The sequence below is a fragment of the Schistocerca gregaria genome, chromosome 8 (assembly GCF_023897955.1).
Source record: "Schistocerca gregaria isolate iqSchGreg1 chromosome 8, iqSchGreg1.2, whole genome shotgun sequence".
In the NCBI taxonomy this organism is placed as follows: Eukaryota; Metazoa; Arthropoda; class Insecta; order Orthoptera; family Acrididae; genus Schistocerca; species Schistocerca gregaria.
Genome location: NC_064927.1, coordinates 248799034 through 249055624, shown reverse-complemented (window position 1 = coordinate 249055624; position 256591 = coordinate 248799034). Strand labels below are relative to the sequence as shown.

The 256591-nt window shown below is 38.9% G+C and overlaps 2 protein-coding genes and 1 long non-coding RNA gene across 4 annotated transcripts; 2 read left to right on the top strand and 1 right to left on the bottom strand.

Moving 5' to 3' along the window:
* Nucleotides 1-25804: 25804 nt before the first annotated feature.
* On the bottom strand, nt 25805-62651 carry LOC126284125 (novel acetylcholine receptor chaperone). Its single transcript, XM_049982832.1, has 4 exons — nt 62390-62651; nt 61743-61881; nt 61487-61593; nt 25805-29730 (listed from the first exon to the last, which is right to left on the bottom strand). Exons 1-4 carry the CDS (start codon nt 62498-62500, stop codon nt 29626-29628), a joined length of 462 nt encoding a protein of 153 aa, XP_049838789.1. The 5' UTR covers nt 62501-62651; the 3' UTR covers nt 25805-29625.
* A 179-nt stretch (nt 62652-62830) lies between these two features.
* On the top strand, nt 62831-155326 carry LOC126284124 (lanC-like protein 3). 2 transcript variants are annotated; one of them, XM_049982830.1, is made up of 5 exons: nt 62831-63384; nt 115915-116196; nt 125599-125817; nt 126508-126624; nt 154879-155326. In XM_049982830.1, the coding sequence occupies exons 1-5, from the start codon at nt 63006-63008 to the stop codon at nt 155133-155135; spliced, it is 1254 nt and encodes a 417-aa protein (XP_049838787.1). In that variant the 5' UTR covers nt 62831-63005; the 3' UTR covers nt 155136-155326. The 2 variants fall into 2 exon arrangements, with proteins under 2 accessions (XP_049838787.1, XP_049838788.1); XM_049982831.1 differs by lacking the exon at nt 62831-63384 and adding an exon at nt 79872-80030.
* Nucleotides 63525-66868, top strand: LOC126284126 (uncharacterized). The gene is made up of 2 exons (XR_007551440.1): nt 63525-65408; nt 65621-66868. It is a non-coding gene; the product is annotated as an uncharacterized LOC126284126 (long non-coding RNA).
* Nucleotides 155327-256591: the final 101265 nt, after the last annotated feature.

Genomic DNA, 256591 nt, shown 5'->3' with positions numbered 1-256591 from the left:
TTATTTAATTATGTATGAAACAACAAAATTTCACAAAAATAATTCTTTCTTTTTTTCAGACACGTTATGCATATTATTATTATTATTATTATTATTATTATTATTTATTATTTATTATTTATTACTGACAACAGCTGAAGTTGTCTAAATATTTTGGTAAGTGTAACTGTTATACAACCGATGCTGTTAATTTCACACTCTCATATTTGTCTGACTATAAAAACTTGTGTACACCCAGAACTAGCCGCCACTGCGAGAAGGTTATAATCAAAATAAAAGAACAGTTGAGCAAGCGCTACCAGCAGAACTGACGCAAATGTGAAAACAGATTGAAATCTGATCTCTTACGTATACTGAATTTTTAAGGAATTGGTGGTATAGCCAACCGATGGATAATACCATGTCTAACCAAAACAGCACAAAAAGCTGCACTTAGAATTACTGACTGGGGAGAAGGATTAAACTTAGAGTCCACAGCTTGTGGTCTAGTGGCCAGTGGTGCTACGTCTAGATCACAGGGTCCTGGGTTCGATTTCCGGCAAGCTTGGGATTTTCTCTGCCTGGGGACTAGGTGTTTGTGTTGTCCCCATCATTTCATCATCATTCGTGAATGCGGTGAGATTGGACTGTGTAAAGATTGGGACTTCATACTATAAAACAAGCACAATTAGTTCTTTTTGCAGATGGCCCTAATATTTTAATCATGCCAAGCATGCATGTAAAAACAGAAGAAAACACACACATAGTTCTCAAAGGTACCATTGACTGGTTTTCTGCAAATGGTCTCACCCTCAGTTTTAGAAAGACACAATACATCCAGAATGAGATTTTCACTCTGCAGCAGAGTGTGCGCTGATATGAAACTTCCTGGCAGATTAAAACTGTGTGCCGGACCGAGACTCGAACTCGGGACCTTTGCCTTTCACAGGCAAGTGCTCTACCAACTGAGCTACCCAAGCACGACTCATGCCCCGTCCTCACAACTTTGCTTCTGCCAGTACCTCGTCTCCTACCTTCCAAACTTTACAGAAGCTCTCCTGTGAACCTTGCAGAATTAGCACTCCTGAAAGAAAGGATATTGCCGAGACATGGCTTAGCCACAGCCTGGGGATGTTTCCTGAATGAGATTTTCATTGAAAAGGTAGGAGACGAGGTACTGGCAGAAGTAAAGTTGTGAGGACGGGGCGTGAGTCGTGCTTAGGTAGCTCAGTTGGTAGAGCACTTGCCCGCGAAAGGCAAAGGTCCCGAGTTAGAGTCTCGGTCCGGCACACAGTTTTAATCTGCCAGGAAGTTTCACAATACATCCAGTTCTACACATCTAGGGATACTACACCTCTGATAACACATTGTGAGGAAATAATAAACAGGATGTGAAGTTCAAAATTCTGAGGTGTCCATACTGATGAAAAATTAAATTGGAAAAATCATATTTTGAAACTCCTAAAATCACTTAGTTCAACCACATTTGCACTTAGAATCATTGCAAATCTTGGGGAAAGATTTGTGCTATAATATGGAATGTATTCCTAATGGCAATTGCTAAACCAACAAAGCTGTAGAGAGTGAAGATACCGGTGTATAGTAAATTAATGCAGCAGTATGTTAAACTCTTTGACAATTGGTTTCAGCCAAGGAATGGCTTGTCACAATGTTAGTTTGCTGGTGAAGATGATGATACCTCCAAAACCAACAACGGCCAATTGCTGATGGTTTCATAGTGGTTGTGGTTGTACTGATACGAGTGATGAGTGCTTTAAGACATCACAATCGCACCATGGTGAGCACCAGGTCATATGTCTCTACGCACCCATATATTTTGTGTGTGTGGGGGGGGGGGGGAGGGGGAGGGGGAGGGGAGGGGAGGGGAATTGAGATTGTTCTACAATGTTCCCAAGCTTTTAAGAATATTCTCAAGTGTTAACAAATGTTTTCAAATGTCCTAGAATGTAACTTGAAAAAGGGCACAAATTGCATCAATCCCCTCTCTGGCAAAGTTCTCTTGTCCAATGATCTGTACAACATACCAAAGACAGTGTGTCGAGTCTTTAAAAAAGTGGTTAACTCATAGAGAGAGACTATTAAACAAAGAATGGTTGTGTGAGCAAACAATTTTAGCGACAAAAAAATGACATTGGCCCACAAACAAATTGGCAAATGCAGAATATGATACCAGGGGAAGAAAAAAAAAATTTCAGTCCATTAATACAATCGTGAACCAAACCAGAAGTGTAAATTTGCCAACAGAATTCCTAAATTCACTCACTTTTCCCAGTATATGCTTGCAAGGAAGCTTCTAAAAATCATAAAGCAGACATATTAACTGGCAAACAAAGTAAAGTCAGTATTTGTACAACAAATGTCACTCATTTCAACTAACATACCTTTTCACTTTAAAATAGTTAATTTCTGAAATATGGGCACACAGTAGGGCTATCAATAAAGAACAAGGGCCAACATTCCAATGTTGCAGAGTGAATTTTAAATTATACTGTTTTCTGCTAAGACAACAGAACTTAGCATGTTAAAGTGTCAGACATCCACAAAACTTCTTCCTCTTTGCATCCAGAAACAGAACACCAAGTGTAATTATACAGATGACATAATTAATTGCACTTTTTTTCTATTCGGAAAACAAATAGAAAATAAGGCAAAGTGAAGCAACTCATTCTCAGTTAGATAAAAACTATTTGGTACCATCAATAGTGGATGATGATTTAGTATGAAAGCTTGACATAAAAAGGTAAGCTTTGCAGTTTCAATATATTATCAATTTATTATATTTATGTGATAATCTTAGAAAAGATAATATGCAAAGATTTGTGATGACACTAAACATAAACTATGAAAAGGTGGTTCCCCCCCCCCCCCCCCCCCCTCCCTCCACCTTTGTGTAATCACTAGGGCACATATACATGGGTCAAAAATTGTGAAGCGCAGGTGATTCTGTTATTCTTTTTGTAATTACTAATCACTCGCATTCAATAGTACAAATTATCCATGAATGCATGTTAGTTTTTAACCTCTGTGACCCTCAAACCTGATTATGATCCATTCCAGGATTAAAAATTTGCTAATTAAGTTTCTACTTATTTGCCTGTTTCTATTTAACCATGATGTAAAGATGAATACAGTACTTCGTCTTCAATACATTCCAGTTCCCAAATTCCAAGAAATTAGCCATCATGTTGATATCAAAGTGGTTTTCCAGCATAATACACATTGGTTCTTACTTATCACTAAATGATAGTTGGACTAATCTTTGGGTAGTAGAGCAGTGTTGTGCTGCTGCATGTGCACATACTGTCACACACAGACAAATATATTGTATTTTAATAACATTTGTAATGCGTGTCCACTTACTAGAATACATAGTTCAACTGCTTCAAACCAGCAAGACAGCATATTTGAACCTAAACAAATAGAAGATACAAAATGACACATTTTTCTACTGCAGAAAATTACTTGAAAGTTGCCTAAATGCAGTAGCAAAATGTGAACCAGTAAAATAAATACAACGAAAGTGAAAAATGTCACCACGTATTATAAATTTTGTTCTGTGGTTCCCACTATGAGGAAAACCATTCTTAGTGTTGAAATTTTTGCCTACATGTTTGGCAGTTGACTGTTGTCAGACAGAACATTTATGATGATTTTGAAGTGTACTTTTGAGTTGTTCAGTCATGCAGTGGAACCATGGCTAGTGAAAATAGCAGAACACAAACAGCAGCTACTGCTGAACAACATCCTACAGAAACAATGACACGACAACCGATGTTTTTTCCTCTCCCCTCTCATTTGCTTCATTTTTCATGTCTATGGATGATTGTGAGTGTATATTTGACAGATCTGGTAATATTTAGACATCTTTCAGGCTGGAGACCTGGAAAGTCATTAAGCTTGTTTTCTGTCATGGTCACATCCTCATTACTTTTGGTTATTGTGAAAATTCTCTCTCTCTGTGGATTCCATATCTGTCTTTCTAAGAAAACTGTGATGTGTTAAAATCTTGTTTCCAATAAAACTCCTCTAAATAAAACTGCTCACCACATATATTTCCTCCCCTTTCCATGAGAGCTGTTTTATGGATCTTAAAAATGAGTTACAAATTATGAAATTTTATGCAAATTTAGTTGAATACAAATTTAAGTGGCTCCCATGGAAAGTTCAGCCAACATGTACTGTAGTATGGGATCTTAGAAACATAGGTGGGATTGAATTATAGCAACCATTTAAAAGGGCCATGGTTGCCTGCAGTAGATATTCTTTTACCGAATACAAAGAATATGAATACAGTAGTACAGTATGTAGGACTTGCAGACAAGTTACAACATTGAGAATGACGTGATATGCTACTCCATGGTATGTGCGTTCTGAGGAATGTCGGGGCAGAAAACTCCAGAAGCAGTCCTCACACAGAACTTATTGAAGTTGGTCTGTAGCCATGTCCAAGCATGTTAGGGTAGGGATTGGAACTGGGGGGGATCAGTCATCACTGTCCAGTTTTAGTGTATTGATGGATGACAGCAGATTATTGTTATCTACAAAATCATGTCCCAACATCAGTAAATCTCAATCAGTTGTGGTGAAAGGTACCAAACGGTCCTATTGTGATGACCCTGATGACAAAGAGCCTTAAGCACCCAACAGGCCATAAAACATGCCAGAGGCACAGCAGGCCCTGATGAGTGACGTGTCCACTGCAGGTGTTTTTCCTGGTTGTGACAGAGGTGGTGGAGGAGGAGGAGGAGGAGGAGGAGGAGGATTGGCAGTATCACTGGGATCATGCAGCTTGTGGTAGTGCCAGGTTCTGCTATTATTCTTGGTTAATGCATACAGGGTGAACCAGAACTCCATCAACAAACTTGCAGATGTGGTAGTATGGACCAAATCAAGGGGGGAAGTGGGGGGGGAGATATAATGTCTGGTACACATGGGCTCTAACATGCATACCTTAGGAGTTACGAGCACTTAGTAGAAGATGTGTGTTTCACAGAAGCGAAGATGAACAAGTCCGGACAGCTCTGACTGTATGCACTTTAGAGCCCATGTTTACTGGATATTTTAGCGTTGTTTTGACCTATACTACCACCTCTAAAATTACAGAAAGCAAAGAGCTTTCAGCAGTAGGAGAGACATTTATCACAGTTGTGAAGATGAACACATGTTTATAGCTTTTAAGTTATGAATTTTTGAGGCCATGTTTACTAGACTTTTTTTTCTCATTTTCATCCACGATGGAGTTCTTATTCACACTATAAACGGGGCCTTTTGTATGGCATCCATCATGTGATGTGTACTCTTCTGAGTGGATAGTGATTGGAAATGCAAAGAGTAAAAACTGTAAGAACATTCATTATTGATTTTGATGTAATGTTTGGTGTGGGTGTCTTCCAGGATGTGAAAAAGACAATGTAAAGAAAAAAAATAAACATCTTTGTCTTGTTTAGGTCAGGGCAAAAAGACATGGCATCTAGCTAGGTTCTCCATCTGGGTCATACCTCAGTGTCCTTCACACAGAATTATGCCACCAGAGCCCACAATACCCAAAGAATGATGATTTGTTATTGCCTGAAATTTGATCTCAGTATGCATGATAGTTCATAGTACTATGCAATCAATTCTCATAATATCATATCTTTTGTGTTTTCGTCGGTTAATATTTCCAGACATATATCAGCACTTGCAATAATGGTGAGCTGTTAGCAGTAGCAATTGTACTGTTTTTGAAGGATTGGAGAAACCTTGCATTATCATTTGGAGGCAATGGCGTACCTTAAAACAGATGATTTCTTGCTCACTGAATTTGTGTTCTGGATCTGTAGGAAGATATAAGAGCATATGACATGATGTCGGTTTGTACTGTATTTGTAACTACAGATACTAAATAGAGACCACTCAGTACTGCAGGCACTATATAGTTCACCCAGAAGGATATTTTTGTGGCTTAAATATCAATACAAGTGGTATGATCTGTTTTTTAAATATAATCTTGTGGTGTATGAACTTAAGTCGATTAATAAATAAATGTAGCTTTCAGGTGTACTAATTTAAATCCATAAATAATACACTCCCCCCCAGCACAACCACTCAACACTGCACCTAGCAAACCTACATGTCACCATAATGTCCCTGCACGCTTCCACATCCTCCTCCCTGCCCCATGCCTCTTCCTTTCCCCCACCACCTATCCCGTTTCTGAGAAAGAGGAATTTGTTAACATCTAACTTCAGTATAATGTTAGTAAGTCTGTTTTGAAACTATTTGGTGTGAATGTAGCCTTTAGGGAAGGGAAATGTGGATAGTAAATAGCACAGACAATAGGAGAATAGAACCATTTGAAAAATGGTGATGTAGAAGAAAGCCAGAGATTAAATGGATGGATAAAGTAACTAATGTACAGGTTTGAGTGGATGCAGGTTGGAGTAAATGAGCAAAGATGAAGAGACATGCATAGGATGGACAAGTGTGACAGAGTGGTAACAAATGAGTCTTCAGGCTGAAAACCACAACACGAAGCACAATTTTTTCATGGCCAGGTTGAGAATTCAGGCTAGGCTTTATGGAAGGGAAATTCTTGGTATGAAATGGGGGGCAGCAGTAGATGATGAGTTGTTGTTGATTCTTGGCAGGTTTGATATGGACACAGGTACTTACGCAGCTACCCTTGGTTTGTTGGGTTGAGGAGGATCACATGGAGCAAGTAGGGGAGAAGTAGTTGAAGCTCTGAAGGAAAGCAGATAATGTGCTCTCCCCTCATTCCAGATCACAAAGATGTCATAAATGAATCTGAACCAGATGAGGGGTTTGGCTTTCAGGATGGTTAGGAGGGATTCCTCTAGATGGCCTGTGGCAACCACATTCATTAGCTAGAAAGGTTCCTATTCTTACTCATTTTCATTGTCCTGTGTGGGAATGGACAGACAGTTAAATTTACAAAGTGAATAAACAAAACAGAGCAGTCATCATGATCAATGCAAGCACCTCAGATGAATAACATGATAAATTAAAAAGAGCTACTACACAAGTAATTATAAAAGAAGTACACATTCATTCAAAACTGGAAATGAAATAAAAGAGTCAATGAAATTGTGCAACTACTTATGGATTAAACAAAGGAAACAGTGTAAGTTACTTCTTTGTTATGGTAATCCTGCAAGCATCCACTGTTCTTATGAAGGATTTCTCCCTCTTACACCTGACCATTTTGATATGTTTACCCCTTTTTTGTTTATTTTACAAATAAATCTCACTTTTTTAAAGTATAAGTCACTAATGTAAAGTACTTTGAAAAAATGACAATGACGATAGTATTTCCAATGCATTTAGGTAGCAGAATGATAATATAATCCTTGCTTAAAATCGAATGCACCTTTATATAAATATATTGTACCCTGCAATAATAAACCAGTGAGGCACATGACATTAAAACATTTTCTTGTAACTCAAGATATGAGGGGTGTTGAATAAGTAGTGCAGGCAATTTCAGTGGAGAAAATTTGGAATTTGTTGTGGGACATCGTGGAATATTTCCGCATCAGCCTCTATAGTTGTTTATAAAGCTCTGACGGTGGTGGTGCTATGTGTAGTCTTCAAAATGGTGTCTGTAATGGAAGAGCATTCCAAGCAGATCCCTTTCATTGAGATTCTTTTTGCGAAAAACTGAACATTGTAGATATTCATTGGCATGTGCAGGCATGGAGACAAAAGCGTGGTGAGTCATTGGGTGAGGCATCTGTCATCATTGCAACAATGTTGCACACATCTGTCCTATCTCCTGAATGTTGGCTGCCCACACACAGCTGTGACTCCTGCAGTATTGGAACGAGTGGACTTCTTATTCCTTGTAATCAATGGATCATGACCAAACACCTTGCTGCACAACTGGATGTCTCCATTGGTAGTGCTGACATGCTCATACATGAGTTACGGTAGTCAAAGTTGTGTGCCCACTGGATTCCTCACTGCGTAACAGAAGGCCATAAAGAGAAATGAAGGACCATCCATGTGGAAATGTTTGCATCATATTACAAGGTTGAGCATGAAATTTTTTTGTTGAACATCTTCACAAGGGACAAAACAAAACAGCAATCCATGGAGTGGTGCCACATCACATCACCTCTCCTCTGAAGAAAAATTCTGAAGCCACACCCTCAGCAGGTAAAGTCATGACAACAGCCTTATTGACTTTGAAAAGGTTACTCTGTCTGATGTCCTCCGTCGTGGTGCAACGATCAACTCTGAAGTGTATTATGCTACTTCTGCACCACAAAATGCAAACAAATTTCACCTTGCCCATGACAACACAAGTCTGCAAACCAAAGAGGCGCTCACAGAACTTGATTGGACGGTTCTTCCTTGACCACCCAACAGTCCAGATCTCGCACCTTCCAACTTCCACCTGTTTGGCCCAATGATGGATGCTCTCCATGAGAAGCAATATGTGGGTGGTAGGACTGTTATTGATGCAGCAAGACATTGGGTCCAACGTCCACCACCAGAGTGGTACTATGCAGGTGTATAGACTCTCCCAGTAAGGTGGCAGATGTCTGTTGCATCGAGCAGAGATGATGTTAAAATATGGTGACTAATATGATGCACCGTAATCCTAAATAAAACCAACCTGCTCTCAGAAGTTAAAAAAAAAATTAAAAAAGTATTATATTACTTATCGAATGGCCCTCATACATCACCTAACTGGTTTACGGGAGAGATTAATCTTTTGTGCCTTAACAAATAAAAACATCATCCATTGAGTCATTTGACATTGCATATACCAGGTGTATTCTTTGAGCCCTTTATAGGATTTTCAGTAGCAACTGACAACTGTGAACTGGCACTTACTGAACGAAAGTTTACGGTTCATATTGCTTACTGCCCATAGCTGCAAGGCACCGGGCAAGAACCTCATAAAATAACAACTTTATACAAGTACATCAACAACAATAAATATTATTCAGACTCTACATATGAGGGGTAGTCATAAAGTTTTAATTTATCACCTCTAAAAAAATTAAGTTATATAGTTAGTTTTTGTTTGTTTGCACTTACATGCCTGCATTCCTAAAATACACTCCTGGAAATTGTCCCAGGAAGGGGAAACTTTACTGACACATTCCTGGGGTCAGATACGTCAAATGATCACACTGACAGAACCACAGGCACATAGACACGGGCAACAGAGCATGCACAATGTCGGCACTAGTACAGTGTATATCCACCTTTCGCAGCAATGCAGGCTGCTATTCTCCCATGGAGACGATGGTAGAGATGCTGGATGTAGTCCTCTGGAACGGCTTGCCATGCCATTTCCACCTGGCGCCTCAGTTGGACCAGCGTTCGTGCAGGACGTGCAGACCGCGTGAGACGACGCTTCATCCAGTCCCTAACATGCTCAATGGGGGACAGATCCGGAGATCTTGCTGGCCAGGGTAGTTGACTTACACCTTCTAGAGCACGTTGGGTGGCACGGGATACATGCGGACGTGCATTGTCCTGTTGGAACAGGAAGTTCCCTTGCCGGTCTAGGAATGGTAGAACGATGGGTTCGATGACGGTTTGGATGTACCGTGCACTATTCAGTGTCCCCTCGACGATCACCAGAGGTGTACGGCCAGTGTAGGAGATCGCTCCCCACACCATGATGCCGGGTGTTGGCCCTGTGTGCCTCGGTCGTATGCAGTCCTGATTGTGGCGCTCACCTGCACGGCGCCAAACACGCATACGACCATCATTGGCACCAAGGCAGAAGCGACTCTCATCGCTGAAGACGACACGTCTCTATTCGTCCCTCCATTCACGCCTGTCGCGACACCACTGGAGGCGTTCTGCACGATGTTGGGGCGTGAGCGGAAGACGACCTAACGGTGTGCGGGACCGTAGCCCAGCTTCATGGAGACGGTTGCAAATGGTCCTCGCCGATACCCCAGGAGCAACAGTGTCCCTAATTTGCTGGGAAGTGGCGGTGCCATACCCTACGGCACTGCGTAGGATCCTACAGTCTTGGCGTGCATCCGTGCGTCGCTGCGGTCCGGTCCCAGGTCGACGGGCACGTGCACCTTCCGCCGACCACTGCCGACAACATCGATGTACTGTGGAGACCTCACGCCCCACGCGTTGAGCAATTCGGCGGTACGTCCACCCGGCCTCCCGCATGCCCACTATACGCCCTCGCTCAAAGTCCGTCAACTGCACATACGGTTCACGTCCACGCTGTCGCGGCATGCTACCAGTGTTAAAGACTGCGATGGAGCTCCATATGCCACGGCAAACTGGCTGACACTGACGGCGGCGGTGCACAAATGCTGCGCAGCTAGTGCCATTCGACGGCCAACACCGCGGTTCCTGGTGTGTCCGCTGTGCTGTGCGTGTGATCATTGCTTGTACAGCCCTCTCGCAGTGTCCGGAGCAAGTATGGTGGGTCTGACACACCGGTGTCAATGTGTTCTTTTTTCCATTTCCAGGAGTGTACAATGAATTCCCGATACCATAGTACTGTAACATGCCACTAGAGGGAGCAGTGCACTGGTAAAATGGAGATGAGCTGCAGCAGTTTATTTTTGCTATTCTAGTGATGTGCTGTGGTAATCTAGCGTGGGGATTTCAACATGTTTCTGGGCTGCAGACATATACCTACCAACAAAAAATTAGTTATGTAACTAACTTTTTCTTAAGTTATAATTAAAGTTTAATGACTTTATCTCCTACTCAGTTAATACCGAACAGTCAAGGATCCTTCTACTCACGATTTTAATTTATGCTCTTTGTTCTTGGCCACAAACTTTATCATTAGTTAAATCTGCATTCTCACATGCGCTGCCCTTAAAAGTGGGTAAGTCTTCTGGACATCCACTAATACATGTGACTCAACTATGACCTTACAGATCAATTACTAAGTATAAAATAAACATTTTATCACTGCCGCTTATCTATTCCTTCCATTTGTAATGTATTGGTATCCTTAGAATGCTTTAAAACACTTTCACTTAACAGAATGACATGTGCCTTTAATGTCCCAACTTAATTTGTCATTATTAAGTGCCCATTTTCACCTTCTAATCAGTTAAGTACCTTGCTGTTATAGCTTCAGTGGAATAGAACCCAATTATCTTGGTTAATTTTAAAAGCCACTACACCACTGAAGATCATTCCGAATAACACAGAAGGAAGTACAAACATCTGGTCCACTCTTATTTACAATTCCATTAATATTTTTATGAACAAAAGCTGGAACAAACTGCTGTCTTGATGTCTTCCCAGACCCAAACAAGGTTTTAAGCTTGACAGCATGCAAGAAATCTGTACTCCAGACTACATTTCCACGAGTTTCCCTCTCTTCACTTTTAAGACTGCATCACAATTTCATTGTTATATGTACAGGTGGTCTAACCAAGAGAATACACTCAGTTGTCTTCCTTGAAAAGATGTATAGTATCTGAAGGCATGGGAGTTGAGAAGCCTTTGCAGTATAAAGTCAGACTATCTCAGTGTCCTGTAAGCTGAACCACACATGATCTAGTGTAAGAAATTATTCACACAGTTGAAGATGCAGTTCAGCCGAACTAAAACCAAAGCAAAGACATGGTATTGTGCTGACTACTGGAGCAAGTCAAAATACTGGGAAATGATGTAGCTGACAAAGCAGCCAAGGAAATGTGTAGAGGAGGCACTGTAATTAGTTCACCATCCTCCTCCATACTATCATCTCATCATCCGGGTGTGGCAGTTCGAAAACAAGTGGTTGAAGGTTGTCAACAACAAACTGTGTCATCCAAATCAATAATCCAGGTGTAGCAAACCTCATGCCAGCCGCACCAATGTAAATAAGTGATGCTCACCAGGTTAAAAATAGAATACTATCCACTACACACAGTTTCTTCCTCCCTGGGTCGATCCACCAATATGTGAGACTTGTGGAATACCACTTTCAGTACAAAATATTTTAATCACGTGTTGCATATGGTGTCATAAGGTATCTTGCTGGAGACCTGTCTACCATCATAACTGAGGGTGACAACAGTGTGACACGGTTTTTTAAATTTTGTTAAGTGTCGGGTGTGCTACTTAAGGTACTGGGGAGATAAATTCAATGAGCTCTGAGTGAATAGTATTGCTCAACACCTTTCTTGCTTTCCTTCCCCCCCCCCCCCCCCCCTTCCCTTTCATTCAAATATAGCAGGCAATATCGGAGCAGACATTGTTCAAACCACAAAATGTCTATATTAATATCTATTAACACTGCTGATGACCATTCTGATTAGTGCCCTAAATCCATCATTCAAAACTTTACCAACTCCTCATTCTAGATCCCACCTCTGACAAGGTGTCAGCTATTCTCTCAGTGTTTATCTTCGTTAAGACTTATACAAACATCTTACTACACTCTCTGAACCAACATCAGTTGGAGTTCAACCATTCAGATACTTACAGTGTTCTAACAGTTTAAAGACACCACTGTCTAACGAGTCCACTGGGTACATACTTCATACACACTCTACAATTCAAATTCATCTATTACTTGTGTTCAGTATTCTTCCATCTCCTCACACATATATTCAACCCCTATGAACAGCATTGTTAAATTCTAAAATTCTAACTTTTACTTAGGCACTTAGTTTCTTAATAATATCTTCACATTGTGCACATTACATTACCCCCTTAACCTTTTCAGTATGTGTGCTAACAATATAACTATTAACAACCAAGATCAATTAAATGGGTATGTGGAAGATATGATAATCCACAAGTGTCAGTATGAATTACCAAGTGTAGACCTATGAAACTGGAATTTGGTTGCAATAATTACACATCTGTTGTTTGAAACTGTGTTTGATGGGGTGTTATCAAGGAGTTATCTGACTTTGTGTTGCCTTTTTCCATATTCCGGTCATTTTTCACATAACGCTTGATCGGAAATCGATCATTTGCTGTTGGTAGCAATCAGTGTTAATGGTTTCACCGGGTTTTAGCAGCTCATAATACATGACACACTTTTGATCCCACCGAACATACAGCACCGGCCGCGGTGGTCTCGCGGTTAAGGCGCTCAGTCCGGAACTGCGTGACTGCTACGGTCGCAGGTTCGAATCCTGCCTCGGGCATGAATTTGTGTGAAGTCCTTAGGTTAGTTACGTTTAAGTAGTTCTAAGTTCTAGGGGACTGGTGACCACAGATGTTAAGTCCCATAGTGCTCAGAGCCATTTGAACCATTTTTTTTTTTTAACATACAGCATTGTCTTCTTTTCAAAGTAATTTCGTCTTGCAGTGGATATCAATGGTTTGCTTGGATTCACCCATGATTCACAACGCTTAGGATTCTAAAAATATATCTATTTTTCATCACCTGTCATTATTTGATGGAGAAATGACTTTCTTTTATACCTGTTGAGCAGAATTTTATGAGTGATCCTTCAATTTGTTTGCTGTCTTTCATTCAAGCCATACGGAGTCCATTTTCCCACTTTCTCACCTTTGTCACAGCTTCTAATTGAAGAGAAACGGCTTTCTGTTTCACATTCAACTGTCCCTCAAGTTCATATCATCTAATAAGGCCAGCGGTTTGTTGCCTTCAAATTTTTTTGTGTGATTTCCCGTGCTCGTCATTTCTTATGTAAAAATCACTACTTTTGAATTTTTTGAACCACTCGAACACTGTGCTTTCCCAAGAGCATGTTTGCCGAAAGCTTCAACAAACATTCAGTGTGATTCTGCAGCAGTTTTCATCACATGATTACAGAAAACCAATGCTGTCTGCAAATCATAGTCTGTAGGCACAAAACTCAACATGTTCACGGGTTTGAAACAGATACCGATGCATGGAATGTGGGTTACTATGTATTGACATTTCTTGTCAGCTGTTACAGAAGTCAGATGGTGCTGCAGATGCAGTCTCACCGGCCCTACACTGATGACTAGTACCATCTATAAGGAAATTCTGGTTCCATACTTCTACACCTGGTATTTAATGGTGCATGTTGGTTAATTTCAAAAACAAGAATGTAAATACAGTACGAAAAACCTGTTTATGTAGCAGTCAGTTCTTTCTAGCAAATGTAAATGGAACTGTGAGTTACTGGCATGTGGTGCACTTGAAAATCATGAGACAAATCCTTGCTAAATTGAGTGTTAGCACTTTCTTTCTCTTGCCAACTCCTTCGCTCCAGATAATGAAAAAACTTTTTATTCACTTTTTCTATTTTAATACTCTTCTGCTTTACTAAACTCTGAGGTGAGGCTGATTGACTAGAACGGCATCTTGTCAAAAACTTTGACGCAGGCTCAGGCACCAGACCCATACAGAAAATTCATGTCCGTGATTGAGTTCATGCCACATGATGACTGCTTCAATACCAGTAAACACCCTCCACTACCACAACCACCAATTAGTGCATGCTGTTCCTTGCTATTATGAATGATGTATCATACCAGGCTCCTAATGTTTTATCTATCTCGGATAGAGTTCATTTACTTAGGCAAAAAGCTCAGGTTTGACTAGTATGGGAATATAATCTATTAAAAATTGCATAAGCCAATCTCAAAGCAGGAGGTTATTAATTCATTTTTAATTTTATTAACAAGTCTATGATTTTTAATTACATCCCATAACAAAATGAAAACTTATTTAATTGCCTAACAAGCATAAACAATGCGATTAAAATATGTTGTATATTATATCATGTTTTTTGCAGCCAACATGCTTTAATTAAATTTTTATTTAACTTTCGCTGCAGCATTTAACTGTACATTTCAGATATCACGAAATTAAAAATGGTTCCAACACAGATATGTGATTAATTGTTTAATTAAAAGAGGATCATGTCTAAAAGAATACTAGAAACATGATATCTAGATACTGTATCTACTCCAAATTACTATGTAATGTTAGCCTCTCCAAATCTGAAAACAAAATGCTCCAAGTACCACTTTGCAAAAAAAACTTGCAGTCCCTGAACAGCCACTCATTCATCACGCTTTGCACATTCATTACAAACGAGAACGTTCAGTGATGTGGAACAAATCAAGTAACACATTAACAAGCAGTACCGTTGGCTATTTCTGTGAAATATACTAACACTCAATTACAGCTAGTTCTAAACTACACATAATGATAACTATAGGAACTGCTAATGTATTTCTGCCCTGTGATTTGTGAAAAGTGCAACACTGATAAGGAATTACCCAAATAGCGCCACACTTGGTGGAAGTGGCGACGAGCGCGCAGGCAATACGTGATATGTTTTGCATCGAGATGGGGTACACATAGACCGAGCAGAGCCCTTTCGTGTCGGTCCGACAGACTTGGTGTTGCTCCTAGTGTAGTCGGTGCAGAGCTGTCACATAATGTGAGTGCCAGTATGCCTCATCGACATCAAAGGGAGCCATATCGGCATGTGAACGAGTTCGAACGGGGCAAAATGATCGGTCTCCAGGAAACGGGGTTGTCATACTGTGACATTTCGGTTCGCTCAGGGCATGCAGCTATGGCAGTGATGCGTGTATGGAAGCAGTGGATAGAGGAAGGTTGTATGCAGCAACTAGCGGGAACTGGACCATGGAACAAGATCACACCACAGGATGACCGTCATCTTGTCCAATTGGCCATTACAGACCATACAGCTTAATCCAAGTGTGAACTTATCTGCATTGGCGGTTCATTTCAGCCTGCTACAGTTTGCATGCAACATGTTGGCTTCTATTGTCCAAAAACCACTAGCTCCTCTGACTGCAATTGGCACATGAACACTGCAGTCACAGGGGTGCTGAGTGGCAACATGTAATCTTTTCGGATGAGTCCCACTTCAACGTGCCCTACAGTGATGGCCGATTTCGTGTCCGGCGGTACTGTGGTGAGCGCAACCTGGAGAGCTGCATGGTGGAGCGGCATAGTGGACAAACACCAGGTGTGACGGTTTGGGATGCCATTGGTTACAACAACAGATCCCACCTCATACGTACATAGTGGACAAACACCAGGTGTGATGGTTTGGGATGCCATTGGTTACAACAACAGATCCCACCTCATACGTATTGCGAGCAATTTGAACAGCAGCCGGTACCTAATGGAGGTTGTGGAGCCTGAGGTACTCCCCCTGCTTCAGGTATTTCCACAGGCCACATTTCAGTACGACAGTGCCCGGCCACATATTGCGAGGAATATACAGGCCTTCTTCGAAGAGTGACAGGTGCATTGCCTCCCTGGCCTGCCTGTTCACAACACACGTCACTCACTGAACGTGTATGGGATAAGGTTGGTCAGTACCTGGAGTGTCACGGTCCTCCAGTAACTGGTGTCACAGATTTGTGGGCTGCATACAAACTGTGTGAATGGAAACCCCTCAGAACCTTATTGATTCAATGCCATGGCGTATAGTAGCTCTAATTCCAGCGCATGGTGGCCACACGACATACTGAATAGTACGGCTCAAAGAATATGTACAGATTTGAAAAGGTAATCATTTTTTACTTGTCATATATCTAACCTGGATTGGATTCAAGCATTTCTTTCTTGGTGTTGCAATTTCCACAAATGGTAGTGTAGATGAGTCTTTTTTAGGTTAGTAGAAAAATATCTACTAAAGTCACTGCTTTTCCTCTTATGCTACTCAGTTGCTGTATTTTATCTATTACATACTTCAAGATTATGTAGGTTAACTGACAATGTTACAATGGAAAATACAGGATGGACTGTAAAAAAATTTAAAAGGACAGTTGCTACTCACCATATATTGGAGATGCTGAGTCACAGAAAGGCACGCCAAAAAGACTGTCACACAATTAGCTTTCAGCCAAGAAGGCCTTTGTCAAAATTAGACAACATATACAGAAGCACACGCTCATGCAAATGCAACTCACATACACATGATCAATCTCTGGCTGTAGAGAAAGAGAGAGAGAGAGAGAGTAAGTATTGTCTAAGTTTGACAAAGGCCTTGTCGGCTGAAAGCTATTTGTATGACAGTCTTTTTGTTGTGTCTTACTGCGACTCAGCATTTCCTCCACATGGTGTCTAGCAGCTATCCTTTTCATATACTGTGACAATGTTACAAACTGCCTACATGCTGGAAAAGTTAAAACCTGTTTAATATAAGCCATGGTGAGTGGAATGCAGGAGTAGGTATAATAATGAATAAAAAACAGGAGTGCGGGTAAGCTACTACAAACAGCATAGTGAAAGCATTATTGCGGCCAAGATAGATACGAGGCCCACACCTACCACAGTAGTACAAGTTTATATGCCAACTAGTTCTGCAGACGACGAAGAGATTGATGAAATGTGTGATGAGATAAAAGAAATTATTCAGACAGTGAAGGGAGACAAAAATTTAATAGTAACGGGTTACTGGAATTCGATAGTAGGAAAAGGGAGAGAAGGAAATGTAGTAGGTGATTATGAAATAGGGGTAAGAAATGAAAGAGGAAGCTGCCTGGTAGAATTTTGCACAGAGCATAACTTTATATGACCTAACACTTGGTTCAAGATTCATAAAAGAAGGTTGTATATATGGAAGAGGTCTGGAGGTACTCATAGGTTTCAGATAGATTATATAATGGTAAGACAGGGATTTAGGAACCAGGTTTGAAATTTTAAGACATTTTCAGGGGCAGATGTGGACTCTAACCACAATCTACTGGTTATTAACTGTAGATTAAAACAGAAGAAACTGCAAAAAGGTGGGAATTTCAGGAGATTGGATCTGGATAAACTGACAGAACCAGAGGTTGTAGAGAGTTTCAGGGAGAACATCAGGGAGCGATTGACAGGAATGGGGGAAAGAAATACAGTCGAAGAAGAATGGGTAGCTTTGAGTAATGAAATAGTGAGGGCAGCAGAGGATCAAGTAGGTAAAAAGACGAGGGCTACTAGAAATCTTTGGGTAACAGAAGAAATACTGAATTTAATTGATGAAAGAAGAAAATACATAGATGCAGTAAATGAATCAGGCAAAAAGAAATACCAACGTCTCAAAAATGAGATCGACAGGAAGTGCAAAATGTAGACGCATGGATAGCTAGAGGACAAATGTAAGGATGTAGAGGCTTATCTCACTAGGGGTAAGACAGATACTGCCTACAGGAAAATTAGAGAGACTTTTGGAGAAAAGAGAACAACTTGTATAAATATCAAGAGCTCAGATGGAAACCCATTTCTAAGCAGAGATGAGAAAGCAGAAAGGTGAAGGAAATGAAAGAAAAATTCGGAGGAGGTATTAAAATCCATGGAGAAGAAATAAAAACTTTGTGGTTCACAAATGACATTGTAATTCTGTCAGAGACAGCCAAGGACCTGTAAGGGCAGCTGAACGGAGTGGACAGAGTTTTGAAAGGAGGATATAAGATGAACATCAACAAAAGCAAATCATGGACAATGGAATGTAGTCCAATTAAATCGGTTGATGCTGAGGGTATTAGATTAGGAAATGAGACGCTTAAAGTAGTAAATGAGTTTTGCTATTTGGGGAGCAAAATAACTGATGATGGTCGAAGTAGAGAGGATATAAAATGTAGACTGGCAATGGCAAGGAAAGCGTTTCTGAAGATGGGAAATTTGTTAACATTGAGTATAGATTTAAGTGTCAGGACGTCATTTCTGAAAGTATTTGTATGGAGTGTAGCCATGTATGGAAGAGAAACATGGACAATAAATAGTTTTGACAGGAAGAGACTAGAAGCTTTCGAAATGTGGTGCAACAGAAGAATGCTGAAGATTAGATGGGTAGACCACATAGCTAATGAGGAGATTGACTGTTGTTGATTTTTTTTTCATCCAATTTTGATATTTATATTTGTGCATTGCTTACATGTTTTTAGGCCAGGGATGTGTGCGTGACATCACATGCCCTCAGTTTCTGCAAGAGAAGTGCATGGTTGACAAGGTGAAAATTCTTCGTGAGATCTAAAAACGAGCCTATAGTGTGCTTTCCTTCACCTAGAGAGTTACAGACGTTATGCAAAAAATCAGTAACAGCTATTGTGGTGTTTTGAGCTTTTCAAAATCCATGCTGGCTTTCTGTGAGAAGATTGTTTTTATTGAAAACAGCACTAAGCTTTGCCTGTATAATTGGTTAAAAGTCTTACTAAATGTAGGAATCAGTGATACTGGCTAGTACCGTAGTTTGATGTTTCCTCCATTGATCCTTTTTTATGTATGGTCTGATTATACCCCTTTTCAGTGCATAAGGAAACATATCTTCTTTGATACTACAATTTGCTGAGATATGTAATTGGTTTAACCACAATATTTCTTCATTTTTAATTACTAGGCTGGAAAGGCCATCCCAATCACTTGAGGTTTTTTTTTTGCTATAGAATTATTTATCTTAACTCTTGTCCTTTTACTTTCTCAAATTCAAAACTCTTTATGTCTTGAACAGCAGTGTATTGAGATGTCGAGCAGGTTGGCGTCTGGAATTACGGTTCCAGTTGGGGAGATAAAATGTTTCTTAAGAGTGTCACAAACAGTTTTTTAGTCTTGTATCAGTTGACCTTCATGTTTTACATTTATTGCTCCCCTTCTGTGTTCATATACATTTTACAGTATTTCTTAATGAAGTTCCAGGAGGCATGGCTTACATTTGCTGTCTGTGCTACTGATTCACTATAGACTTGTTTCCTAAGATTTAGGAGTTCTGATTTGAAACTCTGCTTGACACTGGTATGTTTTTCTTTCAAGATGTGCAGTCCAGGTGTTTGTACAGTACAACGAGGTCATCAATACTCTGTGTAAGCTAGCTGGTAGTTTTAATTTAACTCTTTTTTTCTCTCTCTACTGACTGAGAACTGTTTTTGTTTGAATTGGACAACAGGAGTTAAAAGGCCTCAAAAGAATTCATCCCAACTGGTAGACAACATCCCAGTTCTCTCTAGCTGGTGTGGTTTTTTTATGTTTGTAGTGGTTAGGCTTTATCATATTTGCTAGTTGTTGCATACACTATCTACTAGAGGTTAGATCTTTTATTCTGGTGTCTGAAGTTATCACAGTTACAAGAGTACATGAATTCAATAAATATTTTCTCTTATTGATACGGTTGAAGAAATGATCCAACTCCACATATGGTGTGCGGCAGATGCCTATCACTTTGTTTTATTGTGCTGTTCGTGATGCATTCATAACGTATCACAGTGCCAGTTAATTCAAGTGACCATACTCTGGAGTACTATGCAAGAATTAACAGTTGTTTTTTTCCCCTTAATATGTGGATTAACACAGAGAACTACCCGCACCATTTTTTATGCTGCCTACAGTATCTACTTGCTAAGATATGGTGATCTATCTTGTTTCATTCTGCTTCAGGTCACATTCAGTTTTTGCCAGAACATTTGGATTACATTCATCTATGAAGGCCTATAGCAAGCACAATTTGTTCTTCTTTCAGTACACATATTAGCTGCTCTGCTTTAGGCACTGGGGGCTCATTTTGTATACACGAGAGATGTTTCACCAGGCTTGGACTGTTTTTCTTTCACGTGACTCAACCATAAGAATGATTTGGCTCCATTCTATTGCATATACGATGAACTACTGCTTTTGCTATGTGTGGTGATAATGTTTTAGCTGCTGGTTCTGATGACACTGTTGTTGTTGATAATACAACTGATGTCACTGTTCCTGTATCTTGGACACTTCACTGCACTTTGTGTGAATATGGTTTGCACTTCGCGTGAAACTTCTACAGTTTGTAAAGTTGTGCTTCATTTAGTTCTGCTCTTTATGGTTTAAACCATTTTGTATGTGTGTCTGTCAGATGACTTGATTGTTTGCTTTTGTCCTTTTCAGTTTAAACCTCCTGGTAATTGGCAACCTTGTATGCAACTCGCCTAAAACATTTCGTAATATTGCTCCCCCCCCCCCCCCCCCCCAGGTAACCTATTTCCCACATTGTTCCTCAAACTATAATTATATGAGGGTCATTCCAAAAGCAGTGCCTTCTATTTTTGTTCACGGAAACTACATGAGATATGTAAATCACAACAGCACAGCTAAATAGTGCAATATTTCAGCTACAGACTGTCATTTTTCCACATAGTCACCATCAGTCGTTATGCACTTGTGCCAACGATGGGCCAGGGCCTGCATGCCGCGCTTGTAAAAATCAGAACAAGCTGAGGCTAACCATTGCCTTACAGTTTTGACAGCAGCATCCGAGACTTGAATATGTTCGCCACATAGTCCATCTTTGAGGCTCAAATGGATGGCAGTGTGAAGGCACTAAATTTTCCAATGAATTGTGTGGTCACAAAAACGGAGTGGGGCTCAACATTATCATGTTGCACGTGAAAGCTGGTCTTCTTCTTCTCTGGGCTTCCCCTAGAAATTCATCTTTCAGGTTAGTCAAGTGTCGTCTTGTAGCATGCTGAACTGACAGTTTCTTCAGGCTCCAGGACATCCAAAAGAACCACACCTGGCTATCACAGAAGACTGTGCGCATCACTTTGCCTGCAGACAGCTGTCTCTTGAACTTTTTCTTTGATGGAAAATTCACACGTCGCCATTCCATGAACCACCTTTTGGATTCTGGCACGTAGTGGTGACACCATGTCTCATCTCCAATGACAATGATATTCCGAAAACAGTCACCTTCAACTTCATATTGGTCTAGCAGGTCCCGACAAATTTCCATTAAATGAGTTTTTGTTCTCCTGTAAGCATCTGCGGGACCCATCTCGCACAGACTTTGCGATAATTCCAACATTGTTTCCTAACATTCAGCTTTGCACACAATTCTCTGGTCATTATCCGCTGATCAAGTTGATTAAGACACTCTTCATTGCAAGGGATGGCAGCTGTGCACAATCGATCAGGCCGTGGCTTGTCACGCATACCCTTTTCATCACCATGAAAATGCTGTACCCACCACCTTACATTGCTCTGCCTATTGTATCTCCATACACCTTTAGCAAGCACTGGTGGATTTCAATCAGTGCAATTTCTTCAGCCGTGAGGAATTAAATCACACTTTACTGTTTTGTAAGTGCTTCCAATCAGACTCCATTTTGGAACACTCCTCTACTGCATAACAAAAGAACCACCTGCAAATGAAAGAAGGGAAGAAGGGTTCAAGCATTAACACAACACCAACATCTGGCACAGACATCCAAAGTCACCTCAAAAAAAGGAGGCATTACTTTTGGAACGACCCTTGTATATTTTATAGGCTAGTAACTGCTTTGCTGACACATTTAATTGAACACACACACACACACACACACACACACACACACACACACACACACACACACACACAGAGAGAGAGAGAGAGAGAGAGAGAGAGAGAGAGAGAGAGAGGGAGAGTGTTAAGAGATGGACAGAAACAGGAGGGAAGAGGAGATAGTCAGGATAAGGGGAGGATGGTGAAGGCACTGAGAGATGGGAGGAGATTGCCATAGAGAGGGCAAAGAGAAAATCCGAACAATTTGCCTGTGAAATGCTTACAAGGATAAAAGGTTAGTGTGTGTGTGTGTGTGTGTTTCCAGGTTCTACTCCTAAACTCCTGGATCAATTTCATTCAAATTTGGCACACAAACAGCACACTTTGCAAGTATCAGTACTGTGTGTGTGTGTGGGGGGGGGGGGGGGGGGGGTGTTAACACTTCCTAACTCCCACAAGAAGGAGTTCAGCAAAGCCCTTGAGATGAAGGTTGCCCCATGCAACAGGAGTGTCGTTCTGGAATACCACTGGCCTGCTTTGCAGCAGCTACACATGTGGATAGGCAACATTGGGAGAAGGTAGAGATGGGGTAGACAGAGGTGGGGTGGGTGGGTAGAGAAAAGGGGGCAGGAGCTGATGAACAGAGAGAGAGGGGGAGGGGAAGGACAAAGGGAGAGAGAGGTGGATATGTGCAGAGGAGGATATGCGCAGATGGAGGAGGAAGGAAGATATGGTCAGAGAGAGTGGGAGAGAAGAGACGGAGCCAGTTAGAGAATGACATGATGAAACAGACAGAAGGGGAGGAGGGGATTGATGGATAGAGGTGGAAAGAAGACATGGACAGAAACACAGGGGGAGGAAGAATTGGACAGAGAGAGAGAGACAGGGAGGAGGAGATGTGTCTAATACATGTGTTGAACATGTAAGCAGGTATAGCCATGGGAAAAGTCTATTATATATAACCTCTAAGACACAAATAAAATGATGTACCATGAAAGCATTATCTAAATGGGATGGAACCATTACATGTGCTGTGCATGGACAGACAAACAAATGACTACAATTTCTGTAAGACTGGATGATTTAAGCAAGAGAAAGAGCTTCAGAAACTGAGCAAGTCAGTAACGTGTTGCTCCACATCTGGTCCTTATGCAGGCAGTTATTCAGCTTGGCAATGATTGATAGATTTGTGGATGTCCTGAAGAATATCATTTCAAATTATGTCCAATTGATATATTAGAGTGTCAAAATCCGACTGATTGGAGGGCCCTGCCCATAATGTCCTCATCATTCTCAATTGGAGACAGATCTGGCAACCTAGATGGACAAAGCAGGGTTTGATAAGCCAACGATAAGCCGTACAAGAAACTCTCATTGTGTGCGAGTGGGCATTATTTTGCTGAAATTTATGCACAGGATGGCTTGCCACAAAGGGCAACAAAATGTGGCATAGAATACCATCGACTTACTGCTGCACTGTAATGGTGCCACGAATGACAACCAAAGAGGTTCTGGTACAAAAAGAAATGGCATCCCAGAACATCACTCCTCATTGTCGGGCCATATGGCAGACCATCGTCAGATTTTTATCCCACCACTGTTCCGAGCATCTCTAGATACATCTTCGGCCTAGAATCTTATTGGCTAGAGTAGAATTGTGTTCAGTAATGAGACCCACTTCGAACTGAGTCCTGATGACCAGTGAAGACTTGTCTGAAGATGCCCTGTCTGTCACCCACCACCCAGCCCGAGAGCCATTTCTTTTTATACTAGGACCCCTTTCACTATCAACACCATTCTATGCCATGTCCTGTTGCCCTTCATGGCAATTCATCCTGGGCTTACATTTCAGCAAGAAAATGCCTACCCATACACGTAGTTTCAGCTACTCGTCTTTATGTTTGCTAAACCAAATAAGGGACAGAGCTGGACCAAACATTACTCACTTCTTCAGTTTGTGAAGCTCTTGCTCTTGAATAAATCATCCAATCGTTAGCTGTCTGCTCATGTACATCACATCTACCAGTTTCCGTCCAATTCAGATAATTCCTTTGTGGTGCTCTTCACAACAGGCATGCTGTGTGGGCAGTACCGGCATGCCTTGCAGGGCTATACATATGAATGGGGATAGCTGAACAGAGGTGGGGGAAGAAGTAAATAGTGAGAGGGAGGCAGCATAGGGTGGACAGAGAAAGAGGGGAAGAGGAGATAAGACAGAGATAGGGGGTGATGATATGGGCAGAGAGAGTGAAGGAGAAAACAAATACAGAGAGAAAAGAGGAGGTGTGTTGGGTGGGAATTATCAGTATGACTTGCAGGAGCTACAACTGCCGATGAGCACAGAGAGGGGGGTGAGGATGAGATGGATAGTATGACGGGAGAGTGTGAGGTGGACAGAGAAAGGAGGGGGGAGGAGATGGACAGACAAAGGTGGGATGATGGAAAGGGCAGAGACACAGTGGAAAGAAGAGCTGGACATGGAGAGGGGTGGGGTGGAGGAGGTATGTGCAGTTGATATATTGAACACGTATTGGAGCAATGCTAGGGGGAGACCTAGTTACTTATATAATTAAAACTGACCTTTTCTTCCCAGTAGTCCCAGGTGATTCCACCTGGATGAGAGCTGATAACATTTCTAATTCTGTCTATGGTGCCTAAACTTTTGCCAGTGTAAATAGCAACTCTTTTAAGGGACTGAATGATATGGTGTTCGAGCTTTTTGCACTTCCTTTCCACCTGACATCACTCCAGCACATTGTGTATAATTTTACGAGTACCACTTTGTATTACAAACCTCTCTTTCCTTTTAGGGTTTGCGGGTGTCATACTATAACCTTCTGACAGACCTAAAGTGCATGTACACTCATTTCAAAATAAGGGAAAAGAAGAAGCAACATACAACATAAAGCAAAACAAAGACGTACAGAAGGCATTTGGTTGTTGGCAGTACCGTAAAAGCAGTGGTACAAGCCTGACCTCTTCTGGTACCTCAAGCAACCATAGATCAAAACACTCCCCATCTAAAATTGATACGGCAGTGGTTGAATAATACAACAGTTTTTCGTAAAAAGTTAAGAGTTATGGCATTTCAGTTTGCTGTAACTTTTAGTATGTTGTATAGATGAACTCTTCTGAACATCTGTTACAATACTGTCTAATAGACATTAGTTTATAAAAAATTACGTTTTAATAGAGAAATTTTCAACTAATGAAAATGTGAACAACTCTAAAGACTTACCATCCCAAACAATATCTTCACTTTGATAAACCTCATGATTAATAAAACTGATATGTAGTTATCAAGAGCTTTCCATTCCTTTCAACTTAATTTTTTACCATGTCATCTGAAAAGGTTCTCACATTTGGATAGCCACAAGCAGAACACATTTTTATCTAATATGGAATGTACTGGAAAGTGAAAGATACTCATCTTTCTTCCATCATGTACTGCATCATTTACAAAATAGATGCAGTTGCAGGCTCATACTAGGGCTGGTAGACAGGAGGTGGAGAAACAAAGATTGTGCCACTGACGTGTGGTTCTTTGTAAAATAGTACATGGTGTATACGGACACAGTTCTGCTACATGGTACCCACCTTTTTTCCCAGGATTATAATTTTAGCATCAAAACTAATAGGACCAAAGCATAAGACTCACAGTAGAAATTCTCAAAAGTGATTTATTCAAAAATGTATATGTACATAAGCATCAAACATGAACAACAAATATGAAAAAAATACGGAGTACACACTCTTATAATAATCTCTCCTATACACAGAACATGGTTTTAAATGAACACTTTGTATGTGATGAATGGCAAAACAAACTAACATTCCTGAAAATTATTCTCATGCGTGCATATTTTATAATCTGTTCTTTTTTAACATGTTCACAGCCAAATAATTTGAACCTTCTCATTCACTCTAACTGTACAAAACAAGGCAGCGTTTAGTTTCCTCTAGCTGCCCATGACTAGATATTTCTTGCAGTTTTCATTATTGAGATCTAACACTTTTTATTGAGAAATTGACAGTTAAACAGGTTTATAATGTGAAAAAAATCTATGAATGTGTGTCAATATAGTACTTTCTGTTACAAAAGTTGATACCCAATTTTAATAAAATATGAATACTTCAGAGACAGGTTGTAAGCTGCATCTTGAGTCCAAGCTTTTATATTCAATATCAGAAATTATAAGATGGCTGACAACAAAATGAAACTACACAGACATCATCAGGCTTCCCAAAATTAATGTACAATGTGGCAAGGGGTGCATGTGCTACAAGACCACTTTCTTTATTATATGTGTGTGCTTCTATCAGCCTTATAATAACAAATATGTTCAATTAAGTACAAATATCATTTATGGTCTCAGCACAATTCCTCGGTGATAATTTTCATTGTGACTAGAGTTTGCATTTAAGTCTTTCTACAAATTCCTTCTCGTTCAAGTCACAAAATTATATTTACAAGCTCACACCATGGCAGACTGCTAATAATAGTAAAATGGTCTTATCATAGTTTAGTGTATTGGATTACAATTTATTAAACAGTAAGGTACAGTGGAAATTTAATAAAGACAACTTTCTGATAATGAAACTGTCCAATTCCATAGGCAATAGCAGTGTGATATGATAGAAGACTCCATTCCACTGCAGTAATACTTTTGAATACTTAATTTTTTACATTAAAATTTAGAGGAAAGAAATGTGGAAGCAAAAGTGCAGTTACAGAAAATTTCAAACAATGCTCTTCACCTACTATGAAATACCATGTTAATGGAAATACCAAATTGAACAATACACAACATCGGGGATATGCAAGCATTCACCTGTGAGTGAACTATACTCTCCACATAGGCACAGGCACACATGCAGCACCCACATCCACAGGTCCCTGGCGATGGGTTTTTACTTAAATCAGAAAAAGAACAGTAGCTCGAAAATTAATGAAATTCTCTGTGTTGCTGTATGTGTCTACCACTATGAATCAATGAGATGTCAAAGGGCGATTATTTGTCCTCATTTTTGTTTATTGCTTATATTCTGCACCTATGCGACAACTGAAGAAGTATGCATTTAACTAATGACACCAACATTTTAAGAATTTATTTCTGTGTAAGTGAGAACCAGTATTAATGTTGTCAGTTTTGTTTAGGCTCATGGACACATAATAATACCTGCATGTAAAACAGATAAATAATTTTAAGCTCTGACAAATAGGAGCTTGATCAATATTTTCAAAGCACACAATAAAAAGAAACATATGTAGCAATAACTTAAATTATGCACGTTTTTGGAATGGAGTTCCATCACATTTAGAACTGCATCTGATGCCTTGACACATCAGCTCAGGTAATTTCTATGTAAATATATCTCAAAACTGTCACCTTATTTCACTGTCATCTCACTCATCAAATAAGGTACATATATAAAGGCAGCATAAGCAGATCATCATGTTTCAAAATATTGTGAAAAATTGCTGTGAACTGTATCTATGATTTTGAATTCTTATGCTACAACTTACAGTGGTGTCATCCAGAATTTCATATACTGGCCCAGCTAACAATGAACTCTTGAAGATAGTTTTCTGGCAGTGTACAACTGCAACAACCACCTGCTATTACAACCATTAGCAGTTTGTCAACTACACTCCATTTTCTCTCCCTTTCATTCCAACTTCTTTGATGCTATGTTTACTTCCAAACTAATTCAAGAACGGGGAGTCCATATGGTCATTTTCTATGCTTTACAATATTAAATGTTACTGAAAAGTTTACTTCAGACACACTGTTAAACAGACATAAACAAGAAAAGCATGTAAACCTGTCCAAATTATAGTGCCTAATTCTGTGTAACTGCAGTGAATTTCTGTAGTGAGCTTCAAAGTGCACAAACATGTAGCCTGTGAGGCAGATGCGACAAGAATATTAATACTGAAATGACAGAGAAAGTTGCACACTTTGGCAAAATCCCACACATCTGTAGATGTGTAATATTACTGTAGACTGTGAGTTAATAAAAATTATGAAACTGATGTAAATGTCAATTATGGCTATGATAACTAAATTTCAGTAATTGGTTCTAATGGCTACAGTGCACTGATATTTGCTGTTATGCATTTATGAGAATGAAGCTCTTTATATGACAAAAATCCATCTCAAGATAAGTGCCACACACTAATTATTGCTTTGTCAGAAAAAAGTTAAAATGAACATACAAACTATCACCTATTTCTTTAGTTATCACATTAAAAAGAAAATAAATCACTTCTAATGAAACATACTATGTTTTAGGCCTTTTAAAATATACATAGGATGAAAAATTGAGATGACTAGAACTGTGACATGATTTTTATGTACAAGGGAACATATCTCTGTCACTATGAGTCTATTAAAAACACAGCATCATTGTCTTTGGTTTAAAATTCACAAGTGGGACAGGATACATTTGATAAATATTTCTTTTTACAATAATACATTAGATGAAATGATCACATGATGCAGAAACATCAATACCTTTACACATGGTGCTAAATAGTTGAGCAAAAGCTTCCAAATAAAATACACTGCCACAACAGCCTATAAAAATATATAACAAATTATTTAAACACTAAATTCACCAAAAAACACAAAAATAAGAGTAGTAGAAATTTACGGCTCAAACTCAACTGTACAGGATGAGTTGTACTTGTGCAAAAAAGGTTAAAAAATTATATGCTCTCCAGTGTTGTAATTCCTAACAGGTAAGCAGCAGTCTAGAGGCAATGCACATTTAGTAGCGGCCCAGATTCACATCCTCTCAAAGAGACAAGATAAAATATAGAGAAAATATAAATTTTCAACCACTAGGAGTCCCAAAAGCAGGACAATACAAAGTACAAATTCCTTTTCACTGCAGCAAATACAATACTTGAAAATGTAAGTTAATGTGAAGTCAATTTTGGAAGTTTCTCACTTTGAAGTGGGCCTTTCCCTCGAACATTTGTTTGGAGACATATTCGTTCCTTAACTTTTTTGTGAGTAAGAAAAACAATTATACTGGGACCTTTGCTGTAGGACAGAATATTTGCCAATAAAATAAATAAATGAAATATTGCACTAAAGCTCAGAAATGATCTTCTCTAATCCACACTGCCGACTATATTTTAGGCAAGATATTGATGACACTTAAACAAGGATAAAATTCCTTTCTCTTAGAATGTAGGATAAAATTCCTTTTGTTCTACGGTATGAGCAATATGCCAGCAATTTTTGGAAATTTACTACTTGTGGTCAGAGTCCAATAAGTTTCATTCATTGTGTCTAAATGCACCAATCTGCAGTAGTCACGCTGGCTGCATCCTGAGAAATAAAGAGAGTTGTTACCCTCAAAATGCTGTATTTGATCTCTTCTCTGTAGCCCATTCTGCACTGTGTGTGCATGTCTGTGCATTTTGCATATGAACTTGTACACACACATCAGTTTGAGATGCCAGCATTCTTTAGTTCTGCTTCTTTTCACCATTTGCCATCACAACTTCAGCTGCTTCCTTCCGCCTTAGTTGCCAATCAATTACGAGTCTCCCCGTCAACATGAAGAAGAACACCTGTAAGAATTACTTTTCTGAACTGACATATTTATTTGTACAAACTGATTCAATATCAGGGCACTGATGTGTCTGCAAATAATGCTGCAAAGTTATTTGGATGATGATCTTTGACCATGGGAATACCAAGAATTGATAGAAATGAATGACAGAAACTCATTTCAAGTGCAATGTTCCTTACATCACAAACACAAAAACTGAAACTAATAAAAGTGGTATAACTATTAAAATTACTCCAGGTCATTGTCTGGTTATAACAACTCTTTCTGCTCACAATCCTGCTAACATATTGTGGGGTAGTCTTCTGCTGTTCAACTAGTCTGAATACATCCACTGAGTTTCATGACACCCTATGAGGGACATTCAAAAAGTTCTCAGTGTAACACAAGAGGCATTCATGAGGGTATAATATCAAGATCTCTGCAATTCACAGCTCTTTAAATGGCATACTGCTTAAACTATATATGCACATAGATTATGCATGTCCCTATCTCTGTCACTGTAAAGTTTGAAACCAACATCAGCTTTCATAATGATGAGATTTAACTTTTGAACTGTAGCACTACAGAAGAAAGCAAAAGTTAGATAGTAGATAGACCAAATAAATAATGCGGTAGTATTACACCAAACTGCGGGAAAGAGAAATTTATGGCAAAACCTGCCTAAATGAAGGCATCAGTTGTCATTTTGGTAATGGAGGGAAGTATCTCTTCAATACACACACATCAAAAAAAGTTTTGCATCACTCCGGTTCCCTGAACTCCTGAAGATAGATGTTGACTGTGGACAATGTATCACAGACACAGTCCCTTTGACTGTTCAGAGATGTCACTAAACCCACCCAAAGATGTAAACAACCATGCTTGAGCATTCAACCACGAAGGAGGTATACGGCTCGTGTTGTCTGTTGTTCAACCATGCCCAGACGGTCAATACTACGGTTCGATTGCGTCCGCATAGTTACTTTGTGCCAGGAAGGGCTCTCAACAAGGGAAGTGTCCAGATGTCTCGGAGTGAACCAAAGCGATGTTGTTCAGGCATGAAGGATCGACACAAAGAAACACGAACTGACGATGACATGCCATGCCCAGGCTGCTCAAGGGCTACTACCACAGTGGATGACCGCTATCTATGAACTATGGCTCGGAGGAACCCTGACAGCAATGCCACGATGTTGAATAATGCTTTTTGTGCAGCCACAGGACATTGTGTTACGACTCAAACAGTGCACAAGAGGCTGCATGATGCACAACTCCCCTCCTGACGTCCATGGCGAGATCCATCTTTGCAACTATGACACTATACAGCCCGCTACAGATGGGTCCAACAACATGCCAAATGGACCACTCAGGAGAGGCATCACGTTCTCTTTACCGATGAGTGTCACAGATGCCTCCAATCAGACAATGTCGGCAAGGTGTTTGGAGGCAAACCGGTCAAGCTGAACGCCTTACACACACTGTCCAGCAAGTACAGCAAGGTGGAGGTTACCTGCTGTTTTGGGGTGGCATTACGTGGGGCCGACATATGCTGCAAGGTGGTCATGGAAGGCGCTGCAACGACTGTACGATACGTGAATGCCATCCTCAAACCGACAGTGCAGCCATTTCGGCAGCATATTGGCAGGGCATTAGTCTTCATGGACAACAATTTGCACCCCCATTGTGCACATCTTGTGACTGACTTCTTTCAGGATAACGACATTGCTCAATTAGGGTGGCCATCATGTTCTACAGACATGAACCCTGTCGACCATGCCACGGATAGATTGAAAACGGCTGTTTGCGTACGATGTGACCCATCAATCACTCTGAGAGATCTATGCCGAATTGCCATTGAGGAGTGGGACAATCTGAACCAACAGTGCCTCGATGAACGTGTGTATAGTATGCCACACCAAATGCAGGCATGCATTAATGCAAGTAGATGTGCTACTGGGTATTAGAGGTACCGGTGTGTACAGCAATCTGGACCACCAACTCTGAAGGTTTTGCTGTATGGTGGTACAACATGCAATGTGTGGTTTTCGAGAGCAATAAAAATGGCATAAATAATGTTTATGTCGATATCTATTCCAATTTTCTGTACAGGTTCCTGAACTCTCGGAACCAAGGGGATGCAGAATATTTTTTTGATGTGTGTGTATTTAGTGGTTATTATATTGGAAGTTTACTTTTACACAGAATTTCTAAGTTATTACAGTTGTGCATTCTTTAATATAAATGTGAAAGCTTTCTGAAATGACATTTTATCTATTAATCAGTGCATGTATAACAACAGTTACATACCCCAGATCACATAAATTACAACACAAAGAAGTAAACAAAAAAACTGTCAATATCAATTTACATGCATCAACATAAATTAACACCTACACACAGTATTAAGTCTAAACGTACAGTCTCTCCCCTTCACTTATTTCACAAGACCACAGTTTCTTACCCATTTTGTGCCTGGCTAAGTGGTTTTGCGAAAGCATCGGCTAACATTTCTTCAGAAGGCAGAAGAGCAACATCAATAACACAACACTGACTCAAAAAGCTTTCTCATAAAATGATACTTTATACCTACATGCTTGGATCTAGAGTTTGTCACTAGATTCTTGGCTAACTGATGGCTCCTTTATTACAACAATATACAGTAACTGACTTTGACACTGCTAGGATCTACCTCGGACATAAATTGTCTTAACCACCGTAATTTTTGAACAGTTGATGTTAAGGCCATAAATTCAGCTTCACAGGTAGAAAGTGCAATAATTTTTTGTTTTCTACTAGACTATAAAATTAGAGAGTTTTGCATTTTTATGCATGAACCAGTTACAGTGGGACTGTCGCTGATTTTATATCCCCTATCTGCATCACTGAAGGCCATTATTTCTCTGTTACCATCTCTAGAAAATTATAACATGTAGTTCATGATTCCCTTTAAATATCTAAACAATCTTTTTACTGACACCCAATGAATCTTTTTAAAACAATGATTAGATCTGCCAAGGAGATTTACAGCGAAACGCATATCACGTCTGGAGATCTGAGATGGATATAGAAGATTTCCTATTGCCTCTTGATAATATACATTATCACCTGATTCGACTGCTTCAAGGTCCAAACTAGTGTTGATGCCGGTTTGGTTTTATCCATTCCAAATTTCTCCAGAATTTTTTTTGCACAGAATTTCTGGGAGATCCAAATTTTTCCTTTTTCATCATCCCATGTAATTGCCATGCCTAAGCATTGGCTTACCTGTCCTAACTCAAAAAATCTATTTTAAACTGATCCAAAACACTTCGGTCATTTGAGAATAATAGCATATCATCAGCATACAAAGCTATCATGACTAATTTGGTGCCATCTCTGTGAAAATCGATACATAGATTAGTGTTTGATCTGTTTAGTTTCAGTTTTCTTAATACCTCGTCCATTTTTTGATTCCAGTTTCTGTCAGCTTATTTGAGTCCATAAACAGCTTTGTCTGACCTCCATACTTCTCCAGGACTTAAAAAATTTTCTGGTGGAATGAATAACTTTCTGCATTTACATTTCCATAGAGAGATGCAGAAGTGATGTCAACATGGTTGGTCTCCAGGTTCTCTCAAACTGCCATAGACTCCAGGTTTTCTCAAGCTGCCATAGACAAGAGATATCTAACGGGTGCATGCTTGACTACTGGTGCGTAGGTTTCCTGATAGACAACAGCCTGAACTTGAGCACATTCTTTTACCACTAGGCACGTCTTAAATGTCTCTAATGTACTGCTAGTTCCAGGCTTTACTTTTAATACCCACTTAGTCTTGAGTGGTTTGTGTCACTTGGGTAGCTCTACTTCTTCAAATGTTTTATTGCAAACTAGAGATGATAATTCTTTCTTCATTGCTTTTTCCATTCTTCATTATTTGTCCCTTCCAATGTCTTCACTTGGAAGTCATTCTTTCAAATAGTAAGAAACATGATCAGGCCATGTCTTGGGCTTTAATTCTCTATTTTACCTTCAACATGTAACCTCTTGAACTATGTTTTGATTTTCATGACCCTCATCTTGAGCTTCAGTTTCTATTGAATCACTGCCAAAGCCATAAAAAGATTCATTATCATTTTCTACTGATTTGACTTCTCTTTCAGTTTGTAAATTAATGGTGTCCAAAAGAACTGCTTCTTGTTCCAATCCTAAGGCATCTGTGGTCTTAAGTTCCACTGTCTTTGAGCTTGAAAAATTCTCATCCTTAAGGAATATTACATCCCTGCTGACAGTTATCTGGCAGGTCTCCCCATTGATGAATCGATAGCCTTCGGTTGCCTGACAGTAGTCTACAAATGTACACTTTTGTGACTTTTTATCACATCACTTTTTAGCATGTAATTTCTGATGTTTATAACAATTCAGTGCAAATCAATTGAGTGCAGTACTGTAACAAGGTAGGTACAGATGTTAAACTTTCACCCACTGTAACAATATCTTACTGTACAATACAGACATATTTTATGGTAGAAACACTATTGATATTACAGTTTTGTGGAATATTTTTTGTGTGTTAGCATTTCTTTTCTTTTTTTTCCCCCTGTTCTATTACTGTTTTAATGGTGAACGACATTTCAGACAGTATTTCCAGCTGAAAGTTAAAAGTTGCACTGTGCTGCTTTCTGATGTCATAGGCCAATAAAAGTGTTCCTCTGATAATTACACCTATTTTGCATTCTGACCTTGCTTCCCGTCCTATGGGAGACAGATTAGTGAGGTTCTGATATACATGATCATGATGCATTGCTTTCACAAGAAAACAATGTTGCAAGAGCTATACTGCTTGATGTTAACGTGCCATTCTCTTGAGCTCAACACCTCTCATCATGGGGGATGCTGACTCAGTTTTTCAGATGGATTGAGAGGACATAAGAGACTTGCATGGGGCAAAGTTGCATGTTCGCAAGCCTGGAGTCAGTCTTCCAAACAGACTGGAGTTAGTGCAAGGGGCATAACAGCATGTTTGTGGTACAGGAGTCACCAGACGCTATCCTTAGTAAGTGCAGCAATGAAGTGCAAAACCATTTTACATTATAGGTAATTATCTGGAAAAAACTGTTTGCAAACCTAAGAACACTGTATAATAGGGACCAACCAAATGAGGCAGTGCAGTTGTTACCACACTTACCTCATGTTTGAGCGAATAGAGTTTGTTCCGTATGGCTATCCTGATTTAGGTTTTCTATGGTTTTTCTAAATCATTTCAGACAAATTTCAGAATGGGTTCTTCATAAAGGCCATAACTAACATCTTTTTCTGCCTTTACAGAAGCTTATTCGCTAAAGACATTTTCTGAAAATTATTTTGAGAAGTTAGTTCATGAGCCCACGAGAATAGTAAATGGTTATGAAAACACACTTGACCTCTTAGTGACAAATAATCCTGAGTTAATAACGAGCATCAAAACGGATACAAGGATTAGTGAACACAGGACTGACGTAGTGAGACTGAATATTCTAACCCCCAAATTCTTCAAAAATTAACAAAAAATATACCTATTCCAAAAATCAATTAAAAATTCACTCGATGCCTTCCTGAGAGACAATCTCCACTCCTTCCAAATTAATGACATAAATGTAGAGCAGATATGGCTTGAATACAGAGAAATAGTATCAGCAGCAATTGAGAGATTTATACCAAATAAATTAACAAACAATGGAGCTGGTCCTCCTTGGTACACAAAACAGGTCAGAACACTGAGGCAGAAACAACGAAACAAACATACAAAATTTAAACAGATGCAAAATCCCCCAGATTGGTGATCTTTAACAGAAGACCAAAATTCAGTGCAGACTTCAATGTGAGATGCTTATAACAGTTTCCACAAAGAACTTTGTCTCGAAACCTGACAGAAAATCCAAACAGAGTCTGTGGCAATATCTGAAGCATTTAAGTGGCAAGAAACAATCGATGCCTTCTCTGCACGATAGAAATGGAGATACAATTGAAGACAGTGCTGCCAAAGCAGAGTTACTAAACACATCCTTCCGAAATGCCTTCACAAAAGAACACAAAGTAAATATTCCAGAATTTGAATCAAGAACAACTGCCGACATGAGTAACACAGAAGTAGATAACCTCGGATTAGTGAAGCACCTAAAATCACTTAATAAAAGCAAGTCTTCTGGTCCAGACTGTATACTAATTAGGTTCCTTTCAGAGTATGCTGATGCATTAGCTCCATAATTGACAATCATATACAACCGTTCGATCGACGAAAGATCCGTACCCAGAGACTGGAAAGTTGCACAGGTCACACCAATATTCAAGAAAGGTAGTAGGAGAAATCCACTTAATTACAGGCCCATATCATTAATATATTGCGTGAAGAGTTTGACAGAGCACTGAAAGACCTGAGTCGAAACAAGGCCCCAGGAGTAGACAACATTCCATTGGAACTACTGACAGCCTTGAAAGAGCCAGTCCTGACAAAACTCTACCATCTGGTGAGAAAGATGTATGACACAGGTGAAATACCTTCAGATTTCAAGAAGAATATAATAATTCCAATCCCAAAGAAAGCAGGTGTTGACAGATGTGAAAATTACCGAACTATCAGTTTAATAAGTCACAGCTGCAAAATACTAACACGAATTCTTTACAGACGAATGGAAAACCTGGTAGAAGCCAACCTCGGGGAATATCAGTTTGGATTCCGTAGAAATACTGGAACACGTGAGGCAATACGGACTCTATGACTTATCTTAGAAGAAAGGTTAAGGAAAGGCAAACCTACATTTCTAGCATTTGTAGACTTAGAACAAGCTTTTGATACTGTTGACTGGAATAATCTCTTTCAAATTCTGAAGGTGACAGGGGTAAAATACAGAGAGCGAAAGGCTATTTACTATTTGTACAGAAACCAGATGGCAGTTATAAGAGTTGAGGGGCATGAAAGGGAAGCAGTGGTTGGGAAGGGAGTGAGACAGGGTTGTAGCCATTTCCCAATGTTATTCAATCTGTATATTGAGCAAGCAGTGAAGGAAATAAAAGAAAAATTCGGAGTAGGTATTAAAATCCATGGAGAAGAAATAAAAACTTTGGAGTTCGCCAGTGACATTGTAATTCTGTCAGAGACAGCAAAGGACCTGTAAGGGCAGCTGAACGGAGTGGACAGAGCTTTGAAAGGAGGATATAAGATGAACATCAACAAAAGCAATACGAGGATAATGGAATGTAGTCAAATTAAATCGGGTGATGCTGAGGGTATTAGATTAGGAAATGAGACACTTAAAGTAGTAAAGGAGTTTTGCTATTTGGGGAGCAAAATAACTGATGATGGTCGAAGTAGAGAGGATATAAAATGTAGACTGGCAATGGCAAGGAAAGCGTTTCTGAAGAAGAGAAATTTGTTAATATCAAATATAGATTTAAGTGTCAGGAAGTCGTTTCTGAAAGTATTTGTGTGGAGTGTAGCCATGTATGGAAGTGAAACATGGACGATAAATACTTTGGACAAGAAGAGAATAGAAGCTTTCGAAATGTGGTGCAACAGAAGAAAGCTGAAGATTAGATGGGTAGATCACATAACTAATGAGGAGGTATTGAATAGAATTGGGGAGAAGAGGAGTCTGTGACACAACTTGACTAGAAGAAGGGATCGGGTGGTAGGACATGTTCTGAGGCATCAAGGGATCACCAATTTAGTATTGGAGGGCTGCGTGGAGAGTAAAAATTGTAGAGGGAGACCAAGAGATGAATACACTAAGCAGATTCAGAAGGATGTAGGTTGCAGTAGGTACTGGGAGATGAAGAAGCTTGCACAGGATAGAGTAGCATGGAGAGCTGCATCAAACCAGTCTCAGGACTGAAGACGATAACAACAACAACAACATCAGTAACATTAATATGGAGCAGGATTCTTGAACATATATTGTGTTTGAACATTATGAATTACCTCAAAGAAAATGGTCTATTGACACAAAGTCAACATGGGTTTAGAAAACACTGTTTTTGTGAAACACAACTAACTGAAGTGTTGAGTGCTACTGACAAGGGATTTCATGTCGATTCTGTACTTCTGGATTTCCAGAAAGCTTTTGACACTGTACCATCAAGTGGCTTATGGAATATTGTTGTGACTGGATAGTTGACTTCCTGTCAGAGAGGTCACAGTTCATAGTAACTGACGGAAAGTCATCGATTAAAACAGAAGTGATTTTTGGCATTTGCCTAGGTACTGCAATAGGCCCTTTGCTGTTCCTTATCTATAAAAACAATTTGGGAGACAATCTGAGCAGCTGTCTTAGGTTGCTTGCAGATGACGCTGTCATTTATCAAGTAATACAGTCATCAGAAGATCAAAACAAACTGCAGAACGATTTAGAAAAGATATCTGAATGGTGCGAAAATTGGAAGTTGACCCTAAATAACAAAAAGTGTGAGGTCATCCATATGAGTGCTAAAAGGAATCCATTAAATTTCAGTTACACAATAAATCAGTCAAATATAATGGCTGTAAACTCAACTAAATACCTAGGAATTACAATTACAAACAAATTAAATCGGAATGAGCACATAGAAAATGTCGTGGGGAAGGCTAACCAAAGACTGCGTTTTATTGGCAGGACACTTAGAAAATGTAACAGACCTACTAAGGAGACTGCCTACATACACTTGCCCATCCTCTTTTAGAATACTGCTGCACGGTGTGGGATCCTTACCAAATAGGACTGACAGAGTACATCGCAAAAGTTCAAAGAAGGGCAGCATGTTTTGTACTATCACAAAATATGGGAGAGAGTGTCACAGAAATGATACAGGATTTTGGCTGGACTTCATTAAAGTAAAGGTGCTTTCCGTTGCGATAGAATCTTCTCACGAAATTCCATCACCAACTGTCTCCTACGAATGCCAAAATATTTAGTTGACACTACCCTGCATAAGGAGAAACAATCACCATGATAAATAAGGGAAATCAGAGCTTGTATGGAAAGATATAGGTGTTTGTTCTTTCCGCACACTATATGAGATTGGAATAATGAAGAATTGTGAAGGTTGTTCGATGAACCCTCTGCCAGGCACTTAAATGTGATTTGCAGAGTATCCATGTAGATGTAGATGTATTTTTCTATTCGGTTTGTGTGTTTGCTCCTTCCATCTGTGCCAAAACTGAAAAGTTTCCTTATCCAATGCCAAAACCCAGTGCTGCGTATTGTTCTGTGTTGTTGCCTGGCTCACAGAATCCTCTCAAATGACCTTACCATGAAATTATCCATCTCCAGCTGCAACCACCCCTTCCACGACTACCCCCATCTATTCAGTCTGCCAGTCCTTAGTCCTCACCAACCTAGCCCTGCACAACCCTGCAAATCTGGCCCAAACCTCCTCTCCATCCACAAAATTCTCATGCTTTACAATCTTGTACCCCACCTCTTGCCCTCCAGGAACTAGAAGGGTATGCACAACGCCACCTCAAAAAACTCTCCACACCTGTTGACCTCCCACTCCCACCTTTGGCTTACCACTATCCACGACTGCTATAACAGGCTCCAAATCTCCCCCACACCCCCTGATAGCTGATAAACCCTGTCTCGCAGACGTATTAATCTTACCACACCATCAAAAACTCCCTCCTACCACCATACAGGATCCAGAACCTAAACAGACCCAAAACACAGCCATTAACCTTTCCTCCAAATGCCTTAGTATCATTTCTTTCCAAATGCCTTAACCCCCCCCCCCCCCCCAAATTTCAATCATGCTGGACTTGTTAAAGATCCCCTCTCCTTCCTACTGGTCCTACAGTGGAAACACATTTCTGCCACCAATACTTCAAATCTGACCCAACCCAAAACCAATGCTGAACCTTTGACTCAGTTCACTCCTCCATCCAACCGTGATGCACCTGCCCTGTCCCCAAATTACCCTCTGTTAATATTTCAGAATTTCTTAACCTCAAACCTTGCTTACCATCATTCCCCAAATTCCTCAACATGGAAGCTAACCTTACATCGACAGAAAGAACTGCAAACCATCACCTAAAATCTGATCCTGACCTTATGATCCCACCTGCTGACAATGGCTCCACCACTGTGGATTTGAACTGCTGGGATTACCCAAAGAAAGGACTGTGGCAGCTGTCAGATTCGCCCACCTATAACCTGGCCACAATGACCCCATTCCACGAATCCAATAGGATGTCCAATATCTCTTCAAGAACCTCTCCCCAGAGTCAAACCCTCTCCTCACTCCCACCACTCCCCACAGTCTAAATCCTACATGCTTCCTAAAGTCTATAAACCCACCCAAGATGCCCCATTGCAGCTGGTTATGAGACACGAAGAGTTTCCTCCACCCACTCTTCACAGTCCTTGTTCCTTTACCACACAGTGTCCTGCTCATCACTATTGATATAATCTCCCTTTACCCTAACACCCCCAATGCCGATGGCTTGGCCGCTGCTGGACACTACCTCTCCCCAATGCCCAACTGGTTTCAAATCTAAAACCTTCTTCCTGGCCACCACGATGAACTACATCCTCAACCACAATTATTTCAGCTTTGAAGGCATCGCCTGCAAACAAATCTGCGGTACAGCAATGGGCGCCAGTATGGCACCATCCTATGCCATACTACTACGGGGCATCTAGAGGAATCCTTCCCAACCACACAGAAATCCAAACCCCACCTGATTCTGATTCATTGATGAGATCTTTGTGATCTGGATCAAGGGTGAGGATACCCTATCCACATTCCTCCAGAATGTCAACACTTTCTCCCCCATTCACCTCACCAGGTCTCCTCAAGCCAACAAGCCACCTGCATTCAATGTTGATATCCACTTCAAAAATGGCTACATCAGTATCTCCATCCATATCAAACATACCGACCACCAACAATACCTCCACTTTGATAGCTGCCACCCATACCACACCAAAAAGCCCCTTCAATTCAGCCTAGCCACCTGTGGTCATCACATCTGTAGTAATGAGCAGACCCTCTCCAAATACACCAAGGATCTCACTAAGGCCTTCACAGACCGAAATTACCCTCCCTACCTCGTACGAAAACAGATCTCTCGTGCCTTATCCTTTCAGTCATCCACCAACTCCCAGAGTCCCACTATCGGCCCACAGAGCATTCCCCTCGTGACTCAGTATCACCCAGGACTGGAGCAACTCAATCACATTCTCTGTCAACTTCTCATTGTGCCCTGAAATGAGGAATATCCTACCCACTATTCTTCCCACCCATCCCATACTGGTATTCCACTTCCCACTGAACCTACACTATATCCTCGTCCATCCCTACCCCACTTCTGCTCCCAATCTCTTGCCTCATAGCTGATACCCCTGTAATAGACCTGGATGCAAGATCTGACCCAAGCATCTTCCCATCACCACCTACTGCAGCCCAGTCACAAGAATCATCATTTCATCAAAGCCAAGACTACCTACAAAAGTAGTCATCTGATCTACAAGCTAAGGCTAAGCTGCAACCACTGTTCTGCATTCAACATGGGCATGACAGCCAATAACCTGTCTATCTGTATGAAAGGCCAGGGACAAACTACAGCCAAGAGACAGCTAGACCACCCAGTTGCTGATCATCCTGTGCAACATAATGTTCTTCACCTCACTGACTGCTTCATAGCCTGTGCCATATGAATCTCTCCTACCAACATCAGCTCTTCAGAACTGCATGGGTGGGAACTCTCCCTGCAATATATCCTATGTTCTCGTAAACCCACCTACCTCAAACTTCATTAGTCCCTGTACTTCACCCACTGATCCCCATTCCTGCTCCCATTCCACCAGTACACAGTCTTCTATTAAACCAATGCACCCAGTCTCTTTTTTCACCTACTCCTCCCAGTGCCTAGAGACAGTGGTCGTGGGTGTAAGTGGTGCTTGTGTGAATGTGTATCCATGGTCTATTTTAGAAGAAGGCCTTTTGGTTTCGCTGAAAGCTTATTTGTTTACTAATCTTTTTGTTGTGCCTGTCTACAACTCAACATCTCCTCTGTATGGTAAGTTGCAAATTGTCCTTTTCATAATGTTCTCATTATGTATACTTTGAGTAATTTATAATTATTGTATTATGAAGACAAATCATATATCACTGAGAGATGATTTCTGAATGAATACATAAATAAATTTGCTGTTTTCTGCACAAGTGTGAAAGTCACTGATTTCACAAGCTGCATGAATGACAAATTATCAACTGCTTACACTGGAAGCATCTTTTGGTGATTATAATCTGGAACGTAATTGCTACTACTTCGGCATCTGTTTTACCAAAGAACTTACTTGTTAGAGCCCTCATTTAGATGCAGTCATTCTGAGGTGAGACAGCCAACATATCTTTGTACCCAAGTCATTCACTTGGAATTGATCTACCTGATTTATTTTGCCATTCTGCAAATATATTTTTCTTGTTTTCAGTGTGCTTCCTTACACAAATCCCTGTCACATCTCTACATAATACCCTCTCCTTCTATCTACATACTACAAGTGTGAGCTAAGAATGGAGGAAAGAGCAGCGAGATTCTATCCTCTCCTATCTATTTTCTACAGGTGAGTTAAGAATGAAGGAGTTGACATGGAAGAAATTGAAATTCTAGTATTGTGTTTAACTTCTGACAGAGGATGAAAAAATTAAAATTCAAACAAAGCAATGTGATAATGGAATGCTACTGCAATTATTTGAACTAATGGGGACTCAGGAACTCAGGTTATCCAATCTCCAACACAAATCTTAGGATGTAGGCAACCTACCACTTCACTTATAACAGGGTGATTTCATCTCAAATCATACAGGTCATGTCAACTCGTGGTCATGAATTTCTATGGAAAAAATATGTATTAGACCTCAAATCCTAAGTGTTAAGAAATAAAGTACTTTCAATTTGTTTTAAGTTTTGAAAGTGGTATAGCCCTTAGAAAAATGTGCATTTTGGATATAACTCTTAAAACAGTAGAAACAAAAAAAACATACCTAATAAACCCAAAGTACTGGAAACCTGGCAGATGTTTTGCATTAGAGATCCCTCTCAGTGTGTTGAAATTTAGTTGACACATGCACACTTAGGGGCTTCCTATAACTTACAAATTTATGACAAAAAAATGAAATTTAAGTTAATTTTTCCACTTAAAAACTTTTTTTCTAATTTGGATAAGTCACAGAACACTATTTTTTCTGTCATATTACCAGGTACTACTGATGTAATTATAAACAGTATCTTCTCTGCTCCAGCTATCTGTATTACGTAACTAGTTATTACTAAAAATTTAAAAAAATTGCATTTTTACAAATTACTTACTGGAAAACCCCCATCTGAAAACTTTTGAGAATTACACAAAATATTGTTTGGTTTTAATATGTTACTGGTCAGTGCAAAAACAGTGGACAATATTTTCCTGTGTAGAGAGTTAAAAAATTTTCAACATTCAGCATATTTCGCATCACTGAATTCCTACTGTTTTCAGTGCTCTTCTGTTTACAACAAATACGTGTGAACTTGCACGTAAATCATTCTGCATCGAGTATTGTGTTTGGTTTGAACTTTTTGTTAAATACAATATTGAAATACAGTAGTGAAAGAGCGAGGTGTGGGGAATACGAAAGGAGACACAAGAGAGTGGTGTTTACGAAAAGTGAAAAACACTTCACAGTTGTTGGAAATCTGTCAGTGGTATTGCAGAAATATCTTGGTCCTCAAGTAACGGTATTAACATCACATCCATTGTGCAGCAATTGCTACACTCACTACAAGAAGAAATTTAGTGACAACCCACATGAACGATCACCATCACTCCAATGTGAAACTGAAGAAAACAGTGCAGATGTTTATATTCCTGGGTTTGAATTACTGATGCATTGAATGTTAGCATTTCTGCTGTAGCCCCTACTATATCCCCCTTTTTATCCAGCAAAGATAAGAATCACAATAGTATGAAAAAGGAAAGTGGAAGAAATTGAAACAAGTTTTACACAAGCAACATATTCAAAACTGTGTGAATGAAAATGCACTTGATGCAGAACCTGAAGATAGTAATATGTGCATAAAATGTGATGTGTGGTTTCACAACCTAAATACTGCAATCTCAGCAGCCACCTATACTGAGGAGGTACAGTTACTGACACTGATACCAGGTAACTATTCTAAGCTGCAGGTACAGAAATACAGACCCACTTCCTCACATGGTTTTATTTCAAAAGCTCATAAAATATTGTTGTTGTTTTTGTTGTTGTTGTGTTGTTGTTGAAGTGGTGGTCTTCGGTACAGAGACTGGTTTGATGCAGCTCTCCATGCTACTCTATCCTGTGCAAGCTTCTTCATCTCCTAGTACCTACTGCAACCTACATCCTTCTGAATCTGCTTACCGTATTTACTCGAATCTAAGTCGCACTTTTTTTTCCAGTTTTTGTCATCCAAAAACTGCCTGCGGCTTAGAATCGAGTGCAAAGTAAACAGAAGTTCTGAAAAATGTTGGTAGGTACCGCCACAACTAACTTCTGCCGTCGAATATATGTAGCGCTACACAGGCATGCTTTGCAGGCACAAAAATAAATACGGGCGCCAAAACCTCTGTGTCACTAAATAAATTTAAAAAAAATCTTCGAATGTAGCAGCATATCAGTGCACTACGAAAATCCGACTGGCAAGACACACATATCCATCCATACATATACAGACACAAGCAGACATATTTAAATGTCTCTTCTGATTTGCTTCCTGCAGCACGAGACAACAGTGAATGCCCAGCGTTACTCCCAATCCTTGACCACCCTTCGCCAAGTGATCAAATCAAAACGTCCAGGCAATCTCACCTGTGGGGTCATTCTGCTACATGACAATGCAAAACCTCATACGGCCAACACAGTCATGGCACTCCTGCAGAAATTGAAATGGGAGGTTCTTGGCCACCCTCCATACAGTCCAGACCTCTCTCCCTGTGATTACACCATTTTTGGACCCCTTAAAAAGGCTCTGAGGGGAAATGATTTACCTCGGATGACGACATCCAGCTGTACATACGGAACTGGTTAACATTGCAGCCCTGGGAATTTTATGAGCCAGCCATTCACCACCTTGTGTCACAATGGGACAAGTGTTTCAATAACCAGGGTCAACACTTCTAACATACAGGTGCTGGTTTCTGCAATTATGCCTCCGGCTTGTTTCTTTTTGAATGCCCCTTATATTTACAAGAATGCACTCAAAAGGGATGACAAAAGTGGGGAAAGAGCGTTAAGTTTTTATACTTCATCTTCACAATAATCAATGGAAATAATAATAATTGAAAGTCTCAGAAAATAGCTGTCTTAGCCACCAGTATAAAGCAACCCTCACACATTCAGTATTATTGATGTAATAATATTGTGTCGGTATATTGCACGAAAATATGAGGCTAAGAATGGCACAATATTACTGCACAATATTTATGTCTAGGACATGTTAGAACTCTGTCTTCATGGTGAACCCATCAACGCTCAACAATGTATGTTGTTGTTTTTGTGTTTGAAGGGTATGGGCGCTCAATGGTGACGTTATCACTGCCCTTACATAATTAAAAGACACAAATGTGGATAAAATAGGAAAAAACATGGGTGAGCCAGTTACCCTATTAACACATTAAGAATATCTCCATAAAATTTTAGGAAACAAGACTGATGTATCACTGAATCTTAGAGCTCTAACCACACTCGCTCAAAAGTCACTTAAAATAGATGGCAGATCTGTTGACTTATGTGCCACTGTCCTCTGAACCAAAAATAAAACACAGTCTAATAAAATGTGGTGTACAGTGACATGTATCCCATGAGCATCACACATAGGACAGTCCTCTGCTGGGAAGATGAGTAAGAGAACTTCATCCAACCTGCTTGGCTGGAAAGAGGTACACCCAGCTGCACTGTGCACTTTATTAGATGCAACTTATTGTCTGTCACTTCCAGCCACTCTTCCTCCCTTAAATGCATTACAGTGTACCTCAACAGTGAGGCAATAGCATGACGGGGAAGTCACAATGAACTAACTGAGGATCACAACACCCCTCCTGGGCTGTTACATCCCCCCTTTGATTCCCCGCAATACCCCTGTGCCCTGGCAACCGGCAAAAGGACACCTCCATCCCAAGTCTCTGAAGTCTTAAGAGGACATCATGGATATTCTAGACTACTGTATCTGCTGGATACAAATGTTGTAGAGAGTAAAGAGCACTCAGTGAATCACAACAGATAAGGAATTTAGCACTTGTAACACATCTCATTTACTCCAGTGACTTAACGATCACATACAATTCTATGTCAAATACAGTAAACTCATGAGGCAATTGGGTCTCAAGGACACGAGCAGGAAAACAACAGAACAACCAACGAAATCTCCCTGTTTGGTCCCATCCATGATTACAGCTACATAGTTGTGGTGCTCACTTAAACTGTAGGGAAATAACATATTAAAATCACATGCAAGAGTGTAAATTTTTCCTGCGCTGCGCTTAATCTAAAATCACTCTGGGCCTCTGCAGCAACCAGTGTGGCAGTCAGTTAAAACCCCAGATTTGAGACTGTACATGCCCCACACCAAGGGCCTCCAGAATACACTTTGCTAAGATCCAAAATGACCTCATCATGGATGATTGGTAAAGAGGTGTTCCACAGTCGGATGAGCAATGGTGTGGTATACTGGAGAAGCGGGAGTAGCAATCAACTTACATGCATGATGCACCATGAGAAGTTGCTGCCACATGATTAGTGATGGTTCACAAACCTCAGCACAGAGACTGGGTATGGTGCTGGTCCTGTAGGTGTCTCTGGTCAGCCTGAGCTTCTTGTGGTGTATCCTGTTGATGATATTCATGTAAGAAGGCCTTGCAGACCCATATGCACTGTGCACCCAGAATCCAGCCACAATTGCAAGAAGGTCCTATAAAACTGGAGCAGACACGTCTCATCTGCTCCCCTGGACATGTGGATAACACAATTCAAAATGTTCACTGCCTCCTGGGCCTGGACTTCGTGTCTCTGAGGTGGGGTAACCAACGCAGTTTGGAGGCAAAAATGAGGCCTAGAAACATCACAGAGTCTTTAAAAGGGAGAATGGTGTCCCACATATGCAATTTGCGCGACTTAAAAATACAACAAGAATGATTAAAATGAACACACACACACACACACACACACACACACACACACGTGCGCGCGCGCGTGCAGTTCTCTGCAGAAAATGTGCAACCACTCTTTGAAAACGATCCGGCAACTTGTCACCAACTCAGGACCTAAAAAAGAGCTTAGACAGGAAAGACCACATAAAGACGGGAAGGAGGCCATAAAAGCCCCACTGGGAGCTGCCTGAGAATACTGTGTCTCCAAGTATGTCATACACGTTACTGATGTCAAAGAATATATCGAAACAGTGATGTTTACATAGGTAGGAAAGACTGCTGAATAGCTGCCTCTAAAACATTCGAGAAGGACTTCCCTTGACACATCCCACATGGGCAGTTGTAAGACTCAGAATTGTTGGATCTGAAGTCCGACTGACCACTCTTTACGGTCATGCACTAGCAGCCGAGTGACAGATCCTGACTGGCATTGGAAGTAGCCACTGCAAAATGCTCTGCCATGATCTTGGCAACATCTCAGGGTGCTGTTTGGAGACACCCTGGTTTCAGCACAGCTGCTATTGGTAAATGACTGTCTTAACTGGAAATACTTCTGATAGCTTTCCATACTTTTGTAGAACAAGTGGAATGATTGATGGAATTCAGCAACACTTGTCATGAATTTTTCTTGGCCTCTTTGATTTTGCATCAAAGCCTTGGCCCTTGCCAATTGAAAAGCTGCAAGATTTTCCTCTGTTGGCTTGATGGCACTTAAATGGTTATACTGACCCATATTACTGAACAGCACTCTTCATTCCCCCAAGCGGCAGGTAGTCTCCAAAGCCAAACAGAAGATTTCAAGATGGAGACATTAGTCGCAAGGTGGATCATTCGTGTAATGTGGTCCACTCACTCCCGGATGCTGTCGCAGTGTTCAAACACATCCAGCTGGCTGAACAGCATCCACTCAGCTCTGCTGATAATCTGGTGTGCCTGCGTGCTTTCAGTGAGAACTCCATCCAGTAGTTGTACCAGAGCAGGAATTGATCACAGGAATGAAGGTTGTTAGTGACTTCCCACTGAACAGAGTCTGCAAGGATTGGAGAGCAGGAAGAGGTCGATGGCTGAGGATGACCCCGTACCAGCAAAGAAATGATGGGGAGTGACTGGGCTGAAGATGCACAGTATATGAGAAGTCACCCAAAACTCAACCCAAGAGCAAGCAGAGGTTGAGCTGATGAGAACTGAAGTCTCCCATTAGGAGAAATGGTTGGGGGAGTTGTTCTACAAGATTTGTTAGAGCCTCAGTCTCCCAGCAGTACATAATGGGCACTGAAGTCTCTCAGGAGCAAAAATGATCAGGGGAATTGTTCTATAAGATCTGTTAGAGTCTTAGAGTCTATCAAATTTTGTGGCGGTAGATACAGGGATCAAACAGTGGTCCTATGGCACATATGAACTTCAACGCTTGGAGGTTAGTAACCATAGGAGAGCAGAGGAATGGTGCAAACTATTGACAAGTACAGCAGTCCCTCCCTTGGCCCTTTCCCCAGTCAGGTTATCCTGGCGAAGGAGGGTGCAGCCCCATAGTATGGAGGCATCAAATGTTTTAAAACATGTTTCCTCCAAACACAAACACAGGATGTGTTCCTGGGCTAGGAGGTCCTCTTCCTCCACATGTATCCTGAACGTATCCATGTTTCACTGTGATATGAGAGCCATTTATCATGGCTGCTGCACATTCACCCTGTCTTTCCACTGAGGATGAAAGCTCGCACTGGCACAAGATGAGTGTCGCAGGCCGATATCAATGTCCATTAGCTTGGAAGGTGAACGGTGAGAAATGCTAGATAGGATGATGTCGATACTTTCCATGAGTCAGTGACTGCTGCTTTCCCTTGTGGCTTTTTGGCCTGGGAAGGCTTCAGAGCCAAAACTTCAGCAGTGGCAGTGTTGGACTGTGGAGCAGACTGAGCCTTTGGAGAGGCAGCAGCTCTGCGGTGTTGGCAACAACCATAACGACCATCTTTTCTGATTTTCTAGGCAGATTTATATCTTTGCAATAACTGCAGCAGCACAAATGCACTGACAAATGCAGCAGGTACTAATGCTGACACTAATAACTTCCATTTGTGTAAAAGTATCGGTTTTCTGAATTGGTTGTTTAAGATATGAAGCGAAGGAGGTAGCGAACATGGGTTGCTGCATGCCCTTTTCGATCTTTTTGGCCTCACCATACAGGATACGCTTTGTTGTTTTCAGATTCTGTATCTTCCTTTCCTCAAGGTAGACGCTAAAAACCTACTCCAAAGAGGGTGATCCCCAGAGCAATTTACACACTTTGGGGGAGATGAACAACCAACTCTTTCATGGGCAGCCTTTCCACATTTACCACAAGTGGTTCCTCCCTTACGTCCTAGAGTGATCTGGCCAAAGTGCTGGCATTTAACACGGCACACTGGGTTTGGAACATAGTGCTGCACATTTAAGTGAAGAAAACTTTTCTTGACATGCTTTGTGCTGTTGAAAGTCAGTATAAAAGGAGTCTGATCTGATCAGATCGCCATCCAACCTTTTCGTTATATTTTGTACATCAACAATGCATTCTTTAGTCCACTCAGCTCTCAGTTCATGTTTGGGAATATCAACCTAATTTCTGTGTGACACAAACCTTTGCTGTAGTTCAAGGTATTGTGCAGTTCAGTTTTGATAGCATAATGCCCTGAGGGAATGAGCTTTCTTGAAGTTCTTAAATTGTTGAGGACTATATGTTTCTACAAACAGGGTTACATTTAGCAAGTGACTGACAGATCTCAAAAGTTCCATCAAGGCCCTCTTCATCTTTTTGGATGTAAAAAGGTGAAAATACCTCAAAGTTGCCCTCTTCCCACTTAACTATTAAAAAACAGATTCTGACCAGCAGCATGTGTTGTGTTACTATAAACTGAAATACTCAGTGTAATCTCACAAGTGTGGAGCACTGGCTACACAATACCTCTTGTTAGATAGGCTACTCGTATGTACCAGTGGCCCACCCATTCTGCTGAGAGGAGGAGCAAGAGGAGAAATTTTTGAGGGTCCATCTTGGTCCCACAAGCAGCAAGGCGAATATGGGTTCACTCAATCACAGCCCTACTTGCCTGAGTAAGCTTTGTGCAATTGAGATGAAGCAGTTTGCCCAGAGGTTGCTGACTAACAATTGTTGCACCTCAACAACCATGCATCTCATCGGCACACAGCATACCTTGGAATAGAGGGTTTTTTATTATAGGTATTTACCATATTCACAATCCAGGCATTCAAACCAAGCTCACAATTCCTGTGGCACACAATACGCCACAGCAACACTGTACAGTGGTCACCAAAGCACGCCCAGAGCTTATGGTGACAGGACTGACGGCACTTACCAGTCTCCAGCTCAGGAACCCAAGAATCGTCAAACCCATATCCAGCAAATAAAGACTGAGCCCCTGAGTGCCTTGACAGAGTAGATGAATATTACAACTGAGTCACTTCCCTTGCAAAACACAAGCAGAAATTATGCAGAATGGGTGAAACAAGTCCAAGAAGCTTTCTGTGAATTTGTCAAAGGACCAGGATCTCTTTCATGGCAGCATAGGTTCATAAACAACAACAACAACTAATCACAAATTAAATGAGTAAAAACTATAATTTATTGTGTGCATGTGACCTTTTCTGTTTTTCTCTACTGCAACAACTGTTGCAAAAGAAATAAAACAATCATGCTGACTGATAACTTACATGATTTTATTACTGAGCTGCGACAACTATAGCAAGAAAAATAAATGTATATGCTCAATAGACAACTGACCTGCTCTTATTTGTCAATTCTGAGAACTGCTAAAAGTAAAATAAATGTTTCTCCTTGGTCCCATAACATCACGATCTTCAGCTTCCTGTTCTACTGTTGACAATGATGTAACTGATGTTTTCTTATCAACCACGAGCTTCATTTCTCCCCTTAGTGGAATGTGTGGCATGACAACATAGGAATAACAGAAACTGGCTACTCAGTGTGAAATGTGAAATGCCAGTGCAGTATCCAAAAGCATAATTTTCTATCTATAATTTATTAATTGCAGACATACAAAAAACGCCTGGCAAAAAAAAAAAAAGAGAAGCACTCAGAATACATGGCCAGATGTACATATATACACTATTGACAGGTATATAAATAATGAGAGTTATAATTTTCTGTGACAAATGGAATGGCCACCAGAGTGCGTTAGTGGTGTTTGTGTTTAGTGTTGTCACTAGGCTTGGTAAGGTATATAAGGGGCATGAACAGCATCAGCAGTCAAGTGATCACTGTAAACACGCAGAGATGCAGCATAATCCTATAAGACAGCATCATTAGCACCTGACAGAGTTTGAAAGTGGCCTCATTGTGGGTCTCCATTTGGCCAGCTGGTTGAATTGCGCAATATCCAGGTTTGTGGCTCATTCGGACATGATAGTGGCCTGATGTAGAGCTGTATGCAAATTTGAGGGCAGGTGTATTTGTCCTCAAGGTTCTGGTTCACCACATCTGACCACCACTATGGAGGATCATCACACTGTAAACGAGCCCACTGTTATACCTTAAAATCTGTGTCTGCCATCCGAGAATAATTAACTGACTCCCTGCGACATTCTGTGTCATCCTGCACTAACGGTCCAAGAGCAGCAGCATTCACTCTAGGGAATTACCATCCCATGCACAGGCTGCTGGTAATACCACAGCTGACAGTGACTGAGGGAATTCCGACATCACAACAGTGAGTCATGGACATCCTGTGTCATATGTTACCTCTCGTGCAATGGTACTGTGGTGCCATTTTTCAAAAGGACAATTCTCATCCATATGTGGAATGTGTTTCTATGAACTGTCTGCACAATACTGAACTATTTCCGTGGCCTGTGGGATGCCAAGAACTGTCTCTAATAAAACACCTCATCCCAGTACCAGTATCCAGAATATCAAGGACCAGTTACAACAGTTGTGTGTCATCTTGCCTCAGGAGAGGATACATTGGCTGTATTTCACCCTACCCAACTGAATCACCGCAAGCGTCAAGGCCAGAGAGGGTGCAACATCATATTGCCAAATTCTTTGTGTATTTGACTCAGTTTTGTAATTACTTAAATAACATTGCGTACCACCTCAACCTGTCAAGCTTTGCTTCGTCTCCTCCTCTGCTTCTGGGCACTCCATTTTTTTTTTTTTTTTTTTTTTTTTTTTTTTTTTTTTTTTTTGCTAGGCACTGTAGATACAGTACAAGGTATCCAAAAATCAATGCAAGCAATCATGGCCAGAAAAAAACCATTAGCTCTTACTGAAAATTTCTGATCTAGGCGTAAAACTGCAACAATTCACCCACAGAAAGCCCCTCATAAAGCACAGTAGAGCTCAGACTTCAACTCATATTGAAATAATCTTCACAAAAATGACTCCTACAAATGAGCAGCTTGGGGAAACACAACAGTATGCACCGCTGCCGTATATTTTGACTTATAGGGCAATTGGTGCTACCAACGAGCAACAGAATACAATACACCAAGAAAAAGTTCTAGATCACTCAACAGACGTCCGGGCGATGTTCAAGGTAAATGCCAGAGGGCACCGGCTGTGGGAACTTGATGGCAAATGGCAGGTGAAGTGGATGCCGCTAAGAGACTCATGTACATTTTCTGAGGTTATAACCACTTTTGACAAGTTTAAAAAAAAGATATTTCCAGAACATTGTGGTAAATGCATGTACATACCATTACGTTTCTGAAATACATAAAATACAAGGTTATTACTGAATGGCTGCCGTTGAAGGCTTGATGGTGGTGTACACATATTTCTTCATTTATATTCATACAAGTAGTAACAATAACAACAACAATGACAATAATAGTAATAATCTTTGCTGCTATTCACGTAATCTATGAAGGATTTCGAATGGACCTAAAAATGGCACACACATGTTTCATAAAGGGACAGAAGAACAAATAAAGAGGTCTTTTCGGAAAAGGCTGAGATGCACCTCACAACAGAAGTTTAAGCAAAAGAGATGTATTAAAGGCAAAGAACATGTACCCCACTCTGGAAAAATGACAGATAAAAAGAATGTAGGACCTAACTGCCACTGTCCTCTTAAATGTTTTGAGAAAATAGGTGAAAGCAATTTCTGGCAAATGTTTAAACCATTCTGGGAAAGTGCCAAAGGAATCTATGTCAGTAGAAGGTGATTTCTGAAAACCCATCTTCTTTATTCATCAGCGAGACATTATGTCATTACATTTGGTGCAAAGTAAGTTTCAGGAAAAACTGAGGAAAGGGGGGTGGGGGGAAGATGAAACCCAGTTCTTACTCTTTGATTAAAATACAATGGACCCAGATGAGGCTCACTGAGAAGAAGAAAGCAGCAGACATCCTGTCCCTCTTTGATTACATCCTTCCTGTTCATCATGGATTTTTCTTGTCACCGAAACCAACACATTTGGACAATGGGAACATGTATGATGAGAGTGATGAGTGATTAAGTAATTTCAAGTAACAAGCTATACAGCTTAGCCTTCTAGTAACAAATATTCTCATATGATTATCTATCATTATGTTTTGTTCTTAGTGTATGTGATTTCGATAACATAATGGTATTTCCATGAATGTGTTTATTTCCATATATTTTAAGTGTTACCTTTCTTGTTCTTTTTGTGTCTGTATAGAAGAATGTGTTTATTTTTGTATATTTTAAATGTTACAGTCTCTTTCTTGTTCTCTTTATGTCTGTATGGAAGAATATACGTGTTAAAAGCCATCCAGAACAAAATGGGCATTAGAATAAAGTTATTCGATATGTTGGACCTGTTGAGTGTATTCTATTGCCACTATACAGTAATACCTTTGTACCCCAAGATAAGCAGTGGACTGACATCACACAAAAAATAGGATTTTAATTTGTGTTTAATACATATTAGCATCTCAAATCTGTTCAAAAAGTAATCCAGTATTTTTATGCCTGCGTAGTTTGGTCCCTTCTGCATCAATCCCTGTTTTTGGTTTACGTTATATTTAAAATAGCTGCCACTGTTTTTCCATTATGACCAACTCTTGACAAATACTATAAACAGGACTAACAACACTGTGTGACTGATGCACATCATAAATCCTTGATAAGAATGTTTTTAGTCAACTGATTACTTTTTGTGCAAATGTGAAATCACTCCAGAACATTATTATGCCACCAGCAAAACCACCAATCACACACAGAAAGTTTAATGAGATTAAATATATGGAATATCTACTTGCCCTTGTTCTATTCAATTTCTTATACATCTGTACACCCAGATATTATGAACAGGTTTTACACACTGCCAATTTTGCTAGCAAAATAAAATAATCATTTTTACATAAATGTACTACAATTTTTTATTTTCTGTTCCATGTGTTGATGCTCTGCATCAAATGGACAGTTCACAATATTCTGGACAAGATAAGTGTATTTCAATTAGTTAAAGTGGCATATGACATGAACGCTAATTATATGTAGTTTCCAAACATTACAAAATTAACACCAGAAATCTATATACCAAGACCGGTGTCACAGTAAAAATGGAAACTTTCTTCTCCCCCCCCCCTCTCCAGAGCATTAAGAAAATATTTTCCAAGGGTACTTACACGTAGAATTAATGAACCATATCTGGCAACACTGCCAAAATTATTCACAAATTGCTGCCAACAATGATTGGACATGCAGTTCAAGCCACCTGCCTACCACTTTAAGCAGATTTTTCTGTGACGAAGATGTGGAACAACGCCTTCTGGATTGGGAATTACTATATTCTAATTTCATCATCAAATAAGTCTATTTGGATAATCAATTCTCATGTAATTATGTTTGTTTCTGAAATAAGTATTCAGTGAAGTTTCATTTAGTTGAGCATGTGACGAGCCTGTTCCTACTTCAAACTACTGGCTAAGTCTAGTGGTCATGTCTCATACACCTGGGATGTAATCTGGGAAAATTGGAGGAAGAAGCTACTAGCGGGTGAAGAAAAAAAACATTGTAAAGTAAAATAGTACGTGAGAGGCTGAGAATGTCACCAAAAGAAGAAAAGTAGTGCAACACTGTCAGCAAAGGAAGAGCAACACAAAAGGGATGCTGAAAGGTTAACTTTGTCAGCGAGAGTGAGAAAAACTTAAGAAGCAGTAACAAGACATAAGTGTTCATAAATGTTCTCCTTAAGTATTGGGAAAACCAGTCCGCAGAGCTAAAAAAGCACTGCTAATGCACCTAATAAACAGGCAATAATGCTACAACAAATCTACTGCAGATTTTCACAACAAAAAATAAAAAAGATTTGTTGGCAAAACATCAAGCAAGGACAGATCGGATAACATTGCAGGAGCCTGCGTGATATCCATGATGTGATTCAGCTTTTTATGTCTGTCATATTAACAATTATCATTACTCTGAATCTAACACAGACCTGCATGCTATCTCAGTTGTTGTGCTGCATACATACAATGAGATGGAGAAGAATCATTTTGTAAAAACCAACAATGCACTCTTTGTGCGGACAGATAGCAAAGACAAATGTGTTCTGACTGACGATACTGATGTTGTGTCTGCTTTACGTGAAGCAAAACCAGGCAGGAGGGATGAACAGATTTTTGCTTTGGGGATTTCTGAGTACAATATGTGGTAAGTAGTTGGGTTAAGTATAATGTTGCCTTGTTTGATATTTAATGTCTGTTTATGAATGTAGTCTAATTACACTGTTGCTTTGTTTGACATTTAGTACCCATTTATGAATGGAGCCTTATAGGGTAGTTGTAGATCTCATTTCAACATCTTTTCAGTGCACCGAGCGAGGTTGATGTGGTCAACAATCAAATGATGAAAACCCATCAAATGCAACAACATACCCCTCAGCAACATACTCCTGAATTAATCTGAGCAATTCATTGATTATGAACCAACTTCAGAACATTCTGTCCCCAAAATAACAGCCCTCCAAACCTATTATCCCACTGCATATTCCCCCTTTTTGGTACTTTGTTCGCTGCAAAAGCAGACTCATTAATTTCCACAATGACACCCCCCCCCCCCCCCAAGATCCCCAATACTTTAAATACTAAATACTCCCTACAAACTTCTCAACAAAACGACTACAAAATTACAGTACATTCACTCACCCGGCATTCATGCACACACAACTACACAAGACACCTCATCAAGATTTCCACAAGTTTCCCCAAGTGAAATTACCTGATTTCCAGACAAGTTTTAGCATTTTTCCCTGACAAATTTTGAGATCTCAAGGGTAAATTAAGACATAAGTTGACAATTTGTCTTTTCAGCTATGGTACAAAAAACAATGGTGTAAACAAGGAAATATCTAAAAACAAACTTGCAAGCAAATGGGGTTAGCTGATGTGAGCAAAAATCTTAAGTACTAACATCAACATCTTTTGTAACAAACTGTTTTTAAATGGAGATAACAAGCCAAATGGTATATGTGTTTGATTAAGACCAATGATGTTATTTTATTTCAATAAAGTGAAACACATTTGGTGACTAGAATACGCATTTCCTTGGAGTCCCTAGACAGATTTAAAATACCTTCACTGATTTCAGAAATAACCTAAGGAAAAAAGTAGGCCTCTAGAAAGAAGAGTATAAGAGGGGAAGAACTGTGTAAACCAACACCGTAGGTGACCGCCAATAAAATGGTGGTTCTACTACGTTTGTTATTGTCAGTTATTACTACTAATTTACACATATTTTGTGATTTTTCTTTTGAGAAATATATGAATACACAGCATACAACCTGCCATGGACTGACAATTTTCTTCTTCTTATAGCCCATACTTTCTAACATATTACCTACTTTTGAAGTGCCAAAATGTACTAAAACAAATAAAATTACTATAAAACACACACTGTACAATATACTTGCAGTGAACGCAGTTCCTGAAATCCATCGCCCATGGCTCTGGCCCGCTGAGGAGCACCGCTGTTCTGAATCCATGGGTAAACCAGGAAAATCCACTGAATTACATCAGATATAAATAGACCCGGCTTGTAGGTAGATTGGTGGGCAGGGCCTGCACATTAGTGGGAACCGAATGGCTTCGGATCGGCAGACCCAATCCATTACAGAAATGGCCTGTGGTTTGGCCCATCACGGAAATTCACTCAGGTGGCAAGCTATTCGTAAGCCACAGACAACATGTTGTTCAAATAATCTGAGAATCAATAATAATGAGGACAGGTAGCAACTCACCATAAAGATAACTGCTGGGCTGCAGACAGGCACGTAGAAAAGACAATCTCACTCTCACAACTATATTTTCAGCCATAGCTTTTTTCAGAAAACATAAAATTATTTTTAACAAACAATCACTCACACGCAACTCATCCACACATCACCGCCATCTCCGGTTGCTGTGTCCACAGTCTCTGAGAATCAGATCCAAACAAACCACTTTTCATTCCTCCCAGCCTCTTGTCGGCAGCTGCAAGCTAAGGGGAGTGTTGCAAGGAGAGAAGCAGTAGTAATGAGGGAGTAGGGAAGCACTGCACATACTCAGGTGCACGCAGCCAGCGATGATGCATAATACCTCAGTAAAACAATCCATTTCATCTACCGAGACAAAAACAACATTTCTCCAGTGCCTGCACCCCCCCCCCCCCCCCCCCCAGTATTTCCCTGATTTCCAGAACCTGTGGCAACCCTGCTTTTACTCCAACAATAAGCAATCTTCATAAGGTGTCTAAAAGCTAGTTTAGACTTTCCAGACCAAATTCCTCTTCTACTGGAATGCCACAACCTGTCCTTGCTACATCTCCAAGCATATAGATATTGTTAGTGTACCCAGTGAAACACTTGCTAACACATACTTCGGTTGTACTCATTGCATAGAACAAATTTAGCAATTAATCCTGTTATTTGAAAAAAAAAAAAAAAAAAAAAAATTGAATTGTAGACAACATATCTACACCCATAGTATCAGTCAGGTCATCCTTATTCATTGGCACAGATGAATCCACACCTACAAACGAACAGCAAACATCTCAAAACAGCCCTGAATGAAGAATAACTCTACCCAAATATAATGAAATTTAAAATTTATAAACGATTACCTAACAGATTACAAACACTCACAGTCAGAGCAAATTACAATGAATAAAGTAAAATGTGAACACGAGATTTTCAAAAACAAAACCTACAATGAAATGTGTACACAATTTCTTTCTTTTAATGCTATATACATTTATTTACATTATTTATGATTTATTACCCATGGTGCAGAAATACATCAATTTTATCATCTATGACTTCTAGCATCACTAGTCAAATTCAACGAGTTGCATCCCATTCTTCAGTTAACCTCAAATTCGCTACAAAATTTCAGAAGATTCTCCCAAGTTACCCTTGTCTTTCACTTCATATGCCTAACAGATGTAAACCAAATTATTTTATATAGAAAAATAAAATTCTTTCTTGTCATTAGTGGTTATCCTAACTTTATTAGCTGCTATAATTTTTGTTAAAAGTTACATGACAAGGAAAAGCGTCCTTTTATAGTCCTACATTACATATAAAACAAGAAAAGCTTTGTGAGCAGAACGGGTTTTTAATGTACTTCTTAAAGTACAACCAATTGCATGAGTGTTTCTATTTTATGACAGTTTATGATCTTCTTGATTAACCAATAAGCTTGACTAATATTCAATTAACAGTAGATTTCTGGTACTCTTTATGATGTTTTGTGGAGTCACAGTGGTAACCCACTGGACACACATTCTGGGGCATGGCAATTCAAATACCCAACCTGGACATCCAGATTTATGTTTTCCACGGTGTTAAAGCATAACGTCCCTACTCTGGTTCCTTGTCACATATAGTCACATATACAGGAATATTTTTCTTCTGGACGCACCAAGCCACTCTTCGTTAGTATGTTTGCAAGGTAATTATTAGAAACGTTTGGTGCATTCGTGTATGTTTCATCAGCTACTTCAATAACTGAATTATCCTCTTACTGAAAAAAAAAAGTTTTTTGGTTATCCACGATGATTCATTTTTGTGTTTAGAATAGCAGAGAAAACTGTATAGGCAACAAGATTGTACACAAGACGGCCTTCGCAGTAAATTCAAACTACAGAGGCATTCTTCAATAGCAATCTGCAAGTGCCACTTAAAGAACCAGAATTGAGAAACAAGGTCCCGAAACTCAATATCTGAAGCATAGCATTGTACAGAAATGAAACATGGGTCAGTCAGAAACCTGGTAAAGAAGATGCTGAAAGCAGATGAGTGTCCCAGGAGACGAAGCAGAAAACTGAAAAGATATATAAACTGCAATTCAAAGAAGAGCTAAAAAAATATGCCTAGAAGGAAATCTCAGGAAAATACTTGATGTGGCACATTCGATGAATCCTGTAATAGTTGTAGTGACAGAGAGAACAAGAAGGGGGAGTGCGAGGTTTGTTAACATTTATTTTACTCTCTCTGCTGTCCTTCCTCCTTCACCATCCATTCCTAACATCTACAGCTTGTGGTCTAGTGGCTAGCATTGCTGTCTCTGGATCGCAGGTTCCCGAGTTCAATTCCTGGCCGGGTTGGGGATTATCTCTGTACGGCGACTGGGCGTTTGTGTTGTCCTCATCATTTCATCATCATCATTTGTGGCAGTGGTTAGACTGGACTGTGTACAAATTGGGACTCTGTAAGGACACTGATGACCATGCAGCTGAGTGCCGCACAAACCAAATATCATCAACATCCACACCCAAGAAAAAATTTAATTACTTTATCCTCAATTTCCTAATTTTTTCCCTTCTACTTTTAGGTATTTATCTTTTCATCACTAGATGCAGTTCATCATAATTATTTGTGAGTTGAAATCTTACCTTCTACATATATGAATATTAAATTCTGGTTGGTTTCTCTTCCCAACACTATTTCAATCTATTACCATAGCTCTTTCTCTTCTAATTTTACATTTTATGCCCAATAAACAAACAAATGTCTCTAAAAGCTAGAAAATCATTACCTTTTCCATTCTTTCTGCTTCAGATGCCTCAAGCTATCAAGGAAGTTTATGACTTCTCAATAAGAAATAAAGTGACATTGAACATAAAGAAAACTAATGCCATTAATTTCAGTTTGAAGAGGGAAAATGACAATATTAAATTAAATGTAGATGACACCTCTATAGACTGTGTAACAAATGCAAAATTTCTAGGAATGAATATTGATTCTCAGTTGAAGTGGTGTGGTCACTTGCCAACAGAATGTCACCAGCATGTAATGCCCTTAGAATCCTATCATCAGTGTGTAACATGCAATGTCTTTTAGTTGCATACAATTCATATGTACACTCAATTCTTTGCTATGGCATTCTTTTTTGGGGAACAAATGCACAAAATATGAACACAATTTTCAAACTACAGAAAAGAGCCACAAGAATCATAACCAAAAATGGTAGTCAAGCTCATTGCAAAAATGTGTTCAAAACACTGGGGATTTTAACTGCTCCGTGTGAATACATTCACCAGTCAGTTGCACACATTAAAAATAACGTTGGTAACTATTGCACTGAAATTTTCCATAAAAGAAATTGCAAAAATACAATTACTTAAAAAGGCAGCTAAAAAATACATGTTCCACAATACATTTTATACATGGAAGGATTACTTAGATAAAACAGAGTAGGGCTTTGGTAAAAAAACATGTTATACAAATAATAATAATAATAATAATAATAATAATAATAATAATGTTCTGTATTTTTTCCTTCTTTTTCTCCTTTTCTATATGCATTGCACAACACTAACATTTCTTCTTCTTTCTGAGTTCAACATCTCACTCATTATAGAGGGATGCTGACTCAGTTTTTCAGGATAGCATATGGGAAGCTCTGGTACAGAAAATGGCCCAGAGATCACCAGTGTGTGTGTGTGTGTGTGTGTGTGTGTGTGTGTGTGTGTGTAGTGAGTGAAGTGTTATGAAACAATGCATGCATAGTGTGTGCAGTGACTGAAGGTGAGATATGAGTGAACGGTGTGGCATTACATTATTAAATAAGTTATTTGTAAAAAAAAAAAAAAGTATTTTATACCAGGAGTAAATCTAATGACTGTCTCTAACTAGAAGTATGGAGTAGTAGTAGCAATAGTAATATAATAATTGTCACGTGATCCCCCTTATCTCAAACTACATACTATTGAGTTTACACAATTCAGTATTTAGAAGAAAGAAGAGTTGCCCCACTGTTTCAAATTTAATTATTATAAATTCAATTATTTTTAACAAAGGGCTGACTGATTTGCAACATATTACAGAGGCAATGTTAAGGTACAGTTGTCAATTTATCTGCAAAGGGAACTTTGTGTTTTTCCTTACTGCAATTGCACATAACTAGCAAATATTAATATCTCGCAAAACTTACTGTCTCTATAGTGATTCCATTAATTGTAAAATGATAAAATCATACACATGTGGGGCATGAAGTATTTTGAATATATTGTAAGGATTTACAATTCACTGATGGTCAAATTACGACAGTTGGTCTGTATTACACAGGAGTCAAATGTAAGTGAATCACTATAGAAACTGTTGTTTTTTCAAAAAGATATTGTCTCAGACAGCATTTTCATAATTATGAAAATTCAACTGTCACTCACCAATGCAGGCGCAATTCTTTCAAATTTGTCATTGACCATGTAGTGGGAGTACACAGCCATCATCATCATCAGCAAGAGGACTATATTTGCTCCTTGTTTGACAGAATCTGCAGCACGATTGATATATATTATACTACCACCAGTATAAATTATCAAATGGTATCTTACTGGCATACAAGTGTGCATTTAGAGAAAGGGACAGATAGAGAACTCAAAAAATTGTTATATTTTTAAGTAATAGAATACGTTTACTTACTGCTTGGAAAAAATGCCATCGCCAGCCCACAAATTATTTCTAGTGTACCTACTGCCCTACGATACCATTTTGATGGTACTTTAAAATCTAGCAACTCGGAAAGAGGAAATACTTTCGCGTACTTGACGTATTCCTTCCTCTGAAACAAAAATAAAAACATAATTAAGACACAGCATTTCTGACTACTGGTTCTGAGGATTAAGTATTTTATTCCAGTGACAAGGGGTGGATACTGTCAGTTCAGTTTCTACTCTGCCTCATTCATTTGTGTTTTAGAGAGCACAGAGTACATCACGCCTGCATAATTTGCGTCAGATTATAGAATCAGCTGCTCTTTAAATAACTCGAAATCCCGTCTGGCCCACATTTTCTTTCACATGACTTCGCCAAAGGCATTTTGCCAAGGTCATCTGCACAAGAGTTAAAAACGTTCTTCTCGTCGGGCCACTAAACCTTATTCCATAAAGGCAAATACTGATTCCTTAACAATGCATTAATGGTTCTTGACAACAATTATGGACCCTACAACGTAGACAACTTGCCACACATCAGTGTTTGTAGGGTGGTCGCGAAACAGGAGCTGAAGAATCATACTTTCATACATTTCATTAAAAATCTCAAAAAAATATAAAATTTAATTAATTTACCAAATCTTTGTGTAGATCCTTGCTGATGATTGAAGTCATTTTCATTATACCCACAAATATAAAAAATATTCCAAGCAGCACAGATAAACTTTTCAACACAATCGACCCCATGTTGGCCACTAGCGCTAATTTTACATATCGCACACATTAGAACTTCGCATTCTATGTTATTGCTTCCGTAACGATGAGCGGTGATTGGTGCTAATACGTGAGTCCAAACACGAGATCACCTGACAGTTATTTCCAAAAAATTCGAGTGTTTCTGAACTATAGTGCACAGATCAATGATAATCGTAGGAACACCATACCGCGAATTTAAAATTACGCGAAGGTACTGAAACCAGAGCAAATCCACAGCCTTCTATATCACAGAGTGAAGACTAGGGAGTGCGTTAATAGACGGAGTTGTCAAAAACTTTGGGACGTGGGAAGTTCTGTGACAGGATTCATAATTACGTTAAAGGCTGTATTGGTGCTATGATGATGTTGATGTATTATTGACATTACAGAATTTCATAATGTCTTGTAAACCGCATGTAGCTTAAAAATATGTATTTTTCTGAACAGGAGCAATTTTATTAAGGCAGTTGTCGCTACATTCGTCACGGGTAGTAAAATGAGCAGACCTAAACGTTATTTCGTCAATAACAATGAAGAATGGAAAAGTAGAGAATTCGCAGTTGCACCGAGTGACTGGTTGCCAAAAATCAACGAACGCGTCAGTGAATGCCTTAAACAACAACCCCCATCAGCAAGAGATGTGGACGGTGGTTTGTATGTTAGCGGTGCCGGCGTCGCTTACATGCTATATCATTTGAGCACCAACCCACATTTTGGAGAAAACAAAGAGAAATTTTGCAGCTTGGGGCTGAAATATATGAAGTATGCTCTCGAATATGCTGGACGCAAAGAGAATGATCCACAGGAAAGATCAGCTTTTCTACTGGGAAATGCTGGAACTTACGCAGTCGCCGCGGTACTCTACCGGTCTGTTGGTAAGTGATAAAGTATGCCGAAGAATTCGATACGTATAGTATCTCGAATTTAGTTGCGACACCGCGACGCACATAAGCATATTTCGTATAGATGTAAAATATTTTGTCTTTGGTAATCATAGTTCTTAACTTTAAAGCTGGGAACGGGCTTCCGTTTTTGCTTCGCATTCAATCTGTTGCGCACATATGTCTTGACATATTTAAGTTGGAGTTCCACAATTTGGAAACAAGCAGAAGCAACAAATAACTGGATCCCCGTGTTATCAAATACGGAAGCTTTCAGTTTAACAAATACATTCTGGTATTCCGAAAGCTTGTATCAACTCATTCAGTGGTGTCACACAATATACTGCAGCAGAAATGTTGGTAACGTCTTACAGAGCCTTCATATATGTAGCTGAAAGTTGGCGAAAAATAGGCTAGGCATAAAGGCACGGAGGTATGGTCTGTAGAACAATGTGCCTCATGAACTGTAAAAATCCCTGACCAGAAGGGGATGATGTAAATGACTTGGACGTAGGACTAAGTATTTTTGTGTATAAGAAGGATTAGATATATATTTAATTTATTTTCATAAATTTTGTAAATGCCGGGATTGTAAAAAATGTTTCTGTGGTAATGATAAGTTGTAAGCTCTACAATAGGCCTAAGATGACAGTTGTAGTGGGTCAACAGTACCTACTGATACTGGGTGCCTGCTTTGTCCCATGACTACTCCGTTATTCATTTTTAAATATGTTTGTGCCCTAACTCTCAGTGTTGCCAGGATTTTGAACTACAAAAAAGTGGAAAACTACAGATTTTACAAAATTAATAACTGCATTTATGAGACTTACATGCAATCACATTTATATAGTTCCATAGAAAGGCATAACAAACCCAATACATTTTAGCAGAATTATAGCTCAGTAGTACTGGTATCACGAAACAGAAATAAAATATTCTGATGGAAAACAACCAACAACACTCTGTGTGAAGTTCTTGAACAGTAGTGTATGCTGATCATTATGCTAATGTACAGTTCACATAAGCATCAGATTCACCAATGTTGTCTATAAAAATATGTAGGATATACTTCAGTGTTCCATTTCATTCACACTGAATGGAATATTAATCGAAAGAGCAGGATGGCCTTTTTTGGGTTAAACTCTTTTAATTTGTGGTGACTATGCAGTTTCAAGATGAGTAATGGTGCCCTGGTGTTCATGATTCAGAATTATTCCCATAGATAGTTTTGCAAAAAGAGAGATGTCAAATATACATACTCTGTATTATAAGGAAAAGTCTCTCCTTCTCATCCCGCAGTTCTGAGTGGCTTTTCTGATCTGTAACTCAAACCTCTCCAGTCTGTTCCCTTTATCCCTCTTCCCTCCCGTTCAACTCTTCTGGCAGAAGAATGCATCACTGGCTCCGAAAGCTTGTAAACGTTAAATACTTTAGTGTGCGTGTTTTCCTGCCGCTGCTTGTTGGGTAGATATTTTATGTATCCATTTACATTATACTATGTTGACAGATGTCTGGGTTGAATTACATGATAGGCCCGTACCCATTAAGTACAATGATTTTTACCTTCATAATCTGGTTTATGCAGTATGCCAATTAATTAAACAGATGTTGAGAATGGACACATGCCATCACACTTTTACATCACAATTACATTAGACTTGCAAAGTTCTGTTTTTCAGTACCGCTCGCTACATGCAAGCATAGTTTCCTATGATTTCCATAAGTCACGTCCTGTGAATGGCAGAATAGGTCCTTCAGCTGTGTTAAAGTCTGTTAATTCTCATTTTCTCATCCACTAGTGCTGATAAAGGATACGCTAGTGATCTTACTATTAATGTGATGTTAACCCATTAACTGCCGTGATCCTCATTTGGGGCTCTGTCCTTGTATTTCAGATAATGCTGGCAGCAGTTCTTAGTATTTTGCATTGTTGTCTTGGCATTTATCAAGCTTGTGTATTGCTTGTGAGTTGGTTGCTGTTAAATGTGTAAGCTGTACAGGATTATTTGTGTGAAGAAGTAAGTTTTTCAGAATTACAGGAGTTGAACATTTTCTAAACAGTGTAAGTTATTTATTATGTAAATAACTTGCAGTAATGGTATGTTCTGTAATCATTGTACAATATATTATTCAATTATTTCTGAGGTTCATTATGCTCTCTGAATTTCGATTCCCATTTGGGACTCGTGGCATGTTCCACCTAAAACAACATTTTCTTTTTCCCACCTAGGCCCAGAGAATTACTATAAAGCAATTTCTATAAGGTAAGTTGGAGGAATTGTAAATGACACAAATTTCATGGCTTCTTCGTGTGATAAGGATGAAGGGAATGAGACCATTGACATTGGCTAGCTCCCTTCAGATTGTAAAGACAAGCTATCTGGATGTGGTGATGAAATATATTGGAAGATACTCTTCCAGCTGATGTACCAGGTGGCTGATGTATCAGGTGGCTTATGTACCAGGTGCCTTGGAAGTTCATACTAATGAAGAAAGAGAGAATGAGGAAAATGCAGGCCATTACAAGAAGAAAATGAGAGCTAATATCACTCTATTTGGACAACAGAAGATGCAACTTGCAATAAAACCTACCCTGATCTAGCAGAAATCAGAAATTGAACGAAGATAATGTAGTTTGGTAGCAGTAGTAAAAGAAAAGTCTGCAGTTAAGTGCTTTGAAGAACTGATGAACAAGTTCTGGACTTGGTTGCCTGTGAACATGTCTGGTATGCTACATAGAAGAATAATCACTGCTTTGATTTATCCAGTAAATGCATAAAAACGTTTTTAGGGATATTACACTTCACTGAATACCGTACTTTCCCACAGGAACTGTTATATTGGAATGAAGACAAGGGTTTGACACAAAGTGCATATGACAATGTCTAAGCTGCAACAGATATCTGGAGATCAAGCACAACCTTCACTTAAATGGTAACACAAGTTCTGACTGGGATCTCAGCTGATGGAAGTGATAAACTTTTAGAAATTCATCCCATGATGTACTTTCTAAATAAGAATTTGATGGAATTTCAAGTTTTTTTCTGATAGCCTGAGCATTTATCAGCAAGTGGTTTGATATTATGGACATCATTATCAAGTACAATTCATTCCTGGGAAGCCAGTGAGACTCAGTTTCAAACTGTGGGGCATGTGCTGTTGATTGTTTGTTTGATTGGTGGGGGGAAACAAAGAGCAAGGTCCTTGGTCCCATAGGATTAGTGAAGGATGGAGAACGAAGCTGTCTGTGCCCTTTCTAAAGAACCATCCCGTCATTTACCTAAAGCGACTTAGAAATATCACAGAAAACTTAAATCAGGATGACCGGATGCTGGTCTTAAACATCATCCTCCCCACTGCAAATCCAGTGTGCTAACCACTGCACCACCTCGCTCTGTGCTATATGGTGTTCCCGAAGCAGTTACTGTTATCGTATGTCAAGTCTGTGTAGTAATATTAAAGGACTATTTTATTTTTATTTATTTATTTATTTATTTCGTATTCCATTAATCCGTATTGTGATAAATCACAAGGATGTGGAATGAGTCATGATTACATACAACAGATATAATACACATATATAAAATGACAAAAATGTACCATAAGATTATGAATAAGTTTGTAGGTTAAAATCAAATCAAAGGTATAGCTCAAGTAATATAAAACAATACCTAAAAAGGAAATATAGTACATTTTCCAAATTAAACAAATAATACACATATATAAAATGACAAAAATGTACCATAAGATTATGAATAAGTTTGTAGGTTAAAATCAAATCAAAGGTATAGCTCAAGTAATATAAAACAATACCTAAAAAGGAAATATAGTACATTTTCCAAATTAAACAGTTAATGTGATCTATAGCAAACAAATTTTTATCAGTATAAAAAATCATTGCTTTATCTGTAGATACTCATCAAGAGAATAGAAGGAATTTACCATTAGGTATTCTCTCAATTTACATTTAAAAGTAGGTAAGACATTAATGTGATCTTTAATACCTGATGGAAGGGAGTTGAAAATTTTTGTGGCTGAATAATGAACACCATTCTGAACAAGTCTTAAATGTTTCAGATCCCTGTGTAGATCATTTTTAGACCTAGTATTATGATCATGACATTCACTATTAGTTTTAAAAAGAGATAGGTTGTTAGAAACAAAAATCATCAAAGAAAATATGAATTGAGAGGTAAGTGTTAATATTTGTAACTTATGAAACAGACTTCTGCAAGAATATCTTGGATGAACACCACTCATGATTCTAACAGCTCTCTTCTGTGCAGTAAATATTTTTTTGGCTAAAGGCTTGTTGCCCCAAAATATTATGCCATACGACATGATAGAATGAAAATAACCAAAGTAGGCAGCTTTAGTAGCGTCCTCATCACCAATGGGGGTGATTACACGCAGAGCATAAGTTGCCACACTGAGCCTTCTTTGTAGGTCTAAGATATGCTCAGACCAGTTCAGCTTGCCATCAATTAGAATGCCCAAGAACTTAGATGATTCACAGTGTAGTATATTTTGGTTACCACAGTTTAAGTGGCATACTTCATTTTCTTGTTGAGATATGTGAAATTGCATATACTGAGTTTTCTGAATGTTTAGAGTTAGTCCGTCGCACTTAAACCAGTGTAGGATGTCAACGAGCACAGCATTACATTTATTTTCTAGGTCACTGTTAGTTCGACTTTCAAGCAGAATAGTGGTGTCATCGGCAAAAAGAGTACATTTACACTCGGTGTCTGTGCAAAGTGGGAGATCATTGATGAAGATAAGGAAAAGCAAAGGTCCTAGGATGGACCCCTGAGGCACACCACACTTTAATGTGCCCCAATCAGAAGAAATGGGACTATCATTGGTACCATTAATTATCACCTTCTGTTTTCTGTTTTGCAGATATGATTCTATCCATCTACCAATGCTACCTCGCAAGCCATAAAAATTAGCCTTATGTAAGAGAATGTTGTGGTCCACACAGTCAAAGGCCTTAGACAAGTCACAAAAAATTCCAATAGGTGACATTTTATTATTTATTGACTCTAAAATTTCATTTGTGAGAGAAAAAATAGCCTGCTCAGTTGATCTACCTTTTTGGAAACCAAACTGCTTTCTGTTGAGTATGTTGTGGCTGTTAAGATGTTCTACAATTCTTGTATACATTAGTTTCTCTAATACTTTTGAGAAACTACTTAGTAGTGATATTGGACGGTAGTTAGATAAATTAGTTTTGTCACCCTTCTTGAAAAGTGGTTTCACAACGGCAAGCTTTAATCTCTCTGGGACAACACCTTGCTGGATAGACTCATTAAAAATGTGACACAGGACTTGACATATGTGGTCACTACAATGCTTCAGTATTTTTGGTGAAATGTTGTCAATACCAGTGGAATTTATATTTTTTAAGGCCTTGATGGTATTTTTAACTTCAGTAATAGTAACTGGGGCAATACAAATTGGGTCATACGTGTTAGGGTTAGTCTGTGTAATAAATGCGTAGCAGCATTTAAGGAACCGTTACAACCTACTTGTTCTGCTGCAGTTATGAAGTGATTGTTGAATATGTTGGAAACTTACAGGATTATGAATAACCTCATCCTTATAGCTTATCTCTGTGGTATTAACATTCTTGTTACTCCTGCCACACTCTCTCTTTATAACATTCCAAACTGCTTCTATTTTGTTCTCAGATTTATCAATTTCAGACTTAATATACAGGCTCTTGGATTTGTTTATCACCCTTTTTAAAATTTTACAATATAACTTATAATGAGACCTTTCAAGGGGATCATTTGATACTCTTAGTGAGGCATGTAACTCCCTCTTAGTCCTGCAAGAAATTTTTATACCTCCAGTAATCCATGGTTTACTGGAAGAAACCTCATTGTTCTTTCTGACAGTTTTTTTTGGGAAAGCCATTTCAAATACAGATATAAATTCATTTAAAAAAAGGTTAAATTTATCATTAACATCTGATGTGCTGTACACTGGCTCCCAATCTATCTGTGACAAATAGTCGTTAAAGGCAGACACAGTTTCAGTGTTTATACATCTATAGGACCTATAGGTGTGGGAGATTTTATTGCACAAACTGATGTTATTTACTTTCAGAAGTTGTCCATCATGGTCAGACAGGCCATAAATTACTTTGCTCACACTAGCACTGTTGACTCTATTCTTGTCAATGAAAATATTATCTAGAAGGCTCTTGCAATTTTCTGTAACTCTAGTGGGCCAGGTAACCATCGCAGCCAAGTTGTAAGAATTCATTAAGTGGTCCAGGTCAGTTTTGAGGTTGTTATCAGTTAAGAAGTTGACATTAAAGTCACCTACAATTATTAAATTTCTAGTTTTAGAGAACAATTTGGTCAAAAGAGATTCTAACTTATTCATAAAGATGCAAAACTTCCCTGCTGGAGCTCTGTAAATTGCAAGCACAGTAAGTAACATGTCCTTTGCAGAAATTTCAGTCCCGCAAACTTCAAAATGTTGATCTACACAATACTTACTTAGATCTAAAGATTTATAAATGATTTTACTGTCTATATAAATTACAGCACCACCTTTCTCCTTACATGTTCTGCAGTAATGAGTAGCTAGATCATACCCATCAAGCTGCAGCCCATCAATTCCAACTGTTACATGATGCTCAGTAAGGCATAAAACATGAGGACGGTCAACAGTGTCCATGTCCCCTAAATTTACAGATAAAAACTCTAATTTACTTTTGAGACTTCTGATATTTTGATGAAGAATAATAAGATTCTTATAGCTACCTCTACTGTCCTTCTGCTGGTCTGCTTGTCCATTAACACCGTTTGTCCCCGTTGCACTCAAAACTGTGTTGGATACATTAAGACCTATGTCGCAGCTGGAGATTTGTTCACTAGATGTCGTTGGCGAGGTCGGGTGGGTGCTGGCCATAAAAAATCACTGTTTCTTTTTGGAATTCTTCTTTCTCTCGTAGAAAATCGGGGATTACCTTTTATCCTTGGAGATACTGCATCGGAATTATTTTCCAGTCCTTGAGGTTCTTTGGGTGGAACTTCATCATATGGTATTAATATGTCATTGGCAGTGACAGGGTGAGACACAGCTATACATCTGTTTCTTGTATTCACATTGGTTCCCTGTCTATCTTGGCATGAATTGGTTTCTACAGTACCGGTACAAAATCTGACCTTTCTTGCAGAGCTGGTTGTAAGTGTTTTTACTACATCACACTGTTTCCATGGGTTTGATACTGATGAAGCAATGTTCCTGCACAGTCTGAGCTTTCCTGTTTTGTTCAGGTGTAGTCCATGATTAGTGTAATCAGGCCTTTGCAAGAATAAATTGACATCAATTACTTTCACATTAACAAAATTAGATGACAAATTCATTATATATTCATTAAATCTGTACACTGTTTCGTTGACTTCTGGCTTGTCATAACAGTAGGGAACGGTACATAACAATAGCTTTGTATGATCAAGTGCTGCAGTCAACTTTTCTAAGTCTGGAATAAAGTTGTTTTTCTTACGAATGTCATTTATTCTTGCAAGAATAATAACTGCATCGTCCAAATTGAAATCACTAGTAAGATCTGATGCCCCTTCAACTACACCACTGAGGCATGCATTTGGTTTAACAACAGATGATGTGTAGTACTTGGGTTTCAAAAATTCATTTAGCAATGATGCACAGTTTCGCCCATGACTGTCCGATAGTAATAAAATCTTATTCGTTGGCTGACTCTCAATTGGTCTTTTTGTCGAATTTTTAGGAACATTGTCTCGTCCTACCACCTGAGTAGATTTCTCTGTTTCATCAATTTTATCACTTAAGGCACTAAAACGGTTGCTTGTATTCAGATGATATAACTGCTGAGAAACGAGATGTTTTGGTATCTTCTTGGGCTGGTGACAATTTGTGCTCTCGTCTTGGGATTCAATTTTGTTCTGTTGACTTCTGGCAGACAATGTGACATTTTCAGCTTTCAGTCTTTGCAGTTCTTCTAACAACACGGAAATTATGTCTTCCTTGCTGTCTATAGTGCCCACTTTTTCGCAATTATCACATTTCCATATCTCTTGTTTTGAGTCCACCTTTGCACAGTTATAATGATAAACAATTTTACACTTAAAGCACATAATACCTTTAACGACTTTCTTTCTGCATGAGCATAGTTTGCTGTTTGTTATTTCTTGAAGCGCAATTTCGTGGCTGTATGATGAAGTTGATGCTAAGCAAACACTGAGTTTCTCATTTTTTACTACCACCTTCATAATTAAATAACAAGAGATGCACTTCCCATCACTAAATACGTCGAACTTCTTACACTTCACACAAACTTCGGATTGTTTGCTTTTATTTGCGGAACTCATGCTGTTCTGTTTACCGATCGTCAACATGGTTTCTTTTTCACAGTTTATAGATGCATCACAGTTTTTTTCAGATACTTTTAACACAATATAACACGTAATACATAACTGGTCACAATACCAACCGACATTTCTGCAAAATGCACACTTTTCTTCATTAAATTTACATTTATTACTGGAACTAACACACTCGCGAATTTCATTCGGCGCCATAATTTAGTGAAATTTCAGTTTCCAGACAGGGCGGATCAGTTATACTGAATAGGATTCCTGTTCTGTAATCTCCTGAACTTCGCAGAATCTATTTTGACAACTTATTCACAATATTATGTTTAATTAAAGAGCTTTCAGAAATGAGGAAACTGCTCGAATGAGTAACTGTCCCATAGAAGTTAGAACAGCATGAAAAAGAAACAAAGAGGAACACACAACTGTAGATTAGATAAGAACATTGAATTCATGACAGTAATGTGGAAAAATAAAAGTGTTGTAAAACTCTTGTCACACCACAAGACATTGCATCTACTAAGGCAAGTAAAGAGATAGAGCAAAGCTGCTGAATTCTACAGCCAAGATTGTTTGCAGAACACAAATTGGACTGGAATGTCCAGAAGTACCCTGTGAGAATTCAAGGTATGAAATTTTACTTCCCATTGTTTACCAATGCAATAGACATAGCAGTGGTCATCACCCACGTCATCTGCTGCCTCACAAATAAAAACTTCCCTTTCCTCAAATTCAGAAGATGGTGGCGAGGGCATTTCTTGCTCAATGATCCACTACTTCTGCTCCAATTAGGGCAATATTTTCATCATACTCGAAGGTATTGATTTCACATGTTTCAGTTGTACTCATGACTTTGGGACTGGACATTTGATTGAAAGCACTACGTAGGTGAAACAAAGAAAATGTGAAGTTTGCAAGGAAGCAGTGCTCTGTGCGCAGTGTGGGACTCAATTGAATGCTTTGTTTTTTTGGCACAACAGATACAAGAAAATTTAAAAAGAGAGTAGTATGTGCCCTGATTTACTTCTGTGGGGGTTGACTAAACTATATCATTCTCTGTGTTTCAATCAGACAATCCAGAAATAAATGTTGGTTGAAGAACAAAAATTGGTGGTTAATTGGTTACACCAAAAAGAAATTTTTGTGGAACTCTGCCTCTGTGCCTAGTTTCTCCTTGTAGCTACTCATTGGATGAAAATGGGATTAAATAAGGTAATTTAATAATGTCCAGTATTTCAAATGAGTCACCAGATAAGCTATTGCAGACTCACTCTCAAGTGACATGAACTTCAGAGTTGAAAGATTGTGGAATACAGCAGAGACTGCTAATTTTTCTGAGTGTATTTTATTGTAAAAAGGGAGGAAATCTGCCATCCCCCCCCCCCCCCCCTCTCTGTTGCTGCCACTGCTCTCAGCTACTTCTGGGTGGCTCTTGAAATCGGTGAAAAGTCTGCAAGAGCACTTTAGCGCAGAGAAGTAGATCAAATACATTTCTTTCTCTTTCTTTGTCACATAAGCACTATATCTAACTGAAATTGAAATAGAATTGCTGAAACAGCTTCATTTTACAGAGAGAGTTGTGACATTAGGAAGTAATGTGAATATTTGAGGAACAAATAAACTGGAAAGCACTTTAAAGGGAGATGGGGCTTCAGAACTCCATCACGTACCCTTTCCAGTTTGTAGAAACTGAAAAGGCCCAGCGTATCTCAATGTGGTAATGATAATGGCCCCATCAGCAGTGCTACCAGGTGGCAGCATACGCAGATGACTCTTCTTCTTCTTCTGACATGCACTTGTTGTTGCACAAAAAAGTCAGAATCTGCTCATTTTCTTTTAGGTCCACTACAGATGAGGGTCCTTGATATATAACTGGCAACAAGTGTTGTAGCCACTCTGCCAGTAGGAGGATAAATAATGTATGTAGCCGGGTTTGTATATTATGCTGCTTCCAGTTTCCTGAACAGGGTCTGTAGATTTTCGTAATACTTACTTCAGGAGGCTTCAGCAATAAGTTTATATCTGTATTCCATTTGCCACCAGAAAACTGCAGATGCACTAGCTATGAAGGAAGCCAGGGTCAACGGAAGCATCCAATTCCACCCATCTGCTTTGACCCATGACATAAGGGTGTTGTGGTATGTGACAACATTACGGCGTGGAGTTTGAGTTGGTCATGTTTGTAGATGTCGACTTGTTGGGTTTGATGGTGTGTGTGTGTGTGTGTGTGTCAAGGGAAATGACCGATTCCTATTTTCATAGTGTTATATGTAGGTATAGGTGTTTTGGTACCATCAGCTGTGGTAAAGGGAAATGTCTGATTCCAATTTCCACAGTTTTTGCTGTAGGTGTTGGTGTTTTGGTATCGTCATCTACCGTTGACCTATATAGGTAAAGGGAAGTGCCCGATTCCTGCAGATTTTGTAATTATTTATTTATTTATTTTTTGTCATCTTGTGTGTTTTGGGATCATGGTGTGTATTTTTTACTGTTGTATTTAGCTTGTTACCCCCCTAAAACCCCCAGTTTCCCGTGGTTGCCTCGTTAGTTTGACTGTATTTTTGGAGGGAGATGTTATTGTCTTACTTATATGTATTTGCCATTATTTGTTGCTGTGTGTATGTAGTGATATCATACGCGCCATATTGGAGACACTTAGAATAGCCATTTCCGCCATATTGATGACATCATGGGTCAAAGCAGATGGGTGAAATCGGACACTTCTGTATTCCTGAAAGCCATGTGCTTACAGTGATACAGGTTATTCTGCTTATTATAAATGTTCTGAGATATTTTGGTGAATATTAACTGCAGGTAAGTGTCAGCTAAGTCTATTTTCTGCCTTCTTTGTACGAAAAATCCAATATAAATTAGTGATTGGATGTAGATTTTATAAAACTGGCTGATGATACTGATTATGGACCTGTGCCTGTTGTCTGCCGTACTCTGTTTTAACTGCATATTTTAACAAGATGTGCACTGAGTAAGTTGCAAAATTGTGTGTGTTGATGCGTTTCGATATGATTCGTGTTTCGATATGATTCATAGCACAATCTAACAGAAGCTGTCCAGAATATGAAATGGACTTTTTCATAGCATGCATCATTGTGAAACCAAATGCAACAAAGACTTCCTGGCTGAAATCATACGATTTATTACCAAAGAAACAGTGGAGCAATTATAACTGATTTATGTTGAAAATGACTATGCGATGGTGTGCAGTGACACTGGCAGAGATCCTATGTGGATGCAGATTTGGAGACGTGCAAGAGATAGTGAAGCATGCACGTAATGCGTATGTGAAATTGGATTGGCAATTGTGACATAAAGAAGCGACTTTAAAGGAGTCAGAGATTCATGATTTTACCCAAATGTCATTGGTATTTTCCATTAGTGCAATCTGTATTGATGTGGGTGACAGTATCCACATGTAAGTTCCCAATGAAAGTTTGGCTGCAGGGCTGAGTCTGGCCCATCTGACCAGTTATCCTGCCTGCTGCCTGTTTGGATAAAAATAAATAAAGCGTAAACAACATCTCCTTCACTGGGATGGCAATGATTTTATTTGTTCATAGGTCAAGTAATACAGAACATCATTTAGACGTAGTGTACACCAAGACAAACCCTTGAGAGAACGAATAAGACTCTCGTTGACTCATTCCTAAGAGTTGTGCACAATCACAGAACTCAACATAGAGTAAACATGAACATATAAATTGCTATAAACTAAGAGTAAACGGCACAGAGTTTATAGACAAAACATGGCCCTCCTGGCAGCTGGCACGGGACTAATTTTACAGTGCAAAATCAAACACGCAGCACAACATGGACATGAAACACTAATGCACAGAACTGCTGGCCGCAGTAGCAACAACAACCCCCTCGGCAGAAGCAGAGTGCTGACAAGGAAGCAGACCGGGAAGTGGACGCGTCGACCAGATCTCATAGTGCGCTTGTCCCCTGGAGTTAAAGTCGTGGCTGGTGGTGCTGCTGGTGCTGGACCAGGTGCTAGGCGAGTCATTGTCCGTTGAGTCTCGTTTTGGGTAGCTCATTGAAGATTAAAGCCAGCTTGACCTTGACTATTGTAATGGTAGTGCATTTACAGCTAGCAGAACATACAGGGTGTGATCTCCCCTCGTGATGACATGGTGCAGCCCGGTGTTTGGTGGTTGTAGGTCTGGTTTGGCACCATCAGAAAGCAACATTATGTGTGTGCATGTACCAAAGTCTCTGTGGATTACAGGCCACATTTACAAATCTGCCAGGCACTCGTAGTGACTCTCCATACACCAGATCTGCAAGGGAACCATCCAGATCAGGTTTGCATGAATTCTGTAGGCCAAGTAGAACCATTGGTAAAGCTTCTGACCTCCTGGCAGCGTGGCACATCAGAGCTGCTTTTAGTGTTCGGTGCTAACACTATCATTCCATTGTTTGCAGGGTAATAGCTGGTTGTTTTGTGATGGGTCCTGCCAAAGAATGCAGTCAGCTTGGCAAATAGTTCTGTCATAATATACAGAGGACAGCCAAAACGTGATACCCAGTTTAACAGCGAGCCATCTGCCAAAGTTTTCACAGAAATGTTGTCCACAGGTGCAGCTACTGGCCAACAGGTGAATTGGTCAGTCATTGTCAGCAGGTACCATTAACAGTTCAAAGGCAGTAGTGGTTCCACAATGCCCACATGTACTTGAGTGGTAGTGTTGGGGAAGTTGCTGATTGGCGCACATACATGCTGGCTGACCCTGCATTGCTGACATTATGTGCAACATCGTGCTAACTCTTGGCAGTCTTTCTTCATTCCTAGCCACACAAAGCGATATGCGCTGAGGCGTAATGTAGATCTTGCACTGGGGTGATAAAAGTTGTGTAAAGATTTAAAAGTATTTTTCCAAAATCTTGCTGGTAAAAACGACTGAGATTTTTCTGATAACCCATCACAATTTAACTGGATCCCAGTCCAGGGAACATTGATTAATCACAAGTCTAACAATGAAGTTGTTTCATGTAACAGCTCTTGCAATTCCTGGTCGGTACGTTGTGCTTCTGCGAGGTCTGCATAGTCAGTAGTGGAGATTCTACTGACTTGGGAGAGACAGTCTGCTACCACATTCTTTATCCCAGATATGTGTTGGATGTCTGTGCTGAACTGTGCGATAAACATGATCTGGTTATGCTGCTGTGGCGAACAGTTGAAATTGTACTGTCAAAATACAAACATGAGTGGGTTATGGTCATTGAAGATTTAAACTAATGGGCTTCATCTTAGGTAAGAAGTACTTGACGGTCTTGTGTATCACAAACAGTTGGTGGGCGTATGCACTCCATGTCTGTTGAGATGTTGACAGTTTCACAAGAAAAAGACTAGAGGTTGCCATGTGACATCCTGTTGCTGTAAAACAGTGCCAACAGCTGTCTGGCTCGCATCTACCAGCAACACTAACAGCATGCTTGGCTCAGGGTGCTGCACCAACAATGCAGTGTTCACTATCGTTTCTTTTGTGTGTTTGAATGCAGCAGTTATGTGATCTGTTGAAGTTATTGCTGTGTTCCCTTTGCGTTTCAGACCTGTGAGCACAGCCATTAATGGTTCTTGAATTTCTGGTGCCACTGGTAGATACCAATGAAAAACATTTAGCATTCCTAGAAATCATCACACCTCCTTAGCTGTGGAAGGCCAAGTGATCTTCAGAATGGCTTCCACTTTTTCATGTAGCAGTATGGAACCTGAAGGAATAATGTGGTTGCCAAGAAAATTGATTTGTCGCTGTCCAAAAATACACTTTGCTGTGTTGATAACAACACTGTATTTGTCAGCTGTTTGAAACCTTATACGCAAAGCTGGCAATGTTCTGGTGAGCCCAAGAATACAGATATGTCCTCAAGGTAAGCAAATCATAATGGCAGGTCCTGCATCTCTAAATCGACAAATCTCTGTCATATCTATGTGTCGTTCCTGAGGCCAAATGTCATGAACTTGCTTTCAGACAGGCTGAATGGTGTAATTATGGCCGTCTTCCTTGGCGACAAGTATCTGCATGTAAGCTTTGGTGCAGTCCAGCATGTTGTGCAAGCTGGCAGACTCAGTGCATGGGGTAATCACAGAGTTGTAGCACTGGATAGTGATCTGCCACTGCAGCTTTATATTTCCACAAAGTCACCATGCACCACACTTTTTTGGCACCAGATAACAGTGGTAAAGACCAAGGACTACTGGACGGTTGCATGATACTCTCTCGAATCATGCTGTTGAATTCTGCCTTTGCAATTGCTAGGCGATTTGGGGCTAACTATCATGGCCTACAAGATATCGGGCAACTTGCAGTGGTCTTTATATAGTACCTGATTTTATGTTTCACATCTTTAGTCATATCTGGTGATCTCATGAGTGCCAGAAAATCTCAAGGTAAAGTTGTGTACTCACTGTCTGCAGCTTCAATCAGCTTGGCGGATTGGGTGGTTGCAAGGTGCTGGAATCCCGCAGGTATCATTACGGTGGTTTGGATGACCAGGCTTGTATTGGTATATCAGGCATAAGGTTGTAGTATGCCAGGAAGTCTGCTTCTGTCATCAACTCTGCGACATCCTGATCATGAAGTCCCTCACAAAAGCCCAGTACAGTCGTAGAATCTGCTCAAATTGGCAGTGTTCTGTATGTTGCAGTAGAAGAATTGCAGCAGCTAGACAGAATGATGTTCTTGGCCTGCACCAGCGTATCATTGTTCGTAGGAAGATACACAGATTGGAAACATTGTTGAGCAGGTATTTCTGTCCTTTATGTTGATCACTTACACACGCACACAGTGACTCAGACCAGCAATCAGACGAAGCATCTACATCTGACTGCTGCTGGCATTTGGATACATACAAGAGTGTGTACAGCGATGTGCTTGATCACCAAATCTGCTGTGGTACCAACATACTTCTGCTGTGTTACTGTCCCAGGTGTCATCAAAGCAGTGGACATTCTGCTGCGTGAGCACTTCTGGAATCTGGATCAGCCATAAGCATCACAGCAAGATAACAACCGCCCGATCTACTGTGTCAGTACGTCCATTTTTGCCATCAGAGCATCGTCAGCGCGCAATAGCGTGGCAGATATCCATGCATATCAATGTAATGGGTGCAGTTGTTACATTGATAAGTGTGGGTTATATCGTGTCTTACACCTTGACCGCTAGCTAGGCCACTGCATCTGAAGGCATGTTCAATTGTGATACAATGACTAATTTAATGGCAGGTGGCAACTGACAACTCCAGGTGGTTCTCAGCAGGATGTGCAGTACAATACCAGTGTCAACCTTGCTTCACAAATGCCGCAAGTACTGGGATGGTTCACAATCCCTGATGTGCATCAGGACATGGTGGAGGCATTATTTTTGTGAAGAAGATACGTGAAAAATTAGCTCTGCTTTGAGATGGTCATATGAACCACTCTCTGGTGGTAAAGTCATCACATCTTGCACATCAGCAGTATACTAATAGTAAAGTTGGCTCACAATCAATGCGAACCTGGTGGCATCAGCAGTTATTCCTGAATAGAAGAAACTTAATTTGATCTGGGCAAACCAGAGTGGAGGGTTGTAAGGCCAGAAAGGCAGTAATTTACAGGAAGTGTGGACACAGCAGTGTCGGTCGTTGCAGGATTTTCCATCATTCTGCGATAGTACTTTCTCTAATTTGTGCGTCAGGCAGGCATAAATCACACCAGCGCCACCAATTTGACCTCAGGGCTAGGTCTGGCCCATCCAACCATTAGCCTGCCTGTTTATATAAAAAATAAATAACGCACAAATGATATCTCCTTCACTCGGATGACAATGAATGTATTCGTTTGTAGGTCAAATACTACAGAATGTAATTTAGACACAGTGTATGCCAAGACAAACTCGTAAGAGAACGAATAAGTCTCTTGTTGACTTGTTAATAAGGTCTATGTGCAATCTCTGAACTCAGTATAAAGTAAACATAAACATATAAATTGCTGTAAACTAAGAGTAAACGGCATGAAGTTTGTAGACAAAACACAGCACACCTGGTGGCTGGCATGGCACTAATTTGACAACGAGAAATCGAAACTCGCGGCACGACACCAGCGGGAAACACTCACATACTACAGTGTACAGAACTACTGGTCGCTGTAGCTGCAAGATCAGTAAATCCTCACACACATCCAAAAACAACCTAATGAAGATTCTAGGATGTACCAGTAGCATCTGTAAGAGAGTATGGAACATTTTGACATTGAAAACATTGCCGAAGTCAGTGGTGAGTAACATTGGTGTATACTTTTATGCAGTGCTGATATCGATAATACTAGCACTGCAGTACCCACTACACAGCAGCTGTTTCTAAAATCTACTGGAATTTCTAATATTTTGAATGTTTGTGCAATTGCTAGGACTTTCACTACCAGGGAATCTTATAGTTACAGCACAAATCGTAGTGATGTAATGAGTAAGAATACTGTACTTCAATTTGGGAAGAACAGGATTTGAAACTTTACCAGCCATCCATATTTTAGTTTTTTGTTTTCCTGAATCATTTGGGGCAAATGCTAAGTTGGTTCTCATGGTTAAAATGCAATTGATGTCTTTCCTATTCTTGCCCAATCCAAACTTGTCCTCCTTCTTTTCAGTGTGTTTTCTAACCCAAACCCAACCTCTAGTTTCAATTCTTAATTATTGGAAGACACATGTGAGAGAATCCGTGTTAACACTCAGAAACTAAGAACATAAAATTATATGTCTGTACAAGTTGGTGACCGTGTCTGGTTGTCACAGCTGCTGCTACAGCTAATAGAATTGTAGTGAAGCTGCAGGGATGTGGCTCTTCCTATTGTAATATGAGCAGAAAATCATTGATTTCACCAAAAGGCTATGAGATTGGGTTAGTGGATGGCATTTTTCTCAACACTTAAGAGTAGTTTTAGCCTCATCCATGGCAGGATAAGTGATCTACTTGAAGCCAAATTGCGTGTATTTTAATGCATCTTAAAGCTCATGAAGGGGTGACATGTATGAGTCAAAGACCTCCTTTGATTTTTGGAAAAGCTTATATGCTGGTGGAGCTGGTTATGGAGCTACTGATAGTATTGTTGCTGTCAGTGATTGAAATTGGTACCATATTTCTAGATATTCCTCGCATTTTATAGTTGAAGCAGGAATAGTCGCTCTTGGTGCTGGTGTTGCTGCTGCTGCTGCAATAATTACTGGTTATTGATTACTTGTAGAACAATAGAACAGTTTGAATGTACACATCTACAAAAAGTAAAGTTGTTATCAACACTGAATGTTGGCTTAAATATTGCTATGCTCTGTCAGGTAGGGTCATGTTGGGTATGGTATGCCCTTGCTTTCCTTCAGCCATTGAAATTATTTATACAGTGAGTTGCAGGAAGCCCTAAGATTAACACAGACTTCAAAGTGTGGTGCAATTTCACACTTTTCACAGAAACAATTTCAGATTTGTGCTCTCACCTTAGCCATAGAGGTACACCAGCCTACGTAAAACAAAGCCAAAAAGTCAGCAACAGCCAACCCCTTGCTTCTTTCTTTGGTCTTCAGGATGAGCCATGGTGCAGACATTGCAGGCCTAAAATTCTGTCACAGAAACTACACAATTGGAAATCTTCTTTGTTAATGACGTTGTATCCATGCCGCCAAATGGGAAATATTAATAGAGAAGTTACAAACTGGAAGGTTAGCTTATAAACAAAACAAACCAGTTATAAGCTAGAGAAGACTGCTGCTGCCAAAATCAATGCAAAATGGAACCACCTATAAATACCTAATATGATGCACCATTTCATGGTCCTATAACTATAGCTATTATTAAGCTATATTTACTCGTAAAGGTGTGCCAGTTTTCAGTAACTGTGCAGGCCTCACCTTAACAACAGGCACTCCTTTCTTTGCTGCTGATTTGTGGGAAATGTTCATGCACTTACTTAGTTTGGGGTGGAGAGTGTAAAACTTTGTGAGAAAAGGTAAATTGAGGAGCTGGAAATGAACAAAGTAATATCCAGGGTTGCACAAGTTCTGGAAATCAGGGAATTTTGAAAGTGTCTGGGAAATATCAGAGAAATTAGAAAAAAACTGGAAAATTTTCGTTTTTGTCTCAGTAAATGAAATGGTTTCTTTACTGAGATGTCGTGCATCGTTGCTGGCTGGGCACAGCTGAGTACATGCGTCACTTACCTACTCCCTCAATCCTACTGCTTCTCCCCTTCCTATCACCCTTCCCAGTTTGCAGTCAGTGCTGACACCAGCCGAAAATTTAGTTTTGAGAGTGTGATTGCCTTTTATGAGTGTCTGTATGTGGCTCAGAGATCATTTTTACAGTGAGTTGCTATCTATCCTCATTATTCTTGATTCTCAGAGTATTCACATAAGTTATCTTTGACATGGATTGATCACTGTGGTCTCATATCATCAACATACTGTCTGTGACTCTTAAATAGCTGGCCATACAAGTGGATTTTTCCAATGAGCCAAAACCTCAGGCCATTTCTGCAGGTATTTAACAGATCAGGCCTGCCGATTTGAAGCCCCTTGTTTCCCACCATTGCCCATCGGATCTAGTCTCACAGATCTGCCCGCAGGCCAGCTCTCTTTATATGTGGTGTAATGCTGCAGATTTTTGTGGTTTATTCATGGGCCTGAGACTGCGGTACTCCTCGGCATGCCAGATACTGTGGGCAAAGAATTTCACGAATTGCAACTGTCTTACCACAAGTATGTTGTATAGTGTTGTGTTTTATAGACATTTTGTGTGTTCTGGTATGTTTCAGCACTTCGAAAATAGCTTATATATTAGAAAGTATGGAAAATAAGAAGAATAAAATTGTGGCAGTTGCTGGCAGTTTGTACATAGTGTACTGATATATGTCTCAAAAGAAAAATCATACAATACTGAAAAATAAGACATAATACAGTGGGTGTTATCTGACAATAGTGAACATAGTAGAACCAACATTTTATTGGCAGTCACGTATAGTGTTGGTTTACACTTCTCTTCCCCACCTTATACGCTTATTTCAAGAGGCCTACTTTTTTCTGAGGTTATTTCTAAAATCAGTGAAGGTATTTTAATCTGTCTTGCGACTCCAAGGAAATGCATATTTTTGTCACCAGATTTCTTTCTTGTTGAAATAATGTAACATTAGTGGTCTTAATGAAACACACATACCATTTGACTTGCTTCCTCCATCTAAATACAGTTTGTTACAAAAGATGTTGATGTCAGTATTTGTGATTTTTGCTCACTCCAGTTAACGCCATCTGCTTGCAAATTTTTCAGATATTTCCTCATTTGGCAGCTTTGTTTTCTTTACCATAGCTGTAAAGGTGGATTTAATATATCTTCAGTTATTACAAAGCAGCTACAGACAATATGATCATGCAAACAAAGAATTTGTTTCTGACAGTTCATTTAAAATTTTGTAGCTTAGTGTTTATAACAACACTGTGGTCCATGGTTGCAATATTGTCTAGAAATTTTTCAACCATTTCTTTATATGCCCCCCCCCCCCCTTTTTTAATTGTGTAATATTCATGTGTCAGTTTTAACAAACAGGGTATTTCATGGTACTGTTGCATGTTTTTGATATGGTCATTGGCCCAGCTCCTTCATTATAGTTGTAGCAACTAAAACTTGCTGCCTCTTGAAAACTTCTCTCTCAGAAGTGTCAAATTTCAGTAACAGCTACATTTCTCTTGTTTCCTTGTTAACATTTACTTTCTTTGGCAACACAAAGTGGAGTTTGCACAGTATAACCTCACTAACAGCCTAATGCACTTGCAGTTATGACAGAATCCTGAAACAATAGAAAATTTGGCCTGTTCAAGTCAAAGGTTTATGAAAAATCGGCACAAAAACAAATATGTAATTTCTTAACTGATTTTGTTGCAAAGTCACACAGATTCTCATTTCTGCAGCTATCAAAGACTTAAAAAAAAAATTACGTCATTCTATTACCATAAGTTTACAGTTACTCCTACAACACGATAGATTCCACATGCTTATCATGTAGAAAAATATTCAAATATTTATGTGCTATTATTTGTCAAAATCTCATTTCGATAACACAGAGCATTTATGAGGTATGAGGGACACTGAATATTTTATTCTCGCATTCTGTGGGTACAGTCTCAAGGTTGTGCTTACACACACACACACACACACACACACACACACACACTGAGCAAGATGGCACAGTGGTTAGCACACTGGACTCTCATTCGGAAAGACAATTGTTCAATCCTGCATCCGGCCATCCTCTTTTAGGTTTTCTGTGATTTCCCTAAATCCCTCCAGACAAAAGCCGGGCTGGTTCCCCTTCAGCGACGTGCATGGTGTCGTCGCTGGCGGCGCAGTGTACCTGTCTATCGCAGTTTGAAGGCTATTGATATTGACCTTGCAGGTCAATTTAATAAACAGCAGTTGATTGGAGGTCCGAAGGTATTTCGTTGACTACATCTGAATTTTACCTGTGATGTACAGGCAGTGTTTGGAGGTAGTGGCTCACACTTGCTGTTGTGTGGGGCAATCAAGCAGATTATGGTGGCCTTGAAGCTTTTCCTGATGCTAACATTCTGATTTGGAAGACATGGAGTATTTCGGAGACTACAGGACTGTTGGTTAAACAGTCTTATGGTACTCTAGTTCCAAGCATGCCATTTGTTTTGAGTACTAGAAAGAAGAAAAAATTAAATGCTGACACGTCCGACTTCCTTTCCCATCCTTCCCTAATCCGATGACCTCGGTGTTTGGTCTCTTCCTCCAAACAACCCAACCCAACCCCACACACACACAGTTAGGGGCCGCAGATTTCAAAGAATCTGCCAGAGATATCCATGGCTTGTTAGGAAGATCTCTTTCTTGTGTTGCCTCTTGCCTTTGAAGTTGCACCAGGTTTAGACTGGTGCGTGAGTTTTGTCAACAAACAACTTTCTGTCCTCAGTCATGTGACAACTCGCAGTGTTCTAGTATTATATCATGGTGAAACCAAGTAAGGTGAAATTCATGGCTGAGCGTCCAGAGGTTTGAGGGCATCAAGGCCCACAAGACGTCAGAATTCCAGGCGTGTTACACAGTATGCAGCAAGTCTTTCATTCTCAGCAAATGGGGAAGATGTCCGTAATCGGCCATATGCGAGGAGCTAAGCACTCCAAGGCAGTCGCAGCAGTCAAGAAGAAGCGGACATTCATCTTTTTCATCAGTCCTTGAAGTGCTAGGACTGTTAAGCGATGCGTAGAGACTTATAGGCTGCACAGCATCTCTCTGATCTTAACTGGATTTGATTTCCAATGACTGTTGTTTTTTTTACCCTGCCATTTTGGTGCTGCATTAGGCCATTAAAAGGGCATTCCAGTAATGTGTTAAACGTAAGGGAGGAGAAAAGGAATATTGAGCAAGCTGAGAAACCTTGCCAATAGAGTGGTGCTCAAAAATGACTGACAGACTTTCGCATTTTCGACACACACTCGCACAGCTTGGTGTAAGCTAACCTTTTCTAATGTAAATTTTTGGCTTTCATTACATAAATTTGCTACTGGTTTTTCAGTGAAGAGGGAGGATACAGATGGTATGCCTCACCACCCTGCTTTCCTCGTGTTTCTGCTATCTTGCTTCCTCTTTAAATGAGGGGGTTGATTTCATTTATCCCTTTTTCACTGCACGTGCTTTCTAATATTAGATATACCCATCTATTGACAATCACTGTTCTCCCCCTGATAGTAAATACCTGCCAACTCTCCCGATTTAAGCGGGAGACTCCAGATTTTCGGCTTTTTCGCCTCCCGATTATTCCATTATTTCTCCCAATTTTATAGCTAATGGTCGTCAAACCTAAGATGGTTGTTTTGAAAACACATCATTTCAGTTTTTAGTCAATTGTGGAAAGTCATTTGCTTATTAGCCTTTTTAATTGATATACGTTTCGGAGTTTGTAGGAATCAGATAGTCGTGCTTGACTTGTTATAGATTGTTTTTTCCTCTTTCCTGCGCATATTGTAGAATGGATACTCATATTCCTCAGTTCTGTGCTATTTTTGAACTTGCGTTTGTGTGCTATCACTGTGCCAGTGCTGCCAAATTAATGGTTTTCCCACTAAATCAGGCGGTTTTGAGTACCTGTCTAGTGGCTAGTGAGACTTGTGTTAGATCTTATACATGTTAGGGTGGTTTTACAGTAAAATTACTTTTGAAAACCACTTGATCTATTCAGCATACGGAAATAGCACTATTTAATTTATTGACATCTACTAGCTCTTGAACTTATGTCACCTAAACATTGATAATACAAAATATTGTGTCTTCGTTCCTGTATTGTTATGCATCGTAGAAGCAATAAATCTGCTGGTACATTTGTTGTATGTACCTATCGTGCCAGTGTTAATGCAGTGTTTTTTACATCACTGGATACTGTTTTAGTGCTAAAAATGGATAAAGTAAAGGCACAGTATGCCCAGAAATGTCATGCTAAATAGCTAGTAAATTGCAAAATGGATGAAAGAATTTTTGGCAATGACACAAGAGCATCTTCCAATATAAAATTGTCATAGTACTTTGTTAGCACCTTAAGCTGACATATAAGTAAAGGAGCAAAATAATAAAATGAATAAAACATAAGACAGCTGCAGCACCCTAAACAAAAATACCTCTCAAAACCATGAAAAAATCATTAGACTTAAATCATGCTGAGGGTTCCCTTGAATTTTTGTCATTGTTCTATCACATCATGTGGTCACTTAAATGAGTTGTGCATGAGTAAATTCGAACAGTGATGTTGCCAGGAAACTTCCATTACATAGAACAAAGTGTAGTGCAGTCATAAAACATGTACAAGGCCTGTTGTTGTTGTGGTCTTCAGTCCAGTGACTGGTTTGATGCAGCTCTCGGCACTACTCTATCCTGTACAAGCTTCTTTATATCCCAGTACCTACTGCAACCTACATCCTTCTCAATCTGCCTAGTGTGTTCATCTCTTGGTCTCCCTCCATGATTTTTACTGCCCACGCTGCCCTCCAGTACTAAATTGGTGGCCCCTTTATGACTCAGAACATGTCCTACCAATTGATCCCTTCTTCTAGTCAAGTTGTGCTTCTATTCTCTTCTTGTCCAAACTATTTATTGTCCATGTTTCACTTCCATACACGGCTACACTCCATACAAATACTTTCAGAAAAGACTTCCTGACTCTTAAATCTATACTCGATTTTAACAAATTTCTCTTCTTCAGAAACACTTTTCTTGCCATTGCTAGTCTACAGTTTATATCCTCTCTACTTCGACCATCATCGGTTAATTTGTCCCCAAATAACAAAATTCATCTACTAATTTAAGTGTCTCATTTCCTAATCTAATTACCTTGGCGTCACCCTATTTCCTCCCCCCATGAACCATGGATCTTGCCGTTGGTGGGGAGGCTTGCGTGCCTCAGCGATACAGATGGCCGTACCGTAGGTGCAACCACAACGGAGGGGTATCTGTTGAGAGGCCAGACAAACGTGTGGTTCCTGAAGAGGGGCAGCAGCCTTTTCAGTAATTGCAGGGGCAACAGTCTGGATGATTGACTGATCTGGCCTTGCAACATTAACCAAAATGGCCTTGCTGTGCTGGTACTGTGAACGGCTGAAAGCAAGGGGAAACTACAGCCGTAATTTTTCCCGAGGACATGCAGCTTTACTGTATGATTAAATGATAATGGCATCCTCTTGGGTAAAATATTCCGGAGGTAAAATAGTCCCCCATTCGGATCTCCGGGCGGGGACTACTCAGGAGGATGTCGTTATCAGGAGAAAGAAAACTGGCGTTCTACGGATCGGAGCGTGGAACGTCAGATCCCTTAATCGGGCAGGTAGATTAGAAAATTTAAAAAGGGAAATGGATAGGTTAACGTTAGATATAGTGGGAATTAGTGAAGTTCGGTGGCAGGAGGAACAAGACTTCTGGTCAGGTGACTACAGGGTTATAAGTACAAAATCAAATAGGGGTAATGCAGGAGTAGGTTTAATAATGAATAGGAAAATAGGAATGCGGGTAAGCTACTACAAACAGCATAGTGAACGCATTATTGTGGCCAAGATAGATACGAAGCCCACACCTACTACAGTAGTAAAAGTTTATATGCCAACTAGCTCTGCAGATGATGAAGAAATTGAAGAAATGTATGATGAAATAAAAGAAATTATTCAGATAGTGAAGGGAGATGAAAATTTAATAGTAATGGGTGACTGGAATTCGAGTGTAGGAAAAGGGAGAGAAGGAAACATAGTAGGTGAATATGGATTGGGGCTAAGAAATGAAAGAGGAAGCCGCCTAGTAGAATTTTGCACAGAGCACAACTTAATCATAGCTAACACTTGGTTCAAGAATCATGAAAGAAGGTTGTATACGTGGAAGAACCCTGGAGATACTAAAAGGTATCAGATAGATTATATAATGGTAAGACAGAGATTTAGGAACCAGGTCTTAAATTGTAAGACATTTCCAGGGGCAGATGTGTACTCTGACCACAATCTATTGGTTATGACCTGTAGATTAAAACTGAAGAAACTGCAAAAATGTGGGAAATTAAGGAGATGGGACCTGGATAAACTGAAAGAACCAGAGGTTGTACAGAGTTTCAGGGAGAGTATAAGGGAACAACTGACAGGAATAGGGGAAAGAAATACAGTAGAAGAAGAATGGGTAGCTCTGAGGGATGAAGTAGTGAAGGCAGCAGAGGATAAAGTAGGTACAAAGACGAGGGCTGCTAGAAATCCTTGGGTAACAGAAGAAATATTGAATTTAATTGATGAAAGGCGAAAATATAAAAATGCAGTAAATGAAACAGGCAAAAAGGAATACAAACGTCTCAAAAATGAGATCGACAGGAAGTGCAAAATGGCTAAACAGGGATGGCTAGAGGACAAATGTAAGGATGTAGAAGCTTATCTCACTAGGGGTAAGATAGATACTGCCTACAGGAAAATTAAAGAGACCTTTGGAGAGAAGAGAACCATGTGTATGAATATCAAGAGCTCAGATGGCAGCCCAGTTTTAAGCAAGGAAGGGAAGGCAGAAAGGTGGAAGGAGTATATAGAAGGTTTATACAAGGGCGATGTACTTGGGGACAGTATTATGGAAGTGGAAGAGGATGTAGATGAAGACGAAATGGGAGATACGATACTGCGTGAAGAGTTTGACAGAGCACTGAAAGACCTGAGTCGAAACAAGGCCCCCGGAGTAGACAACATTCCATTGTGAATTGTGTTTTATTCATCTCATGACGTACATTTGCAATCCATTTGGTTTGCGTACAGGAGACATGTCAAAAATTTATAAAACAATTACAATGATTTTTACATTAATTAATGATAGCACTATAATAAATAACAACACTATAAGGATATTTCTTGGAACATGTAACACATTGTACCCAGCTCAAATTTCCAGATTGTCCTGCATGAATTCATCCACTGAGTAATAACACTTCATTGTCAGTACCTCATATAGCTTTCTTTTAAGTGAACCTAAATTCATCTGCATCAACTTGTTCCCTTTTAATTTATTAAAAATTTTCATTCCCATGTATTGAGGTCCCTGGGCAAACAGTCTGAGGCGGTGGGTGGGGAGCATAAAATTTTCTTTGTTTCTGGTATCATGTGAATGGACAAAATGGTTTCCCTCAAATAAGTCGCGTCTGGAGTACAAAAATATAATAATCTCATATATGTATAAGGATGGCAGAGTTAATATTTTGAGTTTCCTAAATAATGGTCGACATGGTTCTTTGTGATTGGCAGTGCACATATTTCGTATGATTTTTTTCTGTATTTTTAGTATCCGCACTATGTTTGTCGAGTTACCCCAAAAAACAATACCATACCTAATAATGGATTCAAAGTAGCTTGTATATGCTACTTTCCGCGTGTCAATGTCTGTTGCAGTTGATAATATTTGCATTGCAAATGCAAAGCTGCTCAATTTGTTTGCAAGGTATTCAATGTGTGCCTGCCACCTCAAATTTTCATCTACTTTTAGACCTAAGAATTTGACTGAGTCAACTTCTTCTATAACTTGGTTGTTGTGTACAATCTTAATTTGCTCACATTTTGACTGTTTGGTTTTGAACTGCATCACGTGAGTCTTAGATATGTTTAGATTCAGCCCATTTAGCTGAAACCAAGTTTCTAAGGTACTGAGGGTACTGATCACAGATTTGAGAATTTTTTCTGAATCCTGATCTTCAACTAAGACAGAAGTATCATCTGCGAACAGAACTGATGGGGAGCTGATATTTAATGGTAAGTCATTAACATAAAAGAGAAATAGGACTGGGCCTAATATGGAGCCTTGTGGAACACCCTGAGTAATTTTTTTCCAGTCAGAAAAATAATATGCGCCATTTGAAGAAATGCTAACTCTTTGCTTTCTGTTGGATAAGTAGGATTTAAGCCATTGTAGGGCACTGCCGCCAATGCCATACTTTTCAAGTTTGTAAACAAGCAATGCGTGGTTTACGGAATCGAATGCCTTTGTGAGGTCGCAGAAAATTCCTGCCACCTTATTTCTCTTGTCTAATGACGTACTTATTTTCTCAATGAAACTGTTAACTGCATCTACGGTGTTTTTCCCTTGCTGAAAACCAAATTGATTGTTTAGAATAACAGAATATTTTGCAATGAAGTTTTGGATTTGAGCAACAGCAAGTTTTTCAAATATTTTAGATAGGACTGGGAGAATTGAGATAGGACGATAATTTCCCATGATCTCTCTTGATCCCTTCTTGAAGAGTGGTTTGACTTCAGCATATTTCAGTACCTCTGGGAAACAGCCCTCTTCAAAACATTGATTTATTATCTGAGCTAGTGGGTTTGCAATTCTATTGTGTACCACTTTAATAACTTTGGTGGGTATTCTATCCCAACCTGCAGATTTTTTGTTTCTTAATGTTAAAATAGCATTTTCTACATCCTCAAAAGAAACTTTTGAGAATTTTGTAAAGTTTTCAGAGTTTTTGCCTAGGCCAAAGGGATTTACTTTGTTGTGATAATCTGCTACATCTACATCAGATTTTGCTACATTTATAAAGAATTCATTAAAGTACTCTGGTATTTGAGTTGGATTTACAACAGTTTTTCCTTCAATGTCAATTTTTGGAATTTCTTGGTAACAGGCTTTAACACCTAACTCAGATTTAATGACTGACCACACAGCCTTTGTCTTATTTTTATGATTTAAAATTAACCTGTTGTTTGCCAGTTGTTTTGCTGCCTTGACAACTCTTTTAAATATGGTTTTATAGAGTCTAACATATTTAATGAAATTTATATCTTTATTATATTTTAGTTCTCTGTGCAGTTGCCTTTTCCTTACACTGGAAATTTTTATGCCCTGGGTAATCCACTTTACTGTATTTGTTATCTTATTGCTGCAGAGTCTAGGTGGAAATGTTTCATTAAAGTCTGCAAGAAAACTATTTAGGAATTTCTCAAAGTTTTTATCACTTGAGTTACCATAATCAAAAGGCCATGTTTTATCTCTTAGCTTCTCACTAAATGTTAGCAAGTTTTCTTTGCTAAAGTTCCTGCTCATATGGGTTCTTGTATGTGAAATGTTTGTGTCTGTCTGTGGCAGCTCAATAAACAATACATAATGATCTGAAATACCTAGATCTACACAAAATTTATACACATCTTCATATACATAATTAGTTAGAACATTGTCAATGCATGTTGCTGATTGCCCATTGTCCCTGGTAGATTCAAAGAAATTCAATTTGAAACCATATTTCTTAACTAAGTCAGTGAACCTTGAAGCTTGGCTACTATTACATGTGATATCAATATTAAAATCAGCAGCTATTACAACTTTTTTCTTTGTTTCTCTACAAAGGTCTTCTAGCATAATTTGAAGCTTAGATAAGAATAGTTCTGTTGTTGATGTCCCTGGAATTCTGTATATTGAGATTATTATAACATTTGCTAGCGAGTCCACTATTTCTACACAACAGCTCTCGAACACACATTCTTCATTTAAATAATTAAAACAGTTTCTGGTCTCATAATTTATGTCATTGTGTAGAAGTATACATGAGCCTCCACGTAACTTGTTTCTTCTACAAAAGCTACTTGCTAATCTGAAGTTCCCTATTTTGTTCAGAATTTTAATTGTCTCCTCAGTCAACCAGTGTTCATTTAAACAAACAACTTTAATATTTGCATATTCTGACAGAATGATTTCCAATTCATCTATTTTGGAGCTTTTATTATTAGAAGCATCAGTGTTTAAGCCATTTATATTCCAGTGGATAACATACCTACTTTGACTATTTCTTACAGGCTTTAGCATATTTCTTGCCAGATAATGGTTTGGTTTTTTCTTTCTTAATGCTACACACGTTTTTTCACCCCCATCACTACTTATAAGTTTCCCTTATTTTTTATGATCTGGCAAGTATCTAAGAACATCTTACTGAATATTTTTGAGCCCAACCTGTTCAGATGTAGACCATCTTTGGCAAGACACTTTGCACTTAGAAATTTGTTGGGATCAATAAAAACGACTCCTAGCTTATTGCACTGTTCTTTAATATCGCCGTTTATTCGCTGCACATAGCTGTCACTCACCGATCTCCTGTACACAATGCCACTTATTATTATTCTGGAATTCGGGTACAGTCTTCTGGCCGTTCGGATGAGGTTCCTTGTGTGGTTTACAATTTCTTCCTCACTGTTGGTTCGAAGCGAATTTGTTCCCACATGGATAAAAACACCTTTTGGATTTCTGCTATGCTTATTTCCTGCGTTCTCTCTTGAGTTTAAGACGTTGTTTAGGTGTGTATGCAATTGATGCGTCCTGATTCCAGGCCGAACGTCAATTTCGGAGTTTGGTACGATTATGTTTTTCAATAATGAGTCACCTATAATAAAAAATTCACTTTCTGTCTTATTATAATGCTTCTTTCTGTCTTTTTTGTACGTTACGCTGGTCCACTTATATTTATTTGGTACGTCAGTATCTTTAGTTTCTTTTTCTTTCGTAATGGCGGCTGAATTTTTTCGTTCTTTGTCAGTTGTATCACTCCGCGTATTTGCCGAAGTAGGTCCATCCAATACTTGAGTTTTTTCACATGCACAACACTTTTCACGTTTCAATGCTATATTTTCTTGCTTTAGTAACGTCAGTTCTGCTTTCAGAGCATCAATGTCACTTTGAAGAAGACGGATAATTTCGTCCTTAGAGCTTAGTGCGGATGTTAGTCGCGCATGTTCGTCACTAGTACAGTCGAGGCACGTCCACTGAATATCGTCATTTATAAATTTCAGACACACGTTTGCGCACTTCTCATGTAACCAAAAGCTGCACTTAATGCACCGAATTCCTTTGACTACACGTTTTTTACACTTTCTACATGAAGAACTATTTAATTTCAACTGATTTTGGAGCATCATATCACCACACAATCCTAACGGCCATTAGAACTACTGATGGCCTTGGGAGAACCAGTCCTGACAAAACTCTACCAGCTGGTGAGCAAGATGTATGAGACAGGCGAAATACCCTCAGACTTCAAGAAGAATATAATAATTCCAATCCCAAAGAAAGCAGTTGTTGACAGATGTGAAAATTACCAAACTATCAGTTCAATAAGTCATGGCTGAAAAATACTAGCATGAATTCTTTACAGATAAATGGAAAAACTGGTAGAAGCCGACCTCGGGGAAGATCAGTTTGGATTCCGTACAAATGTTGGAACACATGAGTCAATACTGACCCTACGACTTATCTTAGCAGAAAGATTAAGGAAAGGCAAACCTACGTTTCTGTAGACTTAGAGAAAGCTTTTGACAATGTTGAGTGGAATACTCTCTTTCAAATTCTGAAGGTGGTAGCGGTAAAATACAGGGAGCGAAAGGCTATTTACAGTTTGTACAGAAACCAGATGGCAGTCATAAGAGTCGAGGGGCATGAAAGGGAAGCAGTGGTTGGGAAAGGAGTGAGACAGGGTTGTAGCCTCTCCCCGATGTTATTCAATCTGTATATTGAGCAAGCAGTAAAGGAAACAAAAGAAAAATTTGGAGTAGGAATTAAAATTCATGGAGACGAAGTAAAAACTTTGAGGTTCGCCGATGACATTGTAATTCTGTCAGAGACGGCAAAGGACTTGGAAGAGCAGTTGAACGGAATGGACAGTGCCTTGGAAGGAGGATATAAGATGAACATTAACAAAAGCAAAACTACGATAATGGAATGTAGTCAAATTAAATCGGGTGATGCTGAGGGAATTAGATTAGGAAATGAGACACTTAAAGTAGTAAAGGAGTTTTGCTATTTAGGAAGTAAAATAACTGATGATGGTCGAAGTAGAGAGGATATAAAATGTAGACTGGCAATGGCAAGGAAAGCGTTTCTGAAGAAGAGAAATTTGTTAACATCGAATATAGATTTATGTATCAGGAAGTCATTTCTGAAAGTATTTGTTTGGAGTGTAGCCATGTATGGAAGTGAAACATGGACGATAAATAGTTTGGACAAGAAGAGAATAGAAGCTTTCGAAATGTGGTGCTACAGAAGAATACTGAAGATAAGGTGGATAGATCACGTAACTAATGAGGAGGTATTGAATAGGATTGGGGAGAAGAGAAGTTTGTGGCACAACTTGACCAGAAGAAGGGATCGGTTGGTAGGACATCTTCTGAGGCATCAAGGGATCACCAATTTAGTATTGGAGGGCAGCGTGGAGGGTAAAAATCGTAGAGGGAGACCGAGAGATGAGTACACAAAGCAGATTCAGAAGGATGTATGTTGCAGTAGGTACTGGGAGATGAAGCAGCTTGCACAGGATAGAGTAGCTTGGAGAGCTGCATCAAACCAGTCTCAGGACTGAAGACAACAACAACACCCTATTTAATTTGACTACATTCAATTATCCTTGTTTTGCTTTTGGTGATGTTCATCTTGTATCATCCTTTCAAGACACTGTCCATTCCTTTCAACTACTCTTCCAGGTCCTTCGATGTCTCTGACAGAATTACAATGTCATCGGCGAATCTCACAGTTTTTATTTCTTCTCCATACCTACTCTGAATTTTTCTTTTGTTTCCTTTACTGCTTGCTCAATATACAGATTGAATAACATCGGGGATAGGCTACAACCCTGTGTCACTCCCTTCCCAACCACTGCGTCCCTTTCATGCCCCTCGACTCTTGTAACTGCCATCTGGTTTCTGTACAAACTGTAAATAGCCTTTCGCTCCCTGTATTTTACCGCTACCACCTTCAGAATTTGAAAGAGAGTATTCCACTCAACATTGTCAAAAGCTTTCTCTAAGTCTACAGAAACGTAGGTTTGCCTTTCCTTAATCTTTCTGCTAAGATAAGTCGTAGGGTCAGTATTGACTCATGTGTTCCAACATTTGTACGGAATCCAAACTGATCTTCCCCGAGGTCGGCTTCTACCAGTTTTTTCCATTTATCTGTAAAGAATTCATGCTAGTATTTTTCAGCCATGACTTATTGAACTGATAGTTTGGTAATTTTCACATCTGTCAACAACTGCTTTCTTTGGGATTGGAATTATTATATTGTTCTTGAAGTCTGAGGGTGTTTCGCCTGTCTCATCCATCTTGCTCACCAGATGGTAGAGTTTTGTCAGGGCTGGCACTCCCAATGCTGTCAGTAGTGCTAATGGAATGTTGTCTACTCCCGGAGCCTTGTTTCGACTCAGGTCTTTCAGTGCTTTGTGAAAGTCTTCACGCAGTATTTCATCTTCATCTACATCCTCTTCCATTTCCATAATATTGTCCTCAAGTACATCGCCCTTGTATAGACCCTCTATATGCTCCTTCCACCTTTCTCTTCTTTGCTTAGAACTGGGTTTCCATCTGAGCTCTTGATTATCATACAGGTGGTTCTCTTTTCTGCAAAGGTCTCTTTAATTTTCCTGTAGGCAGTATCTATCTTATCCCTATTTAGATATGCCTCTACATCTTTACATTTGTCCTCTAGCCATCCCTGCTTCTACATTGTGCACATCCTGTCAATCTCATTTTTGAGACGTTTGTATTCCTTTTTGCCTTCTTCATTTACTGCATTTTTATATTTTCTCCTTTCATCAATTAAAATCAATATATCTTCTGTTACCCAAGGATTTCTATTAGCCCTCGTCTTTTTACCTACTTGATTTCTCTGCTGCCTTCACTATTTCTTCCCTCAAAGCTACTCATTCTTCTTCTACTGTATTTCTTTCCCCCATTCGTGTCAATCGTTCCCTAATGCTCTCTCTGGAACTCTCTACAGCCTCTGCTTCTTTCAGTTTATCCAGGTCCCATCTCCTTAAATTCCCACCTTATTGCAGTTTCTTCAGTTTTAATCTATAGTTCATAACCAATAGATTGTGGTCAGAGTCCACATCTGCCCATGGAAATGTCTTACAATTTAAGACCTGGTTCCTAAAGCTCTGTCTTACTATTATATAATCTATCTGATACCTTCCAGTATCTCCAGGGTTCTTCCATGTATACAACCTTCTTTCATGATTCTTAAACCAAGTGTTAGCCATGATTAAGTTATGCTCTGTGCAAAATTCTACCAGGCGGCTTCCTCTTTCATTTCTTACCCCCATTCCATATTGACCTACTACATTTCGTTCTCTTCCTTTTCCTACTATCAAATTCCATTCACCCATGACTATTAAATTTTTGTCTCCCTTCACTATCTGAATAATTTCTGTTATCTCATTGTTCGTTTCATCAATCTCTTTGTCATCTGCGTAGCTGGTTGACATATAAACCTGTACTACGGTGGTAGGCATGGGCTTCATGTCTATCTTGGCCACAATAATGCGTTCACTATGCTATTTGTAGTAGCTTACCTGCACTGCTATTTTTTTATTCGTTATTAAACCTATTCTTGCATTATCCCTATTTGATTTTGTATTTATAACCCTGTATTCACCTGACCAGAAGTTTTGTTCCTCCTGCCACTGATGTACAAAATGTGAAGTTTGTGACTAATAAAAAAAATTGGAATCCGGCGATGTAAATAATTCTATCATTTACAATTTACCAAATTATTACACTGACCATGTGAGAGACCTGTTCAAGAAACTGTCGCCAGATAGCAATATAGTGAGAAAAAATACAGCTCTCCAAGAATAAAAGCTGTCACAATTAAAGAAGAAATGGTCAAAGAAGATGCCAGTCTAGTGCCACTGTTGAACTACACTACAGACAACAGGTATGGAATTGACACTGTGGTTAGTTGCAGGGGTGGGAGTATACTGAAACTGAGCAGCGATTTTTGATCTTTTGTAGCTTCTGACTCTTTGACACTGAATCTCCCGATTTTTGGATTTTAAAGGTTGGCAACTATGTAACATCACACGAGTCATGTCATTGTCTGGTTTGGATGTTTGATTATCTTCAGGGCGGTGATACCGTTCCTATCGTCTGGCGAGATAACTGGGCATAATGAAGATGCTCCCTTGCCACTTGATAAGGTCTCAGTGACTGGTGGACAGGGACGTTCGCACCTGATGGTCAGTTCGTTGACCTCCCTGGTATCGCAGCCCAGCATCACCTCCACCACTGTCACTGCCACCACTGTTTCAATAGCAGTCATATTGTCACCTCCACCAATGCTACTAACGCTGCTTTGACTAACGGCCATACTTCAGGGTGAAGATACAAGGGCAGAAATATTAAGGACTTTGCGGGCTGACAAAAATCATGTGTCCTCTTCTGCTACAGGAAAGCAGACTTCTTTGATTCCTGTCATGTTCCCTAACGATAATGTAGCTAGTGAGATGCAGCTTCGATGGACTAAGACATCGTACAGTATTGTTCATGGTTTAGATCTGCGCTTTAGGAGAAGTGTTCTCGAAGATGTTGAAGGAGGTGTTTCTTTTGCTTCTTGATATGAAGAGTATTCATGGTGACAGTGCATCAACATTTATTGATATGGGGTCTTGTGGTCTTCATACAGTTCATCAGTGTTTCAAAAATGCAGCCATAAAGACTAACTGGGGTGTTATACCTTTTCTGAGATTGATAAATGTTGTGTTGAAGAATGTGCCCACAAGAAGAGCTCATTATAAAAGATGTAATAAACCCAAACATCTGCCCTCCTCTAAAATTTTGCTCCATGCTGTGGGTGCGAAACAAGGCTGCGGCTGACTGGTGTAAAAATCGTTCCGTTGCTAAAGACTTATGCAGATAAAATAAAGGAGCACAAGATTATCCTATGACTTCCAAATCACTGGCCAACAGGTTATACACAATGCTGGTGACTACTTCGAAGGTCAAAATTTTGAAACACCTATCTATTGTATGAGCCATGTCTCCACAATATCCTTTCTTTCAGGAGTGCTAGTTCTGCAAGTTTCGCAGGAGAGCTTCTGTAAAGTTTGGAAGGTAGGAGACGGATACTGGCAGAAGTAAAGCTGTGAGTACCGTGCGTGAGTCGTGCTTCGGTAGCTCAGTTGGTAGAGCACCTGCCCGCGAAAGGCAAAGGTCCCGAGTTCGAGTCTCAGTCGGGCACACAGTTTTAATCTGTCAGGAAGTTTCGTATCAGCGCACACTCCGCTGCAGAGTAAAAATCTCATTCTGTAATTAAATAGTTGCCACTATTAAAGTTCCAACCTTCGTATATGGCACAAAAGATACCCCTAGTTCTGTTCTTATTTTTTTAATTTTAATGTTATATTTTACAACATATTTCTTTTATGTTTTTCTGTTCTGATGCATTTCCTTACGTGGAAAGTTTGTAAATCCTATATGGTAGGACAAGGTGTTACCAAAGTATGGAACCTAATGAAAAAGGTGCCTGAAAGACCTCTGTCTGCATTTTGATGTTCGGTTTTCCACGCTTGTCAGGATATGAACACACATTTTCAACACTCTAGACACTTCAGGTATGATCTTGGGCAGGTAAACATTCAGTATCTTCTGAAAGTTAACTTCAAGTGCAAATTTAAATTTCCTTTGCCTGCACCTTATAAAATATGTGATAACCCTTGTAAACAAAGGATGAAGAAATGTACTGTTATTATTTTTATGTGTATGTCTTGTTAGATTACTTTGAACTTGTATATAGTTCTACCATTTGCTTAGTCCCCCCAGTCCCAGGTGGAAATTATTGGGACTGCAGCTATGTAAAAATACGCACTCTACAATTTAAGACTAAATATAATGCCTGAATCCTTTGAGTGCTCATTTATATATGCAGTGTGCTTTCTTGCATCTTTTTTGTTTGAATTTTACATGACAGGACTGATAGTGTCACCTAATTTGCTGAAAGTTAATGAATTTTCACATATTGTAACACATAATGAAAAGGCAGAACTTCTGTTTAGTTTCATTTAATCGTAAGATTGTTATCGCTTTTGATATAAAAGGAGTTTCGACATACTTCAGATTTGTGATTGATTTTAATCTGACGGACAGTTTTCTGTTCATATTAAATTCTTGCACTGTGATTCAAACAATTTGTATGATGAATTGATCCCATTACATATGTTTAAAAGGTTTGATTCCATGAGAAATATGTTTTATCTTCAAAAGCGTTGATGGAAGATATCACATGGTCTTAATGTGAACACCTTAAAATCAAAGTATTCAACATGATGTATGAGATACTGGAATGATAAATTGTAATTAAATGTTTGGTTTGCTGTAAAAGTTTCTTTTAAATTATGATTTCACAATATGTTGCTGTCGTAGCTATTATATGAAAGACAATTTTAGTCAAGTAAAATTTTCTGAACACATTTTAAGCCTTTGCTTTGATAAATTTGTGTTTTTAAGGATATGTAATTGACAAACAGATGTGTGTCAGTATTTGTTCAGCACTTGAAGAGGGATGATATTTTTGTAACATTTTTACGTGAGTGTTTTACAATGTAATGTTCACCATCTGTGTGTTTAAAAATTGAAAAAATCAACTAAAAAATTAAGCTAACAGTAACAGAAGAATAGTTCTTGAATAAAATGTTTTTGTCTCAGTTTTTTTCTGTTTTAGTGTTAGCAATTACAAGACTGCAGTTAATTCAAAGTTAAAGTTAACTTATAAATAAAAACAGAAATTTGTCACTTAAAAATGGCTTTCATTTTCACAACTTACCCGTTTATTTACCCTTCAGATCATAAATCTTATAAAGGAGACAACTTACTGTTCATTCAAAACCAGAGGGTTAATAACCCATTTAGAAATACATAAATCATTACCTTTTTTTTTTGTCAACTTACGTCTTTACTTGTCCCTGGTATCTCAAAAAAGGGAAAAATCCTAAAACTTGTCTGGAAATCAAGAAAATATTAAGGAATTTCACTTGGGGAAACTTGTGACAACCCTGATATCGCACACATAACAAGGAAATATAATGTAAGTGGACAGATAAAAACAATCTACTCACCAAGCGGTGGCGTGGGTACACACAAACAAAAAGATTGAACTTCCAAATGCTGTCAGAGCCAGTGGCTCCTTCTTCTGGTGGAAGATTGTAGCTCTTTCCCTTTGCCCCTCTTCCTTCTCCTTCAACTCTTCTGCCAGAAGAAGGAACCACTGGCTCCAAAAGCTTGTGAAAGTTCAGTCCTTTTGTGTGTATGTATGCCTGCCACCGCTTGGTTAGTAGATTTTTCTTTATCTGTCCACTTACATTATATTATCAGTAATTGATTCTTTCAGTTGTTACATAATGAGGAAAGATATTTACAGTTAACCAGCCTACGTTTCCTTGAAACGACTTAAAACTCTCTTTTGAATCTGGGTAAGTATTTGAAGTCTTGCTATTACAATAACAGATGCCTGACACCGAGAGACCTTGTAACCATCCACATACTCGGGTACACTTCCCTTAGGTACTGTGGTGATTGATACAGTCATTTCTCTACTAGTTCAGCGTGAGGAAAAGATCAGTACTGTCTCATCATCTTCTCCTCCACAGCAATATAAAGAAACTAAGAACAGAAACAGAGTTGAAGCTGTCAGGTTCCATAGCAATATATGGAGGAGGGAAGATTAATAACTATTTGTTTGCTCCGTCCTTTTCCTCATCTCACTTATCCTAATTCTTGTGAACCACGTAAGAGAGAAACTTTGGAGGTGGCGAAGTTGTTGCACAGTCTATATTGAAAATCAGTGCTCAAATTCAGTATTTTCTCTCGAGAACATCATTGTGTTTCTTACTGAGGTACGTACTTAAGTTCTATTTTGGTAAGATCCTTGCATTTGTTGTTGATGTTGTTGTTGTTGTTGTGGTCTTCAGTCCTGAGACTGGTTTGATGCAGCTCTCCGTGCTACTCTATCTTGTGCAAGCTTCTTCATCTCTGCATTACATTTCTTAATTACTTTCAGTTTTAATGTTGGGCGTCCAAACACTGCAGCAGTACCTTTGAACAGGTTACAGGTGTGTTGCACTCTCCCAGAATGTCTCTCAAAAATCTAAAATTATGTTTGCATTCCCTACTACTAATTTAATGTGTTCATTCCATTTAATACAGGTTTGTAGTATTATCTCTAGGTTTTTAAATAATGTTATTGGCTCCAGAGGTTTGCTACAGAGGAAGCATCTCACCAACAAAATGACCTCCATACAATAATAAAATGGTGGTTTTACGATATGCATGGAGAACTAAAGCATTTGAAACGTAATAGTTGATGAGTTGCAAGGAAGTAGTAAATAATGTTTATTCCAAGTACACAAGATTTCATGTCATTTTCTATGCAGTCACCATTTCATTCGAACATTTAAGACATCATGAAGCAAGCATTTTAAAATCTTCTGTTCAAATTTCACTGATGGGAAAGCCAACCAGTGTTAACAGAAATTGTTAGTGTATCAGCTTCGTGGAATGGAGACAGTAACCACAGTACAGGAAATTAATTCCATGAAATTAATTGTTAAAATCAATTGTTTTGTAACTTTATCAGGTCTAAAGGTAACTGTGCAGGTGCATGTTATATTTTTGTTCCAGACAGTGAAACCATGATTGAATAGAATAGGTACATTTTAGTTTTGTCTAGTTTTCTCTGTACACCAGTGGTCCCCAATCGGGGAGTAATTACTACTTGAGGGGTAAAATTAAATTCTCTGAGGGGGAAGAACAAAAGGGATCGATTGTGTTTCGGTCACAAAACTAAATTATTTTTAAAAGATCATTACAGTTATCACTATTTATTAAAACAATACTACTAATTACACAAGTTAATAATAATTGTTTTTTTTCCCCCAAATACTAGTGTCAACGTGTAACACAATATGATTGAGGTTACAGCTTGTGAAACAAATGTACAATCATCATCTTCCTCACATAGTTCTTCCACTACACACATACTTTGTACCATGTATCTATGATAGTAATATTGTGACATGTACAGTGCAAATGCTTAAATGACTCGAAAATTACAGCAGTAGAACAATAATTGCTTCATTATTCATGTCACATCATTAAATGAAATAACTGACAGTGCAGCTTGACAGTAACTATATAATGACTGCTGTAGGGCTTACACATTATTATTATTCATCATCATCATCATTAGTGACAGTTGTCAAATACAAAGGACTGGCTGGGTGAGGTTCTTCAGTCTCTTATCAGTTTAGAAGTAAGAAGTTCAGCAATCAAGTGGTTTACAAACAGTAAATGTAGTGCATGCATTTTAAATTAGTTGATTTTAAATGGGGGTGCAGGGTGTGAGTGAGGTGAGGATCACTTCACGAAGAGGAGGAAGCATGTTTTGTAACAAATGTGTACTCTCATTGTGGATAGTCAGCTTTCATTTCTGTGAAGGAGTTGCAGATTCATTTGCAATATATTGGGGTTGCTTTATCATTCAGTAACAAAATGGTTGTTAGGAATGAGCAGTACAAATGTGTTGAAAGGAGGCAATCAGTTCATCTGTCATGTGGTTTTGTAACTTTATCAAGTTCAGCAGAGTGACCTTTCTCTTCCTGTGTTTTCTCAGATTTATGCTATGCCAGGGGGAAAGAGCACACTGGAAACTGATCTGACTGACGTTTATTCTCATTTCTTTCATGCCTGATATTCAACATCCTATGTACCTTTATTCACCTTCATTAAACTAGGGTGGATGTTTGATAGATGGAATCTGAGTGTAATTGCAAATGCATGCATGTTGATAACTTCGAATGGACTTTGTTGCTTTCACCTTGTAGCATGGCCTGGGATCAGCCATTGGTTTTAAGTCTCCGAGACTAGCTTGTGACACAAATTTCGTGGGATGTCTGTCTGCCCTTCCTTTTTGAACACACGACCTCACTGTTAGTTCCTTCAGAGCCACACACAAGGAAAATGGTTGTTCAAATTTTAGAAGTTGAGTTGGTGGGAAATTCTGAACAGAGCAACCAGGCATTGTGTCTGCTGTCTCATGATAGGAGAAGACACCTGGTACCACATCAAATTTGTTTTGTCAATTGGTCATATAGCCACTGCCAAACTTTTTTTCTTTCTCTGTCCACAGAGTGGGGCAGGGTTGAATTTTGTTCAGAGTTAACAGTCACTGTTCGAGGTCTGACGAGGAGATGTGCCACTTCTGTGTGTGCTTAGAATGTGCTTTTGGATGTGAGTTTAGTTGGGTTTATCATGTTAGGAAGTTTCTATAGTTGTTAATTCATTTATCGGAAGAATTTTTGTTCGCAATTAAGTTTTGTGATTTCTTTTCCTACAGATCACAAGCCAGTTCTCACAACTCAAATTGTGCTAGAGATGGTGAAATTTGCTTCCATTATCTTTGAGCGTCTGAATTTAAGTAGCACTTGAATCTCCATGTTGCATTCTTCACTTAACCTAATGCTCACTGAATATTGATGACTGACTTTGAATAAGGCACTGCGTAAGATACCATACTGTTTACTGCATACCCTCCAATACTTCTGAGTTAATTAACCCCAACTGCCCTGTAATGAAAAGACCTGAGAAGCCACACATTGCAATTTTATCTCCTGATCACCTGTTTTGAAATCTGGTAATAAGAATTCCCATCGAGCTCTTTGCTACAAAACTGAGGGCCACATTCAATCAATTCTTCATGTGACTTCAGCTCTGAGAGAGAATGATGGGCATTATTCTTTCAAAAAAAAGAGAGAGAGAAGAAAACCATGCAACTACAAAGAAATCCATGTTATATATTGAAAGTTCATCCCACAATAAAAACAGTTACCAAAATTTAAAATGTAGATGATATCAGTAATTTGTAGACAGAGGGTAGATTTAGTATTATTGACTTGTTAGTTTGTTCTTTACAAAACTAAATATTAATTTTTTGTTTCCTTTACTGCTTGCTCATTATACAGGTTGAATAACATTGGGAATAGGCTACAACCCTGTGTCACTCCCTTCTCAACCACTGCTTCCCTATTGTGCCCCTCGACTCTTTATAACTGCTATATGGTTTCTGTAAAAATTGTAAATAGCCTTTTGCTCCCTGTATTTTACCCATGCCACCTTTAGAATTTGAGGGTTTTCCAGTCAACATTGTCAAGAGCTTTTTCTGAGTCTACAAATGCTATAAACGTAGGTTTGCCTTTCCTTAACCGATCTTCTGTGAGAAGTCATAGTGTCAGTATTGCCTCGCGTGTTCCTACATTTCTCTGGAATCCAACTCATTATCTTGAAGGTCGTCTTCTGTGAGTTTTTCCATTCTTCTGTAAAGGATTCATGTTAGTATTTTGCAGCCGTGACTTTAAACTGATAGTTCAGTGAACCTCCTTTCTTTGGAATTGGAATTATTATATTCTTGAAGTCTGATGATATTTTGCCTGTATTATATATCTTGCTCACCAGATGGAAGAGTCTTGTCACGGCTGGCTCTTCCAAGGCTGTCAGTAGCTCTAACGGAATGTTATTTACTCTCAGGGCCTTGTTTCGACTGAAGTCTATCTGTACTTTCTCAAATTATTCATGCAGTATCATTACCTCCCTTCTCATCTTCCACTTCCATAACATTGCCTTCAAGTGAATCTCCCTTGTATAAACCCTCTGTATACTCCTTCTGCCTTTCTGCTTTCCCTTCTTTGCTTAGGACTGGTTTCCCATCTGAGCACTTGATATTCATACAGGTGGTTCTCTTTTCTCCAAAGGTCATTGTAATTCTTGTATAGGCAGTATCTACCTTGCTCCTAGTGATGTGTCCTTCTACATCCTTACATTATTCCTGTAGCCATTTCTGCATTACCATTTTGCACTTCCTGTCAATCTCATTTTTTATACATTTGTATTCCCTTTCGCTTGCTTCATGTACTATATTTTTATATTTTCTCCTTTCATCAGTTAAATTCAATATCTCTTGTGTTACTCAAGGCTTTCTACTACACCCTCGTCTTTTTACATACTTGATCCTCTGCTGCCTTCGCTATTTCATCCCTCGAAGTCACCCATTCTTCTATTGGATTCCTTTCCCCTGTTCTTGTCAATTGTTCCTTAATGCTCCATCTGAAACCCTCTACAACCTCTCATTCTTTCAGTTTATTCAGGTGCCATCTCCTTGAATTCCTGCATTTTGCAGTTTCTTCAGTTTTAATTTACAGTTCATAACCAATAAATTGCGGCCGGAGTCCGCACCTGCCCCTGGAAATGTCTTACAATTTAAAATCTGGTTTCTAATCTTTGTCTTACCATTACATAATCAATCTGAAACCTTCCTTTGCTCAATACCTTTAAGGGAAGTATGAATTTTAGAACTCATGTTTACTGGACTTTTTGTCTTGTTCTCATCCATACTACCAATGTAGACCCCTGTATAATTAGGGCTAAATTGTATCGTTGTTGACTAGAGTAATTTGTTTTGACTTGTATAATTTTTTGTATATTGTAGAGATGTTGTAGGGTAGTGTGTAATAATGATGTGTACCTTGCTTGGAGCTTGTAATTTTTTACTGGTGGATGCAATAAAGAAGTCAGTGGGGTACTTGGTGAAATTGTTCTGAAGTTACATTCTCTTGGAGCAGAAATTCAGGAAAAAAGGACACTCTAAGAAAGATGACTTAAAAGAAATTTACAGACACCTAAGAAAAATTATGGTACATGAACTGAAATTAACCACTAGTAGTAAGGGCATTCTTATGAGAGAAAGGAAGAGGTTTTCAACCAGGCAAGTAATGACTGGTCTTTTAATTAAATATTCACTTATTTTCAACATAAACCTGTTTCATATCAGTGCGTTTCATAAAAAAATTTCTTACGGCGTGGGAATAGGTAAATATCAACATGGTGCTAATTTGATGAATAAGATTGATCTTTTCGACAAACCATGTTTAATACAGTGTTTTCTTATTGCCAAAGAACTTTAAAAATGTGTTTCTTTTGTAATCACTGGCTCGTCTTTGCATTTTTTTCTTGCCCAGTTGATTCAGAAAACTCACATAATTTTTGCAATTCATTGTTTTACTTTTGTGTAAAGTAATTGTTAACAATAATATCTTAGCATCTCAAAAGAAGCATTGGCCATAATCTTTTCAGCAGATAAAAGCAAGTTTGCCTTTTTTGCTTTATTTGCCATTTCATTTATGATAGGAAGTTGTGAAGCCACATCTCTTCCACAGTAATACACAGTATCCATTCTGTTAAACTGATCCCCCAAGTCCTTTATTGTCTTTCTCAGGATTAGAATGTCATCGGTAGACTTTAAAAATTTTATTTTTTCTCTCTGAATTTCAGTTCCCGTTCCAAATTTCTCTGTGGTGTCCTTTACAACATGCTTAATGTACATATTGAATAATGCGGATGACGGGCCACAGCTCTGTCTAACTGCCATCTTTACCACTACCTCCCTTACATGTGTAACTCTAATAACTGCATTCCAGTTTCTGTACATGTTTCACATAACCTTCATCCATGATAGTTGATTCCTGCTGCCTTCAGAATTTGAAAGAATGTATTTCAGTTTATATTGTTGTATCGTTTTGCGAACTCTTATAAGTGCTACATATGTAGGTTTGTTATTCTTCTGTTTCTGGGATGAATTGTAGGTTCAGTATGGCCCAAAATGGTCTTTCCTAAGGTTGGCCTCTACCAATTTTTGCTGTTCTTCTGTAAATAATAATCCATGCTAATATTCAGCAATCATTACTTATTAAACTGTGCTTCAATAATATTTGCTATTGTCCACACTTGTCTTCATTGGAATTGGGATTATTAAATCCTTCTTGAAGTCTGAAGGTAATTCAGCTGTCTTCTATATCTTGCATACTAGGTAGAATCAGTTTTGTCATGGTTGATTCTCCAGAAGCTCTCAAAAATTCTCAGGGAATGTCTTTAATCCAGATGCCCTATTTTGACATGTCTTTCAGTGCTCCATCAAATTTTCCTCTCTCATCTTATCTTCATCTACTTCCTCTACTCTTTTAACAAATATAGTCATCTAGGTCATTTCCTTTGTATGGCCCTTCTATATATTACTATCTCCTTTGAGCCTTCCTTTCTTTGCAGTACAACATAGGCCAAAACCAGAGCCCGATGCTGTATCGAGGCATTAGCTGCCACTAGTGGATTCAGCATTTTCTCATATTGACAGCAGCCCAGTTCTGGCAGTGGCTAGCTTCAGGGAGTGTCATCAGCCCTGAACTACGCAGCAGTACTTGTCTCCCATATTATCAAGAGAGTTATGTGGCACTTAAAATATGCAACAATGCTTGTCTTCTGCATTGACAAGCCCGCTCTGGACCTTTATAAACCTCCAGGCCAGCCAAACAGCACTAGCATGACAGGGCTGTGCATCAATGCCAGCCCTATGTCAGTCAGCACTGCGGCATGACGATGTCCTGATGCAGCTACCATTGTCGCAGCCAGGCTGTGAACCGACAACTATTGCTTGACGGCCTCACCAGCAGACTGCCTTCACTCTACCACCATCTCCACGAGACCACCCACTAGCGATCCTTTCACCACTTCATGGTCAAAAGCTCAAAAAGAGATCCACACAGCTATGTGCTGCTGGGGTCCAGTGCCATCTGACACAGGGCTGCAGCCTATAGTCCTGGGTTCATCACTTGGGCAACACTGCCATCTGTCACATCATTTGGGCTCAACACAATAAGTCTTCGCTGGACAGCCATTGGCTGTCAGTTGTATCAAGGGCAAATGGAAAGGCTGACCTCCATGTCTGCTTCATGAAACTGACATGGAGCTCAAAATAGCAAATCAGAAATGGATAGAGGAAAAATATAAAGCTGTAAAGTCAGTCATGACTATAGGAAAGGTGGATACTGCTTATAGGAAAATTAAATAAACAATTGGAGAAAAGAAAACAGCTGTGTGAGTATCTAGAACTAAGATGGCAAACTGGAACTAGATAAAAGTAGCAGATCAGGGTCCAGTGGCCAGTACTGGGTGATGAAAGCTGTATTTATGTTTATCAGGAGGCATTCAACTCCCATCAAGGGGCATCCTGGGTTTGTTTCTGGTGAGGGAGACAGGAGTCCATCATGGGTGGCTGCTGTGAAACTTTGTGACCAAAACAAATTTTTGTTATTCTGCTAAGCTTGATCAAGATCAGCAGTGTTCTTGGATGCATTACGTGTTCTCACCTCTCACCACATGATGGTACATAATGCACTCAGGAACACTGCCACAGATGATCAATTTGGTGATATATGTGTTATGATGTGGGTAGGCATAATATTACTGGAGCGTGCTGACAGCCAAATCTTTGGACCCTGTATAATCACAGGTCAACATTATTCTGACACTGTAATCCTGCCCCATGTGCCTCTTTTCAGGGGTGCATTTGACCCTGATTTAATTTTTGTGGTTAACAACACATGACGGCATTGAACGGCGCAGGTGGAGGAGTTCTTGGAGTGAGAGGATATGAGGCCAAAGACCTAGCCTATCCCTTTCTTCAACTGAATTCCCATCAAGCACTGCTGTACTGGAAATGTTTGTAGTAATACTTTGTCTAAACAGAGAAAGTGACTATTTCCACCAGAAAATACTTTCTTTGGGAAAAATAACTTTGTTCATAGGGATTATTATAAATAATGAGACTATATTTAAGCTAACAACCACCCACATTCGTGTCCTACAGTTTTTCATTAAAAGACACTGAGTTTTTATTATCAGTTTACAACCATAGGCTCTGAATGAGACTACATATTTGGTCACCTGGTGGGTGACAGTGCTATAGGATCTATCAGTAGGTCTGAAAAGGATCTCAAGTTTATGAACTGCCATACCATTTAAACAGGTAAATTTATTTCCTGCAGAATTGTTTCATATATGGAGAGAGAGAGAGAGAGAGAGAGAACCACTTACACAGTTTTTGTCCAAAATTTGATTTTAGGATTTGTTAAAAATCTGATTTTACGATATTACTAAAGCTTTTAGTAAGTAGTTGGATCAAAAAGATCAATGATCTTCATGAGAACTGTGGCAACACTTTTGTTAGATGAAAGTGTAATAATCTTATCTGCATTGATATTCCTAATCACCTTCTTTTACACTTACAAACAATTACTTTCAATAGGCTTAATTTTTTAAATCTATTTGGTCCAAATTTCATAAACGACCTATTGTGGTAACCGATCGATTCCTGCCTCATTATTTTGTTGTAATGTTCTCCATGAGAACTTTTAGGGATGTCACAACAAAGTGGCTGTTGTAACCCTCAATTTAGATTTAAGAGACATTTATTGAGCATAAAAATAGCATTCTGTAGCAACAGAATAAACTGTCCAGTAGTCCACAAAACTGAGCAGTAATAGTTGCTGATTGAAATCATGCAAGTCCAAACATGACTAAAGTGTTCTGCATGTAATTGCAGTATTAACGTCAGTCACAAATAAGTCTTGGTGGTGGTGGTGGTGGTGGTGGTGGTGAAAACCACATGTTCATAAAATAGAAGCACTATATGGAAATGGGAACCAGTTTGTGGAGAGCAGCCCAACCACTGTAAATTGTGGGATAAATTGGAAGGCGTGACAATCACTATCCAGTCCAGTCCAAGAAAAAAAGCAGCAGTGTTTTTAGTTCACTTTGTAGAGGCAGAGATAGATAATATAGTCTGCAAAGAAAAAAAATGATGGCAAGCCAGCTGCAGTATAGCCTCTTATATAGGCCTGCTACAGAATTTCAAGTGACTGGCCTGCGAGATTGGTGGGAATGCCCTTACTGGATGTGAGTGGTGTTAGGCATTTCAGTATGCCCATAACTTGCATTTCTTTGTCTGGCTGTGTTACTGAAGTTAGCTCCATTATGAAGTACCAAATTTTCATCTTTAGTTAATTCCTTACCAGATGGGTGAACAGTCACTGATTAGGAAAACTGACAACTTGACTAACCACATCCAACCTAAGTGTAGTTCTGTGACAAGATACATTGTATAAGAAATTTGATGTAGTGATGATCAGGTGATCATAAACATCGAAAATAGTAATCTGAAAAGTATAAAAATTAATTCATTTGTGATCTAGAGTCAACTCATTAGTAAAACATTTAAGGTTTATGTCAGTGAGAATAGGTGATGGAAACCAGAACTAATTGTCCAAGAGAATGCCGGTCATAGACGCCAGCAAAAGAAAATTTGTGAATGTCTACAACAGACATTAACTTAAACTCTGATAATTCCATTTTTTAAACATTGTTACTGATAAAGGATGAGTGGATTTACTGTTAGATTTAGACATTGACTTTATTTCTGGTAACCAGTTTCATATACAATAATATCTGTCTTCAAAGGTTCACATTTATTTACTGTAATACTATATTATGTATATAAGTCATGTTTGCATTACACAGAGCTTTTGATTTGATAGGCTAAAACGACAAATTGATGGAGATTTTGAGAAATATTGCAATGGAGGAAAGAGATTTCTGAATCCTCAAAAACCTGTACTGGAATCAAACAGCAGTGTTGCGTATTGATGGAGAAAACACTGAAGTAGTCAAAATTCTCAGGGGAATAAGACAGAGTATCTTGTCACCCATACTATTTAATATATACTCAAAATTAATTTCAGAGAATCCCTGGAAGAAGTAGAAGAAGGAATTTTGATAAATGGAATAATATTAAACAGCATTCGATATGTTGATGCTTATTGTATTTAAGCATTACAGTTATGAATGACTAGAATTGTAAGAGCTAGCGGTCAGTATGGGCTTGAAATAAACACCACAAAGATGAAACTCATGGTCGTGAGAAAGGAAAATATTACAGGAGTAAACTTAATCATAAACCGAAGAACTATAGAAAGGGGAAAGCAATATACATACCTTGGAACCATAAAAAATGAAAATTGGCATAACTCGCAAGACATCAAGATTCGCATTGGGAAAGCAACAAGTGTCTTTTAGAAAATGAGTGCTGTCTTCAAAAGCCATAACTCTAAGAACAAAAATCAGACTTTTGTACTGCTTTGTACATTCTGTTCTCATATATGGGGTAGAGATATTGACCTTAAATAAAAACATACAGACGAAGCTGGAGGCCTTTGAATTGTGGCTTTATAGGTAAACCCAGAGGGTGACAAACATAGAAGTTTTGAGAAGAATGAACGCAGCACCTAAATTAATCGAGATAGTGAAATGCTGAAAGTTGCAATGTCTGGGAAATATTGTGTAATATAAATGGATATGATTTGCCACAAGAAATACTTCAAGGGAAAATAAACAGCAAGAAGCGGTCCTGGAAGAAGATGAATATCTTGGTTCGACAACCTTAGATGTTGGTTCAATATGTCTTCAACAGAACTATTCTGTGTTGCTACTAAAAATGGAATAATAACCATCATGATTGCCAACACCTGAACCAGGTAGGCACTGAAAGAAGAATACTGTATAATTGTGTGGCTCCTGAAAATAAGTATGAAAATATGTAAAAGTGCAATCGAGAGATGAATTTCAAAATCTAAAAAACGAATGGTCGTTGTACATCCTCGCTTCAGTAATGCATATTATAGTTATGGTTTTCAATAGAAATGAAATAGATATCCAGCAACTACTCAATATTAGGCTGGATATCAGATAGTTGGTCAATATCTGGCAGATACTGGATTTTCAAAAAATTATGAAAATTTTGGAAAATTCACTTCATTTAATTCAAATGTGAAGTACCCTTAACACAAATAAAACCACTATATCTTCAAATCAAAACACCATTCCAGAATGAGATTTCCACTCTGCAGTGGAGTGTGCGCTGATATGAAACTTCCTGGCAGATTAAAACTGTGTGCCAGACCGAGGCTCGAACGTGGGACCTTTGCCTTTCGCAGGCAAGTGCTCTACTTGCCCATAAAAACAAAGGTCCTGAGTTCAAGTCTCAGTCTGACACACAGTTTTAATCTGCCAGGAAGTTTCAAAAAGTAAATTAGTTGTCAAACTTAACTGAAGGCAAATTATAGTGAATTAAAACTGGTTTCTTGCTATTAGGAAGAAATAAGCAATTTTGCTTGTCTTTGGAAACAAGGTCAGGCTCAGAAAAAAGTCTTTCACTATACACACTGCTGCAAGGCATTGAAAAATAAATTCTGACAAACTTCGTCAAATTTGAGTATTGTTTCACTTTAGCAGACCTCTAAATATAAGGGTTGCAATTGTGATTGATTTGAACTGTCTTCAAATAATAGTTAATCTAACTTGCAGTTGTTTCCTGACTGTCATACTATTATTATTTTCATTTTCCACCTTGTTAAAGCAGTTCCAAAGTATGCTGTGGGCTTTGTGAGTCATAGCTGATTCAGTCTCATCTCTTACATTTCTTTAAGTAGGCATTAGAGGTGGACTGCTAGTGGTGGAAGATTCTTCACAAATTTCCAGTAGGACCTTGTGTTGAGCTTTTTCAATTTCAACAACTCGTAAAATAGATTATCATGGATCTAGAATGGTTGCATTCAAGTGATTTGTATTATCATTTAAGGAACTGAAACGACTCTCCTTGAGCTTCCAGTGATGCTATCATATGGTAAACTGGAAGCTTTTTGTGCTGTCTCATCCTTATGTAAAAAGTTATAGAATGCCACAACATTAGTATTACTTTGAATATGGAAGAGAGACCAGAACTTATTTCTTCAAAGAACTTCAGAAGTTTAACCCACTGCACCATCAAACACTACTGTTGAGACATCAAATTAGTAAGCATGTCATGATCAGCCACATATAGCAACATAGCCTGTTTTTGTTCCAACAAGGCTGTACCATATAAAAGGTGATTTTCCAACCCATGCTGATACCTTATACCAAAATGTGCTTTGGTAAATTTAGCTGTTTTCGAATGGCCAACAGTTTTTACAAGCTAAACTCTATGATTTAAGTGCCTTATAAGATGTCTACCAGTATGATAATTTCTGCTACTGTTAGGGGGATATTCAGTGTTTCTGTGACTTAGTTACAATCCGCCAAAGTGAGTGATGAAACATCTAGCAGAATCACAATTTCATTATGTTAATGCCACTGTCACAAATGAGTAAATGTATGTTGCTCTGGTCAAACTACAGCACTGTGATAGTATTAAGTGCCTTTGTTATATTTTCTCCTTGTGGTCACCCAGAAAAGACTTCACGGTAAGAAGACCATGTTCCACGTGGAATTCAAGAGAGAACCAACGAGTTGTGAAACTCTGGAAGCTGCCACTGTTATGCAAATAGGTCCATACGTGAGAAGTAACAGAAACCTTAAATTTTTCTTTTGATATTTTTGTAAATTCAATACTTAGCAGGAAAACTACACTCCTAAGAAGCTCCTAGCATTAGCTGGCATTTTTGGATTTGGCTGTTAGTTGCTATATGCTATTGTTGTAACATACAGCTGAGAACCATGGGCCGCATGAATACTTTATTCAGGCTGCATCCATCCTGCAGGCTGCAGTGTACAACCACTGTGTGGCGTGGAAAAAAAAAAAAAAAAAAAAAAAAAAAAACTACATTGGTCTTAAGATAGATTAGGTTATTTTTGAGTGTTTAAATGTTTTTAACCTTATTTCACAAAAACATCTGCACATCCCAAATAAGTTTAATCAAAATGAGAATTTGATAAATATGCACTTAAATAACAATACCGCCAAGTTAGCTGAGGGCGCTAATGCGCTGCTTCCTGGACTCAGGTAGGCACGCCGGCCCCAGATCAAATCCCCCCAGCAGATTGACGAGGGCTGGTGTGCCAGCCAGCCTGGATGTGGTTTTTAGGTGGTTTTCCACATCCCCTAGGTGAATACCGGGCTGGTCCCCACGTCCCACCTCAGTTACACGGCTCACAGGGCATCTGTCCACCCTCTGACACTAACATCGCCAAATCCATAGTAACACGGCCAACCACGTGTTGAAGTTGGACAGAGTCCCAAAGAAAATGATGATGGGGCACTTAAATAACAATATTGATCATTATAGCTGTAGACAAACACATTGCTGATCAGTGTAATAAAAAAATTCTGAACAAAACAATAAGAGACGAGCTAATATCTGTATTTTCTCCTTCTCCACTATGAGAAATTTGACTCAGACAACAAACAGAAAACAGAAAACTTATTATTGTCACTATTTATACACTATGTGATCAAAAGTATTCAGACACCTGGCTGAAAATGACTTGCAAGTTCATGACGCCCTCCATCGGTAATGCTGGAATTCAGTGTGATGTTGGCCCACTCTTATCCTTGAAGACAGCTTCCACTCTCGCAGGCATATGTTCAGTTAGGTGCTGGAAGGTTTCTTGGGGAATGGCATCACATTCTTCACGGAGTGCTGCACTGAGGATATGTATTGACGTCGGTTGGTGAGGCCTGGCATGAAGTCGGCATTTCAGAACATCCCAAAGGTGTTCTATAGGATTCAGACCAGAACTCTGTGCAGGCCAGTCCATTACAGGGATGTTATTGTCGTGTAACCACTCTGCCACAGGCCATGCATAATGAACAAGTGCTCGATCATGTTGAAAGATGCAGTCGCCATCCCTGAATTGCTCTTCGACATTGGGAAGCAAGAAGATGCTTAAACGTTTTTCCACTGTTCAGTCATGCATTCTTTATGCTCCTTACATGAAGTAAGGCGTCGTTTGGCATTTACCAGTAAGAGCAGCTGCTCAACCATGAAATCCAAGTTTTCTCACCTCCCGCGAAACTGTCATAGTACTTGCAGTGGATCTTCATGCAGTTTGGAATTACTGTGTAATGGTCTGGATAGATGTGTTCCTATTACACATTACGACCCTCTTCAACTGTTGGTGGTCTTTATCAGGCAAGAGGCGACGCTTTTGTACTGTACATGTCTCTTTACGTTTCCACTTCATTATCACATCAGAAACAGTGGACCTAGGGATGTTTAGGAGTGTGGAAATCTCACGTACAGACATGACGCAAGTGACACCCAATCACCTGACCACGCTCAAAGCCTGCGAGTTCTGCGGAGTGACCCATTCTGCTCTCTCACGATGTCTAATGACTACTGAGGTCGCTGATATGGAGTATCTGGCATTAGGTGGCAGCACAATGCACCTAATATGAAACATGTTTGTTTTGGGGATTGTCTGGGCACTTTTGATCACATAGTGTATCAAAATATTCCCAAATAACATTTTTGTAATTTATGTTGCAATTAACAAATTATTATCAGTAGTAACCTCAAATAACAAGCAAAAGAGATTGCAATTCTCAAAAGATCATAGAGCCAAGTCAGTCAATCAGTACGTCATTTTCTCTCTTCACTGATGTAAAACACTGTCTAAATATACACACATCCACTCAATCATCTGTGCCTGATATCAAGGGGCTCATGCAAGCTTACACATTGCGACATGGTCCATGGCATTGTTCAACCGAATATCTGCTTATGGGATGGCTGGACATCCCGTATCTGGCCAAAGAAGTATCCATTTCATCTAGTTTTCAGCAACATATCCTGGAGAAAGTTGTGACATTGTTAGTGTACTTTCAGATTTAGTGATAACTTTGAAATGAAACAGAAGAGGTTAGTTCGTGGCACAGTACAGCAAACACTTGTACCACCTGGCCCAGTCCATTCCATGCAATATCTGTGTGACATAGAACCCTACAATTTCAGGTAGTTGCTTGTCTGTAATGTTTTGTGTCACAACAATTTACATTAGTCACCTTTTTTTTTTATTTAGCAAGTGCCACTTTTTTAATTTGTACACCTAGCATTAATTCATTTTTCACTAAATAATGCTACTTATGAATGTCTTGATGATTTTGCTTACAGACACCACAGAAGCAGAGAACTGCCTGAAGAAATTTGTGGCGGCTGCTCAGAACTGTAAACCATTGAACTTCTTACGTTGTGGGGGTGATGAGCTCTTTGTTGGTCGTGCTGGTTATTTATTTGCTGCACGATGGCTTCACAAACAATTTGGAAAAAATATTGTCCCAGAGAAAGATATTCATGAAATTTGCAGTGCTATTGTGGAATCAGGGTGCCGCTATTCAGAAAGATATCACAGTGCAAGTCCGTTGATGTATTCTTATTATGATACAGAATACCTGGGTAAGTCTTGAAATTTTGTCTCTGTAAATGTAGGAAGACATGACTTCATTGATGAATAATCAAAACATTTGTTAGATGTTTACATCCTACCCTATTACATTGTGTTTGTAAGCTACTATTTTATGATGGAATAAAGAAGTAAATGAACTGCTGTGGTGATATTGCACAATAGCTGGTGTGACAAGCAAAGACTTAGTGGTAATTAAAATACTTTTTTACCTTGTCGAACAAGATCGTCTCTGCACAAACCTGACAGAGATAGGTGTGTGAATTGTTGGCAGTAATTTGCTGAGGAACCAATACTGACAATAGCAAGGAAGAAGATAAATCCATCAACATCAAACATAAACTGAGCTGGTAGAAACTCTCTTAAGAAAGTATTTATCTCGAATGTAGCCTACAATAGAAGTGAAACATTGATACTAAATAAATAAGACAAGAATAAAATTGGAGCTTTTGAAAAATCATGTTACAGAAGAATGCTGTAAATAATTTGTTTACATATGATTGTGAGGGAAATACTGAATTGGGGTCGAGGAGAAAATATCATTACAGCACAACTTGACTAAACACACACCGCCCGAGACATTGAGAAATAGTTAATTTTGTAATGAAAGTAAATTTCAGAGGTAAACAATGTAGGAGGCCAAGGCTCAAGCATGTTCAAATCAATTTAGGCACATTAGTAAGGCAGAGGTGAGACTTGTGCAGAATGGACTAGCACAGAGAGCTGCAGTGAATCATTCATCGTACTGAAGACCACAACAACATAAGGTTGCACAGACAGACTGATCTGCAGCATTGCTTGTAATCAAGGTTAGGTTGAAAGATAACAGTCTGGTTGAGAATTGGTGCAGACAGCAAATCTGATGTCATGCAATATAACTCTTATTATGGCACATCATCTCTTAAACTTCAGACATAATATTCCATATTCTGTGTTATACATATGAGTAATGCAATACAATAAATTGCGTTTGTTACACATAAGATTACTGTAGTAATTTTAAAGAACTGATGAAAATCTAACATGTCCTTTACCACCCTCATCTCCATTACATCATCCCTCCAGTACTTCCTTTGTCAGAGATAGATTAAAATGAGATGATTTCTTCCTTATGTTAAAGAAACAGAATGCATGTGAGCCCAAATTTGGAACCAAATGTGTAGACTTAAGAAAAATGTAAGTTTGAAGAATAATATGGGCTTGAAAATGAGAAGCTTGCCCAAGAATCATTCTTGAGTTATTTGTGTATTAATGTGTGATTTCATTTGTAATGTTTGTGGTTCTTCCATGTGACAGTGACATAGTTGACAGTTTGTGGTGGGTCCATTGTGTCAATTATCCAACAGGTGACAAATCTCATTTGTCATCCACTGTACTCACCTCAAAAAAGCACTGGCATTCAAGGTTGCAGAATAAAGACTTCCAGTGGCCATCATAGAAAATAGAAAATTTGCCATAAAGACTGAAATATTCAAGTATCATGCCATGCAAAAAAACTATTCTCTTAATGTCATCATAAAATTTGTGTTGACCTCAAATCATAACAAAGCAATTTGTAGACTGTGTACTGCATAAGTATATTGTGTTACCATAAACATTGGTTTTATGTTTGTTAAAAATTTCTAGGACTATGAGGGGATAGTGGCGTAGAGCTTTAAGATGACTGAGAGTCTCCGGTTATAATTGGATATATCACTATAAAATAATAGTGATGAATCCAATACCAGTTTATAAATCAAACTTGAAAAATTTTAATTTCTGCATTTTGAGCAAATGAAAGAGAATTTTTTCCATGTGGTACCCACTGTTGTAAAGGACGTGCAGTGCACAGAAATAAATGAAATATCATATAGTGGAAAAGGAAATAGGAGAGAAAAGTAAGTTAAAGACAATGTGATGATTGTGTTCCAAAGACAATGGCTATTTGCATTTGAGTTTCTGGCTGTACAGGCAAAGAAGAAAATATTGAACCTTAGCCGGAGAACCATTTAAAGATGAAAGTGAATTATTTGAAAATGGGATGTTTTGGATATGTTGGGTGCAAAAATTGCGTGTAGGAGATCTTATTAAATTTTAACCATAGGATGCTTAACTGTTGATATTTACATAGTAAAACAAGTCAACAGTTAGTATCCCACAAAGATGTCTTGGTAGAAAGGAACAGCAGTAACAAGGTATTGAAGGTTACATAAAAAGAGCAAAGGCTGTGAATTCAGTGATAATGACATTTTAAGTTTGTTTATCGAGGAAGAATACCAAACAGCTGCATGTATTTGGGAAGTTATTTTATTTTGACAACCAGTTTCAGCATTTCAGTATTCCATCTTCAGGCCCCAAATGCATTTCGTATATAGACATTCAGATGTATTGATATTGACATACTGGAGCCATCAGTGTCTGGATACTGTGAATTTAATATGTGAGTGCTTCCCTTGAAGATTTGACATCAAGTTATTATCAAGTCTTCAAAGTAAGCACTAGAATAACGAATTCATGATGTCCAAACACTGATTGCTCCAGTGTGCCAATATCGATACATCTGAATGTCTACACATGGGGCGTGAAGACGGCATACTGAAATGTCAAAACTGGTTGCCAAAATAAAGTAAAATAACTACTCAAATATGTATGGCTGTTTAGTGTTCTTCCTTGAGAAATGTTTGGCCAGCCGCTGTCCCAGATCCTCAGTGGATCAGCAGAGGTTTTACGTATGTTCTTAATAACATAAGAAAGGAAAATGATCTGCTTTATTTTGAAAGCAAGAACACCCTTCAGCATAAATAAATAAATAAATAAATAAAAATAAAAAAATCATTACTTATGTACTGCAGACATTTCTAGATGAAGACTGCAGCACTTTGAAATAATTAGCATTGCATGGTGATAGCATGTCTTGTACAGGTGTTGAAGCATGACACTTGCTGAGGAAACTTTCGTAAGTGACTGCTCTGCTACAGGGATGCATCATAATTTGTTGGCTGTGCACATTTGGCAGAGGCTGGGCCATCTGAATGATGTCAGCATCGCTGCTTACAGCTGGTATTCAGAGGGGCATTCATTTGTAGCTGGGTACATCTTCTGCACTGGGCAGTAGTCAGCTGATCATGTGCCACAATAAAAACCTTTGTGTGTTAATAATAGATTGAACATTATGTGCTGAGAAATTCTGATTACTCCTTGTGGATTGAATTGCTGTGAAAGGAAGCCTTTCGTACCACTGTGATTCTAGGGTGAGAGTTGGAAACTGATGAAGGAAGTAAATGTTTTCGTAAAGAGGTTTGTCTGGCATATTACACACTTGTATAGATAAAAACTTTTTTGGCTTGAAGGAGAATCTGAATTGAATATATCAGTTCGTAACATGGTTAATAGATCAAAAACGGGAAAGCGTGTTATTCAGAAAAAGATTACTGATAAATTTTATCATTAAGTGGGGATGTAACGGAAAATGTAAACATTTATTTAAAAATTCATTACAGCCATATTTATTAATGTACAAATCTAAAATTTTGCATGGGTAAAGCAAAAGAGCTATGTTTTAACGGAAAAATATACAGGATTAATATTTTGCCAGAAATTTGAATTTTTAATTTTTATTGTCTTTTTTACAAAAAGCCATAACTCAAATTATAATCCTGCAATTAATCTGAAAATTTTATTCTAGTGTCCTGAGAATGTTATAAGACCACTGAACTACAGTTATTAATTTATGAAATTGTATCATTAACATAGTTTTTAATTTTGCACATCCAGAATTAACTTTTTTTTCTACAAACAGTCATCTAAAAATCAGAATGTACTTGCAGGATCTTGTATTTTTTAGTTCCAGGGAGACAGCAGCATGTTGCGAACAGTTCCTGAAAATTTCATAGCATTAGCACATATGCTTCTTACGAAAAGGCTTCTGATAACATAAAAAATGTAAAACAAGGAAAATGGGGTTCAAAGATTTTCTTCTCATACGTCTACATGTAATAAGATTACCTGAATTTTAAAGTCCTCCATATTGATGCTCCTCGTCCTCCAGGTTTCCCTTCTCTCCTCTTCAAATCTGCCTGACCTGTATTTGCAGGTAAGACACTGATCTGTTAGCTTTCTTGACCCTGCTGTCATCGATGGTGTAAAGTGGTTTTGTTATAAACACGCCATGATCTATGCCAACTCTCTTCAGCACTCCAATTCTGCCATTATTTCCATTATTGTAACATAAAACTGCATCATAGACACCTATTTTAAGTACTTCAAGCCTACAGAATGTCCTTTTTGAGCGCCTGATCCAAATTAAATTATTGAGGCTTTCATTTGCATTTTGTGTCTTTCCTTGAAGACACTTCATCAATAAATCAGAGTTTGTAATAAACCTGAATGTGGGCTTAATTGCATTCATAACAGGTTCTGATAGTGAGTGTTCATTGAATACGTTTCATTTCTGTTGTTGAACTTATACCGATAATCTTTCAGACAGATTGTGCATTGATGTTTGATCAGTGGATAGTTTGTGGAAAAAAACTGCCCACACAGCACTCCTCATTGCCTTTAAATAATTTATGTTTTTCCTGATTCCTCTCCCATAAAATAACTGAAGAGAATCAATTTCTTTCAGAGTAAGCCTGCCTTACCCTCCTAGTAGTTTCCCATCCTCACGTACATCTTCTTTTCTCCAAGTGATGAAGCCTACCACCAGGCCTCTTTTGGATGTGGCCAACACATTCCAACTTTTCTATTGTTGTATTGTACAGATATTTATCTGTTACAGCTTTGAACGAAGAGGAGTTGCCATTACCTAGATATTTAGTATATCTAACACCTTACTGGTTCCCAGATCTGGTGAACATCCTCACAACTGCAGTAGCCTCCATGCCCCCACATGAGCCACTATCATTTTTAGAGCTTGCTACTGCATTCTTTTCTTTCATCAGTTTCTCACTGTCTTCATTGTTGGACATTTTCCTTGTTGCACACTGGTGGCGGTATTTAGACATAATTTCTTTAAACTTTACCCGAGTCAATTCCAATAACAGATGCAACTTGGTACAGTAATGTGTGACCCCTTTTCATCCAGGTCCCATCTACAGACACACACAGGTCAATAACATTTGTAGGAAATTCACTGTCGTAAATATCTACCCCAGGATCTGTTTCTTTGTGGTTTATTTCCACCAATTCCTCCACTGCTTTCTTCATAGAAACTTTGGCAGTATCGCATTCAGCGTCAGACATTTTTTTATTTTTTCAAGCCTTGCACAATGTGTAAGCATGTTCAGAAAAACACACTATAAATTACCTCCTTCCCTGCCCTGTCTGAGGCACCTCAGAGCATATGCTAACCTAAAATTGCTTTCATGGGTACCAGTGTCAGCTGTTTTAGAGGAGGAAAATGAAAATTCATACACATACGAATTACAGATTAATTTAAAATCACAAGCTATTCCCACCCTTCTGTTTTCAACATCAATCATGGATTCCGTATTTTTACAGCTAACACATGAACATGAAAACTTTATAGCCTGGCAGGGAAGCTCTAAATCGATAAGTCTGAATATAGTAGAATCCATATCAACATCATTGACACACCTGTACAAATCTCCTGTCCCAAGTTTCGATGCTGAAGCTGAGAGCTTATGTTTTTCATTTCAAGCTGCTTCCTCATTTTTGTTAGCAAACCAATTTCCGTGAAACCTCCATTTCCTAAACACAGCTTTTCCACCACCCATTATGCATAAATCTTGACTTCCACATAAAGGTTTGTGAATTCAACCTTCCACCTACTAATATGTGTTAGTATTGTAAAAACGTAAATGTTCCACATTCAAGAAAGTTTTCAAGCACGGATATAGATGTCAGCGAGATATATACATATCAGCCCTCCCCCCCCCCCCCCCCCCCCCCCCCCAATCTTGTCACCTCTTCCCATTTCACACCACTCACCCTCACTGTATGCTGCTCTCGGCTTGCACACCCACCAGTTTTTCCCTTCTCTGCTGGCACACCCATCAGTCTTTTTTCCTTCTCTGCTCTTCTCCTCTCTGCTCCTCATCACCCACCCCTTCCTCCAACACAGCCTTGTGCTGTCATCTCTAGTCCCTGCACACCACTAGGCAGTGCAGATTTCACTTCCCCCACCTGAACCTTGCTATCCTTCCCCCTTCCCTGCTCCACTCTGTAGTGTCTGTTCAACAAGTATCAGTCACATCCTGGCCAGAGCAGATAGAGATAGTAGTCGTGTTTGTGAGGTGTGCTTACTTATGTGAGTATGTGTGTATTTTCCTTTTCTGCAGAAGGCTTTGGCCGAAAGGTTGTATTATATACTGAGTGAAGTGGTGCAGTAGATAGCACACTGAACTCCATCCCTGACCCCATCTGAGCTTGTGCTCTGTCCCTAATGATCTCAATGTCAATGAGATGTTAAACCCAATTCTCCTTCGTTCCTTCCAAAAGCTCATATGTAACAGTTTTGTCATCATTCCTGACTGCAACTCAACTTGTCAACTTTATGATGAGTAGCACTCTATCCTTCCATAATATTGTTGAAAACAGATTGTAATATATTCTAATGTTAGTAAATGACAAAAGTAATATTTTCTGTCTAGTTTCTTAATATATAGTCATCTACGTCGACATAGAAGTATATGTTTACTTTGCAATGAGAATGGGTTAATTTAAACAGAAGAAGTCTAAATCAGAATAGAGGTTCATGTTTTGCATACTGGTGCACATTTCACAATGTGTGGCTTACGTACTTAGTTCATCAGAACCTCACCTCTGTGTTGTATTATAGCTGATCCACTATGTCACTTATAGTTCAGATAAAGAATTTGTGCGTGGATCGCGTATACGACGGGTGTGATCAGCTGATCATCAGTGTCTGTCATAGAGGCTCGTGTGTTTGTGCCACTTCATGAATTGTAATATAGTCAGTTACTCTCTTGTTACCGGGCTTGATGCTAAGTAATTAATGTATCAGTTTCCAGAATGTCCCAAGTTCGAGTCTCGGTCGGGCAGACAGTTTTAATCTGCCAGGAAGTTTCATATCAGCGCACACTCCGCTGCAGAGTGAAAATCTCATTCTGGAAACATCCCCCAGGCTGTGTCTAAGCCATGTCTCCGCAATATCCTTTCTTTCAGGAGTGCTAGTTCTGCAAGGTTCGCAGAAGAGCTTTTGTAAAGTTTGGAAGGTAGGAGACGAGGTACTGGCAGAAGTAAAGCTGTGAGTACCGAGTGCAAGTCGTGCTTCGGTAGCTCAGATGGTGGAGCACTTGCCCACGAAAGGCAATGGTCCTGAGTTCGAGTCTCGGTCGGGCACACAGTTTTAATCTGCCAGGAAGTTTCAATGTATCAGTTCTCCACTTAAAATGTTCATGTTCCCTTTATCCCACTGTTTCCTGTGTAGATGTGAGTAAGCAGAATTGATACAACAAAATAAGTTGCCAGTGCTCTTTTCTGATATTTCACACACACATGTAACACGCATTTAATTTGTGGCTGATGTGCAGTCATGCAAGACTTGCCACAAATCCAGATTACTTACATTATGAAACAGGCACTAGGATTTTGCCTGTATGCAGTGTGCCCTTCCTGGTGGGATAAATTTGTGGACTCGCCACCTGTTCCTGTTTAATAGTGTCTTATTAGTTGTCATAATAGAATTAAAAGATAATAAGATTAGTTCCATGTAAGCTACTAAATGATATTCCTTGTCTGCCAGAGGGCTCTGTGTGTGGTGAAATATGTCTCCCCAGTGATGAGACTGTAGTAGGTAATTGTAGGATGACTCATAAAAAGAATTTAGCAGCAGAGTTGGTCACAAGGATATGAAAGAAATGCTGTGAAATTGTGGTGGGGAGATGTATAAGGTGTGTTCATTATTTTACAGATGATGGAAGGATGTCAAAAAGTTGTTCGGCCTGTTGCAATAAAAATAATGGGCAGTTAGGATTTAATTCCAAGGTATTACTTTAGAAAATTGTAGTACAAGGAGAAAATGTCTTGTTGCTTGATGCTGTCTTATTCCTCAGAATATTAGAACCATTTAAAACCAGATAGGGACTTGTCAGCCACCCTGTACATGAATGATCATTTCCATGGTCTGCTAAATGACTCAGTGATCTTGGATTCACTTTGGAAGAGTCTGAGCAAATGCCCTGAAATAGTCATAGTGTGTTCAAGACATTACTTACACTCATGAGCAACTGAATTCGAATCCTATTCCTACTAACATGTTGTAATTCATCTAATCCAAGAGCACACTGTGGCATTGTCTCCAAAAGATACTAAAAGCATTGAGGAGTTATCCTGACCCATGACAGCTAAACCACTGCTCACTACTCACAAAGAGTGGTTGGGGCTGTTTCCAAGGCACACCCATCTCATTCAGTAACATACCAAATACACTCTGTACAATAGAGATCCATCACCTGCCTGAGTAGTGCCATAATGGCATGTAGGTGCATCTTCTCATTTGGTTTCAGTTTGCATGTACACCACCATTGTATGTACTAACGTGTGTATCTTAGCATTCCAGGCACCAATTTTGCATATTTCGACTCTGCAGTGGCATTGTATGCCCTGCAAAGTGCAATGAACACAAGTATACGTATGGAGTGGTGTTAATTCTACACTTAGCAAGGAAGTAGTTCTGGTTGATATGGCTTCTCAAAAATTGTTGTCTGTATTGAACTAGTGAGTGATGTTTTGCTTCTTGGCCTTTCTTAGCCCCTTTTACAATCCACAATAGTTGACAGTGATTCCTGTGATCAGCATTTGTTGCCATGGCAGTTTTCCCCAAAACAAGATGTGTAAGCTAAACCTTGACACAGTAACACGTAAATGGCCAGTGGCTGCATAAACCCAGAGATGGATATCAGGCATTTGTGATAAGGATTTGATCAACTCTATTGCTATTGAGGATCTTGCACTCAGCTGTCACAGTGGCAGCCTGTACTTGTTGCAATATTCCAGTAAAGTGACATACCAGCATGTTCCATTCATCTCGGTGACAGGACTCCTCTCTTTCACAGCAGTTCCCTCTCATTCAACTGCTCACCAGTGTAATGTATGTATTTACAGGCTCCAGTAAAAGTTGCCGCAAATGAAGTTGCATTAACAGTATGAAATGCAGATTCCTGATATAATAATTGTAGTAAGTGGGTCCCAGATGTGAAATTTTAATATTTAACTGACATGATAAAATCTTATTTCTGAAGTATGAAATGCAAATTCCTGTTACAATAATTTTAATAAGTGGTGCTTAGCCACATCAGATGTAATATTTAACATATAGTGAGTGTGATTAAATTTTATTACCCCCTTTTTTAAATTTTAATATGTGATTGATTGTGAACAGTAACTCATGTTTAATTTCTACACAAGTCAGTATAGTCTAATTTTATTCATAGGTGCAGGACATGGTCTCAGTGCCATTCTCCAATCGTTATTGTTGTGGCCAAGTTTTCTGCAGTCAAATCCCCAGGCAGAACAAGTCGTGCATAGAGCTGTTGATTGGTTGCTATCACTGCAGACGGAAAGTGGCAACTTTCCATGTGCGACTGATGAACTGGGTCGGCACAGGAGACATGAAGAGGATGAACTGGTACATTGGTGTCATGGAGCACCAGGTATGATGTCAAGTGAACATTAGCTCAGTCTGTGGTGTAGATTCAGTACTTAACTCATCTTGGCAAATTCCATGTTCTTTGCCTATAACAAAGCAGCAGTGACAGGAATATTTCTGAAAGAATGGAATAACACTCAACTGTATTGCAATAGTATTGTATCTTGGCAACATTTCAAGTCAATTATCTACACCAGAGAGTGCTCTTATACAGAATATTTTTACCCTCTGCTATACACTAACTTGCAGAGTATATCTGCAGAAAAAATCAGTTAGGTTTGTAGGTTTTCATGGAAATGTCACCTTGAATAAATAATTTCAAAGTGAGTTTCTGGTTTTATCCCAGCTTAGTTTTCATATGATACCCATTTTCACCATGCAAAAATGCCATTGTGCTGCCGAAAAGCTATTGGTCGATTTTCTTCTGTATCAGTAAAGATGGGCTACTGGATCTGCAGCTGTAAGACCTCGAATATAGCCTATCACTGATCATGCTCTTTACAACCGTAAATTGTGTTGCTTGTCAAAAATAAATGATTCTTGCTTCAAATCTTGGTGCGGTATAGAATATTAATCTCCCAGAAACTTGAAATTCTTGCTAAAATACAGTATGACTGTGATTGCATTGTGTCGCTTCAGTAACACAGCTTCAGGTTATAACGTTTTAATTTACTTGTCATTTCTGCACTCCTAGGTGTTGCATACTTAATGGCAAAAGCTTACCTTCATTGGAAAGATCCAAAATATCTGCAGGCTCTCGAAAGATGTGGAGAGCTTATATGGAAAAAAGGATTACTTCGGAAAGGACCTGGTAAGTGTTTTATTGTGCTCAGCTGCACTATAAACCTGTAAAGTCATATGTTCCTTGGTAGACTGTGTGCTTCTGTTGAGAGGGAGGAGGAGCACAACAGGTGAACCCTCTTAATATTTAATGCCAAAATCCTTTGCACAAAAATTATTTTTAATGATGCAATTCATGTGGTGGTATGGCCTGATAGTAAGTCCCATCACCATCACTTCCTCTATTTTTTATATTTGTGTAAACAATAAGCTTGCAAGACAAAATATTAGTCCCCCCCCTCTTTGAAAGAGAACGGAGGTCACTTTTTAGCACTACAGATAGACCAGAGCTGGTGGCAGCTGTTCATATATCCCTTGTAATGCCCTTGCTTTTACTATGTACAAAAATTGACATGAAATTTGTAGACATAAATTGCAGTTTCCTCAAATAATTAACTGAGATGATTTCAATATCTTAAAAATTTTTAAGCTGAAACATGACATTATTTCTCGTGTGCTTGGCTTGAAAAGATTAAGTGTTGGTTGTGATTACTCTTCTCTCTTTTCACAGAAAAAATCTTGAATTTTCCTTCTGTCAGTTATATTGATGAAATGGAATAGGTTTTAAGCTTTTTGAATAAATATTGACCTTGAAGTCAAGTAATTTCTTCATTTATTAACAATTTCCACTTCAACAACTCAACATGCCGGTCACAACTGCCATCTCACAACAAATTTAACAGCTTTGGCCCAGCACAAGCCCTTATGTAGAGTTTTGCCACTAACTCGTTCTTTTAGTATTATTGCAACTAATCTTTCATTTCATGTGCAATGAAAAAAGTTTAACATAAATGTTTCCACGAGTACGTCAGTTGTTATTCCCAGAGCTGTTTACATAATGATGATTGTAAGTTGATGTTATAACTTCAAGTTGAACAAATATATTTCAAGGAAGACACAATACATGAAAGCCACAGATCAAGTAAACAGAGTAAACCGTGTGTACACTTTAACAGTCACATCATAACTGAGTCCAAGTCTAGTGGCCGCTGGCTGGCTGGCCGCTTAGGTGGTGCTGCTGCTGCTGTATGGCTGGCAGACAGCGCCGCATGTAGAGGACGCGCGTAACTGCGCGGCGGCACTTTGAAAGATCGGTGAGTCACAACAGTTGAAAATCAATATGTGATTACAAGTACATGTTTATGCAATAAAATTGCAAAATTTCAATATTTTTGTTAGAAAGAATTTCACGGATAAAATTTATGCAATACAGCCTGCAATATGTCATATCACAGGACCTTCCATATGTACATATCACAGAAAAAATATTTCTACGTATCAGATTTATATACACACTGGCCGAACTGGATATCAGGGCAGGTCTTAATTCATTTAAGGCAACCCTAAAAAGAGTAACTATTTGCTTTGTTGCTTAGAACAAACTTAATTGTGTCATATAAGACACATTAAAATAAAAAAAGGTTAATTATTTTACATCATTTCTCTTCTCCATTGTTTCTCGTATCTTGGGACAAGTTGTCCATCTTCCGCTCCTTTGCTTGAATCTTGCTTGATCTCCACATCAGAATTCTCTTTTTCTCTTATGAATTGTAAAGTATAATTTGTGTTAAGTCAAACTGAGGCCATAAAAGGTGCATTGTATTATCTTATCTATCCACCCAACATTACTCTGTCAGATCTAGAAATATGATAAAAAGTAACTGAAAATACTTTTACAACCAAAACTGCGCATACATATAAATAAACATACAAATGTAAGTACAGTGTAATCAGAATGAGCTTGATGTCTGAATCTCTGAAATTCTTTTCCATTAGTATTGTTCTAACCTAGTTATTTAATTACTCAATACACAAGTTACAAATACATCTGTCAGCTGTTGGTGGCACGTATGTCAAAAATTGACAGTGTGAGCAAACAAATTACATATTTCAAGAAAGGCATGCATATTATCTTCAAGACGTCTCAGTGCCAGAAGAAATCTGTAATAACTACAAAAATTACAAAGCAACTTCATACTTCTATTATCCTACAAATATAAAATAACTGATGATTGCATCCATTTTTAGTCATTAAACATTAAATCAATTGATACTCTTTCCCATTCTATATATTCCCTTTCAAAGACACTCACTCATTTGTCATTTTAGATACAAGTTTGTTCATCGCAATATTAGTAAAGAATAGCAGTTTCCGCAACATACTGAAGCAGTATCTCAATGAACAGCAACATGACATTTCATCATCTATAATTACTCATTTAATCATCATTAATTCATTACCCCAAACACTTCTAATTGTTGTTATCATTTTAGACCCAGCATTAATATTACTGTCGTCAGTGAATGTATTGATCCAGTGATAATAAAATTACATTTCATCTCGTCAGTGAACATATTGTAATTATTCTCATAAAATGCTTTTACCACTTGAAACATTTCATTTAACTGAGTGAACATAATCGCTATGTTTCTTCGATGATTTTTCCCTAATCCTAATACCTTGATCATTGTATTCTTCAGAATACTTGAATAATACAAATAAAACTTCATAGTCTTCCATAATGCAACCATTTCACTATAATCACCACCACCATCATCAACATAAAAAAAAACCCTTCGAACACATCATCACAATTGTATCGATTTCTGATAAATCCTCAACACTTCGTAATAGACCCCAATATTGCAACTCAGTCTTACCTCTCTCCTAACTACATCATCATGGAAGTGTTGTATCAGTACCCATTTCATCAAAGCCTCAGTACAGACATAACATGTGTTAATCTGGAACAACCATCAACATTTACTACAAAGCCAGATCGATTCGGCCAGAGGACAATGTTGTGTGTTTGGTGAGATCAGAAAGGTGTGGTGTATCATGCGCTTCTAAAACCCAGTGAAACTGTCAATACTAATCGCTACAGACAACAAATGATCAATTTGCCTATGCATTGATCGAAAAAAGACCAGAATGGGCCAGAAGACATGGCAAAGTATTTTTTTTTACACGACAATGCACCTGCACACAAAGCAAAACTGGTTCAGGATACAATCAAAACACTTGACTGGGAGCTGCTACCCCACCCACCATACTCACCAGACTTGGCCCCTTCTGACTACCATTTGTTTTCATCAATGGGACATGCATTGGCTGAGGAATACTTCGATTCCTACGAAGAAGTCGGAAATTGAGTGTCTGATTGGTTTGCTTCATAAGATGAACATTTTTATTGGCGTGGTGTCCACAAATTGCCAGAAACATGGTCCGAATGTATAGAAAGCAATGGCCAGTACTTTAAATAAAATGTTTTTACTTTTTAATTCAAAATTATTGTTTCATTTTCACAAAAAAACGCTCATTTCATACCGGTACACCTGGTAAATCAGTAATTGTTTCATAACTTAAATCCTATTATTGACGTATAAACAAATATAAATTCTGTACTAAGTATAAACATTTGGGAGTCGAAATACTAGTAATCTTAAAGTATCTATTCGGCTCTATTCAAAAACGTGTTAGCAAAACCAGCCCTTCATTAATTCCAAAGTAATTAACAGTTTTGTCAAAAGTATTGTATGCATAACTATATGTGTTAATTTCATGATGGAACAAATAACTTGGCCTAAACCTCATAGTAGAAGAAACTGCTAGAAAGAACAAATTTTTCGATGTATTCAGTTAATTTAATGAGTTAAGTTTTATTTGTAATTTCTGTAAATTTAACTTCGAACAATGTGTAGTTTCAGCATGCATCATTGTTGTTGTTGTTGTGATCTTCAGTCCAGAGACTGGTTTGATGCAGCTCTCCATGCTACTCTATCCTGTGCATGCTTCTTCATCTCTCAGTACCTACTGCAACCTACATCCTTCTGAATCTGTTTAGTGTATTCATCTCGTGGTCTCCTGTACTACTTTTACCCTCCACGCTGCCCTCCAATACTAAATTGGTAATCCCTTGATGCCTCAGAATATGCCCTACCAACCGATCCCTTCTTCTAGTCAAGTTGTGCCACAAATTTCTCTTCTCTCCAATTCTATTCAATACCTACTCATTAGTTATGTGATCTACCCATCTAATTTTCAGCATTCTTCTGTAGCACCACATTTCAGAAACTTCTATTCTCTTCTTGTCCAAACTGTATATCATCCACGTTTCACTTTCATACATGGCTACATTCCATACAAATATTTTCAGAAACGACTTCCTGACACTTAAATATATACTCAATGTTAACAAATTTCTCTTCAGCAGAAACGGTTTCCTTGCCATTGGCAGTCTACATTTTATATCCTCTCTACTTCGACCATCGTCTGTTTTTTGCTCCCCAAATAGCAAATCTCATTTACTACTTTAAGCCTCTCATTTGTTAATCTAATTACTGCAGCATCACCTGATTTAATTCGACTACATTCCATTATCCTCGTTTTGCTTCTGTTGATGTCCCTCTTATATCCTCCTTTCAAGACACTGTCCATTCCGTTCAGCTGCTCTTCCAGGTTCTGTGATGTCTCTGACAGAATTACAATGTCATCGGTGAACCTCACAGTTTTTATTTCTTCTCCATGGATTTTAATACCTACTCCGTATTTTTCTTTTGTTTCCTTTACTGCTTGCTCAATATACAGATTGAATAACATCGGGGTAGGCTGCAACCCTGTCTCACTCCCTTCCCAACCACTGCTTCCCTTTCATGCCCCTCGACTCTCATAACTGCCATCTGGTTTCTGTACGAATTGTAAATAGCCTTTCGCTCCCTGTATTTTACCCTTGCCACCTTAAGAATTTGAAAGAAAGCATTCCACTCAACATTGTCAAAAGTTGTCTCTAAGTCTACAGAAACGTAGGTTTGCCTTTCCTTAATCTTTCTTCTAAGATAAGTCGTAGGGTCAGTATTGACTCATGTGTTCCAACATTTCTACGGAATCCAAACTGATCTTCCCCGAGGTCGGCTTCTACCAGTTTTTCCATTCGTCTGTAAAGAATTTGTGTTAGTATTTTGCAGCCGTGACTTATTAAACTGATAGTTTGGTAATTTTCACATCTGTCAACACCTGCTTTTTTTGGGATTGGAATTTTTTTATTCTTCCTGAAGTCTGAGGGTACTTCGCCTGTCTCATACATCTTGCTCACTAGATGGTAGAGATTTGTTAGGCCTGGCTCTCCCAAGGCTGTCATTAGTTCTAATAGGATGTTGTCTACTTTTTGGCCTTGTTTTGACTTAGGTATTTCAGTGCTCTGTCAAACTCTTCACACAGTATCATATCTCCTATTTAATCTTCATCTACATTCTCTTCCATTTCCATAATATTGTCCTCAAGAACATCGTCATTTTTGAGATGTTTGTATTCTTTTTTGACTGCTTCATTTACTGCATTTTTGTATTTTCTCCTATCATCAATAAAATTCAATATCTCTTCTGTTACCCAAGGATTTCTACTAGCCCTCGTCTTTGTACCTACTTGATCCTCTGATACCTCCACTATTTCATCTCTCAAAGCTACCCATTCTTCTTCTACTGTTCTTTCCCCCATTCTTGTCAGTCGTTCCCTAATGTTCTCCCTGAAGCTCTCCATAACCTCTGGTTTTTTCAGTTTATCCAGGTCCCATCTCCTCAATTTACCATCTTTTTGCAGTTTCTTCAGTTTTAATCTACAGTTCATAACCAATAGATTGTGGTCAGAGTCAACACCTGCCCCTGGAAATGTTTTACAATTTAAAACCTGGTTCCTGAATCTCTGTCTTACCATTATATAATCTATCTGATACCTTCCAGTATCTCCAGGCTTCTTCCATGTATACAACCTTCTTTCATGATTCTTGAACCAAGTATTACCTGTGATTAAGTCATGCTCTGTGCAAAATTCTACCAGGCAGCTTCCTCTTTCTTTCCTTACTTCCATTCCATATTCACTTACTATGTTTCCTTCTCTTCCATTTCCTAGTGTCGAGTTCGTCGCCCATGACTATTAAATTTTTGTCTCCCTTTACTATCTGAATAATTTCTTTTATCTCATCATACATTTCATCAATCTCTTTGACATCTGCAGAGCTCGTTGACATGTAAACTTGTGCTATTGTGATAGGCGTGGGCCTCGTATCTATCTTGGCCACAATAATGTGTTCACTATGCTGTTTGTAGTAGCTTACCTGCATTCCTAATTTTTTATTCATTATTAAACCTACTCCTGCATTACACCTATTTGATTTTGTATTTATAACCCTGTATTCACCCGACCAAAAGTCTTGTTCCTCCTGCCACCGAACTTCACTAATTCCCACTATATCTAACTTTAACCTATCCATTTCTCTTTTTAAATTTTCTAACCTACCTGATCGATTAAGGGATCTGACATTCCACGCTCCGATGCGTAGAACGCCAGTTTTCTTTCTCCTGATAACAATGTCGTCCTGAGTAGTCCCCTTCCGAAGATGCGAATGGGGGACTATTTTACCTCCAGAATATTTTACCCAAGAGGATGCCATCATCATTTCTCCATACAATAAAGCTGCTGCCCTCCGGAAAAGCATGCATTACAGCCAAGTTTCAGACGAGTATGCTGGTTAGAACAACAACAACACTTTAAATTAACTGTGGAATAAGTGTTAAACAATTAGGTCGTGATAACAGTGACAGTGTCTGCTCCATATGTACCTGATTATTTCTCAAGAACTGTGAACTTTGTGGTTCGGTTTTACTGCTCATATATGTTCAACAGTAAACTATTGTAGCAGTATGTGAAGTTTGCAGGTGAAACTTATTAACGAAGCTTGTCACAAGTTAAACAGTAATGCTCTGTGTATTACTGGGGAGTTGTGAACAGTGAAATTAAAGTACTGAAAAACGTAACTGTGCATCTGTTGGCTACATCATTTAAAGTAGTCAGTGTTGGTATCCACAAACCCCTTTTTTCAGCCAGTGTAGCAACGCAGTACGTCGTCCCCGAGGACAACAATCAATCATCAAAGAATTAAAAGCAGGTGGGACAGCCACAACCTAACGCCCCTCTCCCCCAACTATTGTTTCCACATGTTGTTCACTTTAAATCTCTGCATTCATCATTTTCACCTATCTTTAGTTTCTGCTATAAAAAAAATAATGAAATTTCACACACACTATGTTTTTTTCCAAAACTTTTCACTTCACTAAACAAAGAATGATAATACAAATGAAGTTTGAGTATTTAAATAAACCCTCTGTGAGACAACAAAGAATATGGTCCACAATCCTCAGTCGAGTCATCATGACTTCTGTGTTTTTGTTAATTCCAAATTCATTATCCAAAATACTGCTGTGGCTGACTCTTTTCTTTCATAGTATTTGAAAACTCAAATTCCACATCACTATAAAAATTCCATGCAATATTGCAGCACTATTTAACTACAAGTACCACTCTTGCTTTCATTGTATACAAAAATTGAAACATTTTTTTAACCATAAATTGCCGTTTTCTCAACTAATTGAATGAGATTATTGCAAATTTTGAAGCAGGAAATTTTATTTCTTGATTACTCAGCTGGAAAAAATTGATGCTGATGACAGTAATTGGTTGTGAAATGTGATGATTCGTCATTCTGTTTCACAGGGAGTGTTCTGTATGTTGCTATTATGAATTAGATATGTGATGTGAAATAAATTTTATACCTTCCGAATAAATTTTGACATCCAAGCTACATAATCTCTGTGTTTATTAGCAATGGTCACTTCAAACCACTAATAAACTGATTGTAACCACTGCTATCTTACAACTACTGAACTACTTTGGTCCAACACTGGGGCTTATACAGAATTTTGCAATGCCAATACTTTTAGTATTATTACAATTAATGTTTCAGTCACAATGAAAGAAGATGAATATAAATAATTTTGCATGTGTCTTCAGGGTTGAGAAGAAATGGAAATATTTTTCAGCTATTTTGTCAGTTACAAAGTTTTTGTATGCAAAATTTTGTAAAATAAATCCCATTAATAATTGATATACAAATCTAAGAAAATGAATGAAGCAGAATATACAAATATTTAGGTTTTCATTGAAAACAAATAAGTATTCTAATTGCCTACCACATTGCTGACTCCAGTGCTAAATATTTATAATTCTATACAAGTAAAGGTACTCCAATTTGTACTGAATAATATAAATGTTAAGTTTCTTTATGTAATGATTACATTGTTCATTCACTGTCTAAGATATTGTTAACCACCTTAATCTGTAGCTCAATTAATATTCCTAGTACCATGAAAAGTATAGATTACCAGTCACCATATAGCAGAGATGAATCGAAGACTGACACACACGCAAACACACACATGTGATTCGCTCACTGTGTTTGTGCAATATTGGTGTGTGTGTGTGTGTGTTTTGACTATTTCAAAAGAAGGTCTTCTGGCTGAAAGCCTACGTGTTTAGTAGTATTTTTGTTCTATCTGTCTGTGACTGTCTGGTAATTGGATGTGTCTGTAGGCCTCCTGGCTCAGCAGCTGTTTTGGCAGAGCACCTGAAGGAAAATTTGGAAAATATTTTGAGTAGATTTCCCAACCATGTTATAGTTCTGGGTGGAGATTTTAATTTACCAGATATAGACTGGGAGACTCAAACGTTTATAACGGGTGGCAGGGACAAAGAATCCAGTGAAATTTTTAAAGTGCCTTATCTGAAAACTACCTTGAGCAGTTAAACAGAGAACCGACTCGTGGCGATAACATATTAGACCTTCTGGTGACAAACAGACCGGAACTATTTGAAAGAGTTAATGCAGAACAAGGAAGGTTGGCAACACTGCGCCAACGCGGACTCTTCGAGTATTTGCTGCACTAAATAATTATAAAAAGCATTGTTATTGAGCTATTTTTAAACGTCTACAGGTGTTGTAAATATAATATAAGTGTTGTTAAATTAGTGGAAGTGTTAGTGAAGTATAAAATAAGATTAAACGGTGTAAGAAGCATATTTTTCTTCTCGCAACGGTAAACGTTTCCAGTTGGTATAAATATATTATAAGTGTTGTTACATTAGTGGAAGTGTTAGTGAAGTGTTAAATAAGATTAAACAGGGAAAGAAGTTTATTTTCCATCTCGTGCCTATAGCACAGACTTTAGGCTTAATTTCACGTGCGCGTATCGTAAGTAAACAGTGACTTAAACTTACATGTAATCACCAGTGTTATTTTATTTATTACCCTTTCAACTTATTTATATCTGCCTGAATAGTTTCTAGGGTTCTTTGTTTATGTATTAGTCAGTACGTAAATCAGTTTATACGATTTCTGTTGTTGCCATGAGTGAGAAGTGTGTGACATGCCATAGGATCGTTAGTTCCGGGGTATGGTGTGATGGGTGTTGTAGTTTCTTTCATTGGGGTGAATGTAGTGGCGTGGGAAATGGGGACATAAATGAGGCTCACCAGTGGTATTGTAGAATATGCAGTAGAGATAGGAAAATACTGGAAAAGGAAGGGAAAATTGCAGCTCTTCAAGCTGACCTAGACAAGGCAAGGGAGGATCTGGATAGGTTAAAGAGGGAGAAGGGTGAACAGAGGTGGGAAGTGGCAACAGGTAATAGGGGAAACAGGCAAAGGAGAGCATCAGACAGCTTTGTGATAAATCTTGAAAATAGATTTGACCTTTTGCCTCAGTCAGAATCGGATGAGCCTCATGTAGCTGAAGTTGTAGAAAGGGCACAACAAGCTTTCAAGGAAATGAAAAAGGTAGGGAATTTTGTAAAGAGAAAGAAAGTTCTGTTGTTAGGTAGTTCCCATGGTAGAGGTGTTGGCCAACTACTGCAGGAAAATCTAGGCCCAGAGTACCAGGTCACAAACTTTTTCAAGCCTTGTGCAGATCTGGGTCAGGTAACAGAGGATATAGGTTCTTTTTGCAAGGACTTCACGAAGGAGAATGCCGTGGTTATAGTGGGTGGTCCAGGAAACAGCATTGACAGAGACTCTGAATATTCCATAGAGAGTGACCTGGTGAAGATAGCATCAGCAACAAAGCATACGAGTGTGGGATTTGTGTCTGTGTTGAGACGCCATGATCAGCCTCATTTGAACTCTTCTGTAGGCAGGGTGAACTTGGAGTTGGAGTGGCTGCTTAGGACGGATATAGGGTCCCATATTGGTTTGATTCCTGTGGATGCTATTGATATGTGAGACTACACTAGGCATGGCCTTTGCCTCAATAGGTAAGAGAAGGGAAGACTGTCTGGCTTGATTGCAGGAAACTTAAGGGGGGACACTGTCACAAGTGGTAAAATACCAGTGGTCAAAGGTGTCAGAGGGATGCCTTTTTTAAGATAGGGAAGGGGTATAGAAAACGCGTTTTAAGAGAGATTGGCAGACACACTCAGTTTGAGAAAACAGATAAACAGGAGTCAGGTTTTAGCATACAGCCTCCATTTAAACAATGTTTAACAGAAAGTAATCAGAAACTGCCAGTTCATGTTCACCAAAGCAGTTATAATCCCATTAGTATGCAGTATCAGTTATCTTTATTACACCAGAACATTCCGGGACTCAGAAATAAAGTTGATGAACTACTCATTTGTATCGATGAAATGAATTCATCTAACCAAATTGACATAATCTGCCTCTCTGAACATCAAGTGACCACTGGTATAGACATGTTAGACATTTCAGGATTTAAGCTAGCTTCCTACTTCTGCAGAGTAGATATGGATGGAGGAGGAGTTGCCACATTTATTAAAAACTGCCATAAATTCAAGAACATTGACATTAATAAATTCTGTTTAGAGCAGAATCTAGAAGCATGTGTAACAGAAGTAGAGTTCCATAACAGATCCTATATAATAGTAACTATTTACCGAGCACCTGCAGGAAATTATAATCTATTCATAAATCATCTAGAAGCTCTTTTGGGTTATTTAACAGTAAGAAACAAAGAAATTTTGATTGCTGCTGACTTTAATATAGATTTTCTAATTCAATCTTCCAGTAAACATTTACTGCAGTTAGTAATGTTGTCTTTCAATCTAACTCATACTGTAAACTTTCCAACTAGGATCACTAAATCCTCAAGGACAGCCATTCATAACATTTTTATAGACAAATCAAAGGAACAAAATCATATCATAAAACGTGTAATAAATGGACTGTCAGATCATGACATGCAGCTCCTTGTTTTAGATGTAAATTCTAAGAAAAGTAATTCAGACATCTAAACAAATACACTACAAGTAGAAGATAGCAATGTCAGGGAACAAAATAAAAACAATATGGGATATAGTGAAAGAGGAGACTGTTAGAACCAGAAAGGAACAGGAGCAAATAGCACTAAGGGTAGATGACACATTAGTGACCGATGGGCATAGTGTGGCAAATCTTTATATCCATTACTGATAGAATGGGATTGTCAGGATCAGTAAATAATGCCCTTGAATATCTGAAACTAGCCTATATAAATAGCTTCAGGTACATGAATATGTCACTCACTTCACCAAAAGAAATAACTTCCATAATAAAATCTTTAAAAACAAAGCATTCTAGTGGTTACGATGAAATATCAATGAAGTTAATTAAGGCATGTTCTTGTGAGTTTAGTACAATTCTAAGTTACTTGTGTAACCAGTCAATTATAACTGGGACATTTCCTGACTGGCTGAAATATGCAGATGTTAAGCCTCTATTCAAGAAAGGGGATAAAGAGATGCCATCAAACTACAGACCGATTTCACTTTTGCCAGCATTCTCAAAAATTTTAGAAAAAGTAATGTACAGGCAGCTTCTCAACCACCTGACCACAAATAACATATTATCACATGGATTTCTGAAGGGTTCTGATATCGAAAAGGCTATTTACACCTACAGTGAAAATATACTTAATTCATTAAATAACAAGTTACAAGCAGCAGGTATTTTCTGTGATTTGTCAAAGGCATTCGATTGTGAAACCACAACATCCTTTTAAATAAATTAGAATTCTATGGTGTCACGGGCATTGCTGCAAAATGGTTCAAGTCATACCTCGCCAACAGGAAACAAAGGGTGTCAGTGCAAGGGACTAGTGAATTAAGTCATCAGTCATCATCATAATGGGAAGAAATTACATGTGGTGTCCCACAAGGATCCTTCTTAGGGCCATTGCTTTTTCTTGTGTACATTAATGATCTCTCATCAGTTACACTGCCAGAAGCAGAGTTTGTTTTATTTGCAGATGACACAAGTATTGCAATAAATAGTATGTCGAGTGTAGTTCTAGAAAGATCTGCTAATGATATTTTCATGGATATTAATAAATGGTTCAAAGCCAACTCATTGACATTAAACTTTGAAAAGACTCACTACATGCAATTCAGAACCTGTAAGAGGTTTCCACCCAGCATATGCATAAAGTATGAAGAAGAGCAGATAGAACAGGTTGACAGTCTTAAATTCCTGGGATTACAACTTTATAATAAATTCAGTTGGGAGGAGCACACCACAGAACTGCAGAAACGCCTTAACAAATCTGTATTTGCAATTCGAGTGTTAGCAGACATTGGCGACATAAAAGTGAAAAAGCTTGCATACTTTGCCTACTTTCATTCCATAATGTCATATGGTATAATATTTTGGGGTAACTCTTCAAGTCAAACAAAAGTTTTCAGTCCAAAAGCGTGTAATACGTATCATTTGTGGAGTAAACTCACGGACGTCTTGTAGAAACCTCTTCAAAGAACTGGGTATACTAACTACTGCCTCTCAGTATATTTACTCCTTAATGAAATTTGTCCTAAATAAGATATCTCTTTTTCCAACAAACAGTTCAGTTCATACATACAATACCAGGAACAAAAATGATCTGCACAAGGACTTAAAAGCACTTACTTTAGTTCAAAAAGGGGTCCACTACTCAGGAACACTCATCTTCAATAATTTGCCAGGAAACATAAAAAATTTAGTTACAAATAAAGATCAGTTTAAAAAGAGCCTGAAAGACTTACTAGTGGCCAACTCCTTCTACTCCATTGACAAATTGTTCAGTAGAAACAAATGATGTGTTGTATATATTTATACTATTAGTCTTGTTATTTCAGCTTAAAAAGAAAAGTGACATGTTCCACATCCACGAGGATCTCCTCAACACGGATCTATGGAACGAAAAACTAATCTAATCTAATCTAATCAGGGAATCAGCTATCATAAAGCGGTTACTCCATTGATGATTTCAGCTGTAAATAGAAATATTAAAAAAGGTAGAAAGATTTTTCTGTTTAGCAAAAGTGACAAAAAGCAGATTTCAGAGTACTTCATGGCTCAACACAAAAGTTTTATCTCAAGTACAGATAGTGTTGAGGATCAGTGGACGAAGTTCAAAACCATCGTACAATATGCGTTAGATGAGTATGTGCCAAGCAAGATGGTAAGCGATGGAAAAGAGCCCCCGTGGTACAACAACTGAGTTAGAAAACTGCTACGGAAGCAAAGGGAACTTAGCAAACATAAACATAACCAAAGCCTTGCAGCCAAACAAAAATTACATGAAGCAAAATGTAGTGTGAGTAGGGCTATGCGAGAGGCGTTCAATGAATTTGAAAGTAAAGTTCTGTGTACTGACTTGGCAGAAAATCCTAAGAAATTTTGGTCTTATGTCAAAGCAGTAGGTGGATCAAAACAAAATGTCCAGACACTCTGGGACCAAAATGGTACTGAAACAGAGGATGACAGACTAAAGGCCAAAATACTAAATGGCTTTTTCCAAAGCTGTTTCACAGAGGAAGACTGCACTGTAGTTCCTTCTCTATATTGTCGCACAGATGACAAAATGGTAGATATCAAAATAGACGACAGAGGGATAGAGAAACAATTAAAATCACTCAGAAGAGGAAAGGCCGCTGGATCTGATGGGATACTAGTTCGATTTTACACAGAGTATGCGAAGGAACTTGCCCCCATTCTTGCAGCGGTGTACCGTAGGTCACTAGAAGAGCGTAGCGTTCCAAAGAATTGGAAAAGGGTACAGGCCATCCCCATTTTCAAGAAGGGACGTCGAACAGATGTGCAGAACTATAGACCTATATCTGTAACATTGATCAGTTGTAGAATTTTTGAACACATATTATGTTCGAGTATAATGACTTTTCTGGAGACTAGAAATCTACTCTGTAGGAATCAGCATGGGTTTCAAAAAAAGACGATCGTGTGAAACCCAGCTCACGCTATTCGTTGAAAAGAGTCAGAGGGCCATAGACACGGCTTCCCAGGTAGATGTCGTGTTACTTGACTTCTGCAAGGCATTTGATACACTTCCCCACAGTCATTTAATGAACAAAGTAAGACTATCAGACCAATTGTGTGATTGGATTGAAGAGATAACAGAACGTAGCATATCATTCTCAATGAAGAGAAGTCTTCCGAAGTAAGAGTGATTTCAGGTGTGCCACAGGGGAGTGTCTTAGGACCGTTGCTGACCTTGTGGATAACATTGGAAGTTCACAGAGGCTTTTTGCAGATGATGCTGTAGTATATCGAGAGGTTGTAACAACGGAAAATTGTACTGAAATGCAGGAGGATCTGCAACGAATTGACGCATGGTGCAGGGAATCGCAATTCAATATCAAGGTAGACAAGTGTAATGTGGTGCGAATACATAGAAAGAAATATCCTACAATATAGCAGGTCAGCAACTGGAAGCAGTTAAGTCCATAAATTATCTGGGAGTAGGCATTAGGAGTGATTTAAAATGGAATGACCATATAAAGTTAGTTGTCGGTAAAGCAGATGCCAGACTAAGATTCACTGGAAGACTCCTAAGGAAATGCAGTCCAAAAACAAAGGATGTAGGTCACACTGTTCGCCCACTGCTTGAATATTGCTCACCGGTGTGGGATCTGTACCAGATAGGGTTGATAGAAGAGATAGCGGAGATCCAGCGTAGAGCAGCGCACTTCGTTACAGGATCATTTAGTAATCGCGAAGGCGTTGCGTAGATGATAGATAAGATCCACTGGAAGACTCTGCAAGAGAGACGCTCAGTAGCTCGGTACGGGCTTTTGTTGAAGTTTCGAGAACATACCTTCACCAAGAAGTGCTCCCTCCTACGTATATCTTGCGAAGAGACAATGAGGATAAAATCAGAGACATTAGAGCCCACACAGAGGCATACCGACAATCTTTCTTTCCATGAACAATACGAGACTGGAATAGAAGGGAGAACCGATAGAGATACTCAAGGTATCCTCCGCCACTCACCGTCAGGTTGCTTGCAGAGTATGGATGTAGATGTAGACTCATCTGTGCTATATAGTGAGTAGCAATCCGTCCTTTTCATAATATTGTCATTATTCCATCCTGGATTTTCCATTTTTTAATATTGCTAGTACCATTATACACTCCTGGAAATTGAAATAAGAACACCGTGAATTCATTGTCCCAGGAAGGGGAAACTTTATTGACATATTCCTGGGGTCAGATACATCACATGATTACACTGACAGAACCACAGGCACATAGACACAGGAAACAGAGCATGCACAATGTCGGCATTAGTACAGTGTATATCCACCTTTCGCAGCAATGCAGGCTGCTATTCTCCCATGGAGACGATCATAGAGATGCTGGATGTAGTCCTGTGGAACACCTTGCCATGCCATTTCCACCTGGCGCCTCAGTTGGACCAGCGTTCGTGCTGGACGTGCAGACCGCGTGAGACGACGCTTCATCCAGTCCCAAACATTCTCAATGGGGGACAGATCCGGAGATCTTGCTGGCCAGGGTAGTTGACTTACACCTTCTAGAGCACGTTGGGTGGCACGGGATACATGCGGACGTGCATTGTCCTGTTGGAACAGCAAGTTCCCTTGCCGGTCTAGGAATGGTAGAACGATGGGTTCGATGACGGTTTGGATGTACTGTGCACTATTCAGTGTCCCCTCGACGGTCACCAGAGGTGTACGGCCAGTGTAGGAGATCGCTCCCCACACCATGATGCCGGGTGTTGGCCCTGTGTGCCTCGGTCGCATGCAGTCCTGATTGTGGCGCTCACCTGCACGGCGCCAAACACGCATACGACCATCATTGGCACCAAGGCAGAAGCGACTCTCATCGCTGAAGACGACACGTCTCCATTCGTCCCTCCATTCACGCCTGTCGCGACACCACTGGAGGCGGGCTGCACGATGTTGGGGCGTGAGCGGAAGACGGCCTAACGGTGTGCAGGACCGTAGCCCAGCTTCATGGAGACGGTTGCGAATGGTCCTCGCCGATACCCCAGGAGCAACAGTGTCCCTAATTTGCTGGGAAGTGGCGGTGCGGTCCCCTACGGCACTGCGTAGGATCCTACGGTCTTGGCGTGCATCCGTGCGTCGCTGCGGTCTGGTCCCAGGTCGACGGGCACGTGCACCTTCCGCCGACCACTGGCGACAACATCGATGTACTGTGGAGACCTCACGCCCCACGTGTTGAGCAATTCAGCAGTACGTCCACCCGGCCTCCCGCATGCCCACTATACGCCCTCGCTCAAAGTCCGTCAACTGCACATACGGTTCACGTCCACGCTGTCGCGGCATGCTACCAGTGTTAAAGACTGCGATGGAGCTCCGTATGCCAAGGCAAACTGGCTGACACTGACGGCGGCGGTGCACAAATGCTGCGCAGCTAGCGCCATTCGACGGCCAACACCGCGGTTCCTGGTGTGTCCGCTGTGCCGTGCGTGTGAACATTGCTTGTACAGCCCTCTCGCAGTGTCCGGAGCAAGTATGGTGGGTCTGACACACCGGTGTCAATGTGTTCTTTTTTCCATTTCCAGGAGTGTACAAATATCAGTGTAAGTTGAAAATCAAGAATTTATCGCTAATGTAAGATATTAGAATGAAATTGCAGTGTATCAGCATGTTTATTAAAAAGGTGTGTCATATACTTCAACTGATGAATCTTCGGGCTTTTACATTACATCCTCCACCTTTTACATTACATCCTCCACCACTGATAGATGTCAGTGCGAAGAATTAATATGTATGTACCAGTCAGTTGTGTGGAATCAATACAATAAGAAGGGTTGTCATAGAACTGTGGCAGAATCACGGAAAGGATCTATTGTGGCTGGGCATGTTCATAACCACATCATGGATGAAGTTGTCCAGTTTCTTGGTATATGAACATTGACTGTCCAACTTGTCTGGAAGGTGTGGCATATAACTTACAGCCATGTAACATAGCATAAGGACGGTGACTGTAAAAAGATCGTAATTTAGAATGACCAGAGACGGGTGTAATGCATTGTCAATGACAGTCATTTTCATTGAATGTGAATCCATCTCAATCAGATTCCAAGTGAACATCACAAAGAGAAGCGCATATGAAAGGAATTCGGAGTTGGGTACCTCACAGAAGTCCATGACTCACAGTGGCACATAGCATTACACGTCTTCACTATGACAGTTGTGAACAGGAGGCGTGTAGTGTCACCCAATGAGTCACAGTTTTGCCTCAAGTGAATCAACACCTCAAGTGCAGTGATGGCACAATGAAGCATTTAACTTGCAGAGTAAGGAGGGTGTGGTTCAGGTCAGAGGCAGTTCTTGAATTTTTGGAGGTGTTTTTCATACCATGATTTGGACCCATTCACTCTAGTTAGTACGAATATGAACCACAATGTTTATTTCAATGATTTTGGCAAACAAGTGCTGCCCTTTCTTATCCATTTTCATAATCATTTTGACATGGATACACCCACCTTCCAAGACGTTAACATTTGTGTTCACATGGCTGCATGCGTGTGCTTTTGGTCTGAGAAATACTCAGGTAGTTCATCAGACCTTGAATGGCCTACTAAATCACCCAATATTAATCCCATAGAAAATGTCTGGGGCTTTTTGGAACATCAGGTGAACTGTAGCAATCATATCCTTAAAAACACGTGCCTCTATGGAATCTAATCACACTTCAGCCGGTTATATCATACCTGAAGAAAATTGTGAACTCTCTTCCTCACTGAATTAAGTCTGTTTCCAAGGATAGGGTTGGTGTTATACAGTTTTAATTTTATGTCTTGCAAAGGTGACTAATTTTTTATCTGGTGTGCTTATGTGTAACTGCTGAAATAATTCCACTTTATATGTATGTGTACAACTACTATCTTCTCCCCTTTTTCTTTGCTCTTCTTTACTGTCTTCTACTTTTTCTGCTACTTCCTTGTTTTCTTTGCTTGTTTTTCATATAACCTTTGTTAATTTTCCTTTTCAACTTTGCACTGTCTTGTGAGCTCACTGTTTTTGTTTGAAAAGTGATCCATTTTCTACCTTTTGGGATTTTAATGATGTATACAGCCACATCCATGCTGTTTTTCTTATGCTTGCAGACCTGTTTCTTGTGCTTCACTCGTGCTACTCTGTTTTGTATGATATTAGAGTTTTCTTACTGTGCCTGCTGGTTTGTAGCACATTCTACAAGACATCACTGTTATGCTCAGTGTAGCTTTTGTGTGCGGACTGACAACTAAGTTCTGTTAGTGATACATCTTCATACCTTTGGGTTTCATACTTTTGTTATTACAGTCATTCATTTTTGTTAGATACATTCCACAACTATGTTTTAAGTTTGTTTGTGATTCAACCCATTCTTTTCCAGAAATGGTTCTTTATTGTGTTTTTAACTATATGTATTGTCATATTCCATCATATTCTGACCTGTACTTTCATGTTGCAGGTAATATGACATGAGATGAATTTACACGAGGTCTATTCACAGATTTTTTACTATGTCTTAAAAGTATTTCTGTAGGTACAATTGAATGTGATTGTCTTCCATTTCAAGTGATTCAATGTGACTTGTTGCTGATAAACTATTCATTTGGTTGATTAACAACTTCTCAATATCATTGACTTGTTAACTAGTTTAAAGATCAAAAGTCTAGTATTCTTGCTCTTGCCCTCTCTCTCTCTCCCCCCCCCCCCCCCTCTCCCTCTCCCCTCCCCCCCCCTCCTCCTCCTCCACAAGAGTGTGAAGAGTAAATATTATCTTTCCATCGCTTTATTATTCAACATTGAAAGAAAACCAGTGAGGAATTAAGCCAAATAGGAGTATGGACAGAACTCCTCTGACATTTAATGTACCAAGTAACAGAACTGTTGCCTTGAAGGGTGCTAAAACTGTAACTATAAAAGCAAGTGGCTGTGAAAAATTGCAGTACACTGTTTTTCTTTCATGTTGTGCTGACAGTACTAAACTTAATCCAATGATCATTTTTCAAATTCAAAGCAATGCCAAAACCTTCTGAACTACCACCAAGTGGTGATGTTCATGTACATGACAAGGGTTTGATGACAAGGTTGGTATGAACTTGTTGATTAACAGAGAGTGTGAGAGAAGGAAAGGTGTTTTATTGAAGAAAAGTTCTTCTCTTATGCTGAATCGGTTTAGTAGTCATTTGAAAAATTCTGTGAAAGAGAAATTGAGACAGGGAAATACAGAGCTTGCTGCTATTCTGGGAGGACTGACTGCACAACTGGAAGCTCTTGCTGTCTTGATAGATAAACCATTTAAAGTGTATATGAGAGAGGAATAGAACAAATGGATTATGGATGAACCCCACCATGAATTCATGCCAAAGGAGCTTAAAATGACCCACAATCAAACAAGTGTGTCAGTGGCTAAAACAGTCATAGTCTTGAAATGTTCATAATTCAAATAATATGTATCTCTAAGACTGCTACCACACATTTAGGGACCACAAGTTGGGGACCAGCATCTTACACTCAGAATAAAAATGTTAACAGGGGCCTCATGATTGTACATTGTAGGTATCAAATGATGACAACTTTTCTTGTTATTCCAGTAATGTAAGTTATTTTGCAGTCTAAAAACCACCACTCAAATGATCTGGAAACCAACTCACAGCTCCAATTTCAGTGGCTGTGGCTCTAGATCACATCACACAAAGAAGGCCATTTTCTTGATAATAGGAAATAGGCTGGATCTACAGTTTGTGTATCCTGCTATTGACACCTACTATGTCTGTTTGCAAATGCTGGTGTTACATAGCATTTTGGACCTGAACTTCAATTTAGGGACTCTCACGGCATTTGTTTAAGACAATTTTGATTTGAGATTGTGTTACTGCCAGTTGAAATGTTGCTTTCTACTATTTTTTCGGCTATGGACTCAGTGTCTGTTTCACTGCAGTAGCCTGCCTTGTTTGTGTAAGGCTGCAACACAAAAGAGACAAAAAGGAGCTGAAACCATTTAGTGCTATTAGAGCATCATGAATGGAATTTTTATCGAATTGTGGCAGCAGCAGCTGATGCTGTAACAGTGACAACTGAAACAGAAACAGTAACAGGAACAAAATCAGATAGAGTTCCATATATTGTAGAAACAACTGGATGATTTGCATAAATGCATGTCAGAATTGTCAAAACGAATGTTTTCGTCATTTGATGTTTTGAAGGAATCTTAGAATACATATCTCTAATGGTTTCTACTGTTTTGAAAGTCTAGTATTTCTGATACTCATGTTCAGTCTGGTTTATTATTCTTTTCTGATAGTCACATTTATGAACTGTTTCACAAATTGCAGACTTTAATAGCTTGCCATATGATGATTTGTGTAGTTTGTTGCTCACTTATACACAGACATAAATGCATATAATGGCTGCTACACTAACAAGGGAATGCTCTAATCTGAAATTTCGAAACGTGCACCGAACTTTTTCACACGCGAACAATACACACAAAAAGAAATAAACTGTCCAAATTTTAGGTACTAAGGCACTTTGCAAGTATTTTCTTAAAAATATTAAAGTTACTCATTGTTGCTGTATGAAGAAGCAGTTATAACAGCGATTTGTACAGTCCTTAAAGCCTAGTATGCGAACTGCTGAGTAAGTATATGCAGTCATCACAAGAGAATGTAGCGCCGCATAACACAAAGTCCAATGTGCACACACAGGAACTGAAAATATTTAAACCACACCAAAAAGTCTCAGATCATTAATTTTGTGAATAACTTTGTTTATATCGATAGCCAAATAATTTCAGATGTAATTGTTACACAAGTGACTAGCAGAGGAAAGAAAAGGAAGACAATGTGCAATGTTACATTACAGATGACTTCAATCAATCAGGATTTTAGTTTGTTGACATTAAATATTTTGCAACAATTTCTGTAGTACTATTCTTTTGACTCTTTTTTTAAAATGTATATTTTAATAACAGTGAAGCAGTTCTTTGTTTATTTCCTGTAATCATCAAAAATATGCAGTATGTTTTGGATGACAAAACCTGTTACTTACACAAGGAACACCTGATAAAACAAAAATCAATGCATTCAGGCACTTCACAGTAATTACTAGTTCTATTTAGAGAGAAGTGGAATGGAGTAAGAAATGGTTGGGCTGTCATTCTGTTTATCATACTGTGTACCAGGCGTACTTGATCAAATTTTGTTTAACATGGTGATGCAAACTGACAATGCACAAATGACTGAAATTTACCCATATTGTTCCACTGATAAACTTGAAATGACACAGGGCTATTGGAAGTTATATTCCCTGACAATTTTCTGAAGAACGGTTTAGACAGTTGAAATTTTTTTTTTATTGAGAAGCTAAGTCACCGTATTAACTCTGTGTAGGGACCGGATTTAGCAGTCTTTCTGTTATTGTCCAAAAGCCAAATGAGTCATTATGTCTAGACCAAGAGTCCAACAAAAGCAATGGATTTTTTATGTAAATAGTAAGAAGATTATATGGATGTAACATTGAAAAGTATTCTCTCATTTTTCCAGATTTTGCCACACGAATTAAAAGATTTTTGCTAGGAAGCAGTCCTTTTTAAAATTTTTGATCCTAATCTGCCTTGATGTTCCTGAAGACAGTTATAAAGCTGTGGAAGCAGTAACCCATCAATACTTATTACTGGGGTTGTTGTATACAGTCACCCTGCTTAGCTGGGTGTTAACATGCTCGCCTCCCATGCAAGCGGGCCCGTGTTTGATTCCCAGCTGCAGTAGAGATTGTTGTGTTCTCCTCATCATCATTTCACCCTTATCACTGGCATGCAAGGTGACCAATGTGGCATCGAATGAAATAAGACTTGCCCTTGGCAGCCAAACTTCTATGGATGGGGCCTTCCGGCCAACGATGCCATATGCATCTTTCCATTTTATTTTATATGCATGTGTTTGTAGCAGCCATTAGCTGCACAAACAACTCTTCTTTTCGCTCAAAATAATGAAGTACGGTTTGCATGTAGTTCTTCCATGAAACCTGACAGATTGCCTTTATACAAAGCATTTTAGGTGATAAGAAGCAGCTTCATCTTCTCATTAGCTACAGACTTCTCTATAGAATTACCTATTAATGGCATCACCTCTTCACATTTACTTGAGGTAAACTTTGTATTTTTGCAACTTCCTTTTCTGTATAATTTCCCAAATCTGTTTAACCAGATTGAAGAAGCCTGAAAATCAGTATGTAATGTTCATCTCACTAGAAATTCGGGGTGCCCAGTCTCATAGATCTCCCTTATCAACAGTGCATTGACTCTTGTGAACAGTTGTAAATATCTTGAACTCTTGTGAGTTTCTTTTTGGCACATATGTTGTACTTTGTGGAAACATTTCTTCCATTTATACAATTAATATTCAGATTTTACAAAACAAAATCAGCATTATACATTGCGTAAGTTCAAGTGTGTTCTCCCTTCTTCGTTTAACCAAAAGATTTGCAGCCTTTTCTTAGTCACTGAAAGCTTTTACTGTACTGGTACATTTTTTTGTAGGACTAATGTGCTGTATTTTTGTTCTGAACTTTAATTGGCACAACAATCATTGTCTGAGCCACAATTGTGGAATGATCCACATTGCTTCCAGTTTCTTCTTATATTTTCACTGTTTCAGATAAACTGTTGACATTCAAAAGAACAACCAAGTAATTAACTAATAAATGAAACATATGTAGGTCTTCAGGAGAAATAAGTGGTTTCAGTTGCTTACCACTTTCTTCATGTTTCATCTTTGAAAGGTTGGAAACATTAACTGGATTTCAGGTTACTGTGAAGCTGTGCAGCCACCAAAATCTCAAAACAAACTAATCCATTTTTATCTCAAGTGTTGGTGCTTAGCAGTACTGCAAAGGCAATTGCTAGTTACTATAGATATTAAATGAGTTGCAAATTCCAGTGAATAGTAAATGCAAAAAATTGTCATAGAAACTATCAACAGAAACTGAAATTTGCTTTACAAATTACCTATGTGCTGCCAACCAAGGATGTGTGTCTGCCCCATTGGGCATGCACTGTCTGCTACAGCTAAGGCCTCAGCTGCCTGGCAAATTACAAATGTTGCAATTTTAAGTATTAAAAAAACTTGCAATGAGTGTTATCAGCTAAAATTTTTACATAGTATTTGTTTCAGTGTATTGTTCCCATATATAAAAAAACTTCAGGACATGTCTCAACATTGTAGGAAAAGACAGATTGCTACTTACCATTAAGATGACACGTTAAGTTGTGGACAGGCATAATTAAAAAGACACTTACGCATAAGCTTTCAGCCACAGTCTTCATCAGAAAAAGAAAGAGAAACACACACAATTCTTTCACAGAAGCAACCATACCACACACATGTGACTGCTAACTCCAGCAGCTCAGACCAGAATGCAACTGTTACGTGGAATGGAAGCAGTAATCTGGAGGTAGTGAGGAAGGGTAGCTGTGGGGAGGGCCCGGGGAAGGGGGGAATCGAGCACTGTCTTTCGGAGAGTATGGGGATCAGACTGACATCAGTCACGGTGTCAGGAGGTTGTAGGGCAGGGAAGTAGGGAAAATTGTGCGAAAAGGGAGAGAAATGGGGAAGGATGGGCAGATGCACTGGCAGACGGTGGCAAACAAAGAAAGCAGGAGATGAGAATGGGGAGGAGGTGGCTTGACAGAAAGGGCGGGAAACTGTTGGGTGGAGGTGTGGGGACACTGTTATCATAGGTTGAGATCAGGATGATTACAGGAGCAGGGAATGTGCTGTAAGGATAACTGCCATCCACACAGTTCAGAAAAGCTCCTGGTGGAAGGGAGAATCAAGATGGCTTGTGTTGTGGAGCAACTTCTGAAATCAAGCATATTGTGCAACGGGATGGTCCACATAGCCCTTGGCCGTAGTTTGGCAGTGGCCATTCATCCTGGTGGACAGCTGGTTGGTGGTCACACCAATATAAAAAGCTGTGCAGTGATTGCAGCAGAGCTGGTATATGACATGACTGCTTTCACAGGTAGTGTGATAGGGATGACAGCTGTAGAAATGCAGATACTGTTGGTGGCTGGTGGGTTTAATGTGGACAGAGTCATCAGAGAAGAGGAGATCAGTGTCTATAAAGCTGGCACACAGGATTGAGGAGGAACAGAGATGGAAGATCATGAAGATATCATCAATGAACCTGAACCAGACTAGGGGTTTTGCATTTTAGAATGCTTGGAAGGTCTCTTCTAGATGGCCCATAAACAGTTTGGCATAGGAGGGTGCCATGCGGATGCCCATGACTGTGCTAAGGATTTGTTTGTATAGCTTCCCTTCAAAGGAAGGGCATGTTTCGATATGTCAGATTGGATTGTTCCCGTGTAAGTTTCAATCACTGTCTTTGGAAAATGAACTAGCCATTAAATCCTAGTTAACCAGCTTACAGGGCCTTAATTGACAGTGCAGTTTTTTATTCTCATAATGTAATACATTTTATGGATCACCCTTAATTCAAATGTTATTGTGCATGTAGGTCCCAACCAAGAAGTCCAGGCTAGCACTCTCAAAAAATCCGATTCTAGGTCAAGCTCCTTCCTTTGATATTGCATCACTGACACAATGTGAGTTCAACAATTATTTGTCTGCTGCATTATGTCTGTCTGATGGTGACTTGGATGTGGCAGAAGTGCCTCGTAGACAACGTCTTTCTCTAAAGTCAACTGATGACATTTGGATCAGCCCTTGGTGTTGAAGTGAATGGAATGTTTGTGAGGATTAGATCCTCTGCTGTGCCTTGAGTGATCTCTTGTGCAGTAATGGGAAATTGTTGAGAACATCCTTTTGCTCCCTATCAGTAGCAAAACATATCAGCTCCTATGGCTGAATTGTGGATCAGAACCCACAGGAAGCCAGGAGAGCATATCTGCCCAGAGATGGAGGTGGATCTATTTGATACTGGTACCTGCTTAGGAGTAAGGCTCACCTTTTTAATCACTGAGCTCTTTCTCCAGTGCTGAAGAGGGCAACCCGCAGTATGTGGTCAATAATCGGGTGGAATTTCACTCCACAGAGGAAATTGTGAAATTTTTCGATGTCAAATAGGATTGATGATGCTTCGTTTTCTGCTTAACTGTAGTTGGTTTTAGTGGAATTTATTTTTTTCGAGGTGTACTCAATTATCTCTCATGTCTGTAACCAAATATGTTTGCAACAGTACCTTAGTTTTACCAAATTAACCACTTAACGTTACAACAAGAGGGATAGAGTGAACTTTTATTACAAAATTTTACATATCTGATGAAATACGAGGATAAGTCAATCATTATCTGCAATTTAGTTATATTTTTGTTTATTTTGTTAGTACTGTTGTTTTATGTTGACAACGCATGCTTTGTTTATTTGGTGTTATGTCTTTGCAATTTTCAAGCCACTAGGTTAGTTTTGTTATCGCTGCCATGCTGTTAATCATGACTGCTTCGCTGTCTATTTGCACCAAAGAACAAAGAAGAGCAACATTCAGTGACCCGGTTCTTGCCCCCCGCCCCCCTCCCCCCGTTAGGCGTATCAGGGGCCAAAATTCATCAAAGACTTTCGATACAGTATGGGAAAAGTGTTTTGCCACAATGGGGTGTCTATGAATGGATTGAAAAGTTCCAAAATGGTCGCACAAGCATTACGCACGAAGGAGGAGCCAGATGACCGTTTACCGCCACAAATAATGAAACCATTGAGCATTCATGTCAAATGATTCTCTTAGACAGACAATTAAATATTGACGAGGTGGCACATCATCTGCAAATTACTCATTTTTCTGCCTACGAAATCATCCACAACAGACTTGTGTTTCATAAAGTTTGTGCAAGATGGGTCCCAAAACAACTTGTACAGTTGCATAAACAAACACGCTTGGACATCTGCAAAAAACATTTGGATTGCTATGGTAATGAAATGAACAAGATCATTACTGGTGATGAAATATGGATCCATCATTACGAGGCGGAGAGTAAACAGCAGAGTGTGGAATGGAAACATCCAAATTCGTCGTGCAAGAAAAAGTTCAAGACCCAACTGTCCGCAGGAAAACTGATGCTTACAGTTTTTTGGGACACACAAGGTCCAGTACTGGAACATTACTGGGAAGGGGTACAACATTAAACAGTGTATGTTACGGTGAGATGCTTACTGGCAGGCTAAAGCTTGCAATTCGAAGCAAACACTGAGGATTGCTGTCAAAAGGTGGTGTGTTGTTGCACAACAATGCCCATCCACATACTGCTGCCCACACTGCTGAAACGCTCCAGAAACTCAAATTTGAAGTACTGGATCATCCTCCATATAGTCCTGATATTGCCCCTTCTGACTATCACTTGTTTGGTACACTCAAACAGGCATTAAGGGGCCATCGATTTACCTCAGACGAAGCAGTGAAAGAAGCGGAAATTCCTGGCTCGCAGCTCAACTGAGAACTGTCTTTTATGAGGGCATCAGGAAGCTTGTACAACGATGGACAAATGGGTTGAAACGCAAGGAGACTATGTCGAAAAAATTATGATCTTGTAAATTTCCTACTTGATTACAATACAATTTTATAACTACTTTGCGGATAATAATTGACTTACCCTCCTATTTCCATTCTTTATGGGTTTCTGCAATACTTTAAAAACTATAGAATGAAACATTCATTTTCAGCTCATGATATCTTAATAGTGTCCAAATCATCAATAAAATATTCACACCAATTACTACATTTTACAACAGTTTGAGTAATAAACTGCTTACTGACTGTAACTATAACTTGATAACTACTACTACTTCTACTTCTTCTTTATTGGCTTTGCACCAGCCTTTGTATAAAGACCTAACAATACTTTATCAAAATTCATACTTTTACTACGTTAAAATTAATAATTGTGTGTTCACAAAAACTTTTAAGTGTGACAGTAAGTTTTATTATTAAAATGTAGATATTTGACACTGCTTTCTTACAGAATTTCTTTTTTATAGAAGATTTCATAAAATAGTAACTTGAAACAACTATTTTTGAGTTACATAATTATTTTCATTTCTGACATTTGTCTGTGTTTCACCTCTTAAAGTTAATTTTTTTGATACAGTCAATTAATGTGTGCATTATGTTTAAGATCAATAACTATAGATGTGTTTACAATTTCAGTAATCAGTCTGACTTTTACTCAGTGTCTTTCTAGAATGTAAAAATTAATACAGGTTACATAAGTGAATTGATATTCTTCTCAATTCAAAATTATTATTTTAACAGAATGTAGGTGGGTATATGCAATATTTCAAATTATCCAGCTTGATAATTTTTATAAATGAAATAGTGTACTCTGCCCAGTTCTGGTATTCAGACAACATTCAGTTATTCAAAATGAATAACAAAAGTGAAAGGAATAAACACAATTGCAAATGCATGATTATATAATACTTGACGCAATGTATCGAGTGGTACACTGAAAGTCACGTGTCATTACTCCAGTACTAAATTTAAGGCTGTTACATTACTAACAGACCCATAATTTCAAGCATAAAAGTTATACATTAGGTTCTTCCAATATAGAAATGGAACAGTAAATGTCTAAAAGGCTATATTTCACAACAAACAGAAACCACAGCTGGTGCAGCGGACTGACACTAGATGCCAGGAGTGTACAGAATTGGTAACACAAGTGCCCTTAAATGCTGGAAGGACATAAGTTTCATGGGAAGTAAATACCCCACGGCCCACGAAAGGATTGAGGTAGTGCCATGAACATTACTACAACAGCCAACTGTTTATTATGAAATACAAGCAGTTTATAAAAATGTGCACAAAATGCAATGTCCATTCCAGAGCTCACACTACCTGAAATATTCGTTTCCAACGCTTGGTTCCTTAGGTTACAATACTTGATTTAGAATCCTCTACTGAATGTATAATTTACTCTTTTGGACACCTTGTTATCACATGTCAGGTATTTCCATTATTCTGATAAACATTTGTACTCTTCAAGCATCATTACTTTTTTGTGGTCAGCAGGTAATATGTTGTTAAACAGTTAACTTTGGTATCCGTGTTTACTAAGGCTAAATTACCTCTTTGCTTGCAGGAATATGTCATGGAGTGGCGGGAAATGCATATGTTTTCTTGTTACTGTATCGCTTGAATGGTAACGACCGACACTGGCTGTGGCGTGCCTTCTCATTCATGCAGTTCTTGTACAATGAACAGTTCAGAAGAGAAGCCAGAACACCAGATTGCCCTTACAGTTTGTTTGAAGGTTGGGCTGGGACTGTGTGCTTCATGGCAGACATGCTATGTCCAGATAATGCTTACTTTCCATTCTTTGATGTATTTGACTCATGAAACTTATCTCCTGCACCTTTGTCTACACTATATTGTTAAGACTGAAATATGTTTAGGTGAATTAATTTTCTTTACTATACTGTTGTCAGAATACATTTGTGTTGTAAAAGGTTAAAATTTTAAGAATCTACGCTTCCTTAGAAGGAATGTCTTTGTATGCCCTTTGGAAATAAAAATTGTGTTTCAGGAAACTGACTCTTCATCATCATTTTTTTTGTATTAATTGATAATCATATCTCATTTAATACAGCTGTGAACATACTAATTGCACTTGAGTAGATTCTTCAAAGTTATTTACTCATTAATAAAAATGTCAAACATAATAGTGTCCAATAAGGAAATATTCACATGAAGCTGCTGTACAAGAGGTGGATGGTGTTGTAAATTACCAAGCAGTGGTCTAGGTGATGGCCTGTGTTATTCAGTCACGCTATTTACACGGAGTTATATCACATGGACTGGCAAGCAGTTAGTAATCAGACCCAGGAAATCTCTACTGACAACTGTTGACCAGTAAACAAATAAGTTTTTTAATGTGAAATTTGTGCTAGGCTTTATTACAGTGTTCAGCTATGTAGGGCCTTCGTATATGTTCACATTGTGGAACTTTTATACGATAGAACAGCAGCAGCCAAGATTTCGGCTCGTGGGCCGTGCTCGAGTATGAGTGCCAAAGCACTATGCCTTGCTTCACATCCCCCCTTCCCCAGCCACGCCACACTGTCTTGAGTGCAAGGAGGGGGAAGTGGGAAAACTCCAAACATGTTGCATTTAAATGGTCGTACAGTCCCACTGCATGCTACTTTGTTTTATATTTCAAAGCTCTCAACAAAATAGGTCACAAACTAAACAAATTTTCGTTATAATTTATGTATTTTTGGCGCAGTGAAGACATAATTGTTGTCTGGTACAAAGTGTTGGCATATGGACAGACACAGACAATTTTACAGAGTTTCACACTAAAGTCAACATATTTAGTTTCATAATCAAAAAGAGGTCTTTCACACAAATATGTCAATTGAAATATTGTAGCACTTTTGCAGCCTCATTGTGGAGACTTGGAAACTATATGAGGAAACCAATGTAGATGTCCTGGGCAGCTCTAATGTAAAAAGATTTGTCACTAAAAATGGAATTCGCTTGTAGGTCAATCAATTACATCTGCACATGCACATGGCAGTTTCAACTGAAATGGCAAACAGTATTGAAAACAGCTCAGAAACAGATGTAAGACTGACAGTGTCCTCAGAATGTTTATAAAACTATCCTTGCAATTCTTTCAAGGCAACAGTGAGTTCTTCAGGCCCCGCATTTTCTTTAACGTCACTGCTCTGTCTTTGTTCAGAATATGTCTCTTCTACAATGTGGTTTTCTTTTTAAATGCATTCCCATCAAATCAGAAATAAGTTACCTTGCAATGTCTTATTGTGGTCAGTGTGCAGTCAAGTCCACATAAAATTCGAAGTCTACACTCCATTCCTAATTCTTTAATTTTCGTTCTTGCACTCCTTTGCCCTTCATAACAACAATAGTGAGTATTAAAACAAAAATCGTTCCAGGCATGACCACTGACTTAACCAAGATACTTTGCAGTAATATATGAAGTATCCCTGCTCATTGTTCAGTTACATTGAAAACTGTTGTAAATGAAATTGAATAATGGGTGTGACTTCAGAAGTTTTTGGAAATATGTAGTACCTGTTGCTTATGCGAACTGAGAATTCTCATCCCTCTCTTTTGTCATTCCCGTTCATTTTAAAGGATTGCGAAGATAGATCACTAGAGTGCCTCTTTTTGTGCAAACAGTCACTGGACCTGTGAATGTTCTTCACACCATGAACAAATAGTGAAGGTTAAACAGTGCTGACACTATGATTCTGCCAAATTCAGAAAGTTGTACCAACCGAAAAATGCCACACTGCAATGCTAAATGAATCATCGCACTGTTCCATTTACTTCTGAGAAGGACTGAGCAAAGCCGAGTGACAGACCAGGCCTTGGCCCGGCCGCAACCGGTACATGCTGTGCATGTAAAGTTTAACATGCTGCTATAGAAGTAGCATGTTAATTAAGGCAATAAAACACAATGACTTCTGAAATAAGTCATTTTGTACAATTCAGAGACTAGATACTACCTGAGTTTGAAATTTTTTGTGATCTAGTTTTTGGAATTAAACTCCTCTAGAGTCAATACACATTGCTTATAGAAATTACTCTAGTCAGTTGCCTCGACTTTTAGATATCCATAGAAAATTGTTATGACTGCTGAAAAAATGTAAGCTGGAAACTCGTGTAGTATCTACTCTAGTTAATAGATATTTTGGCACAATACTGTTCATATGTTGTTATTAACGAAGAATGTCCTTATAACAAAGTGTTCACATTACCACCAACTTTCAGAGACTATGCTGTATGTTTGAGAACCTGTTGTGTGTGAAATTTAATCAGATTATCACACACAAATGGCCAAGAATATGGAAGTTGGAGATATGACATAGTTCCAAAAAAGAGTAACAAGCCCTGACTGTCAATGCAGCACACAGTATATCTCTATATTAAGTGCTGATGTAAAGTTAAGTTTGGGCAACACTACTAATTTGTTCATAAAACCAAAGAAGAGCAAGATATTTTTGTGCAACAAAATCATTGAAAAGAATAATGTAAAGCAGTTATGGTGACTAGGGCCACTATGGTGTAGAGGTGGTGGAGTAGCAGGTTGTGGAAGCAGTGTTGCTGGCGAGAGGTGGCTAGGAAAAATCCATTGCAAGATATAACACCTTTTATTTAGGTTTGAGCTATAATGCTGAAGTTACTTTATGCACTCAGATATGCTCGCTGCAGGTGCACTGTATAACAGCAGTGCCGTTGATGTCAGAAGATCGAGCAGCCAGGATGGCTGTTTGACATCCACATCCAGCTTTGCTGACACTGGTTACCCCACTTGGCAGTGTGTGCCTGAGTTAGCACTGTGTGGCCCTGAGTGAGCAGTGCCAACAACACAAACATCTGCTGAATTCTAAAAGACATTCACTGCTGCCAGGTTAGGAGCTTGCCCTTATGTGCATGGATGGCAGCAAACTGGTGCCCTCCAAGGCAGAAGTTCAGTTGCTACTGTAGAACCTCATCCATCATGCCATTCAAAGTCTAGAGGTGCAGACTGAAAACAGTGAACTGGTCTTCTGTAGATGGGTGCCCAGACCAACGTTGGCTACTGGCCGCCCACAATGTGATGGAAACTTGTGTGGACCTAATGTCGTGGAGGATGCTGCCTGACTGCAAATAACTGTGCTAGAATCATAGGGTATGTACAGTGATTAATAGCACACTTGTTGTGTCAATACATTGTTTCCAGGCACAAAGGGATCAACATCTTCATGTCTGTATGGTGAGGAAATATTCTGCAGGCCGGCTTGTAGGTGCATGGCCTTTCTGCAATTGCACAGCTCAGGCTGGATACCTTGTGGTGTACGGGTAACCTCATTTGTTGTGTGCCTCCACGCCTGCCTGCTTGCCTCATATATGGGTGCAATGTAGCAGTGGTGTCCACAGTGTAAGCCTCATAGTGACACTCCAAAACCTCACTCACCTTTTTTCAGATATAATACTTTGACTACTGGCAAAAAAAGTTAATGTATACGGAGCAGCATTTACATCACTGTGTGTTGTAAGAGTAATATCTTCACAAAAATTGGCTGGTTTGTAGCTGAAAGGAGTTATACTGCAAGATAAGGGAGGAAAAAATCCGAACTCTTGTGAGACATTAAGACTCACACCTTTGTCTTTTGCTCACTGTATTTTTTTTATTTGTAAGTTCCTCAACTATTTTACTTTGTTATATAATTTATTATTATAAGTTTTAATGTTTGCTAAGATTTTGTGTGTATTCATATGTCAGTCTAGTTGGTATTATCCTATAAATTAATGACAAACTCATCAATTTAACTTTTTAACTCCATTGTTCTCATTTTACTCACTACTGTTGTCTAATGCTTTAACTGTGTTCTTCTGCTAAACAGATCTAAATCACTTCATTAATTACAAGTTACTTCATGTTTTCGTGCGATTTACCGCTGCTAGCAGCATATCCTATACTCTGTTTTATTTAAGATTTTTCCCTGTGCCACTTCTTAACTGCTGCTTAAGATGGTCAGTAGCTCTAAGAGGGGCATCTGTTATCTCGCCTTGTTGAGAAATACTACTCGACATTAACACTTGGGCCTGAGCTTACTGGGCCACAATGCTTTGCTCAAAAGACCATGCCTGGACTCATTTCATATGAAAACAATGTAAGGACGTTTTGCTACCCATTCCTTGACAGGTGTGTCCTTCTGTTATCAATTTCGACAATTATTTTGAAAGAAACGTTAGTGACATATCGGCTGCTGTCACAAATGGCTCACCCAATGTGTGACTGCATTGCCATAATTTCATGCGTGTACTTGTTAGTTTTCAAAGTCTGCTGTAATTCTGCTACAAACACATCACATTTGCTGTGTGAATAAGAAATTTTGGAAGCTCAAAGGGATTTTGGATCGGAGGGAGAAATATCTGAGTGTAAACAGTATGGGGAAGATTCATATTTAGGTAGACTGCAATCCTCTACAATTTTTCAATCATTAACGGTGTTGCCACAGACACTGTTTCTGTAATTACAATTTTGTGCTGTTTTATTTGTCTTAGTTTCAAATCTTTTTACAGATGAATCTCATGATGAATAAACACTCATCACAGGTTTCCAAGATTTGTTTGGAGCTGATGAGATCATTTACTGGCAAAACAAGCAGGAAAGAGACAAGGCAGTATTGCCCTGATTGCAGCAGTCACCTTTGAATGCCAGAATACTTCAGACTTTTTCCATACAATAGTGAATTACATTTGAAATTGCTCAGTAACTCGCTTCACCTACTTTATCCATCATTATTTTAATATATGTAATCTATCAAAGAACTAAAGTAAATATGAAAAATTAACCTTGAAACTTGATTGTTTTTAGTAAGTGTTAATCTTTGAGACATATCAAACATTCCTTTAAATAATGGCATAAATGGTTTTCTTGGCCTGACATTCTTCTAAGTGGATTTACTTCAAAGTGTTAAACAGTGCACTCCTTTTTGACACTTCATATTAGGCAGTCTGCCATTTGTCAACGCCTACAGACAATCATGACACCCTGTACTTTGGACAGCTCTGCAGGTTGTCAGTGTTCATTAATACAGACCTGCATCTCCCTTATGGCCAGCACGTAGCTGTGCTGCAAATCAGCCTTCAGACAGCCACAATGGGAGACACCTGTGATCTCCTTGTCGCTCACACCAGCACTCAGTTGTTGAGGGTTCATTCTGACTAGTTTTACAACTTGTTCCACCAATAGAACTTCCAAGTCATTCTTCAGATAGAGTTGTGGTTCAAACGAAACATCTGTTCTGACTCTGCTATACATAACTAAAGTTTGATCATATTCTAGTTTTAAAAGTGTAATGTAATCGAATAAATAAAAAAATCTACCAATCAAGCAATGGCACATATCAAGGTTTTTAAGTTTGCAAGCTTTCGGAGCCAGTGGCTCCTCCTTCTGGCAGAAAGGTTGAAGGATAAAGAAGAGATGTGAAGGAAAAGGATTGGTGTGGTTTAGGAAAAGGGATAGAGTTCAGAAAATTTGTCTAGAACCCTGGGGCAGGTGAGGCTTACTGGATGGAATGAGAAGGAAAGACTGATTGTTGGGGACTGCACAGGATAAGGTTTGAAAACCTGAGAGCTGGTGGAAGACTGGGTAATATGCAAAAAAGAGATTACTAACAAAACATTGTGCACAAGCTGATAAGAGCAGGAAGCCAAGTGCATTGTATGCATTGTATGTGATATAGGCGGGGGAGGGTCAGGGAAAAATGGAAGGCAAGAAAGTGAAAGATATGGAAAACTAAAATGGAGTTAAGGAAGCTATAGTCACTGTGAAGAAATGCTGAGACTGAAGAAATTGACGTAAATTAAGGCCAGGTGGGTGGTGAGAATCAAGGAGGGCATTGTGTATTGCCAGTATACACCCTCTGCTTATACACATTCATCCTAACTGATAACTTGTTGGTAGTCATGTGATAGTTGGGCTGACCTGTTAAAATTCTTGGAACCTCTCAATATATTCTCCCAATTAAGTGTATCATGGTTCTATTCCAAATCACGTGCCATCTTCCTTGACACAGCTCTTCACCACAGGTCAGCCTCACACTTCTGTTCACATTCGACTTACTAACAAAGAACAGTACTTACAAACAATACAAAACAATACAATTTTGATAGTTGCCATCCTTTCCTTGTCAAATTTTCCCTCCCATACATCCCTCATATACAAGGCAAACATATTTGTTCAGACTCACTCTCTACATCAATACACTATCATTCTTACCTCAGCCTTCTCCAGACATAGTTACTCCATCAGTCAACTTCAAAAGCAAATTTCCCGGAACATCACATCCAATCCTAGTACTGCTGATCCCTCCAAAAAACAACTTAGGGCTACACCTCTTGTCACTCAGTATCATCCTTATTCTAGTCTTGAATGTATTGATCACCTACTGTGTGAAGGACCGAGCGAGGTGGCACAGTGGTTAACACACTGGAGCATGATGGTCCAAATCCACATCTGGTCATCCAGGTTTTCTATGATTTCCCTAAATCACTCTATGTAAATGCCAGGCTGGTTCCTTTGACAGGGCATCATTGATTTCCTTTCCCATCCTTGACACCATCTGAGATTGTGCTCCATCTCTGATGACCTTGTGGTCGATGGGACATTAAACCATTGGTTCTCACCACCCACCTGGCTGTAATTTATGTTAAAATCTTCGGTCTCAGTATTTCTTCACATTAACTATTGTCTTCTTGACTCTCTTTCTCCCTTTTAGTTTTCCATATCTTTCATTTTCTGACCTGTGTATTTTTCTCTGCCCCTCCTCCCCCTCCCCCCCCCCCCCAACTGTATCGTATACAATACACTTAACTTTCTGCTCTTCTTAACTGATACACAATGCTTTGTAGTAGTGTCTGTCTTGCATAGTATTCTGTCTTTCACCTCTAAGCTCTCAGGTTATCAAATCTTATCTGATGAAGTCCACAAGAGTCAGTCTTCCCTTCTCATTCCATCCAGTATGTCTCCCCTGCCCCGCAGTTCTGGGTGACTTTTCTGAACTCTATCCCCTTTCCTAACCTCACCAGTCCTCTTCCTTTCTCTTTAAACCTTCTGCCAGAATTAAACAACTCTATATGTGTGTTCTCCTGCTGACACTTGGTGAGTAGATTTTTCACCTATCCAGTTACACTACGGTTTGATCAGGTAACAAATTGTTGAGGAGGGTGGGGGTGGTGCATACATTTGCTTTGATCTAAAACTGAAGATACTAAGTGCATCAGGTGAAATAGAAGCAGAGTTGTTCTTTCTCAATATAAATGTATCTAATCAGAAATTTTTGTTTGGAGTAATCTATAATCCACCGAAAATCAATGCGGTATCATATTTCCAGTCAGCAATGTCCTCACTAGTGTCACAGTATGAGCATTTAATCACTGTCAGAGACACATTTATAGACCTAAAATTAAAATCTCACTCTGCAAAGAATTTGAGGAGAATATTCCACTCGAATGGTACGAGTATTTCATTATATAGCAAACATGCTCTCAAAGTAACCAGAGCTCTTACTCCATGGTAGAGTGCAGTACTGTGCCAGAAATGAATACACAATTCAAGCAAAATCCAATGCATTAAATACATGAAGTATAAAGGAAGCTGCAGAACATAGAGAAGCAAATTTTGTGGAACACCAAAATCAGGCATGACCAGACTGTTGTGTGCAGCATGACAAATAGTGCACCACTATGGAAAACTATGCAGTTTCAGCAGAGGAAAGATAAAATGTGATACAATTTTTCAAACCTCTGTAGGCAAATGACTTTTTCTTGGCTCCCAACTAGCTCTTAGATTGCAATAAATTATTAACACTGTCTCAAAAGACATGTTTTTCTTAAATGTTTCTACACATATAGTGGGGAAAGTAATATGAGAACCTGTTCCAGACAGTAGCTAATAAAAATGTTGATGCCATTATTCCAGTTCTCTCAGACATCTTCAATCTCTCTCTTTTTAATGGTGCATTTCTACTGTGTGGAATCATGGCTCATTTCAGCAAGTAACCCGAGAAAGATTATCCAAAATCACCAGGAAATTGTAGGCAAAAAAGCATATTATGTTCAGTATCTAAAGACTTGAAGTACATAGTTTATGAACGGCTTTTAGATTACCTTGAAATTTATAGCATCCACAATAAATACATCACTGACAACATCAAGCACATGCCAAGGACAACTGTGAATTTCAACACTGCTTTATTTTATCAAGGTCTTTGATTTTGATACTGTTAATTATGATTTATGACTTATTGAAATAAAATAGTTGAATTTGTCAAACAGTGCAGTAATATGATTGGACAGCTACCTCAAAAACTGATGTCACTGATTCATCTTTGGGTCATGGAAGTCATCATGGAAACATGCTTTCTGGAGTTATTTCCCCCATCCCCCCCTAGTGCTCAGTAAATCGATTGATTTTCTCACTATGTGTCAATGGAAATTTCATCTGTCCTTTATTCTTGTAACTTGCACTTCAATTCTGATGTTATATAGTTGTATTTAAGTGCCAGCCAAAAGAACATTGCTGTTGATGTTGTTGTGGTCTTCAGTTCAAAGACTGGTTTGATGCAGCTCTCCATGCTAATCTATCCTGTACAAGCCTCTTCATCTCTGAGTAACAGCTGCAACCTACAAATGCCTCTCTCCGGTGCTAAACTGGAGATACCTTGATGATGTCTCAGAATGTGTCCTACCAAACAATCCCTTCCTGTAGTCATGGTGTGCTCACATATTTCTTTTCTCCCCAGTTCTATTCAGTACCGTCTCATTAGTTATGTGACCTACCCATCTGATCTTCATCATTCTTTATTAGCACCATATTTCAAAGCTTATGTTCTCTTCTCATCTGAACTGTTTATTGTCCGTGTTTCACTTCCATGCATGCGTTCACTTGAGAGGAAGCAAGCAGATATATTTTTACTTCCCCTCTTGTTTTGCCATCTGCCTCCTTAAATTCATTTTTTAACTTTTAACTAAATACCATTAACATACATGATTGTAATCTACATTTTCATGAAAGAAAAAGGTTGGCTCTCAGTTTTAAAGAATTTAACAACAGATCTAATTTTGTGCTTAGTTTCATGTATGTAAATGATTTTCTAAGTTATTTTGACTATTCCTAGTTAATACTTTCATTATAGGGTGAAATCAGTAATTGTTTTATAACTTAAATTCTATTGTTGACATATAAACAAATATAAATTCCGTACTAATTAAAAACATTTGGAGGAACAACTAATAGTATTCTTAAAGGATCTACTTGGCTCTATTCAAAATCTTGTTAGCAAAGCCAACTCTTAATTAATTCCAAAGTAATTAACAGTTTTGTCAAAAGTATTGCTTGCTAACGATATCTGTTAATTTCATCATTTAAGCAAATAATTCAGCGTAACTCTTGTAGTAGAAGAAACTGTTGAAAAGACGGAATTTTTTTCTGTATTCAGTTAAATTAATAGGTTAAGTTTTAGTTGTAATTTCTGTAAATTAAACTTAGAACAGTGTGTAGGTTCAGTACCTATGATTGTGAGGATATGTAAGAGCCCAATTTTTGGTCCCGGGACAGTCAGTCCACAGCCGAGTTTCAGACGAGAAACCTGTGTTGGTTAGAACAACAGTGCCTCAACTTAACTGTGAAATAAGTGTTACACAATTAGGCCATGTGTTAAAATAATGACAGTGTCTGCTCCTTACAAACCTTTCTACACTATCGGCCATTGAAATTGCTACACTACGAAGATGTCATGCTACAGACACGAAATTCAACCGACAGGAAGAAGATGCTGTTATATGCCAATGATTAGCTTTTCAGAACATTCACACAAGGTTGGCACCTGTGGCGACAACTACAACGTGCTGACATGAGGAAAGTTTCCAAACGATTTCTCATACACAAACGTTGCCTGGTGAAATGTTGTTGTGATGCCTCGTTTAAGGAGGAGAAATGCGTACCATCACGTTTCCGACTTTGATAAAAGTCGGATTGTAACCTATCACAATTGGGGTTTATCGTATCGTGACATTGCTGCTCGCGTTGATCGAGATCTAATGACTGTTGGCAGAAAATGGAATCGGTGTTTTCAGGAGGGTAATACGGAACGCTGTGCTGGATCGCAACGGCCTCGTACCACTAGCAGTCGAAATGCCAGGCATCTTATTCGCATGGCTGTAACGGAGTGTGCAGCCACGTCTCGGAGATCCCTGAGTCAACAGATGACGACGTTTGCAAGAAAACAACCATCTGCACGAACAGTTCGACGATGTTTGCAGCAACATGGACTATCAGCTCGGAGACCATGGCTGTGTTTACCCTTGACGCTGTATCAGTGACAGGAGCAACTATGATGGTGTACTCAACTACGAACTTGGGTGCACGAATGGCAAAACGTAATTTTTTCAGATGAATCCAGGTTCTGTTTACAGCATCCTGATGGTCGCATCCGTGTTTGGCGACATCGCGGTGAATGCACATTGGAAGCGTGTATTCATCATCGCCATACTGGCGTATCACACTGCGTGATGGTGTGGGGTGCCATTGGTTACGCGTCTCGGTCACCTCTTGTTCGCACTGACTGCACTTTGAACAGTGGACATTACATTTCAGATATGTTACGACCCGTGGCTCTACCCTTCATTTGATCCCTGCGAAACACTACATTTCAGCAGGATAATGCACGACCGCATGTTGCAGGTCCTGTATGGGCCTTTCTGGATACAGGAAATGTTCGACTGCTGCCATGGCCAGCACATTCTCCAGATCTCTCACCAGTTGAAAACGTATAGTCAATGGTAGCTGAGCCACTGGATCATCACAATATGCCAGTCACTTCCTTTGGTGAACTGTGGTATCGTGTTGAAGCTGCATGGACAGCTGTACCTGTACATGCCATCCAAGCTCTGTTTAACTCAAATCCCAGCATATCAAGGCCATTATTATGGCCATAGGTGGTTGTTCTGTGTTCCGATTTCTCAGGATCTATGCACCCAAATTGTGTGAAAATGTAATCACATGTCATTTCTAGTATAATATATTTGTCCAATGAATACCCGTTTATCATCTGCATTTCTTCTTGGTGTAGCAATTTTAATGGCCAGTAGTGTATTCTTCAAGAACTGTGACTTATGTGGTTATGTTTTTTACTGCTCGTAGACTTTCAACAGGAAAGTATTGTAGCAGTATGTAGAGTTTCACCTACAACCTATTGATGAGGCTTATCGAAAGTTAAACAGTAATGCACTGGCCATGTAACTGTGTATTATTGGAGGGTTGTGAACAGTGAAAGTAAACTACTGTAAAACACAAATGTGCACCTGTCATGCTACATCATTTAAAGTAGTCAGTGTTGTACTTTCTTAACCCATTTTTCAGCCAGTGTAGCAAGGCAGTATGTTGACACCGAGGGCAGAAACCGAAAAAATAAAGCAGGGAACATCGTCACATACTCCATACAAATCCTTTCAGAAAAGACTTCCTGACACTTAAATCTATACTCAATGTTAATAAATTTCTCTTCTTCAGAAACACTTTTCTTGCCTTTGCAAGACTACATTTTATATCCTCTCTACTTCGACCATCATGAGATATTTTGCTGCCCAAACAATAAAACTCATCTACTACTTTAAGTAACTCATTTCCTAATCTAATTCCTTCAGCATCACATGATTTAATTCAACTACATTCCATTATCCTCATTTTCCTTTTGTTGATGTTCATCTTATATGCTCCTTTCAAGACACTGACCATTCCGTTCAACTGCTCTTCCAGATCCTTTGCTGTCTCTGACAGAATTACAATGTCATCAGAAAACCTCAGAGTTTTTATTTCTTCTCCATGGTTTTTAATTTCTACTTGAACTTTTTCTTTTGTTTTCTTTACAGCTTGATCAATATACACACTGAATAACATTGGGGATAGGCTACAACTCTGTCTGACTCCCTTCTCAACCACTTATTTCTTTTCATCCCCCTCTATTCTTACAACTCCCAACTGGTTTCTTCACAAATTGTGAATAGGCTATCTTTCTGTGTATTTCACACGTGTCATCTTCAGAATTTGAAAGAGAGTATTCCGTTCAACATTGTCAAAACCTTTCTCTAAGTCTACAAATACTATAAACGTAGATTTGCCTTTCCCTAACTTATCTTCTATGAGAAGTCATAGTGTCAGTATTGCCTCATGTTTTCCTACATTTCTCCAGAATTCCAACCAATCTTCCATGAGGTTGGCTTCCACCAGCTTTTCCAGTCTTCTGTAACTAATTTATGTTAGTATTCTGCAATGGTGATGTGTTGAATTGATAGTTTGGTTATTTTAACAGTGTACTCCTGGGGCCTAGTTTCAACTTAGGACTTTCAGTGCTTTGTCAAATTCTTGATCCAGTATCATATCTCCCACCTTATCTTCATCTATTCCATTTCCATAATATTGCCCTCAAGTACCGGGTGATCAAAAAGTCAGTATAAGTTTGAAAACTTAATAAACCACAGAATAATGTAGATAGAGAGGTACAAATTGACACACATGCTTGGAATAACATGGGGTCAACCAATCGGTCAGCCATTTCATTCCCTGGGATACCCACATGACTTGGGACCCAGAGTTAGATAACTGAGCAGGCACCACGGCCAAGGGAGGAGAGAAGGTCATGGATAGCAAAGACCAAAGGACGACGACAGTAGCAGGCTGCTCATTGAGTCGGTACATATTAAAAGACTGTGGAGGGAGCCTGAGTAACAAAATGGAAAGTCCTGGTAACAGCTATCAGTTCTGCTGTGAACACACTACATCAGGCTGTTCCAGCTCGTCGGCTCCGTTGTGAGCCATGGAGCGCTCCCTGCTCCACGGAGCCGGGTCGCTCGCTGTGACCATTCAAGTGGGCCAACACGCCGGCACATGGCACGGTTGGCTGAGGCAGGTGGCAAGGCAAGTGTTTTGATGTGCCAGCTGTGTCTTAAAAGATCGACCACCTCATACTCTTAGCTACTAAGACGTGGTGACATGCTACACCAGGAAATACGATGTTCATGAAACAAATAAGAAACAACTGTTTTACAAGAAATTGCATACTAAATTTATTGGGCCTCTGTAGCTTGACATTTTCTTTTCACAAATATCAGGCGTCAAAGTGTTTGCAGCATTAATGCGGAAGATGGCCTTCATTGTTGCATCCTGAAGAAACTATCGTTCCTTACGTTTTACTCTTTTCATTGCTAAGGAAAGCTGCTGACAACAATACGTAGATCCAAACATGCACATGATCTAAGCGGCATTGTTGTGGAGCTTGGGAAATGTTTTTTGCTGTAATGGACGATACCATCATGACAAATCCAACGTGTTGTAGTACCTCTCTTTCAACAAAGTTGAATTTTGCAAATCAATAATCTCCTATTGAATTGATGATGACAAGTCATCGGGATAAACTGAAAAAGGACTGCTGAACACCTTAAGTTCCATTTCCAAATTACTGAGGTCTCGGAATCGTGTTTCAAACGACGTGATGAGCTGCTTTAAATTTGTTTGGTAATCGCCGAAAGTAGTACCTTCAGGTAGGTTTAATGAAGCAAGGCGATTGCAGAACGTTAAATGTACATTACTCATCCGCCTCTCAAATAATTGTAACTTTTCCATGAACGCTTTGATCTGGTCGTGGATATCAACGATTAGCTGCCCTGTGCCCTGCAATGACAGATTTAAATTATTCAGATGCATAGTTATGCCAGCTAGGAACACCAGGTCTGATATCCATTTTATATCTTTCAAACAACGCATTTCTTCCCCTTTCATTTCGAGAAAAAGGGATATTTCCTCACAAACGGCAAAGAAACATCAAGAACTTTTCCCCGACTCAGCCAATGAACTGTACTGTGGTAAGGTATGTCCCCATACTCCCCTTCCATATCTTTCAGGAATCCTTAGAATTGGCGATGATTCATACCGTGACGCCGCACAAAATTCACACACTTCACGACATCTTTCGTTACGCCACCTAGCTCTACTGTGTCAGCACACAGTGCCTCTTGGTGAATAAAACAATGAAGAGTCAAAATGTCTTTCCCGAATTCGTCCCTGAGTTTATTTTTCAAATGAGAAGCAAAACCTTGGTGATGCCCGACCATTTGTGGTGCACTGTCTGTCACTACAGAATGGAGCTTATCCCACGGCAAATTCATATTGTCCACTGATTCACAAACAACTTCAAAAATGTTACGTCCTGTTGCGGTGTAATCGAGTGGTACCACATCCAAGAGTTCTTCAGTTACTTGCAGCTCCATGTCGACACCACACTCAAAGACTGCAAGCAGTCCAATATGTCAGTGCTTTCGTCAGGCACTAGCGAAAATGCAACAAAGCTCTCTGCCTTTTTCCTGAGCTGTGTCTCTAAATCCGCTGCCATTTCCAGGATTCAATGAGACAAATCCCTTCAATTGCCTGCACCTCCCTTGGAAACAAACATTCTGCAACTGCTACCATGCACGATTTTAAGAGTGGTCCCACCAAAAACAGCTTGCCACTCGTCGCAATGCTGTGAGCGACCCTGCAGCTTGCTCGAATTGCAGATTCAGTAGTTTTTTTCCATTCTCATTCACCTGAAAATTATAAACGCGTTACGGAACATGAACTATGTTGCACGTTTTGATACCCTCCGTATTACGAAACCGTTTTTAAACTTACGTCTCCTGGTATGTCGTTCTTAAACCTGACTACCAGTTCTCTGCGTGCAACACCTTCTACCTGTTCGTAGTGCACTGCGTGAAGACGTGTATAATGTCGTCGTATATTGTACCTCTTCGCAGAATTAAATACTTTATGACATACAAGACACTGCAGACGACTATCCCTCTCAATGAATAGAAAGGTACTCTCCAATAGAGGTACAGGGCTCCCACGGCTAGTCATAGCTGTCATTGAACACAGATTATTGCGTCAGTTGTGGCTGCATGCGGCTAGGGGGCAGTGCGTTCCCTTTCCCCCTCCACGCGGGCTCAGAGCTGCCTCAGTGAGCACTTCGGAGCGCTCTGGCTCCTTGGATCTCGGTTGGAACAGCCTGCACTACATGATTCTGGCAGCATGAAAGTGTATCCCATTTTATCTATCGTCTTAGAACCATCATTGTAGAAGATGTTAGCAAGGATAGAATGTACAAGACACTGGAGGATCATAGGGGTGACAGAGATCTTAGGACCCTGGAATAGGTTGATCCTAATCCATGATCTAGGCGTCATCCACAGAGGGTGTGAGAAGAAATACATGGGGCACCTTTCAGTGAGTGGAGAAGGAGATCCTGACAGAGGAAAATGAGACGCATTCCAAACGGCAATCCCAGCTGTGGGCGGTGATCAGGAGGGAGACATTCTTTGCTTGTAAAGAGGACAGGGTACACGGGATGGTCAAGGAGTCTGCGAATGGCGATTGCATAAGAAACCAGGAGTTGGCTTCATCATATTTGTGGAGTGGGAATTCCCGCTTCTGTAAGGAGTCTGTCAATGGGACCACTGGGAAAGGCACCAGTAGCCAAGTGCACCCCACAATGGTGAATGGGATCAAGTATTTTCAGAGTGGAAGGAGCCACTGAGCCATAAACCTGACTTCCATATTCTAGTCTGGACAAGACCAGAATGTATGGTAAAGATGGAGACAAGTAGCATGGTGTGCAACCCAAGATGTGGGGGCCAGAAAGTGGAGAGGATTAAGCTTCGACATGCAAGGAGTCTTCAGGTGGTGAATGTGTGGCAACCACGTCAGATTTTTATCAAAAATAAGGCCCAAGAAACAAGACTGTGCTGCAAAATCGAGGAGCTGGTCGCCTAAATAAAGTTCTGCATCTGGGTGTACTGTGTTTCAACAACAAAAATGCATAACCCGTATTTGGAAGGAGAAAATTGGAAGCCATTGGAGACAGCCCATGCAGAGGTATGTCGGATGGTGCCTTTGAGCTGGCACTACTGAGTGGGAGCTGCACCAAATGCAAAAATTGTCGACATACAATGCCGGGGTAACCTGAGGGCCAACAGAGGCTACAAGCCCATTGATAGCTATGAGTAAGAGTGTGGCACTAAACACTGAGCCCTGTGGGATACCATTCTCATGAATCTGAGGGGTGCAAATGAAGTGCCAACTCGAACCCAGAAGAGCCAGTGGGATAAAAACTCGCGAATAATAATCAGGATGGATCCTTGAAAGCCCCAGTCATGCAGGGTAACTAAAATGTGATGGCACCAAGCCATGTCATATGCATTATGTAGGTCGAAGAAGACCACAACAAGGTGCTGATGGTTAGTAAAAGTCTGCTGGATTGCAGTTTCCAATCTGAGTAAATGGTTAGTTAGAGATTGTCCTTTCCAGAAGCCACACTGATGCAGGGGCAAAAGGCTCTGAATTTAAGTACCCAACATAACTGGAAGCTAACCATCCTCTCAAGCAGTTTACAAAGTACGTTCAACAGGCAAGTTGAGTGGTAGCTCTTGAGAGAAGTTGAGTTCTTCCCAGGCTTAAGGATGGGGATAACTATACTGTCTCATCATTGTGAGGGGAAGGCACCCTTGAACCAAATGCAGTTGCAGGCCCTGAGTAAATAGTGCCTCTGTGTAATGTCCAAGTGTTGAATCATCTAGATGTGGATAGAATCCAGGCCTGGGGCCGTGTCATGTGAAGAGGTAAAAGCCTGCAAGAATTCTCATTCAGTGAAGTGTTCATTATAGGACGCAGCTTTGTGAGCATTGAAACAGAGGGGTGGTATGTTCAATTCTGTTTTTGTGGTGGAGAAAGGTAGCTGAATAGGAAGAGGACGACGACGCTGTCGCAAAGTGTGTCGCAATGTGTTCGGCAAGGACCAGTGGATCAGTAGAGAGAGCATCTTGGAGGATAAGCCTCTGGACAGTTGACTGTTGCTGGCAGCCCAGAAGGTTACAGATCTTGAACCAAACCTGCGATGAAGAGCCTACATCTCGGGGGAGGAAACATAGTGCTACAAGCATTCCTTTTTACTCCACTTAATAAGGTAATGAGCCTCAGCATGGAGATGCTTAAAAGCAAGGAGGTTGGTGTGTGAAGGATGTCGCTTAAATCACTGCAGCACTCATTGGCTGTCCTGGACAGCGACTGCTACAGCCTTGGTCCACCGCAGTAACGGTTGACGATGAGGGTGACCTGGGAATAGGAGGACAGCAGTGCAAGCAGCATGAAGAATAGTGGCAGAGATGCCAAGCACGACTGCATCAATTCAGTTCAAGAGAGTAGTGTTGAAGTGCACAGCAGTTGTATAGAAAGGCCAGCTGGCCATGTGGAATGCCCAGTGTTGGGGCCTGTCTGCCTGGCGGCAGCAGGGGAATGACAGAATCATCAGAAAGTGGTCACTGTCACAAAGATGACCATGGGGTGACCAATGTATGCAAGCCACAAGAGCAGAGGAGGAGATTGTGAGATTGATAGCAATAAAGGTTCCATGAACGGCACTGATGTGGGTAGGAGAAGAGTCACTGAGAAGACACAAACCAAAGTCTGCAGTTAGTTGGTCAAGTAGAAGACCCCTACCCAATGAAGTGGCTGAAATCCCCAAGGAGAAGATATGGGGGCCGGAGTTGCTGTATTAAGGTGGACAGTTCGACATAAGAAAATGGCCTACCTGGAGGGAGGTAGACATTGCAAACAGTCATTGCCAGAGTCATCTCCAGGTTGGTATGAAGGGGGATCCAGTCACTAATGACTTTGGTGTGAACCAAAGTGCAGACCCCGCCAGACATGGTTCCAACAGAATGTCCAATAACATGAAATGTTGGAGAGTGCTCATCATGAAAGTGAGTTTCTTGAAGAGCAAGATGGTATGAAGAGTAGGAGGAAACAAGGTTATTTCCGGGAGGTGGCAATAACATCTGTGGCAATTCCACTGGAATATCACGTAGTGAGAGTCCAGATGAGACATAAAAAGCCAAATGGAGGTTATGTCACTTGGTCAGTGGTCATCACCAATGAGGATGGGGTGACATCCATAAAAACTGGGTCTAGTTTGGGATGAGGAGGAGAGGGTGAAGCCCCCCCAGAAAGTTGGGGAAGCCTCATCCTTCGATTTGTGCTGCTGCTTCTTCTCCCTCAGAGGGAGGGAAGAGGTGTCAGTGATATTGGGATCGGAGAGAGAGTATATGGCTTTGGGGCCCTCAAAGCGCAGGTCTTTCCTCTGGCCTGAGGGTACAAGCTTCCTGTCCTGAGAACGCCAGGGAGGGGTGAAAAAAGATGGAGCACCATCCCTAGCAGGAACCAGAGAAGAGGATGTCTTCCCGGGCCAAGGAGGAGGAGGAGGGTACAAGCTTCCTGTCCTGAGAACGCCAGGGAGGGGTGAAAAAAGATGGAGTACCATCCTCTTCTCTGGTTCCCTAGCAGGAACCAGAGAAGAGGATGTCTCCCCTGGCCAAGGAGGAGGAGGAGCAGTTCCTGGAGGGGAAGAGACAGGAGCTGTCAAGGGTGAGGCAAGGGAAGGGGGTTGGATGGGGGTAAGGGAGAGTGGTGAGGAGGGGAAGAAGTAACTGAGGCAAAGGTAGAGGGGAGAGTTACAGGGTGAAGTCAGTCAAACTTCTTGTGGGCCTCAAAGTAGCTGAAACAGACAAGTTTCTTTATTTCCTGAATTCCTTTTTCCTTCATGTACACTGGACACTCTGGTGAGTGAGGAGACTGGAGACCAGAGCAGTTTTTACACAGTTAGGCAGTGGGGTGCAAGGGCTCCCCACATGAAGAGGGTGGCCACAGTCACCACAGATAGAAGTGGCATTGCATAGTGAGGACATGTGGCTGAACTTGAGGCAATAGAAGCAACACATGGGAGGTGTAATTTATGATTTCATGTCACATCTGTACACCATTACCTTGACCTTCTCAGGCAAGGTATCCCCATCAAATGCCATGATGGAAAGCACCACTGTCTACATGATGGTACTTAGGGATTTTATGGACACACTGGACGAAATGAATACCACACTGTTCCAGATTAGCCGTTAGTTCATCAACAACATGAGAATGTCCCTATGGAAAATTACATACTGTGTCATACAGATTGGCTTGTGAGGAGCAATATCATGGAAATGTCTCCTAAATGGCCACAGGCACAGAGGGAGTATGACTGGCAGAAGCTGTCTTTGTAAGGAGAGAGCCAGATCTCATCTTGCTTAATGACTCAACTTCACTGAACTTGTCCTCAATATGATCCACAAAGAAAAGGGGTTTGTTGGCGGCAAAGATCTCCCCATTGGTTCTGATACAGACCAGAAAATGTAGAAAGGGTTTCACCACAAGCCGACAGACCTCGCCCTCCTCCCAGGGTGTATCCAAGGTGGGTTAGGTCGGGAAGGCAGAAACAGGAACTGAGACAGAACTGTGTCAAGGAAGAGAGACGCCTGCAGAAAATTTAACACATTTTAAGTGCAAAATGTCCACCTGGTACCACCCACTCCAAACAGGGGCTCACCTTGTGGGTGCCATCCAGCCACAGCAATGGCCGTCCAGCAGGACGATCATTGCCAGGAGATTCAATGCCCTGAAAAGATGGACAACCACTCCTGGGCTTGCACAAGGTGCTCTTAGCACAGGTACCAGCAGTGTGATCCCTGTGTTGTCAGGGGGCTCAGCCATATGGGTACATAACAGCCCTACCACAGAGATTGGCTACCTAGCAAGGAGGCCAAAGGGCTTTGACGGGGAAGGGGGAAAAGGGAGAGGAGGAGGAGAGGAACACACGCCAAAAATGCTAGGGAGGGAGTTCTCCCTATCTGGCTCACACTACAGAATTCAAATCTGGAGATGGAGATCAAACCCCTGAGGGAGACAAAAAAAGGGAAGCCTTAGAGGAGGAGGAAAAGCAACCAACCAAAACCGTAAGATGAAGCAAAGTCATGAAGATAGCTGAGTGACATAAAGAAGAACAGCAAAAGAAGGAAATAATGGAGCAGAGGGAAAGGGCAAAGGACAGGGAAGGAGAAGGTAGGGGACGGTAAAGCAGCCCAGAAAAGAATAAAGGCTGCAATAGCTCAGGGACACATGCGCGCCACACACGTACCCACAAAAGAGCTGGGGGGACAAATTTGGGACCTCAAGGGTATGTAAAAACATAAATTGACAAAAAACTGTAAGGATTTCTGTGTTTCCAAATGTGGTGAGTAAAAGTCTTAAGTACTAACATCAACATCTTTTCCAATGAACTGTTGTTAGGTGGAGAAAGCATGCCATATGAAATATATTTTTCATTAAGACCACTGATTTTAGTTCAATAAAACAAAACACTTTTAGTGACAAAAATATGCATTTCATTGGAGTCGCAAGACAGATTAAAAATGTCTTCACTGATTTCAGAAATAACTTCAGAAAAAGTAGGCCTTTTGAAAAAAAAGTCTAAGGCAGGGAAGAGATGTGTAAACCAACACTATAGGTGAATGCCAATAAAATGTTGGTTCTACTATGTTTGTTATTGTCGGTTATTACCCACTGTGTTATGTCTACTATTTTACAGGTATTGTGTAGTTTTTCTTTCAAGAAATACATGAGTACATAGCCACAGACTGCCACAATTTTTTTCCTCTTAGCATTCGTATTTTCTAATATATAAACTACTCTTGAAGTACCAAAATGTACCAGAATAAATAAAAGTCTATAAAATTTGGCACTGTACAATGTACTAATGGCTAGACTGTTGCAATTCCTGAAATCCATTGTCCTTGGCCTCTGGCCTGCCAAGGAGCACTGCAGTCCTGAGTCCATGGATAAAAAATGAAAATCTGCTGCATTATGCCACACACAAACAGACCTGGCCTGCAGGCAGATCGGTGAGACTAGATCCAATGGGCAGGGCCTGCATATTAGTGGGAAATAATGGGCTTCAGACTGGCAGGCCTGACCAATTAAAGACACCCACAGAAATAACCTGCAATTTTGGCGTGTCATGGAAGTCTACTGGTGTGGCTAGCTATGTCCACATCACAGACACTGTGTTGACGAAATGAGACTGTGGTGATCAATCCATGCAACAGATAACTTGCTTGAATTCTCTGAGAATCAATACTAATGAGGCTAGGTAGCAACTTACCATAAAGATGATCACTGAGCTGCAAGACAGGGACATAAAAAGACAATCACACTCTCACAACTAAATTTTTGGCCATAGCCTTTGTCAGAAAATTATAGCATGCACAGATTCACTTAATCACTCAGACACAACACATGCACATGACCCTCTGTCTCCTGCCAGTGCATCAACAATCTCTGAAAATCAGGTCCAAACAAACGATTCCTCACACCTCCCTATCTCTTGTCAGCAGTTGCTAGGCTAGCAGCAAGAAGTGTTGGCCACACTGACTGCAAGCTGAGGGAAATGGTAAAAAGGGAAGAAGCAGTAAGAATAAGGGAGTAGGCAAGCAAATCACATACTCAGCTGCGCCCAGCCTGCAGCGATGCATGACATCTCAGTAAACAAACCAATTCATCTACAAAAACGAGATTTTTCCAGTGTCCTTTTTTTTCAAATTTCCCTGATATATTAGTGATATCCCTGACATGTTTGAAATTTACTGATACTCCCTGATTTCCAGAGCTTGTGGCTAGGTCTCATCCTTTTACCCACTTGATCCTCTGCTGCCTTCACTATTTCATCTCTCAAAGTGACCCACTCTTCTTCTACTGCATTCCTTTCCCCCTTTTCTTGCCAACCACTCCCTCTGAAACTCTCTGAAACCTCTGGTTCTTTCAGTTTATCCAGGTCCCAGCTCCTTAAATTCCCACCTTTTTGCAGTTTCTTCATTTTTAATCTGCAGTTCATAACCAATAAATTGTAGTTGGATCAACATCTGCCTCTGGAAATGTCTTACAATTTAAAATCTGGTTTCAAAATCTCTGTCTTACCAGTTATATAACAACTCTGAAACCTTCCAGTGTCTCCAGGTCTCATCCGTCTTCTTTCATGATACCTAAACCAAGTGCTACCTATGACTAAATTACACTCTGTGCAAAATTTTACCAGGTGGCTTCCTCTTTCATTCCTTTCTCCCAGTCCATATTCACCTACCATTTTTCCGTCTCTTCCTTTTTCCACTATCAAATTCCAGTCCCCCATGACTATTAAAGTTTCATCTCCCTTAACTCTCTGAATAAATTCTTTTATCTCATCATACACTTCTTCAGTCTCTTCATAATCTGCAGAGCTAGTTAGCATATTAACTTGCACTGCTGTGGTGGGTGTGGGTTTCTTGTCTATCTTGGGTACAATAATGTGTTCACTATGCTGTTCATAGTAGCTTACCTGTGTTCCTATTTTTTTTATTCATTATTAAACTTGCTCCTGCATTACCCCTATCAGATTTTGTAATTATGACCGTGTATTCACCTGCCACCAAACTTCACTGAACAGACACCTGCAGCCGTCTAGAATGAAGTTAGAATTATACACTAATACCTTCAGCTGCTGATGAGTGTTGATATACACTCCTGGAATTGGAAAAAAGAACACATTGACACCGGTGTGTCAGACCCACCATACTTGCTCCGGACACTGCGAGAGGGCTGTACAAGCAATGATCACATGCACGGCACAGCGGACACACCAGGAACTGCGGTGTTGGCCGTCGAATGGCGCTAGCTGCGCAGCATTTGTGCACCGCCGCCGTCAGTGTCAGCCAGTTTGCCGTGGCATACGGAGCTCCAACGCAGTCTTTAACACTGGTAGCATGCCGCGACAGCGTGGACGTGAACCGTATGTGCAGTTGACGGACTTTGAGCAAGGGCGTATAGTGGGCATGCGGGAGGCCGGGTGGACGTACCGCCGAATTGCTCAACACGTGGGGCGTGAGGTCTCCACAGTACATCGATGTTGTCGCCAGTGGTCGGCGGAAGGTGCACGTGCCCGTCGATCTGGGACCGAACCGCAGCGACGCACGGATGCACGCCAAGACCGTAGGATCCTACGCAGTGCCGTAGGGGACCGCTCCGCCACTTCCCAGCAAATTAGGGACACTGTTGCTCCTGAGGTATCGGCGAAGACCATTCGCAACCGTCTCCATGAAGCTGGGCTACGGTCCCGCACACTGTTAGGCCGTCTTCCGCTCACGCCCCAACATCGTGCAGCCCGCCTCCCGTGGTGTCGCGACAGGCGTGAATGGAGGGACGAATGGAGACGTGTCATCTTCAGCGATGAGAGTCGCTTCTGCCTTGGTGCCAATGATGGTCGTATGCGTGTTTGGCGCCGTGCAGGTGAGCGCCACAATCAGGACTGCATACGACCGAGGCACACAGGGCCAACACCCGGCATCATGGTGTGGGGAGCGATCTCCTACACTGGCCGTACACCTCTGGTGATCGTCGAGGGGACACTGAATAGTGCACGGTACATCCAAACTGTCATCGAACCCATCGTTCTACCATTCCTAGACCGGCAAGGGAACTTCCTGTTCCAACAGGACAATGCATGTCCGCATGTATCCCGTGCCACCCAACGTGCTCTAGAAGGTGTAAGTCAACTACCCTGGCCAGAAAGATCTCCAGATCTGTCCCCCATTGAGCATGTTTGGGACTGGATGAAGCGTCGTCTCACACGGTCTGCACGTCCAGCACGAACGCTGGTCCAACTGAGGCGCAAGGTGGAAATGGCATGGCAAGCCGTTCCACAGGACTACATCCAGCATCTCTACGATCGTCTCCATGGGAGAATAGCAGCATGCATTGCTGCGAAAGGTGGATATACACTGTACTAGTGCCGACATTGTGCATGCTCAGTTGCCTGTGTCTATGTGCCTGTGGTTCTGTCAGTGTGATCATGTGATGTATCTGACCCCAGGAATGTGTCAATAAAGTTTCCCCTTCCTGGGACAATGAATTCATGGTGTTCTTATTTCAATTTCCAGGAGTGTATATCAACGGGGGCAGGTGAAAATGTCTGCCCCGACCGGGACTCAAATCCGGGATCTCCTGCTTACATGGTAGATGCTCTATCCATCTGAGCCACCGACGGCACAGAGGTTAGTGTGACTTCAGGGACTATCTTGTGCACGCCTTCCGCGAAAACCACATTCTCACCTTATATGTCCACACACTATGTTCGTTGTGTCCCTACCCAACACACTCATTACTCATTGAAGACATTCTTACTAAGTCCCGTAAGAATTTGGGTAATATGTGTGCATCCGCACAGAAGCGGAAGGTCATGGCTGGTATTGCCAGAACTATATGCTTATATGTCTTATATGTCTGTTCTTTCGGACATGTGTGCATCAGGTAATAAGTGTGTGTCCACGCAGAAGAGCAAGGTCATGGCTGGTATTGCCAGAACTATATACTTATATAGATGTGGTGTCTGTTCTTTTGAACATGATAGAGCGTCTGCCATGCAAGCAGGAGATCCCGGGTTCAAGGCCTGGTCGGGGCACACATTTTCACCTGTCTCTGTTGATATATATCAATGCCCGTCAGCAGCTGAAGGTATTAATACGTAATTCTAACTCACAAAATACCTATTCATATCTATCCATTTCCCTTTTTAAATTTTCTAACCTACTCGCCAATTAAGGGATCTAATATTCCATGCTTCAATCTGTAGAATGTGTTTTGTTTCTCGTGATATTGGCATCCTCCTGAGTAGCCCCTGCACAGAGATCCAAATGGGGGATATTTTAGCTCCAGATTATTTTACCCAAGAGAATACCATCATCATTTAACTATGCAGTAGAGCTGCATGTCCTCAGGAAGAATTGTGGCCATAGTTTCCCCCTTACTTTCAGCCATTCGCTGTACCAGCATAGCAAGGCTGTTTTGATTGATGTTACAAGGCCAAATCAGTCAGTCATTCAGACTGTTGCCCTTGCAACTACTGAAAGGTTGCTGCCCCTCTTCAGGAACCACGAGTTCAACAGATAACCCTCCATTATGGTTACATCTATGATATGGGTATCTGTATCACTGAGGCATGCAACTGTCCCACCAACAGAAAGGTCTACGGTTCATGTGCGGTGGGGGCAGGGGGCAGCTGCTGTCAAACCAGGTATGAATGACAAACTTTCTTCAGTGCCATGATGGGCACAAAACATATGTCATATACTAAACCTTATGAAATCTGTTGTCACACAAATATCACACTGAAAGTTGATCAACGGACATTTTTGTGACACCATTCCTCAAATGTTCTTTATTAGTAGTGAACTACTGCTTCAAAAACGTGTAAAAGTCAGCAGTATAATCTTGGATGAGCATCTGAATTGAGCATAATAAACATTTGCAGATTTACAAAAAAATCTCTCTCTTACATACAAGCAATCCTAAAATTCAGAAAAATATTTCCAACTCTATCAAACAAAAATAGCTCCAGTCTTGAATCCTGCCAAATATTTACTCGTGCAGTGTAGTTCAACAGGGCACAAATAGTAAAATCTGTAAATGACTCATTTTAGCTGTGAATGCTTTTGTAAGGCGTATGTCTGTAACATTAAACTGTGTGACTACCTGAGTTCTTTCCATGATCAAGTTGGATGCACCCAGACAGCGTATGTGATTTTCACATGCCCTGTTTTCTTCATCAGTTTTTCAGTCACTGGCCTTTTTAATATAATACTCACAAATCAACTATCTGTTACTATTCTGTATCTGTGATGCCAAAATTTTGGCAGCACCATTGCATGACATGAAATCTTTCTTCACCTACCCCTTTTCAGCTTTGCAGCTGTGGAACAAATTAATGTACCTACATCTTATCCTAAACCACTCTGTGTTCTAGATGAGATTAAAGCTTTATCTATTGTTTATTAAGTCTATTTTCCAAAATCTTCTTTGGACTTCTGTGTTGCTGTGTTGTTGCTGGATGCTTAATTTCGTTTTCTACTAATGCCCCTGCTCTGGCGTCCAGACTGTTGAATGCTGTTACAAACTTTCCTTGGCCATTTGTTACTTTTATGTGTCAACGCCAACTGTAATATTGGAAACCGGAGTTCCAGTTCATCAGGGACGAACTGAGGCATGTGCACCTTCATACTTCTACTCTATGAAACATCGTTTCTGATAGTTTCATCGACTGTGGAGCCCGTCATGCAAAAACCATTAATTTATTCCGGCAAAATATTTCCACGCCCTGCTATTTCATTCCATAAGTCTTGTATCTGACTACGCAACATACACTGTAGCTGTATTAAGTGTCTTGTAGGACTTCGCCGGCCTCAGCAAATCTGCATCACCATGGTTGTTTGTTTCATGGTGTGCAAATTCTTCTGAATCTGGCGTCACCACTCTACAACCACTACATAACAGCATATTAAGTAAAAACTTCTTATACACACATGTGAGACCATACAGCTTTATTTCTCTTTCACATAAAATGTGAAAGTGAATAATAAAGAACGAAACATTCTAACTCCATAGAACAAAGGCAAACAATAAACAGTACTCAAATAGTTAACATCTCTGTCACCAACTGCTACAATGTGCATAACTGTGGTGACATCATGCAGCTATGCAGTGTTGTATCGTGCGGGTTGTCTGCGTGTGTTCGCACCTTCAAACACTTCACACCAGCCACCAGAGGCACTGTATTTTACATATGTGCATTTTGATTTTGTTATTTTTTGATCATGCCTTTTTATTGTTGTGTATCTTCTGTGCTGGTAGTTGTCTGTGTGTAGGTGTGAGATAACTCTGATGTTTCTGTTGCTTGTATGGTAAGTTATTTTCAACTGCAAGCTCGTAATGATCGAGCAAGCCGTGTAGTCTTGGCTGTCCCCTGTGGCTGTGGTCAATAAAGCTACATTAATATTGTTTGAAGGAGTTTTTGAGTAGTGTGGTTCCATCAATTAAGTACACATAGGTTCTAATGGTCGAACGACAGTCTGCCCAGCTTGTACCAACAAATTGGTGATCCTGATCTGATATATCTGTGTTGTGTGATTGGATTAACGAGCATTTACAGAAGAGATTTGCAAAATGATTTATCAAACCCTGCCATGTCATGATTGGCTGTAGCACTACCTCCTTTCTGGCCACACAATCCATCTTCATAGTTTGCACAGGGGAAACCAGTTTTTTATTCTGGAATTTTGGCAGACGCTACCAAGTTTGTTCTGGTAGTAAGCCAATTAGATCACCAGTATACCACGGAAGTGCAAGATATAATTATCTCACCACCAGAGGTTAACTCCTATGACCAGCTTAAAGCAGAATTGATCTAGCAAGTGTCAGCATCGCAGGAAGATTGAATCTGTCAAGTTATCACTCAGGAAGATATTGTAGACAGACGGCCTTCACAGTGCTTGTGGCACTTAAGAAGCAAGGTAGACGTGGAAACCATTCCAGACAGCTTACTGCACACAGTATGGAGCAGTTGTTTGCCACTGCATGTCAAAGCAACTATAGCATCGCAGTCCAACACACCCTTGGACCTCTTAGTGGCCTTTCAACAGCCCCTGATTCTCACCACCACATTTGGTCCCAAAAAGTATGGTTCATGCCGCCCTTGTGGTGACTACAGAACCCTGAGTGCCAGAACAATAGCAAACGATACCCACTGTGATTTTTATGTGACTATAACTATACGTTGAGTGGTGCAGTTGTTTTTAGCATCCTGGACTGTGCAAAAGTGTATACACAGACCCCTGCAGCTGAATGAGACATTCCAAAGATAATGATCATCACTCCTTTTGGCTTGTATGAGATGAAATTGATGCCTTTTGGACTCAGGAACACTGTTCAAAAATGGCAATGCTCATTGACTTGGTGCTACAGGGCCCTACTTTTGCTTTCGCTTACCTGGGCAATATTTCAGTTTTTTTGTCATCAGCAGAGCAACATCAGCAGAATTTAATAGAAGTGTTTAAGAGGTTGGAACACTACAGCATCGTCCTGAACACTGCCAAATATCTCTGTGGCCAGCCCCAAGTGGGTTTTCTTGGGCATAGGATAACAGCAGCAGGATTGCTACCACTGCCAGAAAAGATGGAAGCCATCTTGTAGATTTCAAGCCCACATATGGCCAAGCAATTGCGTCGATTCCTCAGTATGTTAAATCTTTATTGCTGTTGCTTGTCACACTCTGGCGAGTTACAAGAACCATTACTTGCAGCGCTCATTAGCCCAAAGAACAAGGGTAACTCACCCATAACATGTACTGATAGCATGTGAGTGGAGTTTGATGTGGCCAAAAGAGCATTGCAGACACTGCACAACTGGCACATGCTGAGCCCATTGCACCTTTGGCACTAGTGTTTGATGCTAGTCAGATGGCAATTGGTGCAACATTGCAACAGCGATGTAGTGACACGAGACAACCACTCGCATTTTTCTCAAGCATGCTATTGGTCTCACAAAAGCTGTGGAGTGCCTACAACAAACAACTTTTGGCTGTTTATGAGTCTGCAAATACTTCAGACCTCACCTAGAAACTAGAGACTTTGTTATCTACACTTATTACAAACCACTAACTTATGCCTTTTGCCAGAACAATATGAACCATTCACCTAGGTAACATAATTATCTAATGTTCTTCTCACAATTCAGCATGGTCATTCAACACATCTCAGGCAATGACAATGTGGTAGATTGTTTGTCTCGAGATGGAAGCACGATTGACTATGCCAAACTCGCCTCTGCTCAACAATCTGATCGAGAACCACAATGTTTGTTATCAGCAGGAACATCATCGTTGGATCTGCAACTTACCGAAATTGCAGAGTGTGATGTCAAGCTGTATTGTGAGTTTACCACTTTGAGACTATGGCCATTCCTAGTAGTTGCCTTAAGAAGGGACATCTTCAATATGCTACGACTTGTGCCATCTTCTTATTCAATCAACAACACACCTAGTGTCAAATCGTTACATGAGACTGGGTATATGGAAAGACTGTCATGAATGGACAAGGTGTTGTCTCAAATGCAAATACACTGCCACATGCAAGAAGTGATAGGGAACTTTCTGATTATGACGACCCATTTCAGTCAAGTCCATATGACTTCGTTGGTTCATTGCCATTGTCCGAAGGCCAACATTGCATATTTACAATGATAGACCATAACACCCACTGGTCAGAAGACAGCAGAAACTATGGTTTTCACTTTCATGTTGTATTGGGTGTCACACTTTAGCTGTCCATTACACATCACGAAAGACAGAGGATGACAATTTGAGTCCGACCTGTTCAGACAACTCATGAAGTTCTGTGGCACAACTCATCACAAAATGATGCGATACCACCCAGCCACTAATGGGATAATCAAGAGATGGCATCACTCGCTTAAGGCAGCACTAATGTGCCACAACAATAAGTGAATCAAGGCTCTTCCCATGGTACTATTCAGCGTCAAGAACTCTTTCAAACCAGATCTAGATGCTCCTTCGGTGGAACTGGTGCATGGCGATATGTTGAGGCTTCCAGGATAATTCATGGAAACAAACAATCTGTCACAACCAAGGGATGATCAACCAAAATTTCTTCACCAACTGCAAGAACATGTGCCCCAAATCCATCCACAGCAGTCTCACAGACACGGTACAGACACAGTACAGCTACCACTCTCGTGCATCAAGATTTGAAAAGCTGTTCACACTTCATGTTATGCACAGAAGGCATCAAACTATCACCAGCCGCCATACTCATAACCCTACCTTGTACTTGCTATAAGAGAAAAGAAAATTACGTTTCAATCAACGGAGAGGCAACCAGAGTTAAACCGGCTTACGTCTTTCAAGAAGCAACAATACCAGAGCTTCCAAGTCTACAGCCTCATCCAACAGCCGCCTCATCACCACTTCCACAGTGCCAGTGCAGATTACAACAGTGGTGGACCTACTAACACATAGCTGAAGATCCATTAACGGTGTCCTCTTTCCAGCCCTCTATTTGGAATAACACTCCACTTCCACCATGGGAATTAATGTGGTGACATCGTGCAATTACATAGTGTTATGTCACGTGTGTTTGTGTGTGTTTAGAAACAACCGTGCTGTTAAACATTTTATGCCAGCCATCATAGTGCTGTGTTTTATGTATGTGTGTTTCGTTTTTGTTATTCTTTGATTATCCCTTTTTATTGTTTTGTATCTTCCATGCTGGCAGTTAGTTCATGCATAGTTACAAGATAACGATGATGTTTATGTTCCCTGCATGTTAAGTTATTTTCAACAGCAAGCTCAGAAAGATCAAACAAGCTGTGTACTCTTTGCTGTCTCCTGTGACTGTTATCAATAAAGCTAAGTTAATATTGTTCGAAGAAGTTTTTGTGTAGTGTGGTTCCATTGATTAAGTGCACGCAAGTTCTAACAGTCAAACGACAGCTTGCCCAGCTTGTACCGACAGTAACTGTATATTTATTTTGTCTATCTTTCTATTCCCACTGTTTGTTTAAGATCAAGTTTAGTTGCTAGTACAATGTAAAGTTTTGCGCAATAGCCGTGTTTTCCTCAATATCCTTCCCTTCAAGATTTATAGGTTTTCTTTAGATATTGTATTTGGCTTTTAATAGTTCAAGTACCTTATTTGTACTAGGATTAGCTAGTGAAACCACATAAATATTGACCACTGATGCTTACAAGATTGTTTCACACACATTCCAGAGAGCCATTTAACAGTAAATAAGCCTGGCACAAACACATATTTAAACAAAGAACTTGCAGTGTCTGAAGGTATCAGTCCATTTCTTTATGAAACACTACAAATGCCTGACAACATCAAAATAAATTCTACCAACTAATCAGTCTGATTCTATCCATAGTACTTTTTGTGTTTCAAGTTGTAGCCATATTGCAGTCCAATTCATTGTAAAATAATAAATGTGGTACTGGTATGTATAAAATGCAGTAGAAGGCAAGTAATTTAGTACACTCACATCATACAATTCAGATTGCTACCTCACTACTTAAATTATTTTTTTGTCATTTATTATAAGTTTTAACAAAAGAAATACCACAACAAACAATTTATAACAAATAATGAACAACAAACAGCTTATATCATCCACAACAAAACAAAATATGGAGATCTGCGCATGGCCTTGTATCAGAAGGAAATGAGCCTGGGAGTCATGTGATCAACAACCATGGTTGCCACAAGTTATGGAAATCAGGGAATTTCAGATGTATCAGGGAAATTTGAAGAAAACTCTGGAAAAATCTTGTTTTTGTCTCAGTAGTATGAAATTGTTTGTTTACTGTGATACCATGCTTCGTCACTGTCTGAGCACAGCTGAGTATGTGTGCCACTTCCCTAATCTCTCATTCTTCCCACCCCTCCACTCAGCTTGCAGTCAGTGCTGCCACCACTACTTGCTGTTAGCCTAGGAGCTGCCAATGAGAGACAGGGAGGCATGAGGAGTGGTTTGTTTGGATCTGATTCTCAGAGATTGTTGATACAACAGCCATAGACAACAGTCATGTGTGCATGAGTTGTATCTGAGTGATTTTGTGAATGTGTGTGCACTCTCATTTTCTGACAAAGGCTATGTCCAAAAATTTAATTGTGAGAGTGTGATTGTCTTTTCTATGTGACTGTCTGGAGTTCAGAGATCATCTTTATGGTGAGTTGCTACCTATCCTCATTATTATTGATTCTCAGAGTATTTGTGCAAATTATCTATTGTGTGGGTGATCACTGCGGTCTCATTTAATCAGCATGGTGTCTGTGACATGTGAATAGCTGGCCACGTGTGGACTTCAATGACAGGCTAAAACTGCAGGCCATTTCCGTGGCTATCTCTAATGGATCAGGCCTGCCAATTTGAGGCCCACTAATGTGTGGGCCCTGCCTGTCTGATCTAGTCCCACCAATCAGCTTGCAGGCCATGTCTGTCTGTGTGAGGCATAATGCAACAGATTTTCATGCTTTATCCATGGACCCAGGACTGTGGTCCTCCTCAGCAGACCAGAGAGCACAGGCTGTGGGTTTCAGGAATTGCGACTGTCTCATTGCAAGTACATTGCACAGTATGGCATTTTATAGACATTTTGTTTATTCTAGTACTTAGTAGCTTATTCACTTATGCTCATAAATTAAGGATAATTGTAGACTGTGGTGCCACACAACGTGGCACTACACAAAACTGGTGCTAATTGCATAGGCACATAGGGAACACACATGACACAGATCTGTACGTCCATGGTATTGGTCATAAGTTGAGAAAACTGTCCCGAAACACATGTGCTACTAAATGCCACCTGTGCATGTGCATGTACCTGGACATCAATATGGGATATGATCACCATGCACACATACACAGGCTGCAAAATGGGTTGGCATACTCTGGATCAGGTGGTTGAGCAGCTGCTGGGGTATAGCCTCCCATTCCTGGACCAGTGCCTGTCAGAGCTCCTGAAGTGTTATAGGGGTTTGAAGACATGCAGTAATATGTTGACCGAGAGCATCCCAGACATGCTCAATGGGGCTTAGGTCTGGAGAATAGGCAGGCCACTCAATTTGCCTGATATCTTCTGTTTCAAGGTGCTCCTCCATGTTGGCAGCTCAGTGGGGCCATGCGTTATCATCCATCAGGAGGAAGTTGGGACCCATTGCACCCCTGAAAAGGCAGACATACTGGTGCAAAATGACATCCCAATAACCTGACCTGTTATGTTCCTCTGTCAAAGACATGCAGTGGTGTATGTGCACCAATCATAATCCCACCCCACACCATCAAACCACGACCTCCATTCAGGTACCTTTCAAGGACATTAAGGGGTTGGTATCTGGTTCCTGGTTCATGCCAGATGAAAACCCGATGAGAAACATTGTTCAGACTACACCTGGACTCGTCTGTAAACATAACCTGGGACAACTGATCCAATGACCATGTACTGTGTTCTTGACACCAGGCTTAACGGGCTCTCCTGTGACCAGGGGTCAGTGGAATGCACCTTGCAGGTCTCCAGGTGAGTAAACCATGTCGTCTGTAGACTGTGTATCTAGAGACAACTGTTCCAGTGGCTGCAGTAAGGTCCCGAGTAAGGCTACCTGCAGTACTCTGTGGTCGCCTGTGGGCACTTACGGTGAGATATCGGCCTTCTTGTCATGTTGTACACTGTGGATATCCTGTACTGTAGCACCTGGACATGTTCCCTGTTTGCTGGAATTGTTGCCATAATATTGAGATCACACTTTGTGGCACACGGAGGGCCCGTGCTACAACCTGCTGTGTTTGAGCATCCTCCAGTCACCCTAGTATTCAACCCCTCATAACATCATCAGTATGTGTTCTTTGAGCCATTTTCAACACACAGTCACCATTTGCACATCTGAAAACATCTGCACCCTTACTTGCTGCACCATATTCTGACGTGCACCAACACACCTCTGCGTATGCGGACTGCTGCGAGCACCACCGTGCGACAATCGCGGGTCAAATGCACCACATGGGCATATCTCGAGGTGACTTAAGCCTGCAAACCACCCACCAGAGTATTGTTTCACCATGTATCAGCATTATCCTTAATTTATGAGCATGAGTGTATATTAAAAGGTAGGAATGATAAGAAGAAGAAAATTGTGACAGTTGCTGGCCGTTTGTACGCTCTCATGCATTTCTTGAAAGATAAATCACACAGTACCAGTAGAATATATCTAAAAACAAAGATGATGTAACTTACCAAACGAAAGTGTTGGTATGTTGATAGAGACACTAACAAACACAAACTCACACACAAAATTCAAGCTTTCACAACCCACGGTTGCTTCACCAGGAAAGAGGGAAGGAGAGGGAATGACGAAAGAATGTGGTTTTTAAGGGAGAGGGTAAGGAGTCATTCCAATCCTGGGAACAGAAAGACTTACCTTATGGGGAAAAAAGGACAGGTATACACTCGCGCACGCACACACACACACACACACACACACACACGCACACACACACACACACACACACACACACACACACACACACACACACACACACACATATAAATACCTGTCAGAGGTTACACTCTGGCAGAAATACACTGAATAATTACATATGTACTAAATAACCAAGCATTGTGTCAATTTCAAGTGATTGCTAATGGATGCCTTCTCAAGAGTTTATATGAGGCATAAAAAACAATGTTGTGAGTCAGCTTACAAGTTCGGAGTAGGTATTAAAACCAATGGAGAAGAAATAAAAACTTTGAGGTTTGCCAATGACATTGTAATTCTGTCAGAGACAGCAAAGGACTTGGAAGAGCAGCTGAATGGAATGGACAGTGTCTTGAAAGGAGGGTATAAGATGAACATCAACAAAAGCAAAACGAGGATAATGGAATGTAGTCAAATTGAGTCGGGTGATGCTGAGGGAATTAGATTAGGAAATGAGACACTTAAAGTAGTAAAGGAGTTTTGCTATTTGGGGTGCAAAATAACTGATGATGGTCAAAGTAGAGAGGATATAAAATGTAGACTGGCAATGGGAAGGAAATCGTTTCTGAAGAAGAGAAATTTGTTAACATCAAGTATTGATTTAAGTGTTAGGAATTCGTTTCTGAAAGTACTTGTATGGAGCGTAGCCATTTATGTAAGCAAAACATGGACAATAAATAGTTTGGACAAGAAGAGAATAGAAGCTTTCGTAATGTGGTACTACAGAAGAATGCTGAAGATTATATGGGTAGATCACATAACTAATGAGCAGGTATTGAATAGAATTGGGGAGAAGAGGAGCTTGTGCCACAACTTGACCAGAAGAAGGGATCGGTTGGTAGTACACGTTCTGAGGCATCAAGGGTTCACCAATTTAATACTGGAGGGCAGCATGAAGGGTAAAAATCGTAGAAGAAAACCAAGAGATGAATACACTAATCAGATTCAGAAGGATGTAGGCTGCAGTAGGTACTGGGAGATAAAGAGGCTTGCACAGGATAGAGTAGCATGGAGAGCTGCATCAAACCAGTCGCAGGACTGAAGACCACAACAACAACAACAACAACAACATATTGATACTCAGTCCCATCACAGAATTGTTTCAGTCTTATGTTTCAGACTTCATTTATTGACATGGATGTTGAATAAACCCCATGTAGATTTGCCTTTTCCAGAACAAAAAGATGGAAATTTAGAGTGAGAAATGCAGGGAGGGTGGCAAAACATGAAAATCCATATCAATTTTGCTGTCAACCCGTTCCACCAACAGAAGTGCAATTTCAAGAGAAAGCTTTTATATAAAATCCTTAAAAACCACCAATAAACTTCCCTCTAAGTAAATTATTTCTTCTTATCTTGAACAATGGAAAATCCAGGATGGAATGTAACAATACTATGAAAATGATAGTTGCTACTCACCATATAGTGGAAATGCTGAGTCACAGATAGGCACGACAAAAAGACTGTCACAAAATAAGTTTTCGACCAAAAAATTATTTTGTCAAAAATAAACAACACACACACACACACACACTCTCATGCAAACACAACTCACACGCATGGTCACAGTCTCTGGCAGCTGAAGCCAGATTACCTCTCAAAGTGGAAAACTGTCACAAGGTGTTCCTCAAGCTCAATCCTTTGACCAATTTTATACCTGTTCTTTATAAATGACTTGCCTCTCAGAATAGATGCTCATTCAATCTTGCTTTCAGATGGTAGTTCCGCCATAATTGAAAATGAACATTCTGACAGTATACAACAGTGTCTCATGAATACGTAAGTAACTTGGAAACATGTTTCAGTCTAAATGGCTTAAGTCTGTAGCTCGTGGTCTCGTGGTCACGTTCCCACTTCCCGGGCATGGTGTCCGAGGTTCGATTCCCGGCGGGGTCAAGGATTTTCACCTGCCTCATGAAAGTGGCGAGATTCGACTGAGCAAAGGTTGGGAATTTGTACGGGTGCTTATAGTCATGCAGTTGAGCACCCCACAAACCAAACATCATCATCAACATCTAAATGGCTTAAGGCTCAACATTTCAAAAACCCACATGATGAGTTTTAAAACCAAACAGTCAAAAACTGAAGAAATCTGTATTATTCACAATAATCAAAAAATTGGAAGAACTTCAGTCAATCAGATACCTAGGAATAAACTTTGACAGAAATTTGAGTAGTATTTCACATATAGAATATATATCAAAAAAATTAAACAGCTTCACATTTGCAATGGAAATTTTAGCCAGCACCACTCACATGGACACCAGGAAAATAGCATCTGTTGTGAGATATTTCATAATTTTTTGGGTAAACTCAGGAAACATTACACAAATTTTAAAGTTGCAAAAAAGAAACATTTCCAACTTGTGCACTGCACAGCCAAGGGCATCATGCCAACCATTATTTAAAGACATAACAGTATTAACTATCCCCTCTTTATACATCTTTGAGGTTATTCTTTTCCTACACATCAGAGCTGATCTTTAAAAAAAAGAACATTTTGAACAGTTATACATAAAGAAAACTTTATGCTCACCTCATATCACTTAAAATTGTGTGCTCAGACTCCTCAGTATATAGCCATGAAAATTCACAAGACAATAAAAGAGTGTGACACAATGAATATGAAGATAAATATTTTAAAAAGCAAGTTAAGTGATTTTCTGATTAAAAGATTCTACTACTCTGTGGAAGATTTCATGAAGGACGAAGTGATACTTTGAACTGGATCCCTAAAATGGAATAAAAATTTATGATAGTTATAGTGGGTGTAAATATTGTAAGTTCGATAAATTTTAAATAAGTAAATTCTTCACCAAGTGAAACTGTAAGTGTGACAAAATTTAAAATAATCAAATTCTAACCCTGACATGTCTCCTGTACATCAGACATATGTTCTAAAATTCTGTACTTTGTGAGATGAATAAAACACATTTCACATTTACATTCAGCCAGCTACAATAAGGTGGTATCCATAAAATTTTGGGACTGTACAGTTTCTAGGTGTCCCATGAACCAGGAATATTTTTTTAAGTTTAAAAATAAGATATATTTTCTCAGTGAAAATATGGCTGTATGCTGCTCTTTCTCTCTCTCTCTCTCTCTCTCTCTCTCTCTCTCTCTCTCTCTCTCTCTCTGTCCTGCATAATAGGCTTCCTGCTGGTGTTAATACCCCATCAGAATACATATTCTGGAGCAAAACAGAGAGACTACAAGGGGGGATATATAAGAAAATAAATTAGTATGTTATGATTCTTATTTATGATAGATTATGCTGATAGTCAGAACTTCAGTTGTAGTTAGATAAAGTGGAAAAATCATAAGGAAAGAAAAGAAGCAACTAAATGAAAGAAAAAGTTCTGCACAAAGTTTTGAGCATCAAATACATTTCATTTTGATGTGACATTTGTCTCATCCCTAATGACAAGAATATTAATTTCCTGAAATTAAATACAGATTGAAACACACTTATGTTCGGGAGCCCCCCCCCCCCCTCCATCCCCGCTCTGGAAAACGAGATCTTATCTCGACAGAGTCAGCAGACAATTGTCACCATTGGCGTAGCATGATGGATTTCTGCCACCAGGTTTGAGCCCTAGATTTGCCACTCTTCCACTTTTTTTAGCAACTAAGCATGAAATAATTGAACCTTTAGCAATGCATAGCAATATTTACTTAATACACATAATCATAAGATAGGGATGTTACAATTTATTGTAACTGCATAATTTTTTGAGTGTCTGCTATGTTTCCCATTACTGAGAACAAATTGTTTTCAAAGTTTATTTATATGACTTGTTTGTGTGAGCTGCCCATAACAGCAAAGAAAAAATCGTATATTTAAGACAGTTTCGACAAGGAAAATATACGCAGGATGAATCACGTAAAACTTGTGCCACAAGTATTGCAAAAATGGAAAGTGCTGTTGATGTGCAATTTTCACAGAGTGGATTAGTAGTCAAGGGTTCATATTGTTAGAAAATAAACATACTGTAATAATATTTGGAAAATGTTGTCCCCCCCCCCCCCCCCCAAAGATACACTTTTTTAAATGGAACAATGCCTATTGACCAAAAGTAGGGTAAATTTAAATGACAGTGATGATTGTTGCAGGATTCTAGTGCTAATCATTTGCAGGATATCACATTTTGAAAAGTTTCCACGCAAACACCTATTTGTGCTCAGTACAATGTTATATTTGCCTACACTATGCTTATGTGTTCCTTGAGTGCATTTCAACTAGCTAATTAGTTAGTGTGCAACACTCCAAGTAGTAAGTGATGAGCAGACTATGGGATTTACTAATGAAGAGAAAGCCGATATGCTCAGGGTATAAGTAGAATGTAGGAAGAATGCTGTTCATTCTTGTATGGTGTACGTGGCAAGATATCTCAACAGATGTCAACCATCTTGGCAATTATTTATCAACCTCTTCAACCAGTTATGTGAATGTGGTACTGTAACACCTAGACAGCATAACAGAAGGAAGGAAGTGATGATAGAATGGGGAGAAATTGCTGCTGTTGCAGTTGATCTGCACATTAGCTCACTCAAAATCACGTGAAGTGTCATGAGATAGGCAATTGTCCTGTATATTTTCCATCAAAATAGGTTCCAGCCCTATCACATCTGTTTCCATAAAGAGCTGCAGGGAAATGGTTATGAGAATCACATTAACTTTTGCACATGGGTATTAAGACAGGATACTTTATATCTTGTTTAGTGATGAAGCCACATTCACCAATCATTGCCAGGTAAGCTACTGAAAGATGAACTATTGGTCTGTTGAGAATCCCCAATGGCTTCATCAGTCAGAATGTCATGTCCATGGAGGGTAAATGAGTGGTGTGGGATATGAACCATCAGCTCATAGGCCTATTTTCATAGATGGAACACTGAACACACACAAGTATCTTGGCCTGCTAACAGACCAATCTTCCATGGATGCTAGAGATGTTTCTCTGCAGACTATAAGGTACCTATGGCACCAACATGATGGCTGTCCAACCCATGGATCACGAAGTATAACAGCATGGCTTCACGAATTCCTTCCAGATCATTGGATTGGATTGGATGCAGAGGACCTGTACCTTGACTGCCTCGTTCCTCAGATTTGATGTCTGTAGACTTTTTACTGCGGGAAATCTGAAAGATGCTCTCTGTAAGGACATACCAAGTACACCAGGTGATATGCAATGATGTATTAGTGTAGCCTGCTCACACATCTCCAATGAAATACTAGCATGTGTGCAGTATTCATTCTATACCAAACTGGAAGCATGTGTTGCTGTTGCTGGTGGTCATTTTGAACACAACCTGTTATAGTCTATTGTCTCATTACCGGTCAGAATCGACATAACTACTGTATGCACTTGTTTTATTCTTTACTGTGTGTCACCGCAGGTATCGTACAAGAGTCAGTGTGGGAACTTTTCAAAATATAATCCCGTAACTCAATAGGCACTGTTCATTTAAAAAAGTGTATGCTTGCACAAAAAGTACACTTTCTGAGCATTGTTACAATCTGTTTATTGGCTAACAATATGAGCCCCTGGCTACCAATCCATTCTGTGAGAACCGCACATCAACAGCACTTTCCACTTCTGCAATATTTGGACTTCAAATTTTAGCTGAGTCACATTGTTTACATTCACACACTGAGAAGTAAATAATGTGTTACATCTGAATCTATAGGGAATGTGCATTCACATAAATAAATTACACTGTTCTGATTTATGTTCAGTCTATACTAATTCACTGTCGATAGGATCTCGGTAGGCATTTCCACTGTCCATTACACAAGGTGGCATCAGTCTCCATACTGATAGGCATGCTGCAGTTTTTTGGCTTACCACTGGCTGTTAGGATGAATTCAGGTACCCCTAGAGCACTAAAACAGTGTTGGCAAACCATTGGAGTCAGGCAATAAATAATTCCGCCATTGTTAAAAACAATGTTTGCCATGACGGTAGTGAAGAGCAGTTCTCATTCATGTGTCTGCTGAGATGGAACTGCAAAGAGATACCAGCTGCAAATGTAAATTTTATGAGAATTTAGTAACCTAGGGTTAAACCAGGATTTGTTGTGTTCAGGAAAATTTTACACCCCACAAGAGATTGCCTTGACATATAAACTTTTTGTAATGTTAGAATGAAAACGAGTAGTCATGCTAGGAAGTGAAACCAAGGAGGAAAGTGCTAATAACCGGGAAAGTTTTAGTATGAGAGAAGAATGATAATGCTTATACTGGAGTGGAAGCCATCGATTCATTACCATAGCACTTGTTGGCTGAAACATTTCATCTAAAATGAATGTCCCTTGGGTTAGAGATTTAAGGAAACTAATAAGGAACCGCTGAGGAATCTAGAGCACAGGCACACATTTACGGGGTATGGGGAACAGATGGTAGATTTTTATTTTACAGCTCTGATTTTCAGGGGTGAGTGACTACATACTAACTTAAGTATGGCGTTATACTTCAGTGGCAACCATGTGTTAGGTTGCAGAGATAATAGTTAGTTCAAGACGCTTGTGGTTTTAGCTAGGGCTAAATTCAGTGGCATAGTAGTTGTGCCAGCATATTCTCATCCAGTTATATAAATCAAAGCATTTTTTGAACTGTTGATAAACAAGTAATTAAAAATTCCTTTAGCAAGGTGGTCTAGTTAAAATTATTTTGTGTAGCAAAATAGTGTGTGACTCATATCACCTTGAGCACAGGGACGAGGGGAACGAACACACTCATGGACATCATGAAAACTTCGGCTTCACTACATCTTGGAATCATTCACCTCTAATATACCAGTTGTCTTGTCAAACAAAGGACAATGAAATCAGATAAAGTTGTACTACTGACATCAAAATTATGAACATTGTATGTGTAAGTACTTAATGCCATTGTTGTGTTATTTGTAACAGTCTTCTTCTTTATAGAAACAGTTTGTTGTGGTCAAACACACTCCAGCAGTGTTTCTGGCAATTGGTTGAATTCCTTGACTCTATCACAAGCAAGCAATTACAATTTCAACCATTATTTCCAATGTCACTGTGTCTTTAAGTACTGCCATGGAAAATGAAATTCTGAGTTTAGAAGGAGTGGCATTGATCTTTGTGTGTTGACTAGTGCTTGCTAAAAATAATAATAAATGGAATGGAATTTCTTAAATTTATTTTTGAATCTTTTTACAGGGAACTGTAGGCTATCTTACAAAATGCATTACATTTTTCATTGACACCAAGTGTGTTGTGAACAATTTTCCAGACTGTATTTTGCAAATGCATATTAAAATACGAAAACCATCTGCTTTATTTTTGAACAGAACTAAGCTCGGAATTGATATGGCATCTGACAAAATGCCCTGAAAATATTTCAGGCTTGATCAAGGTTGCATTCCTCATCAATTCCCAGTGTTATTGCAGGTCTTATGGCATTTTTTTGTCCAATTCTGGAGCTGCTGGGATCTTTCTTGAATTTCAGCAGATAATGAAGAAAACATATTTCATTTTAAATCATCTTCATGTAATAATCCAGCATCTCTAATTCCAGTACCAGAAATGTCTCCTCCTAACTCATCTTAGAGGTTCAATAGAAGTGCCAAGTTTTTTACACAACTTTTTAGCTTAACTTAAAGCCTCTTCTATGAATTCCAAACACTTCTCTTCCAACACCATCTGTAGGACACTTATTTTCTGAGCACATTGCTCTATGTAAAGTCTCTCTGTTTGCAAATAATTTTGTGCCTCATTCACTTCATACAGCACTGGTTGCCAGAGACTCAAGAAACATAGAAATTAAAATGATTGCACCCCAACTAACAAAGTTTCTGCATCCATTCATGTGTTCAAACTTCTGTCTATTTCTGTTAGCTTCTCTGGCAGTGTCAAAATTACCATGTAATCATTTTGTGTTGAGTTTACTGCATTGTGCTCTAGTGTGTCTCCTGAATCCTTTTCAAACAATGGGGCAGAAGCCAGTAAATCTGTTACATAGCACTTCTTGCTGAAACATTTAATCTCTGGACTCTAGAGCACAGGTAGACATTCTACAGGGTATGGGGAACAGCTGGTAGATTCTTTTTTTTTTCTTTTTCTTTCCAACTCTGGTTTTTAAAGCTGAGTGACTATGTATTAAGTTTGAGGAAATTTGGCATAAAAGTGATCAAAGTATTGCTGATCTTGACCAAACTAAATTTCTGGGTCAGCACAAAGCTCCAGAATGTCTCAATCAAGGAAGTAAAGAATTGTTCAAGAACTCATATCTTGAAGGTTTCAACCAAATGATTGCATCATTCAAGAGTAGATTCAACAATCATTCTGCAGAATTTTTTAAACTAGGAAAAATTTACTCTTGGACATGCTACATGTGTCGATAAAACTGTAAATTTTACAAAAATGATTTAGATAGAGAAGATACAAAATGGGCAGGAAAAGAATTTGAGAGAAGTTGTGGACTTCTTAAAAAAAAAAATCAATGGACAAGAGGACTTATTGAAAGTGTTTGTGCACTTTATTCACTTGCTTACTACAATTCCTTTGGCATCCTGTTCTAATGGATGAACTTTTTCTTGTGTACATCCATACATATCTTATTTAAGATCAAGAATTATGCATGATCAACTAAATCATATTGTTATTTTACGTATTTACTGAGATATTACCAATAAACTAGATTTAGATGCTTTGTTCACTACATTTATTTTGAGATATGCAAAGTGCACCACAGTTTTTACATTTTGCATGTGATTTTTTAATAAAATAAATAATATTTTATGAATCCTTTTGTGTTATATTTAGAATGGGAGACCGTTTTTTGACAAGCACCCATTTACACAAAGCATGAATTACCAAGCCTGATATGTTTTGCTTCAAAGTAACGTAAAAAGAACTTTCTTCATAAGTTTTAGAGATTTTATTTTTCTATGACCTATTCCCAGTGTGTATCAAAATATCCTTTGATGTTGGCCATTTCCATGCCTTATTGATGGGCTTCATGCATTTGATCAGGGCACCATCCTCTTCTGTTTGATAATTACTCAAAAACCCTAGTATAAACTACATCTTACAAAGATCAGTCAAGTTTTGTAATGGAATACATTTTATGAGCAACTTGAGCCCACAGTAATGTTGCATTTGATGGTTAGAAATTTGATTCAGGGTCACTTGAGCCAAAATCATATGACAAAAGAATGGTCTAAAGTAGCCCACTTTTGCACATTAGATTGACAAGTCTTTAAATTGATGTGTTTATATGGTTTACTTCATAAAAATATTAAATGAGTATGGGTAAAACAAATGATTTTTTTAAATAAATCATTTATCTGCAATCCATACCCTTTGATATTTGTGGAAATGTAAGTTGAGGAGTAAATGAAATAATGATTTTATACATTTTCATTGTCACAAACAAGCCATACCACAGCCTCTGATGGCTAATATATGCACTAACAAACCTATTCATACTACAGACACTGCTGCCACCTGTCAGAAAATCATAGTTTTAGCACTCTCATCAGTAACCATTGCATCTGACAATAGACTGATACTTATTTTCCTTTTTGGGCTTAAGATAACACTTACAGCTCAAGTAACCATAGTTTACAGTATAATATTGTTTTGGTCAAATCTTACAACTCCATTTTCAATCACTTCTGTTAGTTCATTTGCGTTGAAATTCTGTGTAAATATGTACCTATGTAGTCACAATGACAAACAATAATTGATGTAATGACCATTATCCAACCTGACCGCTCCCTGTTGCCCCCCTACTTGTGCCACCTGAGGCCATGATCTCCCAGCACCCCCCCATGCTATGCTACTGCTCGCTACTCTTCATCTATGTGAGAACAGATAATGTATATCACTTCCTGTGACCTGTTTAATCCAGGCAATCCTACGTCTACTAATACTTCCATCAGTTTTGATCACAGCTTGCAAAACCTGTTTTAATATTTTTTTCTCATCTATTATAATTCCAAAATATTGGGCTGACACAAACAGCTACTTTGGTAGTGCTAATGCAAGTTGATAAATAATAGGGTCTTTTTCATCTTAATGCGCTTTATAAAAAGAAACATTTGTCGGGTTTCATGATATCACTGGCACTTAATTTTAGAAGGATACTTCTCATATTTTGGTTCTTTGTTAGCTTCGTATTTTAATTCCATTGTTTCCAATTAAATTCCTTGACAGCTTAGCATTCAGGCTGTCAACTTGTCAAATAAAGCTATGGGCTGTTAGTTCCTCATTACTTATATGCATTAGTAACTTATCTACTCAATTATGTTTTATAAACTAGGTATATTACACACAACATTTTTAACAGCCAACAAATCCTTTTAATATGATATGTTGCCTGGCACAACTGGTTATCATTTTGAAGAGAGATTACCATTTCTGGTACTCACCGGTAATTTCCATTTCAACTTTTATCACACTGTGCTGGACAATAAATCATTTTAAAGAGAGTTTTAACAAACACAGATGTCCCCATCAAAACTGGAATGTCATCCTTTTCAAAATAAATAAATACATCCTTAGCAAAGTCTGTGCTCTCCCGAACAGTAAGTGCATACCTTCATCCTCAGCTAAACTTTTCCTTCAATCTTATCGTACCATCCTCACATTTCCCTAAATCTTACACTGTGCTGATAATCCAATTCTCATAGCCACTCACTGACACTCAGCAAGAAGACACAGTACCTTTCCTACTGCAGATCTCTGGGTGTGTTACCACAGACATCATCTACCCTGTTAGCAGAAAACATTTACTTGTACTGCTCCAAAAAACTTATCCAAGCATCAATCCAAAATTACTCTTGTAATGACTAAGATCATTACTGGGAAGCTGTATAAATCCAAATTAGAAGTCATCCACCAACATACTAATTGCCTGATAATATCCTTCATGTTGCTTCCTTCCAGATAAGATAAGATACTGTATTGTCACATAACATGTTTCTATACAATCATTCGATTGAGAACATTGGTGACTCATCAGTCTTTAACCTAAGTTGTTACAGTATCTTATATACTACAGGAAATATGTCATAAATACATTGATTATTATAATAAAAATACAACATTATATTTTAAATCTTTTCGTAACTCGTCGAATCATTACTATAGCCTTCACACACCCCAGCAAAAGACCTTGGGCAGATACCATAACCCTTCGCATCCATGTAACCTTACTGCCTAACATTCCGTTCACAAGATCTAAAACTATTCTCTGCAGCCTGATGTTTACACATACTCATAGACCACACCACCAAACACACATACATTCATAAATCTATAAAATGCAAAGGTTGCCAAACACACACTAGTGTCAACTCTAAAACTGTAAACTCCTCAAGTCCTATAAAGCTTTCTATTTTCTCACTGGCCCCTTACTACTCAATCCTGGATAATAATCAACATTTTCATGAACAAAGTTTTGCATCCTACCTCTCCAACACTGTACTTCAAGAATTCCTGACATCCAAACCCATTTTATTAGTCATTTTCCCTACTTACCATGAACATATTGGCATCTCAGTCCCATCTGTTGCTCACAGCTCAATAATCACAGGCCACTTTTACTAGCTCATCCCTCAAACCTTGAACCAACGCATTCTCCACATACTGCCTCAATGACACTTAAATCAACCTTCCCCTTCCTATTAAATGTACTTAGAGATCTGCCCATTCCTTCTACACTTAACATAACCCTCCTTTCTCTCCAAATGAGAACGCTGATTTTCTCTACACTCCTCTCCTTCCCTTACCAACAGCCTGACTCAGGGTCCTCCCCTGATTGTTCTACCTCTTTCCTGTAAAACTTCAAGAAACTCTTACTTTTATCTCAAAAATTAATGAAAAGATACTTTTTGAATTTGTTGGCAGCTATTATATTAATCACTTTCTATCTTTCAGTTTTTTTGAATGTTACTTGTGCCTCATTATTATTCTAAAGCCCATTTCTATACACAGTTGCTTGGCTTCTGTTCCTGCATGAAACTTTCATTCATCCTATTATTTAGATGGTTCTTTATTTTGCTAATCATATTATTTAAATCTGAATTCATGTAATTCATTCTATTAGTTAAAATATTGATTTATTTTGTCCATTCTAATATGTAAACCGTAATCCATATATTGTTCATTCTATTATTTTGTCTCACGATAATGTAGCTAAAGACTTTTGATGATGATCAGACTGGGTCATGTTTGTGGTCCTCTAGTAGCAGGTGTTCTCGGCACTTCTGATGGAATGAGAGGGTGAAACTATAGACACCCAGACAGCTTGCTTGGAGATGTGTGACTGTTTGTATGCCCTCACTGAGTGTCAATATATGGCCATCACAACAATCCTAAGAGATGCAATTCTCACTTCACACGAAGATGTCAACATCATTGTTCTGCACAGCAGTTGCATCCAGGATGAGTCACAATTTACTGTACCTGTAATATTTCCAAAGCAAAATGGTAGAGTTGAAAATGAGCTTTGGGAATCAATACTACACATATCTTGTGTCTATTTATGCAAAAAGTTTCACTGTCAATACTGAAAAACGTTATGTCACAACCACCAAAAGGTTTAAAATTACATTTAAAAAAGTACAAATCTTAAAAAAGTGAATATACTAGTAAAATTGAATTCGAATTATATGAAAAATTAGTTCCTGAGAGTATGACTGTAGTATAAGACAAGAAGAAACAAATACTACATCACTAAGAAAATAGGAAGAGAACAAACTAGAGGGAAAATACTGAGAAGTATTTTCTATCACACTAATAGCCTAAAATACAAAGAATAGATGGTATCAGCAACACATTTTTTCTATACATCATTTGTAAATAAAGTGCTCATAATGGCAATAGCGTGATTTCATAATTATTATGACCGAAAATGGTAAGGTGTTAATGGTAGATCTAATACATTGTACTATTAAATTCAACAAAACAAGATTATTTAATTGACTATTTTCTTCCAAATCTATTGGAAGCTGGAAATTTACTGAAAAACTAACTCCAGAAATGGCTCTGGTTTAGTCTCAGATAAGTGCAAACACAGGATATTGAATGTATGCAAAGAAAGGACAACATGAATGGTCACAGGTTTGTTTAATACATTGGAGAGTGTCACATAGATACTAAAGGAGCTGAACTGGAAGACTTTTGAAGATAGGTGTAAACTATCCTGAGAAAGTCTATTAACAAAATTTCAAAAAACAGCTTTAAATAACTACTCTAGGAATATACTACAAACCCCTATGTATGCTCTCATAGGGATCGTGAGGATAACATGAGAATAATTACTGTGCACACAGAGGCATTCAAACAATCATGCACTCCATACATGAATGGAATAGGAAGAAACCCTAATATCTTGCACAAACTTAAGTACCCTCTGCCATGCACCTAATGGTGGTTTCCAGAGTGTAGATGTACATGTAGATGACTTCACATTCTGTATCACAGAGGTGGCTTTTCCACTGCCTATTAACTGTGGTGCAATGTGGCAGATGGTGTGAAAAACACAACTAATATAACAAATTGAGTTGCTAAAGGTGCATATTTTGTATTTGTATTTTATTTGTCTCAGAACATGCAGTTTCCAGATCATATGATAGTACTGTACAGGAGACAAGTCAAGTTTTGTCTTATGATGTGCTTAGTAACATAATTCTCTCACACTATTTGTATCAGCAAAGGTTTAAGTTGAACACAATATTATTATTATTAAACTGTTTTTCTTATCATGCACCAGGATTAGTGTCTACATTTTCCAGACAGGATTTGATACGTACAGTATAAATGGCCACACTGTTCAAATGATAATCACATCATTCTAAATTCCTCAAACGAACGGTAAATCCAGGATGGAATCATGACAATATTAGGAAAAGGATAGATTACTACTCACCACGTAATGCAGATAGGCACAACAAAAAGACTGCTAAACAAGTAAGCTTTCAGCCAAAAGACCTTCTTTTGGATTACACAACATATGAAGGGCTTATTTCAATAGTGGTACAAGTCCATTTTTGTTCATTGTGAGATACAGAGTCCTAAAGTTAAATGAGCGCTGAAAAATCTGCAGTTGAGATACCAGAAATATCCTAGCATATGGCTTCTTGCTAGAGATGAACCTTTCTTTCTGTTTGTTTGGATCATTACTTGCAAAATCATTATAGGGAGAAAAGTGGAGATAATGGACTTGTACCACTATTGAAATAAGCCCTTCATATACACACAAACATTTGCGCAAATACATTTCATACACACATGTCAACATCACACTGCAAGCAACAATTCATGATGGGAGAAGCAATTTGGGTGGTCGGGTTAGGAGGAGGCTGCGGCAAAGAGGGTCGGGGATGGTAAATTGTTGCTTGTGGGAACATACAGGGAATGAGGTGGGGAGAGGGTAGGGCAGCTAGGTGCAGACAGGAGGTTGGGCAGAGGGTGGAGGGAAGATGGAGTGGAAAAGGAGAGAAATTAAAAAAGCTGTGGGTGCACTGGTGGAATGGAAGGTTATGTAATGCAGGAGTGGAAACAGGGAAGGTGAAAGTGGGTGAAGGACAGCGACTAAAGAAGGTTGAGGCCAGGGGGATAATGGGGAAAATAGGATATATTGCAGGGAGAATTCCCACCTGTGGAATTCAGAAAAGCAGGTGCTGATAGGAAGGGCTCCAGATGGCGCAAGCTGTGAAGCAGTCACTGAAGTGAAGAATGTTGTGTTGGGCAGTCTGCTCAGCAACTGGGTGGTGGAAATGGGGAGGCATTCAAAAGTGACGCTGTCTTCCTTACCACCTTGTTGGTGGGGTCCTTACTGATCTTCCGGTACATACTATCATTCAGTAAGCTGTATATCTTATCATGATAGTCGTCACGTGACATTAAAACAGTGGCATTACCTTTATCAGCAGGGAGAACCACTATTTCGGTATCTTGGCGGAGCATACGTAGTGCAGCCCTCTCTGCCACAGATATATTGCTTCTTCGTGGGCGAGCCTTCATAACAGCTCGACAAGTTTCGCGTCTTATTTCATCTGCAGAATCCGTAGAGAGTGGTCAGACAGCTTCTTCAATGGCACTGATGAATGCAGGTATTGGCAAAACCTTTGGCGTGGGTGCAAAAGAAGACTGTAACCAAGCAGTGCAGTGCCTCCAAGGCTTTATGGACTCCCAAAGATCCATAAGAAAGACGTTCCTCTACATCCTATTGTGAGCAATATTGGTTCTCCCAACTATGATTGTGCCAAGCACCTGGCGTCACTATTGAGGCCGCTTGTGGGAAAATGTGATTATCATATAAGGAACTCTGCAGATTTCATTGGCAAATTAAAATCTTTGAAACTGAACACCTCTGATCTATGTCAGCTTTGATGTAGTGTCGCTATTTACTAAGGTACCTCTCTCTGAATCTTTAGATCTCATTGTAAAAAGTTTTGATAAGGAGATTTTAGCTTTGTTTCACCATGTGATGACCTCCACATACTTTTTATTTAATAACGACTTTTTTAAACAGACTGACGGTGTTGCCATGGGTAGTCCTTTGTCACCCTTGGTGGCCAATTTATTTATGGAGGACTTCAAGGAGAAGGCCCTGGAGTCTGCTATTTTGAAGCCTACAGTTTTTTGGAGGTACGTTGATGACACCTTTGTAGTGTGGCCCCATGGCGAGGACAAATTGCAGGACTTCTTAAACCATCTGAACTCCACCATGGACAAATTCAGTTTACAATGGAAGTGGAGAAGGAGGGATGTCTTCCATTTTTGGATGTCTTGGTACGGCGCAAAGAAGATGGCACTTTGGGTCATGCAGTATATCGGAAACCGACCCATACGGACTTATATTTACATGCAAATAGCTGTCACCATCCTTTGCAGACGAGTAGTGTTCTAAGAACTTTGGTACACCGAGCACACGTCATTTCTGATGAAAGTAGTTTAAAAGATGAACTTTTACATCTGAAGACAGATTTTGAGGACAACGGGTATTCTCCACAACAGATACGTAAGGCACTACAAATAAAACCTAAGGTGTCCGTAAGGAAAGCAGAAGATGACGAGGAAACATTTAAATCCATGGCTTTCCTGCCGTATGTGGGAAGCCTTTCATCCAAAATAGGAAGGATCCTCACTAAACATAAAGTAAAAGTGATTTTTTGTCCATCGGCGAAGACGGCTGCACTCCTGGGTTCTGTTAAAGATGACTTACTACTCCGCAAGCCTGGAGTTTACAAGATACCATGTGAATGTGGCCTTTCATATATCGGACAAATGAATGGTACAGTCCAAGAGAGGTGTACGGAAGATCGCAGGTACACTCGGCTTTTACAACCCAGTAAATCGGCTGTGGCAGAGCATTGTATTGATTCTGGTCACTCTATGGTATATGAAAATGTCGAAATTCTGACTTCTGTTTCATCTTTCTGGGACTCCGTAGTAAAAGAGGCCATTGAAATCTGCTTGACGAAGAATTTAATTAATAGAGACAGCGGTTTCACATTAGATAAATCATGGAATCCGGCACTTTCAATATTGAACTTACAAAGACGTCGCTACAGTTCAGCTCCCAATAATACATCGACATCCCAGCATGGATCGAATGCGCAGCCACAGACATAACTCATGCATATGTTGTACGTCTTTGCCGCCAATTAACATCACTGGCGCCTTGTTTATCTGTGGCCGCATGCGCAGTGGCGCGGTCCGCGAGTTTAAAAGGATGGAGCGAGCTCTGGAGTGTCAGTCGTACGGCTCTCTCTGAAGATGGCTGAAAGGTATGCAGCCGAAATATTAGAAGAAGCAGAATTCATGCGGCTGCATTCCCGAAACTTAATGTAGCAGTCTTTGCGCCGCGAAAACTTGAAGATTCACACAAAGAGACTTTTTGCTTCCTGTTCTGTAAATATGACTTAAACCACTCATATGCTTTTCCATTTATACCATAGAATTGTAATTTCTCTAACATAATGTCGTGGTTCACACAATATAATGCTTTAGATAAGTTACAGAATATTCCTATTGGTGACATTTTGCTATTTAAAGACTCTATTATGTGGACAGTGAAATTGTATACTGCTGTCTCAGTGGAACAGCATTTCTGAAATCCTAACTGTGATTTACTAAGTACCCCATAACTGCTGAGGTGGCTAACCACTCTTGAGTACATTACTTTCTCAAAGATTTTTGAAAATGCTGTAATCAAGTATACTGGCTGGTAAGCTTCGTCAGAAAACCAAATGCTGCCCACATGCATATCGCTGTCATCAATCCTGTGCACTATATCATTAGCGAATGTCTCTTGTGCAGCAATGGTAGTGGCGCTGAGGGGTTGCCGCGTTTGAATTTTGTATGGATAGAGGTGTAAACTCTGGCGCATGAGACGATACGTGGACGTTGGCGTCATTTGGACCGCAGCTGCAACATGGCAAATGGAAACCCGAGGCGGCTGTTGGATCACCTGCTGCACTAGCTGCGCGTTGCCCTCTGTGGTTGCCGTACGCGGTCGCACCCACAGACTGCGTTGTCTTCTATATCTTTCACATCACTTACAGTGCCATCTGTTGTTGAAAATTGTAACTACTGTAATTTCGAAAGTTTGTCCACCTGAAAATGTACTGTTGTCTCAAGCATATTGCAACGAACGGTGTATTTCTATCGCTGCTCGTTTAGTTTTTATTGCCGTTTCAAATATACCGGTCATTTTTGAAACACCCTGTACATTCGCTACCAGAGTGCTGTTGGTTAAGATGGTCTCATTCTCTTTAACAGTAATACTACCTAACCCAGTGGTTACTTTTCCTATCTCCTTTCTAACAACATTTCATATTGATTTGATTTTATTGCTGGAGTTGTTAATTTCTTCTCTAACATACATATTTCTTGATTTCTTTACAACTTTTCTCAGTATGTTACAATAATTTTTTATAGTGTAAAACTACTTCTGGATTTTTACTAGTTCTTGCTGTCTCATACAGTTTTCTTTTTCTTTCTGAAGACACTTTAATACCTGTAGTAATCCAAGGTTTCTTTGAAAAGTTTGTGTGTTACATTTAGTAATTTTCTTTGGAAAACAATGTTCAAGAAAGGGATATAAATTTATCAAGAAATATGCTGCATTTATCATTAGCATTTGGCTCATTGTATACATCTTCCCAGTTTACATTTCCTAAACTTTCTCTGAAGTGATCTATAGATACCGGGTTGAGAACCCTCACACTTTTACTTAATGGTTTCTGAAGTGTGCATCCTGTTAGGTTTTGTAAGTTAATCAGTTGTGCATCATGGTCAGATAACCCATTTACCACAAGGAAAGCATGTGTTTGTTCTACATCCTCTTGCTGTACAAATACATTATCTATTAGAGTATGACTGTCCTGAGCTATACGTGTAGGGAAGACTGATTCTAAGTTATATGTTGTTAAGAACACTTCTAGTTCACTTTTCCTATCAGCATTGCTTAGAAAGTTAACACTGAAATCACCACAGATTAATAATTTCTTCTTTTTGTCTGACAGACGGCATAACAGAGAGTCAAACTTTTTTATGAATAGCTCCCAATCTCCTAGTGGAGACCTGTACACTGATGCTAATATCAACACAATATTATCTAGCCGAAGTTCACATGCACAAACCTCAAAGTGCTGATCAACACAAAATTTACTTACTTCAACAGTTCTGTATTTATACCCTTTTTCTGAATTGCGCAGGTGGGAACTCTCCCTGCAATATATCCTATGTTCCCCTTATCCCCCTGGCCTCAACCTTCTTTAGTCACTGACCTTCACCCACCTGACCCTTATATGCTCTCACTCCAGCACTACACACCCCTCTGTCCCATCAATGCAGTCACAGCTGTTTTACTTCTCTCCTTTTCTACTTCCTGCCTCCTTCCTCCACCCTCCATCTAACCATCCACCTGCACTTAGCTGCCATACCCTCCCCACTGAATTCATGTATGTCCCCACAAGCATAACTTCACTGCCCCCCACTCCTACGATTCTATCCCTTCACCTCCCTGCCCCTGCCTCCTCCTTAGCCCCAACACTCAAATTGCTTTTCCTCTCATGCACTGCTGCCCACAGTCTGGCCTGGGAGGACAGAGGCAGTGTGTGTGTTTGTTGGGTATTTCAGAAGAAGGCCTTTTGGCTTAATGCTTATTTGTTTAGTAGTCTTTTTGTTGTGTGTGTCTGCTAAACGTGTAGACTCTACGGTGAGTAGTAATCTGTCCATATCATAATATTGTCAATTCAACAGTAGCATTTTTCCACCAGACCATGTGGTTTTCTCTTCAACAAACCTATCTCCACACTCAGTACCCTTGAGTTCATTGTAGACTTTCATGCACATGTACTGGTATGGCTGTTGGTAGTGTTTTAAGTGATGTTTAGAAAGCATGAAATTTTCTTTGTGTGTACATATGGCACCCCAGTAATAACAGTGACACAACTCAAAAATGCTATACTTGAGAAAATTCAGGATGGAATAGTTGCAATATTATGAAAAAGATAGTTACTAATCACCATGTAGCCTGCCTGTTTAGCCGTGTGGTCTGACGCACTGCTTTCCGAATGGGAAGGTGTGCTGGTCCCCACCATGAATCCGGCCGGTGGATTAATGTCGAGGTTCAGTGTGCCGGCCAGTCTGTGGATGGTTTTTAAGGCAGTTTTCCATCACCCACAGCAATCGTGGGCTGGTTCGGGTTCTGTGGGGGGCAGTGGTGTGTGTGTGTGTGTGTGTGTGTGTGTGTGTGCGCGCGGATGTTGTCTAAGTCTAATGAAGGCCTGTTTGGCCCAAAGCTTTGTTTGACAGTCCTTTTGTTGTGCCTATCTGCAACTCAGTATCTCCACTATATGATGAGTAACAACTATCCTTTTCATAACACTGTCACTATAATTGAGAAAAGGAATTTATAAGCTTTCTTTAAATGTCACCTAAGTATGTTTGCTAGTAAATTCAACATGTAGTTATGTTTTCATCAAATGCGGGTTGTTATCATGTAATTACAAATTAGTTTTCTGAATTGTGACACTTTTCTTTCTTTTCTAAACATGTATATATTAAACACACAAACACACACACAGAATTTAGAGCTTTCGCTTGTGTCTGTGTGTGTATGGATGGATATATCCTTTTTTCCCCCTAAGGTAAGTCTTTCCACTCCCGGGATTGGAATGACTCCTTACCCTCTCCCTTAAAACCCACATCCTTTCATCTTTCCTTTTCCTTCCCTCTTTCCTGGCGAAGCAGCCGCCGGTTGCGAAAGCTCGAAATTCTGTGTGTGTGTTTAATTCATTGTGCCTATCTAGCGTATATATATATATATATATATATATATATATATATATATATATATATATATATATATATATATATAAACAAAGATTCCAAGACTTACCAAGCGGGAAAGCGCCGGCAGACAGGCACAATGAACAAAACACACAAACACACACACAGAATTACTAGCTTTCGCAACTGATGGTTGCTTCTTCAGGAAGGAGAGGGAAAGACGAAAGGATGTGTGTTTTAAGGGAGAGGGTAAGGAGTCATTCCAATCCCGGGAGCGGAAAGACTTCCCTTAGGGGATAAAAAGGACAGGTGTACACTCACACACACACATATATCGATCCGCACATACACAGACACAAGCAGACATATGTCTGCTCGTGTCTGTGTATGTGCGGATGGATATATGTGTGTGTGTGAGACATATGAAAAGTGTCACAGCTCAGAATGTACTGCTTTTCTTGAAAGACCCATGTGTACCTTGCCAGTAGCAATGCTTAGTGACGTAGCCTACAAAAAAACTGACACAACTGCCCTGAACTGGACTAATTGCAAGATAAGGATGGACACTGTTAATGCACATTGGTGCACTTCACATGTATTTTTCAGTGACATAAACTAAAAATTGCCTTCCTTAAAAATGTGTCACTTTTCTTGCCAGGATGCAATATGTATGAAATGGGTTTCTTCGCATAGCTCAAGATTACTGTGAAAAAGATGATAATCTCAAATATGTACAATACAGGAATAAGTAATATTTTATTTGTTTGAATAATATGTGAAAGGATGTTCCTGGAGGGGCAGTACACACGTTTCTAACAATTATTTTTTGAGGTTACACGATGACGTGGTTTGAATTCTCCCAAAAAATTAAACACTGTCTAATTGTGGATTGAAAGTAACTGTGATACATCACTTTTCTGTAACACTCAATATTATGTCATATGAAAAGGCAAGGCTGTTCAGTTCAGCAACTAAATAATCTGTGTGTGTTCTTGTCAGCTTAGATTTTCATCCAATTATAGTCCCAAGAACTTGATGAACTGAGTTTCTTCCATAACTTGATTTCTACGTATGATAGTGTAGTCCCTCCCAGATGGCAGTTATAAGAGTCGAGGGACATGAAAGGGAAGCAGTGGTTGGGAAGGGAGTGAGACAGGGTTGTAGTCTCTCCCCGATGTTATTCAATCTCTATATTGCGCAAGCAGGGAAGGAAACAAAAGAAAAATTCGGAGTAGGTATTAAAATCCATGGAGAAGAAATAAAAATGTTGAGGTTCGCCAATGACATCGTAATTCTGTCAGAGACAGCAAAGGTCTTGGATGAGCAGTTGGACGGAATGGATAGTGTCTTGAAAGGAGGATATAAGATGAACATCAACAAAAGCAAAATGACGATAATGGAATGTAGTCAAATTAAGTTGGGTGATGCTGAGGGAATTAGATTAGGAAATGAGACACTTAAAGTAGTAAAGGAGTTTTGCTATTTGGGGGGCAAAAAACTGATGATGGTTGAAGCAGAGAGGATATAAAATGTAGACTGCCAATGGCAAGGAAAGCGTTTCTGAAGAAGAGAAATTTGTTAACATCGAGTATGGATTTGGGTGTCAGGAAGTCATTTCTGAAAGTATTTGTATGGAGTGTAGCCATGTATGGAAGTGAAACATGGACGATAAGTAGTTTGGACAAGAAGAGAATAGAAGCTTTTGAAATGTGGTGCTACAGAAGAATGCTGAAGATGAGATGAGTAGATCACATAACTAATGAGGAAGTATTGAATAGGATTGTGGAGAATAGAAGTTTGTGCCACAACTTGACCAGAAGAAGGGATCGGTTGGTAGGACACGTTCTGAGGCATCAAGGGATCACCAATTTAGTATTAGAGGGCAGTGTGGAGGGTAAAAATCGTAGAGGGAGACCAAGAGATGACTACACTAAGCAGATTCAGAAGAATGTAGGTTGCAGTAGGTACTGGGAGATGAAGAAGCTTGCACAAGATAGAGTAGCATGGAGAGCTGCATCAAACCAGTCTCTGGACTTAAGACCACAACAACAACAGTGTAGTTCCTGAGTTGTGATTGTCTGGTTTCAAATTGTGTAAAAAGAGTCTTTGAAATGTTAAGTTTAAGACCATCTTGTTAAACTATGCATCTAGGTTGTTCAGGGCGCTTATTACACCACTTGGAATTTTCCTCACATTTTCTTTTCAATAAGTACTGAAGTATCATCATAAAATGTGACTGGTTGGGTATGTAAAAGAGAAATGAGACTGGCCCTAAGGGTGAGTCTTGAGAGGTCTTTGTGAAATTGTATCCCACTGAGATGCATAATTATGGTATTGTATTTAATGAGTATCCTTTGCTTCCTGTTTGTGATCAAGAGATGAGCCACTGTAAAGCAATTTGTCTGATACTGTATCTGTCTACAGCCCTGGTCAGGCACACCTGTGAGTGGCTGTTAGTGTGCTGTTGCTGGACCGCGAGTCACACACACTTGATAGTGACATGCACGTTTATTACTTGTTGTAATAGGTTCTGCATTGGTAAGGATTAATATAATTACATTTTCTTAATGATGTAGGGTATGTTAGTTGGATGGCACTTGACAAATTAGAGACAGGGTATCAGGTCACAAGTATTGGGAAGCTAAGTGCTATCCTTAGCAAGATGACTGAGGACAAAGGGAATTTGTGCAAAGATGTCGGCAAAGTGGATCAGGTTATTATAGCTGGTGTAGCAGGGAACAGTCTGGCTAAGAACAGTAATTACAGAATTAGGGCTGAAGTGGATGAAATAGGAGTAGCAACTACACGCTCAAATGTGAGTTTTGTGGAGATTCTCCAACCACGTGAGTGCTGAGTTGAGCAGGCTGCTGCCGACTGAAATGAAATTTAATATGAGTGCAGTGCCAGTTGCTATAATATGGAGATGGGAATATACTGGACATGGCCTACACCTGATAGGAGAGGGAAAGATAGGTTGGCTGAGCTTCTTGCAGATAATATGTGGGGTGCACCATCACACATAGATAGGTCCCTGTGATTATTGGTGTCAGAAGGGCACCTTCCTTGAGTTAAAGTCAGGATTCAGGTACATTATTTTTAAAGAAGTGAAACTAACAAAAAAAAGTCCCACAAAATCACAAAATGCTTAATAATGCAGAGAAAAGTAAAGTTATCTTACTTCATTAAAATATTAGAGGACTGAGTAATAAGGTAGAAGAGCTTTTCTTGTCTATCTGGAAAATTTAGAGAGCTCTGAAAAGATAGGCATCCTGTGCCTGTCTGAGCATCGCATAACCACAGGGTTAAATAAATTACATATAAAAGATTGCACTATTTCAGTTTACTCATGCAGAAATAATGTAAGAAAAGGAGGAGTTGCTACATACATTAAGATGGAACACAAGTTCAAAAACATTGAGACAAGTAGATTTTGTAGTGATCAGCGCATAGAACTGTGTGCTTGTGAATTAATGATGAAAAATAGTTCACTTTTGATTGTAGCTATATTCAGATACTTCTGCGAAATTTTGAACTATTTATGAGTAATCTGGATTCCTTGCTGTGCTATCTATCAGACGGCAGCAAGCAGTGAATTGTCTGTGGTGACTTCAATGTAGATTTTCTAAAGGATTCTGATAGGAAAAATGATCTACAAACCTTATTTGGAGTCTACAATTTGGTTGCAGTAATTAACTCTCTAACACATGTCTATAAAGACAGTAGGAACCTAACTGATAAAGTTTTCTTTGGTGAAACTCAGAGTAAGAAAATAACTGTTTAGCCAGTAACACACTCACACTGATCATGCTGCATGCTTAATTAGAATTGATACTCCTCAGTGGAAATCAGTTACAATAATTAATTACTACAGGAGAAATGTTCATAAGAATAGTTTACAGGTGATGACACAATGGATAAAATGCTAACACACAATTTAATCTATCCCACAATAAATTCATATCATTGTTTGAAAATAGCTTACTGCATAAGCTAATCAGAAAGAATTCTTTGCAAGCATGTAAAAAAACTATGTGAACCTTGTGAAAGGAAAAGAACAAGAACAAGTATAGGTCCTGAAGAAGTTACTGCAAAAACTACTCAAAATTACTAAGCAAGGTTATTAAAAAAAATCAAAGAACATGCACATAATGTCAGAAATCAGTACTTCCATCATCAGTCTTAAGGCTACAAGGAATGTAGTGAAGCGAGAGACAGGACAACCACCCACAGAACTAGACAGTGTCAATATTGAACTGAATGGAAGGGCTACAAATGATAGGTAACAGGTAGTAAATATATTTAATAATTGTTTCTTAAATGCAACAGAAAATATAGTAACAAACAAGTCAAGAAAAAATCACAGCAGTATGTTGAAAAAACAACTTCTATAAATTAAATTGTATTATTGTATCACCAACTTCTCCTTCTGAAATCAGGAAAATTATATATTCTCTTAAAAATAAAAGGTCATATAGATTTGATGGTGTTTCAAATATAGTACTAATGATATGTTATAATATAATGAGCCCTATCTTATTTGAAATACGTAATGTATCGTCAACTGAAGGTATTTTTCCAGAGAGACTGAAATAAGCCATTGTTAAATCCTCCTTCAAAAAGGTGATAAGAGAGATGTCAATAACTACCAACCTGTTTCACTGCTGACATGAGTCTCCAAATTTTTGAGAAGATAATGTATTTTAGAATAGTATTTCACCATAGCAACAATAGTATCATTAGCAAATCACAGTTTGGGTTTCAGAAGAGTTGCTCTACTGAGAATGCCATATACAAGTTCATTCAACAGATTTTACAAGCATTAAATAATAAAGTAGTGCCAGTTGGTATTTTCTGTGACCTCTCTAATGCATTTGACAGTGTGAATCACAGTGTTCTCCTAAATAAAGTGACATTTTACAGGATTAAAGATATAGTCAACAAATGGATAACATCATATCTAATCAAAACAATGCAGCAAGTTTTACTTTAGTAATACAAGCAATATAGTCTAAAGACATAGCTCTGACAGGAGAACTAATGTATGAGGTTCCCCAAGGTTCAATTTTAGGTCGATTATTACTCCTCATATATGCAAACAATCTTCAAAAATGGCTCTGAGCCCTATGGGACTTAACATCTATAGTCAGCAGTCCCCTAATTAATCTAAGGACATTACACAACACCCAGTCATCACGAGGCAGAGAAAATCCCTGACCCCGCCGGGAATCGAACCCAGGAACCCGGGTACGGGAAGCGAGAACGCTACCGCAAACAATCTTCAATCAATCCAAAAATATGTACAGAAACATAAGAAATGGTAAATAAAGTTCTTAAAAGTATCACTGACTGGTTCTCTGTGAACAGTCTTACCTTCAACTTTTAAAAGGCAGAGCATATTCGGCTTTGTACAGGTAGAAGTACTACACTAATGATAAGTGTAACACAGTGAGGAAATAATAAACAGGTTGCAAACTTCAAAATTCTTAAGGGTCCATACTGATGAGAAATTAAATTGAAAAAGAAAAAAAGGAAAAAAAAACACACAGACACACACGTTTTGGAACCCCTAAAACAACTTGATTCAGCCATATTTGCACACAGAATCGTTAGAAATCTTGGGGAGAGACAATTCAGTAAGTCAACATATTTTGTGTATTTTCATTTGAAAATGTCATATGGGATTAGTTGTAAATATACCACTACAGTACTAAAGAAACAATGAGTTACACATAATTACAATACCAGATGGAACCATGAGAGTCATTACTCCATATTAAGGTTGTCCTTAGCACAAAAATGGGTGCACAATTCTGCAACACAAATGTTTGATCACTTGCCTAGTGATATAAAATGTCTGACAGATAGCAAGCAAAGTTTGATGACAAATTGAGAAGGTTTCAGCCTGACAATGCCTTCTGTTCCATAGAAGAATTTCTATTATTGTTATGTGCAAAATGTGGTGGGTAAGAGTTTCCAACTCACATTTGTATACCTTTTCCCTTTTTCTAAATAATAATAATAATAATAATAATAATAATAATAAAACCCATGGAGACGCAGGAAAAGAATAGGCCTCCAGTGCGCTCTGCCAGCCGTAAAAGGCGATGAAAAGAACAAATCACTAATAGGGCTAACCCCCCTTTTAGCGTGATTAGTTGGTTCAGGACAGAACTAAAGAAGCCTCGGACAAGCGCCATCATGATCGGGGACGATGCTTGAACACTATGCCTGCCCACAATGGTAATGACACTGCTAGCCAACTGGAAAATGATTTAAATCCAAATAGAGGTGTTTTGCAGGATATGCTTCCTGCAACCACCCTAGAAGGAAAACAAAGACAGAGGATGAGATGGTCAGATGAAGTTAATCGACACCTCATGTTCTGTTATTACCAAGCAACAAATCTAGTAACCATCACAACTGGATACAAATCACAAGTACACACAACATTTATTACCAGATACCCAGAATTAAAATTTTTAACGAAACAATGACTAGCTGATCAGATTCGTGTAATAATCAAAAATAACAGGATACCCCAGTCAGAATTATAAAACATCAAACAACAAGTACAACAAATACTGGAACAAAATAATGTGCAATCAGAAGAAGAAGAAAATACAGTAATGGACTCAAACATCCCAGAGCAAACAAACAAAGAACACGCATCAGTTAAACAATCAGAGGAAAATGAAATCTTACGACAGCCACCAGAACAAGCACAAATAGAACATGAAGTGACACACATGTTAGATATAGAAGAAAGATTTCAGTTGACATATATAGAATACAAAGACACAAATACAGACATTAGACCATTCTTGCATTGACCACCAAATAGCCCACAGGTTGAAACAACAATAAACACTATCAACACAATCATACACAACAAAGTAAATGAAAATACAACTATGGAAGAGTTACAACTACTGGTTTATGTAGGAGCACTCACTACACTAAATATACACACTAGGCAGAGATCGGAACCAACCAACACACAGAAGAAACCCACAAAACCAGCATGGCAACACAGGCTACAGATTAGAATAGAAAAACTGAGAAAATACATCGGACAGCTAACACAATTTATAAGAAATTAAATATCAGACAAAAAATGAAAAAGGTTAGGTAAACTCTCACAGCAAGAAGCGATAGAGCAATTAGATGAAAAGAAGCAGAAATTACAAGCATTGGCCAAACGACTTAGAAGATACAAAAAAAAGTGAAAATAGAAGGTAACAAAACCAAACATTCAACACAAACCAAAAGAAATTTTACCAGAGAACAGATAATACACACATTAATATAGACAATCCACAAAACATAACAGACATGGAACACTTTTGGTGCAACATATGGTCAAACCAGGAAAAACATAATAGACATGCATGGTTGATACAAGCAGAAACAGACACATACAAGATGATACCACAAATGCCTGAAGTGATAATTTTGCCACATGAAGTCACCCAAGCAATTAATTCTACACACAATTGGAAAGCCCCTGGAAATGATAAAATAGCAAATTTCTGGCTAAAGAAGTTCACCTCAACACATTCACATCTAACTAAACTATTTAACATATTAAAAACAACTATTCCATGACTTACCAAGTGGGAAAGCACTGGTAGACAGGCACAATAAAAAAACACACAAACACACACACAAAATTTCGAGCTTTCTCAACACACGGTTGCTTCGTCAGGAAAGAGGGAAGGAGAGGGAAAGATGAAAGGATGTGGGTTTTAAGGGAGAGGGTAAGGAGTCATTCCAATCCCGGGAGTGGAAAGACTTACCTTAGGGGGAAAAAAGGATAAGTATACACTCGCACACACACACATATCCATCCACACATATACAGACACAAGCAGACATATGTGTGCGTGTGCGTGTGTGTGTGTGTGTGTGTGTGTGTGTGTGTGTGTGTGTGCGTGTCTTTGTGTGTTTTTTTTTATTGTGCCTATCTACCAGTGCTTTCCCACTTGGTAAGTCATGGAATCTTTGTTTTTAATATATTTTTCCCATGTGCAATGTTTCTTTTCTATTTTATTTATATCATTAAATTATTTAACAATTACATTGCAGACCCATATGCATTCCCTGATACACTTACACATGGAATAACTTATCTGAAACATAAAGATCAAGCAGACACAGCAAACCGAGCTAGATATCGCCCCATAACATGCCTACCAACAATATACAAAATATTAACTTCAGACATTACACAGAAATTAATGACACATGCAACATAGAACAAAATTATAAATGAAGAACAAAAAGGCTGTTGAAATGGAGCATGAGGATGTAAAGAGCAACTTATAATAGATACAGAGGTGACATATCAAGCTAAAACTAAACAAAGGTCGCTGCACTACGCATACATTGATTACCAAAAAGCTTTTGATAGTGTACCCCACTCATGGTTGCTACAGATATTGGAAATATAAAAAGTAGATCCTAAATTGATACAGTTCCTAAATATAGTAATGAAAAATTGGAAAACCACACTTAATATCCAAACATACCAAAGAGACCCATTAAGTCCTTTCTGGTTCTGTCTTGCTCTGAACCCACTATCCAACATGCTAAATAATACAAATTATGGATATAATATTACTGGAACATACCCACACAAAATCACACATTTGCTATACATGGATGATCTAAAACTACTGGCAGCGACAAATCAACAACTCAACTAATTACTAAAGATAACAGAAGTATTCAACAATGATATAAATATGGCTTTTGGAACAGACAAATGTAAAAAAATTGCATAGTCAAGGGAAAACACGCTAAACAGGAAGATTACATATTGGATAACCACAGCAGCTCCATAGAAGCGTTGGAAAAAACAGATGCCTATAAATATCTAGGATAAAGACAAAAATAGGAATAGATAATAGAAATATTAAAGAAGAACTAAAAGAAAAATATAGACAAAGACTAACAAAAATACTGAAAACAGAACTGACAGCAAGAAACAACACAAAAGTTATAGATACTTATGCTATACCAATATTGACCTACTCATTTGGAGTAGAGAAATGGAGTAACACAGACCTAGAAGCACTCAATACACTTACACGATCACAATGCCACAAATATAGAATACATCACATACATTCAGCAACAGAAAGATTCACATTAAGCAGAAAGGAAGGAGGAAGGGGATTCATCAACATAAAAAACCTATATTATGGACAGGTAGACATTTTAAGAAAATTCTTTATAGAACGAGCAGAAACTAGCAAAATACACAAAGCAATCACTCACATAAATACATCGGCTACAGCAATGCAATTTCATAAACACTTCTACAACCCTTTAGATCACATAGCATCAACAGATACAAAGAAAGTAAATTGGAAAAAGAAAACACTACATGGCAAGCACCCGTATCATCTAACACAGCCACACATCGATCAAGACGCATCCAACACATGGCTAAGAAAAGGCAATATATACAGTAAGATGGAAGGATTCATCATTGCAATACAGGATCAAACAATAAACACCAGATATTACAGCAAGCATATTATTAAAGATCCCAATACCACAACAGATAAATGCAGACTTTGCAAACAACAAATAGAAACAGTAGATCAAATCAGAAGCAGATGTACAATACTAGCAAACGCAGAATACCTCAGAAGACATGACAATGTAGCAAAAATAATACATCAACAACTTGCCATACAACATAAACTAATAAAACAACACGTTCCCACATACAAGTATGCACCACAAAATGTACTGGAGAATGATGAATACAAATTATACTGGAACAGAACCATTATAACAGATAAAACACCACCACATAACACACCTGACATCATACTCACCAACAAAAAGAAGAAATTAACACAACTACTCGAAATATCCATACCCAATACAACAAATATACAGAAGAAAACAGGAGAAAAAATTGAAAAATACATCCAACTGGCTGAGGAAGTCAAGGACATGTGGCATCAGGATAAAGTTGACATTATACCATTTATAATATCAACTACAGGAGTCATACCACATAATATCCACCAGTACATCAATGCAATGTAGCTACATCCAAACATATATATACAACTACAGAAATCTGTAATTATTGATACATGTTCAATTACTCAAAAGTTCCTAAATGCAATGTAACATATACCGTACAGTTAAAAGGAAGTCACGCTTGATCAAGGTCTGTGTCACTTTCCATTTTTAACCAGACATAAGGTCTGAGAAAGGAAAGAAGATAATAATAATAATAATAATAATATAGAAAACTTAGAAATGTTCAAAATGTAACTTGTACAAATTGTAATGTGATGATTCATTCCACATCATTGCAATCTATCATGCACAATGATGCATGGAACATGTAACTAACTAACTAACTAACTAACTGACTGACTAACTAGCTATTGCTATACAAGCAATGTTAGTATACATTACTCGAATTTAAAGAAAAATTTTTAATTCTTGTCACTCAATTCCTTATGTACAGTCTACAACCTGTAAATTATCATATGCAACATGAGGTATTATATGTCTGTATGAAGTAGGCATGTACATAAATCAGTGGCAAAAATTTGTATCATGATAAAGAATACAACGACTGAAAGGAAAAATTGTGTTATTTTATTGACCAAATTTGGTATTATTTTTTGCAAAGTTTGGTGTTATTTTCCCCATATTCAGTTTATTTTTTCAAATTTTTATGTTTTTCTCCTGTGATATTTGTTGTTTCTTGACAGATTCAGTGTTCCTTGCAAAAATCTGTGTTATTTTGCAAACTTCTGATCTGTGTTAACAATTTATGTGTTGTTTTTGACAAATTAGGTACTGTGGCTAATTCTGTGTTATTTTTTGGCAAATTTGGTGTTGTTTGTTTTTCCAAATTCAGTGTTGTTTGGGTTTTTCTCAAATACTCTTTCGCTTTTTTTTTCAAATTTGGCATTGGTTGTGGTTTTCCCCCCAATTCACTATGATGTTATTTGTCAAATTCAGTGGTATTTTTTGCCAAATTTGGTGGTGTTTCTTGCCAAATTTGGTATCATTGCTTTGAATTCAAATTTGGTTAGAGTTTTTTGCTAATTTTGGTGCTGTTTTACATCATCAAATCGTTTGTTGTGCAGGAAATGAACTGTTACTTAAAGATCATACTCAAATATTAAGATTACAGAATAATAATATTTGAAGATATCAGTATAGACATTAGATTTAAGAACAGAAGTACTGATCATTAGCTAACAACATTAAGATCCCTTAACTTTAAGGTCCCTTAACTTCTGCTGCATACATCACAAATCCACAAGGCAGGAAGCATGTCTAGAAAATACAATATGTAATCTTCAGGTAAACAAAACAGAATTTGGCACAATCAAACTATGCACTTCTGATCCTGAGGGGCTATGGCTCAGACTTACTCTTAACAGTAAAATCACTGGAACTTTCACTGAACACAGAAAAATTACAAGACCAATTAGTGACTAAAAGCTAAACAAGTTGATAAGTAAACTGAATTTAACACAGTGAGATAAAATAATAATCACTGCACATGCAAGTGGCTCTTATGTTAACTGAACATTTTGAAGCATGTTGTCCTAAACACTGCAAGAAAAAATTGAAGCAGAATTGCTGCACCATACTGCACAATCTAAAAAAACTGGTATTCCTCACATCTAACTAGAAAAAAATCATAATGCTACTCTTTCATGATAGGTCTACTGGACTTGTGCAACTGAGGATACAGTCAATGAATCAATAGTAAAGTTCAGTAAGGACTTGTGCAACTGAGTATATGGTCAATGAATCAATAGTTAAGTTCAGTAATTTTGTAAGTAATAATTTATTAAAATATTGTATTGTTAGTGTTTTGTATTGATTTGTAACTATATTCCTATATTTCAGATTGGTTTACATATGGAAATGGCATGCTCAGTGACAGTAGAATAATCTGGAAAAGAAGGTAGATATATACAGCAATCACTTGTGCAGCAATCTGGTTTTATTGCAGATCTAGATTCCAGCAATCCTACAGCTTTCACCAGTACATTTGGAATATGTCATATAGACCAATTGTACATTTTTGTTAGCATGCTAATTTGCTTGAAATTCCAGTAGCTATATTTAAGGACAGGAATATTTTGTAGAAGCACTAATGTGGAATTAGCAATTTTTAGTGAAATAACACAAAATCAGTGACTTTTACAACATATTGCAAAATGTTTAATTTTATAATGCATAAAACTGTTATAAAAATAAGATGGCAATTTAATGATATTCAGAACTGATAGTTACTGAATGTTAAAACAGCATTTTGGCTTATAATCTCGTCAAGACTGGAGGTTCCTGTACAAAATTACAAATGGTTTATTTCACCTTTGAGCATATTCACATGCAATTAGTGTTGTCAAAGTTAACACAACAATAATATAAACTTTTGGCATATGTCATTAACTGTACGAAAATAATCCAAAATAGATACACTACATATTTAAATAAAAGCCAATAACAAAACTTTTCCTCACAATCACAAGATAAATGAACTACATAATTAAACAATGGAAAATCCATAACATTAGAACTACATAATTAAGTGAATAACAAAGATACTAAGTAACCAAACAGATAATTAACAGGAAGTATATGAAACAGTAATAAAATAGTTACACAATGTGACATATGTAAAGGTTGTAGTTAATTTATCATTCATTCTTGTAACAAATGTGAGCCATTTGACACACACTCAAGGAACTCTTGAGCTGAGTAAATTACTTTACTTTTCATCCATCTCAACAGAATAGTTTTAAATTTATTCACTGGCACTATGGACCCATTTTCAGGTAATTTGTTGAAGTAGACAGGATCAAGATATTTGTAGATGTTAAGAGTCTTTGCATGCCTAATGTATGGCTCATTAACTGCATGTCTACTTATTGTCTAATACTCATGAAATGTCCTCCTTATGTCAAATTTATGCAGATCTCTCTAACAAAGACAAGGCAGTTGTAAACACACAGACTAGAAACTTTCATTATATCTTGCTTCTTAAAATAATCTTGACATGATGCATATGGGCTGAGTCCTGTTGTACACCTTACAGCTTTCTTTTGCCATTTAAACACTAACTTTGAGCCTACAGAACTTCTCCATAATAGCATCTCGTAACTTAGGTAGAAGTGGAAGAACAGAAAGTCTGCACATAACAGAAGTTCTTCACTGACACTGCTCCTCAGATTGTACTGCAGACAGACGACACTTGTTAGTTTTTTTTAAATAGAGATTTGGAGCATTCAGACAGATTCTTGAGGTACACCCTTTACAATTGGAAGACATTCTGATGTTTAATATTTACCTTAACTAACTGTTTTCTATTGTCCAAGTAAGAATACATTAGGCATAGAGACTTCTCTCTCATTCTGAAGTGGCAGAGTTTTTTATGAGAATGTTTTGGAATACAATATCAAAAGCTTTCCTGGGGTTCAACACTGTTGCAGAGATAAAATCTTTATTTCCCTCAACTGCTTTGAAAATAGATGGTTGGTTGTTTTGGGGCAGGAGACCAGACAGCGAGGTCATCGGTCTCATCGGATTAGGGAAGGACGGTGAAGGAGGTTGGCCGTGCCCTTTGAAAGGAACCATCCCGGCATTTGCCTGGAACGATTTAGGGAAATCACGGAAAACCTAAATCAGGATGGCCGGACGCGGGATTGAACCGTCGTCCTCCCGAATGCGAGTCCAGTGTCTAACCACTGCGCCACCTCGCTCGGTTTGAAAATAGAAACACTAGATCTGAAACCATACTGGGAGAAGATAAGTATAACATTACATTCAAAATATTGGCTCATCTCTCATCTGTTTATTCATGCAGTATTCTATTATTTTTAACATTATGCTTATAAGTGACATAGGTTAATACTTATTTGGAGATGCTATATCTCCTTTCTTATACACTAATTTAAGTATAGATATTTTTAAACATTCTGGACAAATATCTTCATTCAAAATTGTATTGATTATTTTAGTCAATGGCATTACAATTTGATATCTGGTATATTTAATAACATAATTGGAGAGGCCATAACAATCCTCTGCTCTCAAGACAAGAACTGCACAAAGATCTACATCTACACACCATCTTGCCACTGACATTTTAACTAGGCAACTACAGATGCTCAGCACTATCATTTTCAAATATGTGAGGGAGAGAATGCTGCGCGAGACTAGCCACAATTGTGGCATCAGTGCATTTGCAGGCACCTTCCAGTATGGCTGGTTAGAGCTACAGTTTATGAAGCAGCATGGAGTGTGGATGTATAAAACTTTGACCTCCATGGAGTGATTTGCTTAATCGAATGGTGGTTCACTGTTGCACCTAATTCAGATTTAATAACCAACAATACTGCTTTAGACTTATACTTATGTCCTGAAATGAAATTATTTTTTGATATTCTTTTGGCAGTTTTAACAACACTTTTAAATACAATTTTGTAACATCTCGCATAGTTAATAAAGGGAGAGTTTTTATTGTGTTTCAGCTCTTTATTTAGCTCTCACTTTCTTGTGCTAAATATTTTTAGGCCTGGACTGATCCAGTTTAGTTTACTTATATCTTTTGGATGCCAGATCATAGAGGAGAATGATTCATTCATATTTAGAAATTCATCAAAGTTCTCAGTACTTGACACACTATTATCCATGTGCCATTTTACTGAATCTGTCTTGTCATGGAACATGACCAAGTTGTTTTTACGAATGTTTCTTTTTGTAAAACCTCTCTTAACATTTGGTTTATTTATTCCTAGCACACGAATAAATAATGCAGAATGGTCAGAAATTCCTTAATGTAAACAGAATTTGTTTTCATTGTCATACATGTAATTTGTGAAGATATTGTCTATACAAGTAGGTGAATGGGCATTTTCTCTAGTGAATTCATAAAAATTTATTTTAAAACCAAAGTTCTGAAATAAGTCAATAAACTTTTTTGAGCTATTATCATGACTTATCACATTTACATTAAAATCAGCTGCTATGATAACACTTTTCTTTCTTTCTTAAGTTTATTGAGAACACACTAGAATTTGGACAAGAAAATTATAACTAACAATGGTGATTAAATTCTTCTCTTCTCAAGGGAACGAGTGGCTTCTATTACTTCTGCCGTTGTTGATGTTGCATTTTCTGTTGATGGTGTTCTTTCTTCTATTGTTCCTGTGGCTTCTTCCCTTGTTGCCTGTGTTTCTGATGATAATGATTCTGACTCTTCTGATACTGATGATGCTACCACTGTTGACGGTGGTTCTGCTGCTGTCACTGATGATGGTTCTGGTTCTGCTGTTGGCTGGGATGATGACGTTGCTTTTTCTGTTGTTTGCTGTTGTCTCTGGTGTTAATGGTCTTGTTTCAGTTGATGCTAGTTCCAGTGCCGCTGGTGATGGCTCTGCTGCAGTAGCTGATGGTGGTGGTTCTGCAATTGAAATTTGTGCTGCTGCACTTGGTGATGGGTGATGTGCTATTGTTTCTGGTTAGCATACTGCAGTTGGCACTGGTGTTTTGGGTACATTATATCTTCTTCTGATAGCTGCAATCAATATCTCCAGAGTTTTATAGCTGAGAAGTGTCTTGTGATTTTCATTTAGGTGCACTTCATGCCTTATAAAACCGTCTCTCTGCAGGTAGCCAACAGGTAAAAACTTGAGTGTTTTGTTACATTTTGCAGATCTTCTTGAATTGTTTGATGGCCTTAGTAATTTCTTTATTTACACACAAATCATTCATAAGGTCATGAATGCTTCTTTATAGCACAGCCCCCATGATAGAACAGCAGCTGTTAAGGATACTTTTTATGTAACAGATTTAATATAATTTCTTTCCCCCCACAAAAACTATTTTTTCTTAACCTATTAATAAAGAAAGAAAACACTAGATTCAATAACAACAAACTATTTGGTTTATTAACCATCAAATCACAGTCACATGTCAGTTAAACCTAATTGATTCAGGTCTTCCTAAGCACCTTGCTTGACCAGTGTTGCACAGCAACTATCCTGCTATTACTGGATTATACAGCAGACAAAAATCAGTTGCATGTCCTCAAGAGTTTTTACCTTTCTTTTCTTTCTGATGACTGTAAGAGACTTTTCCGTAGAAAACAGCAACCACCAGCAGCAGCAGCCCGACCTGTGAAAGTAGCACACTTCACAGTATCACACTGTTAACTGCTATGTACTTTCCTGTGATGAACTGCAGCGTAATAAATCCATAGATATTTGAACACTTGCTCTTCCCAAAATACAAAATATTAATGCTGTCTTGCATCTTACACTTTTTGATCATCATGGTGTCAGTTCAGATGAGGATTTGATTAATACATTGTCCATTCTATTGGATTTTATTTTAGAGTAAATGACAACCATTGTTATTGGTATTTTATAGTGACGTAGTTAAAGGCTTTTGAGTGTCTCTCCTGTGACATTGTCTGTGATGTGCCTATGTGACAAACTGCAGTCATGGTAGGTGGCAGCATACAGACCTGGGACATTGCTCAGCTGATACTGCTGGTGTATGACAGCTGATGTGCTGTTGGTGAAGACCACAATAAACTGGATCAGTTCGCCCCTGTGCAGCTTCAAGATGAAACTGTTGATCCTACAAACTTGTAGTGCTGTGACTGAACTGCTCATGAAGCCAGATGGAACTGCTGGTAACTGCTAACTAGATGCATAGTGCATAACTGAATAGTAGGTTGCATATGAATATCTGTATGGCACGGCGAGGGTATGTGACTTGGTGTAGCAAAATTGTGCTCTGCCAATGGCGCACTCTGCTGCAACAAGTACACTGCCTGTCAGTGAGGTTGGTGCCCCCAGAGACTGTGGAGGTGACTTGTAACTCCATGGTAAACGGCCCAGGCCATAAAAGGTAAATATCTTAGTTTTGATGAGAGCCATTTATGCACATCTTCTGATGTGGCAGCTGTCCATACAGCCTAACTGGTGTGGGGAGGCATTGACTAGCAGACAGATACAACACCAAGAAAACTGGGGAAAAAATTATTTCATGTCTCTTGATGCAACCTTTAGTGGTCCACAAATGACAGTTGACGAAGAAGTGAGAAGTCCTATTGAATATTTTTCAGAATATTTAACCAGTATTTGCTGGAGTTGTTTTCAGAACAAACAGACTTGTATTCAGTGGATAAAAACAGAAAGTTGGTGAACTGTTCCAGATAAGAAACACAAAAAACTGATTGGAACTAGTATTTTGATAAATACATTACAAAACACCACATTTTATATGTATTGTGTAAGCCATGCAGATGATTACTTTTTATCACAGAAATATTTGCTGTACACGGAACATTCAAACAAAGGGATTATCTTTTTTTAGTCAATGACATTGAAGGTCGCTCCATGGATGACAAATTATGCCGAGCGAGGCCACTTTTAAATGGAAGGAGGGATACATGTCTCATTCAGCAACAGAAAGAAAGGCAACCTATTGATGAGCAAAAGCTGATTTTCTAAAGGAGGACAGTAAGCAAGCAGTTTGTTATTGAAACTTCCTGGTAGATTAAAACTGTGTGCCAGACCGAGAACTGAACTCGGGACCTTTGCCTTTCGTGGACAAGTGCTCTACCAACTGAGATACCCAGACACGACTCATGACATGTCCTCATTGTGTAAGCCATGCAGATGATTACTTTTTATCACAGAAATATTTGCTGTACACGGAACATTCAAACAAAGGGATTATCTTTTTTTAGTCAATGACATTGAAGGTCGCTCCATGGATGACAAATTATGCCGAGCGAGGCCACTTTTAAATGGAAGGAGGGATACATGTCTCATTCTGCAACAGAAAGAAAGGCAACCTATTGATGAGCAAAAGCTGATTTTCTAAAGGAGGACAGTAAGCAAGCAGTTTGTTATTGAAACTTCCTGGTAGATTAAAACTGTGTGCCAGACCGAGAACTGAACTCGGGACCTTTGCCTTTCGTGGACAAGTGCTCTACCAACTGAGATACCCAGACACGACTCATGACATGTCCTCATAGCTTCAGTTCTGCCAGTACCTCATCTCCTACCTTCCTCGGGACCTTTGCCTTTGGAAGGTAGAAGAGGTACTGGCAGAACTGAAGCTGTGAAGATGGGTCATGAGTCTTGCTTGGGTAGTTCAGTTGGTAAAGCACTTGCCCACAAAAGGCAAAGGTCCCAAGTTCATGTCTCGGTCTGGTACAGTTTTAATCTGCCAGAAAGTTTCATATCAGTGCACACTCTGCTGCAGAGTGAAAATCTCATTCTGGAAACATCCCTCAGGCTGTGGCTAATCCATGTCTCCACAATATCATTTCCTCCAGATGTGCTAGTTCTGCAAGGTTTGCAGAAGAGCTTCTGTGGAGTTTGGAAAGTAGGAGGTAAGGTACTGGCAGAACTGAAGCTGTGAAGATGGTTCATGAGTCATGCTTGGGTAGCTCAGTTGGTAGAGCACTGCCCACAAAAGGCAAAAATTTTGAGTTTGAGTCACAGTCTGGCACACAGTTTTAATGTGCCATTAAGTTTCATATCAGCGCACACTCCACTGCAGAGTGAAAATCTCATTCTGGAAGCAGTTTGTTTGTGGTAAACTAAATCCTGCTAGTTTGAAAAACTTACTGTTGTGCAGTTTCTGGAATTGTACACAATGATGAGATATATTAGGGCAAGAGTGCAGGAATCTGAAGTGAATATAAGACAATGGTGCTCCACTGTGATGGAACTGAGTGACATGTCTACATCTACAGCCACATCCATACTCAACAAACATCTATGAAGTGTATGGTAAAGCTACTTCCCACTGTATCATTATAAGGGCTTCTTCCCATTCGGTTCATGTATGCACTTGGGAATAAAGATTTCTCAAATTCCTCTGTGCATGCTGCAATTAGTCTCACCTCATCTCTGCAGTCCCTATGCAATGGAATTTGTAGTATATTCCTATGTTTGACAGTTACAGTTAGTTCTCGATACTTTCTGCATAAATTTTCACAGAAAATTTTAAGTCTATGTTCAAGTGTTTGCTAATTCAGTTCTTTTCAGTATCTCCATGACAATCTCCCAGCAGCCAAACAAACTTGTGACCATTTGTGCTGCCCTACTCTGAACACATTCATTATCTACTGTTAGTCCTATCTGGTAGCACTTCACAGTCTTGAGCAATATTATATTCTATAATCAAGACTATGTAAGAAGACGCCTGACAGCTACCAGCACTTTTAAAAGCTTTCAACTGTGAAGCTTAAATGGCCGCAGGTGAGGAGGAGGAGGAGGAGGATATTGGTGTTTAACGTCCCGTCGACAACGAGGTCATTAGAGACGGAGCACAAGCTCGGGGTAGGGAAGGATGGGGGAGGAAATTGGCCGTGCCCTTTCAAAGGAACCATCCTGGCATTTGCCTGGAGTGATCTGGGGAAATCATGGGAAACCTAAATCAGGATGGCCAGACGCGGGATTGAACTGTCGTCCTTCCGAATGCGAGTCCAGTGTGCTAACCACTGTGCCACCTCACTCGGTTGGCCGCAGGTGATACAAGAGCCTTCTATAGAGCTGCAACAACACTGAGGCATTACCATAAAGATGTTTATGAAATCACATTATGTGATTGGTTGAGACAGGTGTATGAATGAAGCCACTGTGCTCCATCCTCTGCAATTATCAGGGATCTACTTACACTATAATGTTTGATACACAACAATAGTACAGAAAGTTTGCAAAAGTGCAGAGCCATGTACATGAACTTACCAAAGTAAACTACTAATTAACATAAGAAACTGATCCTAACAAATCAAGCCTGCCATTTCTGTGTAGAGGAACGCTGACTGACCTCCATTGCAGGCAGCACCAGTGAAGGGCCAGGCTTCAGCAGGACTTGTGGTAAAACATCCAAGAAGGTGCAAACCATTGGTATCCATTTCACAAATTAACTAGATTTTTTGATGAAGTCAATTGAACCTGTCGTCAGTTGTATTAATTATGCCATCATTCTCATTAACCAGCAGCAGTGTATCATCAACATGCCTAAAGTATTACACTATCAAATACCAAAGGGGTTAGTAGACCTCCCAGTTAAAAATGTAGCCTATGTAACTTCCAGCTAGTTACTTCTTTTTTGATAAATAAGTCTCTAATATTACTTTGTATAATTACCACCTCACCTGATGTCTGAAATGTTATTTGGTGTTTTAAGGGACACTGCTGGCAGAACAGCTAATGAAACAAGGGTAAGCAGTAATGAGAAAATTCTAGATCTAATAGGTCAATCAGAATGCAGTAATATAAGCAGGGAACAGATCTTTAACTGCTATCCAACAGTGGTTAATTTGACAAATACTGTGTTTAATAAACAAGAAAAAAATATTGGTAGGCAAAGGTTTGAAGCACAATTCGAACACAAGACCAGGAAATAGAGCTATCAGCAATACACTTCTGAAAGTGAAATATGCAATTGACACTTTAAAGGTTTCAGAACTTGAACAAAGTAAAATTGCTGTAGCAGTGAATAAAATCATTATGCATGAATCCAGTAGACCTACCTCTATGAAAAATATTTGTAGATAATACTAACCGCAAGCTTAATGACGACAGTGCTATCATTATGAGGTCAGATAAAGGGAAGTCAGTGGTGACAGTTTAGTGATTAGAGAATTTCTGTGTAAATTATAGAACCACTCAGCCTTCTACTGTTTCAAACACACAATATTCTAGATACGAGTGTGGGGTGGTAAAATCCTACCTACTGCACATCATGTTTGTGTGTGCAGATTTAAAATCAGTCGCAGGAAGAAAGTAGATGCGGTGGTCGAACGGCACTGACAAGTACCTATCGGGCAATCCATATATGTGTTGGTGAGTGTGTATGGAAGAACCATGGAATATATATGCAGTTTTGTGCTTATTGTGTCACTGACTACTCTTTATGTGAAACATGAACAGTTGAAAAAGTACTCATGTAGGCTCTTGACTCTGTCTTGGTAAGGCGTTTTCTTCAATCTTCTTTTCTGAAAGTCATGGTGTCTAAGCAGACTTTCTTTCGAATGTAAATCAATTTATTTCACTAGTGGAAAGAGGCTTGAAAGTTCCTGTGCCTAGCATTATTTGATAGAGAAGAAATCAAAAGAGTTTCCAACAGCTGGCTATCCAGTAAAGAAGAGTGGCTGCAAAACCCAAGTAAGTCATCTTGTAAAGAAGTGGAATGTGGTTTGGGGAAATAAATCAGTATAACCCAGATCCACACTCACACTTTAAGTCACCAAACCTTAGAACAGTAGAGAAGGATGAAAATGTCACCATGGTTAAAAAAAATTTTCAATGGAAACAATATCACAAGAATATGTAGAGATTTAACATAAGAAGCAAATAAAAAACTGAACGATAAGTTAAAAACATATAACGCAATCTTTTCACTCAGAGGATTACAGCAACTCACGGTAATGAATCCATGCACCCCTATCCTTATGACACAGATTAAGGCGCATAAAGATTCATCGTCAATGGAAGGGAAGAGTAGAGGGGGCTGTAGATGTTCAATAAAGTCTCTAAGAAGCGTCTTAATTTCTGAAAGAAACACTATCAGTCAGAGGGAAATTTTCAATCAAAAGTAGTTACCGGTACGAATTAACCAAGAACATTATTAATGTACATGCTGCAGAAGATGTGAAACTTGTATCTCCAGATATGGTGAACTTTCATATGAATGTACCAGTTCCCAGTACTATTGGAATTATTAAGGAAAATTTATGTCAGTAGAGGAGGCTGCCGAATGATGAAATTAGTGAATTTACTGATCTGTTTTTGCTCTTTTTGAAGAAGAATTACTTTAAGGTAAGTGGAGAAATGTATCTTGAAATGATGAGCTTAGCACAGGGAGCTCCACATCCGGATTACTTGTCAACGTATTCATCAATTATCTTGAAACAAGTTTTTTAATGAAAATCCAGGTCTAGCAGTAAAGACAGTGCACTACTTTAGATATTATGATGATGATGATGATGATGCACTGCTGCTGGTTAATGGCATCAATGATGTAATTCATGCAATTGAAGACAAGCTAAATGGACTACTTCAAAAATTCTAGTTCACTTGAAAAATGGAAACCAATGACTCCATTAACTTCATAGACTTAAACATCAGGAATGATAATGAGAAACACAGCTCAGGATTTTCAGAAAAAATATTTATACTGGTATTATTATTAGCTACCTTTCAAATCACCCAAATTTGCATAAGAATGCCTTCTTTTATTTGTCTATTAACCATCTTCTTAAGCTCCCATTCTCTCCAGCTAAATAATGAAAAAGAACTCTGCACTATTCAACACATTGCCAGGACAAGCAACCCCCACCCCCCACACTTGTCCCAAAAAAAATATGTACATAAAATTTATAAAAAGATTGTAAAAAAAGTACCAGAATGTGAGTTAAATTGTAGAAGCAACAAAATGGAAGATACAGATAACAAATACATTTACTTGACATACTATGGCACATTTAGCACAAATATAGCATTGGTTTTCAGAAAACAAAACATAAAGTCTTCCTTCTCAACTATAAACAGTCTTAGGCATATTTTGGGTTGATGTGGTTGGTAACATAAATATGCATCATGAATCAGGTGTGTACAAAATGGAATATCCAGACTGTGACACCTGTTATGTGGGACAGACAGTTAGAAGATTTGAGATCAGATTTGTCAAGTATGTAGCTTTGGATATCGGGGATATAATTGAGAGAGTCAACTTCACTGCCCACTGGGTTGAGAGCGAACACACCCTCCCCTCTCTAAGATAGGATGTCAAGCTGTTGCATTCGCTGAGAAAGGCAGATTCATGGACCTTCTTGAGAACATGGAGATATACTGCTGTGTGGGGTCATCCAGCATTGATGTGCTCAATGAGGAGATGTTGGTGAAGAGAAGCTGGTTTTGGGAGTTCTTCTACGATCTCCTGCTATGGGGCAAGAGACGTCACAACCAAGGAGTGATTTAATATGGGAATTTTGCCCTGCCTTTAAAAATACTTAGCATGGTAGTATGTAAGAACATAGATTATTATTATTATTATTTCTTTCTTATCTCAGACGTTATGTCTGGTCTAAAGTAGAAAGTGACGTGGACCTTGATCAAGCATGACTTCCTTTTAACTGTACGGTATGTGTTATATTGCATTTAGGAACTTTCGGGTAATTGAACATGTATCAATAATTACGGATTTCTGTAGTTGTATATATAAGTTTGGATGTAGCTGTATTGCATTGATGTACTGGTGGATATTGTGTGGTATGACTCCTGTAGTTGATAGTATAAATGGTATAATGTCAACTTAATCCTGATGCCACATTTCCTTGACTTCCTCAGCCAGTTGGATGTATTTTTCAATTTTTTCTCCTGTTTTCTTTTGTATATTTGTTGTATTGGGTATGGATATTTCGATTAGTTGTGTTAATTTCTTCTTTTTATTGGTGAGTATGCTGTCAGGTTTGTGATGTGGTGTTGTTTTATCTGTTATAATGGTTCTGTTCCAGTATAATTTGTATTCATCATTCTCCAGTACATTTTGTGGTGCATACTTGTATGTGGGAACATGTTATTTTATAAGTTTATGTTGTAAGGCAAGCTGTTGATGTATTATTTTTGCTACATTGTCACGTCTTCTGAGGTATTCTGTATTTGCTCGTATTGTACATCCGCTTGTGATATGATCTACTGTTTCTATTTGTTGTTTGCAAAGTCTGCATTTATCTGTTGTGGTACTGGGATCTTTAATAATATGCTTGCTGTAATATCTGGTGTTTATTGTTTGATCCTGTATTGCAATCATGAATCCTTTCATCTCACTGTATATATTGCCTTTTCTTAGCCATGTGTTGGATGCGTCTTGATTGATGTGTGGCTGTGTTAGATGATACGGGTGCTTGCCATGTAGTGTTTTCTTTTTCCAATTTACTTTCTTTGTATCTGTTGATGCTATGTGATCTAAAGGGTTGTAGAAGTGTTTATGAAATTGCATTGCTGTAGCCGATGTATTTATGTGAGTGATTGCTTTGTGTATTTTGCTAGTTTCTGCTCGTTCTATAAAGAATTTTCTTAAAATGTCTACCTGTCCATAATATAGGTTTTTTATGTTGATGAATCCCCTTCCTCCTTCCTTTCTGCTTAATGTGAATCTTTCTGTTGCTGAATGTATGTGATGTATTCTATATTTGTGGCATTGTGATCGTGTAAGTGTATTGAGTGCTTCTAGGTCTGTGTTACTCCATTTCACTACTCCAAATGAGTAGGTCAATATTGGTATAGCATTAGTATTTATAGCTTTTGTCTTGTTTCTTGCTGTCTGTTCTGTTGTCAGTGTTTTTGTTAGTCTTTGTCTATATTTTTCTTTTAGTTCTTCTTCAATATTTCTATAATCTATTCCTATTTTTTGTCTTTATCCTAGATATTTATAGGCATCTGTTTTTTCCATTGCTTCTATGAAGTCACTGTGGTTATCCAATATGTAATCTTGTTTAGTGTGTTTTCCCTTGATTATGCTATTTTTCTTACATTTGTCTGTTCCAAAAGCCATATTTATATCATTGCTGAATACTTCTGTTATCTTTAGTAATTGGTTGAGTTGTTGATTTGTTGCTGCCAGTAGTTTTAGATCATCCATGTATAGCAAATGTGTGATTTTGTGTGGGTATGTTCCAGTAATATTATATCCATAATTTGTATTATTTAGCATGTTGGATAGTGGGTTCAGAGCAAGGCAGATCAAGAAAGGACTTAATGAGTCTCCTTGGTATATTCCACACTTTGTCTGTATTGGCTGTGATGTGATATTATTTGAATTTGTTTGGATATTAAGTGTGGTCTTCCAATTTTTCATTACTATGTTTAGAAACTGTATCAATTTAGGATCTACTTTGTATATTTCCAATATTTGTAGTAACCATGAGTGGGGTACACTATCAAAAGCTTTTCAGTAATCAATGTATGCGTAGTGTAGCGACCTTTGTTTAGTTTTAGCTTGATATGTTACCTCTGCATCTATTATCAGTTGCTCTTTACATCCTCGTGCTCCTTTGCAACAGCCTTTTTGTTCTTCATTTATAATTTTGTTCTGTGTTGTATGTATCATTAATTTCTGTGTAATGACTGAAGTTAATATTTTGTATATTGTTGGTAGGCACGTTATGGGGTGGTATTTAGCTGGGTTTGCTGTGTCTGCTTGATCTTTAGGTTTCATATAAGTTATTCCATGTGTAAGTGTATCAGGGAATGTGTATGGGTCTGCAATGTAACTGTTAAATAATTTAGTTAGATGTGAATGTGTTGAGGTGAACTTCTTTAGCCAGAAATTTGCTATTTTATCTTTTCCAGGGGCTTTCCAATTGTGAATAGAATTAATTGCTGTGGTGACTTCATGTTGCAAAATTATCACTTCAGGCATTTAGGCATTTGTGGTATCATCTTGTATGTGTCTGTTATTATTATTATTATTATTATTATTATTATTATTACAACTAGTGGATCATTTTGTCTTCTATTTTTTTGGTATTATCCAATGCTACATCTATTTTATGATGAAACAAGTAAATGACTATTCAATTTTAGCCTTAAAGGCTAGATATAATGGTAGTTTGTTTTATTGTTTTTTCTGAAAACGGTGTAATGCAGTTGAAGCTACATCATACATGTATGCATGAAATATTATGCCAGCAGAGGGCAGTTACATGTTTCATTAAATGTACCTGGTCAAATCGGCCTTCCATGTTGATCATTATTTTATTGGGATGTTAATAGATATTCATAAAAATTGTTTGTAAGGACTTTTATATTTTTTTATATTAAATATTTAGTGGATCACATAACCACTATGATATGAATGACTATGTTAGGTTTTAGCTATTGACAAATGTCAAATTAGTATATAACTATACTTCATCAAGACAATCTTTAAGTAAATCTTTTTAATTTTTCTGTCTAAAGTGATGTAACAATATATGTATAAAACTGTTGTATGAACCTATTAATGATCCTTTGCATAGGTTTTGGTAGTCACTTCACCGTTAAGACATGAGCAAGCACATTGTAAGTTGGCATTTCTTGAATATTATAAAGTGATATGCAAATATGCTTGATGATTTTAGATATCAAATATATATTGAAATGAAACTCTGTTAGTTAATTTGTAACACGGAGGGCAGTACTTTCACTACATAATGTAAACTAAGATTGCTCTACTTGCTGTACACAATCACTTCAGTTTCCTTTTGCCTATACACCAGTACAATCATATGGTGACATGTATTGCCACAAGTTTGTTGGGTCAGTATATTGATCAGAATGGGCAGCTGCTACTGGATAGCAAGATGTTTTACTTATTTTTCTATGTAGAGTAAATTAATTCTGATTCTGTTTCCTTGTAGTTTAGCACTGAAGATGGCTATTTATAGCCAAATCTGGATATGCTAGAGCAATAAAAACTAACAGGATCATGACTTATTGATGTGTGCCTCTCCTTTCTTAGAATATGTTCTAATATTCTACAACAAATCAATGTCCAAGACACTGGACTGTAATTTTGTGGATCACTTCTGCCTCACTTCTCGTAGCTGCGTGTGACTGGCACTTTCTTTCAACCACTAAGCACAATTTTTTGTTCAAGTGATCTACAGCAGATTATTATTAACAGAAGGAGTAGCTTAGCTGCAAATCTGGTACAGAATTTGTAGAATCTGACAGAAGCTTTGTTCAAATTTATCAGTTTCAAACACCACTGATGCTACTATCTATTTTGCTTATGTATGCAGTGGTAGGAGAGTTAAATTGGGGAAATAGTCCTGTAATTTTCTTCTGTAAAGGTACGTTTGGAAAGGGAGTTCGGCATTTCTGCTTCTCCTTTGTTACCCACAATTTCAGTATCTTCCTAATACATGAGTGTCTGGACACTAACTTTGAAGCCACTACAAATGTTTATACATGACAGGAATTTCTATGGGTTTTGTGAGAGATCTTTTGATCATATTCTTCACACATTTCCTTCTTGACAGCTAGACACATTTCATTCAGCACACCGAGCAATGCTGTGCAGGGGTTAGCACACTGGACTTGCATTTGGGAGGATGATAGTACAAATACATATCCAGCCATCCAGATTTAGGTGTTCCATGATTTCTCTAAGTCACTCCAGACAAATTCCATGATGCTCCCTTTGAATGGTCATGACTTTCCCCATCCAGAAAACAGTCCATACTAGTGCCCTGTTTCTAATGTTCTCAATGTCGACAGGATGTTAAACTCCAATCTTCCTACCTTCAGCATCTCTCTCTCTATGGCCCTATGCTTTGTTTTGAATGTATTATGCAGAATTTGCTGTTTCTTTACAAGTCACTTTACAGTGACTGCCTGCCATGGGTGGTTCCCTTGTCATTATGAACTGCTTTACTAGATATCTACACAGGGCCGATTGTGGTGCTCTGATTTGGAGCAGATGGAAGGTCTAAGCCAGAGGCTCAGACAATTCTGTGATGGTACTGAATGCTAATTTCTTGACCTCAGCTATCAGGTAGAGAACTCTAGGGTTCCACTTATTAGGTCAGGTGTTCACTACATGCAAGAGGAACCCACTTTGGTATCAGATATGAATTGTCTGCCAGAATTGAAGATAAATGAGCCATATTTTCAGAGAATCCTCACCCTCACAACTCAGATATATAAAAGGTTAATATGATATTAATAAACTGCAGGAGCCTCCATGGAAAGGTCCCAGAAATAATATCATTTATTGAAGGATATAATGCCTAGATAGTATTAGGAACAGAAAATTGGTTGAAACTGGAAGTGAATAGCAATAAAATCCTAAATACAGATTACAACATTTATTGTGAGACTAAGTTACCTGCCAATGGTGGTGGCATATTTATTCCAGTAAAGAATTCATTAATATCTAGTGAGCTTATCAATGAATTCCAAATGTGAATTAATTTGGATGGTGTTAGGCATCAAAAACTGGTCAAAAATTATAATGGGATGCTTTTATAGACCACCTGGGTCAGAAGCTGTGGTGGTAAAAAGCACTTCATAGAGAACTTGCAGTATATCATTAATACCTTTCCAGATCATGCCACTGTAATAGAGGATGACTTCAACTTGCCAGGTATGAACTGGGAGTCATGCTATCAAAAATGGAGCCAGACACAGGGATATGTATGACATTATAGTGAACACTCTGCCTGAAAATTACTTTTAGCAGGTAATTAAAGAACCAACTTCTGAAGGTAATGTCTTAGCCCTCCCAGCAGCAAACAGACTTGAAATTATTGAACTAGTTAACACAGAGCACAGATGCTCAACCCCTCTATCACAATCAACTGGTTTATCACCATAGCTTTATAAGTTGATCTTTCAAAACTTTGTCCTAAACATGCTTTTAAATGAGCTGCTTTTCTAAAATACTAATTTGTTGATGATGAGTGTTCTGCACAGTATTTGTAAGCTGTAAATTGGAAAACACTGTCTCCATCTTTTTTGGTTCCATCTGCTTTTTATCGCCTTTAATGCTCGTGCCATGCAACAGCCTTTCCTGCAGTTCCTACTCGTGAACTGTAACGTGGCATGTTGTTAGCAGGGGTTGAGGTGGGTGAGGAGAGTGCACAGGGTTTGCTGTGGAATAAGGTGGGGTGTGCAGTACATGGGGCAACAAGCTCCACTTCTTGTAGGCAACACAGACCTCTGTTTTCAAGCTTCCAACAATAATGTGCTGATGTAGGTAATGAACAGTTAAATACTTTGTATTATCAAAACTGAGTTTGCTGTTTGTATTGACATGTTTAATAACCACTTCATCACTCATTTTTGAAAGAACCACAATCAAAATATTGCAACAATAGACACACACAGGACACCACAGCTCAGCAACATTGTGGCCAACAGCAGTGAATACTAGGCTGTACAACTAGCAATAAATATCTCCAAACCACTGTGGTGTAAAGTCTTCCAACCACTGATGAGTGTCACCTAACAGAGATAGGGAATCTACATGCCAAGTTATAGTTCTCACTTAGTAATGGGTTTGTGAAAAATAAGTGGAGCTAAACGCAGGGAAACTATAGCACTGTCATGGTGAGTGTGAAGAATAACTTTTTGTTACAGTGCATAAATGTAGATGTACATGTTTGATTTGAAAAGCTGTTTTAGCCATCCCTAAACTGGGGAATATCAAATGCCATTTTAGAACAGTTCACAAAGACTCCAAATTGGTTGTAGCTGTTGGGAGTGAGCGAGGAGAAAGAAACTTTCTAATCTTAAAAGTAAATTACAATCACAGCAGTCATTTGTTGTAACACCTGTACAAAGAAGTCTGTCATAAAAAAAGCACTACTTTGTATTTCAGAAGTACTGATGAAACATGCAAAATCATTTGATGACTGCACAGATGTTAAGGAGTCTGGGAACTATTGAGTCCTTGTTATTCACATATAAAAACATGTCAGAGACAATATCAAGTCATCAGTGACATTCTTCTGTCAAGATCTGCTACAACAAGAAAAATGGAATTAATGATGAAAAACAGAACTGAACTGAAATCCTGAAATCGAAGTTACATGAGTCAGTAGATGGAGTCATTACAATTTTTGTACAGCTGATATTTCTCAGATTTTGGTGTAGAAGAAAGCTTCCTTACAATTTTGACCTTCGAAAGACACTACATGAAGAGAAGATTTCTACAATGTATTCAGATCCTTCATTTCAGAATGTGATTTGCCAATTCAAAAATTTGGGTCTGTTACTACTGATGGAGTGTCTTGCATGGTAAGCAAACACAATGCACGTTACCTTGTGTGTGAACAATAGATCTTTCCCATCTTTCTTTTCAGTATCACTGTTCTGTGCATTAGCAAGTGTTTTGTGGACATATTTTGAAAATGGATGATCTGGTTGGTGCCAATGTTAAGGCAGTTCATACAGTGGAATTCTGGGCATCACATGGAATATAATCATGTGTATATATTTTGTAATTCTTGTATGTGTGTGTGATAAGTTATGTTCTGGACATTTATACATAAATAAATGAAAATTTTGAAAATCGCAAATGTTATGACTATTGTCACAAAAAATTGTGAATTCAGCTTGCTCACAATCACTACAGAGAAGAAAGTTTAAGAGTGCTGTTAGAAGAACTGGATAGCCGGTATGGAGACTTGTTATTTTGCACATCAAAGTTCAATGGCTTAGTGTAGGTATGATTCTAAACAGGCTTAGATAACTACTACCAGAAATAAATCTTTTGTGTTCAAAAGGGAGGAAGATTAATCACAGCTGTAACATTTGAGCGGGATGTTGGATCTGGCATTTGTAACTAATATGACGGTTAAACTAAATGAGTTAAACAAAGAACTCCAAGTAAAACACAAACTGTTATAACTCTTGTGTCTTCTATAAAGTGTTTCATAGAAAAACTTGACATTTGGGGAGCTCATTACTGAAAGTAAATGTAAAATACTTACGCCAAATACAGTCAGAACTGTTGGATCAAGAAACATCACTGGATCAAGAAGCTGCAAAGAACTATAAAACTAACCTGACAGCACTGAAGACAGAGTTTGAAAATTGATTTTCAGACTTCAAGCTATTTGAGTCTATTGTAGCTTTCACAGATCAGCCTCTCCACAAAGTGGATGTGGTTGATATTTCAAGTAAAATGAGTACCCTTTTCTCTTGTAGTGAGACTGAATTTGAAGAGGAAATAATTTGATATCAAAATGACATTTGCTTAAAGTCAGAAGACAATGAAGATAACTTTTGGAAATCAGTGTGTGTAAAAACTGACACTAACATTGTAAAAGTGGGATTGTGTGTTTTATCATTTCTTTGGATCAACTTTGCTACATGAGGCAGCGTTTCCAATGATGAACATAATGGAATCGAAGTGTTATTATGAAATGACTGATCATCTTCTTTCAGATTGTGTAAGGTTCACTCTGACAAAGTATTCACCAAATTATAATAAACATCCAATGATATGCAAAGCTAGGTATCTCACTAAACTTTTTTCAACATTTATGATGGTGTATATTTCAATTTGTTTCACTTGTGTAATGTCAAGTAGTAGGTGCACAACTTTTGTTTGAGAGAAAATTACCTTTTATGTATTCTGTGTAATTAAAATGATTAATTTCAAATGCAATGTTGTTTTGTGGTTAACTCTTTATTAATTAAATCAGCATATCTCTAAATGGACTAAATTACATGCAGTAGATCTCAAGGCTAAAGAGAAAGGTATCATTGACCATAAGGGTTTCATGGCAATTATGACAATATGTATTACAAGAAATATCAATAAAGGTACAAAAACATTTTTGCTTAGCAAGAGTGACAGGATACAATTTACAGAGTATATAAGTTATCAACATCAAATATCCAGTGTTGGCGACAAAGATGTGGAGCACAAATGGAAAAAGCTCAAAACTATCATGCAATATGCCTTACACAAGATGATTCTGAGCACTGTTTTAACACACCCACTGTGCTTTAACAACCATGTTAGAAAATTGGTACATAAATAAAGAGAGCTTCATGACAGATCCAAAAGAAGTCAAAATTTAGCTGACAAACATAACCAGAATGAAGCAAAAATGAGCATACAGAGAGTATTGAGATAATTGTTCAAAGACTTTAAAAGTAAAATTTCCACTGATCTAATTAACCATGAACTTTGCTGATGATGTGGAGACTCACATGCCTCAGCAATACAGATAGCCATATTTTGGGTGCAGTTGAGAGGAAACTACAGCATAAAATTTTCCTGAGGGTGTGCAATTCTACTGCATGGTTAAATGATGACGACTTCCTGTCGGGTAAAATATTCTTGAGGTAATAGTCCCCCATTTGGATCTCCAGGTGGGGACTACTCAGAAGGATGTTGATTAGATTAGATTAGATTAGATTAATACTTGTTCCATAGATCATGAATACGACACTTCGTAATGATGTGGAACGTGTCAGGTTAATAAAAGATGTCTGTACAAGAAATTACATTACACAAAATATTGCATGACACTAATGATTAAGTTTTTTTTTTTTTTTTTTTTTTTTTTTTACTTACTTTATATCTAAAAATTCAGCCAATGAGTAGAAGGAGTTGTCATCTAGAAATTCTTTTAATTTATTTTTAAATGTTAGTTGGCTATCTGTCAGGCTTTTGATGCTGTTTGGTAGGTGCCCAAAGACTTTTGTGGCAGCATAATTTACCCCTTTCTGTGCCAAAGTCAGATTTAACCCTGCATAGTGAAGATCATCCTTTCTCCTGGTGTTATAGGTATGCACACTGCTATTACTTTTGAATTGGGTTGGATTATTATCAACAAATTTCATAAGGGAATATATATACTGTGAGGTTACTGTGAGGATCCCTAGATCCTTAAATAGATGTCTGCAGGATGACCGTGGGTGGGCTCCAGCAATTATTCTGCTTACACGTTTTTGTGCAATGAATACTTTTCTACTCAACGATGAATTACCCCAGAATATGATGCCATACGAAAGCAGTGAATGAAAGTAGGCATAGTAAGCTAATTTACTGAGATTCTTATCACCAAAATTTGCAATAACCCTAATAGCATACGTAGCTGAACTCAGACGTTTCAGCAGACCATCAATGTGTTGCTTCCAGTTTAACCTCTCATCAATGGACACACCTAAAAATTTTGAAAATTCTACCTTAGCTACAGACTTCTGTTCAAATTCTATATTTATTACTGGAGTTTTGCCATTTACTGTACGGAACTGTATATACTGTGTTTTATCAAAATTTAAAGAGAGTCCGTTTGCTGAGAACCACTTAATAATTTTGTGAAAAACATCATTTACAATTACATCACTTAGTTCTTGGTTTTTGGATGTTATTACTATACTTGTATCATCAGCAAAAAGAACTAACTTTGCATCTTCATCAATGTGGAATGGTAAGTCATTAATGTATATCAAGAACAGTAAAGGACCTAAGACCGAACCCTGTGGGACCCCGTGCTTGATAGCACCCCAGTTTGAGGAATCAGCTGTTTTAACATTACACGAACCACTTATTTCAACTTTCTGCATTCTTCCAGTTAAGTATGAATTAAACCATTTGTGCACTGCCCCACTCAAACCATAATGATTTAGCTTATCTAAAAGAATTCCATGATTTACACAATCAAAGGCCTTTGAGAGATCACAAAAAATACCAATGGGTGATGTCCGGTTATTCAGAGCATTTAATATTTGATCAGTGAAAGCATATATAGCATTTTCTGTTGAAAAGCCTTTCTGAAAACCAAACTGACATTTTGTTAGTACTTTATTTTTACAAATATGGGAGGCTACTCTTGAATACATTACTTTCTCAAAAATTTTTGATAGAGCTGTCAGAAGAGAGATTGGGCGGTAGTTGTTGACATCCGACATATCCCCCTTTTTATGCAATGGTTTTACAATGGCATATTTCAGTCTATCAGGGAAAACACCCTGCTCCAAAGAGCTATTACATACGTGGCTGAGAATTCTACTTATCTGTGGGGAACAAGCTTTAAGTACTTTGCTGGAAATGCCATCAATTCCGTAAGAGCTTTTACTTTTCAGTGAGTTTATTATTTTACTGATTTCAGAGGGAGAGGTTGGTGGAATTACAGCTGTTTCAAACTGTGCAGGTATGGCCTCTTCTATTAATAGCCTTGCCTCTTCTAGTGAAGATCTAGATCCTATTTTCTCCACAACATTTAAAAAATGATTATTCAAAATATTTTCAATTTCTGATTGTTTGTTAGTGCACTTGTCATTCAATTTTATTGCACTAAAGTCTTCCTGTGCTCTTGGTTGCCCTGTTTCCCTTTCAATAATATTCCAAATTGCTTTAATTTTATTATCAGAGTTACTGATCTCAGACATGATACACATGCTTCTGGACTTTTTAATAACTTTTCTTAGTACCGCACAATAGTTTTTATAATATTGAACAATTTCGGGGTCAGTACTCCATCTTGCTGTTAGATACAGTTCTCTTTTGCGGTTGCAAGATATTCTTATTCCTTTAGTTAGCCAAGGTTTTTTATATGTTTTCTTGGAATTATGTTTAACTATTTTCTTGGGAAAACAATTTTCAAATACCGTTAAAAATGTATTGTGAAATAAGTTATATTTCAAGTTTGCATCGGGTTCCTTATACACTTCATCCCAGTCTAGCTGCTGTAGGCTTTCCCTAAAGTTTGCAATATTTATATTGTTAATTGAACGCACTGCTTTGAAAGTCTGATTTATTATACTGCATGGAGCTATGTCATGTACTGTAACAAGCTGTGCACTATGATCTGAAAGACCATTCTCAACAGGATAAGCATTTATGTCCTTAAACTTATCTTGGTCTATAAAAAAGTTATCTATCAATGTACTGCTGTTCTTTGTTATCCGAGTAGGAAAATCAATGACGGAGCTCAAATTGAAAGAACTGAGTAATACTAAAAGGTCATTCTTCCTATTACACTCTTTCAGGGAATCAACATTGAAATCCCCACAAATGATAATTTGCTTCCCCCTGTCTGACAGATAGCACAACAAAGCATCCAAGTTTTCCAGAAATAGCTGGAAATTCCCTGAGGGGGACCTATACACTGTTACAATTATGAAAGTGCCATCCTTTAGTTTAAGTTCAGTGGCACATGCTTCCATATGTTGCTCTACACAAAATTTTTTAGTTTCTAAATTTTTTGCACTGTGGAAGCTTTTGACATATATGGCAACTCCTCCTCTCATCATATTATCTCTACTTACATGTGCAGCTAATTTGTACCCATTGATGCTAACCTTTTGCATATCAGTGACAATGTGATGCTCAGACAGGCATAGTACATCTATTACATTCTCAGTTTCTATATCTTCTAAACAAAGCAGAAGCTCATCAATTTTATTGTTCAATCCCCCAATATTTTGATGAAATATACTAACATTTTTCATTTTACTTTTGCAACTATCTTGAACTTTTTTGACATCTTTAGTACTTGCATGGCTGAGTTTCCCACTGGACACTGATCTTACACTAAAAAAGAGTTTCCACCATGAGATGTAGTTCCTCCCCCCTTTAAATTTCCTGCTATCAGCCCAGCCAGTTTACCCTTCCCTTTCCTGTTGAGGTGTAGGCCATGTCTAGTATAGTCCCACCTACAGAGTGAATCAACACGAACCACACCAATGTGTGACCCCGCACCAGATCCAAGTAGCCGTTCCAACTCCAAATTAACTCTCCTGACAGAAGAGGTCAAATGAGGTCGGTCGTGGCGCTCCAGAACCGACACAAACCCAACACTGGTATGATTCGATGCCGATGCAATCTTTGCCAGGTCACACTCTATGCTGTACCCCGGATCTCTGTCAATACTGTTGCCCGGCCCACCCACAATAACCACGGTGTCTTCCTTAGTAAAACCTTTACATAGTGAACCTAAATCCTCTGTAACCTGCCCAAGTTCAGCACTAGGTTTGAAAAAACTTGTGACCTGGTAATCCAACCCTAATTCATCCTGCAGAAGTTGGCCCACACCCCTAGCATGCGAACTACCTAGCAACAAGACTTTCTTTCTCTTTGCAGACTTCCCTACATTCTTAATCAATTTGCTGCTGAAAGCTTGTTGAGCCCTGTGTACATCTACTTCTGTGAGAGGCTCATCAGTTTCTGACTGAGGCAACAGGTCAAACCTATTTTGTACATTAATAACAAAGCGGTCAGAAGAATTTCTTGGCCTGTTCCTCATGCCTGTTGCCACTTCCCACCCCTGTTTACCCTTCTCCCCCCTTAACCTGCCCAGTTCTCGCCTAGCCTCATCTAACTCAGCCTGAAGGGCAGCAATTTTCCCCTCCTGTTCCACAATCTTCCTATCTCTACTGCATAGCCTACAGAACCACTGATGAGTCTCGCTCATTTTCCCAATTCCCACGCCACTACAGTCGCCCCAATGAAAAAAGTTACTACATCCATCACACCAGACCCCGGAGCTAACGATCCTACGGCACGTCAGGCACTTTACACTCATGGTACAAATCTATTTTAGTGACAGAAAGACAATTAAGTTACCGGAAAACAATGAAAATACGTGTACGAAAAATTAGGCCTACTCGCGACTATGTAAACAGTGGTTCAGAAGTTTTTTACTGGAAATTACTTAAGAGATGACGATACTCTACAGATATAAAGGGGCAGCAAACGTATTTAGCACACTAAACTATCAGTAAATGCACTTAAGATTGCGGTATGAAGTTTAATCTGAAAACTCAAAAGTTCGGCCTGGCCGCGATATGTAAACAAAATGAACTTTACGTGATTACTGTGAAAATACGCGAGTAAGACAAAAACCTTTAATGGTATGCTTGCAGAGCACTATAATTAACGTAATAAATTAGTTTAAAGTGTTAAAAAACAGTTTATTACTACTTAAATTACTTATCTTGTACAAGAGCTGTGACTCAGACGTCCGTGTAGCAGGCGCAGGGTTAATTCAGGAGGAACAAAACTGGCATTCTACAGATTGGATGGTGGATGGTCAGCTCCCTTAACTGGACAGACAGATTAGAAAATTTAAAAATGGGAAATGGATAGGTTGAAGATAGATATTGTTGAAGTTAATGAAGTTTGGTGGTAGGAGGAACAGGACTTCTTGTCAGCTTCATACAGGGTTATAAACACAAATCAAATAGAGGTAATGCAGGAGTATGTTTAATAATGAATAAAAAAAATAGGAATGCAGGTAAGCCACTATGAACAGTATAGTGATCACATTACTGTAACCAAAATAGACATTAAGTCACAGTTACAAAATACTAACATGAATTTCTATATTAAAAACAAAGATTCCAAGACTTACCAAGCGGGAAAGCGCCGGCAGACAGGCACATGAACAAAACACACAAACACACACACAGAATTACGAGCTTTCGCAACTGGCAGTTGCTTCGTCAGGAAAGAGGGAAGGAGAGGGAAAAATGAAAGGATGTGGGTTTTAAGGGAGAGGGTAAGGAGTAATTCCAATCCCGGGAGTGGAAAGACTTCCCTTAGGGGAAAAAAAAGGACAGGTGTACACTCGCACACACACACACATATCCATCCGCACATACACAGACACGAGCAGACATATGTCTGCTTGTGTCTGTGTATGTGCGGATCGATATATGTGTGTGTGTGAGTGTACACCTGTCCTTTTTTTTCCCCTAAGGGAAGTCTTTCCGCTCCCGGGATTGGAATGACTCCTTAGCCTCTCCCTTAAAACCCACATCCTTTCGTCTTTTCCTGTCCTTCCTGAAGAAGCAACCATCAGTTGCGAAAGCTCGTAATTCTGTGTGTGTGTTTGTGTATTTTGTTCATGTGCCTGTCTGCCGGCGCTTTCCCGCTTGGTAAGTCTTGGAATCTTTGTTTTTAATATATTTTTCCCATGTGGAAGTTTCTTTCTATTTTATTAACATGAATTTCTTATAGAAGAATGGAAAAACTGGTAGAAGCTGACCTCGGGGAAGATCAGTTTGGATTTCAAGGAACACACAAGGCAATACTGACCCTACAACTTCTCATAGAAGGTAGGTTAAGGAAACTTAGAAAAAGCTTTTGACAATGTTGATTGATATACTCTCTTTCAGATTCTAGTCATGGCAGGAGTAAAACACAGGGAGTGAAAGGCTATTTACAATTTGTGCAAAAACCAGATGGCAGCTATACGATTTGAGGGACATGAAAAGGAAGCAGTGGTTGAGAAGGAAGTGAGACATGGTTGTACTCTGTCCCCGATGTTATTCAATCTGTATATTGAGTGAGCAGTAAAGAAAACAAAAGAAAAATTGAGAGTTGGAATTAAAGTCCAGAGAGAAGAAATAAAAAGTCTGAAGTTTACCAACGAAATAATAATCCTGTCAGAGACAGCAAAGGACTTGGAAGAGCAGTTGAATGGAATGGATAGTGTCTTGAAAGGAGGATATAAGATGAACACCAACAAAAGCAAAATGAGGATAATGGAATGTAGTTCAATTGAATCACATGATGCTGAGGGAATTAGATTAGGAAACCAGGCACTTAAAGTAGTATATGAAAGAACACTAGTTCCAGCTGCTACTCAGATATGTTTCTAGTTTACATCTTTGATCCCTTCCCTCAATATAATTAAGCCAGTGACAAAGCTTGTTACATCTTGCTTTTGAATGAAACTGGACTTACTTGTGAGTCCAATATTTTTATCCCACAGGATATGTATTCTTCATCTTCAAATTCATTGTCTGCCAACCACGTTTCTAAAAGTTCCAATAAGCTGAGCTATTTTCTTTACCCATGCAGTTTTTGAATGTTAGTAAATCCATTTTTTTCTCTATGTCCTTTTCGTTTGAAATCCAAGTCTATAATCATGAGTTGCATATGGAGAGATAATCATGTGGGGGGGGGGGGGGGGGGGGGGGGATACTTTTCACACTCCATTTCTTAGCTTTTTTCATATTAATTCCATAGGCGCACATCATTAAATGAGTTTTATCAATACCACACAATAGCAAACAGGAAACTCCTGTCACTTCTGTTTTCATAATGTCCAAATGTTGCTTCTCTTTCAAACTCTACCTCCTCACTTTATCAATATGAAGAAATATGAGTGTCAGCACTTATATCAAGCCATGGAGCTACACACAGTTGCTCTTTTGTGTTACACAAACACTGACAGATCCTCTTCTTTCTTTCTTCATTTCATACTGAGTCATCAGATTAATTTTTTTATCCTATTGCCTCTCATTGCCGAACAGTGAGCAATACATAGGTGGTTTTTATATATTCCTACACTCAATTATTAAAGCCTGTTCTTGAAACTTTGTTAGTAAACTTTCTTAGGATAGTTTATGTCTTTCTTCAAGAGTGTGCCAGCTCAGTTTCTTCAGCATCGCTGTGACACACTGCTATGCACCAAACAAAACTGACCATTTTGCTGCCCTTCTCTATATATCTCAATATCTCCCATTAGTCCTATTTGGTATGGGTCCCACACACTTGAGCAGTATTCTAGAATGGGCCACATGAGTGATTTATAAGCAATCTCTTTGTAGACTGACTGCACTTCTCCAGTATTCTACCAACAAATCAAAATCTACCTCCTACTTTACCAACAACTGAGCCTATGTGATCACTCCATTCTATATCCTTACGGAGTGTTACACCCACTTATTTGTATGAGTTGGCCAATTCCAGCTGTGACTCATTGATATTATAGTCATAGGATACAATATTTTGTCATTTTGTGAAGTGCACAGTTTTGTGTTTCTGAATATTTTAAGCAAGTTCTCAATCTTCGCACCACTTTGAAATATTATCAAGATCTGATTGAATATTTATGCTGCTTCTTTCAGACAGTAGTTCATCATAGATAACTGCATCATATGCAAAAAAATCTGAGGTTACTGTTAATGTAGTGTGGGAGGTCAATAACATACAAAATGAACAGCAAGGGTCCCTACACACTTACTTGGGGCACACCCGAAGTTACTTCTACATGTGCCAATGACTCTGTATCCAAGATAACATGCTGTGACCTCTCTACCAGAAGGACTTGGACCAGAGACTTTGAAGTTACTGTGTCAAGGTAGCATTAAGCATCCTAAACTTGCACCATAGGGTTAAGAACCATAGCAGTTGAGTTCACACAATACTAAGTACAGAAAGCTGGTTACGAAATTGATAGCAGTCAGATTTTTGGGAAAATATAAGTATATATCAAAAGGGAAGGCTAATGGGAAAGGAAGGTGGTGTCTTTATGCAGTAGACAAGAAACATAAATCCATCAACATGGAAATAGATGCCATATGCAAGATTGTTTGGGCTAGGCTCAGTATCAAAGTGCGCATAACTTTATAATTAGGTTTTTCTATCGACCACCTGATTTGACCTCAAATATAACTGAAAACTTTAGAGAAAAACCTCAGTTTGTTAGTACATAAGTTCCTCTATCATACTCTAAGTATCAGAGGAGATTCTAATCATTCACCAATTAATTATGGTAATTACAGTTTTGCAAGTGGTAGGGTGAAAAGACATCATGTAAAACATTATCAGATACCTTCTCTGAAAACTGTCTAGAATAGGTAGTTTGGAATCCCATTCATGATGGGAATCTATTGGACCTAATGACAACAAATAGACATGACTCCTTCAAGGAGGTCCACATAGAAACTGGCATCAGTGACCATACGGCAGTTTAGTAACAGTGATTACCATAGTGCAAAGAGCAACTAAAACAAGTACTCATAGAATAATTTACATCTTCAGGAAACTAGACAAAGAGGCAGTACGGCTGTATCTGAAAGAAGAACTACAAACTTTTAGTTCTGTATGGGAGCACTTAGAGGAACTAAGACTCACGTGTAAAACAACAGTTTGCCATGAACATCTATATCTATAGTTAAATCAATACTCCTCAAGCTACTTGATAGAATATTATGGAGGGAACTTCTGGGACAACTAACAGATCCCCAGTCCCTGTTTCGCTCACAGATGGTGTGTGGGAAGAACGATTGTCAGTAAGCCTCTGCATTAGCTCTAATTTTTCAAATTTTCTCATCATGATAATTTTGTGGAATGTGTGTGGGAGGATGTAATATGTTGTTTGACTCTTCCCAGAAAGTGTTCTCTTGAAATTTCAATAGTAAACATCTCTGTAGTGCACAAAACCTCTCTTAAAGCATCTGCCACTGGTGTTTGTAGAGCGTCTCTGTAACATTCTCGTGCCGACCAAATGATCCTATGATGAAACACATGGCTCTTAGTTGGATCATCTCTGTCTCTGTAAAGATCCCAGATTGATGAACAATACTCAAGAACCGGTCAAACAAGCATGTTATAAGCCACTTCTTTTATGACTGAGTTACATTTCCTTAAGATTCTGCCTATGAATCTCAGTCTGGCATCTGCTTATCCCAATATTTGTTTTATGTGGTCATTCCACTTAAGATCATTCTGTTTATGTACTCCTGCATTTGTTATGGTAGATACTGTTTTGAGCAGTTTGTCATCAGTAGCGTAGCTGTAAAGTGGTGGATTTCTTTTTCTGTGCATGCATAATACTCCACTGCTGGAGTCTGCACCAGTCATCAATCATCTACAGGTAATTCAGCAAATCAGTGCTGTCTTCTGGGGTTGCTACGTTCCTATATACAACAGCATCATTTGTGAACAGTTTGGGAGCTTCCGATGCTTTCTACAAAGCATTTACATGTATTATAAACAGTGACAGTCCTGTCACATTTCCTTGGGGTACTCTGGAAATTACCCTTACATCCATTAAGTGACTTGTTGAGTTGTATGTGCCAGGAAGTCTTGAATCCAGTCACAAGTCTGGTCTGATACTTGGTCAGCTCATATTTTTTGCACTAAATGGCAGTACGGGATGGTGCCAAATGCCAAAGTCAAAGAAGATGGCACCAACCCTGAGTGCTGTTGTCTACCGTGCAATGGATCTCATGGAGGAACAAAGCTAGCTGAGTTCGCAAGATCTCTGTTTGCAGAGTCCATGTAGGAAGATTTTGATTCTCCAAACAGTAGTAGTTCCTGAGCATAAAACATGATCCAGAACTATACAACAGATTGACGTGAACAATATAGTTCTATAATTAACTGTATCTGTCCTATGGCCCTTCTTAAAAATGAGAATGATCTGCATTTCTTTTGAGTCACTAGGTGCTGTTCACAATGATAGTGTGCTGATAGAATGGGAGCAAGTTCTTAGGCATAATCTTTGCAGTATCTAACAGGTATCTCATCTGCCTCTGATGCCTTAGTACTCTATACTGTTTATAACAAATGAGTCTGCAAATTTATTTATTTTGTAAAACATTTTGTACTTTTCCCCCCTTGCGTAAGGTTGGAGAGACAGATGTAAGAGTAACGTATTCCTGTTTGATGACAATAATTGATCTATTTGTTATACTTTGTTTTGTGTAATTATTTCACAATTAATTACCTTCACCATTCCCTTTACCAGGGGCCTAATTATCATTGTACTTTCATGATTTATAGCAGCCAATGTTGTCAAGCTGAAAGTCAACTGTTCAATGATGAAATGACCGAACACCATGGGTATCCTACCATTAACTCTTTGGTAATTGAAGAAAGAACTCCCCTGGGATTAATTAACTGATTGTTTTATTTATTGGACATAACTTTCTGCAAAAGATTTTTTTTTTTTCAATTGATCGGCTACAGATCACAGAACAATGACATCACTCAATGTACTCACTGATCTGATGTACTCCCATTTCCTTTCACTGAATGTTGTTTATTTAAATGTTAATAAGTTTCACTTTTCAAAATTATCAATTAACATTCACTTCATGGTTCTTCCATGGAAAATGAAATTTTCCTATCATGATTGGAAAGTGGTTCTTGTTGCGATGAATAACTTATACGAGGTTTTATATAATCTCCAGTATTTTGTATCATCACTTATTGAGAAATATTTCATTGAAATGTCTCAGTACCCAAGAAAGGCATGCTTCAGTTCATGTGATGATTGAAAGGAGATATGTATTACAGTCTTCCAAGTTGAAACAATTTTGGAAGACCGAATTCAGTTTTTTGGCCTTCTGTTATCTTCTGTTTCAATGCCAGTATGGTCACTGAGTGACTGACTAGACAATTTTGAGCCACTTACTAATTTTACATGAGGCTGATACCTTTTAGTTTTTTAATTGGTTGTTGTTATTGTGGTGATCAGTCATAAGACTGTATTGATGCAGCTCTCCATGGTAATCTATCCTCTGCAAGACTCTTCATCTCATTAGTAACTACTGCAACCTACATTCTTATGAATCTGATTATTGTATTCATCTCATGGTCTTCCTCTATGGTTTTTACCTTTCATTCTTATCTCCAGTACTAAATTGGTGATCCCCTGATGTCTCACAATTTGTCTTACCAACAGATCCCTCCTTCCAATAAGGCGGTGCCACAAATTTCTTTCTCCCCAATTCTATTCAGCCCTGCCTCACTTCTTACAGGATCTACTCATCTGATCTTCAATATTCTTCTGTAGCACTACATTTCAAAAGCTTCTGCTCTCTTCTTGTCTAAACTGTATATCATCCATGTTTCAATTCCATACATAGTTACACTCTGTACAAATACTTTCAGAAAAGGCTTCCTGGCACTCAAATGTATACTCAGTGTTAACATGTTTGTCTTCTTCATAAAAGCCTTTATTGCCACTGCCAGTCAACCCACCAGGCTGCCCTCCAATACTAAATTGGTGATCCCTTGATGCCTCAGACCATGTCCTACCAACCAATCCCTTCTTCTAGACAAGTCGTGCCACAAATTCCTCTTCTCCCCAATGCTGTTCAGTACCACCTCATTAGTTACATGATCTACTCATCTAATCTTCAACATTCTTCTGTAGCACCACATTTCAAAAGTTTCTATTCCCTTCTTGTCTAAACTATTTATCATCCACATTTCACATCCATTCATGGCTACACTCCATACAAATACATTGAGAAAAGACTTCCTGACACATAAATCTATACTCAATTAAAAAAATTTCTCTTCTTCAGAAACACTTTTCTTGCCATTGCTAGTCTAAATTTTATACCCTCCCTACTTCAAACATCATCAGTTATTTTGCTTGCCAAATAGCAAAACTTATCTACTACTTTAAATATCTCATTTCCTAGTCTAATTCCCTTATCATCACCTGAAATAATTCAACTACATTCCATTATCCTCATTTTGCTTTTGTTGTTGTTGTTCATCTTATAGCCTCCTTCCAAGACACTGTCGATTCCTTTCAACTGCTTGTCCAGGTCCTTTTCTGTCTCTGACAGAATTACAATGTCATCGGCAAACCTTTAAGGTTTTATTTCTTCTCCAAGAATTTTAATTCCACTAAGAATGTTTCTTTTGTTTCCTTTACTGCTTGCTCAATGTATAGATTGAATAACATCAGGGATAGACTACAATCCTGTCTCACTCCCTTCCAACCACTGCTTCCCTTTTGTGCCCCTCGACTCTTATAACTACCACCTGGTTTCTGTACAAATTGTAAATAGCCTTTCGCTCCCTATATTTGACCCCTGCCACTCTCAAAATTTGAAAGAGAGTATTCCAGACAATATTGTCAAAACTTTTCTCTATGTCTACATATGCTAGAAACGTAGGTTTGTCTTTCCATAATCTATCTTCTAAGATAAGTCTTAGGGACAGTATTGTCTCAGGTGTTCCAACATATATATTGAATCCAAACTGATCTTCCCCAAGGTCGGCTTCCACCAGTTTTTCCATTTGTCTGTAAAGAATTCGTGTCAGTATTTTACAGCTGTGACTTGTTAAATTGATAGTTCGGTAATTTTCACAGCTGCCAACACCTGGTTTCTTTGGGATTGGAATTATTCTATTATTCTTAAAATCTGAGGTTTATTTCACCTGTCTCATACATCTTGCTCACCAGATGGTAGAGTTTTGTCAGGGCCAGCCCTCCCAAGGCTATCAGTAGTTCTAATGGAATGTTGTCTACTCCTGGGGCCTTGTTTCAACTTATATCTTTCAGTGCACTGTCAAATTCTTCGCGCAATATCATATCTCCCATTTCATCTTCTATTTCCATAATATTGCCCTCAAATACGTAGTGCCATGTTATGAACCTGCTTTGCAATGGCCATGCTAGTATTGAACTTTATGCGACTGTGCATGTGCAGTAGCTGCAATGCCAACATAAAAGGTGCACATGCCATATTCAAACATTGTGTAAATATTATGTTATATATGTTATATATTATGTGTATGTGCATTTGTAGATTAAGATATGCAATGTGCTTTAGAGTGAGTTGCTCGTCTGCATGTGTGTCCTTTCACCTCGCAGTTCCGGAGGGCAGTTTAAAGGCACATTTGCAATCTGAGCTTTTATTAGCGAAAAACATAATTGTAAGTAATAAAAAAAAAAGAAATAATTTAAGCCATAGACATAGTCTGTGGCTGTATAAATATTGTATGCAGCTGCTGAAAACATTTGAAGATTTTTGATCGTCATATTATTGGCGAAAAAGGAAGTCACGTTTTGTTTTCTTGGCCCCGTCCAGATCGGACGTATTTAGGCAGGCCGCCATTAATACTACATTATTTCATTATTTTATTTATGAGTTGCAACCAAACGGCAATTGTAATTGTATAATTCAAATCACAATTCATTGTAAGATTGTTGGGTGACATGGCATGGCAAAAGGTTCTGTACTTCTAAGCAAAATGTTGTCCAGCTCGATCCACCGTCATCTTCGGGTGCTGTATGATAACAAAGTCCAATTTTAGTGAAAACACAGGGAGAAGAAAATCGGTTAAAAATACATGAACAAACCTTAAACAGAAAAGTGCCATGCCAAAGTGCCGAGAGTCTGTATGAAACATATTTTACCAATCCGTAAACTTAATTGATATCTATTTAACATTCATTACTATAATTCTTTGTATATTCTCAGTCCAATTATGAATGAGCCAAAATTAATTAAATACCTTTATGTTGAGGCATGCAAGCCACACCAATGCAGCAAAGTACAGGGTTCAAGTGTACAACCACTGTCTGTAAACTTTTTCTTAAGTGCTAACTGAAGGAGCTGCAAGGATGGATGAAGTGATGCTCTCAATATTTTGGACTATCACAGGGAGAAAAATATTTCAGGAGCAGCAAGCCTGTCTCCTTTAGACAATGTAGTGCTATTAACTGTTATTTGTTCCAATGTCTACCATCATTATAATTAGTGAGCTTTTTTTCTCAACAGGAAGTTGTAAGTAGTATTCACAATGGACTAGGAGCTACTGCTTTATCACTCAGTCTAACACAGTTATCCTAAACACACAAATTAAACTGAAACACTGCATTCAAGAAAGCCTACTACAGTGTTACACAATATATATTCATTACACTATTAGAGTTGGCAGTGGCCAAACACAAATTACTCATGAGCCCATGTGAACCAACTTCAATTGATTCAGAGCTAGGGATCAAAGTGCTAAAAAAAAGTTTGATCATCCAGAGTAAGTTACAAAAATTATTTTTATTGCTCTTCCATAATATTAATAATCTCTTTACAGTTATCATTTAAGTAATGCGTTGTTCTTAAATTTGTATGTGGGCATTATAACAAAGACTTAAATAAGTTCTGTCTGGAAGTACCATGATAAAACTACCACTACCTCTAAAAAAGGTGAGCAGGAACTTCACAAGATGAAAAAGTAACAGTTTAAGCACACTTGGTACAAGCACATCAATAATGTTTGCACAAACTAACTGATCAGATTTTTAAACTGGTTGGTTGGTTCGTTGATTTGCAAGATGGGACTAAACAACAATGTCATCAGTCCCTTTGGATTAGGGAAGGATGGGGAAGAAGTTGGGTGTGTCCTTTCAAAGGAACCATCCCAGCATTTGCCTGAAGCGATTTTAGGAAAACCTAAATTAGGATGGGCGGATGTAGGTTTGAACCATTGTCCTCTCGAATGGGAGTCCAGTGTGCTAACTGCTGCAATGTGATATGCAGAGAACAACAAAAATATATTCATTATTACATGATTCAACTGTTTTGAATTACTTCATGTTAAGATATACTTTACTAGAGGCAGAACACATGAGAATTTTTATTGATGAAGAGCAATAACCTGGATTTATTCAGGAAACAATAGAACACCATAGTCAGTAGGATCTGATTAGAACCATAAAAGCTTCCTTTTATTCATTCATTCACTGAGTTCAGTACACCCCATCATTAAGGAGAACCGCATTTAGAAATGTGGAACAAGTCAGGGTGTCAAGTAATGGATTCATCAGAAAGTATTGCTGTAAACTGTGTTGTATTTGTATTTGTATTTGTATTTGTGTTTCAATAGGTTGCAACAGAACATAAAAAATTAGTATGGAAACTGATACCCTGACAATTCTCACAGAATAATTTTTATCTACAACCAAAGACACCAGTCAACTTGGTTATTTGTTATGGCATAATCGCCTGGGGAAACTTGGAAAATGTACAAGCCACATAGTATTTTATTTTATTTATTTTTTATGCGGCCTGCCATGAATTCCTTTCCTGTGCTAACCTCTTCATCTCAGAGTAGCACTTGCAACCTACGTCCTCAATTATTTGCTTGATGTATTC

Excerpts from the sequence above, each read along its gene's own strand:
- LOC126284125 (XM_049982832.1), bottom strand. The coding sequence starts at position 62,500 with ATGGGGTCGATTGTGTTGAAAAGTTTATCTGTGCTGCTTGGAATATTT. Across the intron at positions 61,594-61,742 it reads GATGGCATTTTTTCCAAGCA|ATTCTGTCAAACAAGGAGCA; the intron begins GTAAGTAAACGT and ends ATCGTGCTGCAG. Across the intron at positions 29,731-61,486 it reads AAAGAATTGCGCCTGCATTG|GTGTTCTTCTTCATGTTGAC; the intron begins GTGAGTGACAGT and ends TAATTCTTACAG.
- LOC126284124 (XM_049982830.1), top strand. The coding sequence starts at position 63,006 with ATGAGCAGACCTAAACGTTATTTCGTCAATAACAATGAAGAATGGAAA. Across the intron at positions 116,197-125,598 it reads TTATGATACAGAATACCTGG|GTGCAGGACATGGTCTCAGT; the intron begins GTAAGTCTTGAA and ends TTTTATTCATAG. Across the intron at positions 125,818-126,507 it reads TTGGTGTCATGGAGCACCAG|GTGTTGCATACTTAATGGCA; the intron begins GTATGATGTCAA and ends CTGCACTCCTAG.